Consider the following 288,358-nt stretch of genomic DNA (forward strand, 5'->3'; position numbering starts at 1 on the left):
GGAGGTAAAGAGAGCGAGGTGGATAGCTAAAGAGAGAGATGTGGAGGTGAAGAGAGAGAGAGAGGTGGGGAGGTAAAGAGAGCGAGTTGGGGAGGTAAAGAGAGAGAGGTGGGGAGGTAAAGAGAGCGAGGTGGGAAGTAAAGAGAGCAAAGTGGGGAGCTAAAGAGAGCAAAGTGGGGAGCTAAAGAGAGCGAGGTGGAGAGCTAAAGAGAGCGAGGTGGAGAGCTACAGAGAGCGAGGTGGAGAGCTAAAGAGAGAGAGGTGGAGAGCTAAAGAGAGCGAAGTGGAGAGTTAAAGAGAGTGAGGTGGAGAGCTAAAGATAGCGAGGTGGAGAGGAAAGGAGAGAGAGAGGGGAGGTAAAGAGAGAGAGAGGGGAGGTAAAGAGATAGAGATGTGGAGGTAAAGAGAGAGAGATGGGGAGGTAAGAGAGAGAGATGGGGAGGAAAAGAGAGAGAGATGGGGATGTAGAGAGAGATGGGTTGGTAAAGAGAGAGAGATGGGGAGGTGAAGAGAGAGAGAGATGGGGAGGTAAAGAGAGAGAGAGGGATGGGGAGGGAAAAGAGAGAGAGATGGGGAGGTAAAGAGAGAGATGGGGAGGAAAAGAGAGAGAGATGGGGAAGAAAAGAGAGAGAGATGGGGAGGAAAAGAGAGAGATGGGGGGGGGGAAGAGAGAGAGATGGGGAGGTAAAGAGAGAGAGAGGGGAGGTAAAGAGAGAGAGAGAGGGGAGGTAAAGAGAGAGAGATGGGGAGGTAGAGAGAGATGGGGAGGTAATGAGAGATGGAGAGGTAAAGAGAGAGAGATGGGGAGGTAAAGATTGAGAGATGGGTAGGAAAAGAGAGAGAAATGGGGAGGTAGAGAGAGATGGGGAGTTAAAGAGAGAGAGATGGGGAGGTGAAGAGAGAGAGAGATGGGGAGGTAAAGAGAGAGAGAGATGGGGAGGTAAATAGAGAGAGAGAGATGGGGAGGTAAAGAGAGAGATGGGGAGGAAAAGAGAGAGAGATGGGGAGGAAAAGAGAGAGAGATGGGGAGGAAAAGAGAGAGAGATGGGGAGGAAAAGAGAGAGAGACGGAGAGGTAAAGTGAGAGAGATGGAGAGGTAAAGAGAGAGAGGTGGGGAGGTAAAAGAGAGATGGGGAGGTAAAGAGAGAGATGGGGAGGTAAAGAGAGCGAGGTGGATAGCTATAGAGAGAGATGGGGAGGTGAAGAGAGAGAGAGAGGTGGGGAGGTAAAGAGAGAGAGGTGGGGAGGTAAAGAGAGCGAGGTGGGGAGGTAAAGAGAGCGAGGTGGGGAGGTAAAGAGAGCAAAGTGGGGAGCTAAAGAGAGCAAAGTGGGGAGCTAAAGAGAGCGAGGTGGAGAGCTAAAGAGAGCGAGGTGGAGAGCTACAGAGAGCGAGGTGGAGAGCTAAAGAGAGAGAGGTGGAGAGCTAAAGAGAGCGAGGTGGAGAGTTAAAGAGAGCGAGGTGGAGAGCTAAAGAGAGCGAGGTGGAGAGGTAAGGAGAGAGAGAGGGGAGGTAAAGAGAGAGAGAGGGGAGGAAAAGAGAGAGAGATGGGAAGGTAGAGAGAGATGGGGAGGTGAAGAGAGAGAGAGATGGGGAGGTAAAGAGAGAGAGAGAGAGATGGGGAGATAAAGAGAGAGAGAGAGATGGGGAGGTAAAGAGAGAGATGGGGAGGAAAAGAGAGAGAGAGAGATGGGGAGGAAAAGAGAGAGAGATAGGGAGGAAAAGAGAGAGATGGGGGGGGTAGAGAGAGAGAGGGGGAGGTAAAGAGAGAGAGAGGGGAGGTAAAGAGAGAGAGATGGGGAGGTAGAGAGAGATGGGGAGGTAAAGAAAGAGAGATGGGGAGGAAAAGAGAGAGAGATGGGGAGGTAAAGAGAGAGAGATGGGGAGGTAAAGAGAGAGAGATGGGGAGGTAAAGAGAGAGAGATGGGGATGTAAGGTAGAGAGGTAAGGTAGGTAGAGAGAGACAGAGAGAGAGGGGTAAGGGGGGAGAGAGAGAGAGAGAAAGCGAGAACAGAGAGCAAAAAAAAAGTATGCAATACATTAAACAAATATTGTACATTTAAATTATTTGATTTTCATGGAATATTGAGAAACAAAATTCCATTTGTCAGAGAGAGGGACGGGGGGGGGGGGGGAGAGACAGATGGGGAGGTAAAGAGAAAAAGAGAGAGAGATTGAGAGAGAGAGAGAGAGAGAGAGAGAGAGATGGGGAGGTAAAGAGAGAGAGAGATGGGGAGGTAAAAAGAGAGAGAGAGAGACAGGGAGGTAGAGAGAGAGAGAGAGAGGTGGGGAGGTACAGAGAGAGAGAGAGAGAGATGGGGAGGTAGAGAGAGAGAGAGATGGGGAGGAAAAGAGAGAGAGATTGTGAGGAAACGAGAGAGAGATGGAGAGGTAAAAAGAGAGAGATGAAGAGGTAAAGAGAGAGAGGTGGTGAGGTAAAGAGAGAGATGGGGAGGTAAAGAGAGCGAGGTGGGGACGTAAAGAGAGCAAAGTGGGGAGCTAAAGAGAGCGAGGTGGAGAGCTAAAGAGAGCGAGGTGGAGAGCTATAGAGAGCGAGGTGGAGAGGTAAGGAGAGAGAGAGGGGGGGTAAAAAGAGAGAGAGAGATGGGGAGGTAAAGAGAGAGAGAGAGATGGGGAGGTAAAGAGAGAGTGAGAGAGAGATGGGGATGTAAAGAGAGAGAGAGAGAGAGAGAGATGGGGAGGTAGAGAGAGAGAGATGGGGAGGTAGAGAGAGAGAGAGAGATGGGGAGGTAGAGAGAGATGGGGAGGTAAAGAGAGAGAGAGAGAGAGATGGGGAGGAAAAGAGAGAGAGATGGGGAGGAACAGAGAGAGAGATGGAGAGGTAAAAAGAGAGAGATGGAGAGGTAAAGAGAGAGAGGTGGTGAGGTAAAGAGAGAGATGGGGAGGTAAAGAGAGCGAGGTGGGGAGGTAAAGAGAGCGAGGTGGGGAGGTATAGAGAGCGAGGTGGGGAGGTAAAGAGAGCAAAGTGGGGAGCTAAAGAGAGCGAGGTGGAGAGCTAAAGAGAGCGAGGTGGAGAGCTAAAGAGAGCGAGGTGGAGAGGTAAGGAGAGAGAGAGGGGAGGTAAAGATAGAGAGAGGGGAGGTAATGAGAGAGAGAGGGGAGGTAAAGAGAGAGAGATGGGGAGGTAGAGAGAGATGGGGAGGTAAAGAGAGAGAGATGGCGAGGTAAAGAGAGAGAGATGGGGAGGAAAAGAGAGAGAGATGGGGAGGAAACGATAGAGAGATGGGGAGGAAAAGAGAGAGATGGGGAAAAGAGAGAGAGATGGGGAGGAAAAGAGAGAGAGATGGGGAGGAAAAGAGAGAGAGATGGAGAGGTAAAGAGAGAGAGATGGAGAGGTAAAGAGAGAGAGGTGTGGAGGTAAAGAGAGAGAGGTGTGGAGGTAAAGAGAGAGAGGTGGGGAGGTAAAGAGAGAGATGGGGAGGTAAAGAGAGCGAGGTGGATAGCTAAAGAGAGAGATGGGGAGGTGAAGAGAGAGAGAGGTGGGGAGGTAAAGAGGGCGAGGTGGGGAGGTAAAGAGAGAGAGGTGGGGAGGTAAAGAGAGCGAGGTGGGGAGGTAAAGAGAGCGAGGTGGGGAGGTAAAGAGAGCGAGGTGGAGAGCTAAAGAGAGCGAGGTGGAGAGCTACAGAGAGCGATGTGGAGAGCTAAAGAGAGCGAGGTGGAGAGCTAAAGAGAGCGAGGTGGAGAGTTAAAGAGAGCGAGGTGGAGAGCTAAAGAGAGCGAGGTGGACAGGTAAAGAGAGAGAGAGGGGAGGTAAAGAGAGAGAGATGGGGAGGAAAGAGAGAGAGAGATGGGGAGGAAAAGAGAGAGACATGGGGAGGTAGAAAGAGATGGGGTGGTAAAGAGAGAGAGATGGGGAGGTGAAGAGAGATAGATGGGGAGGTAAAGAGAGAGAGAGAGATGGGGAGGTAAAGAGAGAGAGAAATGGGGAGGTAAAGAGAGAGATGGGGAGGAAAAGAGAGAGAGATGGGGAAGTAAAGAGAGAGAGAGATGGGTAGGTAGAGAGAGATGGGGAGGTAAAGAGATAGAGATGGGGAGGTAAAGAGAGAGAGATGGGGAGGAAAAGAGAGAGAGATGGGGAGGTAGAGAGAGATGGGGAGTTAAAGAGAGAGAGATGGGGAGGTGAAGAGAGAGAGAGATGGGGAGGTAAAGAGAGAGAGAGATGGGGAGGTAAAGAGAGAGAGAGATGGGGAGGTAAAGAGAGAGATGGGGAGGAAAAGAGAGAGAGATGGGGAGGAAAAGAGAGAGAGATGGGGGGAAAAGAGAGAGAGATGGGGAGGAAAAAAGAGAGAGATGGAGAGGTAAAGAGAGAGAGATGGAGAGGTAAAGAGAGAGAGGTGCGGAGGTAAAGAGAGAGAGGTGGGGAGGTAAAGAGAGAGATGGGGAGGTAAAGAGAGAGATGGGGAGGTAAAGAGAGAGATGGGGAGGTAAAGAGAGCGAGGTGGATAGCTAAAGAGAGAGATGGGAAGGTGAAGAGAGAGAGAGGTGGGGAGGTAAAGAGAGCGAGGTGGGGATGTAAAGGGAGCGAGGTGGGGAGGTAAAGAGAGCAAAGTGGGGAGCTAAAGAGAGCGAGGTGGAGAGCTAAAGAGAGCGAGGTGGAGAGCTACAGAGAGTGAGGTGGAGAGCTAAAGAGAGCGAGGTGGAGAGCTAAAGAGAGCGAAGGTGGAGAGGTAAGGAGAGAGAGAGGGGAGGTAAAGAGAGAGAGATGGGGAGGTAAGAGAGAGAGATGGGGAGGAAAGAGAGAGAGATGGGGAGGTAGAGAGAGATGGGTTGGTAAAGAGAGAGAGATGGGGAGGTGAAGAGAGAGAGGGATGGGGAGGTAAAGAGAGAGAGAGAGAGATGGGGAGGTAAAGAGAGAGAGAGATGGGGAGGTAAAGAGAGAGATGGGGGGGGAAAGAGAGAGAGATGGGGAAGAAAAGAGAGAGAGATGGGGAGGAAAAGAGAGAGATGGGGGAGAGAGAGAGAGATGGGGAGGAAAAGAGAGAGAGATGGGGAGGAAAAGAGAGAGAGATGGAGAGGTAAAGAGAGAGAGAGATGGAGAGGTAAAGAGAGAGAGGTGGGGAGGTAAAGAGAGAGATATGGGGAGGTAAAGAGAGAGAGAGATGGGGAGGTAAAGAGAGAGAGAGAGAGAGATAGATGGTGAGGTAAAGAGAGAGAGAGAGAGAGAGAGAGAGAGGGGGGGGGGTAAAGAGAGAGGGAGATGGGGAGGTAAAGAGAGAGAGAGATGGGGAGGTAAGGTAGGGAGAGGGACAAGTAGAGGGACAGAGAGAGGGACAGAGAGAAAGGTAGAGAGAGGGACAGAGAGAGGGACAACTTTCACAAAATACAATGATCACGTAAATTTTGAAATCTTCATAGATAATTCTTTTTTTAGTAACGCTCTGAGACAGAGTTTTAAAAAGATCTTCGGTAGGTCTATAAAAAAAGAATATAACGTTAGAAAATATTTTTTTTAAAAATAGTCAATAGATGAAAAAAAAAAAAAAAATTACCTGCAAATCAGCTTTTTAGTAATGCTCCAAGACAGAGTTTTAAAAAGATCTTTGGTAGGTCTATAAAAAAAGAATATAACGTTAGAAAATATATATTTTTTTAAAATAGTCAATAGATGAAAAAATATATATATATATATAAAAAAAAAAAATGCCTGCAACTCAGCTGTACACTAATGCTTCAAAACAGATTTCCATAAATGTGTTCAATATATCTGTAACAAAATAATATAAAATTAATAAATAAAATAAAAAATTGTCATTAAAGACGATTGTTATCAAAAAAACAAACAAAAACAAAATAACAAAAACCCCCAAAAAATTAAATAAATAAATGTAAAAAAAAACATAAAAACAACAAATAGGTGGGGTGTGGTTTAGCATACTTTTCGAAAATCTAATAAAAAAATAAAAAAAATTATTTATCTATTTTTTTAAATAGAAAAAAAATCCTACAATTTTAAAAAATACACAACCAAAAGGAAAAATAAAAAAGATAATTAAACACTAAAATATAAATAAGAATGTAATGAAATAAACAATAATCCAAAAAAATTATTATTATTAATATATATATATATATATATATATATATATATATATATATATATATATATATATATATATATATAAATAATTAGACGAAAAAATAACTTTTATTATCAAAATTATTAAACACTATTTTTTGCTTTTATTAAAAATAGATACAGGCTGAAAAAAAAAAAAAAACAATATATTTTTACCACATTATATGTGCATCGATTCGCAAACAAAAAAAAATATATATAAAAAAAATAAGGCCAAAAAAAAGAAAAAAAAACAACATTTGAAGAAAAAGGCAATTTAAGACATTTAAGACAATAGTATAGTATTTTAATAGAAATAGTTAAACTTACCTTGAAATAGCAGATTAGATGTTAGTTTCTTTGTAATGAAAGCTGGCTCCTCATGTTCCGCGTGGTCCTCGTGCTGCGATCTGGTCTTCACAGGTAATACTGATCAGGTATACTGGTCAGTAGGGATGAGCCCCCCCGGTTCGGTTCGCACCAGAACTTTCGAACGGACCCCAAATTCGTACGAACGTTAGAACCCCATTGAAGTCTATGGGACTTGAACGTTCGAAATTAAAAGTGCTAATTTTAACGGCTAATATGCAAAATACTGTCCTAAAAAGGGTTTGGGGACCTGGCTCCTGCCCCAGGGGACATGGGACAATGCAAAAAAAAGTTTTAAAAGCATCTGTTTTGGCGGGAGCACTGATTTTAATGACGATTAAAGTGAAAAAAAAGTGAAATATTCCTTTAAATATCGTTCCTGGGGGGTGTCTCTAGTATGCCTGTGAAGTGCCACGTGTTTCCCGTGTTTAGAACAGTCCCTGCAAAAAATGACATTTAACGGAAATAACGTCATTTAAAACTGCTTGCGGTTTTAATGTTATATCTGGTTCCTGCAATATGGTTGAAAATCATTGAGAAAAATGTCATGGGTAGCCCTCCCTGCCCATTACCAGCCCCTTTGGGTCTTGTACGGATATTAAGGGGAACCCTGTACCCATATTAAAAAAAGGAAATACGTGTGGCCCCAAGGCCCTATATACTCAGAACAGCAGTATACAGGCGGTGCAAACAAGACAGGGACTGTGTAGATTTGTTGTGTTAAGTTGAATCTGTTTGTAATCTTCAACTGGTACATTTTTAAAGTGTAGCTCCAGTCAAAAAAAACTATTTTTAAGCTTTTTGGAAAACATAGGGAAGGGTTATCACCCCTGTATAATTTGTTTTGCCATCCGTCTTTTTTCATCTCACTTGCTGTTGTCTCCTTCCGTTTGCAAGTAGGAGATGTTTGTAAGTTGGATGTTTGAAAGTAGGGGCCTGCTCTATATGCTCTGCAGAAATGGCGGAACAAGGTGTTGGTTTTGTCACAACATTGTAAGCCCTCAAAGTGACTCTTGGTGGGCGCTGGAGTGCCCTGCTGTGAACGATTATATCAAGAATTGTAATTACATGCCATTGTTGAACAGTGGTAGAAAAATTGACCTTTGGTGGTTGTGGTGCTGGTGCCACAACACTATAAGTCCTCACAGTTACTCTTATATCAAGAATTGTAATTACATGCCCCTGTTAAACAGGGACTGAAAAATTGAGCTGCTGGCACTGGTGCTGGTGCCACGACACTGCAACCTCTCCCATATACTCTAGTTTTATTGCAGGAATGAGCCCTGCTGCAAAGCATTGCATCAAAAATTGTAATTAAACACCCTTGTTAAACAGGGGCAGAAAAATTGGGCCTTAGGCACTGGTGCTGGTGCCACAACACTGCAACCTCTCCCATATACTCTAGTTTTAGTGCAGGAATTAGCCCTGCTGCAAAGCATTGCATCAAAAATTGTAATTAAACGCCCCTGTTAAACAGGGGCAGAAAAATTGGGCCTTAGGCACTGGTGCTGGTGCCACAACACTGCAACCTCTCCCATATACTCTAGTTTTAGTGCAGGAATAAGCCCTGCTGCAAAGCATTGCATCAAAAATTGTAATTAAACGCCCCTGTTAAACAGGGGCAGAAAAATTGGGCCTTAGGCACTGGTGCTGGTGCCACAACACTGCAACCTCTCCCATATACTCTAGTTTTAGTGCAGGAATTAGCCCTGCTGCAAAGCATTGCATCAAAAATTGTAATTAAACGCCCCTGTTAAACAGGGGCAGAAAAATTGGGCCTTAGGCACTGGTGCTGGTGCCACAACACTGCAACCTCTCCCATATACTCTAGTTTTAGTGCAGGAATTAGCCCTGCTGCAAAGCATTGCATCAAAAATTGTACTTAAACGCCCCTGTTAAACAGGGGCAGAAAAATTTGGCCTTAGGCACTGGTGCCACGACACTGCAACCTCTCCCATATACTCTAGTTTTAGTGCAGGAATTAGCCCTGCTGCAAAGCATTGCATCAAAAATTGTAATTAAACGCCCCTGTTAAACAGGGGCAGAAAAATTGGGCCTTAGGCACTGGTGCCACGACACTGCAACCTCTCCCATATACTCTAGTTTTAGTGCAGGAATTATCCCTACTGCAAAGCATTGCATCAAAAATTGGAATTAAACACCCCTGTTAAACAGGGGCAGAAAAATTGGGCCTTAGGCACTGGTGTTGGTGCCATGACACTGCAACCTCTCCCATATACTCTAGTTTTAGTGCAGGAATTAGCCTACCACTGACTGCAAGCTCTATTTAAAACTAGCAAGATAGCTAGCTATATAGATGGATATAGCGGTGTATACTGGGTTCAGAGCACGCAGACAGCACGCACAATCTCCTACCACTGACTGCAAGCTCTATTAACCACTTAACAACCGCCTATTGCCGATTAACGGCTTCAGGGCAGTTGTTTAACTCTGAGAGGCCATTAATCAACGGCCTCCCAGAATTCTGCTCTCGCGCGCCCCCTGGGGCGGGCACACAAGATCATCCGTGACCGCCGGGTCCAGTGGACCCGGCGCATCACGGATCACGGTAAACGGAAACTCATCGCGGCCGTTTACCACATGATCGCTCCGTCAAATGACGGAGTGATCACTTGTAAACAAACCGATCGGTACAGCGGAGGGGAAAGAGATCGGTGTTAGTAGCGATGTGGGCTGCATCTGCAGTGCCCACATCGCTGCTCACCGAATTTAACCCCTCAGTTCCCTGCAAATACACTGCAATACCCTGCAAATACTCTGCAATACCAGCCATTACTCTGCAGTACCCCCCATTACTCTGCAGTACCCCCCATTACTCTGCAATACCCTGCCATTACTCTGCAGTACCCCCCATTACTCTGCAATACCCTGCCATTACTCTGCAGTACCCCCCATTACTCTGAAATACCCCGCCATTACTCTGCAATACCCTGCCATTACTCTGCAGTACCTGCCATTACTCTGCAGTACCCCCCAATACTCTGCAGTACCCCCCAATACTCTGCAGTACCCTGCCATTACTCTGCAGTACCCCCCAATACTCTGCAGTACCCCCAATACTCTGCAATACCCCCCAATACTCTGCAATACCCCCAATACTTGGCAATACCCCCCAATACCCCGCAATACCCCCCAATACCCCGCCAATACCCGCCAATACCTGCCAATACCCCGCCAATACTCCGCCAATACCCGCCAATACCCTGCCATAAATTGCCATACCCAGCCATACTTGGAGATACCCTGCAATACCCAGCCATACTCGGAGATACCCAGCCATACTCGGTGATACCCTGCAATACCCAGCCATAGACGCCCCCCCACCCATCACCGCCCTCCGGTGCTTCTACCAACTCGCCAATACGATCAAAGCCAGAATCTTTTTTTATTTTTATTTTTTTTATTTCAGGCTTCCCAGCCTAGAGGTGAGATGTGGGGTCATATTGACCCCCAGATTTCACTGTAAAGAGGACCTGTCATCCCATATTCCTATTACAAGGGATGTTTACATTCCTTGTAATAGGAATAAAAGTGATCAAAAAATTTTTGGGGGGGGAAAAAATGTCAAACTAAAATAAATAAAGTAAAATGAACAATAAAAAAAAAAAATTTTTTAAAACGCCCCTGTCCCCATGTGCTCGCATGCAGGAGCGAACGCATACGTAAGCCCCGCCCACATATGAAAACGGTGTTCAAACCACACATGTGAGGTATCGCCGTGAACGTTAGAGCGAGAGCAATAATTCTAGCCCTAGACCTCCTCTGTAACTCAAAACATGTAACCAGTAAAAAATTTTTAAAGCTACGTCTATGGGGATTTTTAAGTAGTGACGTTTGGCGCCATTCCACGGGCATGTGCAATTTTGAAGAGTGACATGTTCGATATCTATTTACTCAGCATAACTTCATCTTTCACATTATGCAAAAATTGGGCTAACTTTGCTGTTTTTTTTTTTTTTTTTTAAGCACAAAACATTTTTTTCCCCCAAAAAAACGCGTTCGAAAAATTGCTGCGCAAATACCGTGTGAGATAAAAATTTGCAACGACCAACATTGTATTCTCCAGGGTCTTTGCTAAAAAAAAAATATATATAATGTTTTGGGGTTCTGTGTAATTTTCTAGCAAATAAATGATGATTTTTACATGTAGGAGAGAAATGTCAGAATTGTCCTGGGTGTTCCAGAACACCTGATGGCGCTCCCTGCATTTTGGGCCTCTGTATATGGCCACACTGTGTAAAAGTCTCACACATGTGGTATCGCCGTACTCGGGAGTAATAGCAGAATGTGTTTTGGGGTGTAATTTGTGGTATGCATATGCTCTGTGTGAGAAATAACCTGATAATATGACAATTTTGTGGGGAAAAAAAAGGAAAAAAAATCTTGATTTTGCAAAGAATTGTGGGAAAAAATTAAAACTTAAAAAAACTCATCATGCCTCTTACTAAATACCTTGGAATGTCTTCTTTCCAAAAAGGGGTCATTTGGGGGGTATTTGTACTTTTCTGGCATGTTAGGGTCTCAAGAATTGAAATAGGCCATCAGTACTTCAGGTGTGATCAATTTTCAGATATTGGCGCCATAACTTGTGGACTCTATAACTTTCACAAAGACCAAATAATATCCACCAATTTGTACTTATTTTTACCAAAGATATGTAGTAGTATAAATTTTGGCCAAAATTTATGAAGAAAAAATTACTAATCTGCTAAATTTTATAACAGAAACGAAGAAAAATTCATTTTTTCACAGAATTTTCTGTCTTTTTTCTTTTATATCACAAAAAATAAAAAACTGAGAGGTGATTAAATACCACCAAAAGAAAGCTCTATTTGTGTGAAAAAAAGGACAAAAATTTCATATGGGTACAGTGTTGCATGACTGAGTAATTGTCATTCAAAATGTGAGAGCAACGAAAGCTGAAAATTGGTCTGGTTATTAAGGGTGTTTAAGTGCCCAGTGGTCAAGTGGTTAAAAACGAGCAAGATAGCTAGCTATATAGATGGATATAGCGATATATACTGGGTTCAGAGCACGCAGACAGCACACACAATCTCCTACCACTGACTGCAAGCTCTATTTAAAACGAGCAAGATAGTTAGCTATATAGGTGGATATAGCGGTGTATACTGGGTTCAGAGCACGCAGACAGCACGCACAATCTCCTACCACTGACTGCAAGCTCTATTTAAAACAAGCAAGATAGCTAGCTATATAGATGGATATAGCGGTGTATACTGGGTTCAGAGCACGCAGACAGCACGCACAATCTCCTACCACTGACTGCAAGCTCTATTTAAAACGAGCAAGATAGCTAGCTATATAGATGGATATAGCGGTGTATACTGGGTTCAGAGCACGCAGACAGCACGCACAATCTCCTACCACTGACTGCAAGCTCTACTTAAAACGAGCAAGATAGTTAGCTATATAGGTGGATATAGCGGTGTATACTGGGTTCAGAGCACGCAGACAGCACGCACAATCTCCTACCACTGACTGCAAGCTCTATTTAATATGAGCAAGATAGCTAGCTATATAGATGGTGCTAAGTGCAATTCTCAAACCAATTGCTTTTCCTCTTTGTAATGCTGAGTTCGAATCTTATGCTTCTGATAGAAATGAAGTACAGGAGACCTTTCTGTAGCTCAAATCCAAGCTGGATGGCCCAAAAACGTTTATTGTTGCACAGTTTTTATACCCTCAAAAATGACGAGTCATACACTTCTTAGATAAAAAAAAATACCATACAAGGAGAAAACAGCCTTTCCCCATCTTGTGGTTAGCAGGCGGGCGTAGTCTGAGTGACTTTACACTTTTCACAATACCTATTTCTTAACACAGTTGTTTTGTTCAAATGATAATGTCAAGTTATAACTTAAGCTAGAACTCTGATCCTATCATTTTCCCCCTTTGACATCATCCTTCTCCAAACTCTGGGTCCTTACTCATAAGTTACAGCCAATACTTTCCTGAGTACTATCCCTGACCGCGGGTTGTCAGAGGAGAACAATGTTCTCATCCCCCAGTTCCATATCAGCATCTCAAAAGCAAAGAGAATCTAAGAGAAGGGTGTCATAATCTCAAACTCAGAGTTCTATAGTGCACCCCTATTCATTCTTTTAACTTTCTTTTGAATTCTCTTGTATATACAACAATTAATAATTGTCATTATAGCAAAAGCAGGCATAAGTATTAGTATAGGACTCAACATCCAATTAAGTATAGTAGTGGCGGTAGGGGACCATCCACTGAAAACATCGTACCAGTGGTGGGTAGTTTCATCTCTTATCTGTGATGATAAATGTATTAATTTTCCTTTATCTATAACTGCAGATATTAGATTATTTTGAAGGGTATGTTCCTGTGTCTCTATGTGTTTTCTAAGTATTTCAGACTCATTTAAGATTTGTTGCAAGGGCTCTAATGATATTATGAAAGGGGTAGTATCAGTAAGGTTATCTACCGTCCATTCTTGATTGAATATTCTATGTGCATCTGGTTCAAAAAGGAAAGTTTCATTCTGCCATTTAAGCATTTTAACATTCTTTACACATCCTGAATAAGGAGCTGTTTTATTTAAACTTTCCATAGTTTCCTGATCATTTGTGACTAAACAAATATGTTGTGGTCCTATCTCCATAAATCTGTTTCCTACACTTACTGGTAGTCTCTGAAACTTACATATATTAGATTGATGTTTCAATAAGCAAGGTTCATAGACCGGAGAACTTCTTCCACAAACTATTCCCTTATTAGTTTTAGCACATAGACTTAGATCATGAGTCATGTTTTGTGTATCTACATAATGTCCATAGATCTCAGGGTACCAAAATTCAGGTAGATCCTTTCCTATCAAGAGTGGCATTACTATGAACTTACACATTACCTCAATCCTTTCTACTTTATATACATCAAATCTTCCAGCACACCATCTTTCCTCACATTCCACTTCCTTTCCTGGTACTTCAAACCATGTACTTTCTAAATTTAAACCCTTGAAATAGTTCATCCAAGTGTGATAATTCCCTAATCGTAGCTCATCTTGAGCTCTATTAATTTGAATGTGATAAGATAGTGTAGAAAAAGCACATTGAGTAATGTTTATGAACTTTTGATTTGCTTTCCACAACTCCAAACTGGCTAGTGCTGTGTGATTAACCATAATATTGAGATATTTAGTTAACTGCACCTGGCTAATTTGTGTTTCAAATGTTGTAGGTAACCATTTGCTTGTGATTATTAAACTATCAGCTATGTGACTTCCTGCACGTTTCCACTTATTTTGTATCATTTCCATCTGTATCCCATTCATTACTCCCATTCCGGTTCCTGCAGCTCCCAGAACTGTATCATACCATTCTCGTCGATGCCTACACTCTGGTAGCTGGGGAAAAGTTACATTAAATTAGATTTTTGTTTTCTGCTGTGATACCGAAACATTTATGCAAGATTTAGGAATAGGAGTTAATACAGAGGATTCGAAGATGATGGGTAGAGCGTCCTCTATCTTTATATCAAAACCATAATGTTGCCATTGTATATATCCTCCTGTTGTTTTACCTGATTTCCTTATTGGTACAAAATACCATGCTGCACAAATATAAGTTGCAGATTGATTTGTACTAATAGGACCTGTTAGATTGAATTGTTCACTTCCACTTACTGGTCTGGGACCCTTTCCCCTCTGTTGGTCCTCGAAGTTACGGGAATTTGGGGTAAAAGGTAACATTCGTGTTTTACCAAATACTTCCCTCCATGTTTCAGATGGACCTAACTTATGACATTTATGTGGTGTGTTATTAAAGGGCCATGTTAAATTGTCCCTCCAATGGAAAGTTATGTTTACTTGTGCTTGTGACTTAGCTTTTATCCACACTACTGGTGAATCCACATTCTGCATCATGTAAAAAGGACCCTCCTGCCCTGACACCGTGAAATTTCCCACAATATACCATTCATAGTAAGGATATTGCGTTATACTCTTATTCTGATTTATCCATCTAAGATCAGTACTGTTTTCATGAACTGTTACATTGATACCGGGAGTCCATGTGTAAACAAACATTTGAAAACATTCAAGCACTATTATCATAGTTAGAAAGATCGTCATTCTGTTTCTCTCGGTTCAGGACTCTTTTTGCAGTGTGATGCGTGGATCCAGGCTGCTTTTCCCTCCAACTTGACCGATGTGGGAGTGGTCAGCAGTACTTGATATGGTCCTTCAAACCGTGGCTCTAAAGCTTTTCTGGTATGTTTCTTTACATAGACCCAATCTCCGGGGCTCATCGAATGAGTACCTGCTATAGAGTTGGGATCTGGAAGGGAAGAATACACATTCTTGTGGATCTTGGTTAGATGCTGTTGTAATTGTATCACATATGCAGTCAAACTATCACATTGCAATTGCATACTCTGTGGAAAGTATAAACCTAATCTAGGTGCATTCCCAAAAAGTATCTCATATGGAGACAACCCCGTTTTTCCTGTTGGGGTATATCTTATGGAGAACAAAGCCAAAGGCAGGCATTCTGGCCATGGCTTGTTTAACTCTTGCATGGCTTTCTGTATTTTTAGCTTTATTGTCCCATTTACGCTTTCTACTGATCCTGAACTCTGTGGGTGATAAGGGGTGTGGAAACTCTGTTGAACCCCTAACATGGTCATCACATTCTGCATTACTTCACCTGTAAAGTGTGTCCCCCTATCGAGATTCTATTGTTTCAGGTAATCCGAACCTTGGTATTAATTCAGTGATCAGTTTCTTAGCCGTGGCTTTTGCCGTGGCTGATTTTAATGGATAGCCCTCTGGCCAGCCTGAAAATAAATCGATGCACACAAGTACAAATTCAAAGGGGCCACTTTTTGGCAACTGTATGTAGTCAATTTGCAGCCTTTGAAATGGGTACTGGGCCAGAGCTTGGTGTTTTCGTGGCGTTTTTACCTTTTGTCCTGGATTATTCAGGAGACAGATTTGGCATGCTGCACAGTAGTTTTTGGCCATACTACTGAATCCTGGTGCAAGCCATCCTTGGTTCACAATTCTATACATGGAATTGGAACTGACATGGGTAGGTAGGTGGATTGCCGTGGCCATGGCTGGGTACAGAGATGGCGTGCCCCCCATACATTGTCAGGGTCAATTTGGGCTCCCATCCTTACCCACTTGTCTCTTTCACTGTCTGCCACTTGCTCCTGTAGCTTGCTCAATTGTTGCCATGAAGGCTTTACTGTACTTACCTCTGCCACTGCCACTGTCTCAGGGTACATCTCTTTCTGGGCTGCCTGTTTCGCAGTTAAATCTGCAAAGGCATTTCCTTTTGCTTCCCTTGTCTTTGCACTTGTTTGTGCCGCTATCTTCAAGATGGCTACCCTTTTAACTTTTTGAAGATGTGTCAAAACCCGTTTTATTCCTTCCGCATGCTTTACTGGTGTGCCTGCTGCTGTCAGATACCCTCGAGCTCTCCATATATGGCCGAAATCGTGCGCTACGCCGTAAGCGTAGGCAGAGTCAGTGTAAATATTTCCTTCTTGTCCTTGCAAATATTCTAAGGCTTGTTCTAAAGCTTTTAATTCTGCTTCCTGTGCTGACATGTGGGCTGGTAAGGGCTGTGCTTCAATCACCTGTGTATCAGTTACTACTGCATATCCTGTGTGATATCTTCCTTTATCATCAGCAAATCTGCTGCCATCTATATACAAAGTGTGCTCAGCGTCTAAAATTGGTGTATCTATAACATGAGGGAACCCCATTGTCTCTTGTTCCATGAGCTGAAAACAGTCGTGCTCAACTATCTCTTTAAACAGAAGAGTGTCAGTTTCCTCATCTCCTTCCTCCTTATTCCCCCTTGTCAAATCTGGTGACTGAAGAGGCAAAAAGATGGCCAGATTTAAAGTTGTACAGCGCTGAAAAGTGATATTTGGAGGTAGAAGTAAAGTACACTGTAACCTTAGTTGCCTAGCCATTGAAATGTGTTTGGGCTGTACTTGAGACAAGATTGCATGTATGTCATGTGTGGTGTGCACTACAACTGGATAGTCTAGAACAATTTCTGATGACTTATCTATAATTATTGACACCGCTGCTACCGCCCGTACACAGGACGGTGAACCTCTGGACACTGGATCTAGAGCTGCTGAGAAGTAAGCAACAGGCCTTTGTTTTATATGTGACTGTGTCAAAATTCCTGTTGCATGTCCGGTGATCTCAGCAATGTATAGATGGAATGTCTTTGTATAATCGGGGATACCTAGAGCCAGTGCAGAAATCAACAACTGTTTCAAAGTGACAAACGACTCATAAGCTACTTCTGTAAGCATATACGGTACGATTTTCAAACAATCGTATAATGGCTGCATCAAAGAGCTAGCGTGGGGTATCCATTGTCTACAATATGACACGATACCCAGAAACATACGCAATTGTTTGAAATTTCGTGGGGGTAAGATTCCCTTTATCGCCTGTACTCTCTCGTCTGTGAGATGTCTTGTTCCTTGTGATATGCACTGTCCTAAGAAGACAACTTTTTCCTGACACACTTGTAACTTTTTCCTGTTAACCTTGCAACCCTTTTTTGCCAAGAATTGCAAAAGTGCCAAAGTGGCATGGAGACATGTTTCCCTATCTGGACAGCATAGCAATAGGTCATCCACATATTGTAGCAATACACAAGAGTCTGGAGGCAACCATTCCTCCAGCACAGTTTGTAGAGCCTGAGAATAGAGGGTGGGCAAATGCGCCATTCCTTGCGGTAGGCGTGTCCAGGTTAGTTGTTTATTTTTGAAGGAAAATGCGAACCATAGTTGGCATTCTTCCGCCAATGGCACAGAAAAGAAGGCGTTAGCCAAGTCTATTACCGAAAAATGCGTGCTGGTGGATGGCACCTGTGACAACAGTGTGTGGGGGTTTGGTACTAAAGGTGTCATGGGTGCCAAGATTTTGTTCACTGCCCGCAAGTCCTGCACCATTCTATATTTAACTTGACTGTCAGTGCCGGGCTTATTTTTTACTGGATACAAGGGAGTATTAGCGGGTGATTTTACTTCCTTCAATGCCCCCGCTTTAAGCAGAGATTGTATTTGTGTAGCTATAGCTGCTTCTTGCGGCGCACTAAGAGGATATTGTTTCAGCTGGGGTAGGACGGCACCTGGGATCAACTGCAATTTAACTGGGGAAACAGGTAGTAAACCAACATCTGCTTGATGACTTTCCCACAAATCTTCTGGGAGTGTCTGCAGAGCCTGATATATATCTGGAGGAGGGTGACACGGAATGTCGGGTTCCCCCTCAAAATATTGGATCACATTACACGTGTCGAGGTGTTGTTCCTCATCTATCGTTAATGTTACTGTACCATCTGTATGATATGCAATATTGGCTCCCAATTTTTGTAAAATAGCTGCTCCCAGCAGATTTGTTGGTGCTCCCCGTGATATTAAAAACTGAGAAAGAAAAATCCTATTTCCAACTTTAACCTTTAGGGGCTTTGTCAGGGGAGCGTCAGATAAAATTCCATCATACCCCGTAATTAATACTATTTCAGTGGACTCCTGGCTGGGCCGTATCACCGAGTCTGAAAGCAGGCTGCGCGAAGCTCCACTGTCCACTAAACATGAGATGTTTTTATTGTCTATTTGTATTGGGATGTGTAACATTTTTGTATGTGATTTTCCTAAGACAGGGGCGAGTCATGCCCTCTGATCCTCCGATTGATTAGGAGGTCCGGAGGTCTGTCTAGATCCATATCTAGTATCAAACCTGGCTGGAGATGAAAAGTCGTCTCCCTCATCTCTCATTCTTTTCCTACGATGGCGTTTCACGTGGCCAATTTTGTTGCAGTAGTGACAAGTTAAAAGGTTTTCGATACTGTCCTTTTTTCCTATCGTGTGGGGTGGTTATGGCATTAACTGTAGGGTGTCTTCGGGTTTTCGTCTCTACCAGGTCAGCCTCTATTCCCTGTGCTTTTTGCAACAATGTTCCTCTATCTCTAGTTGCTCTCCACTCCGGTGTACAGGCTTTCAGTCTTTCACTTATCTGTGGCATTAATCCTTCCATAAATTGTCTATTGAAGGCTCGGATCGTAGTTGGCTGAGCCAAATCCAATCCTTCATCTGCCATCATACTTTCCATAGACAAGTAAAAGTCTGATACTGTCTGTCCTGGAGTTTGTTTCATGGGTGATATGGACCCTCTCTCTATTTGTTTTGCCGTACAGAAAGCTTCCAACCTAACAACAAATGGGGCCCTTGAATCTATGTGTCTGACGTGTCCTGCCTGTTGGTTGCCGTCTGCATCAAACCGGTCTATAGGTCGGTGCAGACCTATTTCTGTCACAAATTGCTGAAACAGAGTAGGAGTCATTTTATGTCTACACAAATCTTCCCCATCTTGCCATGTTGCATCATGTGTATCCATCAACTGTCTTACAAATCTACAAAATGTGGCTGGTTTCGCTACTGGGTCTGGGGCATTCTGTATTAGTGCCATAAGGGCGTCTGGTGTCCATGGTGCCCAGGTCCTTATCTGCATCCTACGAGTAACAGTAGGTGGGGCATTTTGATGGGCTACTTGTCCAAATTCCGGATTATTTACCTGTACAATGTGTGTATCAGTGCGTACGGGGGCTACAGTTTCTGGATGAGGTTTTTGTGCCCCACAATGCACACACTCTATTGCCCATTGTGGGTTTTGTGCTCCACAAACCTGACAAACCCCTGCCTTGGAGTGAAGGATATATCTTATGTGGTTTATGTTCTATGTCAGTGTATGGGGGTGGAATGGCTGAGCTGGGGTCAACCAGAGCCTCAGCATTTTTTGTTCTTCTATCCTTCATGTCTCAACCATCACAATCTGGGTTATATTTCCACCCCTCTTCTTTCGCTCTATTAGAGACCTTAATTAAGCACTGAACCTGACGCATCCATTGCTTCTCGAACACCTCTCCTTGTCTGTCCCTTTTTATTTCCTTCCACACGTCTGGGTCTAAACCCACTGCTCCTTTTACTTTGAATTTATGAAGTATGGTTTTTAAATTTTGTGCTTCATCTGTCCCATATATGTTCTTAATTATCTGTGGCACCGTATAGTGGGCCACAGTTCCTTGACGGGGTTTTGTGTACCTCTGACCCATTCTAACAGTCCGTGCCTAGGTAGCGTGTGGGACACTGTTATATGTCCCAAAATAAAAAATAAAAAAGTGTATATGCGGGACCCTACAACAGTTCCTCGTTGCCTTCCTCCTAGGGTGCTAGAATACTAAAAACCTCTCTGGGATGAGATTTCTGAAATCGAATTACTTTATATGCTAGCCAACTTACAAATATTATAACCAGAATGGCGGCTACAACATATACAAGCATTCGGGGGGCGTGGCTTGGCGCCGAATGGAGACGGCCGCCTGATCCACTAGCTCTGTCCACCGGAGGTCCTGCTGCTTGCCTACAGGAGCACACATCGGCGAAAACATGGTGAAGCAGAAGGGGAAGTCACCACAGTCGCGGTCCCGCTCCCCGAGAGGCACGGATCAGCCGCCCGAACGGAGCATCCCGGAAATTTTCCGAGCCCGATCACGCGAGGCCGCGGCCTCACCTCGGGCCTACTCGGAGCACCGCTCCTCCAGCCTCAGCCCGTCGTGCAGGGGAGAAACCCTACACACAGAGAGCCCCACCGCTGCCCGCCCGCTGAATATGCAAGACCTCCACTGCAGCGGATATTAAAGACTCACTAACAGCGGTGATAACTGACCTTAGGAGGGACATCCAGTCACTGCATCTGCGGATAGAGGACCTGGAAGACACTACAATCCGCCATGACACCACGATGCAGCAACTGCAGCATGCTTCCCAAACCCACAGCAGCCAGCTCAGAGATCTCCACAGACATGTGGAAGATCTGGACAATCGCGGACGTCGCCACAATCTCCGGGTAAGAGGCATCCCTGAATCCATCGATCAAACTCACCTGTCACAAGCAACGGTTCAGATCTTTAATGACTTGCTGGGAAGGCCCCCTGAAACCCCCATAGAATGTGACAGGCTGCATAGAGCGCTCAAACCCAGGGGTAGGGACACGGACCCACCCAGGGATGTGATCTGCTGCCTGACAAGTTTCAGATTGAAGGAAGACATACTGAGAAGGGCCAGAGATCGCCGTAACCTGACTTACCAGGGGGTAGAGATCAAGATATTCCAGGATCTATCCCCCATAACCCTTCAAAATAGGAGAGATCTGCGTCCACTCCTGGACATCCTCCGCCATAAGGGCATCCAATACCGCTGGAAATTCCCCTTCTGCCTATCGGCTTCATCAGCAGGAAGAGTGGCTAACCTGCGGGTCCCGGAAGATCTCAGGGAATTCTGTGACATCCTACAAATCCCCCTTGTGGAACTTCCAGATTGGTACAGAGCCTACCGTAACCCACCACTACCAAGCACCAACTCCATGGTACCGGTCCGGGATGACTTCCACATCCGGAGACGCAGATCGCTGTCCCCTAGGCCGCAAGCTCAGAGGGATCCGAGAGACAGAGACCGCCAGAGCCCCACGGCATCCCCAGCTCATAGGAGAGCAAGGCCGGACAGGCCCTAAGGTTCTGGATCTGATCCTAACGCCCACTTTCAGTGCCTTCCTTACCCAGAACTGTCGTTCCTTCTTTTTCCTTTTTTTTTTTTTTTTTTTTGCCCTGGCTGCCGGGCCTCTTAACGTGACCAAGCTCCTTCCTCCCAATGCCCCTGTATGCCAGACTACCCGATATATTTGATGGAACTGCATTCCCTGACGCTTTTGTATGTACTTAGATCCCCTAACTTGTCTAGTATACCTGTGTACCAGCAAACAGGCTCCAGATGGATGGATCTACTGGCACAGTTATTTAATAGGGAGGGGAGGGGGATGGGGGGGTTCACAAAACCTGAGTATCGGGACTGTCTTCTCAGGATAACACCCAGGTCCGGTGAGCAACCACTCTTTGAAACATTTCTGTGACTCTCCAGGTTTTCAAATGTTTTGTCTTTCCCTATCTTTACAATGGTCTCATGCATGTTGATGTCGCGTTGGGGAAGGACCCGCCTAATTGGGTAAAGATCCATCCTCCTCCATATCGCACGAACACACGACACGCCATAGCATTACCTTCTAGAAAGTTTGAATTTCTGATACACCGAACGTCTCTGCTAGCTTGACCCACTTCGAGACAAATATGGTCGAGAGAGCCACCAATTCGTGCTACTCAGCTAGTTTGTGACTGACCACTCTACACCCTAAGAGATGACATAATGAAAGTCATTTGACCTCTATGGTAGCCCAATATTGATACAAATGTAGTTCCAAGTGTTTTCAAGTTATAACCTACGCTTGTCCACGGGTATACCTTACAGTTGTCAAATCTCCTATTTTACCCAAGTTCCTGAATGTTTCCTGCTTTGCTCAAGGGCAGTTGACAAACCTGAGTTGAATGTCTAGCCTCCTAGATCTCTTTACCCCTCTAGGAACACATAATGAGATTCACGTCTTTCCCCCGACCAGGGTGACCTACGCCGCCCTGGGGGTCCCGACGGCCAGGTCAGCGTTAGTTTCGCTAGTTTTACAGTTTACTACAGGTTAAAAATGTTTATAATATCCGAAGGGCACTACCCAATATGACGTTTTGTCGTATGATGTCCCCCGGAGGATACTTTCTCTTTGTTTTCTGTACATGTTTGCTGGTTTATACTGTGTTAGATGTTCCTATGCATGATTGGATGCATTTCAAAGACATTGCTCTGAGCTCTATGATCCAGTGTCCCTAATCCTTTTTTTTTCTCTCTCCTCCTCCCACAACATAACAACTAGACATCTGCTCCAACTTATACAGACTCTTACCTAGACCTCCCATGGACCAGAAGCATCACTGATTGATACTTGGACGCCTTTCACCCCCCCACACAACGGGACTGTGAAGATCTCCGTTGACCCGTGCCGGACGACAACCCCTGTGACAGGGTAAGGTAGCTGGACTACACATACCCCCGGTTACTTCCTTACCCCACACACAAACCCCACCCTACTTACCTTAAACCCAACCTTCCTCACCCCCGCTTCCCGTAGAACTCCTACTCCGCCACATTTCCCTCTCCCCCCTCTGATCACAGGCCTCGCCTTCTCGATCCCCTCCCTACCTCTTTCCTAGACTAAGATATACTCGGGGGCCCCGTACCACCCCAGATAACTCCTACTTAGACCACCTCTTCAGTCGACGGGAGTGCTGACGACCTCACTGAACACCTGTTCAGATTCCGACTCCCATGGCTGACACAAACCCTACCATGCCACTGAGCAAAGTTAAAGTTGTCTCACAAAATGTTAAGGGCCTCAACATCCCGGAAAAGCGTAGCCAAGTTTTAGAGATGATGGCCAAATTGAAGGCGGACGTAGTCTTCCTACAAGAAACCCACTTCCATGCAAAACACATTCCGAAATTCTCAAACCGTCTGTATCCGACATCCTTCCATGCACCTAACCCGATAGCTAAAACGAAAGGGGTCTCAATCCTATTGTCGAGGAATGTCCTTTGGCACACAATTGACACCCTTATAGACCCAGACGGACGTTTCCTGTTTCTGAAAGGAACCATACACAACAGAACGGTTACTTTAGCTAATGTGTATAGCCCTAACACGGCCCAGGTCAGCTTTGTCCGGTCTGTTGTCTCAGCCTTGCTGGGCTTCCAATCTGGAATCCTAATTCTAGGAGGTGATCTTAATGTACCCCTACAACCCCTCCTAGACTCATCCTCCGAATCCTCCTTTTTACCCTATAGAGCGCTTAGACAAATTAAACTGCAACTACACGAACTCCTCCTACATGACACCTGGCGTACACTGCATCCTACCGAAAAGGACTACACCTTCTTTTCGGCCCCCCACAATAAATACTCTAGAATTGACTACTTATTCCTCTCACAGAAAGACCTACCCCTCATAACATCAGCCACCATTGAACCAATGCTCATAGCAGACCACAATCCAATAACTCTCTCTTTAACATTCCCAGAAAAATGTTCCAACACCAAAATATGGAGACTTGACTCCTCCCTCCTCACTTCAGAAGGAGACGTCACAGATATACAGGAATCCATAACAAACTATTTTCAGGAAAATGCCAACCCAGAGATATCTCCCATCACCATATGGGAAGCTCACAAGTGCGTACTTCGTGGCAAACTCATGTCCCTTAAAGCCACCCGGAAAAAAGCACAGCAGGCGTTACTAGTGGAACTAACCACCAAAATTAGGAAATTAGAAAAGGCCCACAAACAATCACAAGCCCAAAGCACATACCTGGAACTTACCCAGACCAGGAAGTCACTAACAGATATCCTCAACCATAGGACTCAACGCAAGTTTACACTGACTCATAAACTTTTCTACGAGCAGGGGAACAAATGTGGAAAGTTATTAGCGAGAGCACTCCAAACCAAAAAAGCCAATACTAGCGTACACACCATAAAAGACCCCAAGGGTAAATCACACTCAGCCACAGCAGACATAGCAACACAATTCGCACAGTACTTCAAAGAACTATACAACTTGCCCCAACAAGCTGACACCCCATTGAGTACAACTAAAAGACAAACACTCATCATGGACTTTCTTAACAAATACAGTCCCAATCCCATCCCAAGGGAAGAAGCTTGCGATCTTGATAACCCCTTATCCGAGGATGAATTCAAAATAGCCATTAAACAATTAAAGCCGGGCAAGAGCCCGGGCCCGGATGGCTTCTCGGCACCATATTATAAAACCTTCACAGACCTCCTCTCAGCTCCGTTTCTTAAAGCTTTCAACTCTCTTACACCATCCTCTACCCCCTTCCACAGACTACTAGAAGCCCATATCACGGTCATACCGAAGGAAAACAAAGATATCACCTCAGTCACCAATTATAGACCAATCTCCCTACTCAATGTAGACCTTAAAATATTCGCCAAAATTTTAGCGAACCGCTTACTACCTTTCTTACCCTCTGTTATCAGGAAAGATCAGGTCGGCTTTGTCCCTGGACGAGAAGCCAGGGACAACACCATCAGAGCTATTAACCTACACCATTTGCTCACCACTCAGAATCAAAGAGGCTTCTTTCTGTCACTGGATGCGGAGAAGGCATTTGACAGGTTGGCCTGGGACTATCTAGGGGCAGTCCTACGCCAGCTGGGAATACCTAACCGAATGTATAACCTTATTATGTCCTTATATGCTACGCCAACAGCAAGAGTCAGGGTAAATGGCCACCTGTCAGGTGCCTTCTCCATCCAAAACGGTACGAGACAGGGATGCCCCCTGTCCCCTCTCCTCTTCATCTTCACCCTAGAACCCCTTCTCCAATGTATACGCTCCAATGATGACATAAAGGGAATTCCAGTGGCAGGACACACACACAAGCTAGCGGCCTTTGCCGATGATGTGCTATTATTCCTGACCGAGCCATTGACATCAATCCCCTCTCTACTTAGAGATTTCAACCTATTCCGTCGCATTTCTAATTTAAAGATTAATTTCTCTAAATCCCATGCCCTCAATATCTCCTTACCTGATGATCTCGTTGCCCAATGCCAGAACAATTTCCCCTTTGTATGGAAAAAAGATTCCATCACCTACCTAGGCACCCAACTCACCTCACAACTATCAGATCTATACGCCAAAAACTTTGCTCCACTGGTTCGTGCCATCTCCGCAGATCTGCGGAGGTGGGATCGACCACACTTTTCCTGGTTTGGCCGTGCAGCCATTCTAAAAATGAATGTGCTTCCACGTGTCTTGTACCTACTACAAGCTCTTCCCATAAAACTCCCACTAACATTTTTTCGGACAGTAAAAAGTATATCGCTGAGATTCCTCTGGAAACATAAACGTCCGAGGATTAGCTTCACCCAACTCTCCAAACCCAAAGGTAAGGGAGGAATTGGCCTCCCTGATATCCAAAATTACTCCAGGGCCTGCCACCTTGGAAGGATTGCTGACTGGTCACTACACAAAGAGAGTAAGGATTGGGTATCCTTGGAGGAATCCTTCTCAGATCTGCCGCTGAAATCCACGCCGTGGATTCCAGCCTCCTTTATCCCTCAAACTCTAAAGAAACACCCCCTCATAGGAGCAACCCTGGATTGCTTCAGAGAGGCCTGCAGGAGATTCCGAATTTCTTCTAACCCAGGTCCCCTTACGCCTATCCGCCTCAACCCAGCGTTTGCTCCGGGTATGTCCAGTAACTTTTTAAAGAACACATGGCCACACGACACAGTCCTAGCCCGCCACTTCTTCCATTCGGGCACACTTCTGGAACGCACCACAATTCCCAGCCTCCCAAACAGCCCTCCCTTCCCGTGTTGGACTTACTTCCAGATCCGACATTTTATCCACACAAATAACCAATCTGCATGCCTATCTAGGGAATTAACCCCATTTGAAGACTTATGTTCCCAATCTTCAACTCAACAACATATGATCTCAAACATTCATTCAATGCTTTTCACAGCGACCTCCCCTAAAGACGGAAAGGCATGTAGAGCTTGGGAAAGAGACTTGCAAATTGACCTTTCTGAAGCTGACTGGGAACGGATTTTCACAATAGCTCACAAAGGCTCACTTAATGTCACAATACAGGAAAATAATTACAAAACACTCACCAGGTGGTATCGCACGCCAGAACTTTTGAATAAATTCAAACCTGACACCTCTGACAAATGTTGGAGATGCTCAGCCGATAAAGGTACACTTCTCCACATTTGGTGGTCTTGCCCACTGCTTCAGTCATTTTGGACGCAGGTCCGTGACATAACTTCCCAGGTAACTACATACCCTCTAGACTTTACACCAGCTCGGCTTATTCTTCACCACGTTTCTACCTCGACCCGATCGTACAAGAGATCCCTGGGGATCCATATGATAAATGCAGCCAAGCTATGCATCTCAACACACTGGGGCACGTCCCACATTCCAACGGTGTCTGACTGGCTAACACGCGTGGGAAGAATAGCCGAGATGGAAGAGCTAATCTACATAGCACGAGATTCCCCATCCAAATTTACACAGACGTGGGCCTGTTGGACCCACTTTCGAACCACAGATGGGTATTCTGCCCTGATGAACCTTAACACTCCTCCTTGTTCCAATAGCTGATTTATATTACTCTAACCATTCCCTCCTGGACAGACTATCCCCTTCATTTATATCAGGAACCTTGGATTCAATCCTTACAGGGTCCCAGAGGGAGCTCCCGCAGGCCGGGGGCCCTCACGAGAAACTTTCCCCTCACTACTGCAGTGGAGGGGGTCGAGAAGGCGACTCCCCTGGTTAACTTCCACCCTCCCTCACCCACACTCCCTACCTGACCTTCCCCCCAATATCCCCCCCTCTCCATCGCCCCCTGTATCCCCTATCCCCCTCTAGAAGACTGACTTTCCCCCTCCCCCCCAAAAAAAAGACTAGCTTACCTTGATGGACTGACATCCTTCCTTGCTCCTTAAACTCATCAAGACAGATGATAACACTTCTCTTTACATGATCTCACATACAGCGAGCCAGGACACAGACACTTCGGATCATTTTCTGAAGTGAATATGTGATCAATACTATTATTAACTCCGATCCCATACTTTGAGAGATAGGGCTCGATAAGCTCCCGTATTCTGCATTGTTGTAATCACCAGTAATTAGTGGAGCTTCAGAAAAGTTGTTTGAATATTAATACGACTTGATTGTTCCATATGTTTGGTCAGATTTATCCTGTAATAGTATGCGAATACGCACAATGTCTATTCATTTATTTCACATTCTGCATTTCTGTATTTGCTTCTTTTAATACTAATAAAAAATTTCAGGGAAAAATAAAATAAAAATACAAGCATTCCTTTAAGTGGCCAGGTATCCGACTAGATCTCCGGGCTTATGGAGACCTTATTCCCCCCCGTATCTGGGATCCCTCTCGTGCACTCTTATCCCTGCTTTATGGAGCAGACAGGGCTTATACTTTCAACCAGTCTTATGGTTTATGACTTAGATGTGAAGGTTAAGCATAGGCATGTGACCCCCCGAAAGGGCGCTTTCACTTGCCTAGTTCCGCAATCCTCCTTCTAATTCATACCATCCTTAACATGGCCCATTCTTTTATTTCAACAGACAGACAAAAAGGACATACAACAATTTATCAGCAAAACAAAGGTATTACTTATAATATTTCAAGACTCACCCCTACAGAGGTTGCAGTTAATATGCTGCGTGGAGACCCGTTTCTGCCAGAACTGGCTAAAGGCACAAATCAGGGAAGCTCAGAGTATAAAGAGAAATAAAGGCTTTCTCTTACCTGGCCAGGCTTCATGGTCTGTGGTTCCCAAAGTGCCCCAGTGTTATGGTTCCGTCAGCTCCGTTCGTCCACCTCTAGTAGGATCATTGATGAGTCCCTATTCCGGGCGCCAAAATTGTTAAGTGCAATTCTCAAACCAATTGCTTTTCCTCTTTTTAATGCTGAGTTCGAATCTTATGCTTCTGATAGAAATGAAGTACAGGAGACCTTTCTGTAGCTCAAATCCAAGCTGGATGGCCCAAAAACGTTTATTGTTGCACAGTTTTTATACCCTCAAAAATGACGAGTCATACACTTCTTAGATAAAAAAAAATACCATACAAGGAGAAAACAGCCTTTCCCCATCTTGTGGTTAGCAGGCGGGCGTAGTCTGAGTGACTTTACACTTTTCACAATACCTATTTCTTAACACAGTTGTTTTGTTCAAATGATAATGTCAAGTTATAACTTAAGCTAGAACTCTGATCCTATCATTTTCCCCCTTTGACATCATCCTTCTCCAAACTCTGGGTCCTTACTCATAAGTTACAGCCAATACTTTCCTGAGTACTATCCCTGACCGCGGGTTGTCAGAGGAGAACAATGTTCTCATCCCCCAGTTCCATATCAGCATCTCAAAAGCAAAGAGAATCTAAGAGAAGGGTGACGTCAACTCATAATCTCAAACTCAGAGTTCTATAGTGCACCCCTATTCATTCTTTTAACTTTCTTTTGAATTCTCTTGTATATACAACAATTAATAATTGTCATTATAGCAAAAGCAGGCATAAGTATTAGTATAGGACTCAACATCCAATTAAGTATAGTAGTGGCGGTAGGGGACCATCCACTGAAAACATCGTACCAGTGGTGGGTAGTTTCATCTCTTATCTGTGATGATAAATGTATTAATTTTCCTTTATCTATAACTGCAGATATTAGATTATTTTGAAGGGTATGTTCCTGTGTCTCTATGTGTTTTCTAAGTATTTCAGACTCATTTAAGATTTGTTGCAAGGGCTCTAATGATATTATGAAAGGGGTAGTATCAGTAAGGTTATCTACCGTCCATTCTTGATTGAATATTCTATGTGCATCTGGTTCAAAAAGGAAAGTTTCATTCTGCCATTTAAGCATTTTAACATTCTTTACACATCCTGAATAAGGAGCTGTTTTATTTAAACTTTCCATAGTTTCCTGATCATTTGTGACTAAACAAATATGTTGTGGTCCTATCTCCATAAATCTGTTTCCTACACTTACTGGTAGTCTCTGAAACTTACATATATTAGATTGATGTTTCAATAAGCAAGGTTCATAGACCGGAGAACTTCTTCCACAAACTATTCCCTTATTAGTTTTAGCACATAGACTTAGATCATGAGTCATGTTTTGTGTATCTACATAATGTCCATAGATCTCAGGGTACCAAAATTCAGGTAGATCCTTTCCTATCAAGAGTGGCATTACTATGAACTTAACACAGTTGTTTTGTTCAAATGATAATGTCAAGTTATAACTTAAGCTAGAACTCTGATCCTATCAATGGATATATCAGTGTATACTGGGTTTAGAGCACGCAGACATCTCGCACAATCTCCTACCACTGACTGCAAGTTCTATTTAAGACGAGCAAGATAGCTAGCTATATAGATGGATATAGCGGTGTATACTGGGTTCAGAGCACGCAGACAGCACGCACAATCTCCTACCACTGACTGCAAGCTCTATTTAAAACGAGCAAGATAGCTAGCTATATAGATGGTGTTAAGTGCAATTCTCAAACCAATTGCTTTTCCTCTTTGTAATGCTGAGTTCGAATCTTATGCTTCTGATAGAAATGAAGTACAGGAGACCTTTCTGTAGCTCAAATCCAAGCTGGATGGCCCAAAAACGTTTATTGTTTTTATACCCTCAAAAATGACGAGTCATACACTTCTTAGATAAAAAAAAATACCATACAAGGAGAAAACAGCCTTTCCCCATCTTGTGGTTAGCAGACGGGCGTAGTCTGAGTGACTTTACACTTTTCACAATACCTATTTCTTAACACAGTTGTTTTGTTCAAATGATAATGTCAAGTTATAACTTAAGCTAGAACTCTGATCCTATCAATGGATATATCGGTGTATACTGGGTTCAGAGCACGCAGACATCACGCACAATCTCCTACCACTGACTGCAAGTTCTATTTAAGACGAGCAAGATAGCTAGCTATATAGATGGATATAGCGGAGTATACTGGGTTCAGAGCACGCAGACAGCACGCACAATCTCCTACCACTGACTGCAAGCTCTATTTATAACGAGCAAGATAGCTAGCTATATAGATGGATATAGCGGTGTATACTGGGTTCAGAGCACGCGGACAGCATGCACAATCTCCTACCACTGACTGCAAGTTCTATTTAAAACGAGCAACATAGTTAGCTATATAGGTGGATATAGCGGTGTATACTGGGTTCAGGGCACGCAGACAGCACGCACAATCTCCTACCACTGACTGCAAGCTCTATTAAAAAAGAGAAATATAGCTAGCTATATAGGTGGATATAGTGGTGTATACTGAGGTCAGGGCACGCAGACAACAACCACTACAGAAGAACAAGAACGAAAAATCGTCCGATAACGATCGGCGTATACTGTGTTGAAGGTACACAGAACACCCACTAACTCCTACAAATGCCAACACACTATACAAGGCTGCCGCGCTGGTGGACTTATATAGTGTGGGGCGTGTACTACACAGCCTGAGCTATGATTGGCCATCCTGCCTGTGGCCAATCACGGCTATTCTCGCTGCCGGCGCTGTGATTGGCCAAGCATGCGGGGTCACAGTGCATGCTTGGCCAATCATGAGCCAGCAATGCACTGCGATGGCGCAGTGCATTGTGGGCCGTGAGCGCCACACGAATTTGGCGCGAACGGCCCATAACGTTCGGAATTCGCCGAATGGGCGAACAACCGATGTTCGAGTCGAACATATGTTCGACTCGAACACGAAGCTCATCCCTACTAGTCAGTATTACCTTTTGCCCACGATTCAAATGGCGGTTTGTGAACCGCCCTCTGAACATGGGTGTCGTCATGACGTCACTTCCCTTTTCTTCCTCGCGCGAGAACTCGAGCCTGGGCGCCGCACAGACTCCTGGGAAATAAAAACAATGATCCCAGGAGCTCCTGCGGCCGACAGGAAGAACTGACCTGCCGCCGAAGCCCTGCCCATTTCCACAGCAGCACCGCCCCTTTCCGGAATCTTCAGAGGCAGGAAATTTGAAACAAGAAGAAAACAGAAGACATCAGCAAGGTAAGGGGGATATCTAGCGATTAGGGAAGGGGGGGATTACATAGACGTAGGACTAGTAACTCGGGTGGAGCTCCGCTTTAAGTATTTCTGTATTGAACTCGTGTTTACACTTGTATTTAAACTCTCCCTTGGAGTTTTAGGTTCTGTTGTTTTTTGGGAACGGCCTCTCATATTTTGTTTATTCAGCCTCTAACCGATTTATTTGAAGCCCAAGATAATATGCCATCAAGGACAGTTTAGGGAAGGTTTATCAGTCAGGTTTTTTTGTTTTCCTTCTTAGATGTCCTGCTATTTAACTTAAGGGGGGCTCTACCTTTCCTGGGAGGGAAATTCTATTCGCTACTGAGGGCTGAGAAAAAAGGGTCAAACATTGCACCAATAATTCACCAATATCTCCTCCTCCCCAAGACTACTTCGATCTTTAGAGCCGTTATTACTTATTTTTCATTCAACCTGTAAAAAGTGATACATCAATGACCTCAATGATGAGGTCTCTTTAATTAAAGGAGAAACTCTTGCATTATACAACTTATTCACCAAACTCTTTACTTGGAATATGAAACTGAGGCTTATCGCCATTCACCAAAATGGAAGAAATCATATTCAAGTTCCATAAGGGCTAATCTCTGGCCCCTTAATCGATTCTTTCAGTTGTTATACAAATTTCACAATTTATATCACAGTCTATTTAAACCATCAAATCCACCACGCCTTTGGAGGTTGTTTTTTTTTATATGAAGGAGAGGCAAAGATTTTTATTTTTTTTTCCTTTTCCACTTTTATCACGCCATAGGATCTATAGAACAGAAAAGCGTCTCACACTAGATAAACATAGCTTCTAAACAGTTCATACAATTCAGTGGGTTGCCTGTGGGGTTCCTAAGCAATTTTCTCCTTTTATTCATACCCATCCCCCGGGAAACCAATTGCAGCCAAACAGCACAAAACAAGAAGTTCTTTTTAAGCGGCCATAGCTACTGAACCATTCCAACCCTTCATAGGGATATCTGCAGGGAAAGGAGGTAGCTTTTCTTTATCTTGCTCCAGCCAGCCATCCAGTACCACCAGGAGCCATTAATAACAGACAGCACAGAGGAAAAAAAAAAACAAAGTCCTTTTAACCAGCCATAACTCCTGCATAATTCAAAAAATTACCTGTGAGTAAGAGATTTTTCTTTACCTGTTTTATGTTATTCAAGCCCTGAACCAGGATTTCCGCTGCTTCCTCCAAGCGCCTTATTTCACTGTAAGAGACTTGATCCTGTAGAAGGCATACAGGGACTGGTTACTTCAGCGAGGGGAAGGAGGAGGAGAGGAGAGGAGATGGGGGGACTCAAGCTCCAACGCCACGGATAGCAGTCTCTCCGTATGCCCTCACCGGCGCCACCATCAGGCTCCTCCCTCAACGCTCCGACGTCACTTTAAGCACTATTAAAATCACTGCTCCAGAAAAAACGTCCGTCTTTAAAACTTTATTTTTGCTTTGATACACGTCCCCTGGGGCAGTACCTGGGTCCCCAAACACTTTTTATGACAATAACTTGCATATTAGCCTTTAAAATTAGCACTCTTGATTTTTCACGTTCGGGTCCCATTTCACTGTAAGAGACTTGATCCTGTAGAAGGCATGCAGGGATTGGTTACTTCAGCGAGGGGAAGGAGGAGGAGAGGAGGGGACTCAAGCACCGGGTCTGGACGATCCTCCAGGACGCCAGGGAGACTTCTCAGGGAGACCACACAGGGCTTCCCCTCACCTCCACCTGGTCAGTCCCAAGCGTTTCCCGCATCTCCCGGTCTATCGATCAATCGCTGCTTGCCTCTGGCCTTTTAACTCACACTGTGTGAGGGCATGTATGTCAGCGGGAGCCTCCGCATGTGGTCCCCAAGCCCAGCGTTCCACTCACTCCCACCCGGCATTGGCTCCACCGCCCCGCATAGCAGTCTCTCTGTACGCCCTCACCGGCTCCACCATCAGGCTCCTCCCCCAACGCTCCGATGTCAGGTCTGCATGCCACGGGAAAATGTGCCACTTTACAGGCATATTATAGTTACCCCCCAGGCATGATATTTAAAGGAATATTTTTACTTTTATTGTTTCACTTTAAGCATTATTAAAATAACTGCTCCAGAAAAAACGGACGTTTTTAAAACTTTTTTTTTTGCTTTGATACATGTCCCCTGGGGCAGTACCTGGGTCCCCAAACAACTTTTATGACAATAACTTGCATATTAGCCTTTAAAATAAGCACAGTGATTTAGAATGGGGAAATTTCACTATGGCTTTGGCTCTTTCTTAGGCGGAGAGTGGTTTTTCTAGCTCGGTGGTTTGTTGAGCCGTGAGCTGCAGAAGCTGGATCTCATTAAGGAAAGAATTGATAGAGGGGCTACTTTCCGCTACTGTTGAGGTATATAATGAGACAAAAAAATCTCCAGACTCAAAGGGCCTGGTAATGGGCTGGGGGGGACATTTTTATCAATGATTTTCATCTATATTGCTGGGACCTGACAATACATTGCAGTTTTAAATGACTTTTATTCCTTTAGAAATGTCATTTTGCTGCAGGGACTGTTCTAAACATGGGAAAAATTTGCCACTTTACAGGCATACTATAGTTATTTTTTTATTTTTTTTCACTTTAAGCATTATTAAAATCACTGCTCCAGAAAAAACGTAAGTTTTTAAAACTTTTTTTTTTTGCTTTGATACATGTCCCCTATGGCAGTACCTGGGTCCCCAAACACTTTTTCGTTTCAAATATTTTTATTGATAACAAGCAAAAAAAAGCGAACAGTCACTGTTACAAACATATGCTCAATAATACATTTTCCAGCAGAGCATTCGTACATAAAGAAAAAGGCGGGCTATATTCAGACTTACAAAGTGGACATCACGTTGTAGGACGAAGTAGGACTTAAGCATATGGTTCACAACATTAATAGTAACACGGGGGCAAAAGCCCAGTGAGTACAGCAAATGAAATAAGTGGGCTGAGCTCTGCCCAGACTACTGTGGCAACAGTGATCAGAAATGAATTACGCAGATTGAGCTTCATTATCAAAAGAGCATAACGGGTAAAAGGGAAGGGTGAGGCAGAAAAAGGTAAAGAAGGAAAGGAGAAAGGGAAAATCAAAACTAAAGATAGACCGTAGAGGAAAGAAAAGAAGGAAAGAAAGAGTAGAGTTGGGGAGGAAAATAGCACTGGCCAGGTGGCTCGAGCTTGTCACGAAGGGGTATGGACCTCTCCAAACCCCCATGGATAGGGCTCAGGGCTCCAGAAGATGTCTATCGAAGCCAGGGGGAATGAAATGATCTGACCATGGGCGCCAAATTTTAAGATGTCGGGGGATCCTATCCACTATTGTGGCCTCTATTTTGCTATGTATCATGGCCTGGGTGACCCTATTCTTAACTTCCGTAATGTGCAGAAACGGGGACTTCCAGGCTTTCGCTATTGTCTGCTTGCCAGCTGTGGTAAGTTGTAAAAAGAGACGCAACTGCGTCTTAGTAAAGTCTTGTGGTGGGAGGTTAAGTAGGGCAAGGGTTGGGTCGGGGGCAAGGGCTACGTTAAACATGGTTGAAGCCATTCGGAATATTGTCGCCCAGAAGCGCTGTACCACAGGGCATGTCCACCATATATGGAGGTGAGTGCCACCAGTATCACAACCACGAAAGCAGTTAGGGGAGTAAGATGGTAAATATCTAGCGATCCTGGTCGGAACCAGGTACCACCTCATGAGGACTTTATAACTGGCTTCAAGCGCGACAACATTTTGTGAGGAAAGTTTGGTAGTTGCCCATATCGTTGACCAATCGCTGATATCTAGATCCATGACTAGGTCCTTGGACCAAGCAGAGGCGTACGAGGGGAGTGAGGATGAGGGAGACGTGAGATATGCATAGAGCCTGGAGATTATGCCCGGAGCATGGGGGTCTGAGTCGCATATATCTTCGAAAATAGACAACTTGTTCAACACCCTTTGGGGGCCCAGAAGAGTTTGGACAAAGTGGGAAATTTGGAGGTACCTAAAGCACTCTCGAGAAGGGAGTTGCGATTGGGCTTGTAGGGATGGAAAGGATTTCAGGACACCATTCGAGATGAAGTCTCGCACACGTTCCAGACCGGCACGGGACCAGGCCAGGAAGGAGGCAGGCTGAGTGAATGCGGGGTAGAACAGTGGGTGACCAAAAAGGGAAAGTAGGGGTAAGTGCGGAGAGATCAATTTAAATGGTCTGCATAATTTGTCCCAAATTTTTAAGGAGTGTTGGGTTATAGGATTAGTAATAGGGCCCCGAGCATTGGCGGGGAGCCACAGAAGATTGGTGATAAGTATAGGGTGTAGATCTATTGCCTCCAGGGCCACCCAGAGAGGAATCTCTGTTTTCGAGTGATATAGAGTTAGTTGAGCTAGCTGAGCGGCCTGAAAGTAACGGAGAAAATTGGGAACACCAAGACCCCCGTTGAGTTTACTGCGAAGTAAAGTCGGTCTGGAAATTCGGGGGGTCTTAGTACCCCAAATATACGTATTCACCCGGCTCTGGATTGCCCTGTGAAAATAAGGTGGAATCGTGACCGGAAGGACTCTATATAGGTACAGCAACTTAGGCAATAAGGACATTTTCACAGCTGCGATCCGCCCAAGCCATGAGACGTGTAGAGGCAGCCAGGTGTCAAGCAGTGAGGACAGGTGTTTTAACATTGGGAGATAATTAGAGTGGAATAGGTGGGCAGGGTCGTTAGTCAGTTTGATTCCTAAGTAAGATATTGAAGAAGAGGACCATTGAAAAGGAAAATTCTTTTGTACAAGATTAAGGACATCTGGAGGGAGGGATACATTAAGGGCCTTAGATTTCGCCTGGTTGACCTCTAATCCCGATACCCTTGCAAATTTAGCTAGAAGTTGTAGAAGGTTGGGCAGAGTGATATGCGGAGAGGTAACAAATAACAAAGTGTCATCAGCGAAGAGGCATATTTTGTGAGATGTAGAGGCAATGTCTATACCATGAATATTTGGGTCAGTCCTAATTAAAGCAGCGAGGGGTTCAATTACTAGAGTAAATATTAATGGGGATAAGGGGCAGCCCTGTCTCGTACCTCTACGTATTGGGAAACATTCTGAGCTAAAGCCAGAGTACCTTACATATGCCTGTGGATGAGCGTACAAAGCACTCACTCATTGTAAGAAGTTGGGGCCGAAACCCCAACGTCCTAAAATGTAGTGGAGATAGGGCCATGAAACCGTATCAAATGCCTTCCTAATATCAAGAGATAAAAGATGCATAGGGATCTTACGAGACTTGGCTATGTGTTGTAGAAGGACAACCCGACGTATGTTATCACCAGCCTGTCGACGGGGAATGAAGCCCACCTGGTCCTTATGAATCAGGCCTCCAATAATTGGGTTAAGTCTCAGGGCGAGGATTTTAGCTAGGATCTTTACATCTAAATTTAAGAGGGAGATGGGCCTATAGTTGGACCAGAGGTTATGGTCAGTATTGGGTTTAGGGAGCATGGCAATAATAGCAGTCAGCGTGTCGCGACCGAGGGATTGTTGATGTAGTAGGGAATTGTAAGAGTTAGCAAGAAGCGGGGCAAGGGTGGCCGCAAATTTCTTGTAGTATATAGCAGGAAGACCATCCGGGCCAGGACGTTTATGGGGTTTAAGTGATTTGATGGCGCCGAGGACCTCTTCTACCGAGACTGGTTTATCTATAGACTCCCGGCTAGCATCAGGCAATGTAGGTATAGATAAGTCTTGGAGGAGTGTCTCTGCCTCATTAGAGGGAAGAGATCCCCTCCCTTCGTATAAATTAGCAAGGCGCTTGCGGAATTCAGAGAGTACCCTGACAGGGTTACTTGTATGAGTGCCATTAGCCAGCCGGAGTCTAATAGGTTTGTGAGTATGGTCTGGTCGCCGGAGGCTCAGCGCCAAAAGAGTGTCTGGCTTATTGGCTTTTGTATAGATTTTATGGCCGGACCGACGGAGAGCCTTCTCTGCAGATTCGGCCAAAAAGCAGATCTAGCTCCAACTTGGTTACTTCAAGCTGCTTTTTGTTAGTATTGGAGGGGGTCGCCTGAAATTGTAGGAACTGACGTTGAAAGTCAGCTTCTAATTGTTGCAATTTGAGTTTCTTATCCCGCTTAAGATGGGTGGCAACTGAGATACAAGTACCTCTTATCACCGGTTTGTGTGCTTCCCAGAGCAGGGTTGGCGAGATATCAGGACTAACGTTAAATTGGAGATAATCATTAAGGGCCGTTTGAATATCAAGACAATAGGACTGATTAGCAAGGTGAGCCTCATTCATGCACCAAGATTTGTTATCAGGGCGGGGTAATAATGACGAGACCGTAGTTACAACAGCACAGTGATCCGACCACGTGATGGGTTGTATAAAGGATTGTAGTAGAATTGGGGAGGATGCGATTGGTACAAGGATATGGTCAATTCTAGAGAACGAGTTATGCGGGTGGGAATAGTAGGTATAGTTTTTCTTCAGTGGGTTACACTCTCTCCAAGAATCCAAGAGGGAGTTTAGTTGTAGTAATCTACGAAATTGTGAAGAAGGGGAATAATGATCTGATGAGTAGGGGGACTTATCAAGATGTGGGTGGAGTACTAAATTTGAATCGCCACACATGAATAGTGTACCTTTGGAGTGTGTCTTAACTACCTGCAGGAGGTGGGTGAAGAAGGGGATCGGGTTGACATTTGGGGCATAGTAGGAGACAAAAGTTGTTTCCACGTCTTGTAGAAGGCCCACCAATATAATGTATCGGCCCGAGGGATCCTTGATCTCTGTTTGCAACCTAAAGGGCAAGGTGTGGTGGAAGGCAAGTAAAACCCCTCTGTGTTTTGTATCGGCAGAGGCGGTGTATACCAGGGGATAGCGGGAATTGAAACTGCTTTTTTACCCAACTCCCTTCAGGCCATTACCATGTCTGGAAGGCCAGCAAGGAGAGGCAGACAGGCGCGAGCTGATAAAAGAGGGCAAGCAGGCTCTGTGTCTAGAGACAACAGTGCTGGTCGTGGACGTGGTGCATCGTCATCATCAGCACGTGGCCATGGGACACGCTTGTCCTTTTCGGCAGCTGGACATGTTGAGTCACAACATGCCGAAGACTTGGTAGAGTGGATGACCAAGCCCTCTTCATCCTCTCTCACCCAGGCTCAGGGTACTAGCAAAGCAGCTGCCAACGCATCGTCTTCCCTCCTCTCAATGTCATCATCAGGATGCCTGTGGCCAATCATTGCTCAGGCTGTGTAGTGCACGCCCCACACTATATAAGGCCGCCAGCACGGCGGCCTTGTGTAGTGTGTTGGCGTCTGAAGCAGTGGGTGTTCTGTGTACCTTCAACACAGTACACACCGAACATTTTCGGACGATTTTCGATCTTGCTGTTGTGTAGTGGTTGTTGTCTGCGTGCCCTGACGGCAGTATACACCGCTATATTCACCTCACCTATATAGCTAGTGATCTATCTTTTATAATAGAGCTTGCAGTCAGTAGTGTTAGGAGCTAGTGCGTGCTGTCTGCGTGCTCTGTACCCAGTACATACCGCTATATCCACCTACATAGCTCTTCTCTATTTGAGCCCACTTTCCATCTGCAGGAGTTATTGGAAGTTGTGTGTGCTTCTAGCACAGCACAGTATACATCTGTATATACCCCTTTATCTCTGGTGTTCTATAATAAAGGCATCTGCAGGAGTTAGTGGGTGTTGTGTGCCCCTAGCACAATATACACTACCCAACTGCTTTTTTACCCAACTCCCTTCAGGCCATTACCATGTCTGGAAGGCCAGCAAGGAGAGGCAGACAGGCGCGAGCCGATAAAAGAGGGCAAGCAGGCTCTGTGTCTAAAGACAACAGTGCTGGTCATGGGCGCGGTGCATTGTCATCAGCACGTGGCCATGGGACACGCTTGTCCTTCTTTTCGGCAGCTGGACATGTTGAGCCGCAACATGCCAACGACTTGGTAGAGTGGATGACCAAGCCCTCTTCATCCTCCTCATCCTCTCTCACCCAGTCTCAGGGTACTAGCAAAGCAGCTGCCAACGCATCGTCTTCCCTCCTCTCAATGTCATCATCAGTGACTCCTTCCCTAGACCCACCACGTCCTCCTGAGGAGTCTCCTGAACTCTTTGAGCACAGTGTTGGGCACATGCTCCAGGAGGATGCCCAGTGTTTTGTAGCCTCTGATGATGACACTCAGCTAGAGGAAGGCAGTAGCGTGAATGCAGAGAGAGGGGATGCTCAAGAAGGACAGCAATCTGGCAGTCATGTTCCACAAGCTGCAGCATACTGCCAGGTTTGCTACAGCGGTGAAGAGGGAGGGGATGATGAGGGCACTGACTCCACGTGGGTGCCTGGTAGGAGAGAGGAGGAGGAGGAGGAGGAGGCACATGTCCAACGAGGCAGGATGCCCTCCGGGGGCCAGCTAAGGGGCAGCACACTGACTGAATCACACCGCAGAGCTCCGCCTGTGCAGGGCGCTGCCTCTGCACGTTATGCTAAAAGTTCTTTGGTGTGGGCCTTTTTTGAGACGAGTGCATCAGATCGCACCGCTGCTATTTGCAACATATGTCTCAAGCGTATCTCGCGTGGCCAAAACATCAGCCGCTTGGGCACCACATGCTTGACCAGACATATATTGACCTGCCATGCAGCTCGTTGGCAAGCATACCTCAAAGACCCACACCAAAGAACAAAGCGGCCCTCTCCTTGCTCCTCATCAGCTAGCATCTCCAACCCCACTAGACCTTCAGTCCTCTCTGAAACCTGCTCTGAGAAGAATGAAGGTGTAGAATTAGGTGTGTCACAGCCAAGTGTTTCCGGGCACTCTGCTAGCAGTACACCCGATTATAGCAGGCAAATGTCCCTGCCCCAGCTGCTGGACCGGAGAAAGAAGTTCACTCCCAGCCATCCACATGCCCAGCGGTTGAATGCTAGCTTGGCTAAATTGCTAGCACTTCAACTGCTGCCTTTTCAGTTGGTAGACTCGCCCCCCTTCCGTGAGTTTGTACAATGTGCGGTTCCTCAGTGGCAGGTCCCCAAACGCCACTTTTTCTCACGGAAGGCGATTCCGGCTCTCTACCGGCATGTGGAAGGCAATGTCCTTGCCTCGCTGGACAGGGCGGTCAGCGGTAAGGTGCATATTACCGCTGACTCATGGTCCAGCAGGCATGGACAGGGACGTTACCTGTCTTTCACGGCCCATTGGGTCACTCTTCTGGCAGCTGGGAAGGATGCAGGACAAGGTGCAGTAGTGTTGGAGGTTGTTCCGCCACCACGCCTCCAAAATGCTACTATTGGTTGTGACACACCTCTCTCCTCCACCTCCTCCTCTTCTTCTTCCTCCATGGCCTCTTCCAGTGCTCTGTCCTCAGAACTAGCGGTGCTCCGTACGCGTTCCAGGGGCTACGCAAGTACGCAGGCAAAACGATGCCATGCCGTGTTTGCGCTGGTTTGCTTGGGGGACAGGAACCACACTGGGGCGGATGTTTTGTCAGCTCTGCAGGGGAAGGCCGAGAGGTGGTTGAGGCCACGCCAGCTTAAGCCAGGAATGGTGGTTTGCGACAATGGCACCAACCTCCTCTCCGCCCTCCGACAGGTACAACTGACCCATGTGCCCTGTGTAGCTCACGTCCTTAACCTGGTTGTGCAGCGGTTCTTGGGCAGGTACCGGGCTTACAGGATGTCCTGAAGCAGGCCAGGAAAGTCTGTGTGCATTTCCGCCGATCATTTAATGCCTGTGCTCAGCTGGCTGAGCTCCAAAAGGAGTTGAACCTGCCCAAGAACCGCCTTATATGTGACATGCCCATCAGGTGGAACTCAACGTTGGCCATGCTGCAGCGGCTGCACACGCAGCAGAGGGCCATCAATGAGTACCTGTGCGACTACGGCACCAGGACAGGGTCAGGGGAGCTCGGATTTTTCTCACCACGCCACTGGGGCATGATCAGGGATGCATGCACTGTCCTGTCACCGTTTGAGGAGGCCACAAGGATGGTGAGCAGTGACAGTGCATGCATCAGTGACACTGTACCTCTTGTCCACCTCTTGGAGCATACGCTGTGTGGAATAATGGACAGGGCACTTGAGGCAGAACAGAGGCAGGAAGAGGAGGACTTCCTTGCCTCTCAAGGCCCCCTTTATCCAGACAGTGTTCCTGCTGTGCCACCCATCACACAGGAAGAGGATGAGGAGGAGGAAGAGGAGGAGGAGGATGATTGTGTCAGCATGGAGGTGGAGGCTGGCACTCAGCATCAGCAGCAGCAGCAGCAGTCTTGTAGGGATGATTTACAGTCCCAAGAAACACGTGGACTTGTACGTGGCTGGGAGGAGGTAGCTGCGGATCATGTTGTCCTTAGTGACCCAGAGGACTCCGGACTGAATGCCTCAGCTAACCTACGCTGCATGGCCTCCCTGATCCTGCAAAGCCTGCGGAAGGATCCTCGTATTCTTCGGATCAAGGAGAGGGACCATTACTGGCTGGCCACTCTCCTTGATCCACGGTACAAGGGTAAGGTTGCCGACCTTATCTTGCCATCGCAGAGGGAGCAGAGGATGAGACATCTCCGGGAGGCCTTGCAGAAAGGTCTGTGCAACGCGTTCCCAGAGACTGGGAGGTTACAAACTCCTGGTCCTGGACAACGTGTTGCTGAGGCATCGGTCAGAAGGAGCGGTGGAGAAGGTGGCCGTCTGACTGATGCTTTCAGACAATTTTTTAGTCCGCAGCCCCAAGGTATGATCGGTTCCAGCAACCATTGCCAGTGTCTGATTTACATGGTGCAGGAATACCTAGGGGCAAGGTCAGACTTGGATACCTTTCCCACCGAAAATCCTCTGGCTTACTGGGTCTTGAGGTTGGATCACTGGCCAGAGCTTGCACAGTATGCAATTGAGCTACTGGCCTGTCCTGCATCCAGCGTTCTTTCGGAACGCACCTTCAGTGCTGCTGGTGGCTTTGTTACCGAATCAGTTGATCGACTGACCTTCATCAAGATGAATCAGTCTTAGATCACCCACAGCTACCAAGCACCTGAAGCTGATGTAACCGAATAATTTTTTTTGAAATATCACATCCCTTCAAGACTGCCTATGCTGATGCTTAGTGACTGTCCTGTTATGTTGATTGTCTATCCTCTTCCTCCTCCGATGATATGTTGGAAGAATATTTCTGTTTCTGGGTGATGCCATCAGCCGAATTTTTCTGCCCCTGTTTAACAGGGGCGTTTAAGTACAATTTTTGATGCAATGCTTTGCAGCAGGGCTAATTCCTGCAATAAAACAAGAGTATATGGGAGAGGTTGCAGTGTTGTGGGACCAGCACCAGTGCCTAAGGCCCAATTTTTCTGCCCCTGTTTAACAGGGGCGTTTAAGTACAATTTTTGATGCAATGCTTTGCAGCAGGGCTAATTCCTGCAATAAAACAAGAGTATATGGGAGAGGTTGCAGTGTTGTGGGACCAGCACCAGTGCCTAAGGCCCAATTTTTCTGCCCCTGTTTAACAGGGACGTTTAAGTAAAATTTTTGATGCAATGCTTTGCAGCAGGGCTAATTCCTGCAATAAAACTAGAGTATATGGGAGAGGTTGCAGTGTCGTGGCACCAGCACCAGTGCCTAAGGCCCAATTTTTAGGCCCCTGTTTAACAGGGGCGTTTAAGTACAATTTTTGATGCAATGCTTTGCAGCAGGGCTAATTCCTGCAATAAAACTAGAGTATATGGGAGAGGTTGCAGTGTCGTGGCACCAGCACCAGTGCCATCAGCCCAATTTTTCTGCCCCTGTTTAACAGGGTCGTTTAATTACAATTTTTGATGCAATGCTTTGCAGCAGGGCTAATTCCTGCAATAAAACTAGAGTATATGGGAGAGGTTGCAGTGTCGTGGCACCAGCACCAGTGCCATCAGCCCAATTTTTCTGCCCCTGTTTAACAGGGGCGTTTAATTACAATTTTTGATGCAATGCTTTGCAGCAGGGCTAATTCCTGCAATAAAACTAGAGTATAAGGGAGAGGTTGCAGTGTCGTGGCACCAGCACCAGTGCCTAAGGCCCAATTTTTCTGCCCCTGTTTAACAGGGACATGTAATTACAATTCTTGATATAATATTTCACAGGAGGGCCCGTTCCTGTGCCCACCCAGAGTAACTGTGAGGACTTATAGTGTTGTGGCACCAGCACCACAACCACCAAAGGTCAATTTTTCTACCACTGTTCAACAATGGCATGTAATTACAATTCTTGATATAATCGTTCACAGCAGGGCGCTGCAGCGCCCACCAAGAGTCACTTTGAGGGCTTACAATGTTGTGGCAAAACCAACACCTTGTTCCGCCATTTCTGCAGAGCATATAGGGCAGGCCCCTACTTTCAAACATCCAACTTACAAACATCTTCTTCTTGCAAACGGAAGGAGACAACAGCAAGTGAGATGAAAAAAGATGGACGACAAAACTAATTATACAGGGGTGATAACCCTTCCCTATGTTTTCCAAAAAGCTTAAAAAAAATTTTTTGGACTGGAGCTACACTTTAAAAATGTACCAGTTGAAAATTACAAACAGATTCAACTTAACACAACAAACCTACACAGTCCCTGTCTTGTTTGCACCGCCTGTATACTGCTGTTCTGAGTATATAGGGCCTGGGGGCCACACGCATTTCCTTTTTTAATATGGGTACGGGGTTCCCCTTAATATGCGTACAAGACCCAAAGGGGCTGGTAATGGGCAGGGAGGGCTACCCATGCCATTTTTCTCAATGATTTTCAACCATATTGCAGGAACCAGATATAAAATTAAAACCGCAAGCAGCTTTAAAGCGGGAGTCCGCCGGGACTCCGCGTTTTTTTTTTAAAAGCCAGCAGCTACAAATACTGCAGCTGTTGACTTTTAAAATAGTGACACTTACCTGTCCAGCGCGCCCGCGATGTCGGCACCGAAGCCGATCTCCCGATCGTCTCTCGGGTGCTGCCGCCGCCATCTTGGGTATGGGAATCAGGAAGTGGAGCCTTTTGGCTTCATTTCCCAGTTCCCTGCTGCGCATGCGCGAGTCGCGCTGCGCAATAAGGACGGTCCCTGCTGCCTCTGGGATCTGAGTGTTTCCCAGCAGGCAGCGGGGGACTTTCGGAAAGGGGCGTAATCTACGCCCCTTTCCGCAGAGAGCTATCCCAGAAGTGGGTGCAGATACCTGTACTGTACAGGTACCTGCACCCCCCTCCCCCCTGAAAGGTGCCAATTGTGGCGCCGGAGGGGGGAGGGTTCCGATGAGCGGAAGGTCCACTTTAGGGTGGACCTCCGCTTTAAATGACGTTATTTCCGTTAAATGTCATTTTGTGCAGGGACTGTTCTAAACACGGGAAACACGTGGCACTTCACAGGCATACTACAGACACCCCCCAGGCACCATATTTAAAGGAATATTTCACTTTTTTTTCCCACTTTAATCGTCATTAAAATCAGTGCTCCCGCCAAAACGTACGTTTTTAAAACTTTTTTTGCATTGACCCATGTCCCCTGGGGCAGGAGCCAGGTCCCCAAACCCTTTTTAGGACAGTATCTTGCATATTAGCCATTAAAATTAGCACTTTTAATTTCGAACGTTCGAGTCCCATAGACTTCAATGGGGTTCTAACGTTCGTATGAATTTGGGGTCCGTTCGAAAGTTCTGGTTCGAACCGAACCGGGGGGTGTTCGGCTCATAAAATATGAATAAAATATGTGTATGACAAGATAGCAATTAAGGAAGCACCTGTGAACATCCAAAGTCTGAAGATTAGCATTTAAATGGATGAAAGGAAAAATACTTTTTCCCCTAAAACACCAAAATCAAGCTGACACGTTGAAAGCATACATAATAGTAATAAATGAATGACATGATAAATCTTATCCTTTGAAGAGGTATAGGTGTAACCTAAAAAAATATAAATAAAAAATGACATACGGTAAGTAAAAACATTTTTCATTTTGTATGTAAAAAAAATGTTATATATTTTTTCACATGCATTGGCAGACACACAAAAAAAGGAGAGAAAGAAACAAACTCTCAATGTGTGTGCATGCCAATACATGGGCTCATTGAATGTCAAACCCACCAGAGAAAAACACACAAAAAATATTCCCTAAAAATATTCCCTAAAAATGACACATCCCAAAAAAGGTTTCATAATAGAAAGATTGCAAATATCTCATTATTGGATGTGTCTACTTAGGTCTTCTCCTATGATACAATGCATAGATATCAAAAATAAAAGTAAATATAAATATAGGAATAGACGAAATGAACGATCGATATCGAATGTTCTAAAACCAAGGGCTGGTTCAATGCGAATATCACTATATCGACAGGTATAAGAAGCTGATACAAAAACCCTGTTGATTGATCACACACCCAACATAATATATCAGCTGTGTGATTATCAAACGAATGACAAACATGTCTAATAGGATATTAATTAACATAAAAAATACTGATATTCATAATCATTGCAGAGAAAAATGCTGCAATATATGCATACAGCCCTATTCAAAAAACAGTTTCAATCGAATAATTGGCCTGTCCTCAATGTAAAGCAATTATAAAAAATGGAAAATGGTGAATAAACTCTGGCAGAAACATAATAAAATGAGCCCAGCAGAACCAGATGAAAAAACCTGTCAGCACCAGACCGACAACCAGTGAAATGGGAGCCATACATATTGGCTTAGTAAATACTGGGCAATCAATATGTGGAAAATTCACTCATAAAAGAATGAAATGTCCCACTCAAAGTTAAGGCCCTTAGGCTGCCTCGTATGGAGGTGGAATATCCAATAAACCTCCCTTTTGCATAACAGACTAAACCTATCACCCCCTCTTTTAGATAAAGTGACTTTTTCCACCCCCTGAATGTGTAAGCCACTGAATCCTTATCATGGCAAAGATTCCAATGCTTCGCCACATTAGTGGGGTGTTTTTTGGAAATGTAATAGAGGTGGTCATATAATCTGTCTCTCAGTCTTCGTGTTGTGCGTCCAACATACTGTATGCGACATTGTTCACACGTAATCACGTAAATAACAAATTTAGTGTTACAGTTAATGAAGGCCATGGCTTTAAAATCCTTATTTAGAGACCTAGAAAGGATGGTATTGCCTCGTAAAATGTGGGGGCAACATGGACAATTATTGCCCCCACATCTAAACGATCCTTTAAACTGTAACCAATTGGGGCGTTGAATGCTGCTCGAATAGAGGCTGGGAGACAACATGCCACCAATAGTTGGGGCCCTGCGGGAGACTGATCTAATACCCTTAGATAGAATTTGAGCATAGACAGGATTGTTGTAGAGAATAGGTAAATATTTCTCCACGATCCCTTTAATTTTACTAAACTCTAAACTATAAGGCGTGGAAAACACCAGAATTTTTAAGGATTTGTCAGATACCCGCCTTCTCCCATCTCCATTCTTGACCTTATCACAAAGGAGATGACATCTATCCATATTAAGGGCTATATTGAACGCCCTATCAAGTACAGGGGCTGAAAGTCCCTCCCGACCATGAGACAAATCCGGCATGGAGCATTACTAGTTCAGTGGTAGAATTCTCACCTGCCACATGAGAGGTCTGGGTTCGGTTCCCGGCCAATACAATTACAGGCTCTTGTGTGTGGTATAACCCCCCTAGGTAGTTCTTTCCAGGGGTGTCGGCTGCCACCCAAAAAAAGTCTATGCTGGCTGTTCAATGAGAACTGTTTTTAAGTATGAGTATTCACTTTGCATGGGCGTTCACCCAGCCAGTGTCTCCGAAAGGGAAAACAACCGCTTTCCCGGCCAGGGGGCCAAGCCTGACATTTCTAAACCGGAGGACCCCAGGGATCGTGTCAGAGATGCTTCCCTGGCTAGACCGGTATCTCCCCTTTATAGAGAGGCCTTCATCTTGAGGGAAGGTTTGGTCTGTGGTTTTTGGATCCCCTTTAATCCTTCTGTGCCGACCATGGCACCTAATTTAAAAGCGGCCGTTCAATTTGAGTCCATGGTGGCCAAGAAACTCCAGAAAGAATTGGATTTGGGGTGCATTGAGGACCATTTTGATCTGCCCCCTTTCCATAACCTGTGGGTGTCCCCCTTTGGTGTGGTCCCCAAAAGGGCTGAGGGAAAATTTAGCCTTATCCATCACATGTCCTATCCTTCTGGCTCCTCAGTCAATGACAGCATTGGAAAGGAAGAATCCAGGGTGCACTATGTCTCGTTTGACAAGGCACTCCCCCGATCAGGGTGGCTGGCCCTTCGGCCTTTCTAGCCAAGGCATAAATTGAGTCCACCTTCCACCTCCTCCAGGTCCACCTAGAATGCTTCCATCTGCTGGCATGCTACGTTCAGGGAAGCTACTTTTTTGACATGTGCCTTCCCATGGGTTGTGCCATTTCTTGTTATTTCTTTGAACTCAGTAGTTCAGTAGTTTCCTTGAATGGATAGTTGTCCAGGCGGCTGGTTTGCATTCCGTGTCACACTATTTGGATGACTTCCTCTTCATCGGCCCAGCTGACAGCAGTGAGTGTCAGCAGCTCCTGTCTGTTTTTCAGGACACCTGCGAGCGGTTTGCCATCAGCTGACAAGACCGAGGATCCATTGACAGTTCTGTCCTTTTTGGGTATTAAAATCGATACTGTGGCGATGTTTTTTCCGGGTTCCCAGTGACAAGCTGACCAGGCTGCTCTCCCTGGTCCGCTTGGCAAAAGGGGCTAAAAAAGAACCTGCAGTTGAAATGGATTCAGTCTTTGGGTCACTTGGTCTCTGTCATCCACATGGGGAGGGCTTTCTGTAGACGCCTAGCATGGGCCACAAAGGGGGTGGCTGCCCCACCATTATATCCGCATCACCAAGCCCATGCGAGATGACTTGGGGATGTGGCTATCCTTTCTCCAGTCCTACAATGGCCAGTCATGTTGGTTGCTGGAGAAGGTACACCGATGTGGCAGGCTCCTGTGGTTTTGGTGCCTTTTTTCCAGGGGGAGCGGTCTTCTGAGTGTTGGCCGGCCTCATGAATCTTTTGCGCGGCCTCACACTGCTGGAGCTCTTTACGATCATTTTTGCCATTGAGCTGTGGGGCGAGCGGTTGCGCAATCGCTATGTGGTTTTCTGGTCTGATAACATGAGCGTGGTGCAAGTGGTGTTGTTGCGTTTTTTGATTTTAAATTGCCTGCAATTTAATGTATGTTTTAGAACTAGGCATGTCCCTGGAACTGCTAATAACATTGCCGATCCTCTCTCTTTCATAGCTCGATCGTTTCCGTGCCCTGGCCCCGTCAGCTTCCCTGGAGGGCCTCCCCTGTTCGGCCTACTTGAGGAACCTAATTTCCGATGTTCGCTAGACGTCCTCTGGACGTCGCTGCCCCCGCGGACGTGGATGTCGTACTGTCATGTGTGGGACAAATGGGTCCAGGTGTCAGGCGGTGAGTTTTCCATCTTCGCAGGAGAGACGTGTAGATTTTTCTTCTTACCTTGTTTATTTGCTACAAAAAGGTTCTTCTGGTTCCACGGTTTCGTCGGCTATGTCTGCTTTGTCCTTCTGGTTTCAGCTCCTTGGGTGGGAAGACACAAAAGTGTTTCCTGTCCGGGCCCTGCGGGGTTGGAGATGTGCGACACATTCTTCCTGATTCCCAACGCCCGGTTTCCCTCACTATTCTCTCCCCCCCATATCCTTCTCCTGTTGCCGCCCGTTCATTTTTCCCCATTCGAGGCCCTTCTCTTCCAAGTGGCTTTCTCGTGAGCGTTTTTTGGGGCCTTTCGCATTCGCAAACTGGTTGCAAAATATACAACCTCAGTGGGCGGCGTCCTGGCAAAGGACGTTACATTCTCTGAGGACTGTGTGTCGGTTTTTTGTTGTTGTGCACATCAAAAATCTACAGTTTTGGAAAGGGCAGAAGGGTTGTACCCTTGTGGGGGCCCCTTCTGCCCCGTTTCTTTGGCCTAACCCTTCCTGTCTGCACACCCCCCCTGTCCTCAATTTTGTTTGTCCACGCCAATTTCTCATCTTAGCAGGTTCCAATTTTTGAGGGTTTTTTTTTTGTTGCTGTCTCAAAATACTGGGCCTCCCTTTGCGTGATTTTGTGACCCACTCCTTTCCAAACGGCGCTGCCACTGCGGCTTCAGGCTTGGGTTTTTCTGATACGGAACTTGAGCATTTCGGTAGGTGGGAATCGTCCCATTTTTTCCTTGTACGTCCTCCCACATCTGCTTTAAATTTCAGATCGTTATCCGGCTATGGTCTGGATCATTGGGGATTCCTTCATTTACTGGTTTGCTCATCTGCGTAAGTTCGGAGCCACAGGAGGAATTTTGGTTTTTACCTATGATCTCGCCAGGATTCCCTGGCTTGGGCTTCACTGTTTATGCTGGCCACAGGTCCTTCCAGAGTGTTTGCATGCCCGATCCCACGTGTCTAGCCCCATCATCTTGATTCTTCATGCTGGAGGAAAGGATGTGGGTTATACACGTTCTGTAGACTTAATCTCTGCTATTAAGCGGGACGTTGCTCAATGCTATGCAGTTTATACCAATTTGGTGCTTATCTGGTTGGAAATCATGCCTTGCTTGCTGTGAGCCAGGGAAATACCTGGGCCCCAGCTGAAACGTTTCCGTCGCAAAGTTGATAAGTTTTGTTGGGCAAATCAGTCGGTTCGTTATCTGTCACAAGGATCTAGAGGGTACTGACAATGATCTGTTGAGACCAGATGGCGTTCACCTTAATGACATTGGTTTGGACATCTTCAACCTTGGACTGCAGCGAGGTGTGGGGCACTCGTCAGCTATTAACTGATGGGTTGGTGGCAGTTTCTTGACCTTACCAGCATTAAAGTTGCTGTAATGGGCTGTTGTGTTTTATTTAAATTGATAAAAAGGCAAGGGTGGTGGGGGATTTGATCCCGTGGTGTTACATTAATTGCACCTCAGCAGTCATGAAGGCCTCTTGAGCCCCCTCCCTAGGGAAAGAGAGCATTGACTCATGGGGCATAGCCAGGTACTGGACAAGGCAATGATTGGTTGAAACAGGGGGGATGGGATGGGCCCGAGCTCAGGAAATGTGTGCCCCCGGAGAATTCTGGGTCTTTCGGAAGAGTCGTATGGAAGAGCTGTCCACCCTCCTGCCCCTTTTTCCTGTTATGGTATGTCACAGCTTGCTGTGGTTTCTTGACCTTGCCAGCATTTAAAGTTGCTGTAATGGGCTATGCCCTTGAGAAAAAATTTGAAGTAGGCTATCTGTCCACTACTTATGGTAAGGACAGGCCCCACTTCCCCCTTTTGGATTTGAGTGCTCACAGTACGACTGACTGTGACTGGCACTGGTTAAATGTGTTCACATGTTACATGTTGGTATTTAATAAAGCTGTTGCCTTGCCCTTTCCAAGCTAATGGTTGTAAGTGTTTTTATTTAATTAGGTAAAAGGGCAAGGGTGGTGGGGGATTTGATCCCATGGTGTTACATTAATTAGGACCTAGGCCCATTGTGCCTCAGCAGTCATACCCCATTATGTTTACTGTACCATTTGTCACTGACCTGTAGATAGTGTAATAACATGTCTCTAACCAATAAAAAATACAATCCCTCTCTCCCTGCCCTGCACTGTCCCCAACTTGTGCGGGCATAATACCCAAACTGCCAACTTAGAAAAAACATTGTCCAACCTGTGGAGGAAATGCGTAGAAATCATTATGTGCATGGTACATTAACAAGTGGGTGAAAATGTAGCGCTAGAGGGAAAACAGTATTAGTAAACTATGTAAATACACAAACATACACATGAGTGATACAATCTAAACTTCAAGTCCCAATTGTAAGACAATAGGAGACAATTAATGAGGGGACTCTTCAAAGTGATAGGTTTCTGGGTCCAGTTATCCCTGACAGTGCTGGGGTTATAATCAGGGAGCTCGTTCTATTCAGGGGCAGCTTGCACCTAATGTGATAGATCCCCCCCCCCTCAACATACCTGCTTTTTTCAACAATGTAACAATGTATCTACACAAGGTTTGTGGCAGACGTAAGAGCGACACTTTTCAATCTACAGTCACTCAATGCATTTACTCAATGGAACACTTTACAACTTGTGCCACCAAATTTGTAGTCTATTTGCTGACTTGTCCTTGCAGCAAGCAGTATATAGGACGCACCATCCAAACATTTTCCATCCAGGTTAATGAACACCTGACCAACATCAGGAATAGGGATGGCCTTGCGGTTCGCCCGGCGGTCGGTTTGCGGAGAAATTTTGCGCGTTCGCAATTCGCCAAACCGGCGGACTTCTGCTGCTGTTCGGACATATGCGTTTACATTGTGAAAGAACTTTGACCCATGATGACACATCCATCATGGGGTACAGAACAGCCAATTGAGACATTTCAGTATATGGACAATTGGAAATTCCCCCTACCTTATAAATAGACCTGATCTGGCGGCCATTTTATATTCTGTCTTTTGTCAGTGTAGGGAGAGGTTGCTGTGTGGAGCAGGGACAGACTGTAGTGACACAAATCACTAGCTATTAGGTCCATAAAAGTCCTTTTAAGGACTGGTATAGGTGTACAGTATATAGGGTTCTGGTGCACTGCTGTTGACTGCTGTGCTGCTGATTGCTGAGTGCACTGCTGACCGATTCTGCAGCTGTCTTTTGTCAGTGTAGGGACAGGACGCTGTGTGGAGCAGGGACAGTCAGTTTAATCACTAGCTATTACCATTAGGTCCACAAAGGTCCTTTTTTTTTTGCAAATATAAGTTTATTCATAAAGTCTGTGACCAACATGGGCATGTGCAAAACAATAGACTCACAATTTTGAAAAACATAAGGGGAAACACGGTAAATACAATGTAGCTTCGTCATACATATGGAAGGTGAGGCAGACATGTTATGCATTCCATATTCAAAACGGATCAGATGGATAAGTCATCTCACATCATAACCTACCAATAAAAGGCCACTTCGCCTAAGATCCTTCAACATGGAGCAGGATGTATGTTAGCAGTCTACGTCTCAGCTGCTGTTCGTTTCCTACTCTCCCAGTTCCCCATCTCAACTGGCTAGGTCTCAGCGCCAGGGACTTTTAATTTACCCGTAGGTCCGGAACAGACATTTAGGGAGGGAGGAAGGGTGGGGAGGGGGAAAAAAAGGGGGGGGAGAAGGGATTACTGGTTGATGCAGGACAGCCCCCAGCCATTCCCCAAGGCACTAATCACCTTACCCCATCCTAAGTGCCACACCTTCAGAGGAGAGGATGAACTGACGCCAAAGAGCCCAGGTTTTCTAAATTTTTTCCTGTTGTTGTCTCCCGGTAGGGATGAACTTCGTGTTCGAGTCGAACATACGTTCGACTCGAACATCGGCTGTTCGCCGGTTTGGCGAATACCGAACATTATGGGCCGTTCGCGACAAATTCGTGTGGTGCTCACGGCCCACAATGCACTGCGCCATTGCAGTGTATTGCTGGCTCATGATTGGCCAAGCATGCACTGTGACCCCGCATGCTTGGCCAATCACAGCGCCGGCAGCAAGGAGAGCCATGATTGGCCACAGGCAGGATGCCTGTGGCCAATAATAGCTCAGGGCCCCACACTATATAAGGCCGCCAGCGCGGCAGCCTTGTGTAGTGTGTTGGCGTCTGTAGGAGTTAGTGGGTGTTCTGTGTACCTTCAACACAGTATACACCATTCATTATCGGCCGATTTTTCGTTCTTGCTTTTCTGTAGTGGGTGTTGTCTGCGTGCCCTGACCGCAGTATACACCATTATATCCACCTATATAGCTAGCTATATTGCTCTTTTTTAATAGAGCTTGCAGTCAGTTGTAGGAGATTGTGCGTGCTGTCTGTGTGCCCTGACCGCAGTATACACCGTTATATCCACCTATATAGCTAGCTATATTGCTCTTTTTTAATAGAGCTTGCAATCAGTTGTAGGAGATTGTGCGTGCTGTCTGTGTGCCCTGACCGCAGTATACACCGTTATATCCACCTATATAGCTAGCTATCTTGCTCATTTTTAATAGAGCTTGCAGTCAGTTGTAGGAGATTGTGCGTGCTGTCTGCGTGCCCTGACCGCAGTATACACCGTTATATCCACCTATAGGGATGAGCTTCGTGTTCGAGTCGAACATACGTTCGACTCGAACATCGGCTGTTTGCCCGTTCGGCGAATTCCAAACGTTATGGGCCGTTCGCGACAAATTCGTGTGGCGCTCACGGCCCACAATGCACTGCGATGGCGCAGTGCATTGCTGGCTCATGATTGGCCAAGCATGCACTGTGACCCCACATGCTTGGCCAATCACAGCGCCGGCAGTGAGGAGAGCCATGATTGGCCACAGGCAGGATGCCTGTGGCCAATCATAGCTCAGGCTGTGTAGTACACACCCCACACTATATAAGGCCGCCAGCGCGGTGGCCTTGTGTAGTGTGTTGGCGTCTGTAGAAGTTAGTGGGTGTTCTGGGTACCTTCAACACAGTATACACCGATCGTTATCGGCCGATTTTTCGTTCTTGCTCTTCTGTAGTGGTTGTTGTCTGCGTGCCCTGACCGCAGTATACACTGCTATATTCACCTATATAGCTAGCGATATATCTATCTTTTATAATAGAGCTTTCAGTCAGTGTTAGGAGATTATGCGTGCTGTCTGCGTGCTCTGAACGCAGTATGCATAGCTATATCCACCTATATAGCTAACTATCTTGCTCGTTTTAAATAGAGCTTTCAGTCAGTGTTAGGAGATTATGCGTGCTGTCTCCGTGCTCTGAACGCAGTATACACCACTATATCCACCTATATAGCTAACTATCTTGCTCGTTTTAAATAGAGCTTTCAGTCAGTGTTAGGAGATTATGCGTGCTGTCTGCGTGCTGTGAACGCAGTATACACCGCTATATCCACCTATATAGCTAAGTATCTTGCTCGTTTTAAATAGAGCTTTCAGTCAGTGTTAGGAGATTGTGCGTGCTGTCTGCGTGCTCTGAACGCAGTATACACTGCTATATCCACCTATATAGCTAACTATCTTGCTCGTTTTAAATAGAGCTTTCAGTCAGTGTTAGGTGATTGTGCGTGCTGTCTGCATGCCCTGAACGCAGTACACACCAGGAGAGGCTTTCCAGGAGAGCAGACGTGTGTGGAGGAGCTCTGTGGAGAACCACGGCTGTTTTGGACATCCGGCCTTATGGCGTCGGCCAGCCCAGGCTCGGGGCCTCTTTCCCGGCCTGGGTCTCAGACAACCCCCCCTGGGGTGAGAGACCTCTCCAGGGAGGAGAAGTTATTCCTGGTCACACAGTCTGAGTTAATGGACTGGACCTGGGCCCAGCCGGGAGAGGGCCCAAGCAAGCTCCAGAAAAGGAGAGAGAGGGTAAAAACCCTAATACAGAAGGCCGCGGCAGCTTATGTACAACGCTCAGAGCGACTGGCCGACCTACGAAATCGCAGGGACTGCTCAGCCAGCAGCAAACGTGGCGAATATAGGGAGACCATAGATGGCCTGAGGCATGAATGCAGGGACGTCTGGCGGCTGCTGGGCGGTCTCTGCGAACGTGGAAAGGGTGAGAGAAGGTTTTTGACAAAGGTGAAGAAAGAACTTCTAAAAGCCAGCCAGTAAGGAACCCAGGCGGTGAGATGAGGAAATACCCCCCTGAAGTCCCCCCTGAAACTCTCACCTGATGCAACAGTGCCACAGACCCCAGTGGAAGTAGCGTTTTCCGGTGACAACCAATCCATGGCCTGTCAGGAAAGTATGGCCCCCGGAGCTGTCGGTGCGGAGAGTCCCCGGATTCCTGTGTTAACACCTGCTATGCCTATGGCCGCAGTCCAGGAGGATCCGGGTAGGGTACCCGATGAAGCACGTAAAAGCTCCGGTGGAGATGCAAGTCACAGTCAGCGGAACAGGAAATTGTTGGTGGTCCTCACCAGAGAGCCGTCGGAGGGGCCAGTGAAGGCCAATAGTCAGAGGTCACCAGCGGAGAATGCAGTCCGACCCCCCTCCAGGGCCCCCCCGGTGACCCCGACGACTCCCGCCAGACCCATAGCGGTGCGAGGAAAACCGGCCATAATGGCGGCCCCCGCCGCGGCCGCATGGAGCGAGGGGGAGGTGCTGATGGGAACGGACACATGTGCAGTCTTGGATAGACATTGTGGACAAGCATCCTCTGCTGACACTGGGAGGAGTGGTGGGATGGGAGCGGGTGCGTCACTTCCGGTACCGGGAGACGCGACCGGAAGTGACCTCATCGACTTCCGGGAACCGGAAGTGACGTCAGCGGTGACCCCGGAAGTCCCGGGAGGGCCCAAAACAGAAATGGGGACACCTGGGGTTCAACTAGAGGGGCCGTTGGTGTCGCTCGTTGGGGGAGGGGAGGCGGTGGTGTCGGAGACCTCCCTGGAGATAACAGCTTTAGCGTCCTCTGGGGGTTTTCTTCCAGCAGGACAAGTATGCTGGGGTGAGTCCCCGATGGGGGATTTGAGGAACGAGTGCTCGGCCCTGGATTTCATACGGGGTTTGGAGGGGTCACAGGAGCGGGGTCCTGAAGAAATGGAGGTGGCTCCCCCCCAGGATCATATAGCTGTAGGGGGTACTGCTCCTTCCCCCGCGGTAAGGAGTGAGATGCCGGTTGGTGGGGATGCGGTGGATAGAGGTACTGAGCCAGGGAGTCCGGTCCGTCAGGGGTCTGGCCCTTCCCCCACAGACCCAGTTTTCATCTTGGGCACACAGGAGGAGGCAAACCTCTTAGGTGCCCTGAAGGCTGGGCGCTCGTTTGCACAGGTGGCAGGTTCCTCTGTCCCCCTGGGTCCCCTGTACGGCCAGTTTGGCGCCCAGAATTTCTGGGCTCCCCCTGGGGATCAGCCCCAGGGTGCGCAGGCCTGGACGAGGGGTACGGGGGGCCCTGAGAGGCGCAGACGGAATGTGGTGCAGCTCAGGTGGGAAGGGACGTCTGCATGTCCCAGCAGGGGTCAGGTCATCGACTATCTGCTGGGGCTGCGCTTTAAAGTTTCAGACTTATTTGCAGTCATACATCCCACAAACTCAAAGGAGTTTGATGTAAGTTTCGTCTCCTTGGTCTCCATGGAGCTTTTCCTGACACTGTACGAGCTCGTCAGGAAGTCAGATCCATGGAAAAGTTTCCGGGTGATACCTCTTTCGAGGCAGGAGGAGGTAAAGAATGTGACTGTACTGGTCAGGAATGAGTCCCTCCCACCTAAGGACATCGCGACCTGGCTGGCGTGGTACGGGCAGCTCCAGACAGGGCTGAGGAAAAGTTTGGATGAGCGCGGGGTCTGGACAGGTGCGTGGTTGGTCAGGATCCGGCTCAAGCGCCACAACAATACCGTGGCGCATGTACCTGGCAGCGCCTTCATAGGTAGAGACTGGATCCTGGTCTTCTACCCTGGACAGCCCCGTCGCTGTTTCAAATGTGGCAGTCCCGCGCACCTCAGCGCGGACTGCACAATGCCCCACTGTGTGAGGTGTAATGGCTTCCGCCACTCACCTGAGGGTTGCAGGCTTATTGTCTGCAACCTCTGTGGGAAAATGGGACACCCCTTTAGTCGGTGCCCCAAGGCGTTCAGGGGGTGCCAGGCTGAGGGGGGTGCCCCAGGCCCGGAGGGTGAGGGGGGTCCCTAGACGAAGTGGTCATCCCAACCCCTCAGGGTCACAGAGGGAGGGTTCCCCCCTCCCTCAAAGGGTCAGACCCCCCAGGCGCGGATCAAGGACAGGAACTGGCATAGTGAGGGAGCCGGCGAGTTCTCCGGCCCCATCTGACCCTGTGTCAGATGGGGCAATGGCAACAAAAACACCTGGGAAGCCGGCCAAGGCGAAAAAGCCCTCGCCCAAAAATCACCCCCCCCCTGTTTCCCCCCATCCTCCTCCCTTTCCCCCGCCCCCCCTTCCCCTCCCCCCCCCTGGTCTCCCCCCTCCCAGCTTCCCCTTCTTCTCCTTTGCCCCCTTCCCCCCCCCTCCCTTCAGTAATTAAATCTGCGGGTAAACCGCACCCACCCCTGGATCAGGCGGCTATACTAATGCCCCCTCCGGCCTCTTCAGTGGTCGTGAGTGGTCGGCAAGCTGGTGCAGGAGGGGTGACCCCGATGGACATCTCAGGGGCCGGTAAGGGGGTTAATAAGAGAATTAAGGAGATCTCCAGTGGGAGGTCCGATGAAGAGAGTGGGAGGGAACCTCCCAAAGTGGAATGGGAGAAGAAAATCAAAAAGAAGAGGAAGAGGAAGGTTTCGGGGAAGGAGGGTGGTGAGGACCCCCAGCCCAGTACGAGTTCAGGGGCAGGGGGGGCTCCTCACTGGCCCTATGGAACAGATACGGGATCCTTTCCTCCTCGGACTCCGAGGAGGATTGATTCTTTTAGAAATGTAAAATAGAGAGGAACGTAAAATTCAATCACTAAGGATGGCGGTACCCGCTCCAATACGCCTTGCGACCATTAATATCGCAAGTGTGCGTTCTGCGGCGGCTAGATTTTCAGCCTTTGATTTTCTCGGCCGGGTTGAAGCCGACATTTTGTTTTTGCAAGAGACCTGGCTGGCATCTGTGGCAGAGATGCACCTAGCAAAGAGGGAGTGGAGACATGGGCCCTCCCTCTGGTCTCTTGCGGCTGAGCCCTGCAGTGGTGTTGCGGTCCTTTTTAAGACTGGTTCAGTGGCTTGTCGATGAGTGATTTAATTAGAAATCGGTAGGTGTTTGATTGTGGACGCAGTCGTGGGAGGGGAATCCCTCTGCCTTATCAATTTTTATGGACCTCAGTCCCAGAGGGGGAGGAAGGACCTTCTCACGCTGCTGAAACCATACCTGTTTACATCCCAGCAGGTGGTCTTTGGTGGTGACTCTAACATGGTCACCAGGTCAAAGGACCGGGCAGGCACCTCAGGCCCTCTGGGATATGATAGTATCTTTTTGAATAGAATAGTGAGGGAAGCTGGGTTGGTGGATGTGCACGTTCGCCACTTCCCCAACCTCACTGGTTTCACATATTACAGAGGTAGTTGTAGGAGTAGGTTAGATAGTTTTTTTTTGAAGGGGGACTCGTCCTTTGCACCTCCTGCGCTGCATGCGGTTGAGTTCTCTGATCACCGTATGGTGTCGGTCACTCTGAATGTGGCGGACACCCCTCAGAAAGGAAGGGGCCTGTGGCGACTAAACGGGTCGCTACTTGAGGACCCTGAAATCAGATGGGCCTATGAGGACTTCTTTTTAGAACAAGCCTCGCTCCTTGAGAGCGGCTGCTCCCGCCAGGAATGGTGGGAAGTGGTGAAGAAGAGGTCGGAGGGCTTCTTCCGGGAAGTCTCGGGCCGTCGGGCAGCATCCCGGTATCAGGCCTACCAGAAGTTACGCAGGCAGCTAGATCGCTTGGTTTCTGATGGTGGCCCTCAGGACCAGATCTCGGATCTGAAGCTCTAGATGAAGGAGTGTCAGTATGACCGTCTCTCCTCCCTGGTGCTGGAGAGGGATTACGGGAAGTTCACCAACCCGGATCCCTACAAAAGCTGTGGGGACGTGGTGAGTGGGAAGGTCATACATGGACTGAGAGATACCTCGGGTTTCCTGGTAAGGTCCAAGCCAGGCATCCTGGGGATCATCAGAGCCCATTTTTCAGACATCCTTCGGAAGAAGCCGTTGGATCTGAGGAGAGCCAAGGAATTTCTTGACGGGACTCCACTTGAGGTGGGGTCTGACCCCCTAGACTCCTTGGTGGAAGAGATCTCACTGGCCGAAATTGAGCAGGCTATTGACTCATTGTCTCTAAAGAAGTCCCCGGGGACTGATGGGTTCACGGCAGAATTTTATAAAACCTTTAAGAGCCTTTTGGCTCCTCGTCTGAGGGAGGTGTTCAGTGAGTGTTTGGCATCTGGCCTGCTCCCTCCCTCGATGAGAAGGTCGGCCTTGATCCTTCTGTCCAAGGGGAAGGATCCGTCCGTGGTTGAGAATTGGCATCCTACCGCCCTTCTCTCCACGGATAGAAAGATTCTGGCAAAGATTTTGTTTACGCGTATGTCTGCTGTTGCGGACAAGCTGCTGTCTGCCTCCCAGCACTGCACAGTTCCCGGCCGTAGCACCTTTAGTGCAGTCCTTAACGTCCGGGAGGCTGTGGAGAGGTGCAGGGCAAGGGGTGATGGGCGGTATCTGCTGGCATTAGATCAGGCAAAAGCTTTTGATCGGGTAGACCACGAGTACCTCTGGCTTCTCCTGGGTCCTTCCCTCTGGTCAATGGTTGGGTGGGTCCTACCTTTCCGGTGGACTCTGGTGTTAGGCAGGGCTGTCCGCTGAGTCCCCTGCTCTATGTCTTTGCAGTCGACCCCTTCGAAAGAAGGCTAGACTGTGGGCAGCTGAGGGGGGTCTTGATGGAGCCCGGCAGTGGCCCGGATAAAGCGGTGAAGGTGGTGGCCTACGCGGATGACGTCTCGGTGGTAGTGGCTAGCCGAGAGGAGGCCCAGTTTGTGGAAACACAGATTGGAGGCTACTCCGAGGCGTCCGGTTTGTTGGTCAACTGGGACAAGAGTGAAGCTCTCTGGTTGGGAAGGGAGGGTGAGCAGTTCGACCTCCCAGACGTTTTTCCCCTGCCCCGACCAGAGGTTAAAATCTTAGGAATTTATTTCGGCCAGGGTGATTATCCCAAGCTAAATTGGGAGCGCAGGCTGGTAAGTGCCACCCAGAAAGTTAACGCCTGGAAAGGCTGGAAGCTGTCGTTGGGGGAAAGGGTGAGCCTGGTTAAAACCTATTTGCTTCCCGAGTTCCTCTATGTCAGCTACGCATGTCTGTTGCCAGAATCACTCTATGCGCGGGTCTGCGGTCTGTTTTTTCTGCTTTTGTGGGGAAACAGACTGAACCTGATAAAAAGGGAGGTCACGAAGGGGCGTGGCCTGGCTGAGCTTGATGGCGGTCGCTTGAGCTCTTAGCTCCGACATCCCGGGACGAAAGCTATTGTCTACCGCATGTCTTCCCGCCGATGTTTCACATCTAACGATGGGTACAGCCTCCCGCACGTCCTCCGCATCTAGATCTCGCTCCCCGAGAGAAAATTCTGCCGGACAACCGCCTCAAATCATCCCAGAGATGTTTAGGGCACAACGAGGAAACATGGCGCCTTCCCGCCACAGCACACCTCAGGCCGCGGACTCTCTCCCCCCCTCACAGGGGTCGATCGTCTTGTCTGACAACCTTATAGTTGGGACCGCAGCAGCTCAGAGACCAATTGATCATCCCCCGCAGGCAGCTTCCTCGCCGCAATCGATCAGCATGAACGATCTCCGTTCCGTCGCCTCTGATATTAAGGACACACTATCGGCGGCCATAGCTGAACTCAGGGTTGACATCAGAGGCCTTTCAGATCGTATGCATACAGTGGAGCAGATTGCAGATCAACATGAAATATCGCTCCGCAAGACAACTAGGAAGCTGGATTCCCATACTCTTCAAATGCGAGATATTCAACGACATTTAGAAGATTTGGACAACAGGGGAAGGCGTCACAACCTAAGGGTTAGAGGCCTCCCCGAATCGGTTGAAGCTGACCAAATCACCTCAGCAGTCTCCTCCATCTTTAATGACATTATGGGAAGACAGCCTCAATCTAACATTGAATTTGAACGTATCCACCGCGCTTTAAGGCCGAAGGGAAGAGACAATGATCCTCCAAGGGATATAGTTTGTTGCCTGGTCAACTACCACCTCAAAGAGGACATTTTAAAAGCTGCCAGAACAAGGCAAGTCATAACTTTTGGCTCTACCCCTATCCAGATTTTTCAAGACCTCTCTGGTATAACTTTGCAGCACCGCAGGGATTTGCGCCCCCTGCTCGACATTCTGAAGACGCGCGGCATACCATACAAATGGAAGTTTCCTTTCTGCCTCGCTGCCTCTGATTCCGGCCGTACTGCACACCTTAAAGTACCAGAAGATTTACCAAACTTTTGCTCGATTCTGAATATCCCCATGGTTGAGCTCCCTAATTGGTACGCCTCCTTCCGTCCGATGATACCTAGAGTGCCCAGACAACACGCGGATCAGATGGATACTCACGACACCTCCTTCCGAAGACGAAGATCCCCCTCGGGGCCACGAGGTCGGCGTCCGCCTGATATTACCCGCGGAGATCACAGTCCCTCATCCCTCATCCGGGCACGAAGAGAATACTGAGTGAGTTGTCATCCTTTACTCATCGCCTTATCTTTCTGGTCAGACTTTTACACCTGGTTGTGTTATCAGTTACCTTCCTGCCAGAATGACCTGTCTTCTCTACTTGCCACAACCCGCAGTGAGTTACTAGTTGCCATCCGTTCCTGTTACATCGGTTCGTGTTACTCGATTTTTTCCCTGTTCTGCTCTTCGTTTCGGTATGTTGGCGGTACACGAAAACTTTTAGTCCTGCAGTACACCTACTCTAGATCGGATACAGACTTGGTCCTCCCGTGTCCTTTTAGTTACTGCTCTGGTATTGACTGTCCGCTCTGTACCACTTCCTCGCAGTGCCCTCGGATTTGTATTGCTTTCAGGACATGACTTTATACGATCACTCATGCACTACTAGAGGAACTTTTGGATCCAGCCTTACTTCGGGACGCCGTTCGTTACCGATTACAGACGAGTCTGTTCCCAGCCATCCCACTCTGGATGTTTACTTGATCTCCTTCTATACGCTTCTCCCTGTACTATCTGGCATGTGTACCCTAAGCAGACTGATAGAACTGTCTTCTTCGCGGAACTATTGATAGCTCTGTATCCTGGAATCCTTCGTCATTTCCCGAACACGCTTGTTTAAACCCCCCTCAGTGACAATGCCGGACTGCAGACGATTTCTACTCGCAAGAATCCACACTGTGCACTCGTTACATCAGACTGGTCTTCCCTTCTTTTATTTTCACAGGCTCTCCAGTTGATAAGTATTGTTGTCCTGATTTATTGTTGTTATATTGCGGTACTATCATTATGTATCACGAGCTTATTCTCTACACTCTACCATTTGCTGCGATCGACTCCGGAAGACGACTATTTACTCATATGTCGCCTGCGGACTCGGACGTACGCACCGAACAGCTTAAGGTTTATAATTGTTGATTGTTCGGTCGTACCTGTGGACCCTGAGTTGGATTATTCACAACTTTATATATATATGTAATTGACTGTTCCCCTGGTGTGCACTGTGTTCTACCACGAACCACAGCTGCTTTGTTTACTCACACATCAGGACCCTCTGTTAACTGTTATCCCTTAGTTAGTCCTTTTAAATACTCACCAATCATACCGTAGACCTGCTCCCATCACGCACGTCTTATAGTCCTGGGATGTCGTAAAGGCCGTCTAATCGACTTATTTTTCTTATTTTTGTGTGTGATCCGTAGTTGGGCTGAGACTTGGCCAACCCCACTGTAGGGTGTCGTCTGGGATTCCCTTCGTTTAGCGTCGGGACCCCCTGCCTCATCCTACCCTTCTTTGTTTTTCTCGTACCACCGAATAAGTGGTCTGATTCCCTCTGCCCTTCCACCCCACTCATTCCCTCTCCATACACGTCCTTCCTCCTCCCACAGCATTCAATTGGCCCCTTTTGCACTCAGATCCGTTCTAACTACTGTTCGGACTGCTCCCACCTTCCGGACTTCCTCCCCCACCCTAACTCCCATTGCTTTGTTTTGATTTACTTGCTTCTCTCTGAACATGTCGGAAGCACGTTCTTCTCGAGACGATCGTGCTTCTCCACCTGATTTCACAGCCGGTACAAAATTCTACTCGATCAATATTAGAGGTTTAAACACTCCCGAAAAGAGATCAAAATTTCTTCTTACCTTACATAGAGCACGCGCACACATAGCTCTGGTCCAAGAGACACATTTTAGGACTGATTCTATACCCAAACTACATGACACAAATTATCCGATAGTATATCATGCTACTACGGCGGAATCGAAATCTAAAGGAGTCTCTATCTTAGTTTCTAAACGTTGCCCTCTCACGGTCACGGATGTCCTGTCGGACCCGATGGGCCGATATCTCTTCCTCAAAGGATATCTGCACAATAGACCTGTTACTATAGCTAACATTTATGCTCCAAATTCTAGACATGTTCACTTCTTCCGAGAGGCACTCTCTCTACTCACCACTTTTCAACACGGATGCTAGTCCTGGGGGGAGATTTCAATATCCCGCTTTCCCCAGACATCGACACGTCTAATGGTTCCTCTTGTATCACCTATAGAGCTTTACGGGCCATCAAAATGGAACTCCAATCTCTTACGCTACATGACACATGGCGTATGTTACACCCAAGTACTAAAGACTTCACGTTTTTCTCCCCACCTCATAATAAATATTCACGCATAGAACATTTTTTTCTTACACAAACTGATGTGCGCTGCTTGATGCAAGCCACCATAGAACCGGCATTTCTCTCAGACCACAATCCGATTACTATCACCCTTAACCTGACGACTACACCCCCACGTCCATGGCTGTGGAGACTCGATGACTCATTACTCCTAGACCTTGATCACAAACAAGCCATCCTGGAATGCTTACAAAATTATTTTTCAGACAACTCCGGTGCTGATTCCTCTATGGAAACCATATGGGCTGCGCACAAATGTGTAGTGAGGGGATTGCTTATCTCATTAGCTGCTAAGCGGAAAAAACTTAGAGAAGCTCGTATTACAGAGTTACACAGTCGCATTCGCACGTTGGAGCGGGCCCATAAACGTACCCTTGCATCCTCCAGTCTCACCGACCTTACCACAGCAAGGGAAGAGCTTTTGGAGGAATTGCAATTGTCAGTTAAACGTAAATTTGCTCTCACACACAAACTGTTTTACGAATTCGGAAACAAGGCTGGCAAATTTTTAGCTAAAGCTCTAAAGAATAAGAGAATGCTACATACTATACATAAGATTGTGACCCCTACTGGGACTTCTGTTGTAGCACCCGATGCCATAGCAAACCACTTTGTTAGCTACTTTCAATCTTTATATAATCTGCCACGGGCTTCCCATGCTGCTGACCCCACGCCTCGAGCGGACATGATTCATGACTTTCTGTCAAAATATGCCCCATCCCCCCTGAATACCATTGACGCCTCTTCCCTGGAGGCCCCCATCTCGCTGCTGGAAATTAGGGAAACCATTAAGCACTTGAAATCCGGGAAGAGCCCGGGCCCAGACGGTTTAACGGCGGCATACTATAAATCTTTTCTTGATCTGCTGTCCCCACACTTAGCTAAGACCCTTAATGCCCTTCCTCAATCCACTAGGAACAATTCGGACCTCCTAGAAGCACATATTACTGTAATTCCCAAACCAGGAAAAGACCCTTCCTTAGTCACTAATTATCGCCCCATTTCTTTACTTAATGTAGATTTGAAAATATATGCCAAAATTTTAGCAAACCGATTGTCACCCCTACTCCCAGATTTGATTTCCAATGACCAAGTTGGCTTTGTCCCTGGTAGAGAAGCTAGGGACAATACCATTAAGGCAATAAATATCCACCACTGGCTCACCACGTCCCACTCGGAAGGCTTTTTTCTATCCCTAGATGCTGAGAAGGCGTTCGACAGGGTGGCCTGGGATTATATGATTTCCACTTTGCAGTATATTGGACTCCCTTCTAGATTAATACAAATGATACAGCTCCTATACTCAGCTCCATCTGCCAGGGTGAGAGTCAATGGCCACCTGTCGAACGCCTTCTCTATCACCAATGGCACACGTCAAGGTTGCCCACTTTCTCCGCTCATCTTTGTGCTTACCCTAGAGCCTCTCCTTAACATGCTTAGAGAAAACCAAAACATAATGGGGATATCGATTACTAATCATACGTACAAACTAGCCGCCTATGCGGATGATATTTTGCTCTTCCTTTCCAACCCGATCATATCGATACCCAACCTCCTACAAGATTTAGACTCTTATCATATCATCTCCAATTTGAAAATCAACTTTGACAAATCTAAAGCATTGCCGGTCACCCTGTCGGAACACCTTGTATCACAATGTAAAGATAACTTCCCCTTCCACTGGGAACGTAACACATTGACATACTTGGGAATTAAACTCCCGAATACGCTCTCCCAACTATATGACTGCAATTTTGGTCCAGCTCTCCTAAACATCCAAGAAGACCTCCTGAAATGGCACAGGACGTCTTTTTCGTGGTTTGGGAGGATTGCTATTTTAAAAATGAGTGTGCTCCCAAGGCTGTTGTATCTTTTACAAGCTATACCCATTGATCTCCCTAAAAGATTCTTTAATGCTTACAAACAGATGTGCAGAGCCTTTATATGGTCTCATAGATCCCCTCGTCTAAGTTGGGCAAAACTAATTCTTCCTAAAACGAGGGGAGGCCTAGGTTTGCCGGACATTCGCACTTACTACCACGCTAACCTTCTACAGAGAATACTAGATTGGCATTTGCACCTTGATTCCAAAGCATGGGTCCGCCTAGAACAAACAATGAGTCCGCTCCCACTGATTAATCTACCATGGATTCCCAAATCGTATATCCCCGAGTCCTGCAAGACGCACCCTTTAATTGGACCCTCGCTTAGGACAGTTCACCAAACCTCCAACACTCTTGGCTTGCACCTTCCTAATGGTCCAATGACACCTTTGTCTAACAACCCGGCCTTCCCACCAGGTGTTCTGTCCACCGACCACTCGACTCCACAGCCCCAACCTTCTTATAGAGCATTCCAATTTTTTAGGCGCAAGATGCTGCTCTCTTACCCGGAGATGACAGCTGCATTTCCAGACCTACATTTACCTTTTTTTAAATATTTACAAATTCGACACTTTTTCTATTCCGCCAAGCCTCTTTCGAGTTGGTGTAGCGATTTGACCCCTTTTGAGAATTTATGCAATAGTCAGGAACCCCAAACACATATTATCTCTCAGATTGTGGCCCTACTCACTACAGACAATGTGTCGCACGCCCCCACTAGACAATTGTGGGAGACTGAACTTTCTGCTACTTGGTCCAATAAAGACTGGGAATCTATTTACTACCACACACATAAGGGTTCCCTTAGTGTTTCCACACAGGAAAACAGATACAAACTGTGCTCGAGATGGTATCGCTCCCCCGATAAGGTACATAAGATATTCCCAGATGTATCCCCAGTGTGTTGGCGATGTGACTCAGCGGTAGGCTCCTTTCTCCACATATGGTGGGACTGCCCAGCCATACAAACATTTTGGAAAAAAGTTAACGACCAAATAACTCTAATTACGACTTATCAACTAGAATTCTCCCCAGCCCAATACCTCTTACATCACACTCCTATTCCTTTCCGCAGCTATAAGCGCTCCCTTGCTCTACATTTGATTAACGCAGCTACTCAGTGCATTCCCAGATGGTGGAAGTCAAAATCAACCCCCACTTTGGAAGACTGGTACCGACAGATTAATAGGACTGAAGAAATGGAAAGACTCATTTTTCAATCGCATGACAAACATGATAAATTTACCCAAATTTGGTCTTGCTGGATACACTTTCGATCAACCTCTACGGCATCCCCTTTTCATTCTGACCGGAGACATTCTACACCTCTATGACTCCTTTACCGCTGGCACTTTAAGCTCCCCCCCCCCACCCCTTTTTTAGTCTTTACCTCCCTAACCTGACCTCCCCTCTTATTTCTCCCTCACAACCCCTACATAAAAACTTTTTGCTCTTTCCTACCTTCATGTCCCTAATCCTTTGTAACACAAATTAAGCGGTTTATAACTCCATGCAGTGATGTTCAACAACCCTGTCATACCTCCGATAGGTCTCCTACAGTGTGTCTTTCCCATCCACAGCAAGTTCCCGTAAGGGGTGGATGGTTGAAAGATACACATAAAACTCCTAAGGGTAACCGGGTTCCCGAGATCTTCTTTGGTTCTTTAGTTATTTCGCCCAATGTTGTTACCCTTGACCTCCCTTTCCACATCCCACCTTGACCTGGCTTATATGACTCGGTTAATGTGGATATAAACATATGAACGCTTCTGATAATCATACTGTTTGCCTCCGATTATATTTCTTTACAAACCTGCTGTTCTTATCTGATGAATGATTTTCCCGACTATGATTGTACTTGATATATTGTTTGTATTAGTAATGCTTAAACTTGGTTGATATTGTATTGTAATACTTCTTATACTTTAATAAAATGTTTGAAACAAAAAGAAAAAAAAAAAAAAAAGGGAGGTCACGTATCGGCGGAGAGGGGAGGGCGGTTTGGACAAGATCAACCCCACGGTTTTTTTCACTGTGGTGTTCCTGAAGTTCAATCTGCAATCCATTTTCGTGGACGAACCCTCTCTGTGGGAACGTTTCTTGCAAGAATTTGTTCCTAGTGTTCCTGAGCAGGTGGGAGGGGGGCGATCGCCCGGGTGACCTTCGGGTGACCTTCGGAGGTCCCACGGGTACCTCCCCGCCTATGTCCCAACCGCCCTGAAGGTACTAAGGCGGTGGAGGATAACGGCCTTAGAGGTAGGCTCCCTGGGCCGGCGTGAGTACCAGAGGGTCATGGCCTCGGACGTTTTGAGACCACTGGCCTTAAGGGACTGTCCAGACAGGGTTCTCAGGGAGGGACTAGCCCTCCTGAATTCCAAGAGAATTCCTGCCAAGTTCTGGGATCTCGCATGGAGGGCGTTCCACGGACGACTCTATGTGAGATCGAACTTGAAGTACCGGAGCCCAGAGGACAGAGGCTGTCCTCGCCCTGAGTGTGGTGGGGTGCTAGAGACCATGGACCACTTTTTGGTCGAGTGCCCCTTCAACTTGGGGGTTCTGGGGGAGGTTGGAGATGCCATTGGCTATCCCCGTCTCCGGGCCCTTGCCTATCCTGAGAGTGTGTACGGTGACTTCAGAGCCCGGAGGGGTTTTGTGTTATCATCACTGTATTTAGTTAGTGTCATATGCCTTTACTACACTTGGCACGCTCGGTGTTTAGTGTCCACTAGGGGCAAGTTCCTGCCCATGCATGAGGTGGCGGGTGATATCGTTCGGGAATTGGGTAAGGTGAGGTTTCTTGAGGGGGAAAGAATGGGTAGGGAAAGGTGTGCTAGGTTGTGGAGAGGGTTCTCTTTCCGGCCACCTTGATGATCTTCCCCTTCTTTTCCTTAGGTGGAGGTCTGTCTGTCCTTTCACCCCCTTTTTTTAGCTTTTGGGCAACTTAATTTTAAAAACATGGTATGCACCGTCAGTTTTGTTACGTTCCTGCCTAGAGGGGGTATGTAATATAAATGTACATAGTTAGAATAATGATTGGAAATTGTTTGGATAGGTTTTTTGGGCGTTATGGGCAGTTTGAATAGATCCTGTCTATCTAAAAGCATTTGTACAAGTTGTTCTTTTGTTCTTTTTTGCTCAAGTATGAATCTTTCTTAAGTTCTTGATTATGTAAATCAGTAGCAGTTTTATTTTAATAAAAATTTCCACCTATATAGCTAACTATCTTGCTCGTTTTTAATAGAGCTTGCAGTCAGTTGTAGGAGATTGTGCGTGCTGTCTGCGTGCCCTGACCGCAGTATACACTGTTATATCCACCTATATAGCTAGCTATATTGGTCTTTTGTAATAGAGCTTGCAGTCAGTTGTAGGAGATTGTGCGTGCTGTCTGCGTGCCCTGACCGCAGTATACACCGTTATATCCACCTATATAGCTAGCTATCTTGCTCTTTTTTAATAGAGCTTGCAGTCAGTTGTAGGAGATTGTGCGTGCTGTCTGCGTGCCCTGACCGCAGTATACACTGTTATATCCACCTATATAGCTAGCTATATTGCTCTTTTTTAATAGAGCTTGCAGTCAGTTGTAGGAGATTATGCATGCTGTCTGCGTGCCCTGAATGCAGTAAACACATCTGCAGGAGTTAGTGGGTGTTGTGTGCCTCCAGCACAATACACTACCCAATTGCTGGTTTTCCCATCTCCCTTCAGGCCATTACCATATCTGGAAGGCCAACAAGGAGAGGCAGACAGGCACGAGCTGATAAAAGAGGGCAAGCAGGCTCTGTGTCTAGAGACAACAGTGCTGGTCGTGGACGTGGTGCATCGTCATCATCAGCACGTGGCCATGGGACACGCTTGTCCTTTTCGGCAGCTGGACATGTTGAGTCACAACATGCCGAAGACTTGGTAGAGTGGATGACCAAGCCCTCTTCATCCTCTCTCACCCAGGCTCAGGGTACTAGCAAAGCAGCTGCCAACGCATCGTTTTCCCTCCTCTCAATGTCATCATCAGTGACTCCTTCCCTAGACCCACCACGTCCTCCTGAGGAGTCTCCTGAACTCTTTGAGCACAGTGCTGGGTACATGCTCCAGGAGGATACCCAGTGTTTTGTAGGCTCTGATGATGATACTCAGCTAGAGTAAAGCAGTAGCGTGAGCGCAGAGAGAGGGGATGCTCAAGAAGGACAGCAATCTGGCAGTCATGTTCCACAAGCTGCAGCATACTGCCAGGTATGCTCCAGCGATGAAGAGGGAGGGGATGATTAGGGGACTGACTCCACGTGGGTGCCTGGTAGGAGAGAGGAGGAGGAGAAGGAGGAGGAGGCACATGTCCAATGAGGCAGGATGCCCTCTGGGGGCCAGCTTAGGGGCAGCACACTGACTGAATCACACCACAGAACTCCACCTGTGCAGGGCGCTGCCTCTGCACGTTATTCTAAAAGTTCTTTGGTGTGGGCCTTTTTTGAGACGAGTGCATCAGATCGCACCGCTGCTATTTGCAACATATGTCTCAAGCGTATCTCGCGTGGCCAAAACATCAGCCGCTTGGGCACCACATGCTTGACCAGACATATGTTGACCTGCCATGCAGCTCATTGGCAAACGTACCTCAAAGACCCACACCAAAGAACAAAGCGGACCTCTCCTTGCTCCTCATCAGCTGGCATCTCCAACCCCACTAGATATTCAGTCCTCTCTGAAACCTGCTCTGAGAGGAATGAAGGTGTAAAATTAGGTGTGTCACAGCCAAGTGCTTGCGGGCACTCTGCTAGCAGTACACCCACGTCCGATTACAGCAGGCAAATGTCCCTGCCCCAGCTGCTGGACCGTCGAAAGAAGTTCACTCCCAGCCATCCACATGCCCAGCGGTTGAATGCTAGCTTGGCTAAATTGCTAGCACTTCAACTGCTGCCTTTTCAGTTGGTAGACTCGGCTCCCTTCCGTGAGTTTGTACAGTGTGCGGTTCCTCAGTGGCAGGTCCCCAAATGCCACTTTTTGTCACGGAAGGCGATTCCAGCTCTCTACCGGCATGTGGAAGGCAATGTCATTGCCTCGCTGGACAGGGCGGTCAGTGGTAAGGTGCATATTGTCGCTGACTCATGGTCCAGCAGGCATGGACAGGGACGTTACCTGTCTTTCACGGCCCATTGGGTCACTCTTCTGGCAGCTGGGAAGGATGCAGGACAAGCTGCAGTAGTGTTGGAGGTTGTTCCACCACAACGCCTCCAAAATGCTACTATTGGTTGTGACACACCTCTCTCCTCCACCCCCTCCTCTTCTTCTTCCTCCATGGCCTCTTCCAGTGCTCTGTCTTTAGAACCAGCGGTGCTCCGTAGGCGTTCCAGGGGCTACGCAAGTACGCAGGCAAAACAATGCCATGCCATGCTTGCGCTGGTTTGTTTGGGGGACAGGAGCCACACTGGGGCAGATATTTTGTCAGCTCTGCAGGGGCAGGCCGAGAGGTGGTTGACTCCATGCCAGCTTAAGCCAGGAATGGTGGTTTGCGACAATGGCACCAACCTTCTCTCCGCCCTCCGACAGGGACAACTGACCCATGTGCCCTGTGTGGCTCACATCCTTAACCTGGTGGTTCAGCGGTTCTTGGGAAGGTACCCGGGCTTACAGGATGTCCTGAAGCAGGCCAGGAAAGTCTGTGTGCATTTCCGCTGATCATTTAATGTCTGTGCTCGGCTGGCTGAGCGCCAAAAGGAGTTGAACCTGCCCAAGAACCGCCTTATATGTGACGTGGCCACCAGGTGGAACTCAACGTCGAGTTATTCACTTTAAAGTCAACAAAGAGCACAAGGGGGCACTCTTTACGTCTAGAGGAGAAGAGATTTCATCTCCAAATACGGAAAGGTTTCTTCACAGTAAGAGCTGTGAAAATGTGGAATAGACTCCCTGCAGAGGTGGTTATGGCCAGCTCAGTGGATTGCTTTAAGAAAGGCCTGGATTATTTCCTAAGTGTACGTAATATAACTGGGTACTAAAATTTATAGGTAAAGTTGATCTGGGGAAAATCCGATTGCCTCTCGGGGGATCAGGAAGGAATTTTTTTTCCCCTGCTTTAGCAAATTGGATCATGCTCTGCTGGGGTTTTTTGCCTTCCTCTGGATCAACTGTGGGTATAGAATTGGGTATATGGGCTGGTATATGTATGTGTGTATGTATGTGTGTGTATATATATATGTATATATGTATATGTATATATATATATATGTATATGTATATGTATATATGTATATATGTATGTATGTATATGTGTATATGTATGTATAGTATATTTTATTTTATTTATTTTTATTTTTTATTTTTTGGTTGAACTGGATGGACTTGTGTCTTTTTTCAACCTGACTAACTATGTAACTATGTAACTATGTAACGTTGGCCATGCTGCAGTGGCTGCACACGCAGCAGAGGGCCATCAATGAGTACGTGTGCGACCACGGCACCAGGACAGGGTCAGGGGAGCTTGGTTTTTTCTCACCACGCCAGTGGGGCATGATCAGGGATGCATGCACTGTCCTGTCACCGTTTGAGGAGGCCACAAGGATGGTGAGCAGTGACAGTGCATGCATCAGTGACACTGTACCTCTTTTCCACCTCTTGGAGCATACGCTGCGTGGAATAATGGACAGGGCACTTGAGGCAGAACAGAGGCAGGAAGAGGAGGACTTTCTTGCCTCTCAAGGCCCCCTTTATCCAGACAGTGTTCCTGCTGTCCCACCCATCACACAGGAAGAGGAGGAGGAGGAGGATGATTGTGTCAGCATGGAGGTGGAGGCTGGCACTCAGCATCAGCAGCAGCAGCAGTCTTGTAGGGATGATTTACAGTCCCAAGAAACCCATGGACTTGTACGTGGCTGGGAGGAGGTAGCTTCGGATCATGTTGTCCTTAGTGACCCAGAGGACTCCGGACCGAATGCCTCAGCTAACCTACGCTGCATGGCCTCCCTGATCCTGCAAAGCCTGCGGAAGGATCCTTGTATTCTTCGGATCAAGGAGAGGGACCATTACTGCCTGGCCACTCTCCTTGATCCACGGTACAAGGGTAAGGTTGCAGACCTTATCTTGCAGTCGCAGAGGGAGCAGAGGATGAGACATCTCTGGGAGGCCTTGCAGAAAGGTCTGTGCAACGCGTTCCCAGAGACTGGGAGGTTACAAACTCCTGGTCCTGGACAACGTGTTGCTGAGGCATCGGTCAGAAGGAGCGGTGGAGAGGGTGGCCGTCTGACTGATGCGTTCAGACAATTTTTTAGTCCGAAGCCCCAAGGTATGATCGGTTCCAGCAACCATCGCCAGCGTCTGATTTACATGGTGCATGAATACCTAGGGACAAGGTCAGACTTGGACACCTTTCCCACCGAAAATCCTCTGGCTTACTGGGTCTTGAGGATGGATCACTGGCCAGAGCTTGCACAGTATGCAATTGAGCTACTGGCCTGTCCTGCATCCAGCGTTCTTTCGGAACGCACCTTCAGTGCTGCTGGTGGCTTTGTTACCGATCACAGGGTGCGCCTGTCCACCGACTCAGTTGATCGACTGACCTTCATCAAGATGAATCAGTCTTGGATCACCCACAGCTACCAAGCACCTGAAGCTGATGTAACCGAATATTTTTTTTAAAATATCACATCCCTTCAAGACTGCCTATGCTGATGCTGAGTGACTGTCCTGTTATGTTGATTGTCTATCATCTTCCTCCTCCGCTGATATGTTGGAAGTACATTTTTGGTTCTGGGTGATGCCACCAGCCCAATTTTTTAGCCCCTGTTTAACAGGGGCGTTTAATTACAATTTTTGATGCAATGCTTTGCAGCAGGGCTCATTCCTGCACCACAACTAGAATATATGGGAGAGGTTGTAGTGTCATGGCACCAGCACCAGTGCCAAAGGCCCAATGTTTCAGCCCCTGTTTAACAGGGGCTTTTAATTACAATTTTTGATGCAATGCTTTGCAGCAGGGCTTATTCCTGCACCACAACTAGAGTATATGGGAGAGGTTGCAGTGTCGTGGCACCAGCACCAGTGCCTAAGGCCCAATTTTTCTGCCCCTGTTTAACAGGGGCATGTAATTACAATTCTTGTTATAATATTTCACAGCAGGGCGCTCCAGCGCCCACCAAGAGTCACTTTGAGGGCTTACAGTGTTGTGGCAACACCAACACCTTGTTCCACCATTTCTGCAGAGCATATAGGGCAGGCCCCTACTTTCAAACATCCAACTTACAAACATCTCCTACTTGCAAACGGAAGGAGACAACAGGAAGTGAGATCAAAAAAGACAGACGGCAAAACAAATTATACCCTTATAACCCTTCCCTATGTTTTCCAAAAAGCTTAAAAATTTATTTTTTTTACTGGACCTACACTTTAACCACTTTCAGACCGGACCAATTTGCTGGTCAAAGACCAGACCACTTTTTGCGATTCGGCACTGCGTCGCTTTAACTGACAATTGCACGTCGTGCGACGTGGCTCCCAAACAAAATTTACGTCCTTTTTTTCCCACAAATAGAGCTTTCTTTTGGTGGTATTTGATCACCCCTGCGGTTTTTATTTTTTGCGCTATAAACAAAAATAGAGCGACAATTTTGAAAAAAACGCATTATTTTTTACTTTTTGTTATAATAAATATCCTCCAAAAATATATAAAAAAAAACATTTTTTTCCCTCAGTTTAGGCCGATACGTATTCTTCTACATATTTTTGGTAAAAAAAATCGCAATAAGCGATTATTGATTGGTTTGCGCAAAAGTTATGGCGTTTACAAAATAGGGATAGTTTTATAGCATTTTTATTAATAATTTTTTATTATTATTTTTTTTACTAGTAATGGCGGCGATCAGCGATTTTTATTGTGACTGCGACATTGTGGGGGACCCATCGGACATTTTTGACACATTTTTGGGACCATTGTCATTTATACAGTAATCACTGCTATACAAATGCAGTGATTCCTGTGTAAATGACACTAGCAGTGAAGGGGTTAACCAGTGGGTGGCAGTGTAGGGGTTAAGTGTTCCTAGGGGTGTGTTACTAACTGTGGGGGGGTTGGGCTTTCATTTAGTGAACACTGATCTCTGCTCCAATCACATGGAGCAGAGATCAGCGTCACTAGTTGCTAGGCAGAATGAAGAAATGCTGTTTACAACGGCATTTCTTCATTTGGCCGCTCCGTGAGACGATTGCGGGGATGCCCGCAGCGATCGAGTCCACGGGTCCCGCAACCGAACTCATGGGGGTCCCGACCAGCGCGGGAGCGCGCAGCCGGCGGCGCGCTCTCGATGGCAGGGCGGCAAATTTAAAGGGACGTACATGTACGCCTATTTGCCTGCCCGTGCCATTCTGTCAACGTACATCGTCGTGCGCTGGTCGGCAAGTGGTTAAAAATGTACCAGTTCAAAATTACACACAAGATTCTACTTAACACAACAAATCTACACAGTCCCTGTCTTGTTTGCACCACCTGTATACTGCTGTTCTGAGTATATAGGGCCTGGGAGCCCCACGTCTTTCCTTTTTTAAATATGGGTACTGGGTTCCCCTTAATATCCGTACAAGACCCAAAGGGGCTGGTAATGGGTAGGAGGGGCTACCCATGCCATTTTTCTCAATGATTTTCATCCATATTGCCGGAACCAGATATTACATTAAAAACGCAAGCAGTTTGAAATGACTTTTTTTCCGTTAAATGTCATTTTGTGCAGGGACTGTTCTAAACCCAGGAAACACGTGGCACTTCACAGGCATACTATAGACACCCCCCAGGCAGGATATTTAAAGGAATATTTCATTTTTTTTGACTTTAATCGTCATTAAAATTAGTGCTCCTGCCAAAACGGCCATTTTTAAAAACATTTTAGGCATTGACCCATGTCCCCTGGGGCAGGAGCCAGGTCCCCAAACCCCTTTTAGGACAGTATCTTGCATATTAGCCATTAAAATTAGCACTTTTAATTTTTGAACGTTCGAGTCCCATAGACTTCAATGGGGTTCTAAAGTTCGTACGAATTTTCGGTCCGTTCAAAAGTTCTGGTGCGAACCGAACCGGGGGGTGTTCGGCTCATGCCTATCTCCCGGATAATACCAGGTCTTCCATTTTACTAATTTCCTCTACCTTACGAATCCATGTTGCCACTGATGGGGTTGTTTGTGTTTTCCAGTGAAGTGGGACACACTATAGATTGCTTATACTTTTTGGTGGACATTGTGTTTACATGCAGTAGAAAAAAGGCCGGGTCATCTGTATTCTGTGAACTTTTGTATGATGGACCTAACCATGGACCAGAAATAGGATAGTCTCGGGCAAGACCAAAATACGTGCATCAATGTGCCCTGTTCCACCCGACATCTCCAGCAAAGCGCTGAAGTCGTCAGGTAGTAAGTCTATAGGGCTCGAGGGGATAGATACCACCTTGTCAGGAGTTTGTAGTTAGTTTCCTGTACTTTCGTACAGATAGAAGGCTTCAGGGCAAACGTGACAATACCTTGAGCCTGGTTCGAAGTAAATTCACGGTTCAAATCTCTCTCCCACTTTTTCAGGAAGGTCAGATGTGTGTCATCCATTGGCGTGATTAGGAGGTTATACAATGTGGACAGCGTTCTGGGGAGTTCCCCCGGTACCGGAGCAGTATTCCTCGAAGGACGTCAGGGGTTCATTGAACTGCTGTGGGGACGGCAGAGAATGGAGGAAGTGACGGAGTTGAACCGCAGTCCAAAAGGGCAGCATAAAGGGGCCCACCGGACTAGCTAGTTTCTCTATGGATGGCCAGGAGTCAGTAATCCGGAAGTGTCATGCCTGCATATGGTCCAGTTCTGTCATAGCATTGATAATCTGGGGATCAGTTCCGGGAGAGAACCGTGGGTTCCCTATAATGGGATATAGCAGGGATTTAAGTGTGGATAGCGCCTTTTTGGGAACAGGCCGTAGTCCTGCACGGAGTGTTGTCCCTATCAGAGGGTGTCCCTTCATGGATGCTGGGAGGTGTGTATAACACCAGACTGCTCCTTGCAGGGGTACTGGTACTTGGGCTTGTTTCAACTGGGTCCAGCGCTTCTGCTCCCGGTGTCTACACCAGTCTATAATTCTACCAAAGTGTATCGCTTGGCTATATTTCTTCATATCTGAAACGGCCAAGCCTCCATTCGTTTTGGGAAGGGAGAGCAAGGCTCGGGCGATTCTTGTTTTTTTATTAGATAATATTATTATATAGCTAAAGGTAATGAACTATGGATTTGTTTTAAGAACGATGCGGGGATCGAGATTGGGAGAGCTTGCAATAGATAAAGGAATTTGGGCAAGATGCACATCTTAAGGAGGTTGCATCTGCCAAACCAAGAGTGGAGACCCTTATCCCCACGACCCCAGTAGAGTACAGGTTCGTGCCAGCAAGGGGAGAAGTTAAGTTTAAAAACCTGGGTTAGGTTCACCGGGATAGCTGTCCCTAGGTATGTCATGGCCGTAGATGACCATTTAAAATGAAAACTAGTGTGGAGTGTCTGCAGTGTTCTCTGCGAGAGCGCTACATCCATAGCTTCAAACTTGGTGTAATTAATCTTGAGTTTAGATATCCGCCCATATTCTACAAACTCATTGAGAAGATTTGGCAGGGACACAGTCAGATTTGAGAGCGAAAACATGTCGTCCGCGTATGCAGAGACCTTGTAGTGATTACTCCCAGCCACTAGGCCTTGGATATCTGGATTGTTCCTAATCTTGCACAAGAAAGGCTCTAAGGAGAGGGCAAAAAGCAGGGGGGATAATGGGCAGCCCTGTCTGGTACCATTTCTAATTAGAAAGGGGTCTGATAGAATTCCATTTACTTTGACTTGTGCCGTAGGGGTAACGTATATTTGGGAAATCCACCTGATCATTTTCGCTCCCAATCCTATATATCTGAGGACAGCAAATAGGTATTCCCAGTTAACCCTATCAAAGGCCTTTTCTGCGTCGGTTTTCAGAAAGACCGAGGGTGTGTGGGTTTGGTTGGCAATGTGGATCAGGTTCAGCACTTTAATCGTGCTGTCCCTTGCTTCCCTCGTCGGGATGAAGCCTACTTGATCCAAGTGGACCAGGGCCTGTATGTGACGGGCCAGTCGAGTTGCCAGAAATTTAGTGAATAATTTGAGATCTGTGTTCAATAATGAGATCGGTCTATAGCTACTACACACTAAAGGATCTTTGCCTTCCTTAGGTATGACCGTAATATGTGACCGTAAGGAATCTCTAATGAAGGAGGCTTCGTTCCCAATATCATTAAAGAAGGACACCATATGTGGGCCAAGGGAAGGAAACAACAAGGGTGAAACCGTCCGGTCCGGGTGCTTTTTCCCGGGGTTTAGCCGAGTTAAGTGCCAAAGTCAGCTCTTCAGATGTAATCGGGGGCCTCTAAAGCATCTATGCTGTCTGGGGAGAGTGTTGGAAGCTGACTGGAGGACAGATAAGTCTCTACCAAAGGCTGGGCCTCCTGTGGATTTGGCAGGTTGTAAAAAGTTGAGTAGTAATTCTGAAATGTTTCTGCTATCTGGCGTGGAAGGTTGACCTTTGCGTTCGTCTGCGTCTTAATGTAAGGGATATAAGTCTTCAACTTTAGATCCCTAACTGCCCTTGCTAGGATGCTTCCACACTTATTCCCTGATTCATAAGCTATTAGCCGACACTTTTGCAGTGCTGCCTTAGCTCTATAGCCCAGGAGATCATTGACCTGGCTTCGGATGGAGGAGAGCTCAGCTTCCAACAATGGGTCGGGGGAGGTTTTGTGTTGCGACTCAAGTCCCCGAAGCCTGGCCAGAAGTGATTCTAGTAGTTTACTAGTTTCCTTCTTTATACAGGAGCCATGTTTTATGAAAATCCCCCTGATGACCGCCTTGTGAGCCTCCCATACCGCCCCCAGGGAAGAGTCCACAGCAGTGTTAGTCTGAAAATAAAAGGACAATTCCCTATTCACTTTCTCCATCACCTCCAGCCTCTGCAGCAGACTTTCGTTAAGATGCCAAAAACCCGTCTTCTGTGATGGGTTAGAGGACAGTGCGTAGGTTAAAGTAATGAGGGCGTGGTCTGACCATGTCCTCAGGCCTATGGAGGAATCCGTAACGGCGTGAAGCTGATTGTGGGGTATCAGAAAATAATCTATTCTGGTATATACTTTATGGGGAGGGAAATAGAACGTGTAGTCCCGTTCACCTGGGTGTTGGAGGCGACAGATATCTATTAGCTGTGTCTAATGCAGGCATTTGATAATCTGTTTACGAGCGATGATAGATGAGGAACCCGACGAAACGTCAACAGTAAGTGCGTTCCAATCTCCCCCCAAGAGCAACTGGCCCTCCTGAAAGCTAGTGAGCCAGGTCATGGTGCATCTCAGAAACCTATCCTGACCTTCATTCGGAGTGTAGACATTTGCTAGCGTTAATTGTATATCTCCGATGGAGCCCTTAAGGAACACGTAACGGCCCTCTGGGTCTATTTTGGAGTCTCCGAAGGTCCAGGGTATCCTATTCGAAATAAGGATGGAGGCCCCCCTAGATTTAGTTTTTTTAGTGGAATGGTACATTAAAGAGAAGAATCTATTTTTAAGGACTGACAACCTGTCATCTTTGAAGTGAGTTTCCTGAATATAGACTATGTCAGCCCGGGCGCGTCTTAAGTCATTCATTAACATCCATCGCTTCTCTGGGGTATTAAGTCCCTTCGGGTTTAAGTAGTATACGCGTAGGCTGTTCATTCTCAACCAGGAGCGGGAAGCGAATAAAGTGAGAGGGAGAAGGAAAAAAAAAAGGGGGGGAGAGGGGGAGGGAAAGGGAAGGGTACTAAAACAGTAGGGAGGGAAGGGGTAAGGACTAATGCAAGTCAGGAACTTGCGGTTGCATGTCACCACCAGTGGCGGTTAAGGACATACCGGCCTATGTGGGGAAGTAACTGGGAACGGCCAAGGAGGGAGGGCTCCCGACGCCCCCGACCCCGGAGCCCCAGAGCCAGTAACCACAAGGCCCCACAAATAGCTGCCAACTCCACAGCTCCGCTCTCCCAACCCCCGGATGGCCGGTCGGGAAGGAGAAGAGCGCCGCAACAATTAGGGTCACCACAACCAACCCCAGGGCGCCACCACACAGCAACAGCACCAGTAACCGTTATCCCGTCAACCCTGAGGTGGACGTCGTGGGGGGCTGCGTCTGGGGTAACAAAGCAATCTGCACCTTCAGACAGTGCAACTGCCCTCGACAGCACCGTCCTCCGGACGGGGTCCCCCAACGGGGGGGGGGCGAGAGAAACAGCCCTCGCCCTGCATCCAATGTGGGAGTCCTCCCAAGTGGGCATGAAGCCCACTGGGTCCGTCATAGCTACAGCGGCCGTGCACGGAGAGGTGCCCCACCCACAGACAGCTTTCCCAAGAGCATTGAAAAAAAAAATCTGCAAACATTAGGCAGTATAAAATCGGGAGGCCGGCAGTAGTTGAAAATGTCAAAGGCATAAAAGGATATAACACAATAAAACAGAGGACACATAACGTAAACGAGAAGAAAATGCACACTCTGCAGACCTGCATAACATGTGGGGGGATCCCGACCCCACCGGACGGGCAGAACGCTGTCCTAGCCCCGGGGGGGGGGGGCACAGACGTCCCTCCCAATCAGCAGCCGGAGGGGGGGAAGGCAGAAACAACCCCCAGCCGCCACCCCCCCTGAGAAAAGTCCCGCAGTCCCCCCTGGAAGTCAGCCGACATCTCCTAGCCCCCCACCCCCCCACCTCACATCAGTTGCAGTGGGATAGAAGGTTGCCTGGATACAGGGATAGGTGGGGGGCAAACTCCCCTATGCAAGCCAACAGTCTCAGCACATAGGGACAAGAGGGGGAGGGGAGAACAAGCCCTCCCGCCCCACCCCCCCATAACAAAACCCCAAAAGTATGTGTGTCTCATATGTAGGATTATCCTGTGGATTCTTCATACGGCCTGTACGGCGGCCCCCACTGCCAAGTCTTTCCCTCAAGTACCCCAGCAGTGGGAATGGCTCTAAGGGTCCAAACTCCGCTCAGGGATATACCAGAAATGAGGGGAGGATGATGGCACAGCAGAGGGGTATGTGACAGGCCAGAGTGTGCATCCTCAAAATGTTGGGGAACCCCCTCACAACTCACGTGAGCCCTCCGGCGTCGGTGCTCTGGATGGGCGATGCAGTCTCTGGGGTCCTGGCCGTGTCACCCCCCTTGTGTATTGCAGCCTGGACCGCCCCCCCCCGGCGGCAGGAGGAACATCAACCAATTCTGTACCTGGAATGTTTCCACACCTAGAAACCCAAACAAGGCAGGTAGATCTCCCGGGAAGCGGAGGTGGAATGAGCCCTGGTCTTTCCTGAAGGTCACCGAAAGCGGGTACCCCTAACGATAAGTAGCTCCTCCGTGGTCGGCAGCCTCCAGCACCGGGCGGAGCATGGCTCTCCTCAGAAGGGTAGCTCGGGAAATGTCTGGCAGAATCTTTATGGTGGCTCCATCAAAGTCCGTATCCCCGCCTCCCATGCCCTGCGTAGGACCGACTCCTTGTGGGAGTAGTGGTGGAGGCGGCAGATGACATCACGTGGTCTGTTGGGATCCTGTGACCTTGGGCCCAGCGCTCGGTGTATGCGATCGAACTCCAAAGTCTGCAGGAGTGGGTCACCCGGAAACTTGTGGAAGATGGCCGTGGCTGTTTCTGCCAGATCTTCTGACCCAGTTGCCTCCAGGAGGCCACGCAGACAGAGGTTGTTCCGTCTGCTCCTGTCCTCCATTTCCTCCTGGTGAAGCTGGAGGAGGGTCGCAGAATCCATGTGGGCATCCTGCAGCCTCTCCAGAGCCGTGACTCTCCTCTCTAGGTCCGCGGCCAATATCTCCCCCTGTGCTAGGCTCTCAGAAATGGAGTGCAGCTCCCCCTTCACCTCCTACAGATCCATATGGTGCTGCGCCTCTAGCCGGCCTATCAAGGATTCTATATCTGATTTCGTTGGCAAAGCCCAGAGGAGAGCCCAGATCTCAGCATTCCCTCCGGGGCCCTCAGACTCCAGCGGCGGGGCTGCCGTGCCTGACCACAAATCGGGGGGATATCCGTCAGGGAGTCTGAACTCAGCGAGGCTGTCCGCGATGCCGGTTCGCTCCCTGGAGCTGTGTCCCGCTCGCCTCGTGGGTCTGCCATCTTGCAGGCTCCGGTGGGGAGCTGATGCTGCGGGAAAAACTGGGAGATCGGTCCCGCGGTGTCTCTCGATTTGGTTTGCCCGGACTTCCCTCTTGCCCGCTTTCTCCTCGTAGACATGCCGCGATCAGGTTAGTGGGGAACAGAACTAATTTGGCTCCGGTAGTCGGGAAAAGGCCGGGAGCACTGTAATCAAGTGTCCTCACCGCGCCATGCCAGGCCACACCCCTCACAAAGGTCCTTTTAAGGACTGGTATAGGTATACAGTATATAGGGTTGTACACGTATAATATACTTTCTTTCAAATATAGAAAGCCTACTTGACTGCATACTTGACTGCTGAGCTGAGTGCTGACTGATTCTGCAGTCTTTTATCAGTGTAGGGACTTAGGGACAGTCTGAAAATCACTAGCTACTAGGTCCACAAAGGTCCTTTTAAGGACTGGTATAGGTGTACTATTTGGTGTGCAGCATATAGGGGTGTAATATATGTATAAAATACTTGCACATATAGAAAGCATAGTATAGTGCATTGCCACTGTGCAGCATTGTGACTGCTGAGCGGTTCTGCAGTGATACTACAAAGAGTGACAAACGCAATTAAAAAAAGAAGTATTATAACTGGTGTGATAGACCAGTGGCCCCCAAAAACGACAGATTGAAGCGGGGTGTTATATACCTTCTTCCACATACATACTGCACTTCTCTAGAGACTTTTCTCACAGGGTCATTTAAAAAATGACAGGCAGAGGAAGAGGCAGGCCCTTCTGCAGGGGTGGTAGGGGTATGGTAGGAGCAACACATTTGAGCCAAAGTGGCAAATTGCAGAAGATGCGTGCGATTATGTCAAAGGACGCACTAGACTTGGTTGAGTGGCTCACTCAGCCTTACTCTTCTGCACCCTCCTCATCCTCTCGATCTGCACCCTCTTCACTCTCTGCTGTGTGCACCCCCAAAGACACTACCACCAACACCACCACCACCATATACCTTGCGCTTGAGTCACAGGAATTATTTTCCGATCCATCACAAGACATTTCTGATGTGCAGCCATTCTTGGCATTGGATCAGGAAGAGGAGGTAGCAACAACCGCCACTCAGCAGTCTGACGGCAGTACCCAGATCAGCCCAAGGAGGTTGGTCCCCGCTGTTGCTGCTTACTCCGAGATCTCTAATTATAGCGGTGGGGAAGGTGACATCGATGATGACAAGTCTAGTGATGTCACATGGGTGCCCACAAGAGAGGAAGAGGAAGGGAGTTCAGAGGGAGATATGGACCAGCAGATAGGGAGGAGAAGCAGGAAGAACTTACATTGCACAGGAGGGACAAAGCAGACTGCTAATGTATGAGGAGCGAGGCATCTACCATGTACGGTCACATCTGGCACTCCCAGGATGCCGGCACATGGCTCCGCAGTGTGGGCTTTTTTAACGTGTCCGCTGCTGACAATAGTGTTGCCATCTGCAATCTTTGCAGTCAACGCATAAGTCGCGGTAAGCCCAACACTCACCTAGGGACGACGCTTTATGAAGGCACATGAGCTGCCATCACCGAGCCCAGTGGGAGCAATGGAACCCACAAAGCCAAAATCCAGGCTCTCACTGTCCAGCCTCGTCTTCTACTTCTCCTTCTCATCTCTCCTCACAATTGTCCTCCACTCCACCTTCCATCATGCCATCCTCACGTTTTTCTGGAAAAAGGCAGGCTTCCGTGGGCCAAATGTTTGAGCGTAAAAAAATGATGACGCCGGATAACCCTCTTGCCCAACGGTTGAAGGCTGGCTTGTCAGAACTGATAGCCCTCCAGCTACTGCCATATAAACTGATGGACTCGGAGGCCTTTCGAAAATTTGTGGCCGGTCGCGATGGAACTCAACCTTCTATATGCTTGATAGGCTGCTCCAGCAGAAACGTGCAGTTAACAACTACCTGTACAAACTCTGTGGCAGAACAGGTTCGGGGGAGCTTGTTTTTTTTTCACCGCGCCAGTGGCTGTTCATGCGCAATGCATGCAGACTTCTGTGGCCATTTGATGAGATCACCAAACTGGTCAGTAGCAGCCATGGCGCCATCAGTGACTTATGCCTTCTTTGTGGAGCGTGCATTGCGTTGTGTCATTGATCAAGCCGTGGAGGAGCGGGAGCAGGAAGATGAGGAGGCCTGGTGTCAGTGCTCTCTATCTCAGTGCTGGTGTCAGTGCTCTCTATCACGGTGCTGGTGTCAGTGCTCTCTATCATGGTGCTGGTGTCAGTGCTCTCTATCACGGTGCTGGTGTCAGTGCTCTCTATCTTGGTGCCGGTGTCAGTGCTCTCTATCATGGTGCTGGTGTCAGAGCTCTCTATCTCGGTGCTGGTGTCAGTGCTCTCTATCATGGTGCTGGTGTCAGTGTTCTCTATCACGGTGCTGGTGTCATTGCTCTCTATCTCGGTGCTGGTGTCAGTGCTCTCTATCTTGGTGCTGGTGTCAGTGCTCTCTATGATGGTGCTGGTGTGGTGTCAGTGCTCTCTATAATGGTGCTGGTGTCAGTGCTCTCTCTCTATCTCGGTGCTGGTGTCAGTGCTCTCTCTCTATCTCGGTGCTGGTGTGGTGTCAGTGCTCTCTATCTCGGTGCTGGTGTCAGGGCTCTCTATCACGGTGCTGGTGTCAGTGATCTCTCTCTATCTCGGTGCTGGTGTGGTGTCAGTGCTCTCTATCTCTGTGCTGGTGTCATTTCAGTGCTCTCTATCATGGTGCTGGTGTCAGTGCTCGCTATCTCGGTGCTGGTGTCAGTGCTCCATCTCTATCAGAGTCAGACAGTGAGGGAGATAGCAGTGGAGAAGCCAATCAGCAGGCAGTGCCAGCATCATGGCTGAGGATCAGCACTGGACTGGCACCTCCGGACCACCGCAGTGGAGCCCTGCATAGGTGGGGGTAAGGGCCGAGCAGAGGGAGGGGCTCAGGCACAGGTTGGCACACTGGGACACTGGCACAGGACTGCACTGCCCTGACTGTGGCACTGATCATCTCCTGCACCCCCTTCATAGCCTGCCCTGACCTTGCCTCTCCTCCATGGCCTTCATGCGCTCCTGAATTGTCAAAATTTCACAGATAAAAAAAGAATGCTTGACGTTGTCGATCCCAGATTCACTTAATACTTTTGTTATGTCAGTGTCCATGTTGTGGGACTATGTGCGCACAGCTAGTAAGCATTTTGTGGCTGAAAATATGACCTGTAGGTTTTTAAGGTTTGCCTGCCATTAAAGTCAATGGGGTCTACCACGAACTTTGCGGTTCACGAACTTTTGGCCGCGTTCACGGTTCGCGTTCGTGAAACGTCCCGTCGGAAGTTCGTCCATCACTAATGAGGAATGGCAAGATCAATCATACTGTTTCTCGCCACTATCTTGAACATCACGAACGAGATCCTACGGGAAAAAAGTTTGTTTTTGACAAGTTTGTTCCTCATTGCAGAGGCGAATCCTGTATCGTGGGGTCTTGCCTCAAAACTTACTTGATTTTTCAGCTCAAGACTTACACACCGTTCGGCCTGAACGTTGAGTGGGATATTCATTTTTTCATTAATAAGGCTTAATTCGTTCCCTACATGACTGTTTCGTTTTTTTTTTTGATTTATACTTTTTATTTTAATTTTTTGGTTTTATTTTTCTTGCTGGGTAGTATACTTTTAACGCAGACATCATTCTCACACTGTGGTGTCTTCCAACCATTCAAGTTAGCTTTCATTTTTAATATTACTAGTGAAGATCTATCATCTTCCTTTTGTTTTATTAAAGAATTTGTTTTTGTTTTTTTATTTTGAGTTTTATGCTCATTCGTTTTCCAACACCTACGGGTTGTCAGTTGTGCATTGTGGTGTCACTCTGCATCTTGGGACCCCGTTTCTTATGTGATTCTTTGATGTATTATTAGTGCTGTTGTATTATATGTTATCACCGCTAGGTGTCAATGGCCGCTTTGCATTTTTTATGTTCCAGTGCTGTTGTGCTTTGTTTCAGGCCTGATCACTTGATGTTTTACACATCATAGTTACATGGTTAGTAAGGTTGAATGAAGACACCAGTCCATCCAGTTCAACCTGAGTGAGTGTCTACAATTGTCCCTATCCCTGTACATTGTACACTCACATTGGTGCCTACACCCTCAAGGAGTGCCACAATCCAAGGTCCCCATTCATATACTAGGGCCAATTTTGGACAGAAGCCATTTAACCTACCAGCATGTCTTTGGAATGTGGGAGGAAACCAGATTACCCAGAGGAAACTCACGCAGGCACAGGGAGGACATGCAAACTCCAGGCAGGTAGTGTCGTGGTTGGGATTCGAACTAGCAACCCTTTTTACTGCTAGGTAAGAGTGTGACACTGTGCTGCCCAAATGATGTAGGTGGGACCAACGCACGACGTCACTTCCGACATGAGATCTTCGCTCTCAGCCTCTTTGAGAGGTGAGCGTCGACCGATTCCGCATGTGACGTCATTTCAGGTTATGGGTCGCGGCTCCTAGCCTTTTTGTGAGGCGGATGCCGGCCCGTGCCTGTTTCCTTGTTGTGTCCGGTGTTTGGTCATGACACCAAGCCTAGGTATAAGGCTGGTGCCAATCTACTTTCGGACACTTGGGGGCATTCATGTTCTGATTGTTAGCTTTGCATTATTTGCTATATCATGCAGGCGGCACCGATTGGAATTTGTGGATGCCGCTCGTGTTATTTAAAAGCTGTTTTTTCCTGGCTTTTTGCCCACAGTGTTTGCAACCAGGTTCCATTCATCTGCTTCCTGGTTTCCTTATGGCGCTATTTGATAGGCTCCCATTAGGGGGGTCACAATATTACCTATCATGTGGCCAGTCCTCCCCCATGGGTGAACCTGTTACCAATTACCGAGTGAGTCCCTGATTGGTTCCTTATGTTTCTAGGTATTTATATTTGGGCAATATGAGAGAGCTGTTAGATTCCCCAGTAGAAGTCCTAGTAGGACAAAACATGTAAGGTTTGGTTTTGCAGCTCCCCATATTGCTTTTTTATCCATGATCACATTTTATCTCTATGCTGGTTTTTATGAAAATAAACACCTAATTTTTTTGATCTGCACCATTGGAAGCTTTACTTTTTTACATATTCTTTGCATTATGAACCTGTCCGACCCTTTCATCTGGTCATCCATGGCTCAGTGGCTGGCTCCATGGTTGTGACTCCAGTGTGGGAATATTGGACCCTAGAGGACATCGCTGACTCCTCCTGTCCCTCCGTTTGATGCTTCAGGATCCTCAGAATTGTTCTTGTTATATTGAGGTTTTGGTTACCTATGCCTGTCCGACCTGGTGTCGCTGACATCCAGGTCCATTGGTTCCAGTAAGAGAGCCCACTCTCATTTTTATTGTTGCCATTTGGTACAGATACTAACCCTGGTGTTCCTGGCTCCTTATATGAAGATTCCTTCATTTCGTTTGTGGTACCCCTGGCTCCTTATATGAACAATCCTTCATTTAGGGTATACCCACCACTGCTTGGGATTGACCCACTTGGGATTCATTAATTGTCTCCTATTGTCTTACAATTGGGACTTTACATTTAGATTGTATCACTCATGTATATGTTCAGGTATTTACACAGTTAGTACTGTTTTCCCTGCGCTACATTTTCACCCACTTCTATTTATGAATTTTTGTCACATTAGTATGTAGCTGCTTTCTTTACAGTGTAACACAATAATTCCTTGCACTTACATAAAAAGTGCCTGTAGGCATTCCCCAGCTGTGAATAAAAAGGATATGAAATAGAGTATATATATTAATACATTCCAGTACAGGTTGTTTAAAGAGTCGGGGGGGGGACTAACGCAACATAGGACTTAGCCCACATGTTCTCCCCAGTTGTCACTCTCTGGCTCCGCCCTCGGCTATTCCTGATTAGCTGTCCTTTGGGAGAATCTGCACCACTGAATAAGGAGAGTTCTATGCTCAGTTTTCTCACAGCAAGAAGCTGTGTCATCTCTCTGCTCCCCACTGCACCTCTGACACTGAGGCTGACAGAACACTGGCTGTGAGGACGGAAGAGTGGTGATGCGGGGCGGGCAGTGAGAGATGTCATCTCTCTGCTCCCCACTGCGCCTCTGACACTGAGGCTGACAGAACACCGGCTGTGAGGGCGGAAGAGTGGTGTGATACGGGGGGCGGAGAGAGATGATGTAATATCTGCTTCCCCTCCCACTCGCTTCTTCCATCCACCCATCTCTCTCATGCCGGTGTCTTGTCAAATAGGGTCCTCCATCAGATGCTGTCCCCTGCGTACTGCGCATGCGCAGTACACAGGAACACAGATTCCGAAAATTGCCGAGGATGAACGGCGCCTGCGCCGTGAGTCCAGGTTCTATCCCCACTATCCAAGTGGACATAGAGTTAGAATAAAAAAGAGCCGAGCGCAGCGAGGCCGAGCCCGAAGCGTGGCGAGCGAAGCTCGCCCGCGAGGGGCCCTCTAAAATTCACAACCCTATGTCCGCTTGGATGGTGGGCCTACCACCTCCACTCACGGCGCAGGCGCCGTTCAGCTTCGGAGATTTTCCGAAGCTTCGTCTGCTCCGTACTGCGCATGCGCAGTACGGAGCGGACACATATTGATGGCCAGACTCTATTAGGCAGAACACCGGTGTGGTAAAATTTCATGCGACTCATAAAAATTCCTCACCCCGTCAGTTCCGGTGAGGCTCCGTCACTCTAACAGCTGACGGCGGGCCTTTACTGCGCATGCGCCAAGTCCGTGATCTGAACGGCGCATGCGCAAGATCGTAAGTTCAGCGGTGGTTAAAAATTATAGACAGAGAAATGCTGGTGGGCGGGCGGAGCTGAACATGGATGTTGTTTATGGTCATGAAAATTTATGGCTTCAGCTGCTATTAACAGCAATCGCGCATGCGCGGGATTTTTGATTACTGACCAGAAAAATTATGCACTCACTAATGATGGCTTTATTATATTATCGGCAGCACCAATATGTATAGTATTTATTAAATCTGAACAATAAGCAGTGTATTTATTAAATCTGAACAATAAGCAGTGTATTTATTAAAGCTGAACAATAAGCAGTGTATTTATTAAATCTGAACAATTAGCAGTGTATTTATTAAATCTGAACAATAAGCAGTGTATTTATTAAAGCTGAACAATAAGCAGTGTATTTATTAAATCTGAACAATTAGCAGTGTATTTATTAAATCTGAACAATAAGCAGTGTATTTATTAAATCTGAACAATAAGCAGTGTATTTATTAAAGCTGAACAATAAGCAGTGTATTTATTAAATCTGAACAATTAGCAGTGTATTTATTAAATCTGAACAATAAGCAGTGTATTTATTAAAGCTGAACAATAAGCAGTGTATTTATTAAATCTGAACAATTAGCAGTGTATTTATTAAATCTGAACAATAAGCAGTGTATTTATTAAAGCTGAACAATTAGCAGTGTATTTATTAGGCTGCTTTCACATTGGGGCTGTGAGGGCGTCGGCGGTAAAGCACCGCTATTTTTAGCGGCGCTTTACCGTCGTTTTAGCGGCGGTCTGTGGGCGCTAGCGGGGTGGTTTTAACCCCCGCTAGCGGCCGAAAAAAGGGTTAAAACTACCCGCAAAGCGCCGCTGTCTGCGGGCGCTAGCGGGGTGGTTTTAACCCCCGCTAGCGGCCGAAAAAAGGGTTAAAACCACCCGCAAAGGCGCTTTGCCGGCGGTATTGCCATGCTGTCCCATTGATTTCAATGGGTAGGAGCGGTTTAGGAGCGGTTAATACACCGCTCCTTCACCGCTCCAAAGATGTGGCTAGCAGGACTTATTTCAGTGTCCTGCCAGCGCACCGCTTCAGTGTGAAAGCCCTCCGGCTTTCACACTGGAGTGACAGGGGCCGTTTTTTTTCAGGCGCTACACAGGCGCTATTTTTAGCGCTGTAACGCCTGAAAACCACCCCAGTGTGAAAGGGGCCTTAAAGCTGAAGAATATGGGCACAATATTGGGGACAGTGTGTGCGTTTGGGGACAGTGGCTGCATTTGGGCACAGTGGCTGCGTTTAGGGCACAATGTCTGCGTTTGGGGACAGTGTGTGCGACAGTGTCTGTATTTGGGCACAGTGGCTGCATTTGGAATGATCACAGTCAATTGCGTGGTAAACGGCCAATGGCTGTTTACCAGCATCAGTGGCGAGCAGTGTTCCCGGGAACACGCCGCCACCAACGTGCCCACGCAGAGCGCGCCCGCGATTGCCGTGGAGATGTGGGGCGGCCACCAACGTACACGCGCAGAGCGCGCCCGCGATCACCATGGAGAGGTGGGGCGTCCTGTGATGTGATGGGGGGGTCTTCTGATGTGATGGGGGTCCTGTGATGTAATGGGGCCTAGTCCTCATGTGATGGGGACCAAGGCCTGATGTGATGGGGGGGGGTCCTGTGATGTGATGGGGGTCTTCTGATGTGATGGGAGTGTCCTGTGATGTAATGGGGGGCCTAGGCCTGATGTGATGGTAACCAAGGCCTGATGTGATGGGGGGTCCTTTGATGTAATGGGGGCCTAGGCCTGATGTGATGGTAACCAAGGCCTGATGTGATGGGGGGTCTTCTGATGCGATGGGGGGGTCTTCTGATGTGATGGGGGTCCTGTGATGTAATGGGGGCCTAGTCCTCATGTGATGGGGACCAAGGCCTGATGTGATGGGAGGTCCTGTGATATGATGGGGGTCTTCTGATGTGATGGGAGTGTCCTGTGATGTAATGGGGGGCCTAGGCCTGATGTGATGGTACCAAGGCCTGATGTGATGGGGGGTCCTGTGATGTGATGGGGGGTCTTCTGATGTGATGGGAGTGTCCTGTGATGTCATGGGGCCTAGTCCTCATGTGATGGGGACCAAGGCCTGATGTGATGGGGGGTCCTGTGATGTGATGGGGGTCTTCTGATGTGATGGGGGTCCTGTGATGTAATGGGGCCTAGTCCTCATGTGATGGGGACCAAGGCCTGATGTGATAGGGGGGGGGGTCCTGTGATGTGATGGGGGGTCTTCTGATGTGATGGGGGTCCTGTGATGTAATGGGGCCTAGTCCTCATGTGATGGGGACCAAGGCCTGATGTGATGGGGGGGGGGTCCTGTGATGTGATGGGGGGTCTTCTGATGTGATGGGAGTGTCCTGTGATGTAATGGGGGGCCTAGGCCTGATGTGATGGTAACCAAGGCCTGATGTGATGGGGGGTCCTGTGATGTGATGGGGGGTCTTCTGATGTGATGGGAGTGTCCTGTGATGTAATGGGGCCTAGTCCTCATGTGATGGGGACCAAGGCCTGATGTGATGGGGGGGGTCCTGTGATGTGATGGGGGGTCTTCTGATGTGATGGGGGTCCTGTGATGTAATGGGGCCTAGTCCTCATGTGATGGGGACCAAGGCCTGATGTGATGGGGGGGGTCCTGTGATGTGATGGGGGGTTTTCTGATGTGATGGGGGTCCTGTGATGTAATGGGGGCCTAGTCCTCATGTGATGGGGACCTAGGCCTGATGTGATGGGGGAAAGGAATGCACTTGCATTGTCCAGTAGGGGTGCAATGGATCATCACCGATCCGTGATGCGAACAGGTCACCCTGTTCAGATCAGCACACGCCACGATCCGCGGAGTGCCCCGGCAGCCTCGGCCTTAGGAAAGGCCATGGCTTCGGCCTAGCTCCGTAGCGGCGGCCATCTTGGTGCACCCATTTACAATGTGATCGCTTCGTCAAATGACGGAGCGATCACTTGTAAACAAACTGGCGTCATAGTGACGCCAGTTCCTCTCTCCCCTCTGTGTACTGATCTGTACAGTGGAGGGGAGAAATTGGAAGGCAGCAGCGCTGCGGGCTGCATCTGTTGTGTCCACAGAACTGCTCTGTGACAAGTGCAGTCACAGCCATCCCTCCATACCCAGCCAATACTCTGCCGTACCCAGCCAATACTCTGCCGTACCCAGCCAATACTCTGCCATACCCAGCAAATACTGTGCCATACCCTGTAATATCCAGCCATACTCGGCGGTAGCCAGCCGTACCCAGCCATGCTCAGCCAATATTACAGTGGGGGAGATATATATTACAGTGGGGACTATTTTGTGGTGGAATTTTAACAGGTTTTTGATACTTTTTTTATTTGCACTAACATACAATTTTTCAGGACAAGCTTTCGGGGTATGTCCCCTTCTTCAAGGTCCAAGCAGTACTGATTTACAAATTTTTAAAAATTTGTAAATCAGTACTGCTTGGACCTTGAAGAAAATTTGTAAATCAGTACTGCTTGGACCTTGAAGAAGGGGACATACCCCGAAAGCTTGTCCTGAAAAATTGTATGTTAGTGCAAATAAAAAAAGTATCACGGACAGTACTCAATTTTCTCTGTCACAATTGCACTAATACGGCTACAATCACATTAAACAGGTTTTTGCAAATTCAATTATTATTGGCTGATCCGAAAACTGATCCAATCCGTGACTCAGATCCGAGGAACGATCCGTTCCGTGAGTTTTTTGGATCCGTTGCACCCCTATTGTCCAGTGATAGGAGACTTGTAACAGCGAAGCAAGGGCGTACTGTTCCGGGGGCCAGATGGTCAAAAATCATGATTGTTTTTCGATCAATGCAACTAGCTGGTGTATCAAGAACCCATTACATCACAGTGTGGCTGATGCTGCTGTTAGGAAGTTTTTAGTGTTTAGGAGTGTGTGCACTGTGCCACACTCCAAAGATTCCTCACCTACTTGTGGTACTTGTACTAATACCTGGGTTTCTGTGTAGCGCTCTTTCCTCTTGTAGTAGAGTCCTGGGCTCTTGGAGGCATATTGGTGACTTTAAGAGTTAGGGACAGCTGACATCCTTCTGTGTAGAGTGGGTTAAAAGGCAAGTTGGGTGCAGTGCAAAAAGAATTGATGGGCACTAGACACTTTTTTAATGCACAGAGATTTATTGTCTCTTAACCACTTTGCCGCCTGGCCTATAGCAAAATGACAGCGGCAAAGTGGTTTCAAAATCCTGACCGGGCGCCATATGAGGTCCTCATGATTTTGATCCACTTTGCACCCCCGGGGGCGTACATCGTGGTGATCGTTGTTGCGGTGTGTCAGTCTGACACCCCGCAACTACGATCTCGATAAAGAGCCTCTGACGGAGACTCTTTACCACATGATCAGCCGTGTCCTATCATGGCTGATCACAGTGTAAATAAGAAGAGACGTTGATCGGCTTTTCCTCACTTGCGTCTGTCAGACGCGAGTAGAGCCGATTGGCTGCTCCTCTGACAGGGGGGGGGGGGTCTGTGCTGATCAATTATCATTGCAGCCTCCCCCGAGTATGCCCACACTGGACCACCAGGGACACCACCAGGGATGCCCAGCACCCCCTAGACCACCAGGGATGCCAGTCAGTGCCCACAATGGATGCCAATCAGTGCCCACAATGGGCATCACTGATTGGTATGCTTTATTGTTTGGCACTGATTGGCATCCATCAGTACTATATAATACAATACAGTGCCGCTTATCAGTGACCATCCATGCCCATCTGTGCCGCCTATCCATGCCCGTCAATGCCGCCTATCCATGCCAATCCTTGCCAGCTATCAGTGCCAATTTGTGCCACCTATCAGTGCCCATCCGTGTCGCCCATCAGTGCCACCTCATCAGTGCCCATCAGTGTGGCCTTATCGGTACCCATCACTGCAGCCCCATCAGTGAAGGAGAACACTTTTATGTCTTTTTTTTATTTGTTTAGCAAAAAATAGAAACCGTAGAGGTGATCAAATACCACCAAAAGAAAGCTCTGTTTGTGGGAAAAAAATGATAAAAATGTAATTTGGATACAGTGTAGCATCTCCGACCTTCTCAGGTGACCAGCACTCAAAGGAGCTCTCAAAGCGTCTCCTCAGATAGGTCCCTGGCTTGGCACTAACTCAAGTTTTCCCACTTTAGCATCTCTGGTTAGTGAGAAGACTGCTTGGGTAATGGCTTTAGTTACTCACAATGGTCTCTGGTACCACGGTGTATGGTCCCTTTGTGGCGACAGCTGTTCCTTTTTACCTCCCGACCGCAGCTTGTTTTCCCAGACAGGAGCACTGTTGCTTCTGGTTGGACTACAAGCTGTAAGTCCCAACCCTACGCTGCTCTCCCACAATGTCCCTCAGGCAGCCTAGCAGCCAGATGTCCCTGGGATAGAAGCTAGCCATGTGACCTAGCAACTCAGGGCAACACATCACACGTCCACATGAGGACTAGGCCCCATTACATCACAGGACACTCCCATCACATCAGAAGACCCCCATCACATCACAGGACCCCCCCCCCCATCACATCAGACCTTGGTCCCCATCACATGAGGACTAGGCCCCCATTACATCACAGGACCCCCATCACATCAGAAGACCCCCCATCACATCACAGGACCCCCCCCCATCACATCAGGCCTTGGTCCCCATCACATGAGGACTAGGCCCCATTACATCACAGGACCCCCATCACATCAGAAGACCCCCCATCACATCACAGGACCCCCCATCACATCAGGCCTTGGTCCCCATCACAACGAGGCTGTTTACCGTGTGATCACAGATGGTTCCGCCCTACCCCTCCACGGCGACCGCGGGCGCGCTCTGCGCGTGTACGTTGGTGGCCGCCCCACCTCTCCATGGTGATCGCGGGCGCGCTCTGTGCGTGTACGTTGGTGGCCGCCCCACCTCTCCACGGTGATCGTGGGCGCGCTCTGCGCGTGTACGTTGGTGGCCGCCCCACATCTCCACGGCAATCGCGGGCGCGCTCTGCGCGGGCACGTTGGTGGCGGCGTGTTCCCGGGAACACTGCTCGCCACTGATGCTGGTAAACAGCCATTGGCCGTTTACCACGCAATTGACTGTGATCATTCCAAATGCAGCCACTGTGCCCAAATACAGACACTGTCGCACACACTGTCCCCAAACGCAGACATTGTGCCCCAAACGCAGCCACTGTGCCCAAATGCAGCCACTGTCCCCAAACGCACACACTGTCCCCAATATTGTGCCCATATTCTTCAGCTTTAAGGCCCCTTTCACACTGGATCGGTTTTCAGGCGTTACAGCGCTAAAAATAGCGCCTGTGTAGCGCCTGAAAAAAACCGGCCCCTGTCACTCCAGTGTGAAAGCCGGAGGGCTTTCACACTGAAGCGGTGCGCTGGCAGGACACTGAAAAAAGTCCTGCTAGCCACATCTTTGGAGCGGTGAAGGAGCGGTGTATTAACCGCTCCTAAACCGCTCCTACCCATTGAAATCAATGGGACAGCGCAGCAATACCGCCGGCAAAGCGCCGCTGCAGCGGCGCTTTGCGGGTGGTTTTAACCCTTTTTTCGGCCGCTAGCGGGGATTAAAACCACCCCGCTAGCGCCCGCAGACCGCCGCTAAAACGACGGTAAAGCGCCGCTAAAAATAGCGGTGCTTTACCGCCGACGCCCTCACAGCCCCAGTGTGAAAGCAGCCTAATAAATACACTGCTAATTGTTCAGCTTTAATAAATACACTGCTTATTGTTCAGATTTAATAAATACACTGCTTATTGTTCAGCTTTAATAAATACACTGCTTATTGTTCAGCTTTAATAAATACACTGCTTATTGTTCAGCTTTAATAAATACACTGCTTATTGTTCAGATTTAATAAATACACTGCTTATTGTTCAGATTTAATAAATACTATACATATTGGTGCTGCCGATGATATAATAAAGCCATCATTAGTGAGTGCATCATTTTTCTGGTCAGTAATCAAAAATCCCGCGCATGCGCGATTGCTGTTAATAGCAGCTGAAGCCATAAATTTTCACGACCATAAACAACATCCATGTTAGTGGGGTGGGCGGGACTGCTGATGACGTCCTGAGCATCTGTTCAGCTCCGCCCGCCCACCAGCATTTCTCTGTCTATAATTTTTAACCACCGCTGAACTTACGATCTTGCGCTTGCGCCGTTCAGATCACGGACTTGGCGCATGCGCAGTAAAGGCCCGCCGTCAGCTGTTAGAGTGACGGAGCCTCACCGGAAGTGACGGGGTGAGGAATTTTTATGAGTCGCATGAAATTTTACCACACCGGCCATCCGGCTCTTTCATGCTGCCCACCCAGATGTCTCATGCCGGCTGCCCACACCCACAGCTGACTGCATAAAGTCCATGGCTTGGTAGTTGACGACCCATGCTTTAAAGGACAGCATGGAAACAAAACAGGCTCTGGACCATGTCCTTGTAGCCATGTGGCATAGGAGGTAGTGAGATCTGAGAGCAGTTAAGCATCATCAGGGGGAATAAAATGAGTAGGGGGTTGATATAGAGCCTGGGTTCCAGAGATCATAGATTATAAGAGTTAGTCAGATGGGGATTTAGGGAGAATACTAAGAAGAGCAAAAGACATACTTAGCTGTGGGTTTCCCTGTGCTCAAGCCAGGAGATGGCTGCCTCTGGATTTTCAAAAGTGCACTTTGTCGTCGCCCTCCACCCAGAGGTGGGCAGGGAAGGACATGGCATATTTAATGTGCTTAATACAGAGGCGTCTTTTAGATTCACTAAAGCTTTTGCGTCTTCGCTGCACTTCTGCAGAGAAATCCGGGAACACCACAATCATGTTATTGCCATAAACAATATTTCCCTTCCCTCCACTTAGGTGCAATATGGTATCCCGGTCTCTATAGTTTAAGAATTTTGCAATGATTGTGCGAGGTGGAGCCCCGACCGGGGGTGGTCTCCCGGACATTTGGTGGGCCCGTTCAACAACAAACATAGGGGAAAAGGCCTCCTTATCATATGTGAAAAAAAGAGACAATCCCCCCAAGGAATGGGACTTTCAAAGTGACTGAGGACAAAAGTATATCAAAAGTATATATTACAAATATTCATAAAATAAGTCACGTGAGATAGACAAAACAATCTATAATACAATACATAAAAAAGCGGCTTGTGGTCATACCCAAAGGTTGTTTCTGGCTTACTGCCCTTCTTCAGGGGGTTTACAGACATATAGAGCCCAATGTCTAATGAGAAAAGGGATTACATTAATACGTCAATTTGAACATATACATTTTACACTTGGTCAGCAAATTAACACATAACAGGGACGCAAAGTCATATGATATCATATGTGGTGCACAGAAGTTGTTCCAAGAATGAGGCTGGGTCTGCACCCTCTTCTCCCTCAAGCAGTCCGATGAAGCTCAGGTTGCTCCTTCTGAGCCTATTTTCCATTTCAACTTGCTTTTAAAACAATTGGTTCACTTGTAGCTGCATGCTGTCTGTAGAGAACTGGATGGGGGAGGGAATGCTCTACAGTGCTCAGCCAAGTTTCTGTGTCCTTAAAGAGGGAGTCCACCAAAAAAAAATCATTAAAACGCAGGTTATATCAGCTTCAGGTGCTTGGTAGGTGGTGTAGGGAAATTCAGCTTCTAGGACCACCCAGATAGGTTCAGGTAATGCAGGAAGACTTCCATAGACCCCCAGGCCCGGAGATATCAATAATGTAACACAGGAGACAGGTTTGCAATGCTTCACTTTAAAGATATTTGCCTTACACAAGGCGAAAGGGTGCACATTTATGCAAGTCTAGGGATAACAAGGGGGAGTTTCTGAAGTTTTACACGTATACAGAAGAAATAGCTTCAGTCAATATTTTACTTATTAGCTGGTAACATAAGACAAAATTCACATCATTTTTACTACAAAATATATGTATTCTTGAACAGATGTCGTTATCTTATCTAAAACAAACGCAAGCCTGAGCTAGGTCAAACTCCACAGTCTTAATATATATATGTAAAAATAACCAAGAGAACATTTCTATAGATAACAGTTTAACCACTTGAGACCCGCGCTATAGCCTAATACCTCAATACTTGTGTTATGAAACCAGGTACAACGCTCATAATCTTCTGTGTTTTCACATATCCCTGTTAAAGCAGCACTTATGCTTTCTATGACTAACTCGTGTAGTTGTTTTCCAATTGCCCTAGTTTCTATATTTAATTTAGTAATATCCTCAGAATTATTTTCCATTACTTTATCAATAATTCCAGTGTAATTATTCAACCTTTTCATTAAATCTATTCCCCACCCAGTCCATGAGGGGAACCAAGCCCATGCTATATCTTTTTCAAGAAATAACTCCCTTTTATTGCGGTGTTTGAGGGGGTACCTAGGATGCATGCTAGCTTCAAGGAGGTGTCTTCCCTTGCTATCTCCTACTACGCCCATGATGGGGACTAGGGCTGCAAGATAACACCATCCTTGGGGTTCAGTGGGGATCCAAGGGTGACAGATTTTTCCACAACAAATATAAATACTGTTTCCTAGAGCTAAGGATTGTTTGTTGAATATTGTCATCATTTCATCAGAAAGACTGGAAAAGGTTAAACTCGACAATTTTCCTACTGTGGAACTGGAACTGAAGCTAAGAAAGTTTATCAGAGTGGTGTTTAGGGCAGGTTCTGAAGTGTGAAAGAAAGGACTTTCAATTGATGTAATTGAAAAGTTCATTTTAGCTTGTTGGCAAACTTCAGCTCCGTTTGTGGAGTTTCCCAACCTAAAACACCAGTCTGGGAAATTACTTCTACCAATAATTTGGAAAGTAAGGGTATTATTTGAAAGCATTCTTGTGACATTTGTAAGGACGACAGGAGGTATGCCATTAAGGAGGGGGGTGAAGTTTAGAGGTACTGCCATTAGGGGGATCCTAGCAGTGCTAGGATGGAGTTTACTACATATCCAACATTTTTCAAATCCAGATTTCTGGGCATAGCTATATTTAAACTTCAATAATAACATTTTATCTGTAAAACTTTCTGAGTATTAATTTCTCTTGTGTCTGTCATGTGTATTATTCATATTATTCTGTTGTAGAGTGTTAGAGGCTCCACAGATACTCTTTATGGGTCCCAAATCTTCAGGATGATAAATGCAGTTAGTTATCAGCAAAGTTGTCAGGAACACGATCAGGGCAGCCCAGCATAGCAGGCACAAGGCCTTCCCAGAAGTCCGTGGTGAAATAAGCAAAGTCATCTTGTTCAGAGTCTTGACTATCTGCTTCACTTCTCTGTGCTTTATCTTTGTCTTTGCCTTGCTTCTTAGGGTCCTGGTTGACCTTCTTTACACGACTTGCATGAATCCAGGCCTATTGTCCCTCTACCAGAATAGCTGTGCGGGTAACTGCGATCACTGTGGTTGGGGGTCCAAAGGGATACTTCTGTTTCTTGGTGCGTTTTAATTGCTGGACCACCACGGTGTCACCCACCTGAAAAGGGTGTGTAGGTTCCTGTGAAGAAGAAGGAGAGGTGCGAGCAACATTCCTTTCAACTTGATCCAAAGTTTCAATAAGTTTTTTTTTACATATTCTTCCTGAATAAGATCTAGGTCCCCTCTTTCTAACATAAGTGGCTGTCTGGCCCATGGGGTGGGGAATGGCCTACCCATTAAGACTTCAAAAAGAGAGTATCCCTTTTTAGGGGGTGTCATTCTTACCTCGGATAGTACAGCTGGGAGGACCTTCTTTCAATTTGCATATGTACCTCCAGTGGCCTTCCTGATCTTATCTTTAATGGTTCTGTTCATCCTTTCCACTATACCTGAACTCTGGGGGTGGTAAGGAATATGAAACTTCCATTCTATTTTCATTCTATTTTCAGTGTTTTTACCAGGTCTTGACAAACTTTGGCAGGACCATTGTCAGAGTTCGTCTGTAGTGGGCAACCCCACCTTGGAATAATTACTTGTATCAGAATCCTCACTACTGTTTGTGCATCTTCCTTTGTAGTTACAAACATTTCTATCCATCTTGAGAACACGTCCACTATTACGAGCAAATATTCCTGTCTTTTACCTAGTTTGGGCATGTGTGGAAAATCTATCTGCAGATGAGTGAATGGTGTAGATGGATATATCAGATGTTCATGTTTTGCTTTGTTAGGGTTCCTAGGGTTATTCCGAATGCATGTGATGCATCTGGAAACATATGCCTTTACAAGAGAGGGAAGACCTGGAATGTAAAAATCCTTATCCAAAAGTTCACGTGTGACTTTCCACCCTCTGTGACCTATCTCATGGTATTGTGAAATAAAAATGGGTGCACTGGCTACAGGGATACATGGTCTCCCCTCTTGGCAGACAAGGTCAGTTTCTGGGCTTGTCTGCACACCTATTGAGTTCCATTGCTAGATGTCTTGGTCTGTGGCATATGCTTGGAGATCACGCAATGTTTGAACCAAAAGAGGAATTTCTGGTGAGAGTAATGGCATTTGTGTGTTTGCAGGCTGTATGGATGCTGCTTCTCTTGCTGCTTTGTCAGCTAAGGCGTTGCCTTTGGCTATGTCATCCCTGTATGACAGCCCTGTATGTGCCCTACAGTGTAATATAGCTATGGACCTTGGCAATTGTATAGCTTCTAGCAGACTTGTGACAAGCGTGGAATGTGAGATGGATTTACCATCTGCTGCTAGGTAGCCCCGCCTTTTCCATATAACTCCAAAATCGTGTGCAACGCCGTAAGCGTACTTGGAGTCTGTGTAAATGTTTACATTCTGCCCTTCAAAAAGCTGACAGGCTCTAGTAAGAGCTATAAGTTCTGCAGCTTGTGCTGATTGGAATGGGACAGGGTTTGCTTCCAGTATTTTATCAGGCAGCTGAACAACAGCATACCCTGCATGGTATGTGTTATAATTTGGTCTTGAACAAGACCCATCCACAAAGACATTCTGTGCTCCAAGGAGAGCAGTTGAAGACATATCTCGGGGGTTGTGTCTTGGTGGATGAGGTACATGCATTCATGTTGAGGCACTACCTCATCTTCTTCACCTTTCAAGCCTAGCAAGGCATTCAGGATTGGAGCTGGGCCAGAAGTGGGAGAGGCATATTTTATCTAAAGTTTTTGGGTTAGAAAGTAAAATGACTTCATAACCGCTCAGCCTCTGGGCTGACATGTGCTGGGTATGGATATTCTTTAGTAGAATGGATACATTGTGAGTGGTGTGCAGTGTGGTGGCATGTCCTAGAGTGAATTATGTAGCCATTTCCACCACCATTGCACAGGATGCAAGAGCTCTGAGACATGGCAGCATGCCCTGTACTGGCATAGGCACAACCTTTGAAAAAATGCAATAGGATGGAGTTTGCCCCCATGCTTCTGTGCCAGGACCCCCGCCAAAGTTTTACAATTGTCCCTTGCAAACAAGTGAAACATTTTCCCATATTCAGGTAGTCCACGTCCAGGAGCTGTGACCATTGCAGTTTTAAGATAGATACACAAAAGCATTGTACATTTCATCATTCCATTTCACACAATCTGGCATGTCAGTACCTGTGGCTTGCCTCAGGAGATTATCATAGTAGGAACAATCAGGTATCCATTGGTCGTTAGTAACCAATCATACCAAGAAAGGATAGCATGTGTTTCTTAGTAAGTGGGCAGGGCAGACCCACAAGAGCCTCAGCTCTCTTGTGACTGATTTTCCTTTCTCCTTTGGAGAGTACAAAACCAAGGTATTCAACAGTTTCCTGACACCATTGTAGCTTTTTCTTAGAAACCTTGTGACCATTGTCTGCTAACCAATGTAACAGATCTAAACCATCATTTTTACATGCTTTCTGGCTTGGACTACACAACAACAAATCATCAACATATTGAAGTAGGACGGAACCATGGAGGGGTGTCCAGGACCGCAGAGTTGCTTGGAGGGCCACTGTATATACTACAGGGGAGTCTACATAGCCCTGCGGCATTCTACACCACGTCATTTGCCGATTTCTGAAATTAAATGAAAAGATAGGTTGTGTCTCTTCGTCAACAGAAACTGAAAAAAATGCATTACAAAGGTCAATGACCGAAAAATACTCTGCATCGGATGGTATGGAGGTTAGGAGTGATGGCACATCAGGCACAATGGGAGCGATGGGTATCACTAGGTTGTTTATAGCTCTGAGGTCTTGTACAAACCTGTAAGAGCCGCCCAGCTTCTTCACTGGGTTAATGGGGGTGTTGTAGGGTGAGGGTATCTCTTTAAGAATTCCTTGCTGCAGGAACCTTTCTACCATTGGAGCAACTCCTTCCTCTTTTTCCTTTAAAATGGGGTATTGTTTGTGATAAACCGGCTGTGCCCATGTTTTTAAAGTTGCCTTGTATGGGGTACAAGAAATAAGGCCTACATCCAAGGAGCTTTTAGACCATACCGGATCATCTGGTGGAGGGAGATCACTATCCTCAGTGTAATATATTGGTATTACCTTGGAGTGTACGAAGACCCCTCCTTCAGTGGTAATTTTCAGTGTTATACGCAATCTTCCCATCAAATCTCTTCCCAAGAGGTTCACGGGACATTTTGGTATAATCCTGAAACAATGATGCAAGACTGTTGCACCTCTCCCTTCAACATCACTTACTGGTAAAGGCGGTGTTTTGTATGTTTTGGTAAGTATCCCATTAATTCCCATAGAAGGTTCAGCAATTTTGGTCTCACCTCTGTAGTAGTCCTCACTGAGGGTGCTTCGAGTCACTCCTGAATCGGTTAAAAATGGAACAGGCCTATATTTAACATATAAGGTCACAATTGGTTGCTCATTGTAAGAGTGTGAAATCAAGGGAAATGGTGGGATACTACCTTCTGGGCAGCTTAATTTCAGTTGTTGTTGATTCCACTGTATAGGGAATCGGGGACCCTGTTGTTTTGGGGCAAAGTCCACAGTTAAAACAATATGTGCGGGGCTGCTGGGGGGGTCTGGAAAAGCCATGCCCTTTCCCTCGTATTCTTCCTCTTCCTCTGGCTCTACCTCTATTTCGACTGTCCCATTGTCCACCATTAACTTGGGGAGGCTGGGTTTGCACTCCACCCTGATAATGGGTACTCACTGCTTTCTCTTTTATTACATCGAAACACCCTGCTGCTTCTTTCTGTATTAAAGTTTCCTGAAATTGGTCAATCGTCTGTGTGGTCCATTCCGATATCATCTGTATGACCACCAAGGCGAACTGGGGTTTTAGATTATTCATATAAGTTTGAATAAACAAAGCTCCCACATCAGTAGTTGTAGCTAATCCAGCTTCTGTTGTCCAATTTTCATGAAACCTTTTCCAGAACTCAACTACAGTCTCTCCTGACTTTTGTTTGCATGCTATGGCAGTAGGGAGGGAACTTTTATTTTTAAATACTCTCACCATTTCAGTCTCTAATTCCATCCACATGGTGTTCCTACCTGGTACTGTGTTTAACCCATATGTTCCCGCATTTCTAGTGTTAATAGTATTTATATAATTTGTGGTGTGTTACCACGATAATGCCAAAGTATCAGTTATATGCCCGACAATTGACGATAAGGTGCATAGGTGCAAAATCAATAAATAATCTTAAATTACTTAACAAGTGTGTTAAAAAACATAATAGTTTTAAAACAACAGAAGACAAAATAAACAATATCTGAGTGATATCAGCAAAAACAGAATTGTAGCTAAAGGTGGCTATATCACTGTGCAATATATATAAAACATAAGTGAATGGTTCATAAAGTGACTGATATGCAAACGAATAAAACAAAAAAGATATGATTCAAAATATATAAATAGCGTATACACAAATATTTTCAATCATCTAACTAAACAAATATTCAGTGCGGTATTGGATTTTTTGATCCTTAATCCAATGTGCAGATATTGGTGCAAGCGTGCAAAGTGTTTCACTGGAACACTGTGTATAGCTGTCTTGGCATTAAAGTGACACTGTGCCTTTAAGTGCAAGAAATAGGATAGATCTTCAGTGTCAGTGACACCCGTGGTAGAAATAAATGATTACCTCACTGCTGTAAGGTAAACAGCGTGTAGCAGAGTAATCTTTAGGAGGAGGGGGGGTCCCTTCAACTCAGTCTTTTTCTGGGCGTTCGTTCACTTTTAAGTGGAGCCAGGGGGATGGGGGGGGGAGAGGTAGGGGTGATCCTTTTCTTCCTCTCTTTCACTGGGTGCCTCAGATCATAGCATTCTCAATGTGCATTTAAAAAAGATAAAACAGGCCCACCATGGTGTAGTATTTTAAATGAAAGTAAAACTTTTATTTGCATATGTTTAAAAACTCACATTTCTGTGGGGTGTACTGGCGTTGTAAAAACGAGCGCCGAGCTCGTGTCTCAATGTCTGAGCGTCTGTTCCGGTGTCTGGTTAGCCTCGGATCCTACGCGTTACGTCACGGCACGTGACTTCTACTGGGATGAGGCTTGTGGGAAATGTAGTAGGTTTAAATAGGCTCAGCTAGTTACATTTTACGGCGGCCATTTTGTTGTAGATCGTATAGAAATGAATGGGGGGGCCATGTTTTTGTAGACCATGTATACAGCAGCTCTAATAGTCTTTGCTCTTTCATCAGTGTTTTCAATCAGAATCATCTCCTTGCATTGGAATATGCTTAGTTCTAGTAGTATGGGAGAATTACTTTCGATTTGTATATCACAGCGGAGTTTATACTGCCCGCAGAGTATGTTACACTGCTGGTGACTGAGAAGAAAGATAATATATAGCCTTAGATATCTCAGCATAGTTTAAAGTGTCAGCAGGATATGTTACGCTGCTGATGGGGAGAGAGATAGAGGCAATATATAACCGTACTCCTTTTATGGTCAGAAGATGTTTTTATTAGATAACAGGAAATGTGTTGTAAGGTATTTATATTGTGTGCAAAAAACAATAAATAAATAAATATTTGTATACGTATATGTGGGTTAAATTGCAGGTATATATATACCTAAACTCACATAATGGTAACCACTATACAGAGATGTGAAATGTAGAAAATTAAAAATATATATTTAGAGAGAGGTTTTTATAGAGAGATAATCCTTATTAAATAGGGGAAAATTTTCCAAATATTAGACCAATATAAAAAAAATTTTTTTTTTTTTTTTAATTGGTCATGTGAAAAAACTTTATTTTAAAATATTTTGAAAAAACTTTAAAAATTTTTTTTTTTTAAAAATATAAAAAAATAGAAAAAATATATTTTTTATATATATAGAAAATAACAAAGGAAATCGTATATATATATATATATATATATATATATATATATATATATATATATATATGTAAAAGGCTGTATAAATTACATCATCAGAAAAAATAGAAAAAATATATATATACAGAAAAAATATATTTTTTTAAAAATATATTCATAAGTTTGTAATAATAAAATAGTTTTTTTCAAAGGCTGAGTTAAAATATATAAAATGTTTGGTAAGACAGACTCCGGAAGAGACGTTCAGGCAGGGGAGGTCTAAGCAAACAACAAGGAAAAATTCCACATTAAAAATCATTAATAAAACAGTTAAGATCAAATTCAATGTTTAACCCCCGAGGGGTAAGTGTATCGATAGTGAAGATCCATTTTGATTCCATCTGGATGAGGGTCCTAACCTTGTGTCCACCTCGCCAGTGTTTCTTATACGGCTCAATGCCCCAGAATTTTAAGTGTGTGGGATCCTTATTATGGTGTGTCATGAAGTGTTTAGAAACACTGTGCTTGTCAAAGCCTTTTATAATATTTTGTATATGTTCTTTAATTCTAATTCTGAGGATTCTTTTCGTGCGACCAATGTATTGCAAGCCGCAACTGCATTCCAGCGCATAAACTGCGCCTTCAGAGTTGCAGCTGACAAAATTATTGATCTCGTGTGTGTTTCCAGTGCTCGTGGACGTGAACTCAAATATTTTTTGTACTGGCTTTTTTGTTTTAACGCATGCAAAGCAACGTTTGCACGGATAGAAACCTTTCCCTGTAAAGAAGGTAAAGTTTTTGGTTGGAGGATCTGGTACGTTTTTTACTATTCTGTCTCTTAATGTCGGGGCGCGTTTGTAAATAAATTTGGGTACAGGCGGGAGAATGGGTTTAAGATGTATATCATTCAATAAAATATGCCAGTGTTTCTTGACAATGCTTTCAACTTTTTTATATTGTGCATTGTAATCCAGAATAATGGCTGCATTATTATGTTTCACGTCTGTTTTTCTTTTATCTTTAATTAGCTCTTTTCGGTCGATATCGCCCACTTCGCGGATTCTGTCTTCAATGTAATTGGTCTTATAGCCCTTTTCTATGAATCTGTTCCCTATTATTTTGGCTTGGTTGAAGAACGTTTCTTTTTTACTACAATTTCTTCTAAGTCTTAGTAGTTGCCCCTTTGGTATATTCCATAGCCAGTTAAGGTGGTGGCAGCTCGTCATGGGAAGATAACTATTTCTGTCAACGTTTTTAAAGTGCGTTTTGGTGCTTAAGATATTATCATCTTGTATGACATCTAGGTCTAGGAAGGTTACTTGCTTCTGACTAATATCCCAATTGAGGGTTATATTGCGATCGTTTGTATTTAATTTTTCCAGGAAATTAATCAAGTCTTCTTTCTCTCCTTTCCATATAATGAAGATGTCATCGATATATCTTTTATACACTAGTAGTTCAATAGGTGTGTTTGTAAACACTGTTTCATCTTCCCACTTCGCCATGAACAGGCCAGCCACACTGGGTGCAAATTTTGCGCCCATTGCTACACCCGTTCTTTGATGGTAATAGTTCTTATTATGCCAAAAGTAACTATTCTTGAGACAGAAGTCCAAGCATTTAATTAAATATTTCCTCTGTGCGCATGGTAACTCAGAGTTAATAATGCAGCCATTATTCTGGATTACAATGCACAATATAAAAAAGTTGAAAGCATTGTCAAGAAACACTGGCATATTTTATTGAATGATATACATCTTAAACCCATTCTCCCGCCTGTACCCAAATTTATTTACAAACGCGCCCCGACATTAAGAGACAGAATAGTAAAAAACGTACCAGATCCTCCAACCAAAAACTTTACCTTCTTTACAGGGAAAGGTTTCTATCCGTGCAAACGTTGCTTTGCATGCGTTAAAACAAAAAAGCCAGTACAAAAAATATTTGAGTTCACGTCCACGAGCACTGGAAACACACACGAGATCAATGATTTTGTCAGCTGCAACTCTGAAGGCGCAGTTTATGCGCTGGAATGCAGTTGCGGCTTGCAATACATTGGTCGCATGAAAAGAATCCTCAGAATTAGAATTAAAGAACATATACAAAATATTATAAAAGGCTTTGACAAGCACAGTGTTTCTAAACACTTCATGACACACCATAATAAGGATCCCACACACTTAAAATTCTGGGGCATTGAGCCGTATAAGAAACACTGGCGAGGTGGACACAAGGTTAGGACCCTCAGCCAGATGGAATCAAAATGGATCTTCACTATCGATACACTTACCCCTCGGGGGTTAAACATTGAATTTGATCTTAACTGTTTTATTAATGATTTTTAATGTGGAATTTTTTCTTGTTGTTTGCTTAGACCTCCCCTGCCTGAACGTCTCTTCCGGAGTCTGTCTTACCAAACATTTTATATATTTTAACTCAGCCTTTGAAAAAAACTATTTTATTATTACAAACTTATGAATATATTTTTAAAAAAATATATTTTTTCTGTATATATATATTTTTTTTTATTTTTTCTGATGATGTAATTTATACAGCCTTTTACATATATATATATATATATATATATATATATATATATACGATTTCCTTTGTTATTTTCTATATATATAAAAAATATATTTTTTATATTTTTTTTAAAAAAAGTTTTTTTAAAGTTTTTTCAAAATATTTTAAAATAAAGTTTTTTCACATGACCAATTTTTAATTTTTTTTTTTATATTGGTCTAATATTTGGAAAATTTTCCCCTATTTAATAAGGATTATCTCTCTATAAAAACCTCTCTCTAAATATATATGTTTAATTTTCTACATTTCACATCTCTGTATAGTGGTTACCATTATGTGAGTTTAGGTATATATATGCCTGCAATTTAACCCACATATACGTATACAAATATTTATTTATTTATTGTTTTTTGCACACAATATAAATACCTCACAACACATTTCCTGTTATCTAATAAAAACATCTTCTGACCATAAAAGGAGTACGGTTATATATTGCCTCTATCTCTCTCCCCATCAGCAGCGTAACATATCCTGCTGACACTTTAAACTATGCTGAGATACCTAAGGCTATATATTATATTTCTTCTCAGTCACCAGCAGTGTAACATACTCTGCGGGCAGTATAAACTCCGCTGTGATATACAAATCGAAAGTAATTCTCCCATACTACTAGAACTAAGAATATTCCAATGCAAGGAGATGATTCTGATTGAAAACACTGACGAAAGAGCAAAGACTATTAGAGCTGCTGTATACATGGTCTACAAAAACATGGCCGCCCCATTCATTTCTATACGATCTACAACAAAATGGCCACCGTAAAATGTAACTAGCTGAGCCTATTTAAACCTACTACATTTCCCACAAGCCTCATCCCAGTAGAAGTCACGTGCCGTGACGTAACGCGTAGGATCCGAGGCTAACCAGACACCGGAACAGACGCTCAGACATTGAGACACGAGCTCGGCGCTCGTTTTTACAACGCCAGTACACCCCACAGAAATGTGAGTTTTTAAACATATGCAAATAAAAGTTTTACTTTCATTTAAAATACTACACCATGGTGGGCCTGTTTTATCTTTTTTAAATGCACATTGAGAATGCTATGATCTGAGGCACCCAGTGAAAGAGAGGAAGAAAAGGATCACCCCTACCTCCCCCCCCCCCCATCCCCCTGGCTCCACTTAAAAGTGAACGAACGCCCAGGAAAAGACCGAGTTGAAGGGACCCCCCCTCCTCCTAAAGATTACTCTGCTACACGCTGTTTACCTTACAGCAGTGAGGTAATCATTTATTTCTACCACGGGTGTCACTGACACTGAAGATCTATCCTATTTCTTGCACTTAAAGGCACAGTGTCACTTTAATGCCAAGACAGCTATACACATTGTTCCAGTGAAACACTTTGCATGCTTGCACCAATATCTGCACATTGGATTAAGGATCAAAAAATCCAATACCGCACTGAATATTTGTTTAGTTAGATGATTGAAAATATTTGTGTATACGCTATTTATATATTTTGAATCATATCTTTTTTGTTTTATTCGTTTGCATATCAGTCACTTTATGAACCATTCACTTATGTTTTATATATATTGCACAGTGATATAGCCACCTTTAGCTACAATTTTGTTTTTGCTGATATCACTCAGATATTGTTTATTTTGTCTTCTGTTGTTTTAAAACTATTATGTTTTTTAACACACTTGTTAAGTCATTTAAGATTATTTATTGATTTTGCACCTATGCACCTTATCGTCAATTGTCGGGCATATAACTGATACTTTGGCAATATCGTGGTAACACACCACAAGAGAAAAATATATTAGAAGGAGCGCAACACCACCCCCCTCCCTCGACAAATTACATAAATTTGGACACGAGTTTGGTCCATACGGTGGATGCAGCACCCACTATTTTGTATATATCACAAATTCCTTTTAGCGCAGGAGTACCCACCCTACAATAGTATTTATAGTTGCAACATTTGCCCAGTTCCAGGAACTGGTGTGTCCTATGATGCCATCAATGATAAGACGCATATCTTCCTGTGTGTAATTTCCACCCTTACAGGCCTTTTTTAAGTAAGTTAAAGTACCTCCTGCAGAGGCGGTGGGTTTGGGGCAATTTTTTACTATTCTGTCAAGGTCCTCAATGTCTATTACCTTTTTCAACATTTCATTTCCAATGGTCATGAAAGGCGCTTGAAGATTAGGGTTACTATATACAGCTCCACTCTTTGTTTTAGGGGTACTGAATATTTTATTCCTATCAGCGTTTCCTGTTCTTCCTCCTGCTCTCGGCCAGGTGGTGAAACTACCTCTCCTATAGCTCCCTGATCTTCTGGTTCAGCTACCTTGACTTGGGCTCTCTCTTCTCTCCTCTGTGGGTGCTGTCTATCTTGTTTTGGCGCGGGAAAGATCTGCTGTTGTGGTTGTGGAGTGGGAGGGACCTGCCGTTGTCTGGTTGCATAATGTCCAGCCAGAAGATCAATATCTTCCTTTGCTAAACTCGGATAGACATGTACATATGTGGGTGGAGGATAACTGACTATTGGCAGGGATGGGGCTGTTGGGTGAGGGACAACTTTTTATCGGCTTCTTCTCTATGTTTCTGGTCATAATCTTCCTTACTTAGACATTTGGTGGGCTTTTTCTGTTTCTTATTTTCCCTCTGAAACCAATATGGGGCTTATTTTAACCAGTTCTCCCCTCTCTTTTCCATATAATCCATATCCCATTGGGGATCCCCAGGGTACCAAGGGAAAGTTCTCTTATCTCCTAAACACAATCCTTTAATCATATCCATATGAAAATTATCGTTATTACCATTCAGGGAAAAGGGGTCTAAACTGTGTATGGTTTCGGTCCATCCTGCTAAATTTGAAACCCATGGGACTATAAATTCATAATTAGTACCACAAATTCTGGCTACAAAATCTTTACATGTTTCTCCTGGGTTGGGAAGAGGGGGAGGATCTTCTTTACCTTGTTTCTGACCCATATCGACAGTGGGAGCCGACAGATTATCTTATAACTTCTAAGCTACAGAAAGAAAAAGACAAAGATTTTGGGGTCACCGGAGTCTATTTCCTTATTAACCTCCTCATATTTCTTCCCAAAAGAAATGTATCTATATATGTGTATGCAGTACTGCTTATCTTTGTGGATTTCCCAAAAACCTTCCAATATTAACCTCTTGCGTGATTTTATCCCCTACTAATTTATGGGTCTAAAAAAGCTTTAAATCAGAGGTGGGGCAAGGAATATTTTGTCAATAAAGACAAATTAAACTTACCCTCAGATGACTTTTTGCTTATTTATCCCGGACGAGCCCCCAGTTGTAGGGAAATTCAGCTTCTAGGACCACCCAGGTAGGTTCAGGTAATGCAGGAAGACTTACATAGACCCCCAGCCCTGGAGATATCAATAATGTGGCACAGGAGACAGGTTTGCAATGCTTCATCTTAAAGATATCTGCCTTATACAAGGCGAAAGGGTGCACATTTATGCAAGTCTAGGGATAACAAGGGAGGAGTTTCTGAAGTTTTACACGTATACAGAAGAAATAGCTTCAGTCAATATTTTACTTATTAGCTGGTGCCATAAGACAAAATTCACATCATTTTTACTACAAAATATATGTATTCTTGAACAGATGTCGTTATCTTATCTAAAACAAACGCAAGCCTGAGCTAGGTCAAATTCCACAGTCTTAATATATATATGTAAAAATAACCAAGAGAACATTTCTATAGATAACAGTTTAAACATGTGTGAGTTTCAACTTTTTTTTTTTTTTAAATTAGTTTTTATTGAAGAAAATTTTACATACAGAATATAGTATAACAGATAGCAAATCACACAAGAAATGAGTAGATTTCAAAACAATCGTGGCTGGTGCCACCTTTAAGAATAATCATAGATACAGATTAACATCAGTACACATAAAGAGGGTTATTTGTCATGCTCATATAAGTCGAAGGTCAAAAGAATAGGAAGAGAATAGAGATAAGGGAAAAGAAGAAGAAATATTAGGAAAAAACGGAAACAGTAATCTGGTGGATGGACATCAGGAGGAAAGAAGCTACTTATTGCCCTAGAACTTGGCAAGGAAGTGCAAGAACAAACTTAAAATACAACGTAACCATTAATAATTAACAATTGGAGACAACTAAACATCCGTGGGCTGTTTAGACCAGTCGACCCAAACTTTCCACTGGTCGTCAAAATTTGCTCTGTTCCCCCTTCTACCAGCTAGTAATGATTCATACACATAATTTTGTCTGGTAATGCTAAGCACCTCTGACAGGTTGGGGGTTTTGTTGGATTTCCAATTTCTGGTAATTAATAATCTAGCCGCCAGTAGAATGTGTGTGACAACAGAGCGGCAGAAAGGGGGGAAATGGTCGATACCCAAATTCAAAACTGCCAATGTAGGATTAACCGGAGTTAGGATTCCTGTAACACTGGAGATACATCGAAACACACTGCCCCAAAAGCTGGAGAGGTGTCTGCAGAACCAAAACATGTGTGAAATATTGCCCACCTCCCCACACCCCCTCCAGCATAAGGGGGAATTAGCCGGTGAGAACTTTGCTAAGAGATATGGCGTCAGATACCATCTCAGGGCTATTTTTTGGGCAAGCTCCCAATGATTTACACATCGAGATGCTGTATAGATCGTTTGAAATGCTTTCTTCCACTCACATGGATCAAAGCTTTTATTAAAGTCTATTGACCATTTAGTGAAGGGCCGTGAGTCGGTAAACAAAAGTTTATTTTGGAAAGTGGAGTAAAAAAGGGAGATACCTTTGGTTGGGGATGGGGTTTTTGTGTAGAAATGCCACAGGTTGGTCGGTACGGAAACGTGGGGGCATCCTAGAGTGTTAAGGAGATGTGAAGTTTGTAGAAACCGGTAGAAGTCTGTAGGGGGCAGATTAAACTCTGCTCTAAGTGATACGAACGAATGGAGTGATTTATCCCTATACAGGTCTTCAATTGTAGAGATTCCTTTTGTTTTCCAAGACGAGTAGTCTGTGTTGGGAATCATGTGAGACAATAGCTCAATGGGGACAGGGAGTGTTGTGACTTCAGTAGTTGTAATGGTTGATCTTTGAAGATCACGCCATGCAAGTAGCGAAGCCTGAAGAGTAGGGGCAAGTCGACACAAGGAGAGAGGTCTCCAGATGTCCAGCTGCAGGAGCATGCGCAGGTCAGTAGTGGGGCTGAGAGCCCGTTCTATGTCGCACCAGAGTATATCTGGCGATGGTGATATCCAATGTCTAAGTGCTGTAAGCATGGCTGCCCTATAATAGTCTTTAAGATCAATCAAACCCATGCCCCCCACCGATCTGTGCTTGATTAGGAGGTGTCTAGAGCACCTAGGCCTCCTGCCCCCCCAGATGTATCTGCGAAGAACGTCATTTAACGCTAACAGGTGTGTATTTTTGAGAGGAATGGGCAATGTGCGAAACACATACAGAATCTGGGGGAGCAGGAGCATTTTAAAGGATGCCAGTCTACCAGACCATGTGAGTTCTGTCTTGGCCAGTCTTTGTGCCTCTTTTTCAATCTTAGCAATAAGGGGGATATAGTTGGCATCTGCTAGATTAAGTGGGTCAGGTGTTAGCTGTAAGCCAAGGTAAGAAATACTAGACTCTGCCCATGCATAGGGGAAACTATTCTGGAGACTGGTTCGGATTTGGGGAGGTAAGTTAAGGTCTAGAATAAGGGATTTTGTGAAGTTTACTTTATAATAAGATATACAGCTAAAGTCATGAAGAATAGAATGCGCATGAAGGAGGGAGGTCTGTGGGGAGGTCAGGAAAAGAATAATATCATCCGCAAATAAGCTAATGGTGTGGGACTTGTCAAGAAATTTAAAACCGTGAATGTCGGAATGTGTTCTAATTTTTTCAGCAAGGGGTTCTATGAGAAGGTTGAAAATGGAAGGGGATAAAGGGCAGCCCTGCCTAGTACCGTTAGAGATAGTGAAAGGGGTGGAGAGTATGTTGGAGGTATAAACTTGGGCACAGGGGGAGGAGTACAAGGCCAGGATTGCCGACAGGATAGGACCTGAGAACCCAAACTTACTAAGAGTCTGGGACATATATCCCCAATGTATCCTGTCGAACGCCTTCTCCGCGTCCAAAGACAGCAACAGAGAAGGCGTCCGACAGGAATGTGCGTGATGCAGAACATTAACGACTCTTCTAGTAGCGTCCGACGCCTGCCTTCCCTTAGTGAACCCGGTCTGTTCCGGCTTAATCAGTGACGGCAGGATCGGAAGAAGTCTATGGGACAAGATCTTAGCAAATAGTTTTACATCGGTATTTAAGAGGGAGATAGGCCTAAAATTAGCTGGAGTCGTGGGGTCCTTCCCGGGTTTTGGGATAGTGACTATAAATGCTTTAAGCATTTCAGGAGGGAACGAGGCAGAGGACACCGCAGCAGAGTAGACCTCTCTCAAAGTTGGCGAGAGAGTCTGGGAAAAGATCTTATAGTAGCTATTCGGAAGACCATCAGGTCCCGGGGATTTGCCGTTTGGAAGAGTTTTGATGGCCCGTCGGATCTCAGGTTCCGTAAGGGGCGAATTGAGGGTCTCTAATTGATCACTGGTCAAGGAGGGGAGGGAGAGGTCGGTGAAAAATTTCTGGATGTCCTGATCCGTAGGTTGTGGGGTGGAGGGGTCATCTCTTAAATTGTACAGAGAGGCGTAATAATCCGCAAAGGCGTTTGCAATGTCGCTAGGATCATATAATTTACCCTGATCTGATTTACGAAAAAGAAAGGGGATCTTGGTTTTAGCTTTACGATCTTTCAACCTCTGGGCCAATAATTTACCAGCCCGGTTGCCAGATGAATAATGTGATAATCTCAGCGAGTGGACGTGTTTATCGTATTGCTCTAGCAGTAGGAGCCTGAGATCCGAACGTAGTGAGGTCAATTTGTGCAGAACACTCTGATTTGTAGCAGTCGTGGATTTATTTTGGGCTTCTAATAATTTAATCTCCGAAAGCAAGGAGTCCAGCCTCTGTGTCCTCTGCCTTTTTGCCCTTGCACTCATTTGTAAAAGTATACCCCTAATAAAAGCCTTATGGGCACACCACAAGGTAAACGGACTAACATCAGGAGTAGCATTAAAAGAGAAAAATTCTTGCAAATGTTTAGTTAGGCAAGAGACCTGTTGTGGTTGTTGAAAGAGGCGGGGATTAGCCCGCCATACACTAGCAGGAGTCAGAGGGCGCCCCCCGTCCACCGTGATGGACACGGGGGCGTGGTCCGACCATGTAATTTCATGTATGGACGAGTTTGTAATTCGTTGAAGAAGTAACTTATCAGTCAGAATTAAATCTATACGCGAGTACGAGTTGTGTCTAAGAGAGTGAAAAGAATAGTCTCTTTCAGTGGAATGTTGGCAGCGCCATACATCATACAAGTCCTCAGTGTGGAGCAAAGGTTGTAGAGCAATTCTCGGGCGCTGTGTTTTGGAGGTCGTGTCCATGACCTGATCAGGAATGATATTGAAGTCTCCGCATAGAATCAGGTCGCCCTTTTTTAGTAGATCCACCTTCCGGAGAAGTTTTCTCAGAAAACGTGTTTGATGGGTGTTGGGTGCGTAGACATTTACTATAGTGTAGGGCTTGTCATTGAAGCTACCAAGTATGATTAAATATCGACCTTCCGGGTCTATAAAAGACTGTTGAAGAGTAAAAGAAACGGTGTCTTTGATAGCAATTAGAACTCCTTTTCTTTTGGTAGGAGCAGAGGCTTTAAAGATATGTGGAAATTTGTTGTGTTTGAAGATGGGTTCGCTCAGAGAGGACCAATGCGTTTCTTGTACACACAAGACATCGGAACCGAGCCTGAAGGCCTCTTTCCAGAGCGAAGCTCGTTTGGCAGGGTGGTTCAAGCCACGCACATTAAAAGAGGTTATTTTAATAGACATATTTCAGGTAAGGGAGAGATGCTGAGAAAGTACCTTGTTGGTCCAGGTCCGCTCCATGAGGCTGTAAAAGATGAGTTGGCTGTTCGTCTCCATGGGTATTTCTCCGAGTCCATTCACCAGTAAGTAGTAAATAAAAATAAAAGAAGAAGTTAGAAGAGCAACAAAAGTCAGATAGTAACAAAAGGGTAAGTCGGTAGAAAGCTAAAAAGGTGGATTCCATCCGGAATCTGTAGGCAGATATACTGCGTAAACATATAAACGGGGGGTAAAACATGGGTCTTTGAGCTCCAGAGCGCAAGGGATCTCGTCGTTTCACTTGGAATATTGAGATCGAGGCAGCTAAACAGCAGGTTTCTTCGTATGCTTTTTGCGAGATACTACCTGCCAGGCATCGCTAGTGTTCACCCCTTGGGCGGCAGAGTTAGTGTCAGGAACCTGGGCTGGCAGGATATCCCAGGACCGGAGCAGGGCCAGACCCTCTTCCAATGTTGCTATCACAGAGGTTTTGCCATCACGCGTGGCAATAATTTTGGTGGGATATCCCCATCTGTACACAATGCTGTGGTTTCTAAGAGCCTTGGTAATCGAAAGAAGGGACTTGCGTTGTTGCATCGTGTGTTGCGAGAGATCCGCAAAAAGTTGCAAAGTGGAGTATTGCTCCGGGGGGTTGGGGTTCCTACGGTAGGCCGTCATGAGTTGGTCTTTTATATGGTAAAAGTGGACCCTCATCAGGACGTCTCGAGGGACATTGTCCGAGAGGTGAGACGGCTTAGGCAGGCGATGAATTCTGTCTATGACCAGTTCAGCAGGTGGAGCTGAGGGGAGAAACGCCATCATGAGGTCTTTGGCATACTGCTGCAGGTGGTTCGGCAAAACAGATTCTGGTACCCCTCGCAGTTTGACATTATTTCTACGCGACCGGTCCTCGAGGTCCGCGAGTTTGTTTTTAAGCCAGGCCACTTCATCGGCCTGATCGTTATGGGAGTCAACTAGGGTATTATATGAGTTTGCATATTCACCCATTTTTTTCTCAACATGATCTACTCTGGTCCCCAACTCAGTCACTTCAGTTTTAAAATTCCGCATGCATTCCATAAGGTCTGAGTGTAGTGAGCCTCGCAGAGAGATCAGCATGTCTTTGAGTGTTGTGTCTGTGATAGGCTGGCTTGTGGTTGGGAAGGAGTTAATGGTGTCAGCAAGCTCCCTCGTGTCTTCTAGGGAACTATTGATTGCACTAACCTTCTCCCCTAGAGGCTCATCCATCAAGCGAGGTCTTGATTTGGCAGGACTGCATGAAAGAGGGGTTGAAGCAGCCGGAGAGTGCCGCTGTGATCCTCCGTCGGATCTCGGGCTCGGCGTTGCAGGAGGGGAGCCGTCTGCAGACAGCGGAGAGTTGGCGCCGGCGCCATCTTGGCTCGCTCGGCCCACAGTGTGGAAGAAATCCCTCATTTTCTTCGGCTGCGCTGCACTGGCCCGCTTGCGAGTCATCCTCCGGTGTTGGGGATGAGCTTAGCTCCGGTCCCGTGTGTCTGTGGGCGAAAATCGCCGCCTCGGTGAGTGCGATGTCCCTGCGCTGGAGCGGAGCTCCTGGATCAGGCGTCCATTCCTATTGCGTGCTAGCCACGCCCCCCGTGTGAGTTTCAACTTAAACTCATATTTGAATTTAAGAGTTTTCCTGTAAAACATAAAATCTTGAACAAAATGGAGTCTATCTTGCTATCGTTCTTTACAGGTGGTGGTGATCCAAGACTGATTCATCTTTATGAAGGTTGCCGAAAGAACTCTGGATGCAGGACAGGCCAGTAGCTCAATTGCATACTGTGCAAGCTCTGGCCAGTGATCCATCCTCAAGACCCAGTAAGCCAGAGGATTTTCCGTGGGAAAGGTGTCCAAGTCTGACCTTGCCCCTAGGTATTCCTGCACCATGTAAATCAGACGCTGACGATGGTTGCTGGAACCAATCATACCTTGGCTGTGACACATCTAATTCTACACCTTCATTCCTCTCACTGCAGGTTTCAGAGAGGACTGAAGGTCTAGCAGGGTTGGAGATCCCAGCTGATGAGGAACAAGGAGAGGTCCACTTTGTTCTTTGGTGTGGGTCTTTAAAGAGTGATTTCACTGGAAAAAAAAATTAAAAGCCAGCAGCTATAAATACTACAGCTGCTGACTTTTAATAAATGGTCACTTCCCGGTTCCATACTGCGCATGCGCGAGTCGCGCAGCACAATGGAATGGTCCACGCTGTCTCTGGGACCTGTGTGTGTCCCAGCAGACAGCGCAGCAGGACGGGAAGAGACATAGACTCCCGTAGGAGTCTATGCCCGGAAGTGGGTGCAAATACCTGTCTTAGACAGGTATCTGCACCCCCCTCCCCCCTGAAAGGTGCCAACTGTTTTCCGATGAGCGGAAGTTCCACTTTAGGGTGGAACTCCGCTTTAACTCTGTCCCTTCTGGAAGTTCTGGCCACTTTTACTCCCTCAATCCTGGCAGTCAGGGTGGTTTGGCAGGACGTTATGGCTTCTTGGCAGGCAGTGATAGCGTTGAGCACTCTCACTGTGTCAGCTCCTGCAGCCGTCCCCTCTCCCAGCGTGGTGCCGCTATCTTGCTCCGGGGGTCCTGGTCTTTCCGGCAATATTTGTACAGCTTGGCCACTGCTTCAGCATTTTTTATTTTTTTGGCTTGGACATGTTCCCTGGAGGCATCGGGTGTTCAGGTGGTGAAAATAGATGAATTGTGGCTGATGGGGTCCCAGGATATGTCGGTAAGGATATCGGGCTGGCGGAACTCTGCTCACCAGCGTCCTACTGCGTGCCGCTCCAGGCCACGCCCCATTCAACTCTGACTTTTAAGTGTAAGCAGGAAGCCCTTAAACCCACTTGGTGTTTGGAATATCCCTCTTCCCTTTAAGTTGAACCCCACAGTATTGATAAAATGATAATGCTATCTCCTGAATGCCTTTTTTTTTTCAGCTGAAGGGGAAACTTTGCATCAAAATACCATGCCACAACTGTGAGCCAAATGTTTGGTTTGTAGTTTCCACGTGGTCTGTGACTTCAGTGGACAAGCTTAATAGGCACAGCTGCTTGTCAGACTCAAAATGCTAAGTTAAATTTGCCTTGCAACAAAGCATTGCAACCTCATGTGTACAAAACCCTGTGGCTGGCATGGTAGATTTTAGTAAAGCGGAAGAAATAGGGATCAGTCTCCTGTTTCTACCACTTTATTGCTGACAATTTAAATGAAAATGTGCATAGGAATATATATTAATATTGTTATGGTATAAAAAAAAAAGCATTCCCATGTCAAGTGATTGCTTAAGAAGCTCCACTATTGGTACACTAGACCTAGCCAAAGAATAGGTTATATTTGACCTTATGTTGTATAAAAGCAGTAATGTCATAACAGGGCACTCTGTTCTGCTGCTCAGTTATGCTTTACAAGACCCTCAATCACCTACAATCACCTTAATAGTAAGCACCTCAGTCTCTGTGGTGTCAAACCACTGTCCTGACAGGTACATTTCTTCTCCAATTCACCAAACACCCCTCCTTTCCAGCCATATATTCCCTGCCATTTCTAAATTTACAATAGATAAATCAGCCCACTGGATAAGTACTTTATTTCCTGGTACTGCATCCATAAGCGGATTCTGTGTAATCTGTGTATCCGCCTCACTGCTCAGTCACAACATCTGTACACAAGTAAGTGATCAGCGGGGATCTTTTTAAAGAGTGATAACACAGCCTGTCAGCTTAAGCCCTTAACTTCTACGTTCTCTCATGTCCCAAATACCTATTGTGTACTGTCTTGCCTGTATTCTTGCAGCTTTTGAAAAACATGTATATGAACTAGTGTTTTATTTATATATTGTATATAATGTGTGTGTGTGTGTGTGTGTGGTATATTTGTTACTGTCAGTGTGTTAATTTACAACATTCGATTGCCTAGAAAATATATAGAATGCATAAATGTTTTGACATGATGGCAGTCTTAGAAAAGAGTCCATCTGACCCTCTACCTCTCCTGGCGCTGGACTCTTCTTTGTAGAAAACAAGGATCATTCTTTAAGACCATGTATCGACTACAGAGAATTGAACAGTATCACAATCAACAATCGATACCCATTTCCTCTAATCCCTGAGCTCGTTCAGAGGTTCTGCACCGCCAAGGTCTTCTCAAAATTGGACCTACGGGGGGTCTACAATTTAAAGTGGTTGTAAAGTCATTTTTTGACTTTTACCTGCAGGAAAGCCTATAATAAGGCTTACCTGTAGGTAAAAAAAAATCTCCTAAACCTGTATGGGTTTAGGAGATATTCCCTTCACAATGCGCTGCTGGCTGCACCGGCGCATGCGCACAGGGGATTCTCGGCTGGAAGCCCGGCAGACGCCGGATTCTGCAGGGAAGAAATCTCCCACGCGCATGTGCGGGAGTGACGATATCGCGGCTCTGGCCACTCACAGTGCCGGAGCCGCGATACCCAGAAGAAACGCAGAGGGAACATGTCAGCTCCCTCAGCGTGGATCGGGCTAGATGTCGGGGCCTTGTTCTAAGGTAAGTATTTCATATGCGGTGCATACTAGCTCATTATGCCTTTTCCTTTGCAGGTGAGAAAAAAATATAATAATTCAGCGGGTTCACAACCGCTTTAATACAGTTAAGAGAGGGTGATGAATGGAAAATGGCCTTTCGTACTAGGTTTGGCCATTTTGAGTATCTGGTCAGGCCATTTGCGTAACGCCCCAGCAACTTTCCAACACTTGGTGAACGATATCTTTCAGGATTTTCTTGACCTCTTCATGATAGTGTACTTAGATGACATCCTTGTTTTTTCACCTTCCCTCGAAGCACATCACATGCGAAAAGTCCTTTTTTGACTCCGAGCCCATAAACTCTACGCCAAGCTTGAAAAATGTGAATTTGAGAAAAATACCATACAATTCCTTGGCCTCATTATTTCGACTTCTGGCATATCCATGGACCCCCAGAAGGTAACTGCAGTTCTTGAATGGCCAGTACCCTTGGATCATAAGAGCTTTGTGTTTTTATAGAAGATTTATCAAAGGCTTCTCAGCAATAATTTCACCTATCACACAACTTACCAAGCAAAACAGCCCTTTTTTGTGGTCCCCCACAGCACAAACGGCTTTCAACGAACCCAAGAAGCAATTCACCTCTGCCCCAGTCCTTCTTCATTACGACCCAGCCCTGCCTTACGTATTGGAGGTCGATTCTTCAGAGATTGCGGTTGGGGCAGTCCCTTTTCAGCACCACGAAACCACAGCCATGTTGCATCCTGTTGCCTTCTTTTCCAGGAAGTTGTCCCCAGCTGAAAAGGAACTATGATGTAGGGGACTGGGAACTCCTTGCTATTAAACTGGCCCTGGAAGAATATCTATTGGAAGGAGCCTCGCACCCTATACTTACCATATTAATCTGCGTACAACACGCACTTTTTTCCCCTTAAAATCAGGGGGAAAACGTGGGTGCGTGTTATACGCTGATCCCCCACAGATTGTCAGCTTCTTTGCCGTTCTTGGTGGCTTTCGGCTATTTTTGGCTGCACTCGGCCACACTCAGCTGTTCTCGGCGGCTTTTGGCCACTCTCGAAAGCCGCCGAGAACGGCCGAGTGCAGCCGAAAGCCGAAAATAGCCGAAAGCTGCTGAGAATGGCTGAGAGCTACCAAGCGCAGGACATCCACTCTGTATCTCGGCGGTGCCATTTTTAAACGGCAATCCGGCAAAGACACTGATAAGGCTGCAAATGACTGACAAGGCTGCAATAGAGGGCTGCAAATGACTGACAAGGCTGCAATGGAAGACTGCAAATGACTGACAAGGCTGCAAATGACTGACAAGGCTGCAATGCAAGGCTGCAAATGACACTGACAAGGCTGCATTAATGGGCATTTAAATGTAAGTTTTTTTCCTTAAATTTCCCTCCTAAAAAATTTTTTCTTTAAAATTCCCTCCTAAACTTGGGGTGCGTGTTATACGCCGGCATAAATACGGTATCTACATTGATCATAGGAATTTGGAATACCTTCGCACAGCTAAACGAGATAACTCACCAACAACAAACGTGATACTCACTGCCTATAATTTCTTCCTACTTACGGATGACCTCTTGTCCAGGATTAAACTGGCCTTCTCTCTAGACCAACTGCCCTCAGGAGAACATCTGCAAGAAAAGGACAGACTTTTCTTCCATGACCATGCTGTGTTTGTGCCCCTTCAACTGAGAGTTCCTGTGATCAAACTCTACTATGACAGCACATTAGCAGGGCATTTTGGGGTGACAAACCACCCATCTGCTTTTGTGAACCTTTTGGTGGCCTACCCTCAAGGCAGACTGCCACGCTTACATCAATTCCTGCCCCTTAAGCAATCACAGCAAAACTGAAAAGAATAAATCATGGGGTCTTCTACGCCCCCTGCCTGTTCCCTCCAGACCCTGGGAACAGATCAGCGTGGATTACATAGTAGAGCTACCCCCCTCCAATGGGATTATACCCATATTTGTTGTTGTGGACCGCCTTACAAAAATGTCTCATTCTATTCCTATGATTTCCACTCCTTCCTCCCCAGAAACAGCTCAGGCTTTTATCAAGGAGATCATATGCCTCCATGGGGTCCCCAACAATATTGTATTGGATTGTGGGGTCCAATTCACCTCTAAATGCTGTAAGGAGCTCTGTCTTGCTCTAGAAATCAAGAACAACTTCTCTTCGGCCTACGACCCTCAGACCAATGCACAAACAGAACGCACAAACCAAACTCTTGAACAGTAACTTTGTTGTTTCTCTACCTTTGTCCAAGACAATTGGGTGCCCCTACTTCCTTGTGCAGAATTAGCATACAACGCAATACATTCTATCAGTCAGAAATCCTCATTCTAAGTCAACCTGGTGCTTCAGTCCCAGTTGTCTGGAACAGACTGGAATTTCTACACAACAACTTATGACCTGTACACACGACTGGTTTTCCCGTCGGAATAAACTCTGAAGGTTTTTTCAGACGGAATTCTGCTGAAACTGTCTTGCGTACATATGATAATACCAAAGTCCGATCTTCAAGAACATGGTGAGGTAAGATGGGACTAGAAAAAGTAAGTTCAATAGCTAGTAGCCAATAGCTTCCATCTCGTACTTGCTTCAGAGCATGCGTCATTTTTGGTCCATCGAAACAGCATACAGACGAGCGGTTTTCCTGATAGGAACTGGTTCCATCAGAAATATTTAGAACATATTCTATTTCTAGGTCCTTCAGAATTTTCAATAAAAAAGTCAGATGAGGCATATACACGATCGTAATATACGATGAAAAGATTCCGTCTGTTGGACATTCCGCTCGTGTGTACGCAGCATTAGAGCTCCTAAAGAATACCATGGCCGAGGCACAGCTGAATTGCAAGACCATCTATTATCGAAGTGGACCTGGATCTTCAATCGGGAGACAAGGTTTGGCTGTCTACCAGGCATTTGAAGTTGGCCTGTCCCTCCAAGAAATTGGGCCCTAAGTTCATTGACCCCTTCCCTGTGACGGGTGGCCCCGTCCTCCTAATATAAGAAATGTCAGCGCTGGGATCTCTGCAGTGTCTCCGGAGTGGAGACAGAAGAAGGATGTATGGACAGCGCTGGACTGAGAGATCCCCCGTCGCTGGATATGATCATCCATCGCTGGACCCCGGAGACCCGTCGCTGGATAGCAAGAGTGGATTAGCACCGCTGGAATCTTTTTTTTATTTTTTTTATTTTTAATAAAGGAATTTTTCAAAAGTGTGTTTGTCTTATTTAACCATTTTGACACTTTCTTTGTGAAATGGTAGGGGTACTTTTGTACCCCCTTACCATTTCAAACAGGGGGGGGCTGGGATCTGGGGGTCCCCTTGTTAAAGGGGGCTTCCAGATTCTGATAAGCCCCCCGTCCGCAGACCCTCACAACCAACGGCCAGGGTTGTGAGGATGAGGCCCTTGTCCTCATCAACATGGGGACAAGGTGCTTTGAGGGGTCACAGACCCCCAAAGCATCCTCCCAATGTTGAGGGTATGTGGCTTGGTACGGTTCAGGAGGCCTCTTTTCCTGCGGCCTGCCAGGTTGCGTGCTCGGATAAAGGGTCTGATATGGATTTTTAGGGGGACCCCCACATCAATTTTTTTTTATTTGATGCGGGGTTCCCCTTAATATCCATATCAGACCTGAAGGGTCTGGTTATGGATATTTAGGGGGACCCCCACGTAAAAAATGTTTTAATTTGACATGGGGGTTCCCCTTAATATCCATGTTAGACCTGAAGGGCCTGGTAATTGAATTTAGGGGAACCCCCACGCTTTTTTTTATTTTTATTTTTTTTATCAATGAATGAATGAATTGTCGGCTAATGCAGAGAACACTCATTGAGTGTTCTCTGTATTACGGGACCCGACAATAGCCGCAAGTGATTTTAAAAGACTTTTTTTCCTGCACAAATGACACTTTGTGCAGGGACAGTTCTAAGCACCAGAAACATGCGCCCCTTCACAGGCATACTATAGATACCCCCCCAGCTACGAAATTTAAAGGAATATTACACTTTTATTGTTTCACTTTAATCATTATTAAAATCACTGCTCCTGAAAAAACGGCCATTTTTAAAACTTTTTTTTGCATTGATCCATGTCCCCTGGGGCAGGACCCGGGTCCCCAAACACTTTTTAGGACAGTAACCTGCATATTACCCTTTAATATGAGCACTTTAGATTGTGAACGTTCGAGTCCCATAGACTTTAATAGGGTTCTAAAGTTCACACGAAGTTTAGGTCTGTTCGCAGGTCCTGGTGCGAACCGAACAGGGGGGTGTTCGGCTCATCCCTACCCAGGAGGCACACAGTAAGTGACATCAACCTGATGGAAAAAGGCAGGAAAATGCCCAGGAGGCGCACAGGAAGTGACCTCAAACGTCCCTATATAAATCCAGACATTGTCAAATTGCTGGATTATCTTCAGTCTCCCTAGACACTGCCAAATTACTGGATTATCTTCAGTCTCAACTTGTTCCTGTGCTAGTGTGTGATCTGTCTAGAATTAGTTGTAACCTGAGAACCTATTTGACTACTCTTTATTGCTGCTTGTCATTGACCTCGGATTTGTACTTTGACCATTCTACTTTTTTGCCCCTTTTATACTCAGCCACCAGATTGGAGCCGAACCCCGCTTGGATCTTTACTATTCTTCTTCTGATTAACCCTTTGATACTTTGTTGCCAAATTGGACTTAACTTCGGCTTGGATTTCGGACTAACGCTTTCACAGTGCTCCGCACCCCTGGCACCCGTGCCACTCGGTGTCCACCAAGTCTCTGTCTCCATCTCTAGAGGCTTCAAGGACCCGAGGTGCAAGGGAGGCCTCCCAACTATTTTGTTCTCATCTCAGGCACGTGGCCTGCATGACAATTTCTTTACGCCCTTAATCCCCAAGACTCCTCCACTCTCTCCATGTCCTTCTTTGAACAAGCTTGTAAAAACAGGATTTTTAAAACAGCTTACTTGTAAATTCCTTTTATTTGATGTATATCAGGGGACACAGAGCCATAGTAGTTACTATGTGGGTTAATAGGCCACCTTTAGACCAGAAGTGCACTCCCTATATAACCCCTCCAACTACTGGGAGTACCTAAGTTTTGTAGACAAGCAATCCAAGTGTATATAAAGAAGGGAGGGACCTCTGTGTCCCCTTATGTAAATCAAAGAAAAGGATTTTACAGGTAAGCTGTTTTAAAAATCCTGTTTTCTTTTCATACATCAGGGGACACAGAACCATAATATTTATTCTGTGGGATGTCCAATAGTAGGGATGAGCTTCGAGTTTGAGTCGAACTCATGTTCGACTCGAACATTGCCTGTTCACCTGTTCACTGAACAGAGAACAATTTGGGGTGTTCGCGGCAAATTTGAAAGGCCGCAGAACACCATGTAGACTTTTACACATATCTATGGGGGATATGTATCAATGCAAAAAAAAGTTTTAAAAATGGCCATTTTTTCAGGAGCAGTGATTTTAATAATGCTTAAAGTGAAACAATAAATGTGTAATATTCCTTTAATTTTCATACCTGGGAGGTGTCTATAGTATGCCTGTAAAGGGGCGCATGTTTCCCGTGCTTAGAACTTTCCCTGCACAAAGTGTCATTTCTGCAGGAAAAAACGAATTTAAAAGCACTCGCAGCTATAATGAATTGTCGGCTCCCCGTAATACAGAGAACAGTCATTGAAAGTCATTGATAAAAAAAAAAGCGTGGGGTTCCCCCAAATTCAATTACCAGGCCCTTCAGGTCTGGTATGGATTTTAAGGGGAACTCCACGCCAAAATTTGAAAAAAAAATGGTGTAGACTTACCCCAAAAATCCATACCAGACCTTTTATCCGAGCACGCAACCTGGCAGGCCGCAGGAAAAGAGGGCGGACGAGAGAGCGCCCCCCCCCTCCTGAATCGTACCAGGCCACATGGCCTCAACATTGGGAGGATGCTTGGGGGGTCCCCCCCAAGCACCTTGTCCCTAAGTTGATGAGGACAAGGGCCTCATCCCAACAACCCTGGCCGGTGGTTGTGGGGGTCTGCGGGCGGGGGGCTTATCAGAATCTGGAAACACCCTTTATCAAGGGAACCCTCAGATCCCCCCCCTGTTTGAAATGGTAAGGGGGTACCATTTCACAAAGAGAGTGTTAAAAAATGTTAAAAAACACACACACACCATTGGGAAAAGTCCTTTATTAAAAATAAAAAAATAAAAAAAGATTCCAGTGGTGGTAATCCACTCTTGCTATCCAGCGATGGATGATCATCTCTCCGAGGTCCAGCGATGGGTGATCTCTCCCTTCAGTGCAGCGCATCCATCCTGTCACCACCGGAGACACTGCGGGAATCCCGACAGCTTGACATTTCTTAGCTGAGGAGGGTTGGGCCACCCATCACCTGACCCCGCCCCCTCTGATGCAAGGGAAAAGCTGGGCTTCCCCAGTGATGTACAGGTGACCCTGCCCCCTTCTGATGTAACACAGGTTCCCGTTACATCAGAGGGGAGCGGGGTCACCTGTCCAATTTTGGACAGAAGCCAATTAACCTACCAGCATGTCTTTGGAGTGTGGGAGGAAAGCAGAGTACCTGGAGAAAACCCACGCAGGCACAGGGAGAACATGCAAACTCCAGGCAGGTAGTGCCGTGGTTGAGATTTGAACCAGCGATGCTTTTTACTGCTAGGCGAGAGTGCTAACCACTACACCACTGTGCTGCCCCAGATGTTTGCAAAACATCTGTTTTACGAACCTAAGCGGTCGCCTTTAAATAGACTCTGATCGCTCTTACTACATCAAGGAAATGTAGTGCCTTCTCTTCCCTAGATTGAGGCTCTCAAGAAGAAGGTAGAATAATATCCTGGTTTAAATGAAAACCTGTCACCACTTTTAGTAGGAATTCAGGATGAGGACGCAAAACCACCTTATACTTATGCATGATCAAATTTGGCTCTTTACAAGACAGAGCCGCTAGTTCCGATACTCTTCTAGCAGAAGAAATTGCAACCAAAAAGATTATTTTCCTTGTCAAAAGAACCAAGGGAATTTCCCGTAAAGTCTCAAAATGCAAATTCTGTAAAGCCAATAAGACTAAATTCAAATCACAAGAATTTACAGGTGCCCTGATTGATCCGTGTTACCCCCTGAATAAAACTATGCACCAGAGAGTGAGAAGCAAGAGGCCGTTGAAAAAACACTGACGAGGCCAAGACCTGGCCCTTGATAGTACTCAAGGCCAGCTTAATTTCCAATCCCATTTGCAGGAATTCAAGGATCCTACCTATGACATACTTCCTGGGGTGCCAACCCCTGGATCCACACCAGGAAACATATGCCTTCCAGACTCTGTAGTAAATGGCTCTGGAGGCCAGCTTCTTGGCATTAACCAAAGTAGACACTACTGAAGGGGATAACCCACGGTCCTTTAGAATGTGGGTTTCAATAGCCAAACTGTTAAATTTTGCATCCGTAAGGTAGGATGGAATACCAGACTTTGCGCAAGAAGGTCTGGCCATAATGGCAGGGTCCAAGGGACTCCTACCGCCATCTTTATGATCTCAGCAAACCAAGATCTTCTGGGCCACGCAGGGGCCACCAGAATCACCTCCTTTCGTTCCTGCTTGATCCTGCGGAGAAGGCACGGAAGTAGCAGAACTGGAGGAAACACATAGATCAGTGAAAACTGATCCCATGGGAAAACAAATGCATCTGTTCCGCATGCTAGCGGATCCCTCGTTCTTGACACAAAGTTGTCGACTTTGTTGTTAAATCTGGATGTGAACAGGTCCATGTCCGGAATACCCCATCTCTGACATATCGCTAGAAATATGTCATGGTGAAGGGACCATTTCCCCGGAAATAAATGTTGGGGACTCAAGTAGTCCTCCTGCCAATTTTCTATTCCTGGAATGAAAATTGCTGATAGGAAAGGAATGTTGTTTTCTGCCCAAGCTAGAACATGATTCACCTCTTTTTGGGCTGCACGACTTCTTGTGCCCCCTTGGTGATTGATGTAAGCCACAGCTGTGGCATTGTCGGATTGAATCCTGACAGGACAATCTCCTAGCCTGAGCATCCAGGATTCTAGGGCCAGACGTACTGCTTGAATCTCTAGAATATTGATGAGCAAGATTTTCTCTGACTTGGACCACCTCCTGTGGACAGAAGCTTCTTGCAGGACTGCTCCCCGGCCTAGAAGGCTGGCATCCGTTGTCACCACTCTCCAGGATACTGGCAGAAAGGATTTCCCCTTTTGGAGGTTGCTGGGTATCAACCACCAATATATATAATGTTCTGACGTACGTCGGGGGATAAGCGTATTGGAATATCCAAAGCCTGAACTTTCTTGTTCCAGACCGACAGGAGGGTGTTTTGTAGCAGTCTTGAGTGAAACTGCACATAAGGGATGGCCTTGAAGGAGGCCACCATTTTCCCTAACAATCTCATGCACAGCCGAATGGAAGGATTTTTCTTTGCTATGACATGTTGACTTAGTCCTATAATGGAACTGATTCTTGTAAGGGGTATTAATACCTTCTTCTGTACGGTAATTATGACCAGCCCCAAGTACTGTAATCTCCTTGATGGTTTTAAGGAGGATTGTTCTAGGTTGAGTATCCAACCCAGAGATCCCAGGTAGTTTACAGCTGTGATTAAACTTCGGTTTAGACCAGAGACTGAATGGTCTATTAAAAGTAGTCTAAATAGGCTAGGACAGTTATGCCCTGAGCCCTTAATCTGGCTAAAGGAGTTGCCAGAATCTTTGAGAACACCCGCGGCGCGGTGGCTAGACCGAATGGCAGGGTCACAAACTAAAAACTATGATTTTCTATCTCGTGTAGAAATTTCTGGTGAGCGGGAAATATCAGCACGTGGAGATATGCATCCTTGAAATCGATCGATGCCAAAAACTCCCCTCCTTGCAAGTGCCAGGGCTGACTTAGCCCTTCCTTCTCTCAGCTGTCGGCTAATTGCCAGCTCTCTTCTCTCTCCACAGTTCCTGATGATGCTAGTCTGACCTGCCTACTTAAAGCTCACTTCACCTCTGCCTTCGCCATCTCCTGCGGTTTGTTTAACCACTTGGGATCCGCGCTATTGCAAAATGACGGCAATAGCGCGGACCCACATTTTCGGGACTACGTCTATTGACGTAGTCCCGGTTACGAGCGGCCTGCGCGCCCCCTGAGGGGCGCGCGCGGCGCGCTCTGTGATCGGCGAGTCCGTGAGACTCGCCTGATCACCGATCCGTGTAAGGGGTCGATCCCGACCCCTTATCACGTGATCAGCTGTCAGCCAATGACAGCTGATCATGTGATAAAACGGAGCCGGTAATCGGCTAGTATTCCTCCTCGCGCTGACAGCGCGAGGAGAAAAAAAAAAAGCCGATCGCCGGCGGCCGTGTTCGGGACATCAGTCCCGATCACGGCCAGCAATGTAAAAGGACACCTGCCCCCTGCCAGTGCCCACCTGCCACCCGCAGTGCCATCCTGAAATAAAGTAAGTGCCCCCCTGTCAGTGCCACCCAGCAGTGCCCATAGTGCCCACAGTGCCACCCAGCAGTGCCCACAGTGCCACCCAGCAGTGCCCACAGTGCCACCCACAGTGCCACCCAGCAGTGCCACCCACAGTGCCACCCAAAATCTGCCTCAGGTGCTGCACCCCAGTGCCGCCCATCAGTGCCCAGCAGTGCCGCCCATCAGTGCCCAGCAGTGCCGCCCATCAGTGCCCAGCAGTGCCACCTATCAGAGCCACCTATCAGTGCCACCTATCAGTGCCCATCAGTCCCATCTATCTGTGGTACCTATCAGTGCCCATCCGTGCCACCCATCCGTGCCACTTATCCGTGCCACCCATCCGTGCCATCTTATCTGTGCCCATCTTTGCCCATCAGTGCCGCCTTATCTGTGCCCATCGGTGCCGCCTTATCTGTGCCTATTAGTGCCGCCTTAACTATGCCTATCAGTGCCCACCAGTGCAGCCTATCAGTGCCCACCAATGCAGCCCATCAGTGCCCACCAATGCAGCCCATCAGTGCCCACCAATGCAGCCCATCAGTGCCGCCTAATCAGCGCACTTCAATGAAGGAGAAAAATGACCCGTTTGCTAAATTTTATAACAAACTATTAAAACATGATTTTTTTTTTTTTTTTTTTTGCATCTTTTTTTGTTTGTTTAGCAAAAAATAAAACTCCGAGCTGTAACTAAATACCACCAAAAGAAAGCTCTATTTGTGGGAAAAAAATGATAAAAAATTCATTTGGGTACAGTGTTGTATGACCGCGTAATTGTCACTCAAAGTGCATCAGCGCTGAAAGCTGAAAATTGGTCTGGGACTGAGGGGGGTTTAAGTGCCCAGTAAGCAAGTGGTTAAAGACTGGCTTGCTGAAATCCCTTCTGGCTCCTTATCCTGCTTGCTGTTGCTCTACTTGGATCCCTGACTTCTGGCCTGGCTGACTACCCGATCTGGTTACTAGACTCTGGCTATGCTTGACTATGCTTTTTCTATTTACCTATTTCTTTTTATTAATAAACAAGTGTGATTTGATTGTACTTCTGTCTCAGTCTGATTCATGGTTTCTGACAGCAAGATGGAAACAACCGATCGGATTGATTCCATGTGAAAGGACCAGATATTTGAGTGTCGGTTCAGATCTTTGAGATCTAGAATGGGTCTTACTTCTCCATTTGGTTTTGGAACCATGAAAAGGTTTGAATAAAAATGGAGGCTTTAGCATTCTGTTTTGCAGGCTTTCTGCCCCAAGACCTATTTTGGCCCTGGTGCTGCCCTTGGTCTTCCCCTTGAACCTGACGGTGGACGCCATCGAGACTGCCTAGAGGTTGAAGCACGCTTAAAGGAGAAATGTTTAAACTTCTTCTTTACTGGTAAAAGAGAACTTTTCCCATTGGAGATTCTTTGGATGTATTTATCCAGATTGTCCCCAAACAACCGTTCACCATGAAAGGAGAAACTGGCCAAAATTTTCTTACACGGTGCTTCAGCTGACCAATTCTTCAGCCACAGAACTCTGCGAGAATGCACTAGCCCTAGCATAAGCCGTGAGGCTTGGTTGATAGAATCTTTCATAGCTTCTACTGTAAAACATAGAGCATCTGATACGCCAGCCCATTGCTGGGCCTGCTGATCAGGAAGAATCTTAAAGCGGGGTTCCACCCTAAAGTGGAACTTCCGCTCATCGGAACCCTCCCCCCCTCTGGTGTTACAGTCGGCATCTTTCAGGGGGGAGGGGATGCAGATACCTGTCTAAGACAGGTATTTGCACCCACTTCTGGACATAGACTCCCATGGGAGTCTATGCTGTTTCCCAAGAGAAATTATCCCAAGAGAAAATATCCCAAGAGAAATACAACTTATGGTGTGCTTTCCAAAATCTAGCCAAAACAACCAAACTGCAATGTGCTAATTAAAAGGTGCTAAATAAAGGTGCCAAGTGCTAAAAAAAAAAGAGGGAAGACTGAAGATCCCTAATATTAATCTTGTTAAGGAGTGAAGGTGCAAAACCTCCTCAAAGTAATAATATTCCTATTATCCATGTGAAAAAAAATGAATATATATTTAAAAAGTAATATTAATAGTATAATTTTATAATTATATAAATAAAATAAATGAATAAAAAATTTATTGTGAATCAATCCACACCCTAGCACCAGCGTAAATAAATAAATAAATAATGATATCCCAAGATGCCACAGACAATAGGTGAATAAATTAAATTGTGATAAACATCATGTGCATCCCAGGTGTCACTAAAGGAGAAAATATTCAAATTAATAAACTATATAAATAAAAAAATTATATAGTGCAGAGCCACACAACCAGTGTGCATACTAAGTGATCCAATATAAAAAATATTTTCAATAATTTAAATAATAATAATTGTTCCTCCAAAAAAAAGGTTCCCATGACTAGGAAGTATTATTATGCGAGTGAGTGTGATCCGCCCTGGATAAGTACATTTTTACATATACTCACTCGCATAATAATACTTCCTATTAATGTGAACCTTTTTTTTGGAGGAACAATTATTATTATTTCAATTATTGAAAATATTTTTATATTGGATCACTTAGTAGGCACACTGGTTGTGTGGCTCTGCACTATATATATTTTTTATTTATATAGTTTATTAATTTTAATATTTTCTCCTTTTGTGACGCCTGGGACACATATGATGTTTATCACGATTTAATTTATTCACCTATTGTCTGTGGCATCTTGGGTAATCATTAATTATTTATTTACGCTGGTGCTAGGGCGTGAATTGATTCACAATACATTTTGTATTCATTTATTTTATTTATATAATAATAAAATTATACTATTAATATTACTTTTTAAATATTTTTTTGTCTGCATGGATAATAGGAATATTATTACTTTGAGGAGGTTTCGTTCCTTCACTCCTTAACAACATTAATATTAGGGATCTTCAGTCCTCCCTTTTTTTTAACACTTGGCACCTTTATTTAGCACCTTTTAATTAGCACATTGCAGTTTGGATGTTTTGGCTAGATTGTGGAAAGCACACCATATGTTGTATTTCTCTTGGGATAATTTAATATAATATATTCCTTGATTGAATTTATCTTTTGATATACTATATACTTGGCACTTTATCTTTGAAGATAGCGCAGCACTACCTATTGTATTATACTTATTTTTTGGTTGGCTGGCCTGTTTTGAGTGCTTGCAGCTGTTTTCTCTTTCTTTCTTTATTTTATTTATTATTATTTTTGTATTGAATACTTTTCTGCTCATTTCTTGCACTTGAGTAATTTTTTCTTTTTTTTTCTATCCGAATAATACTCCCCTTTTGCCTGAATAAAAAAAAAGGGCCAAGACTCAGCTCCTGAGATGGCATGCTGCATTCTCACAATGGGAATTTGATGTGGGGTGTGCAAAAAGTGCTGAATACTGGATCCATCTCTTCGAATGCATAAGCCGTTCAGGGAAAGAATTTGATGGAATCCTTTAGGGGACTTGGAGGAGCTGCGTGAACAACTGGCAGAGTTGAAGAGGGAAGGTATCATCCGAGAGTCCCAGAGTCTATACGCTTCCCCAATAGTGTTGGTATGGAAGAAGAATTGGTCACCAAGGCTGGGTATTGACTACTGGACGTTGAACCGAAGGACCATTCCCAACCAATATGCCACTCCAAGGATAGAAGATGCCTTGCAGAGCCTGTCAGGAGTGAAGTGGATTGGAAGAGTGGGTATTACCAAATATCCATGCACCCTGAGGATCGGGAGAAGACCATTTTCATTCCCCCGGAGGGGATCTTTGGATTTGACTGTATGCATCAAAGCCTGTCTGGTGCCCCAGTCACCTTCCAAAGGCTAATGGAGAAGACCGTGAGTGACATGAAACTGATCAAGGTGTTGGTGTACTTTTTGGCAAGACCCTGGAAGAGCACGAAGAGCGTCTGCAGAAGGTCCTGAAGAGACTCCATGATGAGGGGGGTTGAAGCTGTCTCTGGAAAAGTGCCAGTTTTATCAACTACCTTGGCTACATTGTGTCTGCTGACGAAATGGCCCCCGACCTCTAGAAGCTGGAAGCTGTCACCTCCTGACCGAGGCCTACCAATGTGACTGAGCTTAGGTCATTTCTGAATTCTGCTCTTATTACAGAAGATTTGTCAAGGGATTTTCTAAGATTCTTACCCTGATCTGGCAAAGCCTTACAGACCAGCTGGAGGGCCCAGAAAACCCAGAGAGTCCATTCAGGAACAATGGACTCCGAAGTGTGAAGAGGTTTTAGGCAGCTGAAGTGAAGCCTAACAACTGCTCCAGTCGTGGCATATGCCGATCCAACCAAGCCATACGAGCTACACTTTGGCGCCAGTCAAGATGGGTTAGGTTGGGTGCTATATCAAGAGCATGAAAGACATCTACGGCCCGATGCCTATGTGATTCGGAAATTGGCCCCTGCCAAGAACTATCCCATGCACAAACTTGAGTTCCTGGCCTTGAAGTGGGTGGTGGTGGATAAGCTGAGGGATTACCTGTATGGAGCAGAGTTCGTGATCAAGACCGACAACAATCCTCTCACCTACATCCTCACTACCACCATGTTGGACGCCACAGGTCACAGATGCTTGGCTGCTCTACCAGGGTTTATTTTCAGCCTGAAGTATAAACCGGGATCGGGAAACAAGATGCAGATGCTTTGTCAAGAAGGACCCATTGTTCCAGAGACCCTCCAGAAGAATAGGTCCAGCTGACACCTGAAGGGGTACGAGCCTTATGTCAAGGAGCAGAACATCAACCTGGAGTAGGACCCAGGACCAAAGAGGTTGGAGTGTCAGCCGCTGGTGTCCCCAGATTTTATTGCAATGTCACCCAAGTTGGGGATGAAGGTCTACCCAAGCTGTCAAAGAAAGACCTGCGGAGGGACCAGTTGGAGGACCCTCCCTATAGATTGGTATTGAATGCCTTGGAGAGCCAATGCCCTGACTTGCTCATCACTGACTGCCCGAAGGAAACCCATCTGCTGCACCAAGAGTGGGATCAATTTCAGGTGCACAGAGGGTTGGTATACCGAAGTTGCCCCTCTGACGATTCTGATGAAAAATGGCAGCTTTTCCTACCTGAAAAACATAGGGAGACTGTATTAACTGCCCTACACGACAACCATGGACACCTATGGCTCAAGAGGACTTTTTACCTGGTGAGGGACCAGTTCTACTGACCCTGCATGCAGGCTGAAGTTGAGGACTATTGCGACTCCTGCATCAGATGTATCCAAAGGAAGACTTTGCCTCACCTAGCTGCCACAATGGGCCATCTTCAGAGTCAGGGACCCATGGAGCTGGTGTGCATTGACATTCTGTGCTTGGAGCCTGATCTGAGCGGACAGGGAAATATCCTGGTAGTGTCTCACCATTACCCTCAGTATGCCCAGGCGTTTTCCACGAGGGACCAACAAACATCCACGGTGGCCAAGATCTTCAATGAGAAATTCTTTGTGCACTATGGTCTGTCCCAATGCATCCACTCTAAACAAGGGAGAAATTTCGAGAGTAGTCTCATCAAGAGACTTTTAGACCTGTTGGGCATCAGGAAGTCAAAATCCACCCCGTATCATCCTCAAGGAGATCCTCAACCAAAGAGATTCAACCAAACCCTCCTGGATATGCTCGGAACTCTAAATTCAGAACAAAAGCAGCACTGGAGCAGGCATATTGTGGCTATTGTTCATGCTTATAACAGCACCACCAAAGATGTCACAGGTTACTTTCCGTATAGTTTGATGTTCGGAACATAGGCCCAGCTGCCAGTAGACTTGGCCTTCGGCACATCTTTCAACCATACCTCAGCAACTTCCCGCAGAGGGTATGTGGATCGCCTGCAGAGACATCTGAAAACTGCCTATGATAAGGCTCAAGCTGCTTCATATGCCCGAGGACAGAGAAACAAAATAAACTTTGACCTCAGGGTACGAGTGCAGGACCTACAGCCGGAAGACAAGGTACTGCTGAGAAACCTGGGTGTCCCTGGAAAGCACAAGTTGGCTGACTGTTGGAAGTCACAGTCCTATGTGGTTTGCAAGCATCTGCCAGGACATCTAGTATATCAAATCCGGCCAGAGGGAAGCACAGGCCTGCTGAAAACTTGGCATAGCAATCATCTGTTGCCTCTGTCAGAAGTAGTTCATGTGCCACCACAGCCAGATTTACAGTCCACACCCATGGCCTCTCAAAGATCCCGGCCAATGACTAGATCTCACTCTGTATCCCTTGCTGAAGATGGAAACAGCGAGGATGAAGAGAAAGATTGTCTGTGGTCTTCTCAAATACCAGGGCCTGCTACACCACCACCCCCCCCCCTTTTTTTCTTCTCCTCCCAAGGTGACTGAGGTGATTCACAGGCCAGCGACACCTGAGTTTGTACCTCAAAGTCCACCTTTTTAAGAGTTGGAAGACCCTCAATCTTCCCTGCTGACAACAGACTCCTAATGCCCCGTACACACGAGCGGACTTTTCGACATCCAAACTCCGACGGACTGAGTCCGGCGGACTATCCGATCGTGTGTGGGCTGCAACGGACTTTAGCGAAGCTAAAGTCTGACGGACTTTAGAAATGAAGCATGCTTTAAATTTTCCCGACGGAACTCCGCCGGACCCGGTCCCCTTTGAAAAATCCGCTCGTGTGTGTGCTACTCCGACGGACTAAAACCGACGCTAGGGCAGCTATTGGCTACTGTCTAGGAACTTCCTACGTCGAATCCAGTCGTACGTCATCACGTTCGACTCCGTCGGAGTTTGGTGTGATGGTGTGTGGTCAAGTCCGTTCGGTCGAAAAGTCCGCCAGAACTCCGTCGGAACTCCGGCGGAACTCCGGCGGAACTCCTTTGGAGGTCTGTCAGACTTAATCCCTCTCGTGTGTACGGGGCATTAGACTTTCCATCCGTCATTGAGGAAGCTGAAGCTGATATGCAGGAAGAAGAAGAGATCAGTGTGCCTGTAATCTCAGAATCTAAAGAACAGAGAGAGCGAAGGGTTATTCACCCACCCAAAAGACAAACATATGATACTTTGGGTGAAAGCTCTGGGAAGGTAGTTTTCAATGCAAAAAGGACTCTTGAAGTAACTGACCCATCCACCACAGATTCGGTGGTGTACAATCCCAACTCACTGTCAGGGCTGGGCTCAGCCCTTCCTTCTCTGAGCTGACCACTCAGCTGTCGGCTAATTGCCCGCTCCTATCTCTCCACAGTTACTCAGCTGTTGATGATATCCTGCTCATCAGTCCTGCCTACTTAAGCCATCCAGTCCAGAGGATATCTGCCTTGGCCTTGGTCAACATCACAGAAACAATCTCCTGCAATCCTGTTCAAGACATCCTTTGCTGACATCCCTTTTGACTCCAGATCCTGCTTGCTGTTCCACTACATTGATTCCTGACTTCTGGCTTGGCTGACTATGCATTTCGGTTACTGAACTTTGGCTGTGTTTTGACTACGTTTGTTCTTTTTACTTTTATTATTAAACAAGTGTGATTTAACTGTACTTCTGTCTCGGCCTGATTTCTTGGTTTCTGACAATCACCCCCTAGCACATCTAGCTGGGCCATTCCAGTTAAGGTGGCCTGTAGGCAGGACAACCTCTCCTCCTATGCTAATTGGTGGGATGTTCCTCTGCCAGGGTTTTATGCAAATGTAAATTGCATGGTTTCCAGTGCACACTAACCTGTTTTTTTTTTCCGTGAGTATATCCAAAGCATGTAAAATAGGTACTCCTGCGCTAAAAGGAATCTGGAAGTGTAGTATAATATGTAGGTGCTGCATACACCGTAAGGGCCAAACTTGTGCCCAAATATATAAATATTTAAAAAGTAGGTAGTGTTGCGCTCCTTACGAAGGGTTTTTATATACAGTTTGGTATTTAAATTAAAGGAATTTGTTCATAAACAAAAGGTATTCATCAATTGAACCCTCAAAGTAAAGTGCTGGCGTGCAGAAAGGGTATACTAATATTCAAAAAAAATGCAAACATTACAATTCATATTATAAATTAATTAGCATTCATGTTAAAGGATTTGAGCATTCACCATTTTAAATATAAAAGTGCTAGCGTGCAGAGAGAAATAATACTATTAAAAAAATGAAGATACAAAATGTGCAATATTGCGCAAAAAAGTAAGCAGTACTACTACGTGTAGTCTATAGATGTGCAAAGTCCGCAGAGTGTGTGAATAATTATGAACGTGAATATCCAGCATAAACACATAAAAAAATAAACAGAATTAAATTAACAGGATGAGTGTATAAAGTCTCTAGTGCAATATTGGATGCTCTTTAGGGTCCAGTGTGCAACTGTTTCACAGGAACACTGTGTGCTGATATACTGATATCCAGTGTCGCTGTGCCTTTAAGTGCAAAGATGTGTCTTCAGTGTCAATGACACCCGTGGTTGTTATAAATGATTACCTTACTGCTGTAAGGTAAACAGCATGTAGAGAAGTTAGGGGGAGGGGTGGATCCCTTCAGATCGGTCTGTTCCTGTGCGTTCACACTGTGTATGGAGTAGAGCCAGGGGGGATCCTTTCCTTTGCTTCCACTGAGTGATTGTTTTCTAATCGCTTGGATCACTTAGATTGCTTAGATGGTCAATATGTCAGGGTATAAAAGAGGATAAAGAGGCCTACCATGGTGCAGTATGTTTGAGTAAAAAAGTTGATGTTTATTAAGTAAGACCATAAAAACTCACATTTCCATGTGTATCTTGAACAATGTAAAAACGAGCGCCGATCTCATACCTGGGCGTCCTTTCCGGTGTCAATTTGCCTCTCGTATCCTACGCGTTACGTCACAACACACGTGACTTCGACTCAAAAACATGTAACAGGTCATAGACTCTTTACCTCCTTTGGCAGACCAAAGGTTCTTTGGTGGGGGAAGTGTGTAGCGGTGGCAACTCTATCACCCGTGGTCTCGCACCTCCCAACATTCCCGCCAGCGACCACTGGACTGAATATACACTGACAAAGGCACTCACTGAGGGAGAGCACGCCTGTCAGTCCATATGGGGGATTTCTTCCCCTCCCTCTCCTCTTCCTGTGTCCCTATTGGCAGGGAGATGGAGCCAATCAAGCAGCAGCAGAGGACCACAGGACTTGAAGCCTCATCACAATACAGCCCCATTGATTTCTACAGGGGGTGGAACTACCAAGCCAAGCCTGCTTTGCAAGAAGGGGGGGCTAGCTAAAGACTTAAGCTTGTTGGGCTGAGGAGAGATCACCATGAGGCAGGGAGGTGAATGGAGGTGTGAGGAGAGACTACAGGCACCCGCTGAAGAACCATCCAAAGACGGTTCCAGAAACCATCCCAAGATGGTTGAAGATTGATGTACCTTCTGTACCACCTAATAACTCTATTTTGATGAAATTAACTCTATATCTCTGAAACTATGTGAGATCTAAAGTTAAAACCACTTGATCTTACCAGATCTAATGAATATCTGTTAGCCTGAATGATTTTTGGCTAGAAAATTTGATAAGGGGGGCTAACCCGTCCATATGTACCACCTAATATCTCTATTTTGATGTAGAATATCTCTGAAATGATGTTAGATCTAGCATTAAAATCCCTTGATCTTACCGGATCTAATGAATATCTATTAGCCTGAATGATTTTTGGCCAGAAAATTTGATAAGGGTGGGAGTTCTAACCTGTCCATATGTACCATCTAATATCTCTATTTTGATGTGGAATATTGTTATATTCTTAATATCTAAATTTTAATTGGCTATATTATACTTTATTTAGAATATGAATTCTCCATTGTGTGAAAGAAAAACTCTGAATCGGTCAATCCCTATGTTATGACATGCAGTAATTGAAAAAGTAAACATTTAAAACCTGTCAGAATATTGTAAATCTTATATATGCTTTTAGAGATATATGCCTATGTAACTGATATGTTGTTTAGATTTTTCCTTCCCCCCACTTCATTAGAATGGTACACCAGATGGTAGATTGCTATGGTAACCACTCTTTAGCCCACACCCTTGTGAAGGAGGGTTTATTCTTTTGGCACGAATTTAGAAGCTTTGGTTTATATAAGCAAAAGGCTGAAGAGCAGACGCTCGCTCGCAACTAAACAGACTCTCAGCAAACATACATCTCAGCACACAGACTTTTCAGCATACAAAGGGTTATTCCGCCATTTTAGAACACATGGTCAAGCTTGAAGAATTATTGTTATATCTTTGAAACTAAAGAACGATACTAGAATTTTATCATTGTACTATTTTTGTAAGTATTATTTTCTACTTTAGTGTGTACAATAAAACAATTTTTTTTTATTTACGCTGACTCAGAACTAATTAAGGAAATTCGTCTCACAATCTCAATCGGTCTCACCAAATATATATATATAAGACATATATATATACATTTTCAAATATTTTTACATTGGCTCAGCCATCCAGTCAATCATAAGTCGGAAGTTTTTTTTCAACTTCCTTCCTTTGATCAGAGGGGAAAGAAGTGATGAACAGAAATTAACTTTGCAAAGATTGAAAAGAACCTAGAAGAAAATTGGATCGATTGATTGTGAAAGACCGAGATTTCAGATTTCAGAGATACAGAAGTCTTGACAGACGGTTGATTTTCGAGTCCAGCGGCAAAACTTAAAAGTTTTATATTTGGTGAGTAGAAAAGTAATATGGAATTTGTAGATGTTTTAGCTGATGAAAGTAAATTAGAGTTTACAGGTTTATCGAAACAGGTCTCTGATGCTGTTTTATGGAAATCTATGTATAGTCAATGCTTGCAAGCAAATACTGAAATTGAGAAAGCTGCATTTTCATTAACGATAACAAAGAGGAAATTACGTAATGTAATGAAGTTTATTTCAGTTTTTAATTCAATGATATTTGATGAGCCAGAAAAACAAATGATTTGTGTAGTGAATCAAACAGCAAGTCAAAATGTAAGGCTTCATGCACACGAGACGCAGATGCAAACGCTGCTGGACACATGTTGAAACCGGCGTTTAGAAACGCGCGTTTTGCCGCGATTTTTACCGCGATTTAGCGGCGTTTTACCGCGTTTTACCGCGTTTGCGTCTAGAAGCGTTTAGTTAAGCTAACATCATAGACCCTCCCCAGCTCAAAAATTAACTATTTCAGCAATTTTGTGAGACCAGAGTGAGTAGCAGCAGCTGTGAGAGCTGCAGTGTACTTGTATTTAGCGTGTCACTTGCCACGGCACCTGCCACAAGTTGTGGATTGTCCACTTGCCACGTGACTTGCCACATCACCTGCCACGTCACTTGCCATGTCATCTGCCACAAGTTGTGGATTGTCCAACTGCCACGTCACCTGCCACAAGTTGTGGATTGTCCACTTGCCACGTGACTTGCCACATCACCTGCCACGTCACTTGCCACGTCACCTGCCACAAGTTTTGGATTGTCCACTTGCCACGTCACTTGCCACGTCACTTGCCACAAGTTGGGGATTGTCCACTTGCCACATCACCTGCCACAAGTTGTGGATTGTCCACTTGCCACGTCATTTGCCACATCACCTGCCACGTCACTTGCCACGAGATGTGGATTGTCCACTTTCCACGTCATCTGCCATGCCACCTGCCACAAGCTGTGGATTGTCCACTTGCCATGTCACCAGCCACATCACCTGCCACAAGTTGTGGATTGTCCACTTGCCACGTGACTTGCCACATCACCTGCCACGTCACTTGCCACATCACCTGCCACAAGTTGTGGATTGTCTACTTGCCACGTCACTTGCCACATCACCTGCCACGTCACTTGCCACGTCACCTGCCACAAGTTGTGGATTGTCCACTTGCCACGTGACTTGCCACATCACCTGCCACGTCACTTGCCACGTCACCTGCCACAAGTTTTGGATTGTCCACTTGCCACGTCACTTGCCACAAGTTGTGGATTGTCCACTTGCCACATCACTTGCCACCTGCCATGTCACTTACCACAAGTTGTGGATTGTCCACTTGCCACGTCACTTGCCACCTGCCACGTCACTTGCCACAAGATGTGGATTGTCCACTTTCCATGTCACCTGCCATGCCACCTGCCACAAGTTGTGGATTGTCCACTTGCCACGTGACTTGCCACATCACCTGCCACGTCACTTGCCACATCACCTGCCACAAGTTGTTGATTGTCCACTTGCCACGTCCCTTGCCACGTCCCCTGCCACGTCACCTGCCACAAGTGGATTGTCCACTTGCCACATCACCTGCCACAAGTTGTGGATTGTCCACTTGCCACGTCACCTGACACAAGTTGTGGATTGTCCACTCGCCACGTCACTTGCCACATCCCCTGCCACAAGTGGATTGTCCACTTGCCACGTCACTTGCCACGTCCCCTGCCACAAGTGGATTGTCCACTTGCCACGTCACTTGCCACGTCACCTGCCACAAGTTATGGATTGTCCACTTGCCACGTCACATGCCAGTCACCTGCCACAAGTTGTTGATTTTCCACTTGCCACGTCACCTGCCAGGTCACTTGCCGCGTCACCTGCCAGGTCACTTGCCACGTCACCTGCCACAAGTTGTGGATTGTCCACTTTCCACGTCACTTGCCACTTCACCTGCCATGTCACTTGCCACAAGTTGTGGATTGTCCACTTGCCACATCACTTGCCACCTGCCATGTCACTTGCCACAAGTTGTGGATTGTCCACTTGCCACGTCACTTGCCACCTGCCATGTCACTTGCCACAAGTTGTGGATTGTCCACTTGCAATTGCAATTGTTTAAAATATTTTTCTAATGGTTTTTCATCATTTGCAATCATTTTTGAGATTTTTAATGTAAAAAAAAAGGTCACCTTTAAAAACGCATATAAACGCAAACGCGGCTAAATGCGGTAGCGGCGTTTTGCCGCGTTTTACCGCGTTTTGCCGCGTTTTGCGTCTGAAACGTGGAAATTTTTGTTTCTGAACGCATTTTTTTGCTTCTGGAAAAACGAGACTAAACGCAACTGCATAAAAACGGAAAAAAACTAGACTGTGTGCATGGACACATAGGATAACATTGAATGAGTTCAGGGGCAGTTGAAAAAACTGTCCAACTGCATCTGAACGCGCGTTTAACTGCGTCTCGTGTGCATGAGGCCTAACTGAAAATATGCAAACACATGAAAATGTATTTTCTTGATCATACATCACGGGACAAAGGAGCTCATTACATAGTGGGTTATATAGGCACCTCTGGTGATTGGACACTGGTTAACCCCAATTAAGAAGAATTCCTCCCCTATATAACCCCTCCCATATGGGAGGCACCTCAGTTTTTTTCGCCAGTGTCTATGGTGGTTGGTCACGTAAAACATGTGCTATGAAGAAAGCTCTGTGCAGGTCCCTGCGGGGGCCTAAGGGCTACAACAAACTGGATCCATATCTCGGGCCGATATTTTGACTCCCAAGATGGTATGGTACCCGGGCCTCGTCATCCGAAGAAACAAGGTTTTGCCTGTAAGTCCTCTCCTATTGGAAGACTGGGCTCTGGGAAAACCAGACTTGGTGTACTATTTACATAGTGGCACGAAAGTTTCTGGCAGAGTCTTTTACAAGGTCCAGGTAGAAGGTTCTTCTGAGAAAGAACCCCAAAAAAACCTGAAGGTTGGCACAACTCTGCCCGCCGTGATGGGTGAAGGCTGGAATCTGTCTGTTTTCAGCAATTCCTGTGGCGAGGACAGGTAAGGGAAGTTAATCCTATATACAATTATATTATGGATTTCTTCATTTGAGTAGTAGTATGTCTTACCTGGTTTCCACCACTAGAGGGAGTAAGAGCAGCCTGATGCATACTCACATGCCTTTCAGTACACACGCTCAGTGAAGCCTGGTTCTCCTGGGGTCTAAAGCCGCGTACACACGGGCGGACTGTCTGTCCAACTTAGTCCGTCGAAACACATTTCAGCGGACAGTCCGCTCGTGTGTGGTCTTCAGCGGACTTTTTCAGCGTGCAGTCTGGCGGACTAAGTATTTCGGAATTTCCGTAATATTGTCCGTCCAACTTTGGTTTCAGCAGACAGTCCGCTGGTGAGTAGGCTAGTCGGACGGACTAAGTATGACGCATGCCCAGAAAGGATTTACAGGGCGGAAGCGCTCGGTCTTGTAAAACTAGTGTTCGTATTGAAGCTAGCATATTCGTCATGCTGCTAATTTTGTGTTTTTTTAATATAGCCCATTCTTTTCTTCTTCATAATGCAAGAAAAGTGAAGTAGCTTTGCTGCTTATATTCACACAGAGTTATCCCAAATGTTTTTATTCATCCTCATCCTATGATTAATATTCCAATTTTAGAAAAATATGTAAAAAAAAAAAAAAATTAAAAAAAATATATATAAATATATATATATATAGATAGATATATATATATTCAAAAATTTATAGAATTTATCTATTACTATATATTTTTGGAACTACTATTGTCAGTTTAAAATTATTTATTTATTTTTATTTTTTTGTGGGGGGGGGGGGGGTTGAAACAAGATGGACTTGCGTTTTTTTTGGCCAAGCAGGACTATGTAAGTAGAGATAGATAGATAGATAGATAGATAGATAGATAGATAGATAGATAGATACCCAAACCAGCATTTTAGCTTACACATGATTGAATGTTCAAAATCAGCAGAGCTTCCCCTCATTTCAAATGTTAAGCCTCAAATTTACAGCGACTGCACTTCCAAGTGCACTTGCAGTGCTTTAAAAATTGCACTTGAAGTTAACATATTTATATTAACATGAACGTGTGTTTTGTAAATAACCCCCAGAGTCTTTTGACATGTACCTGCCTACTCACAAATAAACTCTGTTTTTTTTTAATCCAAAATAACAAAAAAAAAACATACAATATTTTTGGAAATAATAAATATTTATTTTTCGTCAGAACAAAACAAAATCAAGAGGGAGGCAACACTGGAGACAATTTTGAAGTTTGTGAAGCCTTTTGTCCCCCAGGCACACATCAAGTGAGTGGCCACCAAAATTCAGAACCTGTGTAACATGTAAATAGGGAGCACAACATGGTCCTAGAATCCCACAGACCAGGAACAGCAGCAGATGAGATCTATGTCCCCAGACTGTGGTACTACAACAGCCTGCGTCTTCTGTCAGAGCAGACTGAAGCCAGGCAGTCACTTCCGACTCTTCCGTCTAGCCTTCCCTCCACGCTTCGCTGGAGGCTGTGCCTCTGGTGGTGGACTTGTGGTAGGAGGAGGAGGAGGAGGAGGAGGAGGAGGAGCAGTAGGGTCTGTGTTGTACAGTCTGGTGGTCGGTGTTAGCTCACCCTTCAGACCCCGTTGAATCGCATCAAAAAAATGGCTTCGCACAAGTTGCGCTGTGCCTTCTCCATTTCTAGCAACTTGCTTGCCAAATATGTACCGTAGGCCTCCTCAGGATTGGGGGGTTTGCTCAGCACTTGGGTGGCTTGGCGTATAAGTGCCAATGACTCCTCCTCTGTCTGCGTCATCCTCCTGGGCCTTTTGCTGGCTAGGCGGAGGGGAGGGACCTGACTTTCGGTCCGACTCCTGCTGGGCCCAGCTAGCTCCTGTGTGTGGCTGGTCCCGGCCTCCTCCTCCATACCACTGGTCCCGGCCTCCTCCTGGGTGAGCTCATCCTGTGTAAAAAACAAACAAATCAATAAATAAAATATGTCTATATTTTGAAATCATCAATCACTAACAATTTTACAGTTCTCACTTGCAAATACATTTGTCTTGAAATACAAAAGGCTATCATTTTGACACCATCATTTTTCCATCAGTTCACCAAGATTTGAGCCACATTTGTGGAAACTACTGTATCCTTATATCTAATTTAATTTGTGATGAAATCCTAGATTTGGAAGCAATTCAAACATTGAACTTTACATCATTAATATTTGAGCAATCCTAACTTTAGAAACTAAAATATACCTGGCTCCAGCTGGGCGCATCAACTTCGTCCAGCAAGGAAGGGTCCTGATCTTCCAGGGATGGCTCACCTGAGGTGGAGGGAAGGGTGGAGGGAAGGGTAGACGGAAGAGTGGAAAGTGACTGCCTGGCTTCTGACGTGTCATCCAGAAAACGCAGCCTGTCGTAATACCACAGCTTAGGTACATAGATCTGATCTGCTGCTGTTCCTGATGTTTGGGAGTTGTGAGGGGGTTAGCTCCGCAGCGGGTGTGTGTGACCCCTTGGATGGGTTCACAACACAAAATTAGGCACAGCAGACAGCGTTGTAGGTGCAAAAAAACAAAAGATGCGGGTTATTTATGCTACATGCAGTGAAACATATAACAGCCAAACAAAAATAAAACATGAAAATAAATCCTGGTCAGCTTGACCTCTAATTACACACTTAGATTCCCTGTCTACCAACTGAGTGCAGCCTTGTGCTGCACCAGTCCCTGTCTCTGTTGTAGAGGTTTGCCACACAGGCGTTAACTCACCGCACAGAACAGGTGTCACACTCCCCAGTCTATACAAACACAAAACTGGTTCCAGGATGGAGCATCTCCCTAAGCATGCTGGGGTTTTTTGTAGAGGTCTTAATGAGCCCACTTACTTCAGCTGGGCTCATTAACTCTTACCCTCTAATTAAACAAGTCTGCATAAATTCTGAATCTAGGGCACACATATTTCCCATCCTGGATACAACCAGGTGACTTTACCTGCGTGCTGCCACATACCCCCCCTCTTGTTTCAACCTTGGGGTTGTAACACAAGCAGTTAGACATGCATGTATCCGAGACAAAGCATCCACATTCCCCATTTTAACACCAGGGCGATGCTTAACTGTAAAGTTAAATTCTTATAGGGCCAGGAACCACCTATTTACCCTTCTATTGGTCTCCTTGTTCTGACCCATCCACTTTAAAAGAGCGTGATCAGTCACCAGGTCAAAGTGCCTACCTAGCAGATAGTACCGAAGGGAATCTAGAGCCCACTTCACTGCTAAACATTCCTTCTCAATCGTGGCGTAATTTACCTCATGGGACTTCAACTTCCTGCTGAGGTAAATGACTGGGTGCTCTTCCCCGTTCCAGACCTGGGATAACACTGCTCCTAACCCAACGTCTGATGCATCAGTTTGTACAACGAAGTCCTTAGAGAAGTCTGGTGAGTACAACACTGGCTGGCTACATAAGGCTGTTTTTAAGGACTGAAATGCTTCTTCAGCCTCTGGGGACCATTTAACCATGACAGACTCTTTCCCTTTTGTCAGGTTGGTGAGGGGCACAGCCTGAGAAGCAAAATGGGGAATGAATCGTCGATAATAGCCAGCGATTCCCAGAAAGGCTCGTACCTGTTTCTTGCTGTTGGGACGTGGCCAACTCTGTATGGCCTCGACTTTATTGACTTGGGGTTTTATCACCCCCCTCCCAATAGTTTACCCAAGATATTTGGCCTCCTCCTGTCCAATGGTACACTTCTTTGGATTGGCCGTAAACCCAGCTTCCCGGATAGAGTCTAGGACTGCTTGTACTTTTGGCAAATGTGAGACCCAGTCTGTGCTATGGATAATCACATCATCCAAGTAAGCTGCAGTATATTTCTGATGGGGCCTCAGAATCTTGTCCATTTTCCGCTGGAATGTTGCCGGTGCATTCTGTAACCCAAACGGCATTCTCTTATATTGGAATGCCCCATCTGGGGTTACAAACGCAGTTTTCTCCTTGGCCGACTCGGCCAGGGGAATTTGCCAATACCCTTTGGTGAGATCAAGAGTTGTCATATATCGGGCTGTTCCCAGCCGGTCAATCAACTCATCTATACGTGGCATGGGGTAGGTGTCAAATTTTGTAACTTTATTCAATTGTCGAAAATCGTTACAAAACCACCAGCTCCCATCAGGTTTGGGCACTAGTACGATGGGACTGGACCAGTCACTCTGGGACTCCTCTATCACACCCAATTCCAGCATCCTTTGAACCTCCCCACGTATTGCCTCCCGTCGGGCCTCTGGTATTCTATAAGGTTTTAGTTTTACCCTTTCTCCTGGCGGGGTGATAATGTCATGCTCTACGCCAGATGTTTGTCCCGGCAGCTCAGAGAAAATCTCTTTGTTACAAAGTACAAACTCTTTAACCTCCTGTTGTTGGGGTTTCGATAAGGTGTCTGCTATTCCAACCTCAGGAACTAAGCAATCCCAGCCGGTCAATCAACTCATCTATACGCGGCATGGGGTAGGTGTCAAATTTTGTAACTTTATTCAATTGTCGAAAATCGTTACAAAACCGCCAGCTCCCATCAGGTTTGGGCACTAGTACGATGGGACTGGACCAGTCACTCTGGGACTCCTCTATCACACCCAATTCCAGCATCCTTTGAACCTCCCCACGTATTGCCTCCCGTCGGGCCTCTGGTATTCTATAAGGTTTTAGTTTTACCCTTTCTCCTGGCGGGGTGATAATGTCATGCTCTACGCCAGATGTTTGTCCTGGCAGCTCAGAGAAAATCTCTTTGTTACGAAGTACAAACTCTTTAACCTCCTGTTGTTGGGGTTTCGATAAGGTGTCTGCTATTCCAACCTCAGGAACTAAGCAATCAGGCTGTGCTTGTGACAAAGTCTCTGCGACTAGGGATTCCCTATCCCTCCAGGCTTTCAGCAGATTGACGTGATAGATCTGCTCCGGCTTTCGCCTTCCTGGCTGTCTAACCCTGTAGTTCACCTCACTAATTTTTTTCAATTACTTCATATGGACCTTGCCATTTGGCCAGAAATTTGCTTTCAACCGTAGGGACTAGCACCAAGACCCTATCCCCCGGGGAAAAAGTACGGGTCTTGGCCCCACGGTTGTACACCCTCTGCTGTGCTAACTGCGCTTGGGTTAAATGTTCCTTTACAATTGGCATTATCTGTGCAATCCTATCTTGCATCAGGGCGACATGCTCAATCACACTCCTGTGAGGAGAACTCTCATTTTCCCAAGTTTCCTTGGCGATATCCAGCAGCCCTCTTGGGTGTCTCCCATAGAGCAACTCGAAGGGTGAGAAACCCGTAGAGGATTGGGGTACCTCCCTAATGGCAAACATCAGATAGGGTATTAGACAGTCCCAATTCTTTCCATCTCTATCCACCACCTTCTTTAACATTTGTTTTAGGGTTTTGTTGAATCTTTCAACCAACCCATCTGTTTGGGGGTGATACACAGATGTACGTATTTGTGTTACTTTGTACAACTTGCATAGTTCTTTCATAACCCGGGACATAAAGGGTGTACCTTGGTCCGTAAGCAGTTCCTTACAAATACCCACGCGGCTAAAATCAAGAGATAGCTCTTTGGCTATGGTTTTGGCCGAGGTATTTCGAAGAGGAATTGCTTCCGGATAACGGGTGGCATAGTCCAATATAACCAAAATGTACTGATGCCCCCTAGCAGACTTCATTATCGGACCTACCAAATCCATTGCGATCCTCTCAAAGGGGACCTCAATGATAGGAAGAGGTACCAGCGGGTTACGGAAATGTGGCATAGGTGCCGACTTCTGACACACAGGGCAGGAGGAACAATAATTTTCTGTTTCCTTCATGAACCCAGGCCAATAGAATCTCTGCAATACCCTCTCTCTGGTTTTCTCGGTCCCCAGATGACCTCCCAGAATGTGCCCATGGGCCAATTCTAACACCAACTTCCTGTAAGGTTTGGGCACCACAAGTTGCTCAATGGTTTCTTCTGCCCTTTGAGCCACTCGATACAGCAGGTCCCTTTCCATAGTGAAGTACGGGTAAGTGCAAATCTTATCTGGGTTCACTAACTCGCCATCTATTTTCACCACATTTTCCCATGCCTTTATTAGGGTGGGGTCTTTTAACTGTTCTGTGGCAAAATTTTCCCTGTGAACCTCAAGATCCGAAAACTCCACAGACGGCATGTTTTCATCTGAGGATGTTGGCTCCTCCCCAGTTTCTCGAGTTTCCCCCGCCAATACCGACAAGGGAAATTCAGGAGAGTCCTCACCCCTCCCAGAGGAATTCTGGTCATCTTCCTGGTCTATAGGGGCACCAGTGGGGGGCTCAGGACAATCCCAGAGTTCCCAGAATTTTGGAAAATCCCTTCCCACAATAGCATCATGTGGAAAGTGAGACACTAACCCCACCTGATGAGAGAGGTTACCTTTGGGGGTCTCAAAAAACACTGAAGTTACAGGATACTCTCGGGTGTCCCCATGCACACAAATAACAGCCACCTTGTTCTTCCCAGAGACCTTTGTAGTAACTAATTCAGCTTTTATCAATGTTACCAGGCTACCTGAATCCAGCAACACATCAACATTTCTACCATTAATACGCATTTTACATAAATGTTTCTCAGGTCCCCGAATGGCAGTGCATGCAACTGTCGCAAACAGCGACTGACGTCCCTTATAAAGTCACATTGCATAGGCTCATCCACAACTGGGCAATTGGCTGCAATATGTCCCTCTTGCCGGCAGCGGTAGCAAATAATCTTTTTCGCTGCCTCTTGCAGCCTGGGCTTCCCGGGCTGCTCCCGCCAGACCTTAGGTAGAACTCCCACCCTCTCACTCTCTCCACCCTCACCCCTTGGAGTCATCTTACCCGCCACTGGGGATGATCTGGTCTTAGGGTGGAAAGTCCGTGAGTCCCTGGAAGAGGTGGTCAGGCTGTCACGTACCTGGTTAGAGAGCCCCAACGTGCAGGGAGCGGTGCCTCGTGAGCCTCCGGCTCTCGAGCCCCTGGTGATGGAGACAGGGGTTCAGGAGCCCGGAGGACACAAGTGCCTGGCCGGATAGCAGATAGCGGGTACAGCCGGAACAGATGGTAGACTGGAACGGCAGGTGCAACCGGCGCTGGATGTCGGTCTAGGACTGCTGAACAGCTGGCACAAGTGGACCGGCAAGGAGGCAGAGGTAACGGGTGCCGGACTTCAGGCAGACAGGCGTAGTCAATCAGGCTGGGTCGGCAACGATCTGGCAGCGGAGGTACAGGAGCGGAAGGCAGAAGCGTAGTCAATCAGGCTGGGTCGGCAACAATCTGGCAGCGGAGGTACAGGAGCGGAAGGCAGAAGCGTAGTCAATCAGGCAAAAGGTCAAAGGCAGGCGGAAAGCAGGCAAGGTCCAGGAACAGGTTGGGTATAATATCAGGAACACGATCACAAACAAATAGCAGAAGTCTCAGGAACGCTGTAGACCGAACAGCACCGAGGAGCAGGAGCTGTGGCCTTAAATAGTCTATTGGGCGCCAGGATTGGTCGTACGTCCCGTTCGCGTACCCCCGCGGGTGGCCGTGGTTACGCTCGTGACCCCGCGCACGTCCGTACGGTGCGAGCGCCCGCTTGTGTCGCCGCGCACCTGCGAACGTCTGTTGGAAACTGCGTGCACCCGCGCGTGTTTGTTCGCGCCAACCCGCGTCCGAGGGCGTCGGAGATCCCTTCGTACAGGAACCCTGCAGGTACGTCTCCTCTGTACGATCGGGGTAGCGGAACGACCGTGACACAGGCTCTCTGTAGCCAAGTACCTCTCAACCAGATCCACAAGTTTATCTGCATTTTCTGGGTCTCCATGGCTTTCCTATTTTTGGATGGCAGTAGGAAGAGCTCTCAGGAAACGATCCATAACAACACGTTCCACAATGTTTGGTGCGGTCAAAGTCTCTGGCTGCAGCCACTTCCTGCTCAGGTGAATGAGATCATACATTTGAGACCTGGGGGGTTTTCCAACCTGAAAAGTCCAATTATGCACACGCTGAGCCCGGACGGCCAGGGTAACACCCAGCCGTGCCAATATTTCTGTTTTTAGCACCACATAGTCTTTTGCTTGGTCAGGCTCTAGGTCATAATAAGCTTTCTGCTATTCCCCAGTTAACAGAGGGGCCACCAGTCCAGCCCATTGCTTCTTAGGCCACTTTTCCCTTTCAGCAGTCCTTTCAAATGTGGTCAAAAACACCTCCGGATCATCCTCTCCAGTCATTTTTGTCAGTAAACGGCTCACACCAAAGGATGAGGTATTATTGTAACCACTTGCCTCATTGGTCTGCGGACGTTGTTGTATTAATGTCTCTATTTGCTGTTGAAAACACTGCTCTTGCTTCTGCAACAGGTCTATGAAGCGGGCTTCAGATTGCTGCTGGGCTTGTTGCTGAGCTTCAGACTCTGCAGGTGAGCTTTCTGCTGAGCTTCCAGACTCTGCTGGTGAGCTTTCTACTGAGCTTCCAGACTCTGCTGCAAAGTTGCATTTGTCTGCTGCTGGGCTGCAAGGCTCTGTTGTTGAGCTGCAAGGCTCTCTTGTAAACCTGCATTTGTTTTCTGCTGATTTGCATTTGCTTGCTGCTGGTTTGCATTTGCTACAGCCAGCTGTCTCAGTATCTCCTCCATGCTGGCCTTAAAAAAATAAATAAAAAAAAAACTGCCAAAATTCTCCACCAACTGTGAGGGGGTTAGCTCGGCAGCGGGTGTGTGTGACCCCTTGGATGGGTTCACAACACAAAATTAGGCACAGCAGACAGCGTTGTAGGTGCAAAAAAACAAAAGATGCGGTTTATTTATGCTACATGCAGTGAAACATATAACAGCCAAACAAAAATAAAACATGAAAATAAATCCTGGTCAGCTTGACCTCTAATTACACACTTAGATTCCCTGTCTACCAACTGAGTGCAGCCTTGTGCTGCACCAGTCCCTGTCTCTGTTGTAGAGGCTTGCCACACAGGCATTAACTCACCGCACAGAACAGGTGTCACACTCCCCAGTCTATACAAACACAAAACTGGTTCCAGGATGGAGCATCTCCCTAAGCATGCTGTTTTTTTTTGTAGAGGTCTTAATGAGCCCACTTACTTCAGCTGGGCTCATTAACTCTTACCCTCTAATTAAACAAGTCTGCATAAAGCCTGAATCTAGGGCACACATATTTCCCATCCTGGATACAACCAGGTGACTTTACCTGCGTGCTGCCACAGAGTCTAGGACCTCTTTGCGCTCCCACCTATACACGTTACGCAGGTTCTGAATTTTGGAGCTCACAAAGTTAATGTCTGCCTGGGGGAGTCGGGTTTTCACAAACGTCAAAATTGTCCCCAGTGTCTTCCTCCGGCCAGGACGGCTGGAATATTGTGGGTGCTTGGAATCCCACAGGCTCCTGTGCGACTCTAATATATCTATAAATGTGGAGAGGAAGGCCTCCTCCTTAAAGGGGTCTGGAGTATACTTTTGCATTTTGATTTCTGAAAAAAAAAAAAAAAAAACATAAATACTAATGTCAGACCAAATGCACACTATTTATATTGTGACAATGTAGGCGAGACCCACACTACACCCACACACACACTACCACACACGCTACCCCCACACACACACACACTACCCCCCCACGCACCCACACTACCCCCACACACTACCCCCCCACACACACACTACCCCACACACACTACCCCCCCACACACACACTACCCCCCCACACACACACACTACCCCCACACACTACCCCCCCACACACACACTACCCCCACACACTACCCCCCACACACACACACACTACCCCCCCCCATACACCCACCCCCACCCCCACACTACCACACAAAACACCAACCCCACTCAACCACCAACCCACATAAAAATCAATTAACCATCAACAAGGTGAAATCTCACTATATACATTCCTAACGCAGGCTTAAAATTAAAATAAACTAAAAAGATAACCATCTTACCGTCGCGTGTAGCACTCGCTGCTTCCGTTCGGACAAACGTACGGCCTCGCGGTAACGCTTTATATACAGCGCATGCGTTCAAGCTCCGCCTGCGTCGCCCACGTTGCCCGCCCCTGACATTCCGTGTGACCGTATTTCCCCGCCCCCTTTACCCTCGTTCCGCTGTGGGAGATTGATAGATGAAAATGGCGGACGGAATTTCAACGAGCAGCGCGGAGGAAAGCCCTCAACCCCATGCTTCCGGAGCAAGGAAGAGGTATAAGGCCACAAACATGGCCTTTGAAGAGATGGTGGAGATGGTTGATATATTGAGAAGGGAGGATTACGATGGGGAAAATGGCCCGTATCCCAAACCCAATATCCGCAAAAACGGCATCATGAATCTAGTTGTCGAAAACTTTGCAAAGCAAATTTGGGGTCCGAAGAGGCAAGGATCAGCTCCGGAAACGATGGTCCGACATCAAATCCAGGGAGCCGGACCAATACCATCGAATCAAAAAGGCCCTGAAAAAAAGTGAGTAAACTCCGCGTTTATCGTGACTGACGGACATAATCGTTCGTATAGGTATACGATATATTTGTAAATCTGGCGAATTTGATCGTTCGTGTGGTTAATAGTTCATGTAATGAGCGAATATGCTTGTTCGTATATGTGGACGTAAATAGCATGAATTTGTATATGGTGTAAATTTATCTGGTGTTGGATTAGATTTTAATTAGTTATTCATTTTTTTGTATTGTTCATGATAAACTGAATTGTCACACTCAGTTTAGGATATAAATTTTTAATAAAGTTTCATAAATGTATTCATTGTAATGTAGTCTCAATAAAAAAATGAGATAGATAGATAGATAGATAGATAGATAGATAGATAGATATATAGATAGATAGATAGATAGATAGGTAGATAAAATGCTGGTTCAACATCTGGACTGGGAATCATTTAGTGTAGTTTGGGACATCATAGAACATTTTTTGACATAATCACACACAGGTACTCCAGGGGATGATTCGAGTGTGTCCGTCTGTGAAACTTGGACAAAAGATATAAAGTATCACAGTTTGGTTAAAGGCTAGGTTCACATTGCTGCAATGTACGAGATCGAATGTGATTTGCACCACACTGCAGTGCAAATCACATGTGATCTCTGTGTGATGCGATTTCAGCCATACATATAGTATGGCTGAATTCGCATCGCATCCGGCCCAAACTTGTACATGGCCCTTTTTTTAGTCCACAGCCGAATCGGGTCACATGGGTGTTCACACCATGTGGTCCAATTCCTGTCCGAGTTTAAAGATTGCACTGTGATATGAGAAATTATTTGTAGGTGTCAATAAAACTTTACACTGATACTCCCAGCAGGTCACATAGGGCAGTGTGAACTGCCTCCGGGAGGCATGCGATGCGTGAAACCACAGTAGATTTGCAGCGTTCGCACATCGCAGCAGTCTGAACACAGCCTAACAAAAAAAATGTCATTTTAATGATGTATTAAACTAGGATCTTGTAATAACCAGCTAATAATTGTACACCACTTCAAACCAATGTTTCAGATTCCAATTTCTGAAATCAAATATCACTATGCTTAAAAGTATACCTTTTTTTTTTGTTTTTTTTTTCATTCTCATAGGGGAACAAAGACTCAGACAAGAGGCGGAGCAGCCCAGGACCCCCCGACCTCACCAGCCTGATTGGGCAGTTAGCCCAAGCCCAGTGTCCGTGATGGAGCTGCCCAGCCCAGTGTCCGTGAGGGAGCAGCCCAGCCCATTGTCCGAGCTGGATCAGCCCAGCCCAGGGCTAGATGTGGAGGAGGAAGAGGTGGTGGAGATACGCACCCCACAAAGTGAGTGTCTGACAACCCAGCTTAAGGTAAACAATTAATGGCTGTATATTTTAACCAATTTTTTATCTACACATGTTTTTAGGTGATGATCTGGTTGTGGAAGGACAAGCCGCGGAGCCATTTACCACTGATAGTGCCCAGAGACTCATTGGTCAGATCATGGCCTGGAATGGCAAGATCGATTTGATGCAGAACAACATCCATACCATGCAATGAGAACTGGACACTATGAGGCAGGAAATGAAGAACATGATCGATGTTTTAGGGAGAATCTAAGCCCCTTTTCCCTAAAACGAAAGATCATGTTCTTCATTTCCTTGTCAAAAAGTTTTTAATGTTTTTAGAACATTGTTTTTAGAGGCCAAATTTTGAAGATGCACACGGTGTGTCAACATGTGCTATGTGCCATCAGAGGATCGCAATGTACGCATTTGGTGTTTGCAAACCCTTCCTCATTCTAGTATGTGAGAGGAAGGGATTGCACCCACCAAACACGTCCATTGATCACTCATGATGGTACATAGCACATGTTGACATTACCAATTTTTGGTGTGCATCTTCAAAATTTGGCTTTACCCCTTGTTTTCTGTAAATAGTTAAAAAATGTATTTTATGTATTTTTTTTATAATTTTATTTTATATATATATATAGATATATCTATATATTTATATGTTTCCAAAAAAAAAAATTACAAAAAAAACAATGCAAAAAGAAAAATATCTAAAAAAGAGGCACTGGTTGGAATGTGCACTATTAAAAAAAAAAAAAAAAAAGATGTGTGTGTGTGTGTCTACTTCTTTCAATACTCAATACCAGTTTGGGAAGGCATTTTGTGTTTTCTGTCACAAAGGGCCTTATTTACTATTGGCAAAAACCACTTTGCAATACAAATGCACTAGGACAGGAATATGCAATTAGTGGAAATCCAGCTGTTGCAGAACTACAAGTCCCATGAAGCATAGCAAGACTGACAGCCACAAGTATGAGACCCAGAGGCATGATTGACTTGTAGTTTTGCACCAGCTGGAGGTTGGCCAATTGCATATCCCTGAATTAGGAGAATGTAGGAGACAAGCACCGTGAAAAGCAAACAAGAACCAAACTTAAAAATTTGAACAGACAATACATATTTCAAGAAAAATAAATTTTTATTGGTCAGCTGGCATTGGAATAGCCCCCCTACCATTAAAATAGCTGACATACCGGTCACGCACCTCACGTGCTGTTTGGGGGGCTAAGCCAGGATGGGTATGATCCAGCCCTGTGAGTTCAGGTAATATTAGTCCGGCCTCAGGCCCAATTGGTTGCAGGTACTGGTTTCCTGAAAGTTTGCGTAGAAAATTGTGCAAAATGCAGCAGCAAAGAATTACATAGTTCAGTTTATACTCTGCTAAGTTGATTGCTGTCATAAACAGACGGAACCGGCTGGCCATAATACCAAAGGCATTCTCAACAACCCTTCTTGCTCTGGCCAGCCGGTAATTAAAAACACTCCTCTCCGGGGTGAGGGTCCTTTGGGGGAAGGGTTTCATCAGATGGTCACTCAGACCGAACGCTTCATCAGCAATAAACACAAACGGTAGACCCTCCACATTCTCGGCATCTGGTGGCAAGTCCAGGCCACCAGTGATGAGACGGTGGCAGAACTCGGTCTGCCTAAAGACTCCTCCGTCAGACATCCGGCCGTTCTTCCCCACATCCACATACAGAAAGTCACATTGTGCTGACACCACCGCCATTAACACCACACTATGGAACCCCTTATAATTCCAATAGTAGGACCCCGAATGGGGTGGGGGCACAATCCTCACATGTTTCCCGTCGATCGCCCCTCCACAGTTGGGAAAGTCCCAATGGGCAGCGAATTGGGAAGCCACAGTCTGCCATTCCTGTGGCGTGGAAGGAAACTGGGGAGTCAAACACAGGGAAAAAAAATTAGTCATTAAATCCAAACAATGCATAACAAATAAAACTCAAAAACATTTTGGAACAACAGTTAAACAGAAATATTGAAAAAGTTTTTCATCAAACAAAAAAAAAAAGACGGCCCAATTCACAGATTACTCAGCCCTCTGATGGACCAGGGGACATAAGTTAGGTGGGTGAGTGGGGTGGGGGCCTAATTAATGAGTATACAATCCCTGCAACCAATTTGAGTGGGGTGGGGGGCCTAATTAATGAGTATACAATACCTGCAACCAATTTGAGTGGGGTGGGGACTAATTAATGAGTAGACAATACCTGAAACCAATTTGAGTGGGGTGGGGGCCTAATTAATGAGTATACAATACCTGCAACCAATTTGAGTGGGGTGGGGGCCTAATTAATGAGTATACAATACCTGCAACCAATTTGAGTTGGGGGGCCCAATTAATGAGTATACAATACCTGCAACCAATTTGAGTGGGGTGGGGGCAAAATTAATGAGTAGACAGTCCCTGCAACCAATTTGAGTGGGGTGGGGGACTAATTAATGAGTATACAATACCTGCAACCAATTTGAGTTGGGTGGGGGCCTAATTAATGAGTAGACAATCCCTGCAACCAATTTGAGTGGGGTGGGGGACTAATTAATGAGTATACAATACCTGCAACCAATTTGAGTGGGGTGGGGGCCTAATTAATGACTATACAATACCTGCAACCAATTTGAGTTGGGGGGGGGCCTAATTAATGAGTATACAATACCTGCAACCAATTTGAGTGGGGTGGGGGCCTAATTAATGAGTAGACAATCCCTGCAACCAATTTGAGTGGGGTGGGGGACTAATTAATGAGTATACAATACCTGCAACCAATTTGAGTGGGGTGGGGGCCTAATTAATGAGTAGACAATCCCTGCAACCAATTTGAGTGGGGTGGGGGACTAATTAATGAGTATACAATACCTGCAACCAATTTGAGTGGGGTGGGGGCCTAATTAATGAGTATACAATCCCTCCAACCAATTTGAGTGGAGTGGGGGACTAATTAATGAGTATACAATACCTGCAACCAATTTGAGTGGGGTGGGGGCCTAATTAATGAGTAGACAATCCCTGAAACCAATTTGAGTGGGGTGGGGGACTAATTAATGAGTATACAATCCATATATATATATATATATATATATATATATATATATATATATATATATATATACACACACACACACACATACACACAAAGGGTGTATACAAAGAGTATACAAAGGGTGGGGGGGCAGTAAAATAGTACAATGGAGCTGACAATATGAATTATAGAGAAAAACAGTCTCGGCTGTGGGTGTATAGGGGCCCAGGATTGCATGCTGGGGACGTTAGTGAAAGCAAATATGCACGTGGGACACAAAAAGGTAAAAAGCTCAAAAAAAAATGACACAAAAAATAAAAATACATAAAAAAAAAAAAAAAAAATGCATGCATTCATATAAAGGGGACATTCACATCATATTCCTGTCATGGATATTAAAAGTCATGATGAAATTAATACAAACATACAATGCATATAATGCAATATTAAAAGAACAAACTTACCTTCATATATTCCTTCTGCAGGACCCGAATAATGGCAGAACAGGTCTCTGGAATAATGATCCCCAGAGCCTGGGGGGAGATGCCTGTCGAGAACTTGAAGTCCTGAAGGCTTCTCCCTGTCGCCAAGTAGCGCAACGTGGCGACGAGCCTCTGCTCTGGAGTGATGGCTTGCCGCATGCAGGTATCCTGCCTGCTGATATAAGGGGTCAGCAAAGCCAGCAGACGGTGAAAAACGGGGTCCGTCACCCTGAGATAATTCCTGAAATCATCAGGATTATTCTCACGGATCTCACGGAGTAAAGGCATATGCGAGAATTGGTCACGCTGGCGCAACCAATTCTTTGTCCATGAACTCCTCCTCACCCTGTTCACAGACTGGGCTCGGGTCAAAGTATTAACCCCAACACCAAGCCCCAATATAGCACGAACTCGTTCCCGAGTACGTCCACTCTCCATGGCTTTGAAACGGTCGGCTGGACAAACAAGCTCAACTGAACGCACTGAAGAACAGCCAGACCTATGAAGAACGACCTGAAACCCAGAAACGAGCGGACCAGAAGCACTTAACAACAGGTACCAACTGATCCACGCGTACCGAAAGACAGATACAAACCTCACAGGTAGACTGCGCCGCAGTAATCGGACAAATTAAGCTGAAAAGCACGAATCGTCTCTAACCAAACTTCTACTAACGCAAAGTCAGCAGAAGGAGCCCAAAGGGTGCTTTGCTGTGTCTTGGACTTCCTATTTCTAGTCCCGTCGTACGTGCTGTACGTCATCGCGCAAGCTTTCGGCGGACTGTTTGGCTATCCGTGTGTGGTCAAGTCCGTTCATTCGAAAGTATGAAGGACTGTCCGTCGGCTTGTCTGACGGACTAAGTTGGCCAGACAGTCCGCCCGTGTGTACGCGGCTTTACATCTCCACTGCAATCCCTGCCACAATATAGGTAATACAGGGGTCCCACGTAGTCTGGGGGTCCCACGCAGCTCCGATGGAGATTCCCTTTCCCCCCTGGATTCCGGCGGTCCTCGTGCACGTGCGCCAAGCGCACTTCCCAGCTAATGGAGGAGGGGGGAGTGTGGTTGTGAGCTGTGCACATTGGTGTGCACGGCGCTGTACTGCGCAGGCGCCAGGCGGCAGTTTTAAAAAGCCCAGAGTGTCAGGGGGCTGTAAGTGTGAGACACAGGAGCTGTGGGCAGTAAGCATCCCAAGGGATTGGATCCAGGCAAACCTAAGACACCTACTCAGCATCAGGTTGTGCAGTTTATGCATATATATTTATTGTGAGACTTTAAGCACAACAGTGATTGCACTTTCTACTAGTACCTCTGCTTTGTAGCTTAGGACTATGTCTCCTCGTAAGAGGGTCTTAGGGGGAGGTAACAAGGGCATTGGTAAATCACTGACTAGGTCCAGGGGTTCTAAAAGTGCCTGTAAGTCACCATCCCCCCCTGCAAGACTGGAGCCAGGCTCACAGGATGAGTCAGTGCCCCTGTCAGGTTTTGCAGCCTCTCCTAATGTCTCAGCCCCGGTATACGTCACTGAGGACTCCCTTAGGGCTACATTGAAGGGTTTTGAAGGGAGAATCATGAATTTTATTTCTTCTTCCCTGAAAGATAGCAGGAAAAGGGGTAGATCCCCTCCCTCTGCTGAGATTCCTCTTTCAGATGATTCTTCTGACAATGAGGAGAGATCCCTATCTTGGGACAGGGATCTTGAGCAGTCGGAGGAATCAGAGGAAGAGGAGAGAGTCCCCTCCTCCCAGGCGCTCAGAAAACAGGTGCAGTATTATACTGAATTGGTGCGTACCACATTCAGAATGCCTGCTGCTGAAGTCGCTACGTCCTCTGTTTCTTCCCTGGGAGTCAGGAAAGTCCCACAGACTGCTTTTTCCTTTCCAATTCAATCCTTAATGGATAAATTGTTGTATGAGGATTGGGGACATCCCGATAAACTGTTTGCTCCTCCTAAAAGGTTTTCTATGCATTATCCTCTGGAGGAAAGTTTCACCAGGAAATGGGGGGGGTCCCATCTGTCGATGCGGCTGTTTCTTGCGTGAATAAAAACCTGACCTGTCCGTTGGATAATGCTCAGGCATTTAAAGATCCAACTGATAAGAAGTTGGAAACATTATTAAAAGCCTCCTTTTCCATGACTGGCGCTATAGCACAACCTACAGTGGCAGCCGTGGGGTTGTGTCAGTTCCTCAAGGAACAGGTTAAGCAGATGCTTGGCCTCCTTCCCAGTGAGGAAATGGAGAATTATGCAGAAATACCTCAAATTCTGTGTTTCATGATTGATGCGATTTTGGATTCTGTCCAACAAGCATCTCGTTTGTCTCTCCTGTTGATACACATGCGAAGGGCCCTATGGCTAAAGAATTGGGCAGCTGAGCTATCATGCAAGAAGCATTTGATTGGGTTTAAAGGGGAACATTTGTTTGGAAAAGAATTAGACAAATTTGTCCAAAAAATTTCAGGGGGTAAATCTACTCTCCTTCCAGTCAAAAGGAGCAAACGTCCATCATTTAGGCGTTCTCTCTCTCCTGGAGCATCAAGCTCTAAGCAGTGGCGACGGCCTTCTCAACCCTCCTCTACAGGAAAGGCTCAGGGCCGGGCCCATGGGCAGAAGAAATCCTGGGGGCGAAAGCCTGCCAAGCAGAGCCCAAAAGCTTCCTTGTGAAGGGGCGCCCCTGCTCGGCCGAGTGGGGGGAAGGCTCCTGCAGTTTGCGGAAGCCTGGCGGGAAGAGATCCAGGACAAGTGGGTGATCTCTTCAGTATCTCTGGGCTACAAGCTAGAGTTTCAGGAGATTCCACCTTCTCGCTTTCTATGGTCAAGGATCCCCAGGGACCCAGTAAAGCAAAAAACGCTATTTCTGGCCTTAGATCACTTACTATCCCAGGGGGTGATAGTAGAAGTGGACCCAAAGAACAGGGTTCAGGGTTTTACTCGAATCTCTTCACCGTTCCGAAGCCAAATGGAAGTGTCAGACCTATCCTGGATCTGAAGGATCTGAACCGTTTTTTACGCATCCGGTCCTTCCAAATGCAGTCAATTCGCACTGTGGTCTCCTCCCTGCAAGGGGAGAGTTTTTGGCATCAATAGACATCAAGGATGCATATCTCCATGTGCCAATTTTTCCCGCACACCAAAGGTATCTAAGGTTCGCGTTAGAGCGGCGCCATTTTCAATTTGTGGCCTTGCCGTTCGGGCTCGCTACGGCCCCTCGAGTCTTCACAAAGATTCTAGACCCTCTCTTGGCAAACCTAACAGCTCAGGGTATAGTCATCATGGCTTATCTAGATAATTTGCTTCTCATGGAGAAAACAGTAGCGTTCCTGAACCACAGTGTTACCAGAACGCTAGAACACCTGGAACGCCTAGGTTGGATTATAAACCTAGAAAAGTCGTCCCTACAGCCTGCTACCAGGTTGGAATACCTGGGTATGCTTATCGACACCGCTCAGGGCAAGGTGTTTCTTCCAAGGCCAAAAGCCTTGGCCATTGGGGATCTGGTGCGCCTAATTCTGGGCAGGAGATCTTCCCCCATTTGGTTGTGCATGAGACTGTTAGGAAAAATAGTCGCCTCCTTCAAGGCCGTTCCATTCGCCCAGTTCCACTCAAGGCCTCTGCAAAGATGCATCCTTGCGGCTTGGAACAGGAAGCCCCAGTCCTTGGATCTTCCTATACGTCTATCCCCAGGGACACGCAAGAGTCTCCTTTGGTGGTTACAAACCGAGAATTTGCTGAAAGGCAAAACTTTTCTTCCTCTTCCATGGAAGGTTATTACGACAGATGCCAGCCTGACAGGCTGGGGAGCAGTGTTGGAGGAGACGTGCTCGCAGGGGAAATGGTCTGCGATCGAGAAGCTATTGCCCATAAATGTCTTGGAGATCCAGGCAGTTTATATGGCTCTCATAAACTGGTCTTCCAGACTACGGGTCTCCCTGTTTGGGTTCAGTCCGACAATGCCACAGCAGTGGCCTATATCAATCACCAGGGTGGTACCAGGAGTCTGGTTGCGCAAAAAGAGGTGAATCGCATACTTGTCTGGGCAGAAAAGCATGTTCCATGCCTTTCTGCAGTCTTCATTCCAGGAGTGGAAAATTGACAGGTCGGATTTTCTGAGCCGCCAGCAGTTGTGCCCAGGAGAATGGGCTCTGCACCCCGACGTGTTTTGGAACATATGTCGCAGGTGGGGTACTCCAGACGTAGATCTGTTTGTGTCCAGGTTCAACAGAATACTGGACAAATTCATGTCAAGAACAAGAGATGCACTTGCTCAGGGGTCAGATGCTCTGACAGTTCCCTGGGATCAGTACAATCTGATTTATGCCTTCCCCCCCGTGGCCGCTTCTGTCGTGGTTCCTGGGAAGAGTGGAGACAAAATCGGTTCTTTTGGTAGCCCCGGCTTGGCCCAGGCGACCGTGGTACGCAGAGATCATGAAGTTGGCAGGAGGCAGGCCGTGGATCCTCCCTCTCCGGCCAGATCTGCTCTCACAGGGTCCAATTTACCATCCTGCTTTACACAGTCTGAATTTGATGGTTTGGCTGCTGAGACTCACATTCTGAGAGACCGTGGGCTTTCGGGGCCAGTCCTTTCTACTCTGGTTAATGCCAGAAAGCCGGCCTCCAGGCTTATTTACTACAAAATCTGGAGGGCATGTGTTTCCTGGTGTGAACTCAGGGAATGGCATCCTAGGAAGTATGTCATCAGCAGGATCTTGGCTTTCCTCCAGTCAGGCCTAGAAATTAATTTCGCCGTAAGCACTATCAAGATGCAGATTTTGGCCCTATCAGTGTTTTTTCAGAAGCCACTTGCATCACATTCCCTGGTGTGGGCTTTCATCCAGGGGGCTATGTGGATAAGGCCACCAGTCAAACCTCCGGTATGCCCATGGGGTCTGAATTTGGTTCTCTCGGCGTTGCAGGGGCAACCTTTTGAACCTTTGCATCTGGCTTCATTAGTTCTTTTGACAAAAAAATTGGTTTTCTTGGTAGCCATATTCACGGCTAGAAGAGTGTCAGAACTAGCAGCTCTCTCCAGCAAAGAGCCGTATCTGATTGTTCATAAGGACCGGGTGGTCATGCATCCCAACAGGTCCTTTCTACCTAAGGTGGTTTCGGGATTCCATTTGAATCAAGATGTAATCCTACCATCCTTTTTCCGGACCCACAGTCCGCAGAAGAAGAATCTTTGCACACTTTGGATGTGGTAAGGGCAATCAGTATCTATCTTCAAGCAACTGCTCAGATAAGGAAAACTGATTGTTTATTTATTTTGCCAGAAGGCCCTAGGAAGGGCCAGGCGGCATCAAAATCCACTCTCTCAAGGTGGATTAGACAGATTATTTCTCAGGCCTATAGTGTTAAAGGGAAAATCCCTCCTTTTCAAGTGAAAGCGCACTCTACTAGGGCTGTAAGTGCTTCTTGGGCAGTGCATCACCAGGCCTCCCTGGCTCAGATCTGCAAGGCTGCAACTTGGTCATCAGTCCACACATTCACCAGATTCTATCAGGTGGATGTCAGAGGGCAAGAGGATATCGCCTTTGGGCGCAGTGTACTGCAGGCTGCAGTTTAGGTCCTCCAGTCCATGGCAGTCTATAATTATGATCTGTGTCTCCCTCCCCTCAATCTGAGCATTGCTTTGGGACATCCCATTATGTAATGAGCTCCTGTGTCCCGTGATGTATGATCAAGAAAATAGGATTTTTATATACAGCTTACCTGTAAAATCCTTTTCTTGAGAGTACATCACGGGACACAGGGCTCCCTCCCCTCTTAGGTTTTACGTGGTTTCCTATTGCTTTGCTACAAAACTGAGGTGCCTCCCATATGGGAGGGGTTATATAGGGGAGGAATTCTCCTTCATTGGGGTTAACCAGTGTCCAATCACCAGAGGTGCCTATATAACCCACTATGTAATGAAGCTCCTGTGTCCCGTGATGTACTCTCAAGAAAAGGATTTTACAGGTAAGCTGTATATAAAAATCCTATTTTTTTAACCTAGTTGTTCAGGTTGTGAAACTTTTTGTACATATATTGAGCATTTAGAGAATGAAGTAGAATTGCAGAATAATGCAACTTCAAAAAACAAACATATCTCGGCAATTTCAAGAGAGAGAGAGAGAGAAAAGGCAGTCAGATGCAGCAAAATCATCATTTATAACGGACAACCCTGTTGACATATAGGATCCTTCTTTGGATGATGTTCGAAAACAAAAACTATTAGAAAGAGCGTCTAGACCCAAGTTGCAAATACATGATCAGCTGATGAAAATTTTGAAAGATATCCCTTGTTATGATTCAAGAGCAGATGTGTTTTTCAACGGGGATGTCTTTGAAAGTTTTTGTGATCGTTTCAACTTGAGTGATGAACAAAGGAATACAATTTTTTGTTGATGGGTTCCTAGTCACATAGCAAGACGTTTAATCAAATCACCCTATCTTGATAATTATGGAATTGAAGTTCATAGTAATGCATCTGATAGACTGCATCAGTTGTTGAAGTGTATTACTGGGGAAGAAACCCCAACAGCTGAGTTATTGGATTCTTTAAAAGTAACAATACATGATGATCCGTTTAATTTTAGTGAAACATTTGCGAAGGCATTCAAAATGGTTTATGCAGTGGATGAAGTGAATTCTGCATTAATAAGGGCATTTGTTAGAAAACTTACATATTTAGACCCTGCATCAATGGCGTTAGCTAGTCAAAAGGAAACTTTGGATGATGCTACCTCAGTTATAGATCTTGTAAGAAGACAATTGAAGCGGAGTAATTGAAAATCAAAAATTTCTGTCATTCAGGATAGCAGTTCTGAAATAGACAATCAGTAGGATGTTAAAGCAGGCAATACTGCCACCTTCAGGAATGGCAGGGAAAGACAGTTTGATAAAAAAAGACAATTACTTGTTTTTTTTGTCAAAAGCTTGGTCATTATAAATCTCAATGTAGACAGTATTTAAAACATATCACAAATACACAAAACATGTAACTCAAACTAAAAAGTCAATTTTTTATGTATAGCAGCGCATGCACATTTTTTTCAAAACATGCGTAAAAGTTCAATTCAGTGTTCAGGAGACAGGGTGCTTTGTTCTATCCACTTGCTTTGTGATTGAAACACAGCTTCCACCATATAGATCACCACTTGTGGAACAAAGGACGACCCCCTATGGGGATGCACTCACCGAACATATGAAACCAATAAGCCTTCAAAATGCCATTGCAGTTTTCTCCTTTTACCACCAGTTATCTCCTTTGTTGGAAATCGGCTTTCACATATAGGAAACAAAAATGCCCAGACATAGCATAATACTGTATGACAATATTTATTATGTAAAAGCAAAATCTGTATATGCGTACCAAGTGGAAAACTGTTTAAGTGTTTAAAAATACTGTGCCTTATTCCGCTGAGTCGAATCCGTCCGAGGAGAAACGATAGTTTACAACGTGCACCTAAAAGTGTGTGCTTCCGTATTTCCTCGGATCGTTGGAACGCAGGGATTGAGGCGCACTTATCACTTCCGGTATAGTTACGCCCTGACGTGTTTCGTCATTTCCGACTTCATCTGAGGGCGTAACTAAAGGTACCGGAAGTGTTCTTTTATTACCATCACTAACCAATCAAAACTGAATGCCACATGATCTGCGAGGCACTGCACCAATCACAAGCCACCCACAGGACTTAACTGTACCGCGGGTAGTTACGAACGGCGCAGACCAACCGCAGAGTGCAGCAATCTGTAGATTTATCTGCACCATGTTCAAACAATATGTATCAAATAACATGTTACTACTATTAATATACACTGCATAAATCACCGATCTACGAGTTGTTCATATTTAAGGATAATTAAACATCATATATAGTTATCATACTAAGGTACAGTTAGTCTTCATATATGACTGTCCGTATACAACTACACTTTTATCCACATACAAATACAATTCGAACGGAAAATATAATCATTTTTCTTATGCGGAAATAAGAAACTATTCCCCAATCATTATAACATAATCTTTAAAATTATGAAGTTCTATATCTACGTATTCTCAACTAATTACTACGCAAATATAAATATACCTATACATGTAAACTTTAGGACAAACATGAATCTAATTAACGGGTCCATTAATCATATACATACCTAGAATTAGATGGACCGACATTTTCGCGGTACCATACACGTACGATCTGTACGATCGGATCCGAATCTTGCAATAATTTTCTTTCTTCATTTAAAAACCCTATTTGAAAAGGTAAACTATGCCTCTTCTTACTAATCACTAATCTCAGGAAACGCAAGAATATGGTAAACAGCGCAAAAAAATATATTAAAAAATCTATATATATTCAAGATTGCCAAAAAAAAATATATATAAAAATATGTATATAAAAAAATATATATATAAAAATGTATATATATTAAAAATAATTTATAAAAGAATAGACTCTTTTGAGGGAACATCAATAAAATAAAATTAGCACCAATAGTGCATAAAATTATTAATAATCATAGTCTTTATAAAAAAAATTAAAAATATAATAAAGATAAAAACACAATAAAATAAAAGGCGATTTCCATGTATTATCTTAAGTATCACTTATAAAACAATTTATATCGAGTTCTATGTTTAGGCCTTTTGGACTGAGAACATCTGCGGAATATATCCAATGAGTTTCACGTTTGGATAATTCACGTATTAAGTTCATACCCCTCCAATGTGGTTTAACTTGTTCTAGTCCCCAGAATTGAAGGCCAGTGGCATCCCTATTGTGTTTCTGCTTAAAATGCAGTGAAACATTGTGGTCCTTATACCCAATTTTTCATTATAAATCTCAATGTAGACAGTATTTAAAACATATTAAGTTGAAAAACATTGGAAAAGAAAATGGATTAGTATCCAATAAACCTTCTGCCCCACCTTCAACAGAAGAAGTTAGAAATTTTTCTCCTTACGCCCCTCTGAGGAGAGAGTTAAAAGAGATTGGAATGAATATGAATGCACATTCAAACAGTGATAGCAATGGGAGACAGCCTTTGTTATCTGCCCCATGACAGATAGAGGAAAAGGAAATAATTTATCATTCTCTAGTTCATGTTGCCCCTATATTTTTAGACAAAAGTGGACGCCCTTATTTACAAGTTTGTGCAATTGTCGGGTTTAATGGAACAGGTGATTCTCAAGCTAAAATGTGTAAAAAAATTTCTTTTCAAATCCCAGGTTGTTTGCAAACTGAAATAGACATGTGGTTTTGTAAGGGATCTGAAAATGTCATCAGAACTGATATTTTGTATCAAAGAGGATGGATTATTGATTTAGGCAATGGAGTGATTTGGAAGGGTTCAGCTAATCGTAAGCCTGTGGTAATTGATCCAGCTGATTATTCAGAAGTGGGAAGCATTTGTTTAACAGAAGCAGTTGACACAGATTACAAATGGCCTGATACAGGAGAGAATTTGAAGTTAAAACAAGTGATACAGTCACACAAAAAACTTTGGAGTCAAAAAAAGAATGATGTTGGCTTATTTAAGGATATTTTAGTCAATGTCGAAGGAAAGGATCATCCCTTTGTGAAGCCATATAAATTACCACCAGATTCTGATGAACCTGTTTCATTGATCATACAAGAGTTTTTGGAACAGGGTATTATCAGGAAAGCAAGTTCGGTAACAAATAATCTTTTATGGGTAGTGGCAAAACGAGATGACCCTAGTGCATACAGACTTTTGATTGATCTAAGAATGCTAAACAAATACATACCCTGTTGTTCGCCTATTGTAGCGGAAACACCAGATATCATGTCACAGTTAAATGCTAATGCAAAAGTTTTTTTCTGTATTAGATATTGCGAATGGATTTTTTAGCATTCCTTTGGCCAAAAGCTGTCAATATAAATTTTCATTTGTTTTCAAAAATATATCATATGTTTTCACAAGACTTCCCCAAGGCTTTCATAGCTCCCCATCTATATTTCATCAGGCGTTGGCAAATGTTTTAACAAGGTTCTCTAGACCTGATTGTTTGATTCAGTATGTAGATGACATACTTCTTTCAAGTGAAAATGAGGAGAAGCATTTGACTCTTCTGGCAGAATTGCTGACACTTCTGCAGGAAGAAGGTCTAAAGCTGAATACACACAAAGTTCAGCTCATGAAAAGTGAGGTAAGATTTCTAGGAATTTTGATTGGTCCAGGGAAAAAGCAGCCTTTGCAGGAACGTATAGAGGCTATTGCATCTTTACCTGTACCAACTACATTCAAAGCATTGAGACAATTTTTGGGATTGGTGAATTTTTCCAGAGATTTTATTGAGTCATTGGCAAAGAAGGCGAAAACACTATATGATTTGTTAAAACATACAGAGGATAATGAATTTGGTCCCTGGACAGAAGTCCAGCAAAAAGCTTTTGAAATATTGAAAAATGATTTGCAGTCAGCTCCTGCATTAGCGACAGTGGATAAACAAGCACCATTTGCTTTGCAAGTGCATGCTTCAGAAATTGCCATCTCAGCTGTTTTGCTTCAGAAACAGGGAGAAGATTGGAGAATTCTTGGGTATTTTTCATGTTTAATTACCCCAGTGGAGAGGGGATTAGACAAATGTGTTCGACAATTAGTGGGTGTGCATTATGCAGTAAAAGCAACAGATAGCATATTGTAGGATTTAACAAAATCATTTTACAAACCCCACATAGTACCTTGAAGTTCCTTTTTGAGAAAAATTTTCCTGGAGTCTCCAATCAAAGATTTTCTCAATGGTTGTTGGCTCTGTCACCTAAACAAATACAGGTTGAACACAATGCTAAGTATATCCTTACTCAGTTGATGGGCTAGAACATGAATGTTTGTGTGAAGTCCATGATACCCATTCTCCTCTCTTTCGTAGAGAGGTAGAGAAAATTGATGAGCCTGTATTTGTTGATGGTTCGAGATATTGTATGTCAGGCAATTATTACAGTGGGTATTCAATTTGGTATCCAAAATGTAATCTTGCCATACAACACAAGTTGCCAGGACATTTTTCAGCTCAACGAGCAGAACTTGAAGCAGTAAAAACTGCATTGACTATTGACAAGGAAGAGAAGAGAGGTTCACTAGTGATTTATAGTGATAGCTCATATGTTGTACCTTCTCTCACTGATTACTTATCTATTTGGAAATGTAGAGGTTTTGTGGATTCATCCAATAAGACTCTTGTGCAGAAAGAGACATTAGAAGCAGTTTTTGACCTTGCAGAGAGTAATCCTCTTGCATATGCTATTGTAAAAATTCCAGCACATAAAAAAGATGATAGTGAATTATCTGTAGGTAATAGAACAGCAGATTCATTGGCAAAGGAAGCAGCTTTGCATGGGAAGTTAGTAGTTCAACCTGAAATGGTATCAATTAATGTTGTGAAGAAAACAGACACACAGATTCCTTCATTTTCAGAGGAACAGAAAAGGGACAGAAACAGAAAAGGAACACGTCACTTTTTTCTTCTTCATCGGTTGACACAGGCTCTTTGGTTTATGAAAACGGGATCTTATGTCATGACTCAGACGGAATTCTACGTCTTGTTATACCACAACACCTACAGGTGGAATTCACTAAATTTAACCATGACAGTTTAGGTCACATTGGTAAGCAAAAATGTTGTCTAATTTGTGCACAGGTGAATCCTAGACCAAAGGGTCAGAAACCTCCATTGCAAAGAATTCTATGTTTAGGCCTTTTGGACTGAGAACATCTGCGGAATATATCCAATGAGTTTCACGTTTGGATAATTCACGTATTAAGTTCATACCCCTCCAATGTGGTTTAACTTGTTCTAGTCCCCAGAATTGAAGGCCAGTGGCATCCCTATTGTGTTTCTGCTTAAAATGCAGTGAAACATTGTGGTCCTTATACCCAATTTTTCATTATAAATCTCAATGTAGACAGTATTTAAAACATATTAAGTTGAAAAACATTGGAAAAGAAAATGGATTAGTATCCAATAAACCTTCTGCCCCACCTTCAACAGAAGAAGTTAGAAATTTTTCTCCTTACGCCCCTCTGAGGAGAGAGTTAAAAGAGATTGGAATGAATATGAATGCACATTCAAACAGTGATAGCAATGGGAGACAGCCTTTGTTATCTGCCCCATGACAGATAGAGGAAAAGGAAATAATTTATCATTCTCTAGTTCATGTTGCCCCTATATTTTTAGACAAAAGTGGACGCCCTTATTTAAAAGCTAAAATTTATGGACAAAAAGTGAAAACTCTTTTAGATACAGGTGCTCAGATTAGTGTCACTGGTTTGAATTTACCTGTTTTATCAGATGCAGCAGTTTGTACAATTGTCGGGTTTAATGGAACAGGTGATTCTCAAGCTAAAATGTGTAAAAATGTTTCTTTTCAAATCCCAGGTTGTTTGCAAACTGAAATAGACATGTGGTTTTGTAAGGGATCTGAAAATGTCATCAGAACTGATATTTTGTATCAAAGAGGATGGATTATTGATTTAGGCAATGGAGTGATTTGGAAGGGTTCAGCTAATCGTAAGCCTGTGGTAATTGATCCAGCTGATTATTCAGAAGTGGGAAGCATTTGTTTAACAGAAGCAGTTGACACAGATTACAAATGGCCTGATACAGGAGAGAATTTGAAGTTAAAACAAGTGATACAGTCACACAAAAAACTTTGGAGTCAAAAAAAGAATGATGTTGGCTTATTTAAGGATATTTTAGTCAATGTCGAAGGAAAGGATCATCCCTTTGTGAAGCCATATAAATTACCACCAGATTCTGATGAACCTGTTTCATTGATCATACAAGAGTTTTTGGAACAGGGTATTATCAGGAAAGCAAGTTCGGTAACAAATAATCTTTTATGGGTAGTGGCAAAACGAGATGACCCTAGTGCATACAGACTTTTGATTGATCTAAGAATGCTAAACAAATACATACCCTGTTGTTCGCCTATTGTAGCGGAAACACCAGATATCATGTCACAGTTAAATGCTAATGCAAAAGTTTTTTCTGTATTAGATATTGCGAATGGATTTTTTAGCATTTCTTTGGCCAAAAGCTGTCAATATAAATTTTCATTTGTTTTCAAAAATATATCATATGTTTTCACAAGACTTCCCCAAGGCTTTCATAGCTCCCCATCTATATTTCATCAGGCGTTGGCAAATGTTTTAACAAGGTTCTCTAGACCTGATTGTTTGATTCAGTATGTAGATGACATACTTCTTTCAAGTGAAAATGAGGAGGAGCATTTGACTCTTCTGGCAGAATTGCTGACACTTCTGCAGGAAGAAGGTCTAAAGCTGAATACACACAAAGTTCAGCTCATGAAAAGTGAGGTAAAATTTCTAGGAATTTTGATTGGTCCAGGGAAAAAGCAGCCTTTGCAGGAACGTATAGAGGCTATTGCATCTTTACCTGTACCAACTACATTCAAAGCATTGAGACAATTTTTGGGATTGGTGAATTTTTCCAGAGATTTTATTGAGTCATTGGCAAAGAAGGCGAAAACGCTATATGATTTGTTAAAACATACAGAGGATAATGAATTTGGTCCCTGGACAGAAGTCCAGCAAAAAGCTTTTGAAATATTGAAAAATGATTTGCAGTCAGCTCCTGCATTAGCGACAGTGGATAAACAAGCACCATTTGCTTTGCAAGTGCATGCTTCAGAAATTGCGATCTCAGCTGTTTTGCTTCAGAAACAGGGAGAAGATTGGAGAATTCTTGGGTATTTTTCACGTTTAATTACCCCAGTGGAGAGGGGATTAGACAAATGTGTTCGACAATTAGTGGGTGTGCATTATGCAGTAAAAGCAACAGAGCATATTGTAGGATTTAACAAAATCATTTTACAAACCCCACATAGTACCTTGAAGTTCCTTTTTGAGAAAAATTTTCCTGGAGTCTCCAATCAAAGATTTTCTCAATGGTTGTTGGCTCTGTCACCTAAACAAATACAGGTTGAACACAATGCTAAGTATATCCTTACTCAGTTGATGGAATACAATGGGCTAGAACATGAATGTTTGTGTGAAGTCCATGATACCCATTCTCCTCTCTTTCGTAGAGAGGTAGAGAAAATTGATGAGCCTGTATTTGTTGATGGTTCGAGATATTGTATGTCAGGCAATTATTACAGTGGGTATTCAATTTGGTATGCAAAATGTAATCTTGCCATACAACACAAGTTGCCAGGACATTTTTCAGCTCAACGAGCAGAACTTGAAGCAGTAAAAACTGCATTGACTATTGACAAGGAAGAGAAGAGAGGTTCACTAGTGATTTATAGTGATAGCTCATATGTTGTACCTTCTCTCACTGATTACTTATCTATTTGGAAATGTAGAGGTTTTGTGGATTCATCCAATAAGACTCTTGTGCAGAAAGAGACATTAGAAGCAGTTTTTGACCTTGCAGAGAGTAATCCTCTTGCATATGCTATTGTAAAAATTCCAGCACATAAAAAAGATGATAGTGAGTTATCTGTAGGTAATAGAACAGCAGATTCATTGGCAAAGGAAGCAGCTTTGCATGGGAAGTTAGTAGTTCAACCTGAAATGGTATCAATTAATGTTGTGAAGAAAACAGACACACAGATTCCTTCATTTTCAGAGGAACAGAAAAGGGACACGTCACTTTTTTCTTCTTCATCGGTTGACACAGGCTCTTTGGTTTATGAAAACGGGATCTTATGTCATGACTCAGACGGAATTCTATGTCTTGTTATACCACAACACCTACAGGTGGAATTCACTAAATTTAACCATGACAGTTTAGGTCACACTGGTAAGCAAAAATGTTGTCTAATTTGTGCACAGGTGAATCCTAGACCAAAGGGTCAGAAACCTCCATTGCAAAGAATTCCTCCAGCAGATGGACCTTGGTCTTCTATACAAATAGATTATATAGGGCCATTACCATCAGGAAAATATGGATACAGGTTTGCTTTGGTGTTGGTGGACATTTTCTCGAAATGGATAGAGATACTCCTAGTACGCAGAGATGATGCTTTAACAACTGCTAGGATGTTGATTAATCATGTTTTTCCAGTTTGGGGTATACCAGCAAACCTCAGTAGTAACAGAGCATCCCATTTTACAGGTAAAATCATGCAGGCAATGTGTAAAATTTTGGGTATAGAACAGAGATTTCATGTACCATATCATCCACAGTCTGCAGGTATTGTTGAGAGGATGAATCGGACAATTAAATCTAGAATTGCAAAAATGTTGTTGGACAGAGGAAATACTTGGGTTGATGTTGTTCCATTTATTCTAATGGGTGTAAGAAGCACAATTTCTGCTGCTACAAAGTATTCTCCGTTTGAATTAATGACAGGAAGGAAAATGCCACTTGTATTTCCCCATGAACCTTTTTTGTCTACACTTCAAAGAGAGGCGATAGAAAAGTCAAAATGGTTGCAGATGTTACAAGATAATTTGAACAGTATCTTGCCACATGCAGCTACCTGTATGCAAAAAATGGTTCCTCCACATATTTCTAAGTTTGAGAAAGGAGGCCAGCTCATGGTAAAGAGTTTCAGGAAAAGTGGGCCATAGCAAAGTAATTGGGAAGGTCCATTTGACATTCCGGATGTTCAAGGGGTGATGGTACAGGTACAAAGACCTCTTAATTCAGTGAAAAACGCACGTAGACAACAAAAAACGTGGGTACACACTGATCAATGCAAACTTTATATTCCGAGTTAATGATGCTGCATTTCTTTTTTCAGGAATTAAATATAAAAATCGAACCTGAAGAAATTGCGTATTCCAAAAGAAGAAAAGATGTCAGCACAACAAATGAAAAGTGTAAAAGAGAGAAAATGTATCCTCATCACAGGATTCATCTTTTCCCTAGTGACAATTTTAAGTTAACAGAATTGAAGAATTACACAACAAAGATCACGTATTATTCAGAAATAAGAGAGATGTAGACACTGATATCAATACAGATGAACAAAAAGATAACAGTGCTGATATCATTACAAAGGACAAAAATGATATTGATATTAATGCTCATGATAAAAACCATGATTTTAGATATGTTGATATAAATACAGCAGAAGATATGGATATGGATATATATGTGTAGGACAGGGATATGATGCTGTTTACAATTGTATTTCATTCACAGCAATAATATTGAAATCAAAGTTAAAATAGAATCCAAAACAAATTTTCTTAAAATGCAGGGATCTTATAGACTAAATAACAAAACCGGAACTTTTGAATGTAACATATTGTTGAGGAGTTTCTGGTCTATATATTTAAAAGGTAATGATTCAACAATTTGGTCTGGAGATGTGGATAATAGTATGTCAAGATCTGGAAAATCACTTTATCCCTTAGATCAATTTATTTATTTATTTTTGTTTCAGGTATTTTATTGGTAAGAAAAAATAGGCAGAATTACAGTAAACATGCGACGTGTACACATATCAGGTCATGTTATTCAACCTACAACTCAACATCCACAGAAGAATTTAACACTTCAACTCTAGGTTGTGGATAAAACATAGAACAAAAAGAAAGAAAAAAAAACATTCATCAGTTGACCAATACATGTAACAAATTTCCGTACGCAAAAATGAATGCGGGAAACCGCAAGTGGTATGCACTTGCCCCCTTGACTCTAGAATGTGAATGGTAGGTATGTGAGAGCCGACCCCTAACCCTAGGGAGCAACAGATAAAGGCTAATCTCCACATCTATAGCGATTGAGGTGATAACCCTAGGGAGCAACAGATAAAGGCTAATCTCCACATCTATAGCGATTGAGGTGATAACGGGTTGTGTTCTCTTTGTGACAGGAGAGTCGTAAGGAAATTGGACCCATATACTTGCTGGGTATAGGGGGGACAAGGGGGATAAGTGAGTAATGAGTGTAGCTTAGGTGCGTGGGGGGCATGGATTTCCTGCCGGTGTTTATATAGCTAATAGGGTAGGCTGAACCTGATTATATGGCGTATGATGTATTGGTATTACAGAGTCGAACAATAGTATACACGGGATCTACAGACGATGGGCATGATGGGGAGAGGCAACGGGGGGGGGGAGGGACCAGGAGCAGGGAGGAGGATTGAAAAGGGGTTGATCCAGTAGAGGGATGGTGGGGAGGAGTCTCTGGCTTCCCCCCGTTGGGTCAGGGGGAGAAATGTGTTGGTAAATAATCTGTACTCTTTACTAAGTAATAGTTGCCATCTGTGTTATATATTCCTGGGATGTTTGATAGTGGATCCAGCAGGCCCACTTCCTGCTATATTTTGTTGGGGTATCTCGAGAGGTGTGTATGAGCTTCTCCATTTCAGTAACTTTCTGTAATCTGAGGAACCATTCTTTTATGGTGGGGATACGGGTGGATTGCCAGTGAATGGGGATGCATTGCTTAGCCGCATTAATCATATGCATCATCAGCGATTTGTGTTAGGTGTTATGTGGGAGAGTGGAATGGTGTAGGAGGAATTGAGCTGGAGTGAACTCTATCGTGTAAGAAGTGACTTTTTCTGTAATGCGGTGGACCTCAGTCCAGTACCTCTGGAGCAATGGACAAGACCACCATATATGAAGTAGAGTGCCCCTGTCTTGATGGCATCTCCAACAGGCCTCGGAGATGCTGGGCTTTAACTTGTGTATCACTACCGGGGTGTGGTACCATCTAGCCTGAATTTTAAATTCATTTTCTTGGGTAGTCACATTGGTGGACCCTTTATGTATGGTTATATGTATCTGCTCCCACTGTTCCTCCATGAGTGGGGTGGTTAAGTCGCTGTCCCATTTTTTGCAGGCTGGTGTGTCGTTTGCCTTGAGGTCTCCAAAAAGTAAATTGTGTGTATAGGAAATGATGTGCGATTGGGGTGATGTTTTGGTACAAAGCGATTCGAAGGGGGAAGGCGTCGAGAGCAGCTGGAATTTTTATCTAGGTCTTGTAGATATGAAGCCAGCATGATATACGACCAGGGGGGAATAGGGGGTCTCTCTGTCTGGGACGCAATCTGGGCTCTAGTTTGTAGTTTCCCTCGATGAAAGAATTGGTGAGCTCTAATGTGGTCTGAGGGCCAATAGTCTTTAAGGTAGTCATGTTGCATACTCAGGGGGAAGTCGGGATTGAGCTTTAGTGGTGTCAGGGGACCTGGAGAGGATGAGATTTGTGTGTATTTGCAGATGCGGGAGAAGCATCGAAGAGTAGGGCCTATTAAGGGGTGGAGACGTAAATCTGTCGGAATAAATCGGGGGGGAATCCAAGGGGAGGATGATAAAGACAGGTTGGTGAAAAAGGCTTCTAAGGATACCCAGTCTTTGCGGGTGGCGTGTACATTCCAGTCGACAATTCTAGTGAGATGTGCCGCGGTATAATATTTCTGGAGATTTGGTAATCCGATCCCACCCAAATGTTTCGGGCCTGTTAATTGGTCATAGTCTTGTTTGCGATTATTCCATAAAAATTTAGAGCAAAGTTGTCTGTAACTGTTAAAAAAGGAAATAAGGATTTGGATGGGAATCGTTTGGTGAAGATAAAGCATTCTTGGAAGAACGTTCATTTTCAAAATGGCGGCTCTACCGAACCATGAGAATAAGGACCTGTCCCAGTTTTTGAGGTCCTTAGTCAGCTGGTTCAGGAGGGGGAGAAAATTTATGGTATATAGGTCGGAAAGTTTAGAGGGAATTTGAATGCCTAGCTATGTGATGGAGTCACTTTTCCATTGAAAGGGGAAGTTAATTTTGCATTGGTCGACTATTGCTTGAGGAAGAGAAATATTAAGGGCAAAAGACTTTGACAGATTTATTTTGAGGTTCGACAAGTGTTGAAATCGTTTATATTCTGCAAGCACGACTGGTAAGGTGGTCAGTAGGGATGAGCTTCGTGTTCGAGTCGAACGTACGTTCGACTCGAACATTGGCTGTTCGGCCGTTCGGCGAATTCCGAACGTTTGGGCCGTTCGCGTCAAAATTCGAGTGGCGCGCGCGGACCACAATGCACTGCGGTGGCGCAGTGCATTGCTGGCTCATGATTGGCCAAGCATGCACTGTGACCCCGCATGCTTGGCCAATCGTAGCGCCAGCAGCGAGGAGAGCCATGATTGGCCACAGGCATCCTGCCTGTGGCCAATCATAGCTCAGTCTGTGTAGTGCACGCCCCACACTATATAAGGCCGCCTTTGAGGCGGCCTCGTGTAGTGTGTTAGCATCTGAAGCAGTGGGTGTTCTGTGTACCTTCAACACAGTACACACCGATCGTTTTTGGCTGATTTCCTATCTTGCTGCTGTGTAGTGGTTGTTGTCTGTGCCCTGACCGCAGTATACACCACTATATTCACCTCACCTATATAGCTAGTGATCTAGCTTTAACCACTTAACAACTGCCCATTGCCGATTAACGGCTTCAGGGCGGTTGTTTAACTCTGAGAGGCCGTTAATTAACGGCCTCCCAGAATTCTGCTCTCGTGCGCCCCCTGGGGCGCGCACTCGAGAGCATCCGTGACCGCCGGGTCCACAGGACCCGGCGCATCACAGATCACGGTAAACGGCCGCTCGTCGCGGCCGTTTACTACATGATCGCTCCGTCAAATGACGGAGTGATCACTTGTAAACAAACCGGCGTCATGTTATGACGCCGGTTCCTCCCTCCCCTCTCTGTACCGATCGGTACAGCGGAGGGGAAAGAGATCGGTGTCAGCAGCGATGTGGGCTGCATCTGCAGTGCCCACATCGCTGCTCACCGAATTTAACCCCTCAATTCCCTGCCAATACTCTGCAATACCAGTGCATACTCTGCAGTACCCCGCCATTACTCTGCAGTCCCCCGCCATTACTCTGCAGTGCAGTACCCTGCCATTACTCTGCAGTACCCTGCCATTACTCTGCAGTACCCCCCATTACTCTGCAGTACCCTGCCATTACTCTGCAGTACCCCCCAATACTCTGCAGTACCCCCCAATACTCTGCAGTACCCGCCATTACTCTGCAGTACCCCGCCATTACTCTGCAGTGCAGTACCCTGCCATTACTCTGCAGTACCCCCCATTACTCTGCAGTACCCTGCCATTACTCTGCAGTACCCTGCCATTACTCTGGAGTACCCCCCAATACTCTGCAGTACCCTGCTATTACTCTGTAGTACCCCGCCAATACCCCGCCAATACTCTGCAATACCCTGCCATAAATTGCCATACCCAGCCATACTCGGAGATACCCAGCCATACTCGGTGATACCCTGAAATACCCAGCCATAGACGCCCCCCACCCCTCACCGCCCTCCGGTGCTTCTACCAACTCGCCAGTACGATCAAAGCCAGAATCTTTTTTTTATTTTTTATTTCAGGCTTCCCAGCCTAGAGGTGAGATGTGGGGTCATATTGACCCCCAGATTTCACTGTAAAGAGGACCTGTCACCCCATATTCCTATTACAAGGGATGTTTACATTCCTTGTAATAGGAATAAAAGTGATCAAAAATATATTTTTGGGGAAAAAAATGTCAAACTAAAATAAATAAAGTAAAATGAACAATAAAAAAAAAAAATTTTTTTTAAAGCGCCCATGTCCCCATGTGCTCGCATGCAGAAGCGAACGCATGCGTAAGCCCCGCCCACATATGAAAACGATGTTCAAACCACACATGTGAGGTATCGCCGAGAACGTTAGAGCGAGAGCAATAATTCTAGTCCTAGACCTCCTCTGCAACTCAAAACATGTAACCAGTAAAAAAAAATTTAAGCGTTGCCTATGGGGATTTTTTAAGTAGCGACGTTTGGCGCCATTCCACGGGCATGTGCAATTTTGAAGAGTGACATGTTTGATATCTATTTACTCAGCATAACTTCATCTTTCACTTTATGCAAACATTGGGCTAACTTTACTGTTTTTTTTGTTTGTTTTTTAAGCACAAAACTGTTTTTCCCCCCAAAAAACGCGTTTGAAAAATTGCTGTGCAAATACCGTGTGAGATAAAAATTTGCAACGACCACCATTGTATTCTCCAGGGTCTTTTGGTATGCATATGCTGTGTGTGTGAAATAACCTGATAATATGACAATTTTGTGGAAAAAAAAAAAAAAAAAGAAATAGGCCGTCAGTACTTCAGGTGTGATCAATTTTTCAGATATTGGCACCATAGCTTGTGGACTCTATAACTTTCACAAAGACCAAATAATATCCACCAATTTGTACTTATTTTTACCAAAGATATGTAGTAGTATGAATTTTGGCCAAAATTTATGAAGAAAAAATTACTAATCTGCTAAATTTTATAACAGAAACGACGAAAAAATCTTTTTTCGCAGAATTTTCGGTCTTTTTTCTTTTATAGCACAACAAATAAAAAACTGAGAGGTGATTAAATACCACCAAAAGAAAGCTCTATTTGTGTGAAAAAAAGGACAAACATTTCCTATAGGTCCAGTGTTGCATGACTGAGTAATTGTCATTCAAAATGTGAGGGCACCGAAAGCTGAAAATTGGTCTGGTTATTAAGGGTGTTTAAGTGCCCAGTGGTCAAGTGGTTAATAATAGAGCTTGCAGTCAGTAGTGTTAGGAGATAGTGCATGCTGTCTGCGTGCTCTGTACCCAGTACATACCGCTATAATATAGGGCAGGCCCCTACTTTCAAACATCCAACTTACAAACATCTCCTACTTGCAAACGCAAGGAGACAGCAGCAAGTCAGATGAAAAAAGATGGACGACAAAACAAATTATACAGGGGTGATAACCCTTCCCTATGTTTTCCAAAGAGCTTAAAAATAGTTTTTTTGACTGGAGCTACACTTTAAAAATGTACCGGTTGAAAATTACAAACAGATTCAACTTAACACAACAAACCTACACAGTCCCTATCTTGTTTGCACCACCTGTATACTGCTGTTCTGAGTATATAGGGCCTGGGGGCCACACGCATTTCCTTTTTTTAATATGGGTACGGGGTTCCCCTTAATATGCGTACAAGACCCAAATAGGCTGGTAATGGGCAGGGAGGGCTACCCATGCCATTTTTCTCAATGATTTTCAACCATATTGCAAGAACCAGATATAACATTAAAACCGCAAGCAGTTTTAAATGGTGTTATTTCCGTTTAATGTCATTTGGTGCAGGGACTGTTCTAAACACGGGAAACACGTGGCACTTCACAGGCATACTACAGACACCCCCCAGGCACCATATTTAAAGGAATATTTCACCTTTTTTTTTCACTTTAATCGTCATTTAATCGTCATTAAAATGCTCCCGCCAAAACTGCAGTTTTTAAAACTTTTTTTTGCAGTGACCCATGTCCCCTGAGGCAGGAGGCAGGTGCCCAAACCCTTTTTAGGACACTATCTTGCATATTAACCGTTAAAATTAGCACTTTCCATTTCGAACGTTCGAGTCCCATAGACTTCAATGGGGTTCGAACGTTCGTAACGAACGCGGGGGTCGTTCGCAAGTTCTGGTGCGAACCGAACCGGGGGGTGTTCGGCTCATCCCTAGTGGTCAGTGGGTTGGAAAGGAATAGTAGGATGTCATCCGCGAATGCGGCGTATTTGTATTCTTTATGGGGTTAGTGGATGCCTTGAACGTCTGGGTTTGTTCTTAATTTGCGAAGGAAGGGCTCAAGCGTCAATACAAATAGAATGGGTGATAAGGGGCATCCCTGTCTCGTTCCGTTTCGGATGGGAAAGGCGTCCGACAGAGTGTGATTGACTCTAACCCTCGCGGTCGGGTTACCGTATAAGAACATAATGAGAGTGAGCAAGTAGGGGCCTATACCGATTGCTTGAAGTACCGCTTTCATGTAATTCCAGGACACTCTGTCGAACGCCTTTTCCGCATCTAGAGACAGAAAAAATCCTTTTTGGTTTGTTCTTGACATAAGATGGTGAAGGTTTATGGCCTTGATGGAGTTGTCTCTGGTCTCGCGACCAGGGATGAATCCCGTCTGGTCTAGAGAGACGAGGGATGGGAGCAATGGGAGTAACCTGTTAGCTATAATTTTAGAGAAGAGTTTTATATCCGAATTAAGAAGCGAGATAGGTCTGTAGTTGCTGGGTTGGGACGGGTCTTTATCTGCTTTGGGTATGACAACGATATGGGCTTTGAGCATCCTCTGTGAGATGGGAGAGGAGGAGGAAATAGAGTTAAAAGCTTTCAAGAAGGGAGAGCGTAAAGAATCGGAGAACGTTTTGTAATAGACTGCTGGCAAGCCGTCAGGGCCCGGGCTTTTGCCGGGTTTCATGTGTTTCCTAGGTTCCATTCTAAGGGGGAGATTGGGGAGTCCAGGCTCTCTGCTACTTCAGGTGAGATCCTATCTGGGGCAAGCTGAGTTAGGAAAGAGGTGATGTCGTTGTCTCTTGCAAGCTGGTCATGTTTCGTGTGGGCAGAATTGTTGAGGTCATATAGTGAGGAGTAATACTTCTCAAACTCTTTGGGGGTGTCCTTATTTGTCAGAATATCATGGCCCATGGAAGTGCGCAAGCGATGAACCATGTTGTTGGATCTTTGCTTGCGGAGGGCTTGTGCGAGGAGACTACCACTTTTATTCCTGTGCTCGTAGAAGAGCCTTTGGGATAGGATGTAATTCTTTTTTAAGTTAAGATTTAGGGCCTTGTTAATTAGAACTCGAGTTTCAGTCAGTTCTGCAAGGGTTTGTTGTGCTAGTGTGAGTTTGTGAAGTCTGGCAAACAAGTCCGCCAGTTTAGCTTTCCTGTCTTTCCTGAGCGCAGCTGAGATAGATACCATTTTGCCTCGTATGACACATTTATGCGCTTCCCACTGAGTCATGGGGGATGTTTCTGTGGAGTCGTTGTCTACAAAGTAGTCCGACAGACTTTTTCCTAAGTCCCTTTCAATAGTCTTGTCGGTCAGGATGGTGGGGTCCATTTTCCAGATATAAGTTCGGTCAGTAGTTTCAGGGAAGGTGAGCGTCAGGGAGATTGGGTGATGGTCGGAGAGGGACATTGGTTCTATGGTAGCGGTCAGTAAATTCGATAAGTCTTGTGATAAGTAGAAATAATTAATGCGAGAGTATTTGTTGTGGGGGATAGAGTAGTGGGTGAAGTCTTTGTCCTTGGGGTGCAGCATACGCCACGTGTCATGCAGGGAGAACTCTTGGAGACAACGCTTAATTTGTCTTATTGCCCTGTAGGTAAGGTGTGACTTGCCTGATGAGGTATCTTGTATAGGGTCAAGGGGTAGATTGAAGTCTCCCCCCAGTATCAATATTCCCTCCTGGAAGGAGGATAGTTGTTGAGTTACTGCTCGAAAGAAGGGGACCTGGGACGAGTTGGGGCCGTATATATTGGCCAGGGTAATGGGTCTGTTTTTGAATGTTCCTTTGAGGAAGACATATCTCCCTTGTTCATCTAGGAGGGTATCTGTAATTTGGATAGGCATGTTTTTGGAGAGGAGTATAGATACTCCTTTGGATTTGGTGATAGGAGAGGTGGCATGGTAGCTATGGGGAAATTGATGGTTTGCTAATTTTTACATATGATTAGTACGAAAATGGGTCTCTTGGAGGAAGAGCACATCAGCTTTGAATTGTCTCGCGCAAGATAACAGTCAGGAGCGCTTTTCTGGGGTATTTAGACCTCTTACGTTCAGGGAGAGGACTTTGAGTGTGAGGTGGTTTGAATTAGATTGGTTACGAGACATGACACCTGGTTGGTTGGGCAGTGAGGGAGTGCAAAAAAAGAGAAGTGGGGGGGGGGGGGGAGCCAGAGACCAAAAGGCGTGTGGGGAACGCTGAGTGGGGGCAGGGAGGGGGGTGGAGCGGGGGAGTTGTTGTGGTCTGTAACGGGAAGGGGGTAGAGGGACAAGGAGGAACTGTTGGTCTAGACAAATGCGGATCAGGATGCTATAAATCCCTGAGGAGGGGGTGAAGTGTGGACCAGTTGACGAGATTGACCTGCAACCCTACGTCTCGTAGGGGAATTAACCGGAGGTGGTCAGTCGGGACTACCAGAGCCCGCTGTGTATGGGGAGAAGGTCTGGGTACGGACCGAGAAGGGGGCTCTGTGTCCTGTCGAGGCATCAGAGATATAAGATCAGACGGTAATGCGAGTAGGCAAATACCCAAGGGGGTCCTAGGCCGCCCTCTGGGTTTCGCCCAATGACAGCTACTCAGATAATAACCATGGTAAGGCAATGTTAACAAGTGAATTGCCGCCCGGGTATCGTGAGTTCGTTTGTGGACATCTGGTGATGGCCTAGGGGCTCTTAGAGGGAAGGGGTAATAATCTTTTGATTAGGAGATGCCCAGCAAGCGTCTGTGGGTGTTAATGATCAGGGAGAACTGGACCAAAAAGGTTTGGTGGTGGAGGGATGTAAGTTATATGGTCAGCCTTGGCCCAAAAAGAGGGGGAAAAAAACCCGTTAAAAACCCAGGGTGGATGAAGCCTGTGGGATGGGTAAGAAAAAATAAAAAAAAACTTTTAAACTAGTGTCTCCCATCTGGTAAGCCATGTATATTTAAACAATGAACACAACTTCAAACAGATAAAACAGAGAGAGAGAAAAAAAAAAAAAGAACTTGTTTCCCAGCAAGTCACTGTATTACACATTGCCGTTCCCCTCCTTACCCCTTTAGTACATGAGGTCGTAGCCGACATGAGCAGTTATCTCCATACTTGTGGAAAACGAGCCATGTCACTTCAAGTCCCTGCTTTGAGACACGAGGAAGCTGTGTTTAGGTCAGGGACCCGCAGATGTAGTTTGGGAATACACTCTCCGCAAGGGGGAGAGGGAAGGGGCTTAGCCAAGTTACTAAATTAAGAGCCCATAACGGCATATGGATAAGATAGCCGACAGGAAGCTCTTCCCCAAGCACAGCCCCCTCCATATAGATAACGTAACAGTAGCCCCAGTTTAACTTGCGATGCCCTAAAAGGTGACTGGTGTAATGAGGGGACAGAAAGAAATCATATCTAGATGAGCCACGATAGAGCCTAAAGAGTTTCTGCGGGGGAGAGAGCAAGGAGTGGGGTAGAGAGGGGAATAGGCAGATAAGGAGGGAAGGAGCATAGTTCGGGAGAAAGGAAAAGTGAAGGAAAAAATAAATAAATAAATAAAAAGGGAGGGGAGAGGGGGGAGAAATGAAGGGGAAAGAGAAGAGAAAACCCAAAGTTCTAAGCAAAGTCCAGTTCAGAAGAGAATGACAACAGGATATGGACCTTGGATCAAGCTGGCAAGATAGGTGCTGATCAGAGATACATTGTAAGAGGTGTCAAGAGACATCAGTGATGAGGCTTATCTGTGGTCCATAACTGTCCATCCGGGAGATTCTGTGTGGCACCGTAACTACTTATAGAATGTACAAATGATCTCACATTGTAAAATTTAAGTGCGTAATAGCTGTGTTACTAAGGCAGTTCTCCGGTAGTCCAAGAAGGAGAGGGGGTGAGAACATAAGTTCACATGCTCTAATTCAGAGCTAGTGTGGTTACGCTCCGACCCTACGGCCAAATGTTTATACAGGTAGAAGGAAACTTAGCACAGTCTAGGTACACTGCATTGTGCGGATCTATCGAGCTGTGTCCTCATCAAAGTGAGTAGCGGGGCAATGATCGGGAAAGTCAGATAAGTGGCTTGATAAGGGGCAGGAGGAGAATATAATGGGGGAAAAGAAAATCAAGAAAAGAACAGTACCTGAACGACAGATGGGAGACTTGGGTAGAGATGTGGTGTTAGGTTTAAGAAACCCTGGCCCTGCGGTGCACTGGGGAGGCCGTGTGGCTGCCGTTTCTCGGCGTGTTGACTTCTCGCAGTGGTGAGCGTGGAGGTAGAGGGTGAGGGCGATGGCGTCCGATGCTGAAGTTCCCCGCTTCTGCAAAGCCGTCCATGGAGGTGGCTCTGGGGAGTGTTGATTGGCGGAAATCACTGTACCAGTCGGGTAATTCTACCGGAGGGATGTCTAACGTGAAGAAAAAGTGGTCTAGATCTTCAGGTACTCTGAGGGTCGCTGTTTTGCCTTGGTGGGACTCTGCAAGACCAAAAGGGAACTTCCATCTGTAGATAATTGAGCGCGCTCACAATAATTCCAATAGAGGGCGTAGTTCTCTCCTTCTTTGCAAGGTGATGCTAAAGAGATCTTGATAGATTTTGACCATTGCACCTTGTACTGTGGCTTGATTGTGTGTTCTGGCCAAATGCAGGATCCTTTCTTTGAGCTGAAAGTCCATGAGACAACATACAATGTCCCTTGGGGGGTCTATGTCTCTCCCTCGTGGGCGTAGCGCTCTGTGAATCCTCTCAAACATTATCGGTGTGACCGGAGGCCGTTCGAGGATTTCATTAAACAGAGTGGTGACCGTTTGAGAGAGTTGGGAAGGGTCTATGGCTTCCGGGATTCCTCTCACCCGGAGGTTGCAGCGTCTTCCGCAGTTGTCCAGATCTTCGAAGTGACGATTTATATCCCTAAAGCCGCGTACACACGGGCGGACTGTCTGGCCTACTTAGTCCGCCGAAACACATTTCAGCGGACAGTCCGCTCGTGTGTGGGCTTCAGCGGACTTTTTCAGCGTGCAGTCCGGCGGACTAAGTATTTCGGAATTTCCGTAATACTGTCCGTCGTACTCGCATTTCCGCGACAATCCGCCCGTGTGTATGCCAGTCCGCTGTACTTTTGAAATGAGCAGACTTTTCCCGCCCGGAGAAAAGTCCGCTCATTTCGAGCAGGTATCCAGGTAGGCGGGGCCCGCGAAGGAGACGTCGCAGGCCCCGCCGCCTGGTATGGACTTAAAGGGGAACCCCAACGCCGAAAAAAATCGGCGTGGGGGTCCCCCCAAGTCCACAACAGACCCTTGTCCGAGCACGCTGCCCGGCCGGCCAGGAAAGGGGGGCGAGCGAGCGCCCCCCCTCCTGAGCCGTACCAGGCCGCGCGGCCCCCCCACCCCAAAGCACCTTGTCCCCATGTTGATGAAGACAAGGGCCTCTTCCCGACAACCCTGGCCGTTGGTTGTCGGGGGGGTTGTCGGGGTCTGCGGGCGGGGGGCTTATCGGAATCCGGGAGCCCCCTTTAATAAGGGGGCCCCCGGATACCGGCCCCCCACCCTATGTGAATGAGTATGGGGTACAATGTACCCCTACCCATTCACCTGTAAAATAAATGTACCAAAAAAAACACAACACACGAGATAAAATACTTTATTGCACAGCTCCGGGGGTCTTCCGTCTTCTGTCGCCGCCGCCGCCCCTTCCGTTCTTCTTCTTCTTCTCCAGGAGATGTTGCCTCGACGATCTCTCCGGCCGGAATGCCAGGAATGCACTGCGCGGCCACTTATATAGGGACAATGGGGCGGTGTCACATGGCTTTATGTCACATGAGTGACCTTACGATGTCATAGTCCCCATGTGACATCAACCCATGTGACCAACCCATGTGACCAACCCATGTGACATAAAGCCATGTGACACCGCCCCATTGTCCCTATATAAGTGGCCGCGCAGTGCGTCCCTGGCATTCCGGCCAGAGAGATCGTCGAGGCAACATCTCCTGGAGAAGAAGAAGAAGAACGGAAGGGGCGGCAGCGGCGGCGACAGAAGACCGGGCCACCGCCTGTAAAAGAGCTATAAGAAGGCGCGGTGGCCCGGCAGAAGAACCGAAGAGGGGGACAAGACCCCCGAAGTCAGGAGAAGAGGCCGACGGCGAGGAAGAAAGCCAGACTCCTCCGCTAGCAAAAGAGCTACAAGAAGATAGCGGAGGAGTCCGGCGAGAAGACCCCCGAAGACGGAAGACCCCCGGAGCTGTGAAATAAAGTATTTTATCTCGTGTGTTGTGTTTTTTTTGGTACTTTTATTTTACAGGTGAATGGGTAGGGGTACATTGTAGGCACCCCCCATGTTGAGGGCACGCGGCCTGGTACGGCTCAGGAGGGGGGGGGGCGCTCGCTCGCCCCCCTTTCCTGGCCAGCCGGGTAGCGTGCTCGGACAAGGGTCTGTTGTGGACTTGGGGGGGACCCCCACGCCGTTTTTTTTAGGAGTTGGGTTTCCCCTTTAAGTCCATACCAGGCGGCGGGGTCAGCGATGTCTCCTTCGCGGCCCCGCCTACCTGGAGACGCGCTCGAAATGAGCGGACTTTCCTCCGCGTGTGTGGGCGAATCCGTTCATTTCAAAAGTAGGGCGGATAGTATGGCGGACTTAGTACACCGTATTAGTCCGCTCAAAAAGTGCCGTGTGTGGTCAAGTCCGTTCATTCGAAAGTATGACGGACTGTCCGTCGGATTGTCTGACGGACTAAGTTGGCCAGACAGTCCGCCCGTGTGTACGCGGCTTAAGATGTACGGTGTGGGATTCAGCTACTTGCTGGACATGGCAGAGGGTGATGTCATGTCGCGCCTGGACCTGTTCCACCTCCTCCACTCTTAGAGTCATGGCTTGTACATCAGACCGCATGTCTGACATCGCCACCATTAGGGTATTTTTAATGTCCGCTGCCACGTTGCGGAGATCTTCAATGCCCAGGCTAGTGGATCATGGAGCCTCCACCCGATGCCGGCTGGCGTTCGGGGATCTGTGCTCACGCGGCGCCGCCTGGGAGGCCTGCATCCTGCCAGAAGGCCGCGCCCGGAATATCTCCGGTATTTGTCTCGCGGTGTGAGTGTCTGAGCCTCTGGGCGATCTGGAGCGTGAAGCCGAAGTGCTTCTGGATGTCCTTACCATGGCAGGGGGAAAATCACCCTGAAAATGCTTATGATATAGGCCTCTAGGATGGGAGCTCCAGCTCTAAGCGTCCATCTCGGATGGGATCCAGGCCACGCCCCGACCCTGGAGATCAATTTTTTTATCTTTTTCAAAGTTTCGTAAATATATTAGATCCAGAACATTTAATCATCATTGGAGATGAAAAAGGGTTGTAAGAACATGGGATTTTAAAGTAGCAAGAAAATTTACTCAAATAAGGGTCAAAATTTATATTTTTATAGTTGATAGGATTGTTCCAGAAATTTATATTTTCCCACAATCTTTGAAAATTATGGAAGATAAAGATAATTTGCATTTGATATGTGATACAAAAATATCTTTACCTCAAAATTCATTGTTAACTTGGAAAAGGAATGATGAGTTTTTGGGTAGTTTTCTTTACAGTTCTACTATCATAATTCATAAAGGAATTTTTGGTAGTGTGAATTGGATCAATGATACATTTGTTTATCAACAAATGAGAGTATCTTTGAATGATACTGGTATATATTATGTTCTTTCTTATATTCCAGTTATGTTTGATGTTTAGAATGAAAAAATCATATTATCGAATTAGAAGTGAAATTAAGAAAGGAGATGATTTATTGCAAAACAAGCTTAAAAGGAGAATGGGTTTTGGAGTTACGGATTCAGTTACACATGACAGAACATTTGGAGTTATTGAATCAAAGTTTGTTTGAATGAGACATGAATGTTTTTGAATGGATTTATATCTGAAAAATATGATTAGTATTCATATTTCAGAGGGGAATGTTATATTCTTAATATCTAAATTTTAATTGGCTATATTATACTTTATTTAGAATATGAATTCTCCATTGTGTGAAAGAAAAACTCTGAATAGGTCAATAACTATGTTATGACATGCAGTGATTTAAAAAGTAAACATTTAAAACCTGTCAGGATTTTGATGAATATTGTAAATCTTATATATGCTTTTAGAGATATATGCCTATGTAACTGATATTTTGTTTAGATTTTTCCTTCCCCCCACTTCATTAGAATGGTACACCAGATGGTAGATTGCTATGGTAACCACTCTTTAGCCCACACCCTTGTGAAGGAGGGTTTATTCTTTTGGCGCAAATTTAGAAGCTTTGGTTTATATAAGCAAAAGGCTGAAGAGCAGACGCTCGCTCGCAACTAAACAGACTCTCAGCAAACATACATCTCAGCACACAGACTTTTCAGCATACAAAAGGTTATTCCGCCATTTTAGAACACATGGTCAAGCTTGAAGAATTATTTTTATATCTTTGAAACTAAAGAACGATACTAGAATTTTATCATTGTACTATTTTTGCAAGTATTATTTTCTACTTTAGTGTGTACAATAAAACAAATTTTTTTGATTTACGCTGACTCTCACCAAATATATATATATAAGACATATATATACATTTTCAAATATTTTTACAAATATCTCTGAAATGACATGAGATCTAACGTTAAAATCACTTGATCTTACCAGATCTAATGAATATCTATTAGCCTGAATGAATTTTGGCCAGAAAATTTGATAGGGGGGGGGCTAACACATCCATATGTACCACCTAATATCTCTCTTTTGATGTGGAATATCTCTGAAATGATGTGAGATCTAACATTAAAACCACTTGATCTTACCGGATCTAACGAATATCTATTAGCCTGAATGATTTTTGGCCAGAAAATTTGGGGGGGAGGGGGGGCTAATCCATCCATATGTACCACCTAATATCTCTATTTTGATGTGGAATATCTCTGAAATGATCTAAGATCTAAAGTTCAAACCACTTGATCTTACCAGATCTAACGAATATCTATTATACTGAATCATTTTTGGCTAGAAAATTTGATAAAGGGGGGCTAACCCGTCCATATGTACCACCTAATATCTCTATTTTGATGTGGAATATCTCTAAAATGATGTGAGATCTAACGTTAAAACTACTTGATCTTACCGGATCTAACGAATATTTATAAGACTGAATGGTTTTTGGCCAGAAAATTGGATGGGGGGGGGGGCTAACTCATCCATATGTACCACCTAATATCTCTATTTTGATGTGGAATATCTCTGAAATTATGTGAGATCTAATGTTAAAACTACGTGATCTTACCGGATCTAACAAATATCTATTAGCCTGAATGATTTTTGGCCAGAAAATTTGGGGGGGGGCAAACCCGTCCATATGTACCACCTAATCTCTCTATTTTGATGGGGAATATCTCTGAAATGATCTGAGATCTAACGTTAAAACCACTTGATCTTACCGGATCTAATGAATATCTATTAGCCTGAATGATTTTTGGCCAGAAAATTTGATAAGGGGGGCCAGCCCCCCTCATTAATCACTTAATAAGTCTCTAATTATGTGAGATCTAACCTTAAAAACACTTGATCTTACCGGATCTAACGAATATCTATCAGCCTGAATGATTTTTGGCCAGAAAATTTGATAAGAGGGGGCTGATGATGGGTTATCCCCCCCTGCAAATAACTGTTAATATTGCTTCCTCTGTGTGTGATCTAATGCAAACAAGGTTGATCTGATCTGATATGGGGGGTGGGGGGGTGGAGCTAACCCGGCAGAGGTGGAAACAAATCCAGACAATCACATTGTCTGATTTTTGAAAAAATTTATTTGCAAATTCTGGTGGAAAATAAGCATGTTTTTTGGCTCTCACAAACCTATATCTTCTTTAAGAGGCTCCTCTGTCCTCCATTCATTACCTGTATTAATGGCACCTGTTTGAACTTGTTATCAGTATAAAAGACACCTGTCCACAACCTCAAACAGTAACATTCCAAACTCCACTATGGTGAAGACCAAAGAGCTGTCAAAGGACACCAGAAACTAAATTGCAGACCTGCACCTGGCTGGGAAGACTGAATCTGCAATAGACAAGCAGCTTGGTGTGAAGAAATCAACTGTTGGAGCAAAAAAAAGAAAATAGAAGACCTACAAGACCACTGATAATCTCCCTCGATATGGGGCTCCACGCAAGATCTCACCCCATGGGGTCAAAATGATCACAAGAACGGTGAGCAAAAATCCCAAAACCACATGGGGGACCTAGTGAATGACCTGCAGAGAGCTGGGACCAATGTAACAAAGGCTACCATCAGTAACACACTACTCCGCCATGGAATCCTACAGTGCCAGACATATCCCCCTGCTTAAGCCAGTACATGTCCAGGCCTGTCTGTGGTTTGCTAGAGAGCATTTGGATGATCCAGAAGAGGATTGGGAGAATGTCATATGGTCAGATGAAACCAAAGTAGAACTGTTTGGTGGAAACACAACTCGTCATGTTTGGAGGAGAGAGAATGCTGAGTTGCAACCAAAGAACACCATACCTACTGTGAAGCATGGGGGTGGCAACATCATGCTTTGGGGCTGATCCATGTACATGAAAGAATGAATGGGGCCATGTATCATGAGATTTTGAGTGCAAACCTCCTCCCATCAGCAAGGGCATTGAAGATGAAACTTGGCTGGGTCTTTCAGCATCACAATGATCCCAAACACACCGCCCGGGCAATGAAGGAGTTGCTTCATAAGAAGCATTTCAAGGTCCTGGAGTGGCCTATATAACAAAATATTCGAGATGAACTTTTCATATTGACAAAATACTTGTCTCTCATAGTTGAGGTATACCTATGATGACAATTAGAGGCCTCTTTCAACTTTTTAAATGGGAGAACTTGCACAATTGGTGGCTGACTAAATACTTGTTTGCCCTGCTGTATATATATATATATATATATATATATATATATATATATATATATATATATATATATACAGTACAGACCAAAAGTTTTGACACACCTTCTCATTCAAAGAGTTTTCTTTATTTTCATGACTATGAAAATTGTAGATTCACACTGAAGGCATCAAAACTATGAATTATCACATGAACAAAAAAGTGTGAAACAACTGAAACTATGTCTTATATTCTAGGTTCTTCAAAGTAGCCACCTTTTGCTTTGATTACTGCTCCGCACACTCTTGGCATTCTGTTGGTGAGCTTCAAGAGGTAGTCACCTGAAATGGCTTTCCAACAGTTTTGAAAGTGTTCCCAGAGATGCTTAGCACTTGTTGGCCCTTTTGACTTCACTCTGCGGTCCAGCTCACCCCAAACCATCTCGATTGGGTTCAGGTCCGGTGACTGTGGAGGCCAGGTCATCTGGCGCAGCACCCCATCACTCTCCTTCTTGGTCAAATAGCCCTTACACAGCCTGGAGGTGTGTTTGGGGTCATTGTCCTGTTGAAAAATAAATGATGGTCCAACTAAACGCAAACCGGATGGAATAGCATGCCACTGCAAGATGCTGTGGTAGCCATGCTGGTTCAGTATGCCTTATATTTTGAATAAATCCCCAACAGTGTCACCAGCAAAGCACCCCCACACCATCACACCTCCTCCTCCATGCTTCGCGTGGGAACCAGGCATGTAGAGTCCATCCGTTCACCTCTTCTGCGTCACACAAAGACACGGTTGTTGGAACCAAAGATCTCAAACTTGGACTCATCAAACCAAAGCACAGATTTCCACTGGTCTAATGTCCATTCCTTGTGTTCTTTAGCCCAAACAAGTCTATTCTGCTTGTTGCCTCTCCTCAGCAGTGGTTTCCTAGCAGCTATTTTACCATGAAGGCCTGATTCAAACAGTCTCCTCTTAACAGTTGTTCTAGAGATGTGTCTGCTGCTAGAACTCTGTGTGGCATTGACCTGTCCTCTAATCTGAGCTGCTGTTAACCTGCGATTTCTGCGGCTGGTGACTCGGATGAACTTATCGTCCGCAGCAGAGGTGACTCTTGGTCTTCCTTTCCTGGGGCGGTCCTCATGTGAGCCAGTTTCTTTGTAGCGCTTGATGGTTTTTGCCAGTGCACTTGGGGACACTTTAAAAGTTTTCCCAATTGTTCGGACTGACTGACCTTCTTTTCTTAAAGTAATGATGGCCACTCGTTTTTCTTTACTTAGCTGCTTTTTTCTTGCCATAATACAAATTCTAACAGTCTATTCAGTAGGACTATCAGCTGTGTACTGTATCCACCTCCTGCACAACACAACTGATGGTCCCAACCCCATTTATAAGGCTTGAAATCCTACTTATTAAACCTGACAGGGCACACCTGTGAAGTGAAAACCATTTTGGGTGACTACCTGTTGAAGCTCATCAACAGAATGCCAAGAGTGTGTGAAGCAGTAATCAAAGCAAAAGGTGGCTACTTTGAAGACCCTAGAATATAAGACATATTTTCAGTTGTTTCACACTTTTTTGTTCAGTATATAATTTCACATATGTTAATTAATAGTTTTGATGCCTTTTGTGTAAATCTACAATTTTCATAGTCATGAAAATAAAGAAAACTCTTTGAATGAGAAGGTGTGTCAAAACTTTTGATCTGTACTGTATATATGGGCTGAAGTGTCCAGCGCTGCTGCAACATCAGTCTCCCCTGATGGCTCAATCTGACCGGCCGCATCACTCTCAGAGGAGGATGACATTCTTTTGAAAATGGATTTAGGTTATTGTGAAACCATCAAACCCCTAGAACACTTTGAGGCGTTCCTGGTCCCTCTTCCACTCATAGCCTGAAGCACAAAGCAGAGGGACTACCAAAAAGAATGTATACTGCTAGGCTATAGTCTAGTCTATAGTAATAATGTGTCAAGGGGGAATGCCTGTCTCACCAAACCTTAAGTAAGCCACCTCTGCTCTTGTGTCCCTCCACACAGCCAGCAGCAGCAACACACAGTACTTCCTCCACGTGTATCTGGCATCTGAGAACAATGATGCTGTTAGCCCCACCCCCGGGCTGATTACGGCCCCACCCCTGTTTTTAAAAGAAGGGGGTTTCCCAAACGAGCGGTGGACTATAGTTGCCTAGCTACAACTGAAGCTACAGCTACAGGGGTAAAAACACTGCTGAGCGGCCGCATTTTATATCTTTTGAAAAGAAAAGTTCATTCGGGCTTACAATTCCCTCGAGGGGGTAATTTTAACATGGGGGGCCACATGTGGAGAGATCAGGCTTACTGGAGGATCTGCTGCTTTGACTGGAGGAGAAGGTGGAAGTAATGGCTCCTGACACAGCGCTGTTTTCAGCATAAGGTGGTGAGTGCTCAATACAGCCCCCAGTGATGACACATAGGCAGGACAACATCTTAAAGGAGATATTCATGAGAAAATTCAAGATATTTCTTAGAAAACTCCACTTACCTTCCCGCTGCAGGGTTATCTGAGATAAACCCAATCTTCACCCTTCATGGGGGGGATCCGAAACCTTCAGGAGAAGGGGAACCTAGATGTAACCCACAATCCTGGACCTCCAACAGCACCCTGCCAGTAAAAACTTTATGGCCTTACTACCAAAAAGTACTGGATCCCAGGGTCCAGCTCTCTAAAAAGAGAAGCATTCGCAGGAAAAACCTTGCTTCTTCGGACATGAAGCCCAGGTACCATTCCTTAGGCCCATCAAAGGACACTGAACAGATATGGTCAGCATGGCTAGCCCCAGCAAGGATTGCTACAGTAGAGGTCAGCACAGCACATCTTTACTCATGACCAACACCTTAGACACTGGCAAAAAAACTGAGGTACTCCCAGTAGTGGGAGGGGTTATATAGGGAGTGCACTTCTGCTCTCAGGGCGTACCAGTGTTCATCACCTATCAGTGGCCCTATAACCCACATACTAACTACTATGGCTCTGTGTCCCCTGATGTATGAAAAGAAAAAGATGGTTCACTCCATCCATGCATCGACTACAGGGGCCTTAATGCCATCACCATGAAGAACCGATACCCTCTTCCCTTAATTCCGGAACCTTTTGACAGACCGCCTATTAACCCACATAGTAACTACTATGGCTCTGTGTCCCCTGATGTATGAAAAGAAAATGACCCGCGTAGGAGAGGCTTAATCTCAGCTCTCTACACCCAACTGCTTAATACGGGATCCCCTCCCGCCCCCTCCTACACCTTTTAGATGGGAAAGAGACTTAGAAACCACCTTAAAAGTTGCAGATTGGAATCATATTTGGTTGGCCACAAAATCCTCCCCTCAAATTATTGTGGCATTTGAAACTAACCTGACCCGTTGGTACTTGGTCCCAGCCAGGATCGCCAAATATGTCCCTCAATACCCCTCCACTTGCTTTAGAGGCCGTCCCGCCCAAGGGAACTTTCACCACATTTGGTGGTCATGCCCTATTGCGCAAACATTTTGGTCCAACCTGTTTAACATGCTCTTCTCCCGCTTCAATACAGCTCTATAACCTGATCCATCTATAGCTTTCTTAAATCTCAAAGCACCAAACTTATATCAGTGCCAGTTTAAACTTCTCTTGCAGGTCACAACAGCGGGCAATGATCCACACATAAATTGAGGCTGTCCTTTACATAGTTACATACAGGGCTTCTTTTCAGTGGGAACATGGGGGAATGCAGTTCCTGCACCTCCAGCACTAGGGGTCTAATGTTGCTGAGGAGGTCTGTTGTTGCTGGTGTGGAACCTTGTTGTGATATGGCTGAACCAGAGTGACTCCATCTTTGTAAGTTCATATAAGATTAACTTGGGTTAACTTTACTAGTTAGCTTAAACTCTGTATTTGCAGACTGTAGCAGTTTTTCTGTAGACATGCATATAGGAGAATATAGCTTGCATAAGCAGTTTTATTCTGTACTGTCTAAATAAAGAAATTGTGTCACAATATGTCTGAGCCACATATCACATGACTGTGATTCAGAAGCAGATGACATAATTAATGATATGTAATGATATGTAATGATGATATGTAATGTACAGCTTTGTATTAACCACACCCATGTTCTATGCAATGATTGGCTGATAAGGGTGCATATAAGATGCAGCCCCTCCCATAATAAACCAGACAACTGCTGAACTGTAATCATGGCTCATCACGTTCTTGTGTGGGCCAAGATGTTGTCTCCTTAATACTGCAGTGTTAAGTAAAGGGTTTTGTGAGTATTGTAATTGCATTAGTTATACCTCTAGCTGGTCTTTGTCAGGTATATAGAAATACCATTTTCATCACTACAGAATGGAGGCACCGCTGGGATTTTGGAATTTAGGGATTTAGGAATTTAGGACTTGGCAGGGTGTGGTCAAACGTTGAAGCTTTGACAGACACAACCCTGGCCGGAGAGATTTTCGTTAAGAATTGCGAGATGGATCAGGCTGTTAAGAAGAGGCTCTTGGGAAATCTGTGTCCTGTGGGACTGTTGAGAAGTGTAAAACGTAATATTACGCTCTTTTTGGGAAAGAGAAAAAGAAAAGGGTAATGGGGCAATTACCAACTACTACCGAAACCCACAAAACTTTTGCTTGATCTGGCTTTTCTTGTCTATCGCATTTGCATTAAAGTAATAAGATATTTGTTGTGTGAAACATGGTTGTGAGGTAAGGCAGCCCCTGTTTTAACTGTTATATGATGTCCCAAAAGGGGAAAATTAGATTAGAGTGAAGTAAGTTTCCCTTGCTATGTTTAGGTATCGTAGAAAGGGTGAGTACTGTTATATGCATATTCATATAAATTTGCTAAGGTATTCTTTGAAGAGACAATGGTATAGTATATGAATAATATGACTTCTCCCCTTTGCTAGTATGTTGGTTATAGAGCTCCGGAATGATAGGTGCTTGATTCTGCTTGAAAAGTGCATAATTTGTTTGCACATGTTTAACATGTGTTTTGGTAACTCTTGGAAGGGTATCGGAATGGTATTTTTTGCAGGTTGTAAAAGGTATGTGTTAGATGAAGACAGGTAGTTGAAGACAGGTGGGTATTTGGAATGCCCAGGAGTGATGAGATTTAAGTAAGTGAGTAGGGTGTTAACCCCCCTAGCGGTATTCCTGAGTCTGGCTCGGGTTGGGATTTTAAATACAGGAGCGGTAACCCCGAGCCAGACTCGGGATCGCTTCGCTCGATGCAGGGGAGGACACAGGGAGAGTTACTCACCTTGTCCCCTGGATCCAGCAATGTCCGCCGCGCTGTGTGATCGAGCCGTCCTGCGCTCGATTCACAGTGCCGAATGCCGCGGAGCTCCGTTCCCTGCGACGTTACGGCGCACGGGAGCGGAGAACGGCGGCAAATTCAAAAAAGTAAAAGTACACAAAACACAAAACACACACAGCACAGATTACAGTGCTGTATTAAAAAAATACACACCCCCTTTGTCCCTAGTGGTCTGTGCAGTGCCCTGCATGCACTTTTATATTATAAATACTGTTTTTTTCTGCCTGAAATTTGGAGATTGTCCATAGCAACCAAAAAGATGTCCCTTTTTCAGGGTTTTAGGATTTGATTACATTATTGAATATTTTTTATTATTCTTTATTATATTATAAACTTTATCATACCCGGGATGTCTGCTAGACTCTGGTTTGAACAGATTTAAGAGCGTTATTCCTAAGAATTACAGGACTACAAAATAAAACGCCAGATTTCCATGCAAAATAATTGTACCGCTTTCAGCACCTTATTCCAGACTGAATCATACTGCCAGGGAGGTTAATTAAGAACATCTTACAATTGTTGAGGGTAAAGTAAGTGAAGTAAGAAGGTAAAGGAGAGATTTGAGTTATTTATTAAAGGAAGGTGTGCATTTTGCAAGGTTTTTCAATAGACAAGCCGTTTTCAAAGCCGTTTTAAAACTGACACATAGAGAAAGAAAAAAAAGTGAAGGAAAGTACATTTAAAAAGGGGAAGTTAGCAGTCAGTTTGTTTTGAGATTTAAAGGGGACATTTTACTGGTGTTGAGGAAATGATTTTAAAGGACAACCAAGATAGGAGGTTTTGAGCAGGTAAGGAAATTAACACAGAGAGAGTTTTGTTTAAAATAAGGATTTTTAAAGTGTCACAGCTAGTTTCATTTGGATTATCAAATGAAAGGTGTTGTTAAAATAAGGGTTTTTTAGTGTAGACTTACCCTGTTACCTTGTTTGTCTGTTTGTTTGTTTGTTTATTTGTTTGTTGATTATTTGTTTATTGTTGTTTGCTGAAGTTATAATGAGTCGGTACAGGTGGGTTGGTAGAATGTGCAGAGCAGTGCAGATCCCTGTTTGGCAACGAGCGGGGGAAAAGGGTCAACCGAGGGTAAAAAGAGAGAGAGCTGGTGGGGAGGCTAGAACCCTTGTTGAAAGCACCCCACCTCGTGTAATGAGCAGCCCTGGTGCTGGGGTCTCGTGAGACTTTTGCGGGATTACGGTACCGGAGATTCATGGAGACACCAAGATGTTGGTTTATTGTGCAGTGATTAGATTGCTGCTGGATGCACTGACAGGGGGACATGGTTACTGTTTTGGGGGGTCTGAGTTAGGTAGAGGGAGATTATGATTCTTCCTCCTTCCCCCTCGGATTCCCCCAGATTCCCTCATCGCTCCCCGATTCTCCACCTCTGAGCTGGTGGGTTTGGGGTGTGAATTCTGACATGGATCTCCAGTGAGGCGCTAGGGTCGCAGCTTCATGGAATAACAGTTTCTGTGTTGATCAGTGAGGATTCTCAAAGTGCAGTGATGATCGGAGGGAGAACATGTTTAAACATTTTTCCCACGACTGTCTCTGTTTCATGGACTGTTTGTGGACTGTGATTAGTGGCAGTCCTCGGGGTCGCCCTGTTCGCAGTTCCATAAGACGGACACCTAGGTAGAGGAAACTGGTTAATAAAGAGAAATGCTTAATTTTATGTGTATGTGAATTTTTGTCTTGTCTTGGAATTCCAATTTAGAGTATAAGATTGTTTTTGTTTTCTGAATTCAGATAAATTGTTGAGTAGTTGATATATGTCCTATGATCCTGCCAAGACAGAGAGCGTTACTAAAGTGGGCAGGTGAAAGGGACAGAGTAGGGTACTCATCTGTGTGTGGTGCTTTAAGAGGATTGAATCGCAGATTTGGACAGAGACAGATTACTATGTGAGTGGTCCCTCCTGTCCAAAATACTGTTTAGCACAGTGCAGAGATCTGCTATTTTGTTTTGGGTGAAAGAGGGGAACAGACCTTTACCTTCACCACCGCTTTTGTGGGGAGCATACTTCTATATTTTGCATTCCATAGTCAGCAAGTCAGAGACTTGCTGGGGTGGAAAATGAATGTTAAAGAAGGATCTGATTCTGAAAAGTTATCTATAAAAGATACATGTTTATTGTTAAAATGTTGCAACTAGTGTCAGTTTATTCATGAAATGTGTTGGGCACATATTAAGCCCATGCCCACTCCTTAGTAAATTGGGAACATTAAAAGGGGAATGTGACATGTCACTGATAAAATTATATGTATGCGCTGGTACCATATGTTTTTTAAAGGAATCTGATCAGATACAAATTTTTAGAGTCTGACTTTAAGACTATTTTGGGTATGGTTGCCTATCCTTACATTATTAGAGTTAAAGGTGTTTTTTTCTGATTACAGCAAATGTGCTATATTTGTGCAAATTGTTTTAATAGTGTTTAAGCTGTATTAACAATGATTTTAAAATATTGATTTTGACAGGGTTGAGAATATTATAATTAAGAGTCCAGAATTCGAAAGTAGATGACGGGAAGCTGTATATTCTACACCAGAGGAATTGTGGTTAGTAAAGAAAAAGGAGAGTAACTGTGTTGTGTAATTCTGGACACTAGAGAGAAAAATATTAAGGTTTGAAGGTGTTATGGACAAATGAAGGATGAATGGAATGGGCAAATGAATGTGGAATGAGAGTTGTTGTATTGTGTATAAGGAACACACAGGGTATAATTTCGATTAGTAGAAATATTTTAAGTGTGTGTCTGGAATGTGCACAACAGGGTGTCTCATATTGTGTTTAGGCCCATGTTATATTTTTCCTAAAAGTTTGGGGCTAAATTAAATTAAAAGAATTGATAAAGGGATATTGGTAAAGGAAGGGTGAAAATTTGAAAAAATGTTTGAAGAAGTTACTGAAATTAAATGACTGTAATCAAGATACATTGCTGCGTATATTGAGTCCATGGGGTACTAAAAGGTGATGGGAAGGATTTATTTGAAATAAGCAATCAGAATGACTATTCTGGATATTTACCTTCTGAATTGCCAGGGTGTCAGTCATGAAGTGTTGGTGATGAAATGTCTATCCATCAATGTTTTGTTTGTTGCTGATGATCAGACATATTTGCAAAGTTGGGAGACTTCTGAGTCAGAATATGTGTTTGGGTAAAATGTTCTGTCCTAAGTCCCTTGGGTCCACTTGGGTCCAGGGAATAGAAGAAACTAAAGAGGTTTATGTTTTGTTCTGCTATAATACTGGATTTGGAAAAAATGTTTGTTTAAATATATTGAATCTATATAATGAAAACCCTTGCTGAGAAACATTTTCATTCCTGCATGTTTTACTTATGTTTGAGTCAATTAAGAATATTATTTTTAATATCTCCAATGATTAAGGCCTGAATTGATGAGGTAGATTCTGTGACTACTCATGTCAGATAAGGAGTATCTGCCCCAGCTAGCCTGCATTCACCCACAGCCCTATTCACATGAAGAAATGCCCACCCCAGTCATACCCTGCCCTATACCCTATCCCCCTATCCTAATGAAGTGACGACTACAGCTTTAACATGGAAATCTTGTTCATCTTTGTTGTTCAAATACCATAGGAGGTGCTCGGATGACTAAAGGGGGACTCCGGCTGGAAAATGTTCCTTCGAATGATACCTCAAGGGGGAGCCACATGACGCAAACCTGGGGTATAAAATTCCTATGAGCACCGCATGAAAAAGATCCAGATGTGCCAGCCGAAAGACCCCGGTCTCGCCCAACGCATCAGTTCCAGTCTGTCTATGGAAAAGGTTTTGGAAAAAGTTGAGCAGAATGAGAGTTATAATGTGGACATTTCCTTTTTTTTTTATTCCTTTTCTGCGAATTTAACCACTTTCAGACCGGACCATTTTGCTGGTCAATGACCAGAGGTCTTTTTACAATTTGGCACTGCGCTGCTTTAACTGGTAATTGCGCGGTCATGCAATGTTGTACCCAAACAAAATTTGCGTCCTTTTCTTCCCACAAATAGAGCTTTCTTTTGATGGTATTTGATCGCCTCTGCGATTTTTATTTTTTGCGATATAAACGTAAAAAGACCGCAAATTTTGAAAAAAAATGATATTTTCTACTTTTTGTTATTAGAAAAATCCAATAAACTCAATTTTAGTCATACATTTAGGCCAAAATGTATTCAGCCACATGTCTTTGGTAAAAAAAAAAGCCAATAACTGTATATTTATTGGTTTGCGCAAAAGTTGTCACATCTACAAACTAAGGTACGTTTTCTGGAATTTACGCAGCTTTTAGTTTACGACTGCCTATCTCATTTCTTGAGGTGCTAAAATGGCAGGGCAGTACAAAACCCCCCCAAATGACCCCATTTTGGAAAGTAGACCCCCTAAGGAAATTGATAAGTGGCATGTTGAGCCCATTGAATATTTTATTTTTTTGCCTCAAGCGATTGAATAATGACAAAAAATAATAATTTTTTTTTTTTTACACAAAGTTGTCACTAAATGATATATTGCTCACACATGCTATGGGCATATGTGAAATGACACCCCAAAATAAATTCTGCTGCTTCTCCTGAGAACGGGGATACCACATATGTGGTACTTTTTGGGAGCCTAGCCGCGTACGGGGCCCCAAAAACCAAGCACCGCCTTCAGGCTTTCTAAGGGCGTAAATTTTTGATTTCACTACTCACTACCTATTACAGTTTTGAAGGCCATAAAATGCCAAGATGGCACAAAACCCCCACAAATGACCCCATTTTAGAAAGTAGACACCCCAAGCTATTTGCTGAGAGGCATGTTGAGTCCATGGAATATTTTATATTTTGCCACAAGTTGCGGGAAAATTACAAACTTTTTTTTTTTTTTTTTTTACACAAAGTTGTCACTAAATGATATATTGCTCACACATGCTATGGGCATATGTGAAATGACACCCCAAAATAAATTCTGCTGCTTCTCCTGAGTACGGGGATACCACATATGTGGGACTTTTTGGAAGCCTAGCCGCGTACGGGGCCCCGAAAACCAAGCACCACCATCAGGCTTTCTAAGGGCGTAAATTTTTGATTTCACTTCTCACTACCTATTACAGTTTTGAAGGCCATAAAATGCCAAGATGGCACAAAACCCCCACAAATGACCCCATTTTAGAAAGTAGACACCCCAAGCTATTTGCTGAGAGGCATGTTGAGTCCATGGAATATTTTATATTTTGCCACAAGTTGCGGGAAAATTACAAACTTTTTTATTTTATTTTATTTTTTCCCAAAGTTGTCACTAAATGATATATTGCTCACGCATGCCATGGGCATTATATGAAATGACACCCCAAAATAAATTCTGCTGCTTCTCCTGAGTACGGGGATACCACATGTGTGGGACTTTTTGGGAGCCTAGCCGCGTACGGGGCCCCGAAAACCAAGCACCGCCTTCAGGCTTTCTAAGGGCAGTACAGTTTTGAAGGCCATAAAATGCCAAGATGGCACAAACCCCCCCAAAATGACCCCATTTTGGAAAGTAGACACCCCTAAATTTAGGGGTACACTAGTGAGACTAGGTAATAAATGGCGGGTGCCCTGAAACTATAAAAAAATAACTAACCAACCAGCGTCACCTGTAACAGTTATATGGTGATCACTGGTGAAAGGGTTAACTAGGGGGCAATCAGGGGGCTTTATGCGGTAGTATATGGGGGTCCCTGGTGCTATAAAAAGCTGCGGCGAACCTAAATACCTACCTGCCTAACTAGCGTCACCTGTGACACTAATACAGCGATCAGAAAAACGATCGCTTATTAGGCTGGGTTCACACTGGAGCGATGCGGGAACGCCACGAATCCGCGGCGGGTTCCCGCATCGCATGCCTCCCGGCGGCAGTTCACACTGCCCTATGCGAACTGCTGGGAGTGTCAGTGAAATGTTAATGACACCCCCAGATCAGTTCGCATATCGCAGTGCGATCTGCAAACTCGGATCGCATGGTGTGAACACCCATGCGATCCGATTCTGCTGCGGACCAAAAAAAGGGTCCCGTGCGAGTTTGCGGCGGGTGCAGCGCGAATTCAGCCATACTATCTGTATGGCTGAACTCGAATCGCACAGAGATCGGATGTGATTTGCACTGCAGTGCGGTGCGAATCACATCCGTTCTCATAAACCGCTGCAATGTGAACCCAGCCTTAGTGACACTGGCGACGGGGGGTGATCACGGAGTTAAACCTTTATTGGGGGGGTTAGGGGGGTACCTTAGAACTAAAGGGGGCTAACCCTAACTGCCCTAACAGTTATTACAGTCACAAATAGTGGAGAAGGATCTGGGGGTTTTGGTAGACCATAAGCTCAATAACAACATGCAATGCCAAGCTGCTGTTTGCAAAGCGAGCCAAGTCCTTTCTTGTATTAAGAGAGGTATGGACTCCAGAGAAAGAGATATAATTTTGCCCCTGTTCAAATCATTAGTAAGACCTCACCTGGAATATGCCGTTCAGTTTTGGGCACCAGTTCTCAAAAAGGATATCGGGGAACTGGAGAAAGTGCAGAGAAGGGCAACCAAACTGATAAGAGGCATGGAGGAACTCAGCTATGAGGAGAGATTAGAGGAACTAAATTTATTCACTCTTGAGAAGAGGAGATTAAGGGGGGATATGATCAACATGTTCAAATACATTAGGGGTCCATATAGTGAACTTGGTGTTGAGTTGTTCTCTGTACGGTCAACCCAGAGGACACGGGGGCACTCTTTACGTCTAGAGGAAGAGAGATTTCATCTTCAAGTACGGAAAGGTTTCTTCACAGTTAGAGCTGTGAAAATGTGGAATAGACTCCCGCCAGAGGTGGTTCTGGCCAGTTCAGTAGACTGCTTTAAGAAAGGCTTGGATACTTTCCTGATGGTACATAATATAACTAGGTACTAACATAGGTAAAGTTGATCCAGGGAAAATCCGATCGCCTGTTGGGGGATCAGGAAGGAATTTTTTTCCCCTGCTGTAGCAAATTGGCGCATGCTCTGCTGGGTTTTTTTTTCGCCTTCCTCTGGATCAATTGTGGGCATAAAATTGGGTATCTGGATTGTACGATTATTTTTTATTTTATTTATTTGTTTTTAAGGTTGAACTGGATGGACTTGTGTCTTTTTTCAACCTGACTAACTATGTAAATGACACCCGCCGGGTGATCAGGGGGTTAAACCTTTATTAGGTAATAAATGGCGGGTGCCCTGAAACTATAAAAAAATAACTAACCAACCAGCGTCACCTGTAACAGTTATATGGTGATCACTGGTGAAAGGGTTAACTAGGGGGCAATCAGGGGGCTTTATGCGGTAGTATATGGGGGTCCCTGGTGCTATAAAAAGCTGCGGCGAACCTAAATACCTACCTGCCTAACTAGCATCACCTGTGACACTAATACAGCGATCAGAAAAACGATCGCTTATTAGGCTGGGTTCACACTGGAGTGATGCGGGAACGCCACGAATCCGCGGCAGGTTCCCGCATCGCATGTCTCCCGGCGGCAGTTCACACTGCTCTATGCGAACTGCTGGGAGTGTCAGTGAAATGTTAATGACACCCCCAGATCAGTTCGCATATCGCAGTGCGATCTGCAAACTCGGATCGCATGGTGTGAACACCCATGCGATCCGATTCTGCTGCGGACCAAAAAAAGGGTCCCGTGCGAATTTGCCGCGGGTGCGGCGGGTGCGGCGAATGGCTGAACTCGAATCGCACAGAGATCGGATGCGATTTGCACTGCAGTGCGGTGCGAATCACATCCGTTCTCATAAACCGCTGCAATGTGAACCCAGCCTTAGTGACACTGGCGACGGGGGGTGATCACGGGGTTAAACCTTTATTGGGGGGGTTAGGGGGGTACATTAGAACTAAAGGGGGTAACCCTAACTGCCCTAACAGTTATTACAGTCACAAATGACACCAATGCAAAAAAAAAAAAAATGCAATTGGTGTTACTGTGACTGGGGGGGCAGGGGTAGTTGGGGGGTGATCGGGGGGTAAAGGGGGGGGTGTGAGTGTGCCTGGCATGTTCTACTGTGAAGTATCGTGTTGGTGCAACTCACCGATCCTCTCTCCTCGGTGCCGGAACGAAAAATACCGACACGGAGGAGAGATTACATCACTTCCTCTCCTGTGTTTACATTACAGGAGAGGAAGTGATGCAATGCTTCACTCCCATTCGTCAGGAGCGATCGCGAGGGGGTGGCCATGAATGAATGGCCGCCCCCTCATCCCGGATCGCTCCTGCACGGATACCGACCGCCGCTGGCACCGGGGGGGGCCCGATTGGGCCCCCCACCCGCGGGAAGGCAGAGACGTACATGTACGCCCATATGCCTGCCTGTGCCATTCTGTCGACGTACATCGTCGTGCGGCGGTCGGCAAGTGGTTAATGGACATTCAGAAGCCATCCAAGAGACTTTTCTTTTTGAGTTTTTCTTTGGGACTATTTTTATTTGGCCTAAAGACTATCATGCCCCTCCCACTTGTTTCTATGGACTGTCACGCCCCTTCCTCTGCTCGACCATGCTTGACCATTTCAGTGTATATACTGTTTGAAGGGATGCTGGCATAGGCACTGTATTGTATATGTATCGGTTCACATGTCATCTACCAGCCTCTGTGTTCTAGGGGGAGCCTTAAGGTTATATGTGGCCTACCCGATAAAATCACTAGTAACACACTCATTGGACATAGACGGGATGTGTATTCAGAGTCTACAGGAACTCCACAGTGTTTGACACCTTAGATCGTGCCCTACATCACACTTCATGCATACCTCTGACCCCCATACTGAGATGACCAAGCTACTTTCACAGCTTGCTTTTGCAGAATTCTCTGAGGGTGCCCAACAGGTCCTTAAGCAGACAGCCACTGGCCTTGGACAACAGCACGTACATTTGTTGTGGAAGAACATGCCATCCATGGATTCTGAATGATTCCAAGGGATGGTGTTACTTGGCCTCATTGGTTCCCATAGTGGTAATTCTCGGGGCCAGTGATGAACGTCACTTGCTCAGGGCTGGTGTTCATCCTGGATGCCCCCTCAAACACCGTTATGCTGGATCATTGTTTCTGGAAAAGAACATGACCTGGGCATGGTTCCTCTCGGGAGCTTGAGGGGGTATTGACATGAGGAAAAAGCAAAATAATTGCTTGGGGGCCCCCTGGGTAACATGGGGGGTTTGGTCTCAATGCTGAATCCTGGATTAATCCTGGATTAGGGATATTGCAATGTGTGTTGTACTGATTTTGCTTATGGTGTTACTTTTATATGCCTGCTTCAAATTGAATATGTGCATGATTTCCGAGGTGCTTGACCTTCCAACCAAGCTGCAGCTAATAGAATATATCTTAACTTTTACTATGGTCACCAGGATGAGTATGTCACAATGAGAAGAAGTAAGTCATGTTCATGGTTTGATTTCATGACTTAGAGGGGATTGTTGTGATATGGCTGAACCAGAGTGACTCCATCTTTGTAAGTTCATATAAGTTAATTTGGGTTAACTTTACTAGTTAGCTTAACCACTTGCTTACTGGGCACTTAAACCCCCCTCAGTCCCAGACCAATTTTCAGCTTTCAGCGCTGATGCACTTTGAATGACAATTGCGCGGTCATAAAACACTGTACCCAAATGAAATTTGTATCATTTTTTTCCCACAAATAGAGCTTTCTTTTGGTGGTATTTAGTTACAGCTCGGAGTTTTATTTTTTGCTAAACAAACAAAAAAAGATGCAAAAAAAAAAAAAAAAATCATGTTTTAATAGTTTGTTATAAAATTTTGCAAACGGGTCATTTTTCTCCTTCATTGAAGTGCGCTGATTAGGCGGCACTGATAGGCTGCATTGGTGGGCACTGATGGGCTGCATTGGTGGGCACTGATGGGCTGCATTGGTGGGCACTGATGGGCTGCATTGGTGGGCACTGATAGGCATAGTTAAGGCGGCACTAATAGGCACAGATAAGGCGGCACTGATGAGCACAGATAAGGCGGCACAGATAAGATGGCACGGATGGGTGGCACGGATGGGTGGCACGGATGGGTGGCACGGATGGGCACTGATAGGTACCACTGATAGATGGTACTGATGGGCACTGATAGGTGGCACTGATAGGTGGCTCTGATAGGTGGCACTGCTGGGCACTGATGGGCGGCACTGCTGGGCACTGATGGGCGGCACTGCTGGGCACTGATGGGCGGCACTGCTGGGCACTGATGGGCGGCACTGGGGTGCAGCACCTTTGAGGCAGATTGTGGGCACTGTGGGTGGCACTGCTTGGTGGCACTGTGGGTGGCACTGTGGGTGGCACTGTGGGCACTGCTGGGTGGCACTTACTTTTATTCAGGATGGCACTACAGGGGGCAGGTGGGCACTGGCAGGGGGCAGGTGGTCGCTTGTATTGCTGGCCGTGATCGGGACTGATGTCCCGTTCACGGCCACCGGTGATCGGCTTTTTTTTTTTCTCCTCGCGCTGTCAGTGCGAGGAGGAATAATAGCCGATTACCGGCTCCGTTCTATCACATGATCAGCTGTCATTGGCTGACAGCTGATCACGTGATAAGGGGTCAGGATCGACCCCTTGCACGGATCGTGATCAGGCAAGTCTCATGGACTCGCCGATCACAGAGTGCGCCGCGCGCGCCCCTCAGGGGGCGCGCAGGCCGCTCGTGCATGGGACGACGTCAATAGACGTAGTCCCGGAAAAGTAGGTCCGCGCTAATGCCGTCATTTGGCAATAGCGCGGATCCCAAGTGGTTAAACTCTGTATCTGCAGACTGTAGCAGTTTTTCTGTAGACATGCATATAGGAGAATATAGCTTGCATAAGCAGTTTTTTTTTTGTAAATAGTTTTTATTGAAAGATTTTCACAGAAAAGGGTTTACAGTACAATGAGAAAACAAGCATTAGTGACTTCCCCACCATGTCCCAACATTACGTTGCGTATCACAAAGCTGACCGTAGGGAGAAGCATATAGTAGTTTAATGAACATACTGCATATCAGAGATAAACTTAAGAAAACAAACAAAACAAAAAAGGGAAAGAAAAAACTGACAATGCCTGGTCCGTCAAAAGTCCGAGGGGGAAGCTAACAAGAAAAGAGATGGAGGTTGGAGCAGGCACTAGTTACAATATAGCAGGAGTGGCTAGACTCATAGGTGAGGGGTTACAACAAATGGGTACCCTTGTACCATGCGTCCCAAATTTGCCAATAATTATTAAACTGAATTTTTTTCCCCATCCTGAGGGCTAGGACTGACTCGTAGGAGAAATGTAGGTAAGTGGTCGACCAGACCTCGGAGGCATTGGGAGCTTGATCATTCTTCCAGAATCTAGCTATCAATGACCTAGCCACCAGGAGGATGTGGGAAATAACAATTCTAAAGTTAGGCGGGAATTTTTCAATACCTAAGTTGAGAATTGCCAGACCTGGTTTGGGGGCAGAAAGGAAACCTGTGATATCAGATATGGCACGAAATATAGTATTCCAAAAACTTCGAAGATGTTTACAGGATCAGAACATATGAAGTAAGTTACCAACCTCTCCGCAGTTCCTCCAGCACAGGGGGGAGGACTCAGCCAGGCCAAATTTAGAAATCCTAAAGGGAGTGAGGTACCATCGTAGGGCAATCTTCTGGGCCAGTTCCCAGTGCCCGACACACCTGGAGGCCTTGTAATTAGCTTTGAATGCCTGGCACCATTGTGCCTCAGAGAAGGTGCAGCCTAAGTCCTCCTCCCAGCGCAGAAAGGGACGAGATTTACTAAAGGCAAGCTTTTGCTGTAGGAAGTTATAGAATAGGGAAATTCCCTTAGGTAGGGGGGGATTAGCGTCAAGAAAGTGCCAAAGAGGTTCAGCTACTGAAACACTGGTGACTCCACCACCCCGCAGCAAATGGGCTATTTGATAATGTTTGTAAACGTCGGAAGGTTTTAACTGGAAGCGTGTCCTCAAAGAATGGTATGGGATCATGGAGGGTCCCTGAAAAAGATCCTGCAACCATTGCATCCCCTTCATGATCCATTCCTTGATGGAAAGATCAGGAATTAAGAATTCTAAGGACTGTAGTGGAATGGGAAGAGGGACCAATTTAGAGGACGGAGGTGTGGACCTAAGTAGATCTCACCAGGCTTGAGGGGAAGCCCGCACGGTGGGAGGGAGTGACTGGAGAGGCCAGGGTTTAATTGAGTCCGTGAGAAGGAGGAGCTTTAGGTTGTGGGTGGGGGCAAGGGCTCGTTCAAGGCAGCACCATTTCAGTTCCGTAGCGGAGTTAAACCAGTGGGAAATTTGTGCCAGCCGGGATGCGAGGTAGTAGTCTCTTAGATCCACCAAGCCCATACCACCAGCCAACCTGTGCTTCAGTAAGAGTGATTTAGAACATCTAGGTCTTTTAGAACTCCAGATGAATTTATTCATCAAGAGAGTAAGACCGGAGAAATGTTTCCTAGAGGGGGTGACAGGTAATGCTCTAAATACGTATAGAATTTGGGGGAGTAACAGCATCTTAAAGGAAGCTGGACATCCTGACCATGAGAGTTCATACTTGGCTAACCTGTTTGCCTCTACCGTGAGTGTGTCAATAAGAGGGGGGAAGTTTGCCTCCGCTAAATGGCGAGCTGACTTGCTTAAGTGGATGCCCAGGTACGGGATGGTGGAGTCACTCCATTTGTATGGAAACGTGGACATCAAACGTGCCCGGAGAGGAGGTCTAAGGCCTGTGTCCAGTATTACCGACTTGGAGAAATTCACCTTATAATAGGAGATCAGGCTAAACTCTTGGAGTATCCAATGGGCCTGCGGCAGGGAGGAGGTTGGGGAAGTCAGGAAGAGGATGATATCATCCGCGAAGAGGTTGATTTTATGAGGGCCATCCTGCATGGGGATTCCTGCAATTAGGGGGTGGGAGCGAATTTTTTCTGCTAGTGGTTCAATTAGGAGGTTGAAAATTGTAGGGGATAGTGGGCACCCTTGCCTTGTGCCATTGGAAATGGAGAAGGGAGATTACAGCATATTAGAGATGAAGACCTGTGCTGAGGGGGCCGAGTATAAGGCAAGAATGGCTGATAGAATCGGTCCACCAAAGCCAAACTTCCGAAGGACCCTGTCCATATATCCCCAATGAATCCGGTCGAACGCCTTCTCCGCATCCAAGGAGAGGAGCAGAGAAGGCGTTCGACGGGCCTCTGCAAACTGGAGGACTCCTATAACACGTCTGGTGGCGTCCGAGGCTTGCCGACCGGGTGTGAACCCCGACTGATCCGGGTGGATCAACTGGGGGACTAAGGGGAGGAGTCTTTGAGCAAGAATCTTAGCGTATATTTTGACGTCGGTATTTAAAAGGGATATGGGCCTAAAATTAGAGGGAGTGTTAGGTTCTTTACCTGGCTTAGGGATTGTAACCACGTAGGCTCTAAGCATCTCAAAGGAGGCAGAGGAGAATGCTTCAGCATAGATCTCCGAGAGCACAGGGGACAGAAGGTCCGCAAACGTACGAAAATAATCATTAGTCAGGCCATCTGGCCCCGGAGATTTGCCCATAGGAAGGGATTTAATACACTTTATAATTTCCGCAGGCGAAATTGGTAGGTTTAGAGATGCCAATTTGTTCTTCCGTAAGAGAGGGTAGATTAATACTGGAAAGGAAAGATTGTATACTTTCATTTGTGGGCTGGGGAGTTTCGGCATCAAGTTTCAAGTTGTATAGGGAAGAGTATTAAAGCGGGAGTCCGCCGGGACTCCGCGTTTTATTTTTATTTTTTTAAAGTCAGCAGCTACAAATACTGCAGCTGCTGACTTTTAAAATAGTGACACTTACCTGTCCAGCGCGCCCGCAATGTCGGCACCCGAAGCCGATCTCTAGATCGACACTGGAGTGCTGCCGCTGCCATCTTGGGTATGGGAATCAGGAAATGGAGCCTTTCGGCTTCATTTCCCGGTTCCCTACTGCGCATGCGTGAGCCGCGCTGCGCAATGAGGACGGTCCCCGCTGCCTCTGGGATCTGTGTGTTTCCCAGCAGGCAGCGGGGGGACTTGCGGAAGGGGGCAGGCACTTGCGGAAAGGGGCGTAATGTACGCCCCTTTCCGCAGAGAGCTAGCCCGGAAGTGGGTGCAGTTACCTGGATTATCCAGGTAACTGCACCTCCCTCCCCCCTGAAAGGTGCCAATTGTGGCGCCGGAGGGGGGGAGGAATCCGATGAGTGGAAGGTCCATTTTAGGGTGGACCTCCGCTTTAAGCAGCAAAGGCGTCCGCAATTTCTTGCGGGTTAATCCTTTTCTGTTTATCTAAGGGGTGGTAGACATAAGGGATCTTGGCTTTGATCCTAGCAGCCCTCACTCTGCTGGCAAGGTATTTTCCAGCACGATTGCTAGAGGAGTAGTGTGACAACCTTAGTGAATACACATATTTGTCGTACCTGGCCAGCAACAGGCGGTGAAGTTCAACACGGAGCTGAGTAAGCTTATGAGCCGTGTTGAAATCGGGCGTCGATTTGTTAGAGGATTCCAAAGACTGAATATCCGCCAGAATATCATTCAGTTTTTGGGTTCTGGCCTTTTTATCCCTGGAGGAGATTTGCAGCATTATGCCCCGCATAAAGGCCTTATGGGCACACCAGAGGGTAGTGGGACTCTGCACAGAGTGAGCATTCAATTTAAAAAATTCTGCCAGATTCTTAGAAATAGTGGCAACATGCGAGGAATTTTGAAAGAGTTGAGAGTTCGCCCTCCAAGCGTAGGCGGAGCGTGTTCGTCCACCACCTCTATGGAAACAGGTGCATGGTCCGACCAAGATATGTTATGGATGGTGGCGGAAGATACTGCCTGCAGCAGCAACCTGTCTACTAGGATCAAATCGATCCTAGAGTATGTGTCTCGCAGAATGAAATGTGAAATCTTTTTCACTCGCATGTTGACACCTCCAGGCATCAAATACATCCTCAGCAGCAAGTAGTGGTTGAAGCCTCGGCAAAGGCCTTGCTCTGGATGTGGTATCCAGTGCGTAGTCGACCGTTACGTTGAAGTCTCCACAGACCACTAGGGACCCCCTACGACACTTATTGACTTTGCGGAAAAGCCTGTTCAAAAACCGCAGCTGATGTACATTGGGGGCATAAAGATTAACAATGGTGTAAGGCCTATTATTCAGTACAGCAAGTAGTATCAAATACCTCCCATCAGGGTCTGTAAAAACTTCAGTGAGGGAAAAAGCTACCGAGTCCCTTATAGCAATAGCCACCCCTCTTTTCTTCTTGGAGGCAGAGGCCAGGAAAATGTGCGGGTAGTTCCTGTGCTGGAAATAGGGAGTAGCCGTATTGAGAAAGTGAGTCTCCTGGACACAAAGTACATCTGCCTCCAGTTTTTGTGCCTCCTTCCACAGGGAGTTCCGCTTAACTGGGTGGTTGAGGCCGTGAACATTGAAAGAGACTAATTTAAGTGGCATTTAAGGCAGAAAACAGATGCAAATGTGGGAAAAGGCAACCGTATACAGAGTGGAACCCAAGGGTTCCCGAGAAGGCAGGCTTCCTAGGGCAGGCGGTGTAGGATAGCTCTAGGTCAGATCCAGGTGGTACCAGAACGTTCGGGCAATGACAAACCAGGGTAAAACTGCAGCAGTGCAGTAAGCAAAAACAGTAAAACATGGAACAAAAGAGCAAAACAGAAGTCAATAAAAAAAGAGATCTCTGGGGGCGCATGCGCGGCGCGGAGCAAGCAGGTCGCTAGGCGCAGGAGCTCCGGGGACAGCGGAGATTCTAAATCACTCCCCGGGTCATATCTGCTCACCGATCGATACCAAAGCTATCCCATCGGCCCGAGGGACCAATCGTGCATGCCGACGGCTAAGAAGGGCAAGCGGAAAACCGCTCAGCGCTCCTTGACCAACTATCTTCTTCGAGTCACGAGAAGCAGGAGATGTCCCAAGATGGCGCCCAGGCCTCCGTGGACGCAGAGACTCCGCGCGCAGCGGGCTCGCATGCAGGTACGGGGGACTCCCAGCTAACGAAAGCGGACCTAGAAGACAGCCTTGCCCACATGTACGATAGGCTGGCCAGGAAATTCCAGGCAGAGTTACAGAAATCGACCAGCACACTATCGCAGGAGTTAGCGGCCCTGGGGAACAGGACGGACCTCCTGGAAGTAAAGCATGACGAGCTCCATTTAGCTTATGCGGATCTGCGGAGAGACCACGAGATGTTGGGAGACACGGTTGTCCAGCTCCAGAATCATTTGGAAGACCTGGACAACCGAAACAGGAGGAATAATGTGAGGGTGCGGGGGATCCCTGAGTCAGTGACGGATCTCCCGGCCACGATCACCAAGCTTTTTCAACTTCTTCTTCCTACCCAACCTAAGGAATCCTTCATATGTGACCGACTGCACAGGGCCTTGAGGCCTAAACCACCCCCGGAGAAGCCCCCACGGGACATTGTTATGTGCCTTAAAGACTTCCTTATTAAGGAGGAAATCCTCAGAGCTTCCCGCAACACCCCACGTATCCTCCTGGATGGGATAGCTGTTCAAATTTTTCCTGATATAGCCCCGGCCACGCTGGAGAAGCGGCGACAGATGAAAGAAATTACCTCTGCGTTGCAAACAGCTCAGGTGCGGTACCGTTGGGGGTTTCCATTTAAATTGATTGTCCCACATAATGGCTCCACGCATGTTGCCTCCACAGTTGTGGAGGGTAGAGAAGTTCTGATGAAGTTGGGCCTGTTGGAAAGACAGCAAACACCCAGGCACCCACCGTCTCCTCGCCCGTCTCCCATTTGGGCCACTCCATCACCCCACAGAGACAGACGCTTTCGAAGGCTTCAGCCACTTCCTGAGGAGTGAATACTTCACGGTCTTCCCAGACTTACCCAGTTTGTCCTGCAAGGATTTTGCTTGTCTTCAATGGAACCTATGGCCGGGTTCCTTCAGTCGACCTACCTGGATACTTTGAATCTCTCCCCCCCTCCCCTGTATTTGTGCAAGCTGTTCGGATATAATTACTAAGTAACTCTGGTGTCTCCCTGTCCCCGGAGACGGTTGCCTTTTTTTTCCCTTTTTTTTTTTTGTTCCTCACTGGATAATTTTTTCTCTGCCTTTTTTTTGGCGTGGTGGTTCTCCCCCTCCACACTGGTCCTCCACTTCCTGTTTGGACTGTTAGTTGGCGGGGAGTGAATGGAGCAGGTGGATGTAGGGGCCTTAGGGCCCCAGGTGTGCATTCTATTGGTCTGGCTGGATTTTCCACCCAGACTCCACAGTTATTTTGTTTTTGTTTCAGTTTATTTGTTTTTAGGTTATACTGACCGTAATACTTGCCCTGATATATGGATAGCTTTGTTCTCTACTTTAGACTTTTCTAATCGGTGGACAGTGGACCCTAACCGCCTTCTGTCAATGCTTTTTCATAATGTGTGTGAGAGTGGCTCCCTTGGTACTGGACTCTGGCATGGGGTACAACGCCTCCTTGGTAGGGTCTGTAGAATAGCGTGCCTATGCACCTCATAATGGGGCTCCAGATTATCTCACACAATGTGAGGGGCTTCAACTCACCCCAAAAGAGAAGGAAGGCTTTCCGCCAATATAAGCGTATGGGAGCAGACATAATACTTTTGCAGGAGACTCACTTCTCCTCTACGTCTTGTCCTAAATTTTTTGACAAGTCGTATAAATTGCACTACTATACCACCTTTGAGTCCAGGGCCAGGGGAGTTGCGATCTTTATCCGCAATACTTTGCGGTTTGAACCTTCCCATGTGTATAAGGACCCAAATAGTAGGTTCATTGTGCTGCAAGGGTTGATACAAGGAAAGGCGGTGACTATAGCTAATTTATACGCTCCAAATTCTGCACAAGGTACTTTTTATCAACAATTCTTACGAATTTTAGACAGGTATATCTCCCCTCATCTGATTGTGGGGGGGGATTTTAATTTGGTGGCCAACCCCTCGTTAGACCGCAGTAAACCCACTCACTGTGCTAAGGCTTTTCCGAAATTACTAAGTCGTTCGTTGGATAGATTACAACTTATTGATTCATGGAGGGCGCTGAATATTGGTACAAGGGAATACACCCATTATTCCCACCCCCACGATAGCTATGCTAGATTAGATTACATATACACTTCCCCTATATTGTTGGCTAACTCGCCTCTCGCATCTATACATCCGTGCCCCTGGTCTGACCACCAGGTGGTTTCATTTCACACCTCCCACATTGGCCTTTCCCCTAATGTGGCCTCTTGGAGGCTTAATGACTCATTATTGACGGACCCGGAGATTTACACTCGCGTTGTGGGCATCCTAGAGGATTACTTCCAAATTAATGATACCGGGGATATCTCCCCTCAAACACTCTGGACGGCTCATAAAGCGGTCCTTCGGGGCCACCTGATTGAAATCGCAGTCACTAAAAAAAGACAGAGAGGTGAGCAGATCCGTTCCCTTACCCATGAATTACGGCAATTATATCAATCCCATTCTGTTTCCCATTCGCCAGACACTATGCAGTTAATCAACCAAAAGAGGGCCGAGTTAGACACAATCCTATCGGATCATACTGAGAAGGCATTGCGTTGGTCTAAGGCTAAATTCCTCTTGCATAGTAATACGGCCTCCAGTATGTTCTCTCGCAAACTCCATCAGTCCCTACAGCCTCCCCATGTTTATAAATTAAGAAACGATTCAGGTCACATAGTCACTCACCCCACAGAAGTACTTCAGGTTTTCAAAACATTTTACCAGAAGTTGTTATCACCCCCTTCCCAACCTGTCTCCCCGGATGTGGACCAGTGGTTGGATTCGGTGAGCCTTCCATCACTGTCCGATTCACATCTTCAAGCCCTGAATGCCCCCTTCTCCGAACAAGAGGTTATAGCCACTATGAAATCCCTTAAATCCTCCACGGCCCCTGGCCCGGATGGATACACCTCATTATATTACAAAAAATTTTCCCAAATCCTGGCCCCCAAATTGACAAAACTTTTTAACCAGATTTTACAAGGTCATGCTCTCCCGGAAGAAATGCTTCATGCCAACATGACGTTAATCCCCAAACCGAATAAGGATCACACCATGCCCCAAAATGATAGGCCCATTTCGGTATTAAATAACGATGTCAAACTTTTAGGAAAATTATTAGCAAACAGACTAGCCCCTATTATTTGTACTCTGGTTGGTCCCGAACAAACGGGATTTATACCACACAGACAAATCACGGACAACATTAGATTGGCCTTGAATGTTATACAGGACGCCAACCTTTACTCCAAGAAAGTCCTGATCCTGGGACTGGATATACATAAAGCATTTGATAGTGTTTTATGGCCCTACATTGACAGAGTTTTATCTAAGTTTGGGTTTACAGGAGCTTTTGTGCACGGATTTAAAGCTCTATATCAGAACCCTCAATCTAGAGTGAAAATCCCGGGTTGTTCCTCTGAGCTGTTCCCCTTGGGCAGGGGCACCAGGCAGGGTTGTCCACTGTCCCCATTAATATTTGCCCTGGCTTTAGAACCACTGGCCAGGGCACTCATTGCTAACCCGAATATAGGTGGGTACTTGAAGGGAGAGGGGGAATACAAGTTTAGTCTATATGCGGATGATGTTCTACTGTTCTTGCCCAATCCTTTAATTTCGTTACCCAACCTTATTGCAAACCTAGACTCCTTTCGGAAAATTTCAGGGTTGGCAGTGAACCTAACCAAATGTTCGGCCCTCCCTGTTAATTTCACTCCCCCCGAGATCTTACATCTCCAAAACACATTTGGTCTCCTAGTATCCAAACATACATTAAATTATCTCGGGATTCACCTTGCCTCCACTCTATCGGACACCTATAATGCTAATTTTCCTGTGGCCTTCGCGGCTGTTAGGAGATGGCTAAAACTGTGGTCCACTTATCATATTCCCCTGATGGGGAGAGTGGTCGCGGTTAAAATGTCTATTCTGCCCAAATTACTTTATTTTTTTAGAGCCCTCCCCTTGTATGTCCCACACCGAGCTCTTACACTGTTGCAACGCGACATTAATGCTTTCATATGGCAGAACAAGAGACCCAGGTTTGGGAAACTTCTGTTGCATCGACCCCTGCCCCAGGGTGGACTGGGTTTACCAGATATTTGGTTATATTACCTGGCAGCGAGGTTGGCCCAAACGGCCCAATGGCACGCCCCTAATCTTGGGGTGCCATGGCTGATTTTTGAAACCCAGTCCATACGCCCGTATTTTCTCCCGGGTATCCTGTGGCAGGGGGAGATGAGACCAGGGGTTCTAGCCCCACTAAACACTATAGTCAGCCGCTCCCTTTATCTGTGGTCACTATATCACTCTAAATTTGGATTACTCCCAAGCAGACCCCGGTTGGCCTCCTTCCTGGGGGATAAGAGATTTCCTCTGGCTTTTGAGTCCCCCGGCTCTTTTAGCTGGTGGATTCGGAAGTCGCTGGTCACCCTCCGAGCCCTCTGCAATGATAGCCCGCGCTTTACATCCTTCCTGCAGCTCCAGAGGAGTCACGAGATTCCGAGGGGGGAGTTCTTTAAATATCTACAAATTCGCCATTTTTTCCAAACACACTATGGTGTAGCTAGTGACCCCTCTAATATGCAATTTGAATCCCTATGCTATCGACACTCCAGAGACAAAGGCACTATTTCTACTATATATAAGCACCTAATAGAAGCTCAGTTACCTGAGAAATCTAGAGCCATGGGATTGTGGGAAGCAGACCTGTCCACCGAATTCTCACAAGAGGATTGGCAGGACATGCTCCGGAATATGCATAGATGTTCCCGTTCCATGGCAATCAAGGACACCGTAATGAAACTACACACACGATGGTACCTCACCCCGGAGAGGGTACATACGTTTTTTCCTATGGTCTCTGGCGGGTGTTTTAGGGGTTGCCCTGAGCCTGGCACACTGCTCCACACATTCTGGAGCTGTCCCCTACTTCAACCTGTCTGGGATCAGGCCTCGACCTTGGTTGCCACCATCATGGGGGCTAACGTTGAATTGACAGCTGCACACTGTCTACTTTTTGCCTCACTCCCGGGGACTACCCGATCCTCCCAGAGATTAATTAATACCCTGTTTAGTGCCATTCAATGGGCGGTGGCGTTACATTGGCGCTCACCCTCGGTTCCCTGGTCTCAGGTAATTCGAAGGATGGAGTCTATCCGTCTTATGGAACGGATTCACCATACGCTAATGGACTCTATGCACATCCACACTGCCAAGTGGGCCATATGGCCGATCGGCTCGGGGGCGGAGGGGTTGGTACTCCCTCCCCTTCTCCCTCAGGTGGATCTCTGAGTGAGTTGGCCCTGTACCCCGTTTCTGGGGCATAACAGTCTCGCAGACCCTGACCTGGTTACCTAGTCCACCAAATTTCTACACATCCTCTACCTTCTGAAGTTGGGCGAATAATAGTCGCCACAGGGCTGAAGTTTACGAACGAAGGATTTTTTTCTTTCTCTGCTACGGTCAGTTATTATTGTTATTGTAAAATTTAGTTTGTTCTTATCTCAACCTACACAGTCATCCTGAATGCCTTAGCATGGTACTTCTAGAATAGTTAAACACAGCCTCACTGCTGGAATTTTATGTTTCACTAGCTTTATAGCGCTGTTCTATTTTTTTGTTTTCTCTTGATATTGTTTTTCAATATTTCATCTGAGCTGTATTGTAACATTGTACAATGCTACTGCAAGTCGTGTATATGAGCACTACTGTGTATTTTGATTATCACCTAATAAAAAACGTTTGTATTAAAAAAAAAAAAAAAAGAGATCTCTGGTGAGATCTGAAGGCACTATAGATGCCCATTTACTTGGGGGGTACAAAAAGTGAGCGCTGGATATCCTCCAGCGACCGGGAATGCAGAATCAAACAGTGAGTTGCAGCAGAATTCTCAAGGGATCCTTGTTTTGTTTTTCCTCCGGCGTCTTCGCTGGACCACCTGCCAGTCTCCCTGAGTCTCCAGCGGAGCAGGAGGAGGTGAGGCCGATGGAGCCGCCGGTTCCTCAGGGATGATGTCGAGGGAACGTAGAAAATCTAGCTCTTCCTGAAGTGTGGAGACCACCGAGGATTTACCTTCATGGGTGATAAGGAGCTTCAGAGGGTATCCCCAGCCGTATGGAACTCCATGGTTCCTCAATGCTTTAGTGACAGGGAGAAGAGCTTTGCGTCTCTGCAAGGTAAACTGGGAGAGGTCAGCGAACAGTTGCAGGTGGGAAAATTTCTCTGGGAGCTGGGTCTCCCTCCTGAACGCCGAAAGAAGTTGCTCCTTAGTGTGGAAGAAGTGAATCCGCAAGAGAACATCCCGCGGAATATTGTCAGGCAGGTGAGAGGGCTTAGGAAGTCTGTGAATACGGTCAATAATCACATCTTGATCCGACAGAGCGGGCAGCAGGGTCTTCATGAGGTTCTGAATGTAATGGGCCAGCTGAGTAGGGAGGACAGTCTCAGGAATCCCTCTGACTTTGACATTATTGCGCCTGGACCTGTCTTCCAGGTCGGCCATCTTGGATTTAAGCCACTCAATGTCCTCAGACTGATCATTGCGTGCATCAACCAAGGTGTTATAAGCAACCGCAAAGTCCCCCATTTTCTGCTCCACATGATCCATCCTGCTGCTCAGTACTCCCACTTCAGCTTTAAAGTTACTAACACATTGCATAAAGTCCGTATGGAGTGAGGCGGCAGGGAAACAAGCATGTCTCTCAGGGTGGATTCAGAAACAGGCTGGTTAGTGGCAGGGAACTCAGATATGTAGTCCTGCAGTTCTCTAGTGTCAGCAGATGAATTTTGTTCAGCGCTCACCTGCAGTGCTTCCCCTGACAGTCTTGGCCTGGATTTCGCTGGGCTGCTGCTGATCGGCGTGGACGTCCCTGGCGACCTCCTCCCCTGTCTGTCGGAGGGTGCTGGGCTTCCCGAGGAGGCCGAGGAAGGACCAGGGGAGGAGCGCGTGCTGCCGCCGGCGCCATCTTGGCCGGATTCGCGGGCCGCGGGCGGAAAGAAATCCGGCAGTTTTTTTGGCTTCCCGGATCCTCTCCTCTTAGGCGACATCTCCGGAGGGCGAGGGGGCTCTCCGGAGTGATTTGGTGCGGTTTCGCCGGTGCAGGGGGTCCACAATGCGAGTAATGTCCCGTCGCTGGAGCGGAGCTCTTCTCCTACGCTGCCATCCACCAGCGAGCGGTAGCCACGCCCCCCATAAGCAGTTTTATTCTGTACTGTCTAAATAAAGAAATTGTGTCACATATCTCATGACTGTGATTCAGAAGCAGATGACATTAATGATATGTAATGATATGTAATGATGATATGTAATATACACCTCTGTATTAACCACACCCATGTTCTATGCAATGATTGGCTGATAAGGGTGCATATAAGATGCAGCCCCTCCCACAATAAACCAGACAACTGCTGGACTGTAATCATGGCTCATCACCTTCTTGTGTGGGCCAAGATGTTGTCTCCTTAATACTGCAGTGTTAAGTAAAGGGTTTTGTGAGTATTTCAATTGCGTTAGTTATACCTCTAGCTGGTCTTTGTCAGGTATATAGAAATACCATTTTAATCACAACAGACCTATTTTTGCTGGGGGGTGTGCCTTATATTACTGGGGGTCAATTGTTGCTGGAAGAGATCTACTGTTCAGGGAGTGGTCCATTGTTGCTGGCTGCCAGGGAGTCTGATGCTGGGGGTGATTTTGTTGCGTGTGGTCCATTGTTGTTTGGGGGGAGCTATTGTTGCTGGCGGGGGGGCTCTATTGTTACTGGTTGCAAGGGATCTATTTTCCTAATTTTCTTGTGATCATTACGAAATCCCATACAAATTACAAATGGAAGCACCACAAAATGATACTTGGTTCTGTATTCTCTAAAAAAAGGCAGTACTGGTCTGGGAGGTGGTTAGGGGGTGAAACCAAGGAATGGTGCTCAGAGGTGGGTAGGAGTGGAGAAAAGAGGTTACTCAGAAAGTGGAAGTTCCTGTACCTATTCTCAAAGAAAAAAAAGCCCTGGTTGCATAGTAGGTGAGGTTGAAAAAAGACACAAGTCCATCAAGTCCAACCTATGTGTGTGATTATATCTCAGTATTACCTTGTATATCCATGTATGTTGCAGTCGTTCAGGTGCTTATCTAATAGTTTCTTGAAGCTATCGATGCCCCCCACTGAGGCCACTGCATGTGGAAGGGAATTGCCGCTCTTACAGTAAAGAACCCTCTATGTAGTTTAAGGTTAAACCTCTTTTCTTCTCATTTTTATTTCAAAGTATTTTATTTTGAGAAACAAGATGAATACATTTGAAAACGACATTACATATAACAATGATGTATAAAAACAATGTAGCTGAGCAGAATGAAAAATAATTGGTTGTTATAAACAAGAAGAATGTTAGAAAACCTGAGACTAGACAACCATGGGAAAATTAAGGAAATAGGAAACTTCCCAGACAGTCAGGAGGAGGATCCCCTCATCTTCCGGCACACCATATGGGAACTAACTGTACCGGATTGGAGGGTTCCAGCTCCCGACCCTGATGAAATGTACCAATTAGGGAGAGGAAATTGTGTATATCTAAAGACTTCTGCGCTCTATGGAAAAGTGAAAAGTAACTGGTGGAAAAAAGCAGCAATCACTAAATGAGTTGTCTCTCACTACTGAAAAATAAGATAAAGGATGTGATGCGCTGATTTCAAACCATACAATAATCGCAATAAACCACAAGTATGCGATTATGAAATTCTATAAAGTGCAACTGTGCATAAATCAATCAAATGATGCTTCTGTGCATATATAAAAGTGATAACTAGTGCATAAACCATAAAGTGACTCTATGCGCAAAAAAACGCAGATTTGTCATATAGACTAAAATACATATATGAGGTATGTAAACTTATTACAAAATGTATATAGTGAAGCAAAGACAAGTATCTGAGTATATGTTAAAGTGATAACTAGTGCAAGGACCATAAAGTGACTTTATGTGCAAAGAAAACGCAAATTTATCATATAAACCAAAAAAACTATAAAAAGTAGGTGTACTTATTAACCTCCTCGCGCCCGCCCTATAGCCGAATGACGGCCGTAGAGCAGGCGCGTTCGTTCGGGCGGTCGTCCCTGGACGGCCTGATGTTTACTTCCGCAATGCGCGCCGCCGCGGGCGCGCATCGCGGAAGTTCTGTGTTCGCTGTGTCCCCCGGGGACAGGCAAACACAGATCGCTGTAAACGGCCAATCACAGCGGCCGTTTACAGCGTGATCGGCGTGTCCAATGGGAGATGATCTCATATGTAAACATATGAGATCATCTCGCAGCGCCGCTCTCCTTCCTCGCACAGACAGTGCGAGAGGGGAGAGATGAACGGCTGCAGCGGCAGCCGTTCTGATTGTGGAAAAAAAATAAATTAAAAAAATGAAATAAAAAGTGCCATCCGCCCCCAGCAGTGCCATCCGCCCCCAGCAGTGCCATCCGCCCCCAGCAGTGCCATCTGCCCCAGTGCCATCCACCCCAGTGCTACCTGCCCCCAGTGCCATCCACCCCAGTGCTACCTGCCCCCAGTGCCATCCACCCCAGTGCTACCTGCCCCTAGTGCCATCCACCCCAGTGCTACCTGCCCCCAGTGCCATCCACCCCAGTGCTACCTGCCCCCAGTGCCATCCACCCCAGTGCTACCTGCCCCCAGTGCCATCCACCCCAGTGCCACCTGCCGTCAGTGCCACCTGCCGTCAGTGCCACCTGCCGTCAGTGCCACCTGCCCCCAGTGCCACCTGCCCCCAGTGCCACGTGTCGTCAGTGCCACATAGTGCCATCTGTCATCAGTGCCACGTATCAGTGCCATTTGTCATCAGTGCCACCTGTCAGTGTCACGTGCCATCTGTTGTCAGTGTCACGTGTCATCAATGCCACTTATCAGTGCCATCTGTCATCAGTGTCACGCGTCATCGGTGCCATGTATTAGTGCCATCTGTCATCGGTGGCACATATTAGTGCCACGTATTAGTGCCATCTGTCATCGGTGCCACGTTTCAGTGCCACGTGTCATCAGTGCCACGTATTAGTGCCACGTGTCATCAGTGCCACGTATAAGTGCCACGCGTGATCAGTGCCACATATTAGTGCCATCTGTCATCAGTGCCACATATTAGTGCCATCTGTCATCAGTGCCACCTGTCATCATTGCCACGTATCAGTGCCATCTGTCATCAGTGTCACGTGTCATTGTCCTGGTGCTTCAAAAGTGTAATAAATAGTCAACAAGTTAGATGTGTAACTTATGTTCCTAGAACACATGATGGCGCTACCTGCATGTTGGGCCTCTCTATGTGGCCAGGCTGTGAAAAAGTCCCACACATGTGGTATTGTAATACTCAGGAGGAGTAGCAGAATTTTTTGGGGGGTGTCATTTGTGGTATACACATGCCACGTGAGAGGAATAACCTATTACAATGACAATTTTGTGGAGAAAAAAAAAAAATGAAAAATCTTAATTTTGCAAAGGATTGTGGGAAAAAAATGACAACATCAAAAAGCTCACTATACCTCTTACTAAATACCTTGGAATGTCTACTTTCCAAAAAGGGGTCATTTGGGGGTATTTGTACTTTCCTGGCTTGTTCGGGTCACAAGAAGCGAGATAGGCCACCAGTACATCAGATGTGATCAATTTTGTGCGATTCGCACCACAGCTTGTAGACTTTCACAAAGACCAAATAATATCCACTAATTTGGGTTATTTTTACCAAAGACATGTAGCAGTATAAATTGTGACCAAAATTTATGAAGAAAAATTAATAATTTGCATAATTCTGTCACAGAAACAAAGAAATATGCGTTTTTTTTCAAAATTTTCGGTCTTTTTTCATTTATAGCGCAAAAAATAAAAACCCCAGAGGTGATCAAATACCACCAAAAGAAAGCTCTATTTGTGGGAAAAAAAGGACAAAAAATTCATTTGGGTACAGTGTTGCATGACTGAGTAATTGTCATTCAAATTGTGAGAGCACCGAAAGCTGAAAATTGGTCTGGGCAGGAAGGTGTTTAAGTGCCCTGTAAGCAAGTGGTTAAAAAGTGTAAAAAAATGGAGCAAAAACAGGTACAATGAAAAAAGGCAAAATATAAAATATTCAATTCAAGTGACCAGCGTGATTGAAGGTAAAATGTCCCATACACAGTCAGATCATGCAATTCGGTGAATACACTAAGTAAAACGTGCAGCGTGCTGGGCAATTAATCCATCCGTGATGATCCGTGCAAAGAAGTGCAAATGTTATGCAATTACCTCACTGCTGTGAGTAAACAGCAATATACATGATGAATGCCAGGATGATTGCAGAAAAACGGCTGTGTAACACAATCTTTAGGAGACTTCTCTAACTTCCTCGTGAATGGCAGGTAAACTCAAAGAAATAGATTAAGAGGGACCGCCATGGAGTGCGCATGCGCGAGGCTTCCAAGATGGCCGCGATCATCTAAAGCTCCGCTGCCTCGCGGAACAACGGAACCCCTACCGCACGGCACGGCTACCCTTCCGCTTCCCGAGTTATAGGGGCGGAATCCCGAAGTGTTGGGGCACATTTCTGAATGACCGGTGGACTGGCTAAACGCAATCTCGGCCCGCTGTTCGCTTCATTGGACGTGAGGGAGAAATCCAAGATGGCCACCGCAGCACAGCTCCTGTCTCAGGATCACAGATCCGCAGGCACAGTGGATTTCAGGTCAGATACAGACTTTCCTCCTCTCCACGCCACCCCAGGCAACCCCAGGGGTCTCCCCAAGGAAGCCACACCGTCCCCGGCCTCCACGGTCTCTCTGCTGGAACGCACCATCCAGGAGTTCTCTCCCTCCCCAGCGGGGACCTACAGAGTTACCCAGACCGCCATGGCCCCCCACGAGGCTGCTCATACAGACCCAGTCTCCCACATGGATGCCCTGTTTGGCAAATTCTCTGAATTATTAGAGAGGGGCCTCTCCCAAACTGCCTTGCAAATCACGGGGGAATTGAAAGCCGATTTTATTAACCTAGGCTCCCGGATCGAAACGATCGAACATAAAATGGAGGATACCATAGCCAGATCCATCCAAAACTCCAGACACATCTACTCAATACAGGAGCAATTGGACATAGCCATGGCCCGTATAGATGACCTCGAAAATAGGTCACGCAGATATAACGTCAGAATTCGCGGGCTTCCAGAATCAATAACTGATGTGTCCAGGGCGGTGCAAGACCTCATTCAACAGCTAATCCCAGACATCCCAGCTACCAAGCTTGAACTTGACCGGGTCCATAGAACCCTCGGCCCCCCTAGGAAGGATGGCACCCCGCGAGATGTTCTGGCCAAGCCACATCACTTCTCGGTGAAAGAAGAATTCATGAAGAGAGCCAGATCCCTGCAACACGTCAATTACCAGGGTCACCAGGTTCAGATCTTTGCGGACCTCTCCCCCTCCACGATACAGAGACGAAGAGCTCTAAAACCCCTCTTGCTTGCAATGTCCCACAAAGACATAAAATACAAATGGGCATTCCCTTTTGCGGTCAGGTTCACGGACAAAGGGAAGTCTTTTGCCTTCTCCACTTTTCCCGAGGGGGAAAAGCTCCTCACTAAGCTGAAAATCATCTCTCAAGAAGCTGACATGGACACTTCTAACCCTAGCCAGGGATCTAACAAACGACCCACTCCTAACAGCCCACAATCCCCGTTATGGACCTCCGGAAGAGCCAAGAAGGTCAAGGATAATGCACCCACCTGAGCAACTTTCAGTCCCATTATCATTCTCTCCATTTTGTGACTGACCGTCCGAGGACCTAGAGAGGGCCGGAGGACTGCTCCCCAAACTTGGAAAGTTTGGCCCTCCAACCCTTTTTGCCCTCCCCTTGCCTAGGACTTGTGCTACCCTTGTTCTACCCTTATCCCCATTGCCTCCAATAATCCGGGACGCTATGCAGTACTTTGTCCATCTACTGGACTGCCCGTAACCCCGCATATATTTTTTTTCCCTTTTTTTTTTTTTTTTTTGTTTTGTTTTTGTTTACATACCCTCGAAATGGGCCCTAAGGTCGCTTTGAGGATTTCCCAGGGGGCTGCGTTCCTCAGCACCCCCCCTGGATGTACCATCCTTCCTTATGCCTTAAGAACAGCGTTCATTTCTTAGCCCCAGTGTCTTCTAGGCATTATGTTTAGCCGTGCCTCAAAAGAAAAGTTCCTTTTTATGTATATTGCTGCTTTTATGTTATTGCTATTTAAAGTTGTTTTCACTGTTCGGGTTGTTACCCGACTAGGGGTCCCCAGTTCCGCGAGGGACCACATGTGTAACTCTCCCTCCCTCGGCCTTTCCCAGGCGTCTGAGGGTCGGGACTCCTGACCTTATGGGTCGGTTGTCTTCATTGTGTTTGCTTGGGATTTCGGGGGGTGTCTCCTGCCCTGATCTCCTCTTTCTTTTCTCAGGAACCCTTTCTTTCCTTGCCCTTTCTCCCCTTCTCTCCCCCCTTGATGGTAAGCTTCCCCCGTTGAATGTTTGCATGACACTATTTTTTTTCTCCTCAGGTTGGACTGAGCCAACCCAGTCGACATGGTATCCTGGGAGACATCCTCGGGCCACCGATCTCAATGCCCTTACCAAGAACCCAGCTATAGATTGGGTAAGTGAGGTCGCTTTCAGATGCTGGGCTCCCCCTCTGCTCCATGGCTGATCCACAGGCTGCTAGGCTTAAGATAGCCTCCCACAACATTCAGGGTCTTAATTCCCCCATCAAACGGAGAAAAGCCCTCGATTACTACAAATCCCTGAAACTAGATATAATTCTGCTTCAGGAAACCCACTTTCCTATCCGGTTTAGTCCCAAGTACCTACATGCCCATTTCCCTCAGTTCTTCTTAGCCAACGCGGAATCCAAGACCAAGGGGGTGGCCATTTTGATGGCCAAAACATGCAAATTCAATAAGAGTTTTGAAAAAGCGGATCCGGAGGGCAGATTTTTACTTGTAAAGGGCACTGTGGGGGACCAACTTTACTCCTTGGTCTCCTACTATGCCCCAAACACGGGTCAGGCCAAATTCTTCGAATCCATGCTACGTACCTTAGCACCTCTTTTAGAGGGGACGGTTATTGTCGGAGGAGACTCTAACGTCGCCTTTGATCAAGGACTTGATAAATCCTCCCCCTCACGTCCCCGCTTAACCAGGCCCACAAAGGCAAGCTTACGGATTGCCAAATTGCTACACGCTCATGGGCTATCCGATGTCTGGCGGGAATTAAACCCCACAAAGAGAGACTACACTCACTTCTCAGCGCCTCACCAATCATATGCACGCATAGACCACATACTTGTCCCCTCCTCGCTCCTTCCCAGGATGCTCAAAGCCTCCATCACTGACACAGTGATCTCAGATCACTCACTTGTAATTGTGACGGCCCTGGGGGGCTCGAGTGGGAGACATCCTAGGCATTGGAGGTTAAATGAATCCCTCCTTTCGGAGCCATCACGAGTTATAGATCTCGACAAAGCATTGAAGGAATATTTTTCTATTAATGCGACTCCTGATGTCTCCCCCGAGACCCTGTGGGCGGCGCACAAAGCTTACATTAGGGGAAAATTCATGCAATTGGGTTCTCAAATAAAACGGGAAAGGCAATCAACCATCCTGAAGCTAGAAGAGGAATACTCTAAACTCAGAGCTCTTCACAAAAAGGACCCCCTCCGTACCCCCACGGCCATACTAGACAGGACTCGCCTTGAACTAAATCTCGCCCTCACCACGAAAGCTGAAAAATCAGTTAGGTGGGCTGGCCACAAATTTTACTCACAGGCGGATAAAATAGGCACTCTCCTGGCCAATAGACTCTCCCCTAGGACCAAGCTGAGCACCCTCCCTCGGATCAGAAGCGCGGGACTCCCGCCCACGTCTAATCCGGTCACAGTTCTGAACGCCTTTCAGAAATTCTACACCTCTCTCTACAGTAGCTCCCCACCCCCCAAAGATAACCTCCTCCCAAAGTTTTTGGAGGGTCTGCCCATCCCGGCCTTATCGGACGTTCACAAACAAGTTATGGAAGCCCCCTTCCAGACAGAGGAGATACTGGAAGTCATCAAGACTCTTAAAAAAAGCTCCGCCCCTGGTCCCGACGGCCTTTCGATCCCTTACTATAAAGCCTTTGCCAACACACTAGCTCCCCACCTGGCCAAGCTCGGTAACCATAAAGCTAATGGAGACCCCCTGGATCCCCACCTTAACACGGCGTATATCACGGTCATCCCCAAACCTGGCAAGAACTTGGAAGATGTCAGCAACTACAGACCGATTTCCCTTATTAATAATGATCTCAAAATTCTTACGAAAGTTATGGCCAATAGGTTAGCCTCCTTTATTGGACGCTATGTCCACAAGGATCAAGTTGGTTTTATTCCCGGCAGACAGGGACCTGATCAAATTCGGAGGGCGATCGATATTATCTCCATTTTGCAGTCTAATTGGGAAGGGGGATCCGGACAATCTGGCTTCCTCCTTTCCTTAGATATTCAAAAGGCTTTCGACTCGGTCTCATGGCAGTACATCTTCCAGCTCTTTGACAGGTGGGGATTTGGGGCTCGCTTCCTTGGCTTATTACAGGCCTTATACTCCCAGCCGAGGGCCCAAATTCGAATGCAGGGATACCTTTCCGAGCCAATTCCCATCACCAGGGGGACCAGACAGGGGTGCCCCCTATCCCCCCTCATATTTGCAATAGCCATTGAAACACTGGCGATCGCAGTCCGCCACAATATAGACATTAGAGGTGTCCAATGCGGTAGTCAAACGCACAAATGTGGACTCTTTGCGGACGACATACTGTTGTTCCTCACTTCCCCCCTCACAACCCTACCCAACTTATCCCGGGTATTGGACGACTTTGCCAAGGTCTCAGGCTTGAGGGTTAATTACTCCAAGTCTGTGGCGTTGAATGTTTCTCTCCCCACTCACCAAGTCCTCTCACTCAAACAATCCTTTCCGTTCCAATGGAGTGAAACTGCCATCCAATACTTGGGTATCTCCCTCACACCTAAAATAGAGATGCTATATGCCCACAATTACCCCAAATTATACAGACAGCTGGAAACTGACCTCTCCTCATGGTCTAAACATGAATTATCCTGGCTTGGCCGGATTAACTCCATAAAAATGACCCTTCTCCCCAAAATCCTTTACTACTTTCGAGCCCTGCCAATACCAGTTCGGAAGGACCACCTTTGCTCTCTGCAAAGCAAAATACTGAAATATATTTGGGGTAATAAGGGATACCGTCTACCGCAAAACACGCTCTTCCTGCATAGACGCAGAGGGGGGCTGGGTCTGCCTAACCTTCACAAATACTACCTTGCAGCTCGCCTAGCCCAACTCTCCTCGATCTACTCCAAATATGAGAAACCGGACTGGCAGTCCATAGAACGCTGTGCGGTACCCTCCTATACACTAGATTTTTTATTATGGTGCCCGCCCAAAGCCAGGCCGCCCATCATGTCCCCATCCCTCTCTCACTCCTGTGCCCTATGGGACGGCCTTCGCAAAGAGCCTTCCCTAGTCTCCACTATAAGACCCCTTGCTCACATGTTCCGTAATCATGACTTTCCCCCCGGTCTGAACATTGAGGCCTTCAGATGGTGGTTGGACAAGGGACTATACCGGATAGGTCACTTTTTTAATTCCAGGGGTCCGATTTCCCTAGCTTATTGTATCGAACACTTAGAGCTACCAAACACAGAGAGGTTCCGCTTCCAACAAATATCTCACTTCTTGAACTCACTTTGGAAAAACAAACCCCTTCCTCCTCCCTTTACTGAATATGAAGCCTGGTGTGGTGGAGTCGGGGAGCAGAGGGGTGGTATTTCAGTGATCTACACGGCTCTCACTTCCCCAACGGGTAAATCCCCCTATATGACGGCTTGGGAATCTGATCTCCAGACCTCTGGTAGTCTCGAATCCTGGCAGCTGGCCTTAGCCAGATCCTTTCGTGGGATCCAGAACACCTCACTAATGGAGGCTAGCATCAAATTGATAACCAGGTGGTACCTCACTCCAGTAAGGCTAGCCAGAATATATCCCACGGCTAATCCCTTATGTTTCAGGGGGTGCCAACTTCGTGGCTCCATGATCCACATCTGGTGGGAATGCCCTAGACTCCGTTCGTTCTGGACTAAAATCTTCAACTTGATTTACTTAGTCACAGGCTGCCGGGCTTCGAGAACTCCAGAGGTTGCGTTACTCAACACCCCGATTCCTTTGATGTCTGGTAACATTCAGAAACTAACTTATTTTATTCTATTAGGAGCCAAAATTGCGATTGCCTCCGCATGGAAGCAACCCAAACCCTCCTTCCTCGCAGTTAAGAGGAAGATATCGTGGATAATGTCCCAAGAAAAACTATCAGGTATTCTGTCAGACACCACACCTAAATTCCGAAAGGTGTGGGACCCTTGGGCCCGTTACATGGGAATCTCTCTGCTGCCGGGGGTACCCCCAGGCCCTCCCCTAGGAACCAGACCTCACCCCTAAAGCACCCATTCTTACATTGAATGCGAAACATTCCCTCGCTATATCCTTCCACCCTTTCAGGACATAGCTTACCTTCCCCGACCCCTCTGTTCTCCTCTTCTCCTTCTTTCTTCTCTTCTCTGTCCTTCTAGTCGTTCTAAGATTTTGGTTTGCTCAACAGAGCTGTAATTGACAGGTTCACCATACAGTCCAATTTAATGTTGCGGTACCCACTGCAGACGATCCTCCGACTGTTTCTCCCCTCTGCGAGGGAGGGGCCTGGGAGGACACTCCCTCATCCTGGCACAGCAAGTTCCCTATTAGGGGTGTCGGGATGGGGGCTCCTGGGAGTCACCCTAATAGTTCGACCTGGTGGGCTCTCCCGGGGGGGACACCCTCCGTTTACCTCTTATTAATGTAGCCCCTCGATAAGGAAGGGCTTGCTGACTGTACACTCCTGATATTGTCTGTTTTTCACTAATGTCTCATGTTTTCTTTACTTACATTGTGACAGCAGGCCCTCCCTGCTGCTGCTAGTTTGTGTACTGTTTTACATATGTAAGTGCCTTTAATATAAAATAAAATATTTTGAAAGTAAGAGGGACCGCCATAGTGTAGTATTTTAAACATATAAGTTTTATTAAACAAGTTTTAAGACTACTCACAAGCGAAGCAGATATAAGCACATCAAACAAGCAGCATTAGAGTAAAACCGGATATGGACGCATATAACAATGATGTATAAAAACAATGTAGCTGAGCAGAATGAAAAATAATTGGTTGTTATAAACAAGAAGAATGTTAGAAAACCTGAGACTAGACAACCATGGGAAAATTAAGGAAATAGGAAACTTCCCAGACAGTCAGGAGGAGGATCCCCTCATCTTCCGGCACACCATATGGGAACTAACTGTACCGGATTGGAGGGTTCCAGCTCCCGACCCTGATGAAATGTACCAATTAGGGAGAGGAAATTGCCATGGTTTTGTGGGGTCACCAGTAGGGATGAGCTTTCTGTTCAGGTTGAACATGGGTTCGACTTGAACATCGGCTGTTCGTCTGCTCGGGGAAAACTGAACATTATGGGTCATTCGTGCCAAATTCGAGCGGGAGTGCAGTGCATTGCTGTATTGGCCAGAGCATGCACCATGACCTGCATGCTCTGGCCAATCCCAGCACCCTCCGCTAAGAGAGCCATAATTGGCCAAAGGCAGGGTGCCTTTGGCCAATCATGGCTCAGGGGGACTAAGTTCACTCCACACACTATATAAGGCTGCCTGCACATCTGCCCTGTGTAGTGTGTTGTTGGCGTGGACGGAGAGAGAGTGTCATTTAGATTGAGCAGACAGGCAAGTTATTCAATTAGCTGCAGTGTAATATATATATATATATATATATATATATATATATATATATATATATATATATATTTATGGTCGGAGCCCTCCGCTCTAAGAGATATGAAAGAGCACATAAACACGTCACAAGACTAACAACATAAAATATACCTGAATTGTGCCCTTGGTCTGCTGTAAGGTAAGCCCTGGTGAGCTGGGCGGTGAGCCCTGCTCTGCTGGGTGATATGCCAAGAGAAGGCCGCATACCTTAAGAAAGTAAATGGATGTTTCTGTAGAGAAACGTGTTTTAAGTGAAGTACTCTGAGAAGGGAAATGGGTGGGTGGGTACCTTGCACTGGAACCGACACAGACCGTTGTGGGTGGTCTGATTATATACCCTCCGGGCTACTCCCATAATTACGGGCCACCATACTGGCCCTCTTATTTATGATCGGAGCCCTCCGCTCTAAGAGATATGAAAGTACACATAAACACGTCACAAGACTAACAACATAAAATAGACATGAATTGTGCCCTTGGTCACAGCCCTGGTGAGCAGGGCGGTGAGCCCTGGTCTGCTGGGCGATATGCCAAGAGAAGGCCGCATACCTTAAGAAAGTAAATGGATGTTTCTGTAGAGAAACGTGTTTTAAGTGAAGTACTCTGAGAAGGGAAATGGGTGGGTGGGTACCTTGCACTGGAACCGACACAGACCGTTGTGGGTGGTCTGATTATATACCCTCCGGGCTCCTCCCATAATTACAGGCCACCATACTGGCCCTCTTATTTATGATCGGAGCCCTCCGCTCTAAGAGATATGAAAGTTCACATAAACACGTTACAAGACTAACAACATAAAATAGACCTGAATTGTGCCGTGGTCTGCTGTAAGGTAAGCCCTGGTGAGCTGGGCGGTGAGCCCTGCTCTGCTGGGCAATATGCCAAGAAAAGGCCACAAAAGATTTGGTGTAGGGAGGTAATTATTAATTTATGTACAACAAGACACTACAGGGCGAAGTTGCTGAAGGCTCAGGACATTTCCACTTGTGGATTGGAGATGTATCGAGTAAAGCAGGTGGATTCCCGCCTGCCCATCTTTGATCGCGTGGACTGGGACCCCGTTTCGTGAGGCTGCTGATGCTGCTCCTATGCGAAAGAATGTCCAAGAAAATGACCAAGGTCCTGGCCTAATTTGCTCAAAAGGAACCTGACATGACTAATGAACTAGTTGCTGCCTGGGGTACTAATCGGGAACGGTAGTAATGGGCTGTCCTGCGAGGGATCGAACATATGGGCCAAAAATTGATCTAGGATGGACACGGGGCACCAGGCTTTGAGAGTTTGGAAAGGTTTTATGTCAACCCCTGGACCGGACTATTGTGTTTTGGACACGCTGAGGAGCAAGATGAAGTCTGATGGCGTGTGATGTGGCGTCTACGTAACACTTTACAACTGGGATGGTGACAGTATTCACTGGGGCGTAAGAAGCTGTAGAAAGCCAGGTAGATGGCTGCTTGAACGACCAGGCTGAATTTAGCCAAAAGGGGAAAGTGACAGGATGAAAGACACGTCTTGGAATATGGCGCTGGTGACGGGTAGCCGTTTGAGACTGATTTGGGGTCATTGCCTGTGAATACCACACAACATGGTCTTGACCGTATGGGCGGCGAACAAGACGGTTTGTTAGGATCTCATAAGGGGATGAAATACTGGATGTCAGCTGAGTGGGGTCTAAGGTATTGTGTGACAATGCCAACTGTGTGCGGTGGCATAATATGAAGACCAGGATGTGATGGAGAACTCTTGGTATTGCTCTGGGGTTTGAGGCTAGTAACCTGACATAGAACCTCTAGGCTGCCCGGTAGGCCTTCAGGGTGTTGTGAGATAGTGAAAGATTAATAAGGCAGGTAGCGTCGTGAAAGTGTTGTTTGAATCCGAGGTTAGCTACGACCAGTGTGGGATAAGAGACATGGTCGGGTCGGTTCCAGGTTCCTGCAAAAAATAACGAAGCAAAGTTAACGGGTAGTGCGTCGGCCAGATTATTGCGTTTTGTCTGGGATGTGGACGCATAGGACGTTAGATTGGTGCTGTGGGGATAGTGGCACCAGCCTGCGCAGGAAGGCCACAATGGCAGGCTACTAGGATTTCCTTTATTCATAATGCTGGCTGTGGCTTGGTTGTCTGTGGCGAACGTCACTGTTTGTCCTGCCCAGTTGTTGCACCAGACTTGAGCTGCTGCGACAATGAGCTAGAGGTCGAACAAAGAGGAGGACTAACTGAACCCAGGAATCAAGAGGATTTCTGACGGCCATGGCCCTATAAACCCAATTTGGCCAAAATTGAGGCGAGGACCTGTGGAGGCTGTGGTGACCATGACTACCTGAGATGAAGAGAGATGCTGAGGGAATACACATTGGCATGACATTCCAGTTTGTGAGAAATTCGACTCCCATGGGCAGATCTGCTATAGCTGGCACATCTTAATTTAAGGATTTAGTCAGGGTCTTTGCCTGGAAGAGAAACACTAAAAGATGGGAGGTAAAAAGATCCCCTTGAGTCTGGCTGCTGCCTTGGCTGAATATGAGCAGTGATAGTCAAAGGATGGGCACCCTGCGTACTTGTGACCTGCTGCATGCAGATACGGGTCCAATTCTACCCTCCTGTTGGGGTTGCTCTGCCTAGCATGTCTCTGACTGTCCCCAAGGCCAGCACAAACTCTGTGACAGTGAGCTTGCGATTAAGTAAAGGGTCTCTGGCCTTCAGGATGACGGAGACATCTCCCCGCGAATATGATTTGTTCTAGGCCAAGTTGTGTACTGCTATGAGGAGGGATGCTAAGTTAACTTCGTTGTCATCCAAGATGTCCTCCTAGATGCCCTGCTAGGACAAGGTGTGCAGGGAAGACGATGGTGCAGAAGTTGGGTGTATCTGTAAGTGAAGGTACGGGAATGACGGTGGTGACTGGAGCTGGTAGGGGCACGGCTGGGCGTACCTCCAGGGCTGTCACTCTGCTTGGACTTCGGCGACTGCTGTTGACAGCGTGGTTACCCAGGAGTGCAGCTGAGTAGTCGCAAAGAAGATAGACTGAAGTGGTGCCTGGAAGGGCTGCCACTGGCGGTGGAAACAGTAGCCTAAAGGCTTGGTTTCCTGGCTGCAGCAGGGTAGGATTTACTCCTGCGACACCGTTCTGCTATGAGTTTATTTTTTTTATTTTTTTATTTATTAATTTTTATTTTTATTTTTTTTATTTTTTATTTTTTTATTGGTCCAAGCTCTTGTGAGACTGTAAACCGCCGCTTGCTGAGCCCGTAAAGGGTGATGGCAGGGCTGAGGCAAAGTCCTCACTGTCTGCCTGCGACATGGCGTCAACTAAAAGCAGGGGGGGGTGCGTATGTTTGAGGTAAGTTGCAAAGGTAGGAGGGGATAGTTGCGTTGGGTAGATAAGATGAAAGGCGGAAGGAAACAAGAAGAATAGGACAAGGAACGACAGCCATAGTGACAGTTGGTTTGCGCTCGAGCGCTGTTGAGTGTGACTTTAGAAAACTCAAAAGAATGCATGACAACCGAGGTGAGCCAGGAGGTAACTGGCTAGGTAACCGATAGCTCGGGTGTCAGTCTGTGCTCGGCACAGACTAATGAACCAGAACGCCCCAGGGCGGACTGGGGTGGGTAGCTGAAGTCTGGTATACTAAGTAGGAATGTTGCGATCTGTAGTTAATTGACGTGGGTTCGCTCTACTAATGCTTGCACTGCCAGCAAGTATGGAGATTAGGCGACCTTGTCTGCGTATTGAAGGCTTGTGCTTCGAAAACAGAGTGAAGTGCACAGAAGTATGTGACAGTTGCTAACGCCTCAGGAGCAGGTCAAATTCTGTATGTGAAGTAAAAATATGTAGTGAAAGAGTGTTTAAGAGAAAGGGGGAATCCCATTGAACTAAACACCTGACTTTATGCACTAGTTGTGAAGTCGACTGGTTGGGGGCGAGAACTGAGTTGACCGGGAGCCTGTAGTAAGGTGACATGAGAATTTTGTTTTGACAAGGGGGATTGCAAAGAGCTCTTTGGGGGCAAAGCTGGCCCCCTGGTGAAGATGCAAACCCTCAACAATGTGTTTTTTTTTTTATTTATTTATTTATTTATTTATTTTTGGGAGATACTGTCCAAACCTGGTGAAGGGTGGACTAACTGGTGTTCTAACTGGCCTAAAAAGGGGAAAGCGACAGAGAAAATGATGAGCAGCCGTGTTGCTACTGGAGACGATGAGTGGCAGTTTGAGCCACTTGCTGAAATGCTTTCAGCGATTGCAAGGAAGCGGCCTTATTTGAATTATGAGGTGAGAATGAATGAATGAGGTGAGCAGCTGTGTTGCTACTGGAGATGAGTGGCCGTATTAAGGCTATAGCAGAGATGCTTGCAGCGATTGCAAGAAAGCAGCTTTATTTAAATCTATAAATTAAATTATAAGTGTGTAGGAATGAGGAGAGCAGCCGTGTTGCTACTGGAGATGAGTGGCCGTATTGAGCCATTGCATCGATGCTTGCAGTGATTGCAAGGAGCTTTGTTGAAAGGCGAAAGAAAAGGTTTATAGAGGAAATGTGATTATGTAGGAATGACCGTGCGCAACACTGAGCAAATTGGTGGAGAGAATTGTGTATGATCATGTATGGATAGACTGAGAAAGTCAAAACGTAAGTACTGCTGAATTCGTACAGTCGATGTGACTAGTTTGAACTGGGTTATAGCTATGGAATAGTCTGCGAAAGATTTGACTCATTTGAGTCGGAGATGCAACAGGATTCGGCTTGGTTGTTAGAGTTGCGTTTGGCAAGGACTGGAATCTTTGCGCCGATGCTGCGACTAGACTCAAATCCTCTGTAGATGCGACTGAGAGGCTCATATATGGGATCCGCTGTATCGCTGAGGATATGGCTGGGTTCGGATTGATTGAATTGTGATGGTGGTTGAAGGGGCTGGTGATTGCCAATGATCCGAAACATAGAAGCGAAGTTGCGACTAGATTCGAATCGGCCATAGATGCGAAGCGACTACAGGGCTCGTATGACAGAGCTGCCCGTATTGCCGATGACATGGCTGGGTTTGAATCGACTAAATGGTGATGGCGGTTGAAGGGGCTTTGTGATTGCCGAGGATCCGAAACATAGAAGCGAAGTTGCGACTAGATTTGAATCGGCCATAGATGTGAGGTGACTACGGGGCTCGTATGACAGATCTGACCGTATTGCCGATGACATGGCTGGGTTCGAATCAACTAAATGGTGATGGCGGTTGAAGGGGCTTTGTGATTGTCAAGGATCCGAAACATAGAAGCGAAGTTGCGACTAGATTCGAATCGGCCGTAGACGCGAGGTGAGTAAGGGGCTTGAATGTCGGATTTGACCGCATCGCCGTGAAGTGAACGGCTCGAGTAAACCCGCGTTGGGTAGAAAGCATGAAATACATGAAAGATGACATAGAAAGACTTACGGTGGCGTAAGTGCGACTTTTTGCAAAACGAACATGATAACGAACATGATAACGTAACTACTAGAGTTTAGAGGAGCGGTAACAACAAAGTCCTACCTGCAACAGCGAGTGTGTAGCGGTCTGAGCGTGGGACAATGGATGAAGATATATGACCAATCTCAAAGGTACAACTGCGTGGACACGCAGTGAGTTGGCAGAGTCAGCCTGTGCAATGCATTTGACACGAATCAGCTTAACAAATGTATGAGATGAATCTGATATAAATTGTCAGTAAGGAGTATCTGATACGAATTGGTTGTAGAGTGTATGCCATTCCTTACTGTGAAACCAAACACCTATCAACCACCCATCCCCCCAGGCTAGTCAAGTGCAGGAAAGACATCAGGTGGGTTTAATTACACCCCAATCAGCCACAGAAACCCATACAAACAATACCTGTTTATCTCAAAAAAGGATGAGAACAGTGAATCTTATAACTAGTGAAGCCTATGGCGAGTGATATAGGAGAACGACCGACAGCGACTCGGAGGCTTGGATCTATGAATGAATCGTATGTTTGGTAGAAGGAATTTACTAACGTACTATGCCTGTGCCGAAAGATGTCGGGACACGAGTGTCAACAACTCAGAGGTAGGTTTTGCGAAAGGGGTGCATGATAGTAAGCATGATAAGCCGCAAGTTTGCACATGATATGAAAAGATTCGGATACTACTTATCTGCGACCATGAGCGGGAACCGCCGACGAAGACCACGAATGAAGAAGCCGAAGTGCACCTGCGATTGGACGCACAGATAGCCGACCGTGAGGGAGCTGAGGAGAGTCGGCCCCTTGATGTGCAGTACCTTGCACTGGAACCGACACAGACCGTTGTGGGTGGTCTGATTATATACCCTCAGGGCTCCTCCCATAATTACGGGCCACCATACTGGCCCTCTTATATATATATATATATATATATAAAATGTGTGTGTGTATAATCTCTATATATCTATATCCACTGCCTACAGTTTAGCTATATCTGATTGCAGGCCGTTCCTGGTGTACTTTTTCTAATATACTTCAGGATATATTATACTACAGCACACAGTACCATGCAGTAGCTACTACTTTTCTGGTGGTGTACACATTACAGTATACTCATAGTTGTTATTACACTTCTGTTGGTCTACACAGTACCGTGCACCCATAGTGCAGTTGCTATAACTTTTCTGCTGGTGTACACAGTACACAATACAAACAGTGCACCCATAGTTGCTATTAGACTTCTGTTGGTGTACACAGTACTGTGTACCACTAGTGCAGTTGCTACTACTTTTCTGGCAGAGTACACAATACAGTACACCCATAAGTGAACAAATATTAACAGCGCTAGTGGAGTGATTAAACATATACAAACACAATGTCAAGTGCACGCGTGCAATAGTGATAAAATAATGAAACAATTATTGGTGACAACAAAAGTTTGTTGATAACGGTAAACATTTGACAACCAATTGCTAAGGAAACCTCAGATATCACTCATCAGAGATATGCCCCCCTCCTGTGACCCCACTCACCAGAAAACATGAACCCTCAGCTTTGCAGTCCGTCAAAAAAGCTTGATGGGGTTATGAGGGATTATACCAAAACTTGGAGAAGCTTTTCAGATGATTGGAATAGAAAATGCTAAGACTACCAAAGACAATTCCCATATGGACCGCGTGTAGAAAAAAGAAAAAATAGCATAGTGAAGTACTGCCAGTATAAAACACTGTGCATTGTCAAATGCCACTCACAGGACAGATGAAACAACAGACATCAGTGTATTGGTGTATTTCCGGGTTCGCGGCAGCGTGCGTTCCACAGGAAGTTGCGTCACTGGTACGGGAACCTGGAAAATGCGTTGACTCGTTTCGCCCCTCCTCCAGGGTGTCATCAAGGACATTGATACATCAAGTAAACCCATAGTTATTGTTACACTTCTGTTGGTGTACACAGTACTGTGCACCCATAGTGCAGTTGCTACTACTTTTCTGGTGGTGTACAAAGTACACAATACAGTGTAGTGTAGTGTAGCAAAATGAAATCTCCATCATGTCCGGAAGGAGGGCAAGCAGGCTCTGTGTCTACAGTCTACAGTGCTGGTCATGGACATGGTGCATCTTCTGCAGGTGACCGTGAGGCACGCTTGTCCTTTTTTTCTGCTGCTGGGACAGGGGCAGAAAAATTGGGCCTTTGGTGGTGGTGGTGCCACAACACCGTAACCCCTCACAGACACTCTTGTTGGATGTAGAAATGGGCCCTGCTTTGAAATATTAGATCAAAAATTGTAATTTCATGCTCCTGTTAAACAGCGACAGAAAAATTGGTCCTTAGGCAGTGGTGGTGGTGCCATAAGCCAAAACTATTGTTGGAAGCTAGCATCATCAAGATTGAGGAATAGGAAAGTCACTCAGCATAGGCAGTCTTCAAGGGATCCCACATCCATAGAAAAATCAATTAGTTACATCAGCATCAGGTGCTTGATAGCCGCTGCTGATCCAAAACTGAATAATTTTTATGAATGTGAGCCTATTAACGGAGTCTGTAGACATCCCTTACAAACCCTCCAGCAGCACTGAATGTGCGTTCAGAAAGAACGCTGGATGCAGGACAGGCCAGTAGCTCAATTGCATATTGAGCTAGTTCTGGCCTGTGGTCCATCCTCAAGACCCAGCAATCCAGTGGATGCTCTGTTGGAAAGGTCTCCAAGTCTGCCCTTGCCCCTAGATATTCTTGCACCATGTAATGCAGATGCTAGCTATGGTTGCTTGAACCATTTAGGCCTTGGCGCTGAGGCCTGAAAAATTGTCTAAAGGCATCTGTCAGCCGGTCACCTTCTCCACTGCTCTTACTCTGACTGAACGAAGCCTCAGCAACATGTTGTCCAGCACCAAGAAATTGCTCACAGGGTCTGCTGGAAATGCATTGCACAAATCTTTCTTCAAGGCCTCCTGACGATGTTTCATCCTCTGCTCCTTCTGCGAAGGCTGGATAAGCCCAGCCACGTACAACTCCTTGGGTTTCTGGGGACTGAAAACCATCCCTTGAAGACTGCTGCTGAGTGTTATCCTCCACGTTCATGCTGACAAAATCCTCTTCATCTTCCTCTTCTGTGTTTGGCGGGCCTGTAGGAATAATATTTGAATAAAGGGGGCCTTGAGAGGTAAGGAAGTCCTCCTCTTCCTCCTGCTGTTCTGCCTCAAGTGCCCCGTCTATTATGGAGAAGCGTGTGCTCCAACAGGAAGACAAGAGGGACAATATCACTGATGCATGCATTGTTGCTGCTCACCATCCTCGTGGCCTCATCAAATGGTGACAGGCCAGTGCATGCATTCTTGATCCATAGCCACTAGCGGTGAGCAGAACACCCCCTGATTTGGTTCACAGCAGAACATTTCGAACAGGCAAAAAAGTTGTTCGAACACCGTTAAAGTCTATGGGACATCCTAAAGATGGACACTCTACCCAAGTTCCTGTATTTATCTCAAACAATCCCCATCCACGTCCCCAAATCATTTTTTATCTCCCTGCGCTCGCTGGCAATCAGATTCATGTGGAACAGGGGCCTCCCCAGGGTTAAATTTAAACTACTAACGATCCCGAAGACTTTAGGAGGGACAGGCCTCCCTGACTTTGAGACTTACCATAAGGCCGCTCATATGACTCGCATCATAGAATGGTTCTCTCGCCCTCCCTGCAAGGCCTCGGTGTCTGTTGAACATGACCTTTCTCCTGTAGATCTCCGAGCTCTTCCATGGGGTTATAAACAGGACTACTCTCGTATGACATCCTTGTCCCCACTGACTTTAGCCTCCCTGACGATGTGGTACAGGACGGGGCTAAACACCACTCTCTCCTCAGATCCGGGCCCCTTGACGTCCCTCTTTGACCATCCTGCTTTACCACAAAGTACAGGGGCAGCCTCCCTAGGACCCTTTAAGCGCACAGAGTGGCCGCAAGCCCGTACATTTGTGCATCCCTCTCAGGGGACCCCGGTCTCCGTGACAGACTCCGAAGATTGGCTCACGGCCCTACATGTGTCCACATTTGCCAAACACCTACACTCCTCCTCTCAAATTCATCGCAAGCTTACCAATTTCGAGGAACTGTGCTCGCTTCCAGAAACTCCCAAACACTTACTGTCCTCCTTATATAACCTACTGCAGACTTTAGCACATGATCAACTCCCACAATACACTAGGCTGTGGTCTGCGGATTTGGGTGAAGACATCTCTTTGCCGGAATGGCATGCCTCTTTTCATTTCACACATAAGTCAACAATCTCCTGCTACTCTCAAGAAAAGAACTACAAACTATTATCCAGGTGGTACAGGGACCCTGCTACTTTACACAGGATTTTCCCGTCTACCCCAGCCACCTGCTGGCGCTGTGAAGCTTCAGTCGGAACTTATATACATGTCTGGTGGGACTGTGAGAGGACCCGCCCCTTTTGGACACAGGTTTTTGAATGTTATAATCTCTTGGCTGATATTCCGGTTCCTATCTCTCCAAAAATTGCTTTACTCTCTATTCTGCCCGGGTCTATTAAATCACAGAGACAAAGATTGCTCCGTTTCTTTATGTCCTCTGCTAGACAGTTGATACCTGCTTATTGGAAGACGATGACTACTCCCCCATTGTCACGGTGGGTATCGATTATGAATGACACCATGAGAATGGAGGAGATGTTGGCACTGGACAATGACACTTATGCCAAGTTTATTACTCAATGGTCGATCTGGCTTCGCTTCTCTTCCTCTGACACTCTAATGAACCAAATCATGAATGCATGAGGACACTGTGGGCTCCCCCTTACCCTACCCCCCCCGCCCATATTCTTTTCCCCTCCCCCCTTCCTCCCCCTTTTCCCTCCTCTCCTCTTGCTACTTAGCTTTCCCCTATACCGCCTTGCTCCTCTTTACTTTGCTCCTCTCTCTTCTCTCTTCCTTTCTATCTTTTTTATGTTATTGTCTAAATAATGCCTCATGTAGTAACTCATGAGTATTTCTCACTACTGTGGCCTCATGGATCGGTGAGCAGGCCGTCTGCTCTACTCTCCAAGCTTCCCGCCAGGGATCGGCTATGGCCGATTGTCATTAGCCGGCCTCCCGTAATTGTACTCCTATTACTGTTCCTGTCTGCATTTGCCTTGTGATGGTTACTGTTTATTGTTTTTATTTGACATGTTTCAATAAAAATATTTTCAACACTAAAGTCTATGGGACATGAACATGAATAATCAAAAGTGCTAATTTGAAGGCTTATATGCATGGTATTATCATAAAAAATGTTTAGGGAACTGGGACCTGCCCCAGGGGACATGTATCAATGCAAAAAAAAGTTTTAAAAATGTCAGCTTTTTTCAGGAGCAGTGATATTAATAATGCTTAAAGTGAAACCAGAAAAGTGAAATATTCCTTTAAATTTCATACCTGGGGGGTGTCTATAGTATGCCTCTAAAGTGGTGCATGTTTAGAACAGTCCGAGAGCAAAAGTTCTAAAGGAAAAAAAGTAATTAAAAAGTGCTATAATGAATTGTCGGTCCTGGCAATACTCATAAAAGTAATTGAAAAAAAAACGGCATGGGATTCTCCCACAGTCCATTACCAGGCCCTTTGAAAGGGGAACCTCAAACCAAAATTGCCGGGTGACCCCGCCCCCTCTGTCGCACGGGGACATCCCTATGGCTTCCCCATAGTGTCAGAGGGGCCCATAGGACACTTTTATTTATTTTTTATTTTTTAATAAAGGAATTGTCCCAAGGCGTGTATTGTCATTTTTACAATTTTCACACTTTTTTGTGAAATGGTAGGGGTACATTTGCACCCAGTTACCATTTCACACAGGCGGGGATCTGGGGGTCCCCTTGTTAAAGGGGGGCTTCCAGATTCCGATAAGCCCCCCGCTAGCAGACCCCCACAACCACCGGGCAAGGGTTGTGGGGATAAGGCCCTTGTCCCCATCAACATGGGGATAAGGTTCTTTGAGGGGGCCACTACCCCCAAAGCACCCTCCCCATGTTGAGGGCATGTGGCCTGGTACGGTTCAGGAGGGGTGCTCTCTCACCCCCCTTTTCCTAGTAGGTTGCCTACCAGGTTGCATGCTCAGATAAGGGTCTGGTATGGATTTTGAGGGGAACCCCCACACAATGTTTTTTGGTGTGGGTTTCACCTTAATATCCATACCAGACCTGAAGGGCATGGTATGAATTTTGGAGGGACCTCTATGCAATTTTTGTTTTTTAATTTTGGTTCAGGGTTCCCCTTAATATTCATACCAGACCCAAAAGGCCTGGTAATGGGCTGTGGGGGAATCCCAGCCCGTTTTTTTTTTCAATGACTTTTATGTGTATTGCTGGGGCCGACAATTGATTATAGCCACGAGTACTTTTAAATTAAATGTTTTCCTTTTAGAACTGTCATTTTGCTCTCGGACTGTTCTAAACACGGGAAACATGCGCCACTTTACAGGCATACTATAGACACCCCCCAGGTATGAAATGTAAAGGAATATTTCACTTGTATTGTTTCACTTTAATCATTATTAAAATCATTGCTCCCGAATAGGGGGGAGCTTGGTGTTTGAGTCGAACGTATGTTCAACTCGAATATCGGCTGTTCGCATGTTCGGCAAATATCGCGTGGGGCTCATGGCCCACAATGTACTGCGCCATCGCAGTGCATTGCTGGCTCATGATTGGCCAAGCATGCACTGTGACCCCGCATGCTTGGCCAATCACAGCACCGGCAGCAAAAAGAAGCATAATTGGCCACAGGCAGGATACCTGTGGCTAATTATAGCTCAGGAGGTTTAGTACACACCCCACACTATATAAGGCCGGCAGCCTTGTGTAGTGTGTTCTGGCGTGCAGGGAAAGTGTGTTCTTTTCTCAGGCATCTGCAGGAGTTAGTAGGTGTTGTGCGCCTCCAGCACAGTATACACCTGTATCTACCCTCTATTGCTGGTGTTCTCTAATACAGGCATCTGCAGGAGTTAGTGGGTGTTATGTGCCTCCAGCACAGCACAGTATACACCTGTATCTACCCTTTATTGCTGGTGTTCTCTAATACAGGCATCTGCAGGAGTTAGTGGGTGTTGTGTGCCTCCAGCACAGAACAGTATACACCTGTATCTACCCTTTATTGCTGGTGTTCTCTAATACAGGCATCTGCAGGAGTTAAACCCGATTGTTGTGTGCCTCCAGCACAGTATACACCTGTAGCTACCCTTTATTGCTGGTGTTCTCTAATATAGGCATCTGCCGGAGTTAGTGGGTGTTGTGTGCCTCCAGCACAGCACAGTATACACCTATATCTACCCTTTACTGCTGGTGTTCTCTGCGCCTCCAACACAGTATACACCTGTATCTACTCTTTATTGCTGGTGTTCTCTAATACGGGCCTCTGCAGGAGTTAGTGGGTGTTGTGTGCCTCCAGCACAGTATACACCTGTAGCTACCCTTTTTTGCTGGTGTTCTCTAATACAGGCATCTGCAGGAGTTAGTGGCTGTTGTGTGTCTCCAGCACAGCACAGTATACACCTGTATCTACCCTTTATTGCTGGTGTTCTCTAATACAGGCATCTGCAGGAGTTAGTGGGTGCTGTGTGCCTCTAGCATAGCACAGTATACACCTGTATCTACCCTTTAAGAAAAATGTTTTTTGAGAGAAAAGGAATCTGAACGGACCAGATACCACGTCCCAATATTTATGAAAAAGGGGCCAAAAAGGGGCTGGGGAGTCACCAACCCCTGGAACTTTTACGGTATCAAATCAAGATATTCACAAAAAATTAAAAATAAAACAATATAATTTTATTCATATTATGCAAAAATATAAATTGAACATTCATAAAAACAGTGATTTGGCATTTATCAGTGCATAGACAAACGTATTCACAAAATTAATCAAAATTTCCATTCACCATACAGGGAAAATGGAGAGAAAAAAGCTGCGATCATTCAACATGTTTCGCCCGGGTTGGGCTTCTTCAGGAAAACTGATTGAGCAGCCAAGGAATTAGCACTAAAATAATAAAACATGAATGTTACTGTAAATTGATGCATAAAGTAACAATGATTTTACGATAATCCAAAAGGGGTAAATAATACGGTAAAATCTAATATTTTTCAAAATATTTAATAAATGCATATAGTAAATCTAATATTGACCTATGAAATAAATACAATTCTGCTTAGGATCTCACCGAAGTTGCCAGATGCTCCATATGTCAACAACCAATATCCATGGTATCGGTCAAAAAATTGAAGATACCACATAGGATCTGTAATCACTTAAAGATGAGGTCACAAAGTTAGGAGATATATGTCGCCTATTTGGGGTCTGCAGAGAGGAATAAAAACAGTAATAAAGAAAAAGAAGAAATGAATGAAGAAAAAGGGGTATGTTGGTCCCTAAAAAGTGAGAGGAGGGCCAATTCTAAGTTTAAATATATATCCGTGATAATTACCTGGGTAATTACATTGAATCAATGAAGGTTACAAAAGGGTTCTGAGAAACTTCAATGGTGTGTCAGAATCAACGAGAGATCAATATATTTATTGGTAGCAGATTTAAAGATTGTTACTGGGAAAAGAAGGAATATTGGATTAAAGAAAGATCTAAATAATAAACAAACAAACAAGCCAAAAACATATAGACCTCCTGTAGGATCTATTATATACAGATCCCCAGCGAGGTCATGGCTTGAATAGTTAGAGCAGTGGCAGCTGAGTGTCAAATTAGCTTACCTTGTAACTGCTCGAGGTTCAAAGGTACACATCCAGTCCCATCAATTGCCAAGAGGCAACTGATTGGGATGGGGAGTTTGAAACCTCTCCAGCTCGGCGGCGTCTGACGTCACCGCCGAGCTGCGGGCGGAGAGACAGGGGAAAGGGGCTGTCCAGGTATGTCAATGAGAGTGAAGAGGTTAGTGCGCATGCGCGGAAACGCGTCATGGCGCCGTGCCCGACGCGCATCACGTGAGGATGCTCTAGCGGCCATCTTGGAAAATCCAAATCCCCGCGCAAGCACAGAAATCACGTGATCGCGTCGCTCACAGCGCATATAGCATAAAAATACCGAACGGTCATTTTTGAAAAGGCTGATGCCCTAATTCCTGGATAGCATGATTAATGTGGAGATCCATAAAGATGACACAAAATGCACCCACTACTGGTGCAATATTATGTCAACGCAGGTCATATCAGCTAGGGCATACAGCCTAGTGGACAAGCTAAAAAAGAAATAACGATATAGCTAACAAGACAGCAATTAACTCACAAAATATTAAATGACGAAGTGCCAAAAAGGGTATTGAATAAATAAATCAAATTATATACACCAGCGTGATTATCATAACGCTTGCCCGAGCACTGTACTCCATTCTGACAACAGATAGATATACAGTGCAAACGGACATTGCACAAACTTTTGTGACAGGGTGTTCTAAATTTAAAATAGCTCACATAGATCTTTATAAAAAAAAGAAAAGGAACCTATGGAAGCCAAAAAATCCCGTAATTTGGGGGACATAGGGGTCAAAACTCTGATTGATTCGCAGAGTTCAACAGAATAATTCATGCCCCACGGGGCGCCCGTACAGAACCCAGTTCAAAAGTGGGCGGCAGATCTTCTATTAGAGCATAAATTATACCGATTCAAACATTAAATGTCCATACTGTAATTGTTGGAGCATCGGCAAGTTCGGAGAGATTTACAGATAGCAAAAAAAAAAAAAAGGGACATATATTATATCCTCTATTGCCCTCATAAAAATGGTTTGAAGCTGAATTATTATATATTATAATCAGACTCTCTTACAGCGAGAGGCCCGTTGGATCTTTGACCTCAAAGCCACGGATGCACCGGGCCTCAATGAAGCCTTCAGCTTCAAACCATTTTTATGAGGGCAATAGAGGATATAATATATGTCCCTTTTTTTTTTTTTTGCTATCTGTAAATCACTCCGAACTTGCCGATGCTCCAACAATTACAGTATGGACATTTAATGTTTGAATCGGTATAATTTATGCTCTAATAGGAGATCTGACGCCCACTTTTGAACTGGGTTCTGTACGGGCGCCCCGGGGGACATTAATTATTCTGTTGAACTCTGCGAATTAATCAGAGTTTTGACCCCTATGTCCCCCAAATTACGGGATTTTTTGGCTTCCACAGGTTCCTTTTCTTTTTTTTATAAAGATCTATGTGAGCTATTTTAAATTTAGAACACCCTGTCACAAAAGTTTGTGCAATGTCCGTTTGCACTGTATATCTATCTGTTGTCAGAATGGAGTACAGTGCTCGGGCAAGCGTTATGATAATCACGCTGGTGTATATAATTTGATTTATTTATTCAATACCCTTTTTGGCACTTCGTCATTTAATATTTTGTGAGTTAATTACTGTCTTGTTAGCTATATCGTTATTTCTTTTTTAGCTTGTCCACTAGGCTGTATGCCCTAGCTGATATGACCTGCGTTGACATAATATTGCACCAGTAGTGGGTGCATTTTGTGTCATCTATATGGATCTCCACATTAATCATGCTATCCAGGAATTAGGGCATCAGTCTTTTCAAAAATGACCGTTCGGTATTTTTATGCTATATGCGCTGTGCGCGACGCGATCACGTGATTTCGGTGCTTGCGCGGGGATTTGGATTTTCCAAGATGGCCGCTAGAGCATCCTCACGTGATGCGCGTCGGGCACGGCGCCATGACGCGTTTCCGCGCATGCGCACTAACCTCTTCACTCTCATTGACATACCTGGACAGCCCCTTTCCCCTGTCTCTCCGCCCGCAGCTCGGCGGTGACGTCAGACGCCGCCGAGCTGGAGAGGTTTAAAACTCCCCATCCCAATCAGTTGCCTCTTGGCAAATGATGGGACTGGATGTGTACCTTTGAACCTCATGCAGTTACAAGGTAAGCTAATTTGACACTCAGCTGCCACTGCTCTAACTATTCAAGCCATGACCTCGCTGGGGATCTGTATATAATAGATCCTACAGGAGGTCTATATGTTTTTGGCTTGTTTGTTTGTTTATTATTTAGATCTTTCTTTAATCCAATATTCCTTCTTTTCCCAGTAACAATCTTTAAATCTGCTACCAATAAATATATTGATCTCTCGTTGATTCTGACACACCATTGAAGTTTCTCAGAACCCTTTTGTAACCTTCATTGATTCAATGTAATTACCCAGGTAATTATCACGGATATATATTTAAACTTAGAATTGGCCCTCCTCTCACTTTTTACGGGCCAACATACCCCTTTTTCTTCATTCATTTCTTCTTTTTCTTACTGTTTTTATTCCTCTCTGCAGACCCCAAATAGGCGACATATATCTCCTAACTTTGCGACCTCATCTTTAAGTGATTACAGATCCTATGTGGTATCTTCAATTTTTTGACCGATACCATGGATATTGGTTGTTGACATATGGAGCATCTGGCAACTTCGGTGAGATCCTAAGCAGAATTGTATTTATTTCATAGCTCAATATTAGATATACTATACGCATTTATTAAATATTTAGAAAAATATTAGATTTCACCGTATTATTTACCCCTTTTGGATTATCGTAAAATCATTGTTACTTTATGCATCAATTTACAGTAATATTCATGTTTTATTATTTTAGTGCTAATTCCTTGGTTGCTCAATCAGTTTTCCTGAAGAAGCCCAACCCGGGCGAAACATGTTGAATGATCGCAGCTTTTCTCTCCATTTTCCCTGTATGGTGAATGGAAATTTTGATTCATTTTGTGAATACGTTTGTCTATGCACTGATAAATGCCAAATCACTGTTTTTATGAATTGTATATTTTTGCATAATATGAATAAAATTATATTGTTTTATTTTTAATTTTTTGTGAATATCTTGATTTGATACCGTAAAAGTCCCAGGGGTTGGTGACTCCCCAGCCCCTTTTTGGCCCCTTTTTCTGTATCTACCCTTTATTGCAGGTGTTCTCTAATACAGGCATCTGCAGGAGTTAAACTGAGTGTTGTGTGCCTCCAGCACAGTATGCACCTATAGCTACCTTTTTTTGCTGGTGTTGTATAATAAAAGCATCTGCAGGAGTTAGTGTTAGGGATAAGCCTCGTGTTCAAGTCGAACATACGTTCGACACGAACATCGGCTGTTTGTCCGTTCGGCGAATACCCAACGTTATGGGTCGTTCATGCCAAATTTGCGTGGCGCTCACGGCCCACAATGCACTGCGCCATCGCAGTGCATTGCTGGCTCATGATTGGTCAAGCATGCACTGTGACCCCGCATGCTTGGCCAATCACAGCGCCGGCAGCGAGGAGAGCCATGATTGGCCACAGGCAGGATGGCTGTGGCCAATCATAGCTCAGGCTGTGTAGTACACGATCCATACTATATAAGGCCACCAGCACGGCGGCCTTGTGTAGTGTGTTGGCATCTGTAGGAGTTAGTGGGTGTTCTGTGTACCTTCAACACAGTATACACCATTCATTATCGGCCGATTTTGCATTCTTGCTCTTCTGTAGTGGTTGTTGTCTGCGTGCCCTGACCGCAGTATACACCGTTATATCCACCTATATAGCTAGCTATCTTGCTCTTTTTAAATAGAGCTTGCAGTCAGTTGTAGGAGATTGTGCATGCTGTCTGCGTGCCCTGACCGCAGAATGCACCGTTATATCCACCTATATAGCTAGCTATCTTGCTCTTTTTAAATAGAGCTTGCAGTCAGTTGTAGGAGATTGTGCGTGCTGTCTGCGTGCCCTGACCGCAGTATACACCGCTATATCCACCTATATAGCTAGCTATCTTGATCTTTTTAAATAGAGCTTGCAGTCAGTTGTAAGAGATTGTGTGTGTGTGCTGTCTGCGTGCCCTGACCACAGTATACACCGTTATATCCACCTACATAGCTCTTCACTTAGTGGGTGTTATGTGTGCCTCCAGCACAATATACACTACCCAATTGCTGGTTTTCCCATCTCTCTTCAGGCTATTACCATGTCTGGAAGGCCAGCAAGGAGAGGCAAACAGGCGCGAGCCGATAAAAGAGGGCAAGCAGGCTCTGTGTCTAGAGACAACAGTGCTGGTCGTGGACGCTGTGCATCGTCATAATCAGCACGTGGCCATGGGACACGCTTGTCCTTCTTTCGGCTGGACACGTTGAGCCGCAACATGCCGAAGACTTGGTAGAGTGGATGACCAAGCCCTCTTCATCCTCCTCATCCTCTCTCACCCAGGCTCAGGGTACTAGAAAAGCAGCTGCCAACGCATCGTCTTCCCTCCTCTCAATGCCATCATCAGTGACTCCTTCCCTAGACCCACCACGTCCTCCTGAGGAGTCTCCTGAACTCTTTGAGCACAGTGTTGGGTACATGCTCCAGGAGGATGCCCAGTGTTTTGTAGGCTCTGATGATGATACTCAGCTAGAGGGAGGCAGTAGCGTGAGCGCAGAGAGAGGGAATGCTCTAGAAGGACAGCAATCTGGCAGTCATGTTCCACAAGCTGCAGCATACTGCCAAGTTTGCTCCAGCGATGAAGAGGGAGAGCATGATGAGGGCACTGACTCCATGTGGGTGCCTGGTAGGAGAGGAGGAGGGGGCCAGCTTAGGGGCAGCACACCGACTGAATCACACCGCAGAGCTCCGCCTGTGCAGGGTGCTGCCTCTGCGCGTTATTCCAAAAGTTCTTTGGTGTGGACCTTTTTTGAGACGAGTACATCAGATCGCACCGCTGCTATTTGCAACATATGTCTCAAGCGTATCTCGCGTGGCCAAAACATCAGCCACTTGGGCACCACATGCTTGACCAGACATATGTTGACCTGCCATGCAGCTCGTTGGCGAGCGTACCTCAAAGACCCACACCTCTCCTTACTCCTCATCAGCTGGGATCTCCAACCCCACTAGACCTTCAGTCCTCTCTGAAACCTGCTCTGAGAGGAATGAAGGTGTAGAATTAGGTGTGTCACAGCCAAGTGCTTCCGGGCACTCTGCTAGCAGTACACCCACGTCCGATTATAGCAGGCAAATGTCCCTGCCCCAGCTGCTGGACCGCCGAAAGAAGTTCACTCCCATCCATCCACATGCCCAGCAGTTGAATGCTAGCTTGGCTAAATTGCTAGCACTTCAACTGCTGCCTTTTCAGTTGGTAGACTTGGGCCCCCTTCCGTGAGTTTTTACAATGTGCAGTTCCTCAGTGGCAGGTCCCCAAACACCACTGTTTTTCACGGAAGGTGATTCCGGCTCTCTACCGGCATGTGGAAGGCAATGTCCTTGCCTCGCTGGACAGGGAGGTCAGCAGTAAGGTGCAATTTACCGCTGGCTCATGGTCCAGCAGGCATGGACAGGGACGTTACCTGTCTTTCACTGCCCATTGGGTCACTCTTCTGGCAGCTGGGAAGGATGCAGGACAAGGTTCAGTAGTGTTGGAGGTTGTTCCGCCACCACGCCTCCAAAATGCTACTATTGGTTGTGACACACCTCTCTCCTCCACCCCCCTCCTCTTCTTCTTCCTCCATGTCCTCTTCCAGTGCTCTGTCCTCAGAACTAGCGGTGCTCCGTATGCGTTCTAGGGGCTATGCAAGTACGCAGGCAAAACTATGCCATGCCGTGCTTGCGCTGGTTTGTTTGGGGGACAGGAGCCACACTGGGGCAGATGTTTTGTCAGCTCTGCAGGGGCAGGCTGAGAGGTGGTTGAAGCCACACCAGCTTAAGCCAGGAATGGTGGTTTGCGACAATGGCACCAACCTCCTCTCCGCCCTCTAACAAGGTCAACTGACCCATGTGCCCTGTGTGGCTCACGTCCTTAACCTGGTGGTGCAGCACTTCTTGGGCAGGTACCCGAGCTTACAGGATGTCCTGAAGCAGGCCAGGAAAGTCTGTGTGCATTTCCGCCGATCATTTAATGCCTGTGCTCGGCTGGCTGAGCTCCAAAAGGAGTTGAACCTGCCCAAGAACTGCCTTATATGTGACATGCCCACCAGGTGGAACTCAACGGTGGCCAAGCTGCAGCGGCTGCACACGCAGCAGAGGGTCATCAATGAGTACCTGTGTGACTACGGCACCAGGACAGGGTCAGGGGAGCTCGGTTTTTTCTCACCACGCCAGTGGGGCACGATCAGGGATGCATGCACTGTCCTGTCACTGTTTGAGGAGGCCACAAGGATGGTGAGCAGTGACAGTGCATGCATCAGTGACACTGTACCTCTTGTCCACCTCTTGGAGCATACGCTGCGTGGAATAATGGACAGGGCACTTGAGGCAGAACAGAGGCAGGAAGAGGAGGACTTCCTTGCCTCTCAAGGCCCCCTTTATCCAGACAGTGTTCCTGCTGTGCCACCCATCACACAGGAGGAGGAGGAGGATGATTGTGTCAGCATGAAGGTGGAGGCTGGCACTCTGCATCAGAAGCAGCAGCAGTCTTATAGGGATGATTTACAGTCCCAAGAAACCCGTGGACTTGTACGAGGCTGGGAGGAGGTAGCTGCGGATCATGTTGTCCTTAGTGACCCAGAGGACTCCGGACCGAATGCCTCAGCTAACCTACGCTGCATGGCCTCCCTGATCCTGCAAAGCCTGCGGAAGGATCCTCGTATTCTTCGGATCAAGGAGAGGAACCATTACAGGCTGGCCACTCTACTTGATCCACGGTACAAGGGTAAGGTTGCCGACCTTATCTTGCCGTCGCAGAGGGAGCAGAGGATGAGACATCTCCAGGAGGCCTTACAGAAAGGTCTGTGCAACGCGTTCCCTGAGACTGGGAGGTTACAAACTCCTGGTCCTGGACAACGTCTTGCTGAGGCATCGGTCAGAAGGAGCGGTGGAGAAGGTGGCCGTCAGACTTGGACACCTTTCCCACCGAAAATCCTCTGGCTTACTGGGTCTTGAGGATGGATCACTAGCCAGAGCTTGCACAGTATGCAATTGAGCTACTGGCCTTTCCTGCATCCAGCGTTCTTTCGGAACGCACCTTCAGTGCTGCTGGTGGCTTTGTTACCGATCACAGGGTGCGCCTGTCCACCGACTCAGTTGATTGACTGACCTTCATCAAGATGAATCAGTCTTGGATCACCCACAGCTACCAAGCACCTAGAGCTGATGTAACCGGATCATTATTTTTTTTTTTTAATATCACATCCCTTCAAGACTGCCTATGCTGATGCTGAGTGACTGTCCTGTTATGTTGATTGTCCATCCTCTTCCTCCTCCGCTGATATGTTGGAAGAACATTTTTGGTTCTGGGTGATGCCACCAGCCCAATTTTAAGCCCCTGTTTAACAGGGGCGTTTAATTACAATTTTTGATGCAATGCTTTGCGGCAGGGCTCATTCCTGCACCACAACTAGAGTATATGGGAGAGGTTGCAGTGTCGTGGCACCAGTGCCTAAAGCCCAATTTTTCAGCCCCTGTTTAACAGGGGCATGTAATTACAATTCTTGATATAATAGTTCACAGGAGGGCCCGTTCCTGTGCCCACCCAGAGTAACTGTGAGGACTTATAGTGTTGTGGCACCAGCACCACAACCACCAAAGGTCAATTTTTCTACCACTGTTCAACAATGGCATGTAATTACAATTCTTGATATAATCGTTCACAGCAGGGCGCTCCAGCGCCCACCAAGAGTCACTTTGAGGGCTTACAATGTTGTGGCGAAACCAACACCTTGTTCCGCCATTTCTGCAAAGCATATAGGGCAGGCCCCTACTTTCAAACATCCAACTTACAAACGTCTCCTACTTGCAAACGGAAGGAGACAACAGCAAGTAAGATTAAAAAAGACGGACGGCAAAACAAATTATACAGGGGTGATAACCCTTCCCTATGTTTTCCAAAAAGCTTAAAAATAGATTTTTTTTGACTGGAGCTACACTTTAAAAATGTACCAGTTGAAAATTACAAACAGATTCTACTTAACACAACAAACCTACACAGTCCCTGTCTTGTTTGCACCGCCTTTATACTGCTGTTCTGAGTATATAGGGCCTGGGTACGGGGTTCCCCTTAATATCCGTACAAGACCCAAAGGGACTGGTAATGGGCAGGGGGTCTACCCATGCCATTTTTCTCAATGATTTTCATCCATATTGCCGGAACCAGATATAATATTAAAACCGCAAGCAGTTTTAAATGACGTTATTTCCGTTAAATGTCATTTTGTGCAGGGACTGTTCTAAACACGGGGAAACACGTGGCACTTCACAGGCATACTAAACACACCCCCCAGGCATGATATTTAAAGGAATTTTTCACTTTTTTTTCACTTTAATCGGCATTAAAGTCAGTGCTCCCGCCAAAACGACCATTTTTAAAAAGATTTTAGGCATTGACCCATGTCCCCTGGGGCAGGAGCCAGGTCCCCAAACCCTTTTTAGGACAGTATCTTGCATATTAGTCATTAAACTTAGCACTTTTTATTTCGAACGTTCGAGTCCCATAGACTTCAATGGGGTTCTAAAGTTCGTACGAATTTTTGGTCCTTTCGAAAGTTCTGGTGCGAACCGAACCGGGGGGTGTTCGGCACATCCCTAGTTTGTGGGTGTTGTGTGCCTCCAGCACAGTATACACCTGTAGCTACCCTTTTTTGCTGGAGTTCTCTAATACAGGCATCTGCAGCCTTTACACTGGGTGTTGTATGCCTCCAGCACAATATACACTACCCAATTGCTGGTTTTCCCATCTCCCTGCAGGCCATTACTATGTCTGGAAGGCCAACAAGGAGAGGCAGACAGTCACGAACCAATAAAAGAGGGCAAGCAGGCTCTAGAGACAACAGTAATGGTCGTGGATGCAGTGCATCATCATCAGTAGTGATGGACGAACTTCCGACAGGACATTTCATGAACGTGAACCGCGAACGCGGCCAAAAGTTCAGGAACCGCAAAGTTCGTGGTGGACCCTATTGACTTTAATGGCAGGCAAACCTTAAAAACCTACAGGTCACATTTTCAGCCACAAAATTCTTACTAGCTGTGCACACATTGTCCCACAACATGGACACTGACATAACAAAAGTATTAAGTGAATATGGGATCAACGACAAGCATTCTTTTTTATCTGTGAAATTTTGACAATTCAGGAGCGCATGAAGGCCATGGAGGAGAGGCAAGGTCAGACCAGGCTCTGAAGGGGGTGCAGGAGATGATCAGTGCCACAGTCAGGGCAGCACAATCCTGTGCCAGTGTCCCAGTGTGCCAACCTGTGCTTGAGCCCCTCCCTCTGCCCGGCCCTTACCCCCACCTATGCAGGGCTCCACTGCGGTGGTCCGGAGTTGCCAGTCCAGTGCTGATCCTCAGCCATGGTGCTGGCACTGCCTGCTGATTGGCTTCTCCGCTGCTATCTCCCTTACTGTCTGAAACCAGCAACCGCGATAGAGACTGAGCACTGACACCAGCACCGTGATAGAGAGCACTGACACCAGCACCGTGATAGAGAGCACTGACACCAGCACCAAGATAGAGAGCACTGACACCAGCACCAAGATAGAGAGCACTGACACCAGCACCAAGATAGAGAGCTTTGCAGACTGTCCCTCAGTCCCTACACTGATAAAATACAGCTGCAGAATCAGTCAGCACTCAGCTCAGCAGTCAAGTATAATAGGCTTTCTATATTTAAAAGAAAGTATATTATACGTGTACAGACCTATATACTGTACACCTATACCAGTCCTTAAAAGGACCTTTGTGGACCTAATAGTAATAGCTAGTGATTAAACTGACTGTCCCTGCTCCACACAGCGTCCTGTCCCTACACTGACAAAAGACAGCTGCAGAATCGGTCAGTAGTGCACTCAGCAATCAGCAGCACAGTAGTCAGCAGCAGTGCACCAGAACCCTATATACTGTACACCTATACCAGTCCTTAAAAGGACCTTTGTGGACCTAATAGCTAGTGATTTGTGTCACTGCAGTCTGTCCCTGCTCCACAAAGCAACCTCTCCCTACACTGACAAAAGACAGAATGTGAAATGGCCGCCAGATCAGGTCTATTTATAAGGTAGGGGGAATGTCCAATTGTCCTTGTGCTGATGTGTCATCATGGGTCAAAGTTCTTTCACAATGTAAATGCATATGTCCGCTGTGCGAACAATGCCAGAAGTCCGCCGGTTTGGCGAATTGCGAACACGCACAATTCACTGCGAACCGACCGCCGGGCAAACGCAAGGACATCCCTAGTCATCAGCATGTGGCCATGGGACATGCTTGTCCTTTTTTTCGGCAGTTAGTCGTGTTGAGCTGCAACATGCCGAAGACTTGGTAAAGTGGATGACCAAGCCGTCCTCATCCTCCTCATCCTCTCTCACCCAGGCTCAGGGTACTTTATCTGGCAAAGCAGCTGCCAATGCGGCCTCTTCCCTCGGCTTAATCTCAATGGCATCAGTCACTCCTTCCCTAGCCCCACCATGTCCTCCTGAGGAGTCCCCCTAACTGTTTGACCACAGTGTTGGGTACATTCTCCAGGAGCATGCCCAGCGTTTTGAAGGCTCTGATGATGGTACCCAGCTAGAGGAAGGCAGTAACGTGAGTCTAGTGAGAGGGGGTGCCCAAGAAGGACAGCAATCTGGCAGTCATGTTCCCCCAGCTGCAGCATACTGCCTGGTTTGCTCCAGTGATGAGGAGGGAAGGGATTATGAGGTCACCTACTCCATGTGGGTGCCTGAGAGGAGGAGGAGGCACACCTCCAATGAGGCAGGATGCCCTCCAGGGGCCAGCTTAAGGGCAGCACACCGACTGCATCACACCACAGTGCTCTGCATGTGAAGGGCACTGCTGTCTCTGCACGTTATTCCAAAAGTTCTTTGGTGTGGGCCTTTTTTGAGACGAGTGCATCAGATTGCACTGCTGCTATTTGCAACATATGTCTCAAGTATATCTCACGTGGCCAAAACATCAGCCGCTTGGGCACCACATGCTTGACCAGACATATGTCCACCTGCCATGCAGTTAGTTGGCAAGCTTACCTAAAAGACCCACACCAAAGAACAAAGCGGGCCTCTCCTTGCTCCTCATCAGCTGTGATCTCCAATCCCACTATACCTTCAGTCCCCTCTGAAACCTGCACTGAGAGGAACGAAGGTGTAGCATTAGGTGTGTCACAGCCAAGTACTTGTGGGCAATCTGCTATCGGTACACCAATGTCAGATTGTACCAGGCAAATTTCCCTGCCCCAGCTGCTGCACCTAGTTCGCTCCTAGCCATCCACATGCCCAGCGGATGAATGTTAGCTTGGCTTAATTGCTAGCACTTCAATTGCTGCCTTTTCAGTTGGTAGAATCTGCCCCCTTCCGTGAGTTTTTGAAATGATCTGTTCCTCAGTGGCAGGTTCCCAAACGCCACTTTTTCTCACAGAAGGCGATTACGGCTCTCTAACGGGATGTGGAAGGCAATGTCTTGGCCTCGCTGGACAGGGCGGTCAGTGGTAATGTGCATATTATCACTGACTCATGGTCCAGCAGGCATGGACAGGGACATTACCTATCTGTCACGGTGCGTTGGGTGACTCTAAAGACTGTCTTGCTGACATCCCTTCTGGCTCCTTATCCTGCTTGCTGTTCTTCCACTTGAATCCCTGACTTCTGGCCTGGCTGATTACCCGATCTGGTTATTGAACTCTGGCCTGGCTGACTACTCAATCCGGTTACTGGACTCTGGCTATGCTTTGACTACGCTTACTCTATTTAGCTTTTTATTTTTATTTAATAAACAAGTGTGATTTAATTGTACTTCTGTCTCAGTCTGATTCATGGTTTCTGAGAGTAGGCGAAGGCCATGAATTCAGAAGATACAGTCATTCCACTTGTTGGTAATATTTTTTCCAGATTGGATGAGCAAGATCACTGCATGGATCAGTTTGCCATGGCGTTACAAACGCTCCTGAGTCACATGGCTCACCTGGAATCCCCCACTTTAAAAGGGTATTTGACGTTCCCGCATGCTCTGCTGCCAAGTGCCTCATGTCCATCAAACAGAGTACGAGAACTGTTGCAGACTACGCCATTGAATTCCATACTCTGGCAGCAGAGGTTGCTTGGAACAATGAGGCCCTTGTGGCTGCTTTTTCTCATGGACTCTCGGATTCCATCAAGGATGAGATAGCAGCCTGAGATATACCTACTGAGCTGGAGAGCTTGATCTTGTTTGGCATCCTCATTGACTCCAGACTCAGAGAAAGACTTTCTTTTAAGGAGTTCTTACGGAAACCTCCTTTACGTTTGCCGCCAAGCTTTGCAGTCCCACCCGTGCCTCCCTCACCTCCCATGCCTCCTGGTACAGTCGGTCAGTGAAGATGAACCCATGCACCTGGGCTTCACACGTCTCTCTGCAGATGTAAGTGCTTTTAGGAGGACGGAGAGATTGTGCCTTTATTGTGGCCAGGCACGTCACTTTTTGAAGTCGTGTCCTACCCATCCAGGGAACGCCGAATCTTGAGGTCCTGTCATGGACAGTACGTATAAAAATATATATGTGGCTGCACACTCCCACCTCACTCAGTGTGACCCACTGATGTTGTCACTACTTACAGGCCAACTAGATATTATGTGAAAACAAAAAATTTATTAAATAATTTCCCAATTAATTAAGTGAAACTTAAAGAGTTAATAAATTCATAAACCTCAATTAATATTAAATAAATTCAAAACAATCATGAATAAATACCTATAAGTAAATAAATAATTATTACATAAAAATATATATATAATAAATAAATAAATACAGTGAATATTAATAAATAAATATAAATCAATTATTAAAGTGCCAGTGACGGATTGTTTAAATAAGGTAAATAAAAAACAATGTGCATAAAAAATGTGAAGCAATAAACCCAAACCCTAAAGTGAAACAATTCAACAGTCTTTGCAGTGAGAGGAATATCCTTTTAAGATGATGCCAATCGATCTTGCAATCCTCCTTCACCAAAGCAAAAGTGCTGATCACCAGTAAGAATGCACGCTTATGGGGGGGGGGGGGGGGGGTGGCCGGACGGAACCGAGGAAGGACGCACTGTAGCTGTGCTCCGCCGGCCGGATTAGAATCGACAGCCATCCTCTGCTGTGGATTGCCTTTTCTCCCCCTGAAACACCGCATACACTCTATTGGGCTCTCCCCTACAGCCCCATATGGATTTGGCCGCTCTGCACTGCCCGTAGGCCACACGATCCGGCTCATCGCGGATTCCATCGGCGGTAGACGGTCATCTGGGGGATCCCCCTAGTCGCCGAGCCCTTGGAAACGAGAGCCACCTCCCGGTCCCCTACACAGACTTTCCTCGGCCTGGCGAGTCCCCTGAGGGGTTGTATCTAGATTCCCCAGCTAATCTCTCCCCACCGGACGGGCGCTGTCTTCCTGGGCTGTGGGAGGCCGAATTCAGAAAGGGCCCTGATAACTCCTCCTGAACTTGAGCCTAGTTATCCTGCTGCAGCCCTTGTATTCAGGAAAGGCCCTGGCTCCGGCCTGCCCTGAATGACGGTGGCCATCTTGCTACACACAGCATCCTACAGCTCTTATTATCACAGCCTGCTGGTGTGAGGGGGGAGTGAAATTATTTGAAATCATCTGAAATCATTACAAATCGGGGGTTTTTGTGAGCAGCGAACCAGGATGGCCGCAAGCTAATGGCGCTTCTCCACCACCGACCACACCGGCTGTGATATCGCCGCCCCTGCACATCAATCCAGGCTCGCTATATATCCCGACATCGCGGCTGACCGTATGGGGTGCAGATCAGGCACAGCACGGAGCTCCATAAGGAGACAAGCTGTACGTGCGAGCCTCAAAGCCTTCCCACCGGACGGTGCGCTAGACACGCAGGCCTCGAACATGGACTCTACTCCTCTGCTGCTTTCAGGTGAGCCGGAGGCCTGCTCAGATGCAGAGAGCGTACAAGGAGCCCAGCACCCCTATATAGCACCTGCATTGTGGGACGCCGACCTGCTAACTCGTTTTAAAACTATGCTGCAGGGGGAACTGTCAGCGGCCACCTCCAAACTGGCCACACATCTCACGAAGAAAATCCGTGAGCTGGGCAACCGTACGAATGCCCTGGAAAATAGAATGGAGGCTGCAGCAACGGTCTTTGACCACCATGAGCAGGACTTGCAGGACCTCCGCAGGGAGCTGGATGCAGCCCTCCTAAAATTAGAGGACTATGAGAACAGGTCTAGACGTGGGAACCTCCGGCTTAGGGACTCCCCGAAACTATTGAGGACTTAACCTCCACTGCCACGGCCCTATTCCAGGAACTGGTCCCGGGCATCCCCATTGACATGGAGTTTGACCGGATCCATCGGGCCCTGGGGCCTAGGAAGGAGGGGGGCCCCCTCGGGACATTATTATCAAGTTCACGTACTACCGCACTAAGGAAACGCTCCTTAAAGCAGCACAGGACAAGCCTGATCTCCGTTTCCAGGGTCACAAGTACCAGCTCTTCACTGATCTGGCCCCCACCACGGTGCAAAAGAGGCGACAACTAAAACCATACACCTCAGCTTTGTTGGAACGCCACATCAAGTACACCTGGGGCTTTCCTTTTCGCCTCGCATTCACTTACCAAGGCAGGGGCTACACTGTGCGCACCGCGGAGGAAGCCCAGGCGACTTTTGAAGCACTGCCTTTTCTCCCCCCCCCGGATAACCCCAGCCACTGAGAGAGGGCTTTGGGTCCTCGGCCCTCTTCTAGGTGCATGGGCCGTGTGTGGGAACCAGTCAGCAACTGAAAACGGGCCCCTCCTGATACCCAGCCGCATGCACTTATTCAGATCCAGGATGACGACCGCACAGGTAAGCCCATCCACAATTCTTTGCTTTTTGTTCGGTTGTCTTTCCCTGGTGCTGGAACTTGTCTTATACCAGATGATGTGACCATGCTCTCTTTGCCCCTATCCCCCCCCCCCCTATTTTTGTTTTATAAATTTATTGTTACTTTTACTTTTTATTTTTTATTCAGTCTAAAGGCCTTTAAGCACCTTCATCTTGGACCTTGGGCTTCTGCCGATGACCCAGCCCTACTAAGACTGCCTAGCTTTGCCCAGGCCCCCCAGCTAGCCTGGGGGCCTTATCTTAGGACATACCCCCCCTTTTTTTTTTTTTTAAGTTGGACCATATTCCAGGTGGGATAGGCGCAGTCTGGGGGGCCGGTACCAGGGATTACTGTGTATAATGCTTAATTTTCTGTGTATGCTGGTTGGTTACTGGACCCTGGGAACTATAAAGTGCTCTAATCTCCTTCCCACTTTCTACCCTACCTTTCCTCCCTAATCCCTTCCCACCTCATCCCCACTCCCTCCCCTCCTGACCCCCACTCCCTCCCCGTTTCCCTTTCCATTTCCCCGCTCCCCACACCCTGCTCCTCTCTTCCCCCCCTTCCTGCCCTTCCATTCTCCCCTCCTTTTTCCCCCTCTTACTCCACCCCTCCCCCTTCTCTCCTCTTAACTCCCTCCCCTCCCCTTGCCTTTCCTCCCCCTTTTTTTTCTTTTCCAATTCCTCCACTTCCTTCCTACCCTCCCTTCCTTGCCTGGGTCAAGCCATGGTTTATTTCGGGTTTACCTCCCCTTAGGGGGGTGGGTCATGATCCACGCTGGTGGCTCCCCACTGGACTGTGGCCCTGGGCCTTACGGGGTCCCTTCCCTTTTTTCTGGACCCTCGGTGGCCTGGCGGTGCTCCAGCGTGGAGGTCACGATCGGGGACCGAGGTTGCGTTCTCCCCTCAGGATGAGGCCGGTTGGGGAGAACCTTTAATTCCATTGTCTGTTCTGTTCAATGCTACCCGGTAAAGGTACTGCGAGATGGGCTTAGCTCGTCTCTCCTGTCTTTGTTCTAGTTTTAATAGCCCTGTGCAGGGGCGGTAGTATTATAGTATTATTGCTGTTAATACTGTTATGTTTTACTTATTTACTAGCCACCCCCCTTTAGTGTCCTGTAGTCAGGATGCAATGCCCACCAAGTGTGGTGTTTATGTGTTTTACTTGTCTACTCTGTGTCTCCTTTTCTCTCTTTCTCTTCTTCTTTATGCTCTCCCCCCTCCCGCTCCCCTACTCAGGCTCGGATTGCCTCGCCTTGGGATCAGGGTAAGTACGTGCCTTGTTGGCCGCACTATAATTATAGAGAACCTTGCTTTCCCCCCCAGATGGCTCAGAATGTGTTGAAAATATTCTCGCAGAATATTCATGGGTTCAATTCCCCCATTAAGCCCTTGTACACGCGGTCAGAGTTTCCGACAACCAAATCCGTCTGAGTTATTCTGACGGATTAATTCCGGACGAGGTCCGGAAGTGTGATGTTGCATACACACGGTCGGACTAAGTTGTCGGAAAATCCGTTTGTACATAATGTGATGATGTTATTTTGTTACGACGGGACTACGTTCAGGCTAGTAGCCAATAGCTTTGGTCTAGGAATTTGATCTGAGCATGCGTGGCACCTTGTACGTCGGAGTAGGCTACACATGATTGGAGTATGTCCAATCGGAGCATTTTGTCGGAAAATATTTCCGGCAAGTTGGAAAAGTTGGTCCGACGGATATTCCGAAGGAAACAGTCCGATGCAGACCACACACAGTCGGAATATCCAACAAAACGCTCTGATAGGAAACATTCCGACGGAATCTCCGACTGTGTGTACAAGGGCTAAGAGGTCAAAGGTCTTCCGTCACTTAAAATCTCAATCAATTCATGTAGTGTGTCTGCAGGAAACCAGGTTCTCCCTATCCTCATCTCCCAAATACTTGTCCTCCCATTATCCAGTGTTTTTTACTGCCTCCGCTTCTGAGAAGCATAGAGGGGTGCTGATGGCCTTTCAGCGTAACCTCCAATTTAACTGTTCTAAGGAAATAGCGGACCCTACGGGTAGATATTTGATCTTGCAGGGCACCCTGTGGGACCAGGAGATCACTTTGGTTGGATACTACGCTCCTAATTCATTTCAGGAGAGGTTTTTTTCGCATTTGTTCCAAGTGATCACTAGGCATCAAAAGGGCCTATTGATTATGATGGGAGACTCCTACTCTGTTTTCAAAAAGACTGTTTGGGACCTCACTGCAAAGTATATTGCCATGGGCAATAAGTTTAAAAGGCTAAAAACAAAACCTATGTGGCTCACGGCCAAAGTTAAAAAAGCTATAAACTATAAGAGAAGAGCTTTTAAAAAATATAAAAATGAAGGATCACTAGTGTCATTTAAATGTTACAAAGAATTTAACAGAATATGTAAAAAGGAAATCAAGGATGCAAAAATTCAAAACGAACGACAGATTGCAAAAGATAGTAGGACAAACCCCAAAAAATTCTTCAAATATATTAATAGTAAAAAGGTCAAGTCTGAGCATGTAGGCCCTTTACAAAATAATCTAGAGTTGGTGACTAGGGACAAAGAGAAGGCTAATTTATTAAACACTTTCTTCAGCTCTGTGTACACAAAAGAGCATGGGGGAGCGCATGTTCATAATGGGGGTGATAGTGACACAGCCCCAAATGATCCACAATGCATCAAAAGTGATATGGTCCAGAAATATTTAGACAGAATAAAGGTGGATAAAGCACCTGGCCCTGATGGCATCCACCCACGGATCCTAAAAGAATTGAGCTCTGTAATTTCAGAGCCATTGTATCAAATTTTTAGGGACTCATTAATGACGGGAATAGTCCCACTGGATTGGCGCAGGGCGAACATGGTGCCTATATTTAAAAAGGGATCAAAGTCTTTACCAAGTAACTATAGACCTGTTAGCTTAACTTCTATAGCTGGGAAGATACTGGAGCGTTTAATAAAAGACCACATCGACGAGTTCTTGCTGAACAAAAACACTTTAAGCAACAGACAACATGGATTCATGAAAGACAGAAGTTGTCAGACAAACCTGATTTCTTTTTATGAGGTGGTAAGTAAAACATTGCACAGAGGGGCGGCGGTGGACGTGGTATACTTGGATTTTGCAAAAGCGTTCGATACAGTTCCCCACACAAGGCTCATGTGTAAGGTAAAGTCTACAGGTTTGGAAATATCAGTTTGTAAATGGATAGAAAATTGGCTAAAAGACAGAATTCAGAGAGTAGTGGTTAATGATTCTTACTCTGAATGGTCTAAGGTTATCAGTGGTGTACCCCAAGGTTCAGTGCTGGGACACTTACTTTTTTTTTTTTTATAAATGTATTTTTATTGAGAAAAAGATTTCTTTCACAGAACAAAGTATATATGCTTCCGATACATACAATCAAAATTAATATTGCAGCTGTAACAGCAAGTACCGCCGCAGGCGGGATATCAAATGTCGGTAACTGAAAATATCACATTAAAGGGGAAGGAACAGGATACACCACGGATTCGCATATAAAGATGCATAGTTAAACCAAGTACCGTATTTTATAGAGGTAACACAGGGGTAGGATCTCGGGAGTGAGCCATGGGAACAATTTCCTGGAAGCTCATGTCTATACATCGGGGTGTTGCCTCAGGATTCGATGTAGAGTTGTCCCATCTGTCCCATATTTTAGAAAATTTAGGTAGAGAGTCTTGTACCAAAGCAGTCATATGTTCCATTCTACGTATGTTTGCAATAGCGGAAATCAACTGAGAGTGGGTTGGGGGGGAGGAGGACAACCAAAGAGCAGGTATCACTCTCTTGGCAGCTAGGAGGACATATGCTTTCAGCTTCTTAGCGCTTTTTGAAAGCGTCGCAACAGGCAGGCCCAGCAAGTAATGCCTCGGGTCTAAAGGGATGGTGATCCCCAACACGGTATGGAGTAGGGATTGGACCATAGACCAAAAAGGTACAATTAAGGGGCAACTCCAAAAAATGTGATAATGAGTGCCCTCATGTCGTAGGCACCTCCAGCACATCTTAGATATAGAGGGGTCATATTTGTGTAGCATTTCAGGGGTTTTGTACCAAAACATCAGTACCTTGTAGGCTGTCTCTCTCTGCTCCACGCACCTGGAAACCTTGGAGGTGGACAACCAAACATCTTGCCATTGAGAGAGGGTTAAGGGAGTCTGTAGAATAGTGGCCCATTTCCTCATATAGAGGTGAGCCTCCGCGGTGGGAGCAGTAGAATTGTGAAGAATGCTGTATATAACGGATATGAGGCCCTTCTGGCAAGGACCCTGGGAACATAAAGTTTCAAAGGTGGTAGGATTGACCAGAGCCAGGTCAGGGGATCTGGAATGAAAATAGTGTTTAAATTGGAGGTATGAAAATAGGAGTTGGCTCGGGATATCATACTTATTCTGAAGTTCTAAAAAGGATAGAAATTTACGAGATATCGGGTTTACTAGGTGGCGAAGTTGGAAGATACCCGAACTGAACCAGGGGTACATATTCTTCAAGGAGAGACTATCAGGTATGTCTGGGTTGAAAACGACATTTAACAAGGGTGAGCATGGAGAAGAGAGAGAGTACCTCCCATAACATTTTTTCCATATGGATAGAGTAAATAACATCGGCCCAAGGAGTATGCGTCTAAGCTGAGCCATAGAGGAGGGCAGATCTGACCACAGCATGGAGCAAGGGTGAACAGGACCAATGACACTCATTTCAAGTTCCGACCATCTACTGGTAGCGAAATAGGACGACCAGGAGATAGCCGGCAGAAGGTGAGTCGCATAAAAGTACTTCACTATATAAGGAGCTCCCAATCCCCCATGAGACCGCGGAGCAAAGACCACGGTCTGGGCGATTCTGTGCATTTTATTTCCCCATATAAATTTAGTGAAGGCCCGTTGAATATTCCGAAGCTGAGACATGGAAATAGCAATTGGTAACGTTTCAAAGAGATACAAAAATTTAGGGAGTATGGCCATTTTTAATACATTAATCCTACCCAGGAGGGACAGAGGGCAAGTTGACCAGCTTCTGAGCAGACTATGTGTTTCCGCTATCAGAGAGACAAAGTTAGCTTCGTATAAGGAATTATATGTAGCGGTCAAATTAATGCCAAGGTATTTAAGGGAGACCGGGCACCAATGGTAGGGGAAGTCATTCTTTAAAGAAGCCAGAAGTGGAGGAGGTATGTGGATGGGGAGCGCTTCAGTTTTAGTCGTGTTAACCCTATACCCCGAGAGTTTACTGAATGTATCCAGGAGTGTATGAAGTTTGGGGAGGGAAATTTGAGGTTTCGTCAAGGTGAGGAGGATGTCATCTGCAAAAAGGGACAACTTATATTCCTTCAGTTTGAGAGAAATCCCGCTTATATCTGAGTCTTCCCTTATAGCTGCGGCCAAGGGCTCAAGGCATAATATAAACAACAGGGGGGATAGGGGATATCCCTGTCTAGTGCCGTTACTATGCGTAAAGAGTGGGGATCTATAAGATGCCAATTGGACCTGAGACGTGGGAAGTGAGTACAAGGCCTGCAGGGCTGACAGGAAAGAACCAGAAAAACCAAAACGCTGGAGCGTGGCAAACATGTACGGCCATCCCAGCCTATCAAAGGCTTTTTGTGCGTCTAAACTCAAAATAATGGCAGGGCGGGATGTCTTGTCGAGCAGGTCTATAAGATCGATAGTGCGTCTAGTGTTATCACCGGCACGTCTACCCAGGACAAATCCCACCTGGTCATTATGGACCAGGGCGGGAATCATCGAGGAAAGTCTATTAGCTAAAATTTTGGTGAAGATCTTATAATCGGAGTTAAGTAAGGCTATGGGTCTGTAATTGTCCGGTAGGGTAGGGGATTTACCCGGCTTTGGGATAACCGTTATGTGCGCATGTAGGAATTGGGAATGAGGCACTCTACCTTTCTGTAAAGAGGAAAAAATATTTAGCAAATGAGGGCTCAGAGTCGGAAGGAAAGATTTATAATAGATATAGGGAAGTCCGTCTGGGCCTGGGGATTTATGGGATGGGAGAGCTTTTACTACCGCAGCCAATTCCTCTGGCGTGACAGCAGCGTTCAGGGTATTCACCTGGGAAGAGGACAAGACTGGTAGTTTCAATGAGGTGCAGAAGTCATTAAAGTTATCTTGGGAGAAAGCGTGGTTGGGGTCGGAGGTTAGGCAGTTATATAGTTTCTTGTAAAAAGCACCAAAAACTTTAGACATTGTTAAGGGGCAATAGGTTGGTGTGCCATCCGACTGAATAAGAAGATCGGGGTAGGAGTGGAATGGGCGGGGTTTGAGCTTATTCACCAACATCCTATGAGGCTTGTTAGCGAACTCATAAAATTTCTGTTTTGCCCAGAGTAGGGCTTTGGAGCATCTATGCAAATCTAATGATTTTAACCGTTCGCGTAGGGAGGTCACTGCGCGGAGACGAGACACCGAAGGGGAGGACAGGAGCAGAGCTTCAGCTTTTTGCAACTGAGAAAGAATATCTAGTCTCTGCGCTGCCGAGTCCCGCTTAAGGCGGGAGCCGGTTGAGATACATTCTCCTCTAAAGAAGGCCTTGGAAGAGGGGTTACCTGGGAAAAGAGTTTGTCTGTCCCTCTTAGCGACACTTACTTTTTAACATCTTTAGAAATGATATTGGGTCTGGGATCAAAAGTAAAATTTCTGTCTTTGCAGATGACACCAAGATATGCAGTGGAATAACGTCCTTACAGGATGTCTCCAATTTACAAGCTGACCTCAATACACTGTTTAATTGGGCGACTATGTGGCAGATGAGGTTTAATGTTGATAAATGTAAAGTTATGCACTTGGGGGCTAAGAATATGCATGCATCATACATTCTAGGGGGAGTACAACTGGGGGAATCCATAGTGGAGAAGGATCTGGGGGTTTTGGTAGACCATAAGCTCAATAACAACATGCAATGCCAAGTTGCTGTTTCCAAAGCGAGCAAAGTCCTTTCTTGTATTAAGAGAGGTATGGACTCCAGAGAGAGAGATATAATTTTGCCCCTGTTCAAATCATTAGTAAGACCTCACCTGGAATATGCAGTTCAGTTTTGGGCACCAGTTCTCAAAAAGGATATCGGGGATTTGGAGAAAGTGCAGAGAAGGGCAACCAAACTGATAAGAGGCATGGAGGAGCTCAGCTATGAGGAGAGATTAGAGGAACTAAATTTATTCACTCTTGAGAAGAGGAGAATAAAGGGGATATGATCAACATGTTCAAATATATTAGGGGTCCATATAGTGAAGTGGTGTTGAGTTGTTCTCTGTACGGTCAACCCAGAGGACACGGGGGCACTCTTTACGTCTAGAGGAAAAGAGATTTCATCTTCAAGTACGGAAAGGTTTCTTCACAGTTAGAGCTGTTAAAATATGGAATAGACTCCCGCCAGAGGTGGTTCTGGCCAGCTCAGTAGATTGCTTTAAGAAAGGCCTGGATACTTTCCTGATGGTACATAATATAACTAGGTACTAACATAGGTAAAGTTGATTCAGGGAAAATCTGATCGCCTCTTGGGGGATCAGGAAGGAATTTTTTTCCCCTGCTGTAGCAAATTGGAGCATGCTCTGCTGGGGTTTTTTTCGCCTTCCTCTGGATCAATTGTGGGCATAAAATTGGGTATTTGGATTGTACGATTATTTTTTATTTTATTTATTTGTTTTTAAGGTTGAACTGGATGGACTTGTGTCTTTTTTCAACCTGACTAACTATGTAACTATGTAACTCCACTCTGGATAGGCATAGTCTCAGGGAAGTGCCTCCGTCCCGTGATGCCTCTCAAGAGCAAGTGCTGCGCAATCTTTTCCAATCATATGGCGTGGTGGACGTGTGGCACGAGCAACACCCGTTGTCCCAAGAATTTACATTTTTCTCTAACCCCCACCAGAGTTTTTGTAGAATAGATCATGTGTTTCTGCAGCTCAGCTCCCTGCCGTTGGTACATAAGATCATTATTGCCACCTCTCCATGGTCTGACCATGACCCCCTGATTCTTGGAATCTCCTCAGCGGGATTCTCCCGCCCGGCCTACCTTTGGCGGATTAATGAGTACGCAAGCCACATGCTCCCAGATAGAAAGACATATCCAAACTTAAAAAATACTATGCAGGGGTATCCACTCAGTGGCTGATGTGTCTGCCCCTGCCCCCAGCGCTCATATATGTGATCAAATTATTCCCACTTGGGGTTAAATCTCAATATCTCAGCTGCTATTATTTTTAAAAAGCTATATCATATAAATCAATGTGATCGATCTGGGAAACCAAAAACAACCACTAACAGCGCTTGTACTGTATACTAACAAAACCATCAATCGCCTGTTTACACCGTGCAGTTCATTTAGATCAAATGCATTATTAATATATTAATAATCATTTAAAGAGCTTGTAACCATAAACATAGAAAAAATCAAATATAAAGGAAAAACACTGTCCCGTGTTAATTAGTCCAGCATCAACATCCTATAATGATAGAGTCCTTCACACTCTTTTTTGCATCATTGAGGTATGTATCATGCGATCTATCTTCCCATATGTGTGAATATCCGTGGGTGGAGTCCTACACCTTCACCAAATTTTTCCCCTCTGTGAATGTTCACTCAGATGGCCGCTTACCAGACAATAGTATCTTTTAAGCCTATCTCTGCTGTGAAGGATCCCGCTGTGTAATCCTGTATGTTCCGTTTCGATCCCACTCATTGGATGCAGACATGTAAGAAATGCAAGGGGTCTAATATAGCGTAGTATCTTTTATTAATAGTAATACCCTGCCCCCCTTTTTACATAATGCGCTTACATTAAAAACAACTGGTAAAAACATATAGAACCAGGGTGTCAGTTATGCCATACAAGCGCCTCACCGACAGGCTGCAGCTCTCATTCGTCACAGCCTCTGTGTAGAGACCCGGGTCCTTGTCGGCTCCTGTTCACCCTCACTACTCGCGTGACCACCCTCTGACGCGCTTCGTGATTAGGTCTTCAGAGGGCGTAGTCACGCGATGTACGTGGCAGTCTTTTATACCATACTACTTGTTGGCGAGGGGCGTCGTATAGCTAACAGAGGAAGTCCTTGCGGTCTTTTCCCTCCTATCACTCAATTTCCGGTTCAAATGTCAAATGCCTTCCGCTGACATTTGGTATTTTTTTAATTTCTGAGACTTTTAGTTATTTTACCCAGAGCGAACATGGATGCGGTCAATTTTTTGGATAATCGCAATATAGATCTGAGTACCATTTTCTCAGCAGAAGAAGACTGGGAAAAAAATGAGGATATGAATGTTACATTAAATAGTTTAGCGAATGCTTTAGAAAAACAAATCCGCACATGGTGGGATATAAATGCATTCGAACATTATATAAAGGAACAGATAATAATGCGCAGTATGAGATGGGAAGTCAGCCCGCAGGATGGCTTAGATGACCCAATCTCTACTACAGAATGGTTAGATTTTTTTAATGAAGTAGGCATGAAACTACAACATCTAGTACTCAAACACAAAAAGAAAAAAATTGATACATTAAAAGTAAGAATAGCAGAATTACAAACAAAAATACAAGCTATTAGGGGTACACCACAACTAATGAGTTTTGATGAGAACATCAAGAAAAGACTAGAGAAAGTAGACAAAGAGGTACAAAAGAAAAAGGCAAAAAAATTTAGGAGAGATATTATAGATTTTAAGACAAACAAAATGTATTCATGGCAGGATCCCACAATGATGGTGGTGACAAATACGTATAATCAAATGGACATACACTCTACACCACAACCATCATCCATAAGTTCACAGCAGGTAGAACAATTAGCACATAATAAACAAGTAAGTAGAGCAAATAATTCCCCAATACGTCCTACATATGGTGCACATAAAGAGAGACCAAAGGGTAATAGGAGGGGGAGAGGAAGGGACCCTACCCCATCAACATCAAGGGAAAATAATTATAATGTAGACACCCAGAATCGGTATGAACCCTTATATGAAGAGCCCCCTTACCAAACGTATACAAAAAAAAACAAACGCAATCAACCTTTTTTAGGGAGGGGCAGGAGGGGACAATACAGGGGCAGAACACAGGCTACACGCCCCTGGAGGGGGCGATTGACAAATTACAATTACCAGCAACAATGGTGGCAACCCCCCCAGACGGGAGTATCATACACCACCCCAGGCCCCACAAGAACGGCACACGAAGAGGCGTTAGGGCAGGATATCGCATCCAGCAGAAAAAGGCCCAGAGAACGCAAGTAAGCGGCATATATAATTTGTCCAGTGTTACACTTACACAAAAAAATACCAATATTCTAAATGCAGGCCTTAAATGCACTGCAATTAAACCAATGAATAAGTTCAATGTTTATATGGACATACATAAGTATGTAAGAAAATTGAACATTAAAAAGTATGTTTTATCCAATGATACAACCTCTTGGGCTAATAAGGTTAATGGCACCATAGGAATAAACAGTGGACTTAAAAATAAGTCACTGTTTAACCCCCCCACATCCTTCGAACCATCAGGTCGAAGTATTCAAACAACTAACACTAAAAGACCTAGAGACATTGCAGGTAAAAAAACAGGTGAACCCCAGACATATAGAAGAGGGTATCAAGGCACTGTCACGGTCGTTCCACTATCCCGGTCGTTCAAGGAAGACTTACCCGCAGGTTCCCTGTACAAGGGGATCGTCGGTGCCTTCGGACGCGGGTTGGCGCTAACGAACGCACGCGAGTGCACGTAGTCCCCAACAGGCGTGCGCGTTGACACGAGCGGGCGCACGCGGGTGCGCGACGAGCCGAACGGGCGTACGCGGGTACGCGGGGTCACGAACGGGAGCACGGTTACCCGCGGGGGTACGCAAACGTACCGTGCGACCGTTCTTGGCGCCCAATTGCCTATTTAAGGGACCTGCTCCTGCTCCTCAGTGCTGTCCTGTCTACAGCGTTCCCGAGACTCCTGCTATCCGTTCCTGTGTGTGTGTTCCTGATTCTGTACCCGGCCTGTTCCTGGACCTTGCCTGTTTGCCGCCTGCCTCCGACCCTTTGCCTGATTGACCTCGCTTCTGCCTTCTGCTCTGTACCTCTGCTGCCCGATTGTTGCCGACCCAGCTCGTCCCTGACCACGCCTGCCTGTCTACCTGAAGTCCAGCACCGACTACTTCTGCGGTTCCTGCCTGTTCACCTGTGCCAGCTGTCCAGCAGTTCCAGTCCAGCACCCAGCGCTGGTTGCACCTGCCGTTCCAGTCTACCACCTGTTCCGACTGTGCCTACTACCTTACCTGCCGTTCCAGTCTACCACCTGTTCCGGCTTGCCTACTACCAGCTATCAAGCCTGGCACTTGTGTCCTCCGGACTCCTGAATCCTTGTTCCCACCTCCAGGGGCTCTCGAGCCGGAGGCTTACGAGGCGCCGCTCCCTGCACGCTTGGGCTCTCCAACCAGGTACGTGACAGGCACTAGAAAAAAGAAAGAATGTAGTAGTTAGACCAGCAGACAAAGGGGGAGGGGTGGTAATTTTGGATAAATCTTACTACCATGCCCAATTACAGACCATGTTAGAAGATCAGGAAACCTATAATCGGCTTAAAGGGGATCCTACAAAACAGTACCGTGAAACACTTTTCAATTTAGTCGATCATGGATACTATAGAAAAATCATCACTAAAAAGGAGAAACAATACCTATGTCCCAGCTATAATAGAATCCCCACAATTTACACGGTGCCCAAAATACATAAAGATGCCACCAAACCACCGGCTAGACCAATAGTAAAAGGTATTGAATCAGTAACATCACGATTAGGTCAATACCTAGATGTCTTCTTGCAGACCAGTGTCCAGACCACCAAGGCATACTTGAGAGACACTACATCGTTTATACAAAAAATCAAGCAAATTAATTTTACAACAGATAAGGAAACATATCTGGTGACGGCAGATGTGTCCTCCTTATACACTATAATACAACATGAGGGCGCACTGTTAGCGCTTAATTGGGCCCTGTGCAGTAGAGAAGACATCCCATTTGAACAGAAAAGATTCCTAGGCATGATACTAGACTATTGTTTGATGCACAATTATTTCTGGTACAATGGCGACTTCTATAGTCAGAGGACAGGAGTCGCCATGGGAGCCAAATTCGCTCCCAGCATAGCGAATCTTTTCATGAGTCAATGGGAGGATAGCTGGATTTATTCAAATAGACGTAGGGAATTGACTTTTTACAGTCGATATATAGATGATGTATTCTTTGTTTGGGAAGGTACAGAAACAACTCTAAAGCAATTTATGGAACATCTAAACAGCAATACGAGTAACATCAAGCTGGAGTATAGCTGGAATCAGCTACAAATACAGTACTTGGATGTTGAGGTAATCAAAGAAGGTAATCACTTACGCACTAAAACATACTTCAAGAACACCGATAGAAATAGCTTAATTCCTGTACAGAGCGGACATCATCCGAAATGGCTGACCAATATTCCTAAAGGTCAGTTCACCAGGATAAGACGCAACTGTACAATAGATGAAGACTATATCAGGCAAGCGAATTCACTTAAACTACAGTTTGAAGAGAAGGGATACAAGTCTGAAACACTGGACAAATTAATTGTGGATATAGGCCAAATGACTCAGGATGAATATTTACAACCAAAAACTAAACAAAATAATACTGCTTATGAGTGGGGCTTTATTTCCAACTATCACAAACAATATAAAGATGTAGAAGCCATCATCACTAGACACTGGCACATTCTCCAGTTGGACAGAATAATAGGTAAAACCTTACCAGAAAAGCCCCCTTTCATATACAGAAAAAATGCCACTTTTGGGGATCAGGTGGTCAAAAAAGTCCTCGACCCCCCTAAAAGATTAAAAATGTTCTGGGAACAAACAGGATTCCACGCATGAAGGAGATGCAAAGCGTGTAGACAGGTCACTACCCATCTAAGAGCACTGACTCAATTTACATCCACGGCCAATAATGTAACATTCCCAATCAAAGAGTGCATCACTTGCAGATCTACTCATGTAGTGTATGCACTAGAGTGCCCGTGCGGCCTCATGTATATAGGTCGCACGAAACGTATGCTCTCTACACGTGTGGCGGAACATATCTATAACATCAGCATAGGGTATAAAGAACACAGTGTATCACTACACTTTAGAAATAAACACAAGAGAGATCCCAAGGGTCTTAAGTTTTGGGGGGTAGATAAAATACATCCAAACTGGAGAGGCGCCAACATGGTGAGGGAGATTTCTCGCCGTGAAACTGAGTGGATTTCCCTTACGGACACACTCAGTCCTAAGGGCCTCAACATTGAACTAGATGTAAATTGCTATATCAGTAATTATTAGAATAGACTAGACCCTCTCTCAGTTATATTAGTAAATAGGAAGAGTTCCACTGGTCCAGTCACTATTATAATGACCGAAACAATGTAATAATGTAAGAAATCTCTAGTGTGACCAATAAACTCCTGGGGATGAACTTAATGTGAGTAACAACATATTAATATGATAGTAGGGATATTACTTTAATTTTAATTTTTTAATGCTTTCATTTCTTTTTTATTTGAGGATTATCTATTGTAATATTGCCTGTATTACATTATTGGTATAAATATAGAAATAAGTACTTTACCTCTAATAACAGATATTATGACATCTAGTATTTTTAAAAGATACAGTAATATCTGTGATCCAGTAATCTAAAACTCTGTTGGATTATTCATTTATTTTGCAAAACAGACATTGAGTAATGACTAATGAAATATTGACGTCTTGCCGGTTATTTATGAGTTGTTTTAAAGTGCAGTTTGTATGTAAAAGTATCATGCAGATTTCTAATAATGTATGTGTTATGAATGTAATAAGACTCGTGAAGCCAGGCACCATCTATTCTGCAGAGAAAATATATGTATTAGTGTGGGACAGATGGATTGTTTACCATCGAGTGCGGCGGTGGTGTTTCAGCCTTGCGGTGACATTTGAACCGGAAATTGAGTGATAGGAGGGAAAGACCGCAAGGACTTCCTCTGCAGACAGCCGCTGGATTCGATGGGAGGGACGAGCGGTGTCGTTAGCTATACAACGCCCCTCGCCAACAAGTAGTATGGTATAAAAGACTGCCACGTACATCGCGTGACCACGCCCTCTGAAGACGTAACCACGAAACGCGTCAGGGAGTGGTCACGCAAGCAGGGAGGGTGAACAGAAGCCGACAAGGACCCGGGTCTCTACACGGAGACTGTGACGAATGAGAGCTGCAGCCTGTCGGTGAGGCGCTTGTATGGCATAACTGACACCCTGGTTATATATGTTTTTACCAGTTGTTTTTAATGTAAGCGCATTATGTAAAAAGGGGGGCAGGGTATTACTATTAATAAAAGATACTACGCTATATTAGACCCCTTGCATTTCTTACATGTCTGCATCCAATGAGTGGGATCCAAACGGAACATACAGGATTACACAGCGGGATCCTTCACAGCAGAGATAGGCTTAAAAGATTCTATTGCCTGGTAAGCGGCCATCTGAGTGAACATTCACAGAGGTGAAAAATTTGGTGAAGGTGTAGGACTCCACCCACGGATATCAACACATATGGGAAGATAGATCGCATGATACATACCTCAATGATGCAAAAAAGAGTGTGAAGGACTCTATCATTATAGGATGTTGATGCTGGACTAATTAACACGGGACAGTGTTTTCCCTTTATATATGATTTTTTCTATGTTTATGGTTACAAGCTCTTTAAATGATTATTAATATATTAATAATGCATTTGATCTAAATGAACTGCACGGTGTAAACAGGCGATTGATGTCACCGCAAGGCTGAAACACCACCGCCGCACTCGATGGTAAACAATCCATCTGTCCCACACTAATACATATATTTTCTCTGCAGAATAGATGGTGCCTGGCTTCACGTGTCTTAATACATTCATAACACATACATTATTAGAAATCTGCATGATACTTTTACATACAAACTGCACTTTAAAACAACTCATAAATAACCGGCAAGACGTCAATATTTCATTAGTCATTACTCAATGTCTGTTTTGCAAAATAAATGAATAATCCAACAGAGTTTTAGATTACTGGATCACAGATATTAAGCCCCGTACACACGAGAGGACTTATGTCCGACAGACTTCCAAAGGAGTTCCGCCGGAGTTCTGACAGACTTTTCGGCCGAACGGACTTGGCCACACACGATCACACTAAACTCCGACGGATTCGAACGTGATGACGTACGACCCGACTCGAATAAGGAAGTTCATAGCCAGTAGCCAATAGCTGCCCTAGCGTCGGTTTTAGTCCGTCGGAGTAGCATACACACGAGCGGATTTTTCGAAGGGGACCAGGTCCGGCGGAGTTCCGTCGGGAAAATTTGAAGCATGCTTCATTTCTAAAGTCCGTCAGACTTTTGCGAAGCTAAAGTCCGTTGCAGCCCACACACGATCGGATAGTCTGACGGACTCGGTCTGACGGACTTTGGATGTTGAAAAGTCCGCTCGTGTGTACGGGGCTTTACTGTATCTTTTAAAAATACTAGATGTCTCTCGGAATCTGAACACCGGATCTCGGAGGTGGAGGATCGAACGGGACAACATGCCGACCAACTCACCGACATACACAACACGATTAAAGCTTTAGTCAGATGATGCCGAAAACCGAATGCGTCGTAACAATGTTCGGGTCCTGGGCCTTCCTGAAGGATCGGAGGGAGACCACCCGGCAGACTTTGCAGAAACCTTCTTCAAAGATCTACTTGGTCTGACCGATATCCCCCCTACGTATGTGGCAGAACGTGCTCATCGGGTTCCGATGGGTCGACCTATCTCGGGTGCACCCCCACGTGCCTTCCTGGTACGTTTCCTCAACTACCCTGATCGAGATCGTATACTCGCTGAGGCCAGGAAGCACCCGAATCTGCAATATGGTAATGCACGCATCATGCTGTTCCCCGATTTTTCCCCGGATCTACAGAGAAAATGTCAGACCTTTACTGATGTTCGGCGCAGACTACGAGACCGCAACATTAAATATGGAATGCTCTTTCCTAGTCGCCTGCGGGTCCAGCATGAGGGCACTGTCAAATTTTTCGACGCGCCAGCCGAGACGGATGCCTGGCTTACTGGGCTGCGCTGAGGTGGCGTGCATTACTCCATCGTGGGGGCCCGGGGGTCGACCGGGGCTCACTGGGGGAAGGCAATGAACATGAACGGAAACTCTGAACTCTTATGTTATTTCAGGCCCAAGTATCGGCCCATCATCCTTACATGTCTGCGAACTCCTATGTTGAGCGAGCTATCCACACGGAACTTTACAAGTCTCGGTGACGATTGTAGCTGTGCCTGGGATATACCTCTCCATCCCGGCTGGAATACACCGTGGAAGCTATATTCCCCCCTTGTTTTGGGGGGGTTTTGTTTTTTGTTTTCTGTTCCCCCCCTTTTTTTTTAAGACGCACTCGAGGTACTCGGGTTAGCACGGAGTGTTGTTGCTAACCTGCAGCGGACTGCCCCCCTGGAGGACTTCTACACGTTCTTACACGCGGCATTGCACTGTTGCCGTGCACAGTTTAAGGGGTTAAATTGTTATTTTTTGGGTATAGGCCCGATCTGATCGCTCCCCAGTTTCCAGGGATGCCACCAGATATGGGCAGGGCTGACCCCTGGCGGTCACCAAGGGTACTTTTGTTTTTAGTCTATGTATTTACTTTTTTGTTTGTATGGTTAATGTTTGGTCATGACTCTTCCTACAATGGGCTCTCTGGGTCTAGGCGGCTCTTGGTACACGATATTAACACCCATGGGCGTCTCCTTGACATAATAACGGAACCATCTGATGGCCACACGTGACATGTCCTCTTTTAATATCCTATCCTGGAATGTCCGGGGGCTCAATTCTAAATTTAAAAGAGCAGTTCTATTTAAATATCTTAAATTGCACTCCCCCCATATGATACTGCTCCAGGAGACGCACCTCATGGGCAGCAAACTGTTGGCACTAAAGAAGCCGTGGATCCAGAGAGCCTTTCATGCCTCCTATTCTACCTATGCCAGGGGGGTCTCGGTGCTGATCAGCAAATCCTTTTTCCCTGTGCAGTGGAGCAGATTCACACCGACCCTCAGGGCAAATACGTGATAGTAGTTTTCACAGTTTGGGGTACGAGATATATTGTGGTAAATGTATACCTGCCTCCTCCCTTTTCAGCATCCACCTTATACACTATCCTGGAAAAGGTTACCCCATACTGCCCCGCTAGGCTGCTACTTATGGGCGATTTTAACGCTATTCTAGCCCCAGACTTAGACAGGCCGGTCCCCCCCAAACAATGCTCCTCGGACCTACCCAATTGGGCTCAGGCCATGGGAGTGACAGAGGTCTGGTGGTGGAAACACCCCTCAACTAGGGCCTACTTCTGCTTTTCCACCACCTATAAAACGTCCTCACGCATCGACTTAGCTTTTGCCAATCCAGCCATGCTATCAGACGTGCTAGACGCCACGTACTTGCCCAGCGGGCTGTCGGACCACTGCCCCCTCCTCCTTAATGTCTGCTCCCCCACTTCCCGAACCTCAGCCCTTTGGCGCCTGGGAACCCACTGGCTCTCCCACGCCGATTTGACCACCACTATCCCGCCCCACCTTGCCGAATACTGGCAAATTAATGCAGGGTCCTCCTCCCCAGAGGTTACTTGGGACGCATGCAAGGCCTTCAGTAGAGGTCATTATATCTCCTCCATAGCTGGGATCCGTAGAAAGCAAGCCGCCACCACGACTGAGCTACAGAGCAAGGTAGATACCCAGACTGAGGCCTACACAGCTGACCCCACGGACTCTAGTTTTGAAGCCCTTAATGCAGCGAAACGAGAATTACACCTCCACCTCACAGAACTTACCAGACTTGATCTTTACCGCAACAAGCAAAGATTTTTCGAGCAGGGGGACCGGAACGGTCGCCTCCTGGCAATGTTAGCTCAACACGACCTGCCCCTGACGGTGATACCTAGTGTGGTGTCCCCTTCGGGTGAATCGGTCTCCTCTCTCCCAGACATATTGGACGCATTTCGGCAATACTATGGTTCCCTTTATACCTCCGTACTGCCCTCGGATCTCAGGCCACAGGACCTGGCGCCTTGGCTGGACCCCCTGGCACTTGGCTGGCTCTCGGACGCCGAGAGAGAAAATTTGGTGAGGCCAATTACCCCGGAGGAGGTACAGAGGGCCATTTGCTACTTTCCTGCAGGAAAATCCCCGGGTCCAGATGGTCTCCCTATGGAGTTCTACAAAACCCACAGGGCCCTTCTTGCCCCCCAGCTGGCCCAGCTCTATACTCACTGTCTGGCGGAGGGCACCCTTCACACCTCCATGAGCCATGCACACATAATACTAATCCACAAAGCCCCTAAGGACCCCACATCCTGCGCCTCATATAGGCCTATTGCCCTCTTAAATGCAGACTTCAAAATCCTTACCAAATTGCTCACTACGAGACTACAGCCCCTACTGCGGTCTGTGATAGAGACGGGCCAGACCGGTTTTATGCCTAATAGAGCCACTGACATCAACTTAAGATGCCTGTTTACCAACATCCATGCACAACACCTCATTGAGGGTTCCCGGGTGGTGGCCTCCCTGGACATAGAGAAGGCCTTCGACACTGTGGAGTGGCCTTTTCTGTGGGAGGTCCTCCACAGAATGGGGTTCCCCTTGGTATTTATTACATGGTTACAGACGCTCTACAAGTACCCCACGTCAGCCATTAAGCTGGGGGTTGGTCTCTTACGGTCCTTCCCTCTGTCCAGGGGCACGAGACAGGGCTGCCCTCTTTCTCCGGCCCTGTTCGCCATCGCAATGGAACCCCTGGCGGAGGCCTTACGTACCTCCCTGCACATTAGGGGCATTACAAATTCTGAACTCATTCCCCACGATCACGGGCCTTAAGGTTAACTGGTCAAAGTCACTTCTGTTCCCTATAGACCCAGCAGCCCGCGACACCGCCCCCCCCCCCCCCCGATATACCCCTACAGTGGGTGGAGAGCTTCAAGTACCTTGGGGTGGTGGTCTCGAGGCAGGCCTCGGACTTCTTACCCCTGAATCTATCCCCAGTGGTTCAGGAGACACGGCTGAGACTGAAGGCATGGGAATCTCTACCCCTATCATTGCTAGGGCGGATAAACCTGATAAAAATGAAAATCCTGCCCAAATTTATCTACCTACTTCGCCAATCTCCACAATGGATTCCTAAATCATTTTTCTCCCGACTGCATAGCCTCTTTACCTCCTTTATCTGGGGAAACCAGTCCCCCAGGTATGGATGGTCAACACTTACGCGTCCGTCCTCCCAGGGAGGACTGGCGTGCCCTGACCTGTACAAATATTTTTTAGCCACCCAGCTGGTTACTGTGGCTTGGTGGCTCACTCCTGATAGGACAAACCCTGCCACCTTGGTTGAGGCGGCGGTGGTGAAGTCACTGGAAGCGCTGAAATTTTTACTGTATCGTGGCCCAAAAGCCCCATACCCGCTGACCCCCTCCATGCGCACCACGTTACGTGCATGGGGGGCAGGACTTAAACTTGAAAAATACCCTACCAATGCACTTTCTCCAGCTGCCCCCTTGTGGTTGAACCACACTCTGGAGCAGTTTTACAAACTACCTGAACCCCATGCTTGGACTAAGTTCAACGTTAAAACAGCGGACCAAATAATTTCCGACCAATCTCTGGCTCCATTCCCCAAGTTGATTTCTGACTTCAACCTCCCGCAGAGCTATTTTTTTCGATATCTACAACTCTCCCATGCCTTCAGATGCCAGTTCTCCAGGTCTCCCCCCCAGGTTGTCCAGTCCACACTGGAGGACCTCCTCACGTCCAGATGTGAAAATAAGCCCACCTCGAAACTTTACTCCCATTTGATAACGACCTCCCTCCCTACCTTGGGAAAACTCAGACAAATGGGTGCGTGACATTCCCACCTTTGATAATGATGATTGGGATGACATGTGGGACTTCCCTTTTCAGATCCCTGTTCTTCCTGAGAGACCGGCTAATACAGTTTAAGATGGTCCACCGAGCATATTTCACCCCATATAGATTGCACAAAATGAACCCCGCCTCCCCCCCCGGGGTGTTGGCGTTGTGGGACAATACCGGGGGACTTCACTCATATTTTTTGGACCTGCCCAGCCATTGTCGACTATTGGAAGGAGATACTAAGGGTCATTACACAGGTCACCTCCATATCGCTCCAGCCCTCCATAGAAATTTGCATACTGGGCCTGATAGATCATATAATTCCCACTGTGGCGTGACGCACCCTGGTTGGGCTTCTTCTCTTCTACGCCCGCAAGGCCATAGCCCTCAGCTGGCGTAAGCCAACTCCTCCTCCTCTCTCCCTGTGGAAAAAATTGGTCAACGGCAGCCTGCCTCTTTACAAAGACTGCTATGTTAATAGGGGTTGCCCGCAAAAATATGACAAGGTCTGGTCCAGCTGGCTGGCTAACGCCTCCACAGCCTCTGACCCGCAGCCTACTTAACAAGTTACCTTCTGCTAGTAAACAGGAAACTGCACCAGTGAAAATGTTGTATATCTGAGTAGCATGTTTTAGCGCCAAGTTGTCCTGCTGCACATGAAGTCAGCTATCTGTGGCCAATGAGGTGCCTTAGACTCTCCGTCACAATCTGTATGTACCAAACTGTCTTGTATTACAATACTGTATACGCCACGCCTGTAACTCTAGTCGTGACCAATGTATGTGTTCTTTTTTGTTTGTTAGTTTGCTTGCTGTTTGTTTACTGCCTAAATCTCAATAAAAAGATTTGCAAAAAAATAAAAAAATAAAACAGGTTATACTCACAAACAAAGATCAATAAACAGCATGTATGCTGGCCGGCAAGCGAGCGCCCATTTGCTCAGAAGGTCACGTGACTGCGTCAGCACGTCTAAGCCACCCAACGCGCATTTTTCGTCATACAGTGACGTCGTCTGGGGTGTGGGTGATGCGCTGACGCATCACGTTTGAATAAAAAACAAATAAAACCAAGCCTCGTTCTGGGCTGGAGGGATAACCAGAAGTAACAAAGCAAATAAAACCAAGCCTCGTTCTGAGCTGGAGGGAAAAACAGGAAGTAACCATGGTGAACGTGACTGATCATGGATGCCATGTTATAAAGGGCACAACTTATGACGAATATCAAAATCATACATTGGCAGTCAGAAAAATCTGATCAAGGTAAAAAACATTTAGTAAATAATAATAAAAATAATAATAATAACAAGAGGCAATAGGAATGAGTGTCAAAATTATGTTCAGAATGAATTTCAACTATTTGGGTTGGATCAAATGATGAAAAAAACTAATGAATCAAAATAAAAAATAAAATAAATATAAAAAAAAAAATAGAAATAAAAAAATAGAAATAAAAATAAAAGATATAAAAAAAAAATGAAACTGAAAATGAAATGAAAAAAAAAAAAAAAAAATTGCAAATAGATATAAATAAAAATAAAAATGAAATTAAATAAAACAAAAAATAAAAAATAAATGTAAAAATAAATAAAAATGAAAATAAAAATAAAAAATAAAAATGTATAAATAAATAAAAATAAAGGTAATAAATGTACGGTAATAAATGTACAGATAGAAATTCATACATTCCAACTGATAGCTGCCATCATTGGGCCTGGCTGAGGTCAATTCCTAAGAGCAAGTATTTGAGGGTCAAAAGGAATTGTACAGAGCCTGAGAGTTTTGTAACACAGGCAGAAGTTCTTTCCAAATGTTTTCTTGATAAGGGCTACGATGACCACTTGTTGAAATCTGCTCTGGAGGAAGTTGGGGTCATTGACAGAGAAGACCTGTTAAAAGTAAGGGCTAAGACTTCTTCTAATGACCTGTCAGGATCTGTTCCATTTATTACAACCTACTCAGTGCAACATGATAGCATTAAGAAGTTGATTAACAAGCATTGGCACATTTTGAATAATGACCCTGTGTTGAGTACTATTTTACCAGCTAGGCCTCGGGTAGTGTATTGAGGTGCCCCTTCACTTAGAGAGAGGCTGGCACCCAATGTATTAAATCCTCTTGTTTTGAAAAAATATTTTTTCGAAAATATGACTGGTTATTACCAGTGTTGCAGGTGCCGAGTCTGTTCTCTTAGTGGTTGCCCTCAAAGATGAACTCACACTTTTGTTTCTTTCAGCACATTGCGTGTATTCACCATCAAACCCTTTATCACATGTACTACTGAAGGGGTTGTCTATTTACTCCAGTGTCCGTGTAGGCTACAATACGTGGGGAGAACTAAATGGCCTCTTTATGTACGGTTAAACAAACATATTACTAATATTAAGAGTGGTTTTCCGAAACACAGTGTATCAAGGCACTACCTTGAACATCACAATAAAAATCCAGCTAAAACAATATTTTTTGGCATAGACAAATTCAGCCTACCTTGGAGGAGTGGTTCTCTTGTTACATATCGAGATTAGGAATGTCCTGGATTCATTGATTAAAGTGTTATGCCTAGACATGTGCATTGTGTTTCGTTCCGAATCGAAATTCGGATGAATTTTCATTATTCGGACATTCGGATGCATCCGAATTACCGAATTGCAATGCTAACGAATTCAAACGAAATTCGAATCAAATTCGAAAAATTACATTTTGTGACCTGACTTTGGGGCCATGTATCTCGGGGCCACTTATAGCTAGGAACCCCAAATTTGGTATGCAAACACAGTAGAACTAGCACTACAACATATCTGAATGGGGTTTCTAGCACCAAGTGACCCCGAGTTACGGGGCCCCAAAGTCGGGTCACAAAATGTCATTCTCTGCTTCAGAAAAGTGCTTGACGTTTTGCGACCCGACTTTGGGGCCCCATAACTCGGGGTCACTTGGAGCTAGAAACCCCAAATTTGGATATGTTGTAGTGCTAGTTCTACTGTGTTTTGCATACCAAATGGGGTTCCTAGCTATAAGTGGTCTCGAGATACGTGGCCCCAAAGTCAGGTCGCAAAATGTCATTCTCTTCTGCAGAAAAGTAATATAAATGAAATAAGATGTGTGTGTTGTTTTGCACTGGTACACTGCAAGTATGAGAAGTTGATGTGACAGATGTATATAAGTAAGTAACTAACCATCTTGCAAAATTTCTAATTCAAATAGAAAAGATTAGAAAAAAATATAGATATCTTCTGAAATTCAAATAGAATAAATTTGAATTTCGAATAGTATGAATTCAAAATTTTTAATTAATTAATTTTAAATTTGGATAGAAAAGATTATAAGAAAATAGAAAATAGACTAGAAAAATGATAGAACAGAACAGAATAGAATATATTATATTTTATTCTGTTCGGCTGTTTTTCTAGTCTATTCTTTTATATTCTATTAAAATCTTTTCTATTAAAATCAAAATCATTATATACTAAATTCGAATTTTCGGAAGATGGTGGTTTTATAATATATATATATTTCTTTCCGACATTCGAATTTCGTATAGAATGAATTTGAATTTGAATAGAAAAGATTAGAATGGAAATAGAGAATAGACTAGAAAAACAATAGAACAGAATAGAATATAGATACTATCTATTTCGTTTTTAATTTCTTTTGCAGATTACTATTTGTTTCCATAAGATCTCCTGCAGACTATTAGCATCTATTTAATTTTTTTGCAGATCTCCTGCAGACTATTAGTATCTATTTTGTTTTCTAACCAGATCTCCTGCAGACATTAGCATTTATTTATTTTTAGCAGATCTCCTGTAGACTATTAACAGCCATTTCACTTCTTTTTTTTTTTTTTTTTTGCAGATCTCCTGCAGACTGTTAGAATCAATTTAATTTATTATTTTTTTTTTGGGATTACTATTTATTTCCATCAGATTTCCTGCAGTGTAATAACATATATTTCATTGTTTGCAGATTTCCTGCAGACTATTAGCATCTATATCTAAAGGAAATGGCTGTTCTAATGCAAAAAAAATGTAAAATAAAAATGAAATAGATGCTAATAGTCTGCAGGAGATCTGCAAAAAAATAAATAGATGTTAATATACTGCAGGAGATCTGATGGAAATAAATAGTAATCTGCAAAAAAAAGAAAAATGAAATTGATTCTAACAGTCTGCAGGAGATCTGAAAAAAAAGAAGTGAAATGGCTGTTAATAGTCTACATGAAATCTGCTAAAAAAGAAATAGATGCTAATAGTCTGCAGGAGATCTGCAAAAAAGAAATAGATGCTAATAGTCTGCAGGAGATCTGGTAAAAAAAATGAAATAGATACTAATAGTCTGCAGGAGATCTGCAAAAAATGAAATAGATGCTAATAGTCTGCAGGAGATCTTATTAAAACAAATGGTAATCTGCAAAAAAATCAAAAATTAAATAGTATCTACATTCTATTCTGTTCTATTGTTCTAGTCTATTCTCTATTTCTATTCTAATCTTTTCTATTCAAATTCGAATTCATTCTATACTAAATTCAAATGTCGGAAATATATATATTGTACAGGACGCCAAGGTTGAGTCCTGGACGGGTACTATGTGGCGCCTATATTCGGGATGTGGTCCCTTTAAGGGAATCATGGTAGGCCTCAGGGGGTCACCCAAAATGGGTGATGGATTCCGGGTATAGTTTTCGGGAGAAGACGGATTCGCGGTCCTCTCTATATTTTTAAGAGAGATAGTTGGGACCCGGAATTTGGGAGGCTCTAAAGTGACATTTGGGTGGGAAAGAGCCTCCCTCCCTGACCACAGGGATTTGGCCCACAGGGGGTTAACGGCCTCCAGGAAGACAGACAGCCCATAAGACAGGAAGTGGACAGAGAGGTGGTGGTGAGGAGAAGGAGATGAACACCTGTCTGAGGAGCTGTCTGGCTGTGTTGTTATATTTGCTGTTTGCTGTTTTGGAGGCTGCAAAAAGATCTCTGCAAGGACTCTTTTTGGTGAAGACCTTTCTACAGAACTGTAGGTGTTTTTCTTTTTGTATTATTTTGTGCTGAAGACAAGCAGACTTTAATTTACGTTTTTTATGCTGGAGAAAAGCTTTATTTCTCCCTTCGTCTTTCAGGGCAGCACCTGGAGAGAGAGCGCAGCTCCACCCATTTTCCCAGGAAACACTGCAGATCACTTTAAAAGACCGGACACTTCCACCATGGCCTCAGTTGTAGTGTTTCCTCCGGCCATGGTGGAAGCGCTGCAGGGAACCAAGGGGTGCTGCGTTCTCTCCAGGTGGGGAGGGTTTGAGGCATGCCACTGTTGCGCGGTTGGTACAGACCTGGCCAAGCTTCCTCCCTTCACGCGTGGGGGTCGCTTCGGTGCCCACTCTCCTTCATACCCAGGGGGGTCAGGCTGTGGAGGTTCCTCCTTCCTTAGACCGGCGGCTGGGTTTGGTACGCGGCCGAGATTCATATCTCGCGCCGTTCGTCAGGCTCATGCCTATCGGGTCCGGATGGCGAGTGCGTCATTTCCGGCCGGGGGCGGAACTTTCGACGGCGCGACGCGGCTTCCGGTTCCGGCCGCTGGAACGCAGGGAGAGGGGGCCGGTCTCCTCGGCTGACATCACTTCCGGGAGGCGCGGAATTCAAACAGATAAAGCGCCCAGACGCCATTCGATCCTCACTGACGATGGAGGAGGATCAATCGGCGGTGGCAGGAGCAGGAGCCACAATTGTCAGCCAGGCTCAGGTAAGCAGAGGCAGCGGTCTCTGTCATTACTGTTAGAGCTTGTTTATTTTTTCTCCCTTCCTGACTTGGGGAAGCCTGCAGCATTGTTTTCCTAGAAATGTTATGTAGGAATAATGCTTTCAATGTTTGTTTATTGAGTCTGTGGGGGGATTCACTGGCTGAAGAGCAAATAGAATGTGAAATCAGTTAAAATCTGTTCTATTTGGCAGCATATCTTCCTGTGTCTACTTTGTGTTTTGTAACTCAGGTTTGGCATCTTTTTTCTTGGTATATTTCAAAAAACAAAAGAAAAGACCAAACATGTGTCCCCTCCTAGCAAGAGGAGGTGCCCATCATGTAGAAATGTTCTAAAAGATTCTTGGACTAAGGTGCTATGCAGGTCCTGCATAAGTGACTTAGTCAACGAAGAAGCAGCCTCCAGTACCCCTGCGTCTCAGCAGGGAGAGCTACTAAGTTCTTTCAGGAAAGAATTATCAGACACTTTTGAATCTTTCCGGTCTTATTTAGACAGACGCCCAGCTGCGGGCGGTAGCTCAGCGCCCCGTTCTCACTCATCAGCATCTGCACCCAGGGGGAGCAGTGACTCGGAGGAGGAGGAGGAGGAACACGCTACGTCCTCTGTTTCAGAGGAGGAGGCAGAGGAAGCAAAGGAGGCTTCCGCTTCTTCATCCCGGTATAAGTTATCCTTGGAGGAGGTGGATGACTTACTGAAAAATATCCACACGACTCTAAATATCACAGAGGATAAGGCCCAACTGTCACTACATGACAAGATGTTTCAGGGTTTGGGCGAGGTGAAACGCAGAGTTTTCCCTGTGCATAAGTTTCTATCCGAAACTGTCAAGAAGGAATGGAGAGACCCTGAGAGGCCTCCTTTCTTTTCTAGGTCTCTCAAACGCAGGTTCCCCTTTGAGGAGGATAGCTCACAGGTGTGGAACAAGAAACCTAAGCTCGACGCAGCCTTTTCCCAGGTCTCAAGGAATACGGATCTTGCGTTCGAGGACATGGGTATCCTCAAGGATCCCATGGACAAAAGAGCTGATTCCCTGCTAAGGAAGGCCTGGGACTCAACATTAGCAAACCTCAAGTCAGCAATGGCTTCAACTGTAGTAGCCAGAAATTTAGAGCACTGGCTAGAACAGCTAAAAGATCATATTGAGGCAGGAACACCTAGAAAGGACCTGCTCGATACTTTGCCTGTTCTCTTAAAGGCAGTAGGGTATATGGCGGATGCCTCGGCAGAGTCAATTAAAATGTCAGCCAGGTCCTCAGCCCTTATAATCTCAGCCCGTAGGGCCTTATGGGTTAAGACATGGGCAGGAGATACTGCCTCAAAAGCCAAGTTATGTGGTCTTCCGTTCGAGGGAGACTTGGTATTCGGCCCTGACCTCGAAGCCATTCTGGATAGAACGGCTGACAAAAAGAAGGGTTTTCCTCCTAAAAAGAAGGTGATTCCCCAGAGCACAAAAATTTTTCGTGCTTTTCGAAAAAACCTCTGAGACCAAGGAGACAGGATATAGGAGGCCCTGGAAGCCTCAGAAGGGAAGGGGCAAGTCGGGAGTGTTATTCCGTCCCCCTACCCCAAGCCCAAAAAAACAGTGACAGTCTTCCAGCTGTGGGAGGGAGGTTACAGGCCTTCCTTCCGCAGTGGAAGTCAGTGACGGACAGTCTGTTTATCCTCAGTATAATAGAAAGGGGTTACAGACTGGAATTCGATCACTCCCC

Source organism: Lithobates pipiens, unplaced genomic scaffold, assembly GCF_037356315.1.
Source record: "Lithobates pipiens isolate NorthernLeopardFrog02 unplaced genomic scaffold, aLitPip1_a1.2 Scaffold_28, whole genome shotgun sequence".
NCBI classification, from domain to species: domain Eukaryota; kingdom Metazoa; phylum Chordata; class Amphibia; order Anura; family Ranidae; genus Lithobates; species Lithobates pipiens.